Below are 232,614 nucleotides of genomic sequence, written 5' to 3'. Positions count from 1 at the left end.
CTGGAAAGTCACCCGGTCCCTTCCCCAACTGTGACTGGAGGTTCAACGAGTTCCCCAACCCCGCGGCCCACGCCCTGCACGTCACCTGCGTGGAGCTGATGGCTTTGGCCGTGCCGGGAAAAGATGTCGGCAACGCTCTGCTCAATGTTGTGTTGAAGAGGTACAATAGAGTTTAGAACACGGTCACACGTGCGCTAAATTAACATTCGCCTCCCGAGTAGAGGAGTTCAACGTTTGGTGAACTTTCAGGCAAATATCTTCTTGGCAAGTGCTTGTGTGACTGTACCCTTAAGAGTGTTTCTGGCTCTGATCGTGGGAGAAATGACTGTAGTGTGTTGTATTAATATTCTTGTATGCGTGTACTGCTGCTATAAGAGTTGGATGTGAATTATTGATCAGTCAAACCATGTTTTCTTTCACCTTTCAGCCAACCTCTGGTTCCAAGGGAGAACATCACTGCTTGGATGAATGCCATTGGACTTGTGATCACTGCACTTCCTGTAAGAAAAAGACTCACAAAAGATCACCACAGTCTCCTGAAGGCACAATGAGTAGGCTTTCCCTAAAAAGCAATGCATGGAACAATCCCTCTTGTGTGTGTGTGGTGGTGTTCGTATCTGCAGAGGCCCTGCAGCCTGGATTTGATTTTTTATTCTTTAGCGAACAGGTCCCATTTTATAAGCACGCCTACAAGAGCTAAGAACCCTGACCCTCGTTGAGCAGGGGAGGAGGGGTCAACTTTGAATGTTGCGTTTACAAACCGCGACCGACAAATCCTACTCCTTGTGCCTTTTTAACTATTTGATGGTTTCGCACCGAGTTTGTTCACCATGTCTCCCCTCTTCCAGGAGCCCTACTGGATCGTCCTCCACGACCGCATCGTGTCTGTGATCGGCTCTCCGCCACTGACATCGGAGATGGAGTGGGCAGGTTACCCCTTCGCCTTGCTCGACTTCACAGCCTGTCACCAGAGCTACAGCGAAATGAACTGCAGTTATGTGCTAGCGTTGGCGCACGCCGTGTGGCATCACTCATCTATCGGACAGCTGTCTCTGATTCCCAAGTAAGGAAGTCTTTCACACTCTCCCTCTTATCACGCCCCCCCCCCCAGCCTTCTTTATTTTCTTTAACACGCATATCATTTACGGTTGTCACGTCATCATACATTTTTGTTTGTGTAGGTTCTTGTCGGAGACGCTGAAGCCCATCGTCCTGACAGAGTTCCAGTTACTCTACGTGTATCACCTGGTGGGGCCATTCCTGCAGCGCTTCCAGCAAGAGAGGACGCGATGCATGTTGGAGGTACACATTAATTATGATTACAACACAATAAAGGATGCACAATAATGTCCCCTTTAACTTTTTAGTTTTCATTTCTTAAGTTCTATTTACTTTAACACAATATATGTTGTTTTGTGTGTTTCAGATTGGCGTGGCGTTCTATGAGATGCTCCAGGCGGTGGACCAACACTGCCAACACCTCAGCTACATGGACCCAATCTGTGACTTCCTCTATCACATTAAATACATGTACACTGGAGACAGTGTGAAGGATCAGGTGAGACTGTCTTCTATTCAAATGGTATAATACAAACCAATTTCAAAGCTTTAAAAACTACAGTACACAGTAACGAGCTGCTACAACAAAATATCAGATGAAATAAAAAATGGAGACAAATGGAGACCTTGTGCTCCCAGACTTCAAGTAAGATGAAATTATTTTTAGCTTGAATCTGTCGCCTCCTGTGCAGCAAGACGGCGCCCCACCAGTGACCAGACCTGACACCTGAGTTAATTAGAGGAGATGAAACTGTAGCTACATTTGTGCTTGAGGCTTAAACATTAATTTAATAGACAAAGCAGCCAGTGAACACTGAGCAGTGTTCACTTTGAGTGACCATTTCAAAACAAGGAACGTTACCTTGCAGATTATTTGTTAGTAATATAATATATTAATAAAACTAAATATAATCTACAAATAAATGACAATGTCATAATATTAATTAAGGTAAAACTGTATTGATCCCTGGGACAGGGTAAACAGATAAAGTAGTTTAAATCAGCTCCACCTTTACCAGCTGCAACATTAAAGAGGTGTAGATATTAAAGCAGAGGTTTTCAATTTCTACTCAGGCAACATACTCTCCTCCTGTAGTATTATAAAGTATGTTGCTTTTCCTGAACTGATCAAAGTCTCTTTCTCTCCCTAACGTTTTGGTTATCGATACATAACTGCCTTTCGATCTGTCGATCTTTTCTCTAGGTGGAGAAAATCATCATGACTTTGCGTCCGGCCATGAAGCTGCGACTGCGCTTCATCACACACAGCAGCAAAGTAGAGACTGCATCATCAGCTGCCACCACCGCCGCCTCCTCTTCCTCCGTCCCCTCCTCCTCCACACCTCAGCCCCCCATCTCTGTACTCTCCTCGTCCGCTGCCGTCGCCTCCCCTTCCTCCACACAGCACACACACACCTCTTTGTAGGTAAACACAGACGCGCAGATGCAATGGTGACCGTGGACTTTCACACGCGTCACAAACCTAAACATTTTGGTTCTGAGTTTTTAGTTCTAATCGAGTTAGATTTGGCTCAGAGTAAGGATTAAAAAATGTTAATTGTACTTTTAAAAACAAGAAACCTGGAGAGCTGATTGTATTCCCTGAGCCTGAATCTGATTCATAAGTGCATAAAAACATCCTGTTTCTAAAATTTCAACAAAGCCAAGATGATTTCCTGTTCAGAAACTTCCAGAATGAAACGGACATAATTCAGAGGTAAAACATTTTAGTGACTCATCATAACGGGCGACTCAAGGTGTACAATAATCCAGGAGGGTCACAAAGACCAAACACTTCTTGTTAATATCATAGCATCTTTTTTATTGTTCTGTTTGTAGTCACTTTTTATATTGTACATTATAATTATTAGTTCATTAAAAAAGTTTTTTGAAATCTGGGTTCAGCTTTTCATTGTTGCTTCTCTGTGCCTTCTTATGCACACAAAACCGAGGATAATGTGAGTTTTTTTTCTCTGTGCACATGATTTATATCGTCTGCCCGCCACATTCCATAATCTTTTCATGTTTTATCTTTTTTAAGCAGTTGTCTTTTCTTTACTTTTGTTTGTGTTGCAAAGCCGGACACCAGTAGGGGGAGTCGGCCCTTTACAGTTGCCTTTATTCTACTTTTTGTGATTGTAGCACTGAGAGAGAGACATTAGATTGTTTCCCTGTCTTTCTGCCAGAGGGATATCTCTAAAACATCTGAACAGATATCCATCAGATTTGTTGGAAAGCGTGGCTTTGAGCCAAGAACACTTGGCGGTGAATTGGATCGGGGACTTTTGCCATTTGCCAATTGGCAATGAAGATAATAGTGAGAAAGACTTCATTCTAAATCCTGAGAGGTATATTTGTTGGGTCACTAAATCAAATGATAATTTAAGTGTTGCCTTCGGGTGTTACGGGAAGCTGGAGAATTGAGGCATTGATGATGCGTTTCAGTCTCATTCTGACAAGTAGTATAGTCAGTTTTCAAAACTTTATTTCTTTCGAAACCTGTCTTTGGGCTAAATGCTAACCTCAACATGCTAACATGCTGATGCTAACATGACAATTTTCACCATCTTAGTCTAACGAGTTGGCATGCTAACATGTTATTAGCACACAAAGTACAGTGGAGGCTCATGGGAAAAGTCATTGATTTGTAGTAGAAGGTGACCTTTGACCTGATGATAGCGCTACGTGAATCCTTTAAGCTAGAAACCTGTTCAATCTAAATGGTAACAGTTCTGTACTGTATCGACTAATGCATACCATTTTAGCATAGAATCTTCATCTGCTGCTGTTTTGATTAGCGGATAAAGTTCAAATGTCATTCTTCATGCATCCACTTAAAAGTGTTTCCACTCGCTGCTTCGTAGCGAGCAGCACAGACACTGTTGCACCTTTAACACAGCAGTGGACGTGTCCGCAGCACGGCGAGAGGTTAAACCATTAGAGGTCAACATAGACTGGTGTCTGGTGTTGGTCGCTCTTTAGCGATATTTGTATAATATGTATTTGAAAGTAATCGATAAGGCGATATGTTACGAATAAAATAAATAAATATTTTAGACATTTACCGCTGTCTGCCACAAATCTTTGCATGTAGACTATTTATTACAAATCGATTCAGTATCACAAACATAATATCACGACACTCAAGTATAGCGATATTGTCTTGCACCTCTAATCATGTATCAGATGACAATAACAAAGGGGTCACTCATAATGATAAACCTACAGAGGATTTTCACCGGATTCTGCACCTCCTGATGGCTTTACAAGCTGTAGCCCATAGTAAGTTTCAGCTCATTGTTTATCTTCCCACAATTTAACTGAAAATTATCTCTAAAAACCCACCATACGCTTCCCTCTCAGCACCAAATAGTTGACAGACGCAGTTAGCAACTAGCTGGTGAACATAGTGGAGCATTAGGCAGCTAAAGAGCCACATGTTTGTCTCAGGAGTTGGTAGAAACCAAGACAGTGAATAGTGGACTTATTGCCAGATGGACAGAAACACAACTCCAATGTTGCTCCATAACTGCTGGATGTGTAAATAAACAACCGTTTGCTAACAAGTTCGTCATATCAACTGAAATGGGTGATGTTATGTCAATGTTGTATTCACAACTTGTTTCTGCTGCCCCCATGTGGCCAAAACATCTGTTGCATTGCAGGTTTAAGTAGTTTGAAGTCCATCAATCATGGAGGTGAAGCCCCAGTCTTTGAGCCCTTCATCGTCTCATGTTGAAGGCTGTTCCGTTTCCCCTCAGCAAAGTATTTTAATCCTGATGAAATACCTGGAAGAAAAACAACAAGGTTAAGACCAATCATCAATCATTGCTGCTCATCCCCTCTCAATTACATTACATCTTCATTGAGTCAGCTGTAACTGAATCACATGGACATTATGCTGTTACTTACGTACATTAGAGACTGGAGCATCGCTTCTGGTTTCCAACGTGATGACAGTGCAAATTTAACTCTGCGTCGTCCTTGCTTGTGGCTTTAGAGGAGAGCGGCTTCATATAAAGAGACATTTAGTTTTCAGGACATGGACCTTAATATCAGTATTCCTCTTCATTAAAGTTTCATGTATACTAGGTCAACCGTGACTTGATCGCATCACAACTAATGCTGTTACTCTGGGCGTTTAATCCCTTTCTTCTTTCTGTGTGTGAGTCATTGCATGGTATCTCTATAAGGCCCGGCTGAGATGTAGGTCATCTTATGTGCAGCTGGGCCCGTGGCTAACCCTTTAAACTCTTGCCCTAAATGTAATGTGGAAACACGTAGGCCTGTGGGATGCAGATGCACGGGGAGTTTTCATAACACAGCATGGTCGAGTAATGCCGTCGTTCCATATGTGTGTTTCTGTTTCAGCTCTCCTCGCGTTGCGTGGGAAGCCCGGGTTTATATATAGCACGGCAGTATATAAGGCTCATGAGCTGTAGATGGACTGGTACACGGCATGGATGTGTCATCTTGTTTTGATCGTGTACAGAACTGCTCTTAATTTATGTGTTCTCTGTATTTTCCACTCCTTTTATTTAAAAAGAACAACCAATAAGACACGTCAGGAACAATATATCAATATCAATCAATTTAAGAACACAAATTCCTTCGCAATATTCTGCTATCACGGCATTTTGCAATTTGTTTTTGTATTTGTCCATTTTGTGTATCCGTGCACATGGACAAAAACAAATTAAAAACTAAACTACATTCACAATTGGAGAAAATGTTTGGTGAGCTGAATGAGCTCCTTTTTCTTCCAGGAAAAGATTATTTCTTCCCACTCACAAGCAAAATACACGTAAAGAGACGCTCATCTTCTTTGCCACACAGTAATCTCTCATACTGTTAAAGTAGGTGGATTTACATCAAGACAAACTTGCAGGATTGAAAGATACGACTAAGAAATATGTTTTTTTTGGCTCTTTGGATGGCAACGTTGTGCGGTCCGGTCCAGACTGAGTGTGTCCCAGGTGTTTGCCTGCCTCTCTGACTTGAAGTATATCAGTGTGTGTGAGAGTGTGATGATCTCCTAACCCCCTCATTCTGAATCTCACCTGGTGATGTTATTTCTTTGACAAGGAGCAGAGAGACAGAGGAAGCAGATGGGAGAGGGATGAGAGGAGAGCAGGTGAGAAGGGGAAGTGGAGAGAAGTGATAGACCAAAGTGACAGAAGAAGGTGTTGGCCTTTGCTCGTCGTCGTCCTTCCTGACACACAATTGAAACAACACCTGCTCCATGTTGGAGATGCACTCGAATCACAGCAGAAATCAGGTCAAGATTTGATCTTGAAAATCAAGCAGTGCGTGTGTGTGGGTGTGTGTGTGTGTGTGTGTGTGTGTGTGTGTGTGTGTGTATGGAGTGTAATGATGCAAGAGAGGAAGCTATTACTGACATAATTGTCGTTAACCGCACAGTAATTAGGATTACTATGGACACGGACAGATGGACAAGGACAAAGCGAGCAGCATCAGGTTGTTAAAGTGGATTCACTGCACTCAAATTATATAAATATATAGAAATTGTGCTTATAGAGAGAATAATCTGAATTAATGTGTCGATAATAAATGCATCTATACATCGTAGATCAGGCTAACCGTACAAATCCCAAGAATCTATAGTGAAATGTGAAAATGTTAAGTGTGTTCACAGACAGTACTCAGTACATATTAAAAAAAAGATAATGAAGCAATGATGATGATTGAAAGTAATTGAAAACTTAATGAACGGAATAGATTTGATTACAGAATGACAGCCTTATATTATTTAGTTTGTTAAATGAAAGCCCTTAAAAACGTTGTTACAGATCCTGTATCAGATTAAACATCCATGATTGAATACGCAACAATCAGAAATTCGCAATTTCAGGAAAAAAACCCACAATATTTTCACAGCCTTAAATGTTTTTACTACAGAACACTTCCTAAAGGCCCTGTCACACATATCTGTATGACAGAAACGTATGCCGGTGCATACGAAATATCGGCAATAGGTTGATATAAATTAAGGCTAAGTGTAAGACGACACGCCGAACACGCCAGACATACGGCCCTATCACACAGTTCCGTATATGAAAAGTAGCTCAAAATTTGTCCAAATACGTTCAACTTTTCCCCAGCGGTGTTGTAGCTGACGTACACATAACGTATACATAACGAATTATTATATTATTGTATGTCAAACATTGATAGCGTATCACTTACTTATTTAAAACGTATCAGAGCGTCTGGCCAACGGAGCTGGAAAAGTGCCATCTGGTTCACGTCATGCTGATGCTGGAGAACGGCTAGAATGCTGAACGCTAGCTGTACTGTAGAAACACGTTTAATAAGTTACTCTGTCGTCAGGCATCATCTTAACATAGGGAAGGAATAGGTTATCCACTCGTTATCAATAAACTGGCTGTAGGATTCACCGTCAGCCGACGTAGCCTATATCTAACGTTCCTCTAACGTAGTCACGTAGGTATTTACGTACTATATTTACGTAGATAAATATTCACATACGTATTCCGTATTCACGTATGTCTAACGTCACGTAACGTCTGCATATCTTATGAAGCACACGTCGGGTACGTCCGGTAATTTTGAACATGCTCAAAACATCAGCGTTCAACAACGCACCCCAGCGTAACACAGTGAGCTCTTAACGAATACTACTTATACCTTACCTTATATCAACGCACCCCAGCGTAACACAGTGAGCTCTTAATGAATACTACTTATACCTTACCTTATATCAATGTACACCAGCGTGTTGCCGATATTATACGCCATATTTTTGTATACGTTATGCATTCGTTGGGTATTCGTCTGATACATTTTGTATTAGGAAGTGATGCGCTATCAATAGGTTAGACATGTGGATCTGTATGTTCACTTTTCAGATCCGATGAAAAGTTGGACGTATTTGGACTCTTGGACACATTTTCATATACGCCGGCATACGTTTCTGTCATACGGATATGTGTGACAGGGCCTTAAGGTTTTAAATCTCTTAGCGCTACTATTACAGATTCAATTTCACTGTTTTTGACTGCAAACACTAAATATTCAAAGCAGCGTAGCGACAGAAATCTACTATTTCCATGCAAATGCTCTTTGCAGCTGAGCTCCAGTTGAAACTGCTCTGTGTGCTGATTGCCAGCAGTGAGTCTCCAGCTGATTAGTGCTGCTGTTTTCCAAAAAAAACTTTAAACCCATTACACACAGAATCACTTTGTTTAGTTATCAGTGAACTGATGCGGTTTCCAATTAGGGATCTGAAGGGTGAATACAGTAGAATAGAGATTCAAGAACAAAAGGAGCTGAACTGACACAATGACGGGCCTTTATCGTCACACTGCACATTTACAGCTCAACACACACACACACACACACACACACACACACACACACACACACGCAGTAGTCACACCACAGTGAACATGCATCCTTTTAAATGTTTAGTCAGGGATATTTTATCAGGATTTGTTGCTGTGGCTGCAGAGATGATTTCAAGATAAGCACCTGAACATGCCAACAAACTGTTTCCTGTATTAATGTAAAATAAAAGCAGTTATATGTTCACTTTAATGGATTATATCTGCAAGTTCATCTTGATGTTGTCCTGCCACAAACTGAAACCAAGGCTGCCCTGAACATAAACATTCAATAGAGTGATCTTAAGTAAACTCGATTTGTCGTTAATGGGCTAAAACAAAACCTTCATTATGGTTCATTATTCTGTTCTTGCGGATCAATAAGAAACTGCGTGGAGTCTGGTTTTCTCTCTCTGTTTACATGGACATTAATTATCCAATCTAAGCTTCACTGAGAAAACTAATTAATTAGAAAAAGGCCATAGTTTGTGTTGAGAATTCTTTTGATGTAACTACAGCAGCTCCATAAGTACATTAAAACAATTACTCAATTTTAATTTAGAAACCTTCAGATTTGAGTCGGAGCCGCCTGTTAACATAGTGTTTGATAAACAGGTCCCAGAGTTACGTTCGAAATGACTGTATTGTGTATTGAACACTGAGGGAAGTAAACACTCCTGTCAGAAATGCTTAAAAATCATTTTAATCATGCTTTTGTTTAACAGCGACAGTAGAGAGATGACAGGAAACGAGGAGAGACACATATGAAACGGGGGACGTTGCAGTTGGTGTCATAATGAATTTGTCTTCCACATTATGTGAAATATGTGAATGGATTTGTCTTCAGCATACGTTGAGTTCATTCATGCAATGTCATTTAAATCCTGTGCGTTACTAGATATAAAGACAATTATAAAATGCAAATACCTTGAATTGCTGTTATTGAAATAGTGCAGGCTATAAATAGCATCAAATAAAGGGGGTCGATACAATGAAACGCTTACGGACTATATAGTTGTGTAATCTGACAAAATGTTTTTAATAAGGACATGACTGTGGGCTGAACATCTGCTGAGTAAGCAAATAAAAGAAATCTACTGTTTACAACTGCAAGTGTCATGTGCATGTATACAGAACCTGTACACACAAATCCAAATGAATTCATCTACAGAAAAACAATAACCCTTACACATTTCTTGGCACGCACAAAAACACCCACCCCGTCTTAGAAAAGCCTCGCAAACTCTTTCCTCAGACGGATATAAAAAACAGTCAAAACCTCCTCCTTCAGTGTTTTACAGCCGTCGCTGTGAGCATCCTCGCGTCCTCTGTAAACTCACACAACCCTGCTTCAAAAGCAGCCTTCTTGTAATCAGCTCATTTTCGCAAATTTACACAAACACATTATTCTCATCAGCAGTCCATTATACACACAATAAATTAAGCATAAAAAAGCACATTAGTGGGTCAAAGTGCATAAATAAATGTACTGCAGGTTTTAACAAGCAGTGCTTGTTTTAAAGAATTGAATTTCCATCCAGCAGTAGCTGCACTGCATCATCACTAAAACCTGAATTTAAATTGCAGTGCTGATTGAAACGCTGGTCGCCGCTACATTATCCGGGGGGGTCATGTTACAGTTCAACAACATATACAATCAAGTAGTTTCAGGGGACTCAGAAAGCCTGGCCATTACAGCTCTTGATACCCATGCTTACTACCCAGATACATTATTTAAAACATGAATCAGCGCTTATGTAAGCAGATCCAGCTGAAAGCAGGTGTTTATCACAGCAAATTAACAGAACATAGTAATGGTGGAGAGTGTTATTACAGTCTGTCAAACACAGCCCATATTTCAAAACGTTGTGCAGGGAGGTGACAGGCTGTGAGGGTAATTGTTCCAACACCTAATTTATAGTACGGAAGTATTATGGTATCAGCTCAATGTACTTAAAGCTAGAGCCAGCAGCTGGTTAACAAACTGTTGTAATTTACATTTCTCTTTGTGGACGGGTTAAACAAATGACAAGTTAATCTGTAAAACATTACCGAGCCACCTGCTCCAAAGAAATAGGAGGCAGCATTTCACCTTTACTGGGCTGTACAATCCACTAGCAAGGCAAGAATATGCACGATTCCTCCAAAGGGCTGAAATTCTGAGAGGTTATATCACTGCTCTCTTTTAAACTTAACGTGTGGCGTAGGCCTACAGTTTACTTTACCCATCTGTGTGTGAACTGAGGCACTAACCGGGGGCTGTATGGTCCTTGTAACATTATGTTTTGTTAGTTTGTTTATTAGAATAAATCCAAAGTGGCAGAAACTATCTGTAGCTCCGTCCGTCTCCCGGGGCTGCCGACCGTTCTACTAGCCTCCTGGCAGCGGTGATGACGAGGCGAGGGTGCGGGTCGTTTTCTTGTTTCTGCCACTTTTGAATTTAATCCAAAAAAACAAACAACAGACCATGGCTGTATTACTGACAAACCCTCGGTGCAGCTGCACTTCTTCATTCTCCGTACTGAGGGCAGACTGGCGCTACAGTTTCTCACTATCGCCTCTAGAGGAACAAGTGGTATTACAAGACATGACGGGCCGGGGCCGGTCAGTTAAATGCTCATTTCAGTAGATATCTCTGCAGCACAATACATAGACATCTTTGACATAACGTCGACACTGTAACTTTAATGTGCAATATTTGCCTCTGAAGTATAAAAGTAGCATAAAATCGAAAAACTCAACCAAAGTACACCCAAAGGACTTCAAAGTTGTGCTTTAACACATTCCACTGTTGGTTATGTAGCCTACGTTATACTCTGTTCGTCTTCACTGTTAAAATACACATTTTATAACATTCCTCAAGTGAGAAACAAACATTAGTCGGATAAATCACCTTCAGTAAAACTTCCAGTATCACTCAGTGTATTAGGCCTATAAGCTGGGGAGCTAAACACACACTCCAGTTTAAACTATAACCTGCTGGTGTTAAAGGAGAGAGCTGCAACTTGTACTTCCTTGGTGAATGACAGAACGAGCATAATTCTTCGTAATGGTTTCTGTGTATCTGTATGTGGGTGAGCGGGGGGGAGTAGCTTGTTATTCCAATCACGTTTGAGTCACCTTGCAGCCAAGACTCTTCAACACAGAGCATGGCTCCCCCCCCCCCCGCCCTTTTATTAATGTGAACATTTGCCAGCTCCCAGCCTCAGTGAGATGATTTTTATTTTTTATTGTTATAACAATGTGTGTGTGTGTGTGTGTGTGATTGGCGAAAAAAGTGAGATCCGTCAGGTAATGACACACACACACACACACACACACACACACACACACACACACACACACACACACACACACACGCACACACACACACACATTCTTGGCAGATGGTGCCAGATGGAACTAAAACTAAAATAGAAAGAGAGAAGAGGGTAAAGAGGAAAAAAGAAGAAGAGAAAAAGCAGAGAACAACCCTGTGGGCTTCAGAGAGCGCATGCACAAACACACACCGACATGCACACACACTGCACAACACAACACATCAGAGGCTGAAGGTTGTATGTGGACGCTGAACAAGTTTGGTGACTGTCTAGTTTTTCAGTTTTTTTTATGGTTTTCATTCTAAAAATGCCAAAAAGTTTAAAATAGTCACATTTGTTAATTGAATTTTGACATCTAGCCACATTGGGATCAGTGCTTCTTTTTTATTTCAAGCTGGGCTATCATCATTGTTTACAGGAAATACAAATAAATAACTATAAAAGTGGTACGATAACTATAAAATAGAAATAAAAGGTTAGATAAAACCCTAGATCATAAACTTCCCATAATGCAACTCAATAGTGTCTTCCTGCTTGGTAAATTGAGACAACCCTGATGACGTTATGAAGGTTATCTTCTCAGACTTTAAATAGCTCCTTCCAGATGGCATCATGCAGCAGTTTTCACAGGCTGAATAGTAAACTGACCTTCATGTGTAAAATCAGTGGCGTGCTCCTTTGATTGCACTCTGACTTCCTTATTCTTCCATGGTGTTCACACACTAATGCTCTGACATGCTCTGCCTGCTGCTGTTCAAACTGTCCAGTAAATCAGAGCAAGTTCTTATGATAAAACATGTGAGGTTTAAAAGGACAGTAAACGCCTGAAACAATCTGCTTTAATAAACACTTTCCAATTCAGTGCTTTCGCTCTGAACAAGAATAAACATATGCGGTCCTATCATGGTCAGTCACATTAATGATTTCCATTTAAAAACATATTTCTAATGTCTCCTATTGATAAGATTAAACTCATCTACTGGTGTTTCTTCAGGCCTCTAAATTTCATTAAAGTTTTTTTTAGATTTAACAGCAAAACCTCCTTCGCAAAGGTGATCAGCAGGGAATCTTAATGTTCTGCGCACATGAAGATAATCCTGCTATTTGAGTTCCCAGGGTGTCGTCTGTAATATAAAGTCTGACGTAATCTTTATGGTTGAAATCTGCCAGCTCTACGATGTGACGTCGACATTAACCGAGAGATGTGACTCAGAGAGCAAATTCCAAAGAGGATCATGACGAAGCTATCTATCCTCGGATCATTTCAATTATATAGGACAGCTGATTACAACATTTTCTCTCTCTGACCACGATCTGCCCAGTCTCTGGTTACATCACGAGGCCTTTGACAGTCACAGTTGATAAACTATTAGTTCTACATGACATGAATCACTCTGAATCTGCACCCATCACCGCATTTTCTCACACACAGATCAGGTGATGACTGAATCAGTCATGCAGCATTACTACGTGATTCAACAGATTCTCACATTATGAGGGAAGCTGTGAAACTAAAGAGCTGGCGGGTTTCACGATGGTAACACCCTGATGAACCCCGTTTCACACGGTTCACACTGACTGACACAGGACAGAAAGCTCAAGGAAAGATACAAAAACAGCAACACTGCGCCGTTTACTTACAAGTCTGTGCTCCGTGTTTTACTGACCAGTACTGCTGGTGCAACAGGTATGAGGCCTTTAGCTTTAGACCTCCTAAATGTCAGCAGAAGGAACAGGACGGTCATTATTGTTTCTCAAATGTCTCGCCTGAAACTCTGCATCATGTCTGTCATCTTGTTTGTTGTCTGTTTTATGGATTACATTTTTAGATGTGACACAGCTAATGGATAAAAAACAAACCAGAGTTCATTCATTCCTCACTCACTGTCCACGAGGACTCATGACATTACCTACAGACGACACTGCACCACGATCCTTAATTTACCTCCTCAGCATTTGATGCTTTCACAAAAAAAAGGCATAAAGCGTCATAGTATAGTATATCATTACAAATTAGTACAAATATCATATGCCATTAAAAAATCATAAGAAATGTCGAAATTTAGTTTGTCATTTAAAAAAGGCATAGTACACTATCAAAGAAATCATAGTATAGTATATCATAAAAATGTGAAAAAAGCATAGTATGCCACAAATATAATCAAAATGTTCATATTAAAATATGCCATTAAATCCCCTAAAAAATAAAATAAAAACGTCAAAGGAGTAAAATCATTATAAATATGTGATAGTATTGTGCCAAAAATATATTTTCATAAAAAAGTCATAAAAACATCAAAAACATCAAAGCATACTATAATAAAATCCTTAAAAATAACAAAAAGTTATAGTATAGTCACAGTATGTCATAGAAATGTCTTACTATAGTATACCTTAAAAAAATATATTTTAAATATTGTAAAGATTTAACACTATTATGCCATAAAATAATGTCATACATGTTTTTATAGTATGCCATGAATAAAATCTAATTAAAAACGTCATAATATAGTATGTCCTAACAAATTCATAGCATAGAATTATACCATAAAAAAGTAATTACAAATATCATAGTACAGTATAGAACAAAATAACAAATAGTCAAAGTTAGGAATGCCATAAAAAAAGTCAGCCCTGGGAGTCTTTAGCTGACGTTATCCACCCAAGACTACAGCTACATACTGTTGGTGCTGTAGCGGAGCAGAAGAGAGGCAAGGCACTCGGGAGCGCGAATAAACGTCACATCCTTTGGATTTTCCCAGCAAAACTGTCCTACATATAAATCAGTCCACATTTCGGTGGGAAAGGTCTCAGTTTTTAAGTTACGTTACAATCCATTCACACATTGATACTACAAAGCTATTATCACAAGTACATTGTTACATAATAGTACCTTCAAACAGACTGGATGCTCTTTATTTGTAAGAAAACTGGTTCTGGTCCAGGCTCTTCTCATCTCACGCCTTTACTACAGCAACTCCCTCCTCACTGGACAGCCTTAATGTGCCATCCGACCTCTACAGCTCATCCAGAATGCAGCAGCCCGACTGGTCTTCAATCTACCCAAGTTCTCCCACACTACACCGCTGCTGCGCTCCCTTCACTGGCTGCCAGTGGTGGCTCAAATCTGCTTCAAGACTCTAATGCTGGCCTACTGTGCTGTGAATGGATCAGCCCCTTCCTACATCCAGGCCACGGTTAAACCATACACCCCAGCGCGTTCACTTCGCCAATCGGCTGGCTACTCCTTCACTGCGAGTGGGACCCAGATACCCCTCAAACAAAACCCACCTGTTTGCTATCCTGGCTCCAAAATGATGGAACGACCTCCCCATTGATATCTTCCGGCGCAGACTGAAAACCCACCTGTGTCGACTGCACGTTGGTTAATAATAATAATAAAGTTTCTTATTTCTGTATGTAGAACTTACATTTGTTTGGCTTATTTTGAACTATTGCACTGCGCTTAAAATTAATTCATCTATTTGAAGCTAATGTACATGCAAGGTTTGCACTTATTGTAAGTCGCTTTGAACAAAAGCATCAGCTCAATGAAATGTAAAAACAGGATATGCGGAACGAGCACTTTCCCTGACATTAAAGAACTGAACGTTATGTTAAAATTAGGATCCACTTTGAAACATTTGCTCATAAAAAAAAGCTCATTTTTGAGGGACAATGTTTAGTTTTTTAAATACTGCCAGGTGAATTTACCACCTGCTATTTTCCCCAAAATGAATAGGACATTTAGAAAACAAAAGCTTCCACAAAAATCAACAAATAACACTTTGTACAAAGCCCTATGATGCTGAAGACTTGTAAGCCTTAAAATGATCTCTGCCTTGATGTAAACATACTGTAGGTTTACTACACACATACACAATCTGTAACCACCGTGAACCAACACACCCAGGCTGAAATCAGGAGACGGAGAGAGGGATATTGGTTTTGAATCTCATATCCTGTTTTATTGTTCAAATATGGCAGAACAAGATATACAACACGGTACAACCAACACACCCACGCGGTCAGATGTACACACGGACAAATGGAACGACAAACAGAGAAGACAAATTTGTACAGACGTTCACACGCACACAGCTGAGTCGTCATGATTGATAGAGACAAGGATTTCTCTGGGGAACCACTGATCAAACAGTCACACACACACACACACACACACACACACACACACACACACACACACACACACACACACACACACACACACACACACACACACACACACACACACACACACACACACACACACACACACACACACACACACACCAACTTGTGTATTAAAGGGGCTTTTAAGGAGATTAAGGATCCGGTGACAATAAAAGATACAAACGAAAAAACTTTCAAAGTCCACCTTAAGACAAAATTCACCTTTGTTATTGATGTTTCAATGAGCCCACAGTGGCAGGACTTTGTGCGGATATCGCAGGGATAAGAGCACATTTTCCAGCTCACACCTGTTCGAGGGAAATTAACTTTACAAGGCTGAAAGTCTGAGCTTGCAAACTCACTCAGTTTCCCAGATTTGTATTGATCTTATAATAGAAATGAATTGCGTTTCATGGTGGACGATTCATTTACCTCAATAATCCAACTGTTTAGCCGCAGGTTAACGTTGACTTTAACCTCACAGCAAAATGAGCCATCATCATCTCCCCACGTTGGCTTCAAATGTTAGCTATGCATCGTCAACTTAAGCACTTACAGAAAAAGCAGATTATTTCAGTGACATAAGAGGTGAGTTGATTTAACAGCATGTTTATATTAACCTGCTCTTTAAAAAGTCAAACGAAAGACAATTAAAAAACAAAATCTTCATTTTGTGCTTTTTCACCTTTGAATGCAAACAGAATGCTTTTTTTGTCATTTAAAAATTAAACATCGTTTCACATAGTATTCATTTCTCAAACAAGGACAGCAAAGCATTATAAATAATAGTTAGAAAGCATAAAATAACATTTGATATCAGAGAGCAAAAGAATCACTCATAGCTGTATAATCATCATCTTGCTGTCAGTCGAAAACCTCTCCAGGAAGCCAAGTTAAAACATTATGTTTTAAATCACAAAATCCCCCTTAATTTCAAACCACTGTGAAATGTGTTTCACTTTTCATGAGTTATGGGGTCAAATGCAGAGCGCGTAAAGGCCAATTTCATTTTCAAGTTCAACAAAAATTAAATGGATGGAAGACACTGAAATCAAGAGCCGGAGGGTTTTCAGCTGACAGCAGCGATTGTCCGAGTTAACTTCCCCGACGTCAGCATCACTGAATAACTTGCTCGGCTATTAATGCTCTCGCGTTTACAGTACTACAGAATAAATTCTCCTCAGATCAGCATAAACACTGAGCCTCAAACAGCCAGGCTGCAGTCTGTTATAGACTTTAACACCAAACTGTTTAAAACATAATAAAATCATTTGTGCATTTTGCTGCTGCTTTAAATTAATTTCACAAAACAAAACTGACAATATAGCATGTGAACAAAAAACAAACAATAATGACATTTATATATGATCAGGCAGGAAGTGGAGTTTTAATCAATGCCTGTGCGTAGTAGTAGTAGTAATAGCCTGTCACATAGTTTACATTGAGACAAGCACACAGCTCATTAATGGAGTAGAAATGCTTTCTTGGCAACTTGTAGTGTATCGTTGGAGTGTTATTTTATCTTTAGAATACACGATTAAGTATCTCCGCTGTATTCTTTGTAAAGTAACTGCTATTAGTGGAGGCAAATTAATGAGATAGAGGGATACACTTGGTTTAGAGCTTATAACTGATCTTAAATGAATGATTGTCTCAGTCCTACCCTGGCAGATCACACTACAACAGTAATATATAAGACTTAAAGCATAGCTGTGGCCAGATCACTTTCTATAAACAACTTAGAATAAAGACAAAGATGCAGTGTGGTGTGTGCAGACAGACAATGCTGGAAGTTTAAACTTTCCTGAAATTGAATTGAAAGTGCTTTGAACCGAGACTCACCGCAAAAATACAACAAAAACTTGCACAGATGGAGTCCAACGTCTCACACTGAAGTGTGAAGAATCCAGTCGCAACGCAGTCAAACCAGCTCTTTTTTTACACCTCCCCTCCGGCCACACAGATGAGCAGATGTGAAATCTGTTGACGATGGTGCTCATTTTTCAAGAAAAGTGGAGTTTTCTTTGGAAAATTGAGGTTATTGAGTCCCATTTTAAGTGCAGGTGTCTACAAAACATGATGTATCTTATTCTAAACGGGCAGTTTTGTGAGTGGCGGATCAAAGTGAACCCTGCATGTGTCTCTAGAGGAGTGCTTCACGTATGTTTTCAGACCCACAGCGGAGTGAGGATTGAGGGGCGATGCCCTTGCTGTTAGATGTTGAGAGCTAACTAACAGGCTTAGCTTGTCTGGCCTGTTTGGATGGTCACTTAGCACTGAACTCAAGCTACATTATCTATTTAACTAGCACTATGTCAAGCTAGGACAGTTGGGCAGGTAGCTAGCATGACTGGCTAGCCGTTGTGGTTGGCTCGCTGGGTTAGCACGTCAGCAGACTGGGCTGACTGGTTGGCTGGTTCAGGCTTTGTGCCCAGGGCTTACTGACTCTACTCCTGGATAGCCAGGCCTGGCTGATGTTTTCCAGGCCGCCGGATTCTCAGTCTCTGTACCTCAGTCCGATGATGTCACTTCCTGTTGTCTGTGTTGGAGTTAGCTGTAGTGTCCGTCTTTGTTGCAGTTTCCTCAGTGTTTCCAGGGGGCTGCAGTGCCGTGGCGTTCGGCCCACCCCCATTTTGAAGTGTTTCTTGTTTGTACTGTTGCAAGGCACGATTGACAGCATCCTCGACCAATCGCCTGCTCACCCTCAGTAGCTCTGCCTCGTCGGGCTCAGACCGGCGACGCCCACCTGGGTAGAACAAGCACAATAGAACAGTTTCATAATCATTCACAAGAACATATTATCATTTATTTGGAGTCGTGTTTCTGGCCAACTTACAGGGGAGGGGGAAAGAAGATCGATACAGCACGGTATCGCAATATGTGTGAATAATTATGGGTGGCATAATTGTAACGACACGGACGCCAATTCTGAGCTCTGATGAGGTCACGGGTAGTCAGTGAGATTGGCAGGAAGTTGGTCAAAACAAAGATGGAGTCAAACTAGATAATTTGCAATTGAAAAAAAGGTTATAAATCACAATATGTTATAATAATATCGTATTGTGGGGTGACTCCCACTCTTACCACTTAATATATGGAATTCCAACTTTCGCTCTCTTTTATCTATTTATATGTTTTTGGTCTCCACCAACTCCTGGGGGAAATATTTGGCTCTTTAGCTGCTAAATGTTACGCTATTTTCACCCGCTAGACGCCAACTTGGTCTGTCTGCAGTTTGATGCTGGCAGGTAGCGTACAGCCGGCTTAACAGAGCTTTTCTCCTCAAAACGACGCGGATGAGATTGAACCAAAAGAGTAAAGTTGCGATCCACCAAACACGAGCAAAAACCTGCAATATTCTCCATTGGTACTATAAAAAAATATGAATTTAGTGCAGCTTTTAAGTAACTTAAGTAATATGACCCTGGAAAAGTGCTCTGGAAACAGTCGATTTGTAATATTCTACCCAAGTACTGAACAAAGTCATTTTTATTTTTAATAAAAGATATTTATTTTGGTCACATATTGTTTTAAAAGATTTCTGGAACGATAAATCTTTGCAGTATTATATTGTTTGCAGACACTGCTGACATTAATTCAGATTTATACCTCAACCATCATGTGCTGACACTTGCTGCAAAAAGCAATTCTGACTGCATCTTCAATGGATCAGTAATCCATTTCAAATCCCCCCCCTCGTGGTGTTTGGGTGTCTTATCATATGATACCAGGGGGCTGATTCTTATCCCAGTATGTTCAAAGTGAAAACCGTAAAAAGCTCCTAGCTCTTCTATTCATGCATATTGAATTTAATGTAACTCCTGGAATGATTGAAAGCTCTTTAACATACAATTGTTTTTTCTTTTGCTACAGACAAACTGGCAGTGAGATAGAAGAGGGGTCAGACAGACATAAAGCCAGTTAGAGGAAAAAAAAAGAAAGGCAGAAAGTCAATAATTCAATAATTCATGTACAGGCAGACTGACAGCCTGCACTGAGCCATTCAGAAAGAGAGTAATAGAGAATCACTCAGCCATCCAAACTTCTAGCAGCATGCCAAACAGAAACCAGGCTTCGTCACAGCAGCCGGCATATATATCGTCACGCATCCAGTTATGGTCACTATGTGCTCCCATCAGCTTCACTTTATTTCTCTGCTGAATTGATTTGAACCTATCATGGCTTTCTGTTGCAGTCAAGTACATCTCCCTCATGGTTTATTGAGCTGTGCTGTTCGGAGAAGCCCTGCTGCTGTTGTACTGAGATGCTGTATTAGTTTGCCTGCAGCCTGCCCGTCAGTTTAAATGACTCACACCTCTGACTGATGTTTGAAGAGGGAGTTTTGCCCTCAGGGCTGTAGCACACTGATTTGACCGTAAAGCTGCCTTTTTTAGTAAACCGTAGACACTAGTATGTGGGATTTTGGCCATTTTTATTTGCCGCTTCCGGCACTATCGGACCATGTAAATTATTTGCACCTGGTATTAACATGTATCTGGATACATTATCTGGATAGTGACATCCAATCCACGGCTTTTTCATTTACACCTGGTATTAATAAGCAATCATGTTATCTTTATTCTGTAATTGGATGTCAATATGCAAATGATCTCAGAGGGGCCTGTGGATTTGAATGAACATGGCGCGTCCCTCCAAGATCAAGGGAAGCAATGAATGCACATTTTTGCGAGGGAAGACTTGCTAGCTACTGATACTACTCATAGCTTTTGCCGGGCACCATCAACTAGCAGGAAGAGGCGGAGTGAGGATTTCTTTCTTGAGAATGTGGTCAGGCTGTACAGATTATAGCTACACCTGGCTGAGATTCAATCACCATGTAAGCCTGACCACCTCCAGATGTGTTCTGGCCGATCCAACCCCGATGATGACGCATGTTTCTCCTTATCAAGATTAGGCAATCAAGATACATGGCAGTATGAGTTTTGTACCGTTATTCCTTGTATAGCCACAAAGCTCTCTTCAATGCTGGGGGGGTTGGGATCTGCCTCTCAGCATTTGTTGTGCAGAATGTATGCAGCTCATTATTTATGATTGGCTCCTGGTTGATGTAACCTACAAATGTAATCAGTTGGTGATCACATAAAACAATTGTCTTTCATCTAGAGAAGTCGATTTTGATCTGTTTATCAGGGAGCGGAAATTTGAAGGTTAAACTGTAGGAAATATTTAAAACACTCATCAAGATGTATGCTGGGTAAATTGTGCTGTGCAGAGTCTCTGTGAATACTGACGAGATACTGTAAACTACATTAAAAAAAATAAACACTCTGTATTGAACGCAGGATTTATTTTTTAAAACCGTACCAGACTTTGTGAGGTTGTTGTAGATTTGTCCATACCACAAACTAAAGTGTCTGAGTTCAATGGGAACTCACATAAGGATGAGAGCACAGCAGTATGTGCACATGCTGAAGTCCAACGGCTGTTAAAAGGCCACAAGCCTGATTGCATAATTTATAATTGAGCATAAACGGAGGAATGTCTGCAATAAAATCTTTGTATGTACATACTAAAAGATGTGAAAGGCAAATATCAGCAACTATCGCTGTTGCATTCAAAATGTTTAGGACTGTAGACACAAGCTAATGGATATTATTTCTTATTAAAGTAAGAGATGATGTCATACTGTATTGATCTCTGTCCTTGCATCTGTCCCCTTAGAGACGTCCTTGTTGTAGGAAGCTACAGCGGGGGGGACTCTTGCTATCACAAGGCCATAAACGCAGGCAGCACAGTTAATGGACAGTCTCCTTTATCACTTCCTGTCCTACGCCCTTAAACCGGACAAGAACACTTTCGATTGGATCATTTAGGTAACTGAATCTATACTGATGATGCAAGTGAAATGATTATAGATGAGAAATATGACATCGTCTGACAGTGAATGCTGGCAGACATAATTTTATCGATCAGAAACGTGATTGTTTTTTTTTTTTTTTACCCGTGCAGTTTATAAAATGCTGTTGAGCAACAAACCAGATGCGATGGGATATGGGATCATAATATTCCTGTGATTAAACGTGCTGATCATTTCAATGATTATCTCTTGCAATCAATATGATCACGGTTGCTTGAAAGTAATCACAACATTTGATTGTTTGATAATCTGAGCGATTACGGGCAATTTCAGCCTGTAATAAGATGCAGATTAAGTTTAAATGAACGTAGACACATGTTTTGAGGAAGGACACATACTTGAGCGTTTGACGTGGAGTGGGTTCAAATCTGCAACACAAACACAAACATCAAATATTGAATAAAGACATACAAAAAAAAGAGATATTTGCTGTCTCGTGGATCAGTACAGCTTTATAAAAGCCTCTTTGTCTGAACACACAAGAGAGACACTTTTTAGTACTCGACAGTACTGATTTTTTTTCAAAGATTAGATTTGGACCCCTGGGCTACATGAGGACTAAAATGGATGCACAAATATTCTGAAGAAATATTGGGAGTGACTGTCCTACTGCCAAGAGCAGCAAAACCGCAGTGTATAAATAGGGAACAAGTGTGCAGTTTTTTGGGGCTGGGTGCGAGGCGACAACGGCATGAGAACATAATTTATTAGACAAGTCTGTATATTGAAAACATAAGTTCATAAAACCTTTGTGCACTGTCAGGTGCTAGAAATAAACAGATTTTAAAGGAGGGAAGATTAATGACGTACGAGGACTGAATCCTTTTGTCTCCTCTCTCTTATTCAGATCGTGCTTTCGTTACGAATACCCAGAGAACAGCTCGTCATGACTCTACAGCAACAGACTTCCGTGTGCTTGTCAAAGGTCTATATCTTTTTAAAGGAGTGTGTGGTTATGAGAATGAGTTTTGTAATCTGCCTGTTCAATCTTGTTCTGGACAAAATGAAGGCCTTTATGACGGCAATAAAGCTGCCCTCTGTAACAGGTGTACACACACACACACACACACACACACACACACACACACACACACACACACACACTTCTCTCTGCAGATACTGATTCCACAGTGACAGGGCTAACAGGCACATGGTTGTACTTTTCTCACACAATTTCTCAAAGATTTTATCCTTGCACTTCATCTTTCATAGTCCCTCCACCTCTGTGGCTCCAGCACCAATCTCTTCTCTGCCTCTTTACTTAAACCACTTTCTTTACTTCCTTTTGCAAGCAGTGTTGTCATGGTGACGGGATAAAAACCAGACAGTCACTTCAACATTTAACAAAATATGCGGTTGTACTGACTTAAAACAGTTTTTTTTTTTTTCCTATCGCTTGTCTTTTAGCGTGCTCTTCCCGCACATCTGGTTTCACTTCTCGCTCAACCTTTTTGTCTCTTTCTTCTCCGACCTGCTGCCTCTCTTTCAGGCTCATCTTTCCCATATTTATTGACTGGCGTGTCTCAAGTTCTGTTTTCACATATCACTTTTTATGCCCACAGGCTGATATCTTTCCCACCTCTAAAAGCTAAGGCTGTATATTTGACATAAGAAAAGGAAAAGCAAGAACACTGTGGAACAAATGTAAACAGTTTCAACGAATGTCAAAAAGAGATTTAAAAGGTGCAACATCAGTATGCATACATGCATCAGTAGCCTATGCATTACATTAGTCAGTCACTGCCACTTTCAAAGCCAATTAGTTTTAGCTGTAAGTGCTAATTAGCTCATGTTAGCATGCTAAACTAAGTAAATTGATTGTATACATGGTAAACATTATACCTGCTAAAAGAGGCCATGTTAGTTTGCTGACCTTAGCATTTAGCTCAAAGAACTGCTGCCTTAAGAGCTGCTAGCATGGCTGTATACTCTTAGTCTTGTTTATATTTTAAATAGTATTGAAACATCAAGTTAATTTATCATTTAGTTAATAATCATCAGTTGCAGCCCTAATTCTATTACATTATAATTTATCAAATGAAAAGTCCCCTATGTCCAAAGGTTAGCATTGTCATTGTGAGCATGTTAGCATGCTGATATTAGCATTTAGCTCAAGGCATGAGTGCTGCTAGCATGACTTTAAACTTGTTATTTTCTCCTTCCACTTTGTCTCTGATGTTTCTAGGTTTTGTAGTCACTTAGACGGGCAAAAAGGTTGAAAGGTTGTTGGTACAGTTGCTGTGTTTGGGATTATGGATGTACGAACTGCGAGTCTGTACAACGTCAAGTGACAACTACTGTGTGTCTGCTTTGTTTTTATTGAATTCCTCGCATCACCGCTCTGCTCTGCTTTACTTAGCTCTGCTCTCTTCTCCTGGGCACTGCTCAACTGTGATTTATGTTGTGCTATGGAAAAACCTTTTAACACTATTACTTCCAAACTCCCTTACACACTTATTTATCTTGTTCCTCCTCCAGATAACTAATAGAGTCCACTTCCTGGTTGGATCAGAGCTGACATTCTGCTGAAGTCTGCCAACATTTTTATCCAGCCGCTTTCAATACTTTATACTTTCCATGATGGAGGGAGCACTTTATAAAGTTCAGTTCCAGCTGAGCTAGCTCTTCTGTTGATGCGACCCATACAAGAGCACTTCACATTTACATGCAGTATCAAAAGGACCCATAATAATCCCATTTAAGACCTGAATCAAATTCTCTGGAAACTAACTGATGATGTTTACACCCATCCTAATAATCTGCCGCTATGACTCATTTCCTCATACTCTAAATGAACTGATTTCCTGAAAACTCAAGCAGCGGCTTAGCCAGAAAATAAATGCAGCATATCTGGTTAGAGGATGAGGATAAAGAGAGAGAGAGAGAAACGGGCAGATGAAGAGGAGGAGAAGCTGGAGAAAAGGGAGAAGGAAGACTACAGTACACAGTAGTATGTGATGGTAGAAAGGGGGGGGGGGGGGGGGGGGGGGAGACCTCCTTAGTGGAGGTTCGACGCAGAATAAAGTAAGGGACACGGTGCATTTGAGGACAGAGAGGGAAGGTTGAGGAGGAATGAGGAAGAACAGACCTTGGAAAAGAAGTAAAAGGCGAAGACAGTGTGGGTATGTGGAGGCTGTGGAGCTGGGGGTGGGGGTTAGGTTTGGGTAAAGAGTACTGATGGTGGAACAGTTTCCTGAGGAAATAACAGAGACTCTCTCAGATACAAGATACGGACTGCAGCCCAGTTCAACACATTTATATTCACACTGTATTCTAGATAGCTCATATTCAGGTTACAGGCTTACTAAGGAAAATCTGTTTATGAATAAACACTGCATTACCAAAGAAACCAACCTCATAGAGATTAATAGAAAATAGACGTGTACGTCACTGAACACCAGGTAGACTACTTTGGTATAAGCTCATGGGTTGCTTAAATGCAAGCACAAATGCAACTAAATGCTGACAACATCAGGATATTGTCGTGCTTTGAAGTACAGTTAATGGAGACAAATCCAGTTAATTAAACATTTTCCGAGAGTTGGAAAGTCACATCGATAAACCTGAGAGTAGCTGATAGACCTACAAGTCAAGGAGTAAAATTCTGCAGCTCTGTAATCGACTCATCCTTCTACAACATTCCCTAAAATGTGGCCTAATGAGCCTGAATTTATTTATTTTTAATAATTACATTCCTGACAATCTTCTCCTTCGTGCCAGAACAATGGGATTCAGGGTGTTGGTGCCCAGCAGTGTGCAAGTCTGTTCATCTCCACCAGCGTACCAATCGTCAATTTTTAGTATATGCTGAGTTTTTTAAACAGAGGAAAACATGTTAAACTTGGAGACAGACTCCATTGCCAGTGAATGAGGATTCCTTCCTTCACGATCGGCCAGATAACACGGTTAGCATGGTTAGTTTTGGTGGTTACTTCTTTTTTATTTTTGTTACCTATTCAGTCTCTCTTTCCAACTCGGTGCAGACTAATTTAGAACAATGTTCGAGAGCTGCTTGGACAAAGACAGACGGAATCTTTAGCTGAGATGTCAAAGCGCTAATGTCATCAGTTTTGCAAGAATTTGGTCATAACCAACACGAATGTCTGTCCAAGTTGTTAAGCAACCCATCTAATAGATGTTGACATATTTCTGGACCAAAGTGGTGGACATATCAACAAACATAACCATCCCTAAAGCCATGCTGCTAAAATGGCTTCTTTCAATTTAAGAATAATAATAATAATAAATAAAAAAAACATGGCTCAGGATCTCTTAACTTAACAATTGGCTCAGAGGTGTGATAATGGATGCGGACATTAAAGCTGTGCAGGTGTGTCGCCTGTGAACTCGGCTCGACCGTAGATCAAACAAACAGCCCGGCATTTCAAGTGTGAATAAAACAACAGGCTGAAATACACACTGTGCTTTGACATCTTTTGCTCCTCTGGCTCGGTGTCATGGCACAAAGCATCACAGTCTGTTAGCAAACTTACAAAAGCATAACAAGGCATGACTTGGCTCTAAACACAGCCCCACTGTGACTAAATGTAATATAGTGTGGAAAATCAAAGCAACACAAGGACTCACATGCCTCTCGCTCTTAGCGTCGCCCCTGTGTCCACGCCTCGTCTTTGACACAAAATTGTCTTATTTATATTACTTCAATACATAAATGCTACCGACTGTAGCTTTATTATGTCGTGGATATGTGTTTAAGGAGCGCTGGCTGTGTCTGGCCTCATTGTGAAACATTAACAGTGTCCGGGGCAAGACACTGGCTGTGATCCAGCCAGACCTTGGCACAATCAAATCGTGGGGAGACGAAAGCATTAAAGAAGTCTCTTATCGATCGGACCTTTAAAACAGACACTGAGCTGTTTCCATTTGTCTTTGCACAACAAAACCTTAGTACATTATACAAACCCAGCTGTGCTTGCCCTCCTGTGTGTCAGGACCTGACTTGTGGTCAGTCAGTATTTATGTTTGGCTTTTGCTGCTCAGTGACCTGAGACCTCGGGAATATGTCAGTGTTTTTACATTTCTTAGAACAGGAGACTATGGTAATGTACCGAGAAATAATTAACGCAGATAGGCACCAGAATGAAAGCAGAAAACTCATCAGAGTTGAACGAATGGGAGAAAAAAAGAATGAATTTAGCAGTGCTGCAGGCATCTTTTCCCCTCACTCTGCTCCCTCCTCCCTTTTCTCTTCTCATCTCACTCCCCCTCTTCCTCACATGATGTGGTCTCTGCTGTCTTCACCAGCACTCCCCTTTCTTTGTGCATCGCGCTCTCTCGTCTGTAGCTGAATTTGTAACAAAATGTATTTTGTGATACCACAGTTGCGCTATCCTCGACAGCCAAAAAGAAAAGAATGTTTCCCGTCTCTTCAAGGTCATTTCTGTTCTGTTGCTACATACTGTTAATGCAGGTGAACAGCTCATGTGCTCGCCAACCAGAGGCTGAGCCACGTTTTATTAGCTTATTCCAAGCCAGCTGTGTCACTGAGGGGGTTATCAGAAGGGCAAAATACACGATGATAAGAGTGTGACAAAAGGTTAAGTACAAACCAAACAATGCTATGAAAGGAGCGGTGCTGCTTGCTTGTAATTAACAAAGAAAAACACGACACATGTACTATTAATACTAATAATAATACTGCTTCAAAGCAAAATGTTTAAATTCGGAGGAGTGTTTAACAATAAAAGAGAGGTGGCGTAAAATCAAGACCTCTCAAAGAAGTGTTGAAAAGTCAAATCAGCACAATTTAGTGACTGTGTATGCAAGCTTTATGATGGAACTGAATAATTATAATGTATTAAGTCCCGTTTTGATGATCTGATAGCTGGCAGAAAATCCCCAAAACAGCTCAACATATTTCAATTACATTTGGTGCGAACTGATTAGATTTTGATGCAGATTACATCGCCTGTGTAATGTGTCAATCATGAAGCACTTTGTTTCTCAACTGTTAAAGTAAAAGAGCTAAAACAATTATTCTACTAACAGTAAATCAATCAGTAGCTATGTTTTGAGAGATTATTTGATAATGAAAGTAATTGTTAGCTGCAGTCTTACATGAGAAGCATAATTCTTTGGCATAACACACTTACTAAGAGATATTCCAACAAACACCTATCTCACAACTGTCATCTCCAACTAGTGTCATATATGTGGATAATAAAAATATTTTTTGATATATTCTGTACTGTTTTTCTACAACGGTCCACCAAATTGACAAATTCATCAAGGCCATAACTCAGCGGTCCCGAGTCGTACTTACTTCACATTTCGCACAATTAATCCTTGTAGTTACACTCAAAATATTTCCAAAGTATAAACATTCTCTTAGTATTGTTATCTACGGATGAAACAATTACAAACGGATAGAATCATGATGAATATTTTTGTAACACAATAAATAATATCTCACAGTCTTTTCTTGAGCTGGTAAATAAATGCTATTATTGCGTGTATTTCTTTAAAATATCAGTTAAATGTCTTTCATACTAAAAACAATTATTCCAAGGGCATTCATGTTTGTGTGTGTGTGTCCATATCATACTTGGTTGTGACAGATAGTGTGTGTGAGTTTGCTTTTCACCTGCAGTGACTGCTAACACCCCTGTGTGACACCTTGTTATATTGGTCATAGTTGATTTCACACACACACACACACACACATGTCCTGCTGTGCTCACGAGGGTGACTGTGACCACATCACAGGGGTAGCAGCTGACACACACACGCACACACAACACACACACACACACACACACACACACACACACACACACACACACACACACACACACACACACACACACACACACAGTCTTTGTCCGCCTCCGTATCCTCAGCCTTTGTCTCAATATTACCATTTCTCTTAAAGCACATTCCCTCCTTTTCTCTCGACTAGTCTTCATTCCCTGAATCGCTCTTTCCCCCTTCTCCCTCCATCTCTCTCCACACAGAAGTAGGGCACAGTGGCTCAACTGTTTATAGCCATGCAGCTGTGAGCACTGAAAGAGAGAGAGAGAGGGAGAGAAAGAGAGGGAGAGAGACATGGGGGAAACACAGGAGGAAGAGATACAGAGAGAAGCAGGAAGAGAGTGCACACACAGTAACGTGTAGCCCAGCTCAATATTTCTGTCTTTACCTGTACACCGCTACAAAAGAGCACACATGCGCGCCCACACACACACACACACACACACACACACACACACCTATTTTCAGACTAGCCAGTGGCAAAGTCTGCGTTTATGACGGGATGATCAGCACGATCGAGATCTTATTTGCAGCATGCAAACACACCTATAGGCCACAGATCATTAGATATTTTTATTACTTTGTTATCAGTGTTTAATCATTAATCCAACCAACAGGTTAGCAGCAGTGATAACATCAAGAAACTGTCATTTTCTACCTTTAATTAACAGAAAACTATGTGCAAGTAAGTGTATTTAGTTTTTAGTGTAAAAAAAACCAGATTATTTATTGATTTAAGTACCTTAATACGATCAATTTCTTGCTGGGACACACACATAATCAAATGTACTCCTCTAGACATGGGGAAACTGAATTCTAGCCCAATCGGTCGAAGCCTTCCCTTTCAACAAAACAAGTATAAGATGTACAACATTCAACATGTCAATCTGAAACTGTAATAATAGTGATGCTGGTGATGAACAGTATTCAAATGTTGAATTGTTCATCCTCTGTAAAGAGATTGTGTAGCTTTTGAAATAATATCAGTAAGTAAGTAATAACACAGTAGTTCTACTCCTACAACATCCTACACTTGAGCTGCTTCAGAAGAATTGGGAGAGAATTGGCTTCATAAAGCTGTAATAAAACCCCGAGCTGCATCAGTAATTATCCTCTAAAACTCATTTCATTTGTTTCATATGAGCTGATCAGCCACGTCCTGCTATCGCTGTCATCTTGTGGAAAATTAACTTTTGCCTTTTTACTTTCATCTCTTATTCTTCCACTTAAATGTTCCTTTCACTGAGCGCTAATGTTGTGTAACAACAAGCGTGAGATAACATCAGTGGTTGAAGAGTGTGCCACATGGTCATGAACCAAAGGAGCGTGGTGTGACAACCCATGAGGAGCCTTTTACAAGTCATTTTAAAGTCCCCCCTCCACTTCAGAAATGTGTTTTGCTTATTGTTACTTCACTTCTGGTGTTTGAGCTTCACTGTGTTTGACACTTGAAGGCTTTCGAAAGTTTCTCTGTCTTGTTTTAAATCTCAATTTAAGACGTGTTTGTGTGAGCAGGAATTTGTGACATCAGGACTAGCTTGGAAGCCAATCCTGATCGAGTGATGTCGAAACTTGAAGCTTCCAGCACACACACACACGCGCACACACACACACACACACACACACACACACACACACACACACACACACACACACACACACACACACTAAGAGTGGCCTTTTCAGTGAGGCGGGAGACATCTTACGTCCAGTAGTTAAACTTTTGAAATGAACAATATTGATAGTTTCTGGATTTTCCAATGACAGATGGATGTAATTATTTACCTTATAGATTTCAGGCCATTTAGTGTAAATGCAACAAAGCAGGACCTTTAAAAGAAAGTAGTTCTCCAATGACGACATTACCCTTCTGTTAATTAGAGCTGGGCGATCAATAGATTTTGTCAATTCACTTGAATTTATGGTTTAGGACGATGTTTAATGGAACGGAAGCACCACCGGATCTCTGAGCTTCTGCAGTTCAGAGTAAATGTGAGAGTTTTCTTCAGTGTCCGACATCGAGCAAACCGCTGCCCTAACACACCTGCTAAAAACCAGGTAACTGTGGAAACATTTTCCCATAGTATACAATGTGAGAAGGCGAGCGCAAAAGAAAACACTGGAACTTCACAAATAAAGTGAAGTTTGGTGAAAAGTTAAGTTTGCACTTTATTAATCCCAGCACGGGAATCCATCTTTGTTTTTTTTTTACTTTTGTTCATCAATTGTATCGTTTTATATTCTGTGGACCTAGTTTTGTTTTTAAGAAGAAAAATAAATGAACTAAAATCGTAAAATCGGGTGTGGTGTGAAAAAAGATCACCCTACTGTTGATACCTTTAAAGGCCACTGATTGTTTAAAGTTCTCCAGTGAAGCTCTTGACCACTAGTAGTGCTATAGAGTAATGTTTTTTAAGAGTGAATCACTGTTTCGTCTACATCATGCACAAGGACGTGCATGTACGCAGGAATGCAAATCAGAACCTGCCACTGTTTTCAGATGTCGGCGCCAGTAACTTGCAAAGAAGCGTAGCAATGCAGAAGAAAAGCTAGCAAACTAAATACATGGTTTGAAAAGATTTAGAAAATTAGCTTTGCAAATGTTTTATGAAAAATGTAATTTAACAGGGATTTTTAGACCTCAATGATACACACAGTGTTGTTGGTGAGAAACACTGAATGTAAACAAAACGTTTGTTTGTTTTCATGAAGAGCACCTTTAAGCTTTTCTTGCCTGGAGGCTAATTAGTATAAGATTTAAAAACATACTTTAAGTTTAGTACTGACAGCTGATATTTGCAGTAAGAGGACTCTTAATGAGGAAACTAATGTTGCAGGAGCTCATGGATCATAAGCCAGATAGAGTCACTTAGCAATGGGAGATGAATTACACAGCTGGAATATTACAATTTCTCTGCAAATACACACATGTATGCACCACAATACTGCACACAAAGGGAAGTGCATGGTTACACTCTCTCACACGAATACTCCCTGTCCATCTAGAGGTCACAGAAAATCATGGATGTCGCTGCGCACACGCACACACACACACACACACACACACACACACACACACACACACACACACACACAGGGTATATTCCCACACTGCATGCATATAGTCCCTCTCCACTGAGCACATCAATCCCATTGGTTTCTCCAACAATGCACACCCACGCATGGAGACAGGAGCAGGAGACACTTACTGATTTTCTCCTCCGCTTGGGAGAACGGGAAGCAGCACAGTTGACCCATGGCGCCTCCTTCCCCTCTCCTCCTGTTCCCCTCTCCCCGCTGTTACCCCTCTTTTTCCTCTTCCCCTTGCTCTAAGACAGATAGATAGGTCTCCTTCCCTCTGTCTTTACCACTCTTTTATCTCTTCGTCTCCCCTTCTTTGTCACTCTTTCTTTCCCACCCCCCCAGAAGGAAAAAACGGACCCGGTGAGGATGGAGGCGACAAAAAAAAAAAACCTCTCCCCTTTCCCTCAGTGCAGCCCGGAGAAGACCGAGCAAGTCAGCAGACGAGGAAAAAAATGAAACGAGTCTCTCCTTGCTCTCGCTCTACTTTGCACTGACACAGGGAGGAGGGGTGCGTGTATCAGAGAGAGAGAGGGAGGGAGGGAGGGAGGGAGGAAGAGCGAGAGGGAGAGCCACTGTGTGTGTGTGGGAGACAAAAAGACAAAAAGAGTGTAATTTGTTCATGTGTTTGAAGTGGATTTATGCGTGTGTATGTGTGTGTGTGTGTGTGTGTGTGTGTGTGTGTGTGTGTGTGTGTTTGGTTAAAAGGGGACAGATTAGGAGGGGGGTGTTGTGTGAGCGAGCTTCTGTAACCTTATGTATATTCATGACAGAGACAGAGAGAGCATGCTTAAGAGTGTGGCAAGTGTGTGGAAGAGGAAAAGGCAATGGTACATATGGGGAGACAGCAGACGCTACCGTGTGTGTGTGTGTGTTTGTGTGTATGGAAGGGAGGGAGGGGGAGGGGGGGGATTGTCCAGGCTCCACCTCCCCTCTTCAACATAGCTTGAATAATGGTTGCAGGATAGCTGGCAGCTGCTGCCTGCTACTGCATGCATCTGTGTTATTTATGAGACCTGTGGTATTTTGTGGCGGCCAAAAATCCCCAAAGAATAGAGAGAGACAAAAATTCCATAATAAAATTAGGTCAATTTCAAGCTTATGCATTGATTACTGTTAACATGATGGTCAGGAGTAAAGATGGATATCATGAGGTGAGGGTCAAGGGAATATAGAGACACATTCAGTCAGTCAGCAGTTTCACATTTAGATTCAGAATATTTCATACAGTATAATCTTGTATGCTGCAGTCATTAAAAAGAAAAGAAAAATGCAGCAAATGTAATGAATAATAGATATTCCAGTATGGTATTTACTTCCTGATCTTAGCTGAGCTTGATAGCATACATGGCAGATACAATTAATTTGTCGATTCTTGTTTGGTTTTATCAAACCACCTGTCAAAAATGCCTCATCACACTTTGTTAAAACACAGAAGTAAACAGCGAGTAATTCAGTGCAGCCATACTCTGTGTGAGCACATAATTGACTGGCCATGAGCGGTTTATTTTTGCTTATACAGTATGTATTATCATACCTCAATGATGCTTAATCGTGCTGAACCACACGGGCAGTATCGATTGGTTACTTGCGTAGTGAGAGTAGTTGAGCAACTGTGATGTAATACATGTTATGGTGCCTAAAAAGACTTTCCTCACAGCTCAGCGTCAGCACTGCACTCTGATGGAATGGCCTCAAACGATCGCTCACAGTCGTAGCTTGGTTAAGTGTGACAGCATGAGTGCTAACGCTGATTGAAAGCTCTATTCTGACAGAGGAAAGGAAAAAAATGCTGAGTGTCATCCAGTATTCTACTATTGGTGAAATGGAGTTATGAGTACATCGCTGGTGGGGGTTCTTTTGGCCTATTTTTTCCTGCAATAGCTGGTTGTTGGGCTGACGGTGAATAATTGGAAAATTCGCCTGACCTTATTACACAACTTTTCTAGTCTGAGCGCTTCACAACACGAGCCACACGCATACACACACATTCACACAACAGTGGCAGAGGCTACCACACAAGGTGCCATCTGCTCATCAGGAGCAATGAACACTCGCACAGCAATTTGGGGTTCAGTATCTCGCCAAAGAACACCACCACAGCCGATTTCACAGCTCACATATTTTTAAACTCTCAAATATCAAGATCGATATCAGCCTCAAAAACCCTCGATTGGTCCAGCTATAATCCCAATGTGAGTACATGTTGGAACAACTGATATCAATATGAAGAAAAACTACATTCAACTCAAATTACAAATCTTTAAAAATTAAAAGAAATTGTTTCAATGTGAAGCATAAAGAAATGATGAGGATGCATGTAGGAAGGTGATGAGACACAATCATTTTGTGGGTGTGAAGAATGAAGGAGATGTTGAAGCAGATCAACATACACAACCACATATGTATATTGTAGTGTAGAGCTCAGCTGTGAGAGGAGACTGAAGGCCTCTCTCCAACAGCAGCATTCAGCAACAGCTGCCCCTTTTCACACACACACACACACACACACACACACACACACACACACACACACACACACACACACACACACACACACACACACACACACACACACACACACACACACACACACACACACAGCTGTAATGACTGCTATTTGTGGGGATTAACTGACGAGGCCGAATTGCTATTGAGCGTCAGTTATACCATCACCACATGTGCACTTGAACACATCACCCCTGCATACAAAGACAGTATCTAATTGATTTGTGCTTTTTAATGAAAGGTAAAAATCTGATTATTGTTATTATCTAAAAACATTAATCAGAACCAGGTAGCTTTTCTATAAGCAACATGTCATTCGTGAATATTTTCACTCTCCTGTGCACATTTCTTTCTGCACATTTATACGATTAGATGCTATATTTCTTCAATCAACACGAGGAGATTTACACAAGGAACTATAATGTTTAAGAGTCACATTCAGCACACTTTCATAAAAGGCCTCACAATGGAGAGAGAGAGAGAGAGAGAGAGAGAGAGAGAGAGAGAGAGAGAGAGAGAGAGAGAGAGAGAGAGAGAGAGAGAGAAACACTGCAACAGTGTTGACTTTGTTCAGCTGAAGGTCGACTCATGGCGCCTCAGCACTTGGTCACAAGACAGGTTATGCACACAGAGAGAATAAGACAAATGCATGCTGCAGATAACGGGGCTTCAGTCAGCTCTGGTGAAGTGGCTTACTGTTCACGCTTATATACTGTATATACATACACTAGACAAACAAGAAATGCACACACTGCGATGTGCAAGCACAAAAACAAACACCTGTGTGTTATGAATAATGTTAAGACCGTGTGTGACATGCCTACCTTTCCTACTAGACTACTAGACGTGGTTATTGGTATCGACAACAATTAAACAGGTGCAGCTACACAGAACTACAGGTAGAGCAGTCACCATCTACTTTTGATTTGATTTAGTACTGGTATCAATACCTGGTCATGTATTTAGGCTCTTCCAAATGTACACAAAGCAAACCAAGGCTTACACACAGAACGTCAGTCTGATGGCTCGTATAACTGCTTTACTTTCCTTTTTATTTCCTGGTTCAAACGCTCAACTTAAATGATTTGACAATCATTTGTCAGAGGTGCACATTTTCCATATAGGTTGCTGCTCTTCTCTGTGTGTCTTTAAGTGTAGGAGCCTTGCCATTTGGCAGGATTGTTCATCACACAAATTATAGGACACATAATCCAAGTTAATGAAGAAAAAGATTATTTATATACATCACACATTTCAGCCCGGATTTAACACGTCTGGGCTTGGTAAGCAAACAATGTAGCACACAATGTGGCACACAATGTAGCGGCTCCATTGTTGCTCAGTTTTCAATTTCTTTTTACTATTAAATTACCCAGACAACCATTCATATTTTAGTTATAGCTGTAGCTTTGATTGGGAAAATGATCATTTAAAAGTGTGTTTCTCTAAATGAACACGTCCCTCTCACTCTCTGACTCTCTCTCACACAAACTGTGAAAACTACAGGCTTTGCTTTGCCCTTCACTAGTTTACTGCGTAGAATCGAACATGTATTAATGCTCCACCAACGCTCACTCACACTTCAGTCGGGTTGAATGTGTCTGTTGTGTGGTATTTTTTTATTTATTTGCTCATCCCGGCTGTTCAGGTCGTTAAAGCTTCTCTGAATCAATCATACGCTTTACGGCTGTGGGATTTCCTTTTATGTTCGCTACTGTGAGTTTGTATTTCTACCGCATCTTGAGGCTGTTTGCATGATTTACTTAGCCTCCAATTGGATTTGAATTAGAAAAACTACGGTTATTTTAGGATTATTTAAGTTTTTGAGCTTGTAGTTTTGACAGAAGTTAATATGAAGACCTACAGCTCGAACAAAATAAAATAAAAAGACGTTTCTACAGCCGGTTGCTTTTCAAAGTTAGTTTTCCATGTCCTGCAGCAAAACAAGTTAGTGTCGCGGATAATTAGTTTCTGTTCAAATGTTTGACAGAACTGATCTAAATAAATCCTCCAAATGATCAACACTAGAATAAAATATTTAGGCAGACAGAGAAACAGATGGAGGAAAATGTTTTGGTGGGTTTATTCTCATCACATCTGACAGAGAAAACCTGAGGGACGAGTCTCTCTAAACCTTTAACTAATTCCTCCCGTCTGTGTTGACCCATGTCAGCCTCTTCGGCCCTCCTTTTAATATCAAACTTCAATTCCCTCATCTGCTTAATGTCACCTTCACTCAAACTCAATTTCCTCTCGCTGTTTGTCTGGCCATCCTATTGGCTCGTCTATTCTTCGCTATGTGTTTAATCCTATTACTTGTGATAGCCTATTTTCCTCCATCTCTCCTTTTACTCATCCATAATTCTCGTTTAATCCCAGTTATTCCTTGTTCGATCCTCTTCAATCTCATTCACTTGTCCTTCTCGTCCTTCACTAGCCTTTTCCATTCTGTCCTTTCTTCCCTCATCTGCTTTATCTCACTCCAGCCCTTCTTCTATCCTCTTAACGTTCACTACTGCAAGCACTAAGTAATCAGGTGATTATTGTTTGCTTCACTCAATGTAGATTTAGATACCAACATGAGATAAGACCCTAGCCTACTATGCATAGGCTTTGCTGTTCTTGCTTTACCAATATTTTAAAAGCAGGTTATTGCTATCCAGACGTCTTTAGGACCCTACAGATGTTGTTGGCAGCTGCCTCCACCAAGTTCTCTTGTGCGATGTGTAAAGCCGGGGTCAGATTACATGACATTTTTATCTTTGCATCTCAGATGCTGTGGCAGTTGTCTTCCACTATGACACACGACATGGGCTAAAACAAGCAAATGTCACATGTCGGGTGTTGCGTAATCTGACTGCGGCATAATGTGATGCCCAAAGCAGTTGAAGTCTGAAAAGTTGGAATTTAATGCAGCATTCACTTCAAGATGTTGTAAGCACATCCTTTCAATAGTCTAAATTTGACATTTTTGGCAGTGTTATGTATTTTGAGCGTTCTTTTAACCAGTAAAAGGAAAATAAACTATGTATAGTTTCTTTAAAATGAGCTAAATCCACTGTAGTAGTGCAGAATATGTACAACCCAAGCCTTTTTCCAAAGGTTTGACACTTTTTACGGAATGTAAATATCTCTGAATTACAACCTGGAGGCCCGTTCTTTCCAACTCAGTTGCTTGTAATTTCATTCTGAATGATAAACGATATGACGTGAATGCGGCAGGACACCATACCACCACCAAGGCCACTGGTGAGAGTTGTTATTGTTGCAATGCACATTTAATCAATCCTTTCTAACTTCTTTCTAAGAATAGCTCTCTGCCTGATGGATTAGCATTAATATTTCTTCCCCTCAAAGAGCACTTACTTCAATTGTGGAAGTATGACCTGCAGAGTGAAGCTAAAATGCTATGCAGCTATCACCAAACAAACTTTAGCAATGCCACTGTGGTATGAGATGCAATGCATGCAATAATACGGTAAATTACAAACTCACATGGCCTTTCACTGTAAGGAATTAGAACGAAGATGGAGGGAAAGGAAGAGGGATGAGGGGGTTTTAGAGTCTATTCTATAAAATGTATTTCTAGAATCAGAGCCAGTAGTGAGGTGCCAGTATATACATATACTATATGAAAAGAGTTTACTATATATACATACACGTCAGGCTGACCATTTTTGGTTTGTAACAGTAGTTTTCGTACACTTGTCAATTTAATACAGTTTCCCCTCGCCGATGTTTCTTTCAATACTGAAAGCAAAGCAATAATTATTTTTGTCTTATTAACATACAGATGGGTTTTCTGCAACACATCCATGCAAGTTTACGGTTCATGCTCTTAGTTCAAACGAGGAAGCAAGATGCGTCCACTTGCGCATTTTGATCATTACTACAGTTTAAACTTTAATAGTTTAAAGTGCTCTGTATATTTACTCTGAACCATGTCCAAGTAGACTTGACAGTGTCTACGAGTTTATACACTGCATTTAAAATCGAAGGCCTCAATAACCCCTAAATACTGTTGAACAACCCTGAACTCTTAAAAAGGGACAGTGTGTAGGATTTGGTGGCATCTAGCGTAGCGGTCACAGATTGCAACTAACTAAAATAATATTTCTTTGCTTACCCCTCCTTTTACAAGATTGCAGTAACGCTGTAGTTTCTTCAGGGCCTTCACTTCGCTCAGAGGCCATCCTTAACATAACGCTACTTTAGGGGCAACGAAATTCAGGCGGCGGCCGGCCTTACCGCAGTATTACAAGCGTGTCGAAGAACTTCTGTGGCCTTCAGATGATGTGAAAACGTTATGACTATTTAATTCCATTTCTCCTAAATACTACACACTGGCCCTTTAAAATGTTGCCATTTCAAATGCTGCAGTTTCCTGTTTATATATTTCTCCAGAAATAAATTCACCCACTTACATGCAAATTAGCATATTACGTCAACTGGCATTCGTGGCTGGCGATTGGGAAACGAAAGCTGCCAAAGACTTGCTTTATGGGAGAAAGTCAAGCAGCACAATCTGTACAGAAGTGAGCGACCTTATCTGAATAAAATGCCAAAAGGTCACAGGGCAACAAACCACCTTCATCATGTGTGCAGTGCTTGGTATTTTTGTTAGTCTGTGTTTGCGTCTGTGTGCTTCTGTGTGCATATATTTATGCATGTATAGATGGAAAATGGCCATGACAGGAGCTACACCTACTGAAAGCGTATTTTCTCCACTTTACAGATAAACTGGAAATGTCCCACTGACCAGTTGTTTGTGTGTGTGTGTGTGTAAGAACAAGTAAGGCTGTGTTAATAAAAAGCCGGGTTAACTGATAGGAGTTTAAACGTTACTTTCTTCACCAAGTAAGTTCTGAAGTGACATGACGAGTGATGAGGAGACTTGTCACCACAGCACGGACCGATTATCCATCTCACAAACACGCACTTCTTTTACTTACATCATTTTTCTTCCATTAACATCCAACAGAGCAGAGAGAATGAGGTGAGATTTAAGTGTGTGTGTTTGTTTTCAGTTATAAACGTTCATCCATCTCCGTCTGTCTAAACAGCAGTGGCAACACAATACTTCATTCCATTTCTATCATTAGTATATAAAAGACTAGAGTGAAGAGAGAGACAAAAAGACATGATTGTATTTATGGTCGGCATTTTCTCAGCCACTGAATGTCTTTAATCTCTTCTCTAGTAGTTTTGATTGTCACGCTGAAACTATGCAGCATGTAATGCAACGTTACAGTTTGTCATCTTATTTTACTGATATCAAGAGCTCCCTTTTTGCTTTTCACTTTGCTGTTCATTTAAAAACAACATGAGTTTGTTTGGCTGAGCGGTGCGTACACACACACACACACACACACACACACGCACAGAAATCTTAAGGATTATAACTTTAATTAGAAGATCACATTTATCTAATGGAAATTCCCTTCATATTTGTTCACCCTTTGTTCTCTCACCATATATTCCGGCCCCTCCCCCCATTCACACCCTATTGGGTTGTGAATCACAGGCCCTGTTGTGGATTATGTTGTACTGTGGATTATGGGATTACCACATACATAATACATAATCAGACACTGACCAGTGTGAACCACCAGAAAAAGCACACGTGGCCCCCGGCGTGAGAAACAGGGACGTAGAGGAGGAGAAACCCAGAAATAAAGAGATCCACTTATTTATTCCCAGCATTACCTACAATGAGCAATAACACTGCTGAGTACTTATTGTAAATCGCTTTGGATAAAAGCGTCAGCTAAATGTAACGTAATGCTGGCAGTGCAGCGAAGTACTGCTCATCATGGCTTTATACGACAGAATGTACAGCTCTACCATCTACTCGATCTTAAACCAGAGCTTTTTAGATGGATTCATGTGTTTTCCTAGCTTCCAGAGCAGCCTCTGTTATGCTAGTGCTAGTTTGACATATTCAGTCAACATCTAGGAGAGGTGACTTGTGTAGAACATCTGGCTAAACCAGAACCATCAGTGTCAGTGTTGTGATTAATAGGTCAGCTGATGAGCTAAAAATACATCTAGGTCTATGAGAGTTTAATGTGAAGGTGGATGCTAATGCCTCAGAGGAGCAAATTGTCTTATTTACAGTGTGAAAAAATTACAAATTTAGCAATCACTATGTGCGTGAACCAGCAGTACATTTGATGGTCACTAAATGCTGATTCCAAGGGTGTAAGAAGTTATTTTTTCTTAATGTATTGAATATCCTGTCGTGGATTTTGTGGCTCATTACTCATACAAGTATATGTTCAAACCAAGACCATGTTACTTTTGCTGAACATCAACTATCTAACTCATTTCACATTTATGGCGTTATATTTGTGCGTTCCTGAGCGAGCAATGTCAGATTTGTAGCACAGAAAATATATTTTTGCAAGCACATCAATTATATTCTGAAGAGAAACTATATGCAATATTCTGGGATGCTGTAGAAAGTTCTAATGGTGATCAAATTTAAGATCAAACAGTCAATCAGAATTAATCTTCAATTTTCTGGTTGGTTGATTTTGTGGCACGTTGTAACGCTTTGCAGCTGGTGTGCAGAAAAAAGGAGAGGGGTTACTATTCCACATTAATATGCATAATAGCAAATATGCAAATTCATTTAATGAGCGCAGAATAGATTTTAGTTCAAATAAAATAATTTTCTGCTTAATAATTTCCCCTTCAAAATATATTTGCTGTGCTCCAAATGAGGAACGGATATATAACGATATACACATTTCCTTTCATTTGAACTAAAAGACATCATCATTAAATAAATAAATGATGAATCACAACATAATGACAAAAGTAGTGAGTCAAAGTAATCAAAGTGACTCATCAAAGTCGGTTACACAACAATATCTAAACGGTTGCAAACATGACAACTCCAGAAATGATGACAAAATTGTTTCTTAAAATCTTCTTGGAGGAGAATTGTGTTATTTCTTCTTTAAAAATGTACACAGTCTCGGTTTAAAAAGCTTATGTAAGCTACAAGCTTAGAGGAAACAGACACTTAATTCCTACTACTTCAATTACAGACAGCGAGCATCACAACTTAAACCCTCCTCCCTGCAACACTGTGCTGTGGACAGAGCATAGCGATATCAGAGAACTGGATGCACTGCTCACTTTTACCTTTCGCGCGGTTATAAATATGGATGTTGTGAAAAACACTTGACAAAAATACAAGCTTTCCGATGATGAGGAAGTGAGGTAAACATCTCTCCTGCTCTGTCGCTCACTCCCAGACACACACTGACGCTCTTTGTCTCTCACAGACAGCCCAGTGAGCCACGAAACATTGTGACAGTCTAGTTCCCCACACACACACACACACACACACACACACACACACACACACACACACACACACACACACACACACACACACACACACACACACACACACACACACACAATGCAGAAACTTCACAGTGGGATTTAGGGAGTCCCTGTCAAGTATCTTAGGTGAAATTGGAGGTTTACTAATCCCGTTAACTCCATGGTAACCGTGATAATTTATTCATGTGTATGTGGATATTTGTGATCCTGACAAATTCACAAAATAAGTCAGCAGCATGATTATTTTTGGTTATTCCTTTGATCCTGCTGCTTTAAAACACACTTTTATAAAAGATACTCCAATTTTAAGCCATAATGGCACAACATTAAGCTTCTTTATTTGACCTGCCTGTTGGCTTGTAGGGCTGCGATCATCAGAAGACGGGTTTGAACATAACCTCAGACCATGCTAGGCAGTAGAGTAGAGTAGTAGTAGTAGTAGTAGTAGTACTAGTAGTAGTACTAGTAGTAGTAGTAGTACTAGTACTAGTAGTAGTACTAGTAGTACTAGTACTAGTAGTCTTAGTCGTAGTAGTAGTAGTACTAGTAGTAGTAATCGTAGTAGTAGTAGTAGTAGTAGTAGTACTAGTAGTAGTAGTAGTACTAGTACTAGTAGTAGTACTAGTAGTACTAGTACTAGTAGTCTTAGTAGTAGTAGTACTAGTAGTAGTAATCGTAGTAGTAGTAGTACTAGTAGTAGTACTAGTAGTAGTAGTAGTACTAGTACTAGTAGTAGTACTAGTAGTACTAGTACTAGTAGTCTTAGTCGTAGTAGTAGTACTAGTAGTAGTAGTAGTCGTAGTACTAGTAGTAGTAGTAGTCGTAGTACTAGTAGTAGTAGTAGTCGTAGTAAAGCAGGAATCCTCAAATTACCTGTTTTTCTTTGTTCATGGCATTACACTTAATTCGAAATAGATGACATGGTTCTGATCTTCTAACATTTTTACAAAGAGCTCCTGCATAACAAACCCTGAAAAAGGCACCACTGCTGCCCCTTATCTAAGTGCACCATGTTAAAATACTGGTTCACTAGGTCAGCTGTAATATCCTATTTTACTGGGAGACTCATTTGGTTTTCATATATTTGGGTTGCAGTGCAGCCTCAGAAATCCACATTGCATCCTTCTTATCTTCAGAATGCTTCCTCTGTCTTTTGTGCCCCTTTGAATCATAACAAAGCAGTTTAACGATTAAATTATATTACAAACAATGATTTCTGCATCTCTTCCATACAATTCTCATTAGAGACCAGACATTGCATCTGGCTTAATCACTGCCAATCGATCTTGGCTTACAACAGCCACAAAGCGCCAGCACTTGTTGCGTCTCACGTCGCTGCGGGGCCTGTTGATTATCCTGACAAATTGTTTAATCGGTGGATGTACAAAACAGATAATAAAATATAATAATAATATGAATCCTATAATTTTGCTCCTAGCATGTTGTTACAAGCCTCCAGCATTTGACATGAGGAGAACATCGATACTGAACGTCTGTCTGGCTTCAGCCCATGTCTGGCAGTGATCATCAGCGCCATCTGCAGCTCACGTGGAGCTACATATCAACAGTCCACATCAAAATTGTAAACAAAAGTAAATAAAAATAAAAATGAACCATATTTTCCACGCTTGCACATCAGAACATTTACATGTTCCACTCACATTCATTTTTCAACCAATTACTGCAACATCTTCAGCTTTGCAATCATTCAGCAGCTGCTATTCTTCAACCCTGCCAACTATTGAAAGAGCTGGCAGCTTGGCTTAAGTACAAATGAGCTCTCGAGTATTCCCATGGTGTTTGATTAGGGCAGTTTGCCTCTCTTTTAGCTTCTGCTAAGCACTTAAAGTTTGATGAGGTTACTTTAAATACTCAAAAGAATGACCTCCCAGTCACACCACCAGCACTCCCACCTTTATCATCTGGTAGGAAAATAGTGAACGGATTTCCAAACCTATTTTGTCCAATTTACACAACTTCTAAATATCCTGTCCATCATCACTGACAGAGATAGAATAAATAAATAATCGATTACAGCAATAATTTACCACAAACATGCACATTTTGCTCCCAGTGTCACAGCTATGGAGAAATGTTAGCAGAGAGCGCCCTCTGGTGGCTCAATATTACACCCGATACCAAATCATGTATACACAAACACAACAAGGCTCTGTGTGTGTGTGTGTGTGTGTGTGTGTGTGTGTGTGTGTGTGTGTGTGTGTGTGTGTGTGTGTGTGTGTGTGTGTGTGTGTGTGTGTGTGTGTGTGTTCACGTGCGTACTAACCAAGTTGTAGTGAAGTCTCCGTGTGGTAATATCCGTCTTGTTGCTTCTTTTTCAACATGGAACAAAGATCCACCCGCTCAACGGTCTGGTCTCCGAAAAACCTGAGTGTTGCAGTGAGACGGACAACGTGACAGTGAGAAAGTGTAAAGCAGAGGAGAGAGTGTCGCTGCCTCCAGCAGATAGCGAAAGCCGATGTTAGCCAGTACAGCCGCTTGTCAGCAAGTTCGCTCAAGTTAAAAAGTGACAACTAAATTAAGCTCCATGGCTCGATATACTTGGCTAATGTGTCAATTTTCATCCTAAAAAGAGTTAGAACTGTGCCGTAGTTATTTCCTGGATATATCAGCTTGATACTACGTATAAAATCAATGATATGGTATCCAGACTCCGCTAGTATATATTGCCTGCTTACATCTATAGTAACCATGAAGTATTGACACAAAACATTACACAATGTCCCACCGCACTCGCTCTGAATTGTTATATGAAACAAAAAGCACCTACTTGTTTGTATAGTTGCAGTAGAGGGCTGGGTCCACACGCTTTATACCCTGATACACACAAAAGGGAAAACATTGTTTATCACACGTTTTAGGACATTCCCCACACACACACACACACACACACACACGCACGCACGCGAAGACAAGGATGCTGCCCTGCAGACGCCAGTCAGGATATGATGTCATCAGGTGTCAAAGGATAGATGCGGTCCTTCCTGTCTCTCCGCTCCTGAGCACTGCTCATCTCTGCTTATCTTTCTCTCCTCTTCCCCCTCACCCTCTTATTTATATCTGTATCCATTTCATACCAATTCCCTCAATGTTCTCTCTCCCTTCCTCATATACTGCCCTCCCCCTATCCATCCTAATATAAACCATAACATTTTATACTTTCAATTTTCTTTTTAAAATACCACAGCAGCCGTGTTATTCCCACTAGTGGTTTTTGCCGGAGCAATAATTTGGCATCTAACTATTGGATGACATATTTACAGCCACTGAGAGGAAGCGAGGGGAATAAAAGAGCAGCACAGCAGCCGTTTGGCAGTTCAGTCAAAATCAGATGTTAATAGACAGCAAGCTACTGTGTGAGTAATACAATGCACACCTATGTGGACGTTATCCATTAAAAACAAAAACAATGCTGTGCTACATCATTTTTATCCTATTAGACATTTTTGGGAAATTGTCAGAATTTGCATATTAATTCTTGATTTAGGCCAACAATGGATTTTCGGAAGTCAAAGTGACCTTGATCCTTGACTACCAAATTTTAATCAGTTCATCCTCGAGTCCGAGTGGGACATTTGTGCCAAATTTGAAGAAATTTCCTCAGGGTGTTCCTGAGATATTACGTTCACGAGAACAAACAACTCGGAAACATTATGCCACGCCAGCACGGTGTGTGTGTGTGTGTGTGTGTGTGTGTGTGTGTGTGTGTGTGTGTGTGTGTGTGTGTGTGCACCTGGGATCGTAGTTTTGATGCTCTGGACAGCTTCATAATGGTGATGTGGGGTTCAAACCCACGATTGCCTTCTTGCAGAAGACCCTGCTCTTCAAAACGGCTCCGCAACAACTCTGCAACGCACAACACCAAACGTCACACAAGCTGGAGGAAGAAGAAGGCTGTGGGTTGACATAATGCAAACTGTTGCCATACACAGACCGGAGAGACGTAACAGAGGTCATGATGGATCGAAGCCCGCAACATCACGAGCGTGCTTGTACGTCATCCACCTCTACTTCCTGTCAATTGACCCTCTCAAATGCCCTTTAAGGACTTTAAAAGAAGCCATATTGGAGGACACAAATAGTACAGAAGATGGGAAAAAAAGCTTTTACTTGCATATCATTTGACCTGATAGATACATGAACAAGGGAACAAAACACAAACAGTAAACAACCTGCAAGGACAGACTCACACAGACAAAGATGCACACACCAACAGATGAATTTCAGAGGGAAACCATAGGGGTATTATTAGAAGAGGAGCTCCACAGGGAGAGAAAGGTTAGTATATAATCAATAAGAGGGGTGGAGGGAGCAGACGAGAGGACAGGACAGTCAGACTTATCCTTATTTATCTTTTCCACGAGTAACAACACAGAGTTTCTCATGTAATCTTCTGTTGTTGCCGTTTCCATTTCATTTGTCAGAAGAAAAAAGAAGAAGAAAAAAAGGAGCGGCACCAAAGAAAAGAATCCAGTGGTAGAAGTGATGGTCAATGCGTCAATCATCAAACAACAGGCTTATTTCTATAACTTTATCATAGTTTAATGAAATGTCAGGCGAAAATTAAACATCACTATTTCAGAAGAAGAATGGCATCATGTGTGTGTAGCACTACAGATTTCAACAAATAATTGAATTATTATTTTTTTCTTTATTACGCCTAACATAAAAAGCAAACAACTTCTAAAAAGGCAACAAATAAAAATATCTGTTCTGGGATAGAGTAAATTCAGTATTGAATAGATAGGATATATAATGTCCAAGAAGTGTTACATTATACCTGGGAAAAAATAACTATAGTGGAGCTGAGCTATTTGTTTTAATTATACATTTTTGGATCCATCTTTTTAATATACGATCACATCATCATTTCTGTCACATGGATTGTCTATGTTGTATTTTTACCATGTTGTTAATTCTCTACACACGACATCTATTGCACGTCTGTCCGTCCTGGGAGAGCGAGCACCCCTCAGTTGCTCTCCCTGAGGTTTCTTCTATGTGGGGTTTCTTTTGGGGAGTTTAACCTTGGGCGGTGCGAGGGTCCCACCCAGACAGAGACATAGTTAGATATAAAATATTATAATATGGAGGAAATATTTGAAAAATCAAAAAAGTGACTCTAAGAGTGAAAGAATACGAGTTTAACAGAACATGGGGAAAAAGATGGATTAGGATTTGACATTGGCAATGCGTAATGTAAAGTATTGTGTGAAAGTTTTAATAAGCACTGTACACTGCATTACTGTTGTAAACTGTATCCTCCTGTTTGCAGCTGTACGCTTTGATGATATATGTTTGTCTTACTTGTGTTTATATAAAGGCAATAAAGACTAAAGTGATAAAAAAAGAACTACTCTCTATTCTTTATGAATGCTCTTGTGTTTGACAGACGTTTTGAAAGTGTTGCCTACAGGTGTTCAGACTACGCAGAACGTGTCGCTGTGTTTTTGCCCGTTTTAAAGCTTAACCACTGCCACCGAAACATCGAAGATAAGGTGAGATTAATACTTTCTCAACACATTTCACATTTGTTGCAGCACGCACTCAATCACACGAGGGGTTTGGTTGGGCCAATTATAGACAGTCTGCCTCTATTTATGTCAGCTAAGAGGCACAGTGCAGATCCAGAATTAAACATTTTGACGCTACATGTTATGTCTCTGAGCAAGAAGACACACCCTCCATCACTGCCACGCCCTTCTGTGGTCATCACTACTTCCTTATACAATTCCAATTGGATAACTTTTTAAGATGAAGCAAAACCTGATACTGGAGGTAACTATGTACAACCGAGGCCCTTGTAACTCTACGTTTAAAAAGAAAAATTGATTTACTGCATTTCCGATTTATATCAAGAGATTTATTTCTCTGCTTGGCCGTTATTAATATGCCAATTGTAGCATTTGCTCTGATCTGAGTGGTTTATACACTGGATAACAGCAACTCTTCTACAGCTTTACACAAAGAAATAGCACCTTCACAAAAGTGCATCATTTCCTGTTGTGAGAGTGTGTGTTTACATTTATAAATAAATTATTACTTTTTGTGTGTGTGTGTGTGTGTGTGTGTTAGTATTGGTGTTGCAAGAGCAATAGAGCGAGAATCCTCTTAGAAATGTTGGCTTAGCATTGTTGCCAAAGGCACAACACAAAAACATACACGCAATGTTCTGGACGTTTTCTTTATCCATCAAAACCAAATGTGTACACACTACATTGTGCGGGTCAAATAATTCTACATACTACCCAGCTCACTCAGGTGAAAAGTCACTTTCAATGCGAGAGTCGGCCCACTCAGTTTAACAATAACAACCCACAGATTATACCCTAGGATCTCCTAAAACTGTCTAATCTGTGACCTCACATCGGATCACAGAAAGCATCCATCCCAATAACGTGTCCTCAGCGCTCCTCAGCTGACCCCAAGTTCAGACGTCCCTCCGACAACAGTACTGGTTCACTTTAACATCCTCTATTGAAATGTTTACCCTGGTGAAAATACAGCACGATGAACACTTAAACAAAAATGGGATTCAAAATATACATTGAGGGACAGAGAGACAGTAGTGTTCAAGTAATACAGTGTGAAAATGAGTGAAAAGTACAAATAAGCATTTGTCACCAACCTGCCAGACTGTCCAGTGTGTGTCTGTGTTGTCCGGGGGCCAGCCCAACAAACACCACCTCCTTCCTGAAATGACCGATCCCTGAGAATGGCAGCAGCAGATCCCGCCCACACAGCAGCTCAGCCAATGACGACTCAACCTCAGCCAGGACGGTTGCCGCCCTATAAGGATATATACACATGAATAAACAACAAACACACACACACACACAAACAAACACACACACACACACACACACACAAAACTTAATCCTCTCTCTCCCTCCCTCTCATATTACATAACGAGAGAATCTAGTGATTACTAATGACACAATCTTCTACTTAAGATTATGCATCAGTATCATCATATAACATGGCTGGCACATTCACAAGCTGCATTGAATGTGTCACTAAAAAAACACATGAAATGTTCGCGTTAGGACTTTAGAATATGAAGTGTACCTTTTTAACTACATATTCAATGTGGTAAATAGTTCATATTTCTTTAAATTAACCTAAAGTGAAGCATTTTTCCTCACTGATGACAGTGATTGGGTTAGCAGTGTTTGTCGTTATATGGGCCATTTTAATATTACAAGTGAAAAATAATGCAATGATTAACTTAAATGGGACAGTATGACCATTCACATTAATTAGAATTAATGATTACCGGTAATTGGAATAAAAGCCTTAGACTACATTCTAGCCGGAGGGACTGTCCTCCTCCAGCAGTGCTTTTCTCATTATTAGAATCTAAACCTAAAACATTTATAGCCTTGCCAAACAGTTTTCCTGGAAGTGCTGAGAGGAAGAGATAAGACAGAAACAGCATCTAATGTGACCTGCTGAAAGTGTCACTGCAGAACCCTGCATCCCAAGCAGTAACTCCAGTCTGTACGTTGGTTACGAGCAAGACCTTGTTCGGCTTTCTGATGTTGTGATAATGTACAGCGTCACAGAGACTGATGGGACAGCACAATTAAATGTGGCTGTGGCAGTAAATTAATTTGAGTGGCACTAAGCAATAAGGAAAACCAGAGGTGTTATTAGTTTTTTTATCCTAAACAACAATCAGTCACTGCAGAAGCAGCACAGGTCTGTGTGTGTGTGTGTGTGTGTGTGTGTGTGTGTGTGTATTCATCTGCATGTGTGTGTACATTAAGAGAGGGGCAAATCAATATTGCAATATATACTGTATGGTCTTCTGCAATCACTTGTATTGATACAGTAGCACCAGTATTGGAATACACTTTGAGCATTTGATCTTTTAACTGTTCTGCTTTCTGGTTGCTCAGCCTTTCCCAGCTGTTTGACATTCAAATCATTTTTCTATTTGTCATTTTATGTATTTATATATATATATATTTAGTTTTGGCCCTTAAAACCCTTCATAGATCATCTCGGCACAGCATCATCATTAATGTTATTACTAACACCTGTGCGTTTCCTGCTATGTCAAAATGTCTGCTTTGTTTGGAATTAATTTACTGTATCGTAGCTTTTGACATTTAAAATTGCAGCTCTTTGTCCCAAAAATGTTGAAGCCACAATTAATGACTTCAATTATTTCCCCCATTTTTTTTGTTTGTTATACATGATATTTTAGTGGTGTGATAGTGTGTATAAATAATATTGAGTCAATTCGGGACCAGCATGCGCATCAACATGCCGTGCATGTGCAGAGTTTGATTGTGTAGCGTCAATGTGTGCAGGTGCATCCACTCACAGGTCTACTTGCTCCTGACTGGCGAGATGAGTGACTAATAGCGTGATGTGGAGAGTTGGGACAGGGATCATGGCTTTGGCCAATCGGGGCTCCTGCTGAAGCACCGCCTCTTGGACCTGGATCACGGCTGAGCTGATCTGTCATTGGATAGATTTAAGTTCAATCAGTAGAAGCCAGCAGATGCTGTCACATACAGTGTTTGTTCCCTCTCGCCCTTCACCGCCACTCCTCTCTTTCCAAGAAATAGCTTGGTAAGGATGGGGGACGATTGAAAGGAGGGCAACTTCTGCAGTTCAACATCACAGATGAGGTAAATCGATGTTCATTCAGAGGAGCCTTTTTGTCAATAAGCATTACGATCTCAGTGTCATCATCCGTCAGGTAATTGAATCTTGAATGTTTTTCTGTAAGAGATTTTCTGCCATTATAGATTAAGCTACACTCATCATGACCAAGTGTCACACACTAAATTCATCAATATTCTATTAGGTGGGCAGATTAAAGTCTTCTCTACTAACAGAGAGTTTTCTTTAAGGATCACACCGGTGGTTTTGTATGTTTTAGCCAATTTAATACAAATATGTATCAATTTACTGCCAATTCCAAAGCATGTCATAGCCTTTGGACTTGTGAATGCTGTTTAACAACCTTCCATGCAGCCACACATTCCCATTTATTTAGTAGTGTGGTGATGCACAAAGACTTCAAACGTGCTTAAAATACAGACAATCCATCAGATTGAGAATGAAATATATATATTTTTTAATGATGTCATGGAGATAGAAGCAAATTGTTTTGGAAAGTCTTCCAAACATGCATGTTGGGAAAATGACATTATGAATTTGGCCAGAAACAAATGAGCGATAAACTCATCAACTGATCAAATAATCTGCAATTTTGTAACAAATGGGATTCAAATATGTATCCCATTAATGTGATGATCCTTAAATGACACAAGTAAGTGGATAGTACAGCCATGTCTTACCTGTGTGTTAGTGATGGGGATGGACACAAAGTAGTTGGGTCGCTGGCTCTCTTTATTTTTCTTCTTCTTCTCTGCAACCTCTTCGCTGTCCAATCGCCCTCCAATGTCTCCTCTCTTCCTCTTTCTCTTTTTCTTAGTTGACGCTGGGCTGGACACTAGGGAGAAAAGAAAAGCATCCTTTTCCATTACAATAAAACCTTAACGTTGTACAGTTCTAAACATTATACAAACAATACAAACACGTCCAAGCTCTTTCCATGTAGGGGGGCTGGTAAGACTAAACGGAAACTGACTTGAGCTGTTTCTTCATCAATTTCCTCTCCTCCCCTCCCTCCTCATCTTCTTCTCACTTAAGATACATTTCAATACAACTAACACACAAAGCAGAGTACTCACACACATTGGGGGCATTGAAAACCTCTTTACTTGTCGCATGTGGCTATTTCCTTTACTTTACTTAAGCCTTTGGAAAATGGTTGACAATAAGACGAAGCAAGATATTATTTTAAAATATATTATATTATAAATTATAAGTGATTTAATTGGCAAACAATTTTTTTTGGAAACTGGTAAAGCAAAAAATGTCATGTTATTGTGCAAATTCTTAAACAAGCAAAGATAAATGTTGTGAACATATTATTGTGAATTTGGTAGCTACATATTAGGACGTTTTATTGGAGATGTTAACAGCTGAGGTGAGCAGAGTCCATGCTATTGATAGCGCTACATTTGTTCATGCAGGCCTGTCAAATGTTGCGTAGTGACAAGGTGGAAAATGTCACTTAAATGAAGTGAAGATGGCCTGAGGATACTCAAACAGAAGGAGATCGTGAGGCAGATCGTGAGGCAGATCGTGAGGCAGATCGTGAGGCAGATCCTTTAGCGACACCTCTTTATGAGGATGAGTTGTACAAAGGCATACGTGAAACAGGAATATATCAGGTGGAGAAATATAATAAACCACTGATTCACTATTGAAACATTATTCAAGCCAAAATGATCCATTTGGTCAACTTTCAACTGCTGCAAAAGACTTTGCAAGATGTTTCTATTTCGAATTCAACCATGCCAAGCCATGAGAAAGATGTGTTCACCAGCCACTACTGTTTAATCATGCTGTCACACAATGCTGCCATACATTGTGTATAAACTAGAGATGTGTGTTTGTTTCATTCTCCTATCTGTGTAAATGATGGGATGTACTTTAGCTTCTTGTGTGTTTGTGAAGCCTGCTCTATTTCCAGGTTACATGATGGAGAGGATGTTGTGTGGCTCAGGCTGTAGCTGCTTGACATCCACCGGGATCCATCTTTTTCATATACAGGCCTACGTAAATAAAGTTGACTTGACATGATACCGAAGCTTGTTTCACCCCTGCCATGCGCGCTGTTTTAATACATCGTGTCAGAGCTTGTGTCAACTGAAGAACGCATCGTGACTGATGACGTCCAAAGCTTCAAACGTCTATGGAGCTTCAGAAAGAGTTCTGAAAGTTTTGGGGCTAAACTATTTGAAAGGCACATTAGTGGGGATAAGAAGAGAGGGGAATCATTCAGAAATACAGTGATGAACACTAAAACACTAAAAATAAGTATGTCAACATTTCCACCTGATACCAAGTAATAATGTTATAAAAGTAATAAGAGAATTGAGTCTATTGAATATCATTCTCTCACATTTTAACGAATATAAAATGTTGACAGTGGTCTCTGGGCCTAAATTACACCAATAAAATACATTATTATTTCATGTCAACACAAAGATTGTATATGTAGGCTTTATGGATCATGTATTTATCAATAATTGATTTATAACATATTGCACAATAACATCTATATTTAATGGAGCAATTCTGAACAAGAGTATCACAGATTTAATAATAACACGCCGGGCTTCTTGGACTTGTATTGCTCACATATGAGATTAAAATTATTAAAATCAGCAAGGTGTTGTAGTGCTTGGGCCCGGTCTTGAAAGGCTGCTATAGGTTTTGCAAGCCACCAGATGTCACTGTACTGTCAAATCTATTTTCAGCATAAACAGAATGGACGCCAAAGATTCATGAGGCTTCATCCGCCCATTACTAGTGTGGCCTTCATCGAACCCATTCATCCATCCATCCATCCATCCATCTGGTACAAAGTGGCACCCATGACAACCCAGAGTTGAGACCAGGAGAAAGAGTTGCAGTCTTACACACTTCTCTGTGCTTCTTTCCGGGCAGTCACCCACTCAAATCCCCATAGTGACTGTGTCTGCCCCACGACCACTGAAACTAATCAAGTCTATGGTTAACAGAAGAGGAGTTATACATGAAAACCTAATTAAAATAAACACCACCGTTGCAAAAGTGCAACTAAATCGAAAAATTAAATGTGGGCTATTAAACATCAGATCTTTATCAACGAAAGCTGGATTGGTAAATGATTGAATATCAGATAATAAGATTGATTTATTTTGTCTCACTGAAACCTGGCTGAGACATGAAGAATATGTCAGTCTAAATGAATCCACTCCACCTGGTCATATTAATACTCACATTCCTCGAGGTACTGGCCGAGGAGGTGGAGTTGCGGCCATATTTGACTCAAACCTCTTGATCAATCCTAAACCTAAACTAAACTATAACTCTTTTGAAAGCCTTGTTCTTACGCTCTCAAACCCAACATGGAAAACAATAAAGCCAGTTTTATTTGTTACTGTGTACCGCCCTCCTGGTCCGTATTCTGAATTTATATCTGAATTCTCAGAATTTTTATCAAGTTTAGTCCTTAAAACTGATAAAGTAATTATTGTAGGTGACTTTAATATTCATGTGGATGTTGATAGTGACAGCCTTAATAATGCATTTATCTCAATATTAGATTCAATTGGGTTCAGTCAAAATATACATGAGCCAACTCACTGTTTAAACCACACTCTGGACCTTGTTCTGGGATATGGTGTTGAACTTGAACGTTTATCAGTGTGTCCACATAATCCTCTTTTATCAGACCATTTTTTTATAACTTTTGAAGTCCTGTTACTGAACTACAAGCCAGTAGGCAAAATATCCTACGCTCGATGTTTATCTGAAAGTGCTGTGACTAAATTTAAGGAAGTGATTCCATCAGCACTTGATTCAATACCAGGACTCAATATCAATATAATGGAGGGCTCCAATGCTAACTTTAGTCCCTCCCAAATTAATCATCTTGTTGATAGCGCTGCAGCCTCACTGCGAATAACACTCGACTCTGTCGCTCCTCTAAAGAAGATCATAAAACAGAAAAAGAAAGCTCCATGGCTTAATTTACAAATCCGCAAACTAAAACAAAAGTCGAGAAATCTTGAAAGTAAATGGCGTTCCACTAAATTGTAAGAATCTCGTTTAGTCTGGTTAGATCATCTTAAAAGGTATAAGAAGGCTCTCCGTAATGCCTGAGCAGCTTATTACTCTTCCTTAATAGAAGAGAATAAGAACAACCCCAGGTTTCTTTTTCAGCACTGTAGCCAGGCTGACAGAGAGCCACAGCTCTACAGAGCCTTCTGTTCCTATATCTCTCAGTAGTGACGACTTCATGAGCTTCTTTAATGATAAAATTATAATTATTAGAGACAAAATTAATCTCCTCCTGACCTCAACTGGTAATGACTTAACTTCAACCTCCGGAATTTTAAAACATCTGTAACTCCTGAAATATATCTAGACTGTTTTACTCCAATCAACCTTAACCAACTAACTTCAACAATCTCATCGTCTAAGCCATCAACCTGTCTTTTAGACCCGATTCCTACTAAACTGTTTAAAGAAGTTTTATCCTTAATTAACATCTCGTTATTAAATATGATCAACCTGTCTCTATTATCTGGCTACGTACCACAATCCTTTAAAGTAGCTGTAATAAAACCACTTCTTAAAAAGCCTAGTCTTGATCCAGAGGTTTTAGCCAACTATAGGCCGATATCTAACCTTCCCTTTCTCGCTAAAATCCTTGAGAAAGCAGTTGCAAAACAGTTGTGTGATTTTTTACATAATAGTTTATTTGAGGTTTTTAAATTTGGATTTAGAGTTCATCATAGCACAGAGACGGCACTGGTGAAAGTTACCAATGACCTTCTAATGGCATCAGACAAAGGACTTGTCTCTGTTCTTGTCTTGTTAGACCTCAGTGCTGCTTTCGACACTGTTGATCAGGACATTCTACTACAGAGACTGGAACATTGTGTTGGCATAAAAGGAATCGCACTAAGCTGGTTCAAGTCTTATTTATCTGAGCGCTCTCAATTTGTATGTGTTAACGATAAATCCTCCATGACAGCCAAAGTCAATCTTGGAGTTCCGCAGGGTTCTGTACTTGAACCGATTCTATTCACCTTATATATGCTTCCTTTGGGCAATATTATAAGGAACCACTCTATAAACTTTCATTGTTATGCGGATGATACCCAATTATATCTATCAATTAAACCAGACGAAACTAATCAATTGGCTAAACTTCAAGCATGTCTTAAGGACATAAAAACTTGGATGTCTAGCAACTTTTTGATGTTAAACACAGACAAAACTGAAGTTATTATACTTGGCCCTAAACGCCTCCGAAACGCATTTTCTAATGACATAGAAGCTCTGGATGGCATTAACTTGGCCTCCAGCACCACCGTAAGGAATCTTGGCATCATCTTTGATCAGGATCTGTCGTTTAACTCCCACATAAACCAAATCTCAAGGACTGCCTTCGTTCATCTACGTCACATTGCAAAAATAAGACACATCCTGTCTCAAAATGATGCAGAAAAACTAGTCCATGCATTTGTTACTTCAAGGCTGGATTACTGCAACTCATTGTTATCAGGTTGTCCCAAAAAGTCGCTTAAGACTCTTCAGTTGATCCAAAATGCAGCGGCACGTGTATTGACAAGAACAAGGAAACGGGATCATATTACTCCTGTATTAGCTGCTCTGCACAGGCTCCCGGTGAAATACAGAATAGAATTCAAAATCCTTCTCCTGACTTACAAAGCAATTAATGGTCAGGCTCCAGCATATCTTAAAGATCTCATAGTACCTTATAAACCAACTAGAGCATTGCGCTCCCAGACTGCAGGGTTACTTGTGGTTCCTAGAGTCTCTAAGAGTACAATGGGAGCCAGAGCCTTCAGCTATCGAGCTCCTCTCCAGTGGAACCAGCTTCCAGTTTGTGTTCGGGAGGCAGACACACTCTCCACATTTAAGAGCAGGCTAAAGACTTTCCTTTTTGATAAAGCTTATAGTTAGGGCTGGCTCAGGTTTGCCCTGGATCAGCCCCTAGTTATGCTGCTATAGGCTTAGACTGCCGGGGGACACCTCCCTGCTCTCTTTCTTCTCTTCCCCTCCCTCTCTTCTTCTCCTTCTTTATCTGTATGCATTTATGTAAATGTATGTTACTAACTCATCATCCGGGTTATCATCCCCGGAGTTTCTGTCTCTCATGTAGTAGGTTGCCACGATGCGAGGGTCTAAGGACAGAGGGTGTTGTAACCTGTACAGTCTGTAAAGTACACTGAGACAAATGTATAATTTGTGATATTAAATAAATTTGATTTGATTTGATTTGGCACGGTGCAGTTGGATTTTTCAAGCGTAACTAGTCAAAGAGTAAAACAGTTGCTGATTACAGTTTTTGTCAAACCTTGTCAGCATATCCGGCTGTTGTACTCACCAGACACTGTGGAGCCTCCAGGGCTTTGCTGGACCTCCTCTTCATCATCATCTGAGGCAATCACAGGGGTCTCTTTGCCATAGGATATACTGGCTGGCTGCATATCACACACTGTTAGCCGATACAGACAGGACTGTGCCTAAAGCAGGGAGGAATTATATTACCAGGTCACAACCATCATCATCATCATATTGTGTTTTTTGCAAACTGAGGTGAAGACAGCACAAGTGTTTTTTCTTTTCATTACCTTAAGTCCAAACCGGTGTGCAGATGACTTCAGCGCGCTGCCGTAACCACAGTGACTGGTAGATAAAGTATGCAGTCTGCGAAATGATAATAGTTCAGTAACAGCAAAAACCTTATATAAACAAACTATTTTTGAACACTTCGATCTGATGGGACTCAACAGGACGAGGCCGAAGAGCATGACACACAAGCAAGTGTGACAAACCTCTGCTAACGTACAAAGTTACTGGCGTTAACAGCTGGATAGTTGAACAGACATTACAGCCAAGCAATAGCTAACCTAGCTGCAAACAGAGAATATTAGCCTATAACTCTTCTCGGGATAGTTACAGACCAGAAGCCTCTAGATACAGACTTTTCCTCCCTGTAGCTAACACCTTTTGAAATTAATCAAACTGCCATGCTGCAGAACATCTGTTGAGCTAGCTAACTGTTAGCTAACTGTTGTGCAGTTAATTAGCCCAACTAACCGGAATATAACTTTTAACATGTCATTATGGTGTTAGTGCAGAAAGCTCGTTGGTGGCAGTCTTTGCCATGAGAAAGAAAGTCCAAAAACGGGAAATAATATTTATCTCCACAGCACGCGCGATCTGACACCGACTGGAAGCAGCTTCTGTTTGTAAACAATGTCACATTTCCGGCCTGGTTTTTCAGAACAAAAGAGCTTTTCTCTTTCCAAAATAAAAGCATCAGGCACTTGCACTATTAAAACATTTGCACAAAAGTAATTAATAACTTCAAGTATTTAATTAAGTTTTAATAAATGCGTAAATTCAACCCACTTGTCGGACTGTATTTACAAAAGTTCAACATTGAACAATTGAGCTGTAAATACTACTGAATATAAAATATTCTTTCAAACATTCCTGCATCTGCATTTAGACACATTGGAGCCAAGCTGAGAAAAATATATCCCAGGCCATACAGAAAAAAACAGTTTAATTTACTAATTTGATAATGCAGGGTCCTTCAAATGTTTTGTTTTAAATGCTAGAAGTGTTTTGACTTAAAATAATAATTATGTGTAGTGAGGTGAATATATATATTTATAAAACGGACATGTCAAATCAAGCAATTGGTTCTTAGCCGTGGTATAATGAGCGTATATCACGGGTAGAATTGTAGTTTTCACAAGTCAGTATCCCTTCGCGTCTGAGAAAAAGCTACAACCGTTACAGCTGTTAAATTACGTCCGTTAAGAAACAAACTTACAAAGCTTTACTATGGAGGAGTGGATTGAAAAAAGCCCCTAAAAGACGACATGCAGAGCTACGTGAAGAGCAGATAGCAGCTATAATCGATCAACGTTGTCTGTCTAATATGTTCGCTAGCTGTTAGTGTTGTTGCATAGCAACCACCTCACACTATGTTTTGTGAAGAAGGCAACGGAGGGACTATTTTATTTTGAACATCATTATTTAATAATAAAAACTATTTATATTGGAGTGTGTATTTTTCTTTCATATTGCCACACTTGGTAACTGTTTTATAAAAGCAATAGCTCACTCCGCTTCGCGTCGGGCCGAACCACGCCCCTTAACTGTGATATAATGACCATATACCACGGCCTGTCGTGAGCTATTGCTTAAATATATATATATATATATATTTATTATGCCAGCAAAAAAAGGATCACAGACAATATGATTGCACCCATTATTGCAGTTTATTGAAAATATTAGGTATATTAATCCTCACACCTTACATAACATATCACGCAAAATAACTTTACAATAAGTAGTGATGGCGAGAGGAAGCTTCTTGAAGCGTTGAAGCTTTCCAGCAAGTCTTCATGTGCACACAAAACCACCTGTTGGTGAAAGGGTGTAAAACATGCAGATATAATCTCTCAACCATGTGATTTCTGATATACTTTATTCTCAAAGGTCATCCTTTGGCCAGTTACTGAGCTTTGTGGCACTCTTTAAACTCACGGTACATTCAAGTCTTAATACGTCTATACAGAAACAACAATAGCAACTGGAGAACACTGGATTATACATTTGATTATAGGAAATGCATTTTATTACAATATTAGTCTAATGAGTTAGGGTTATAAGAGCTTTAGAAATTCATAAGCAGGAAATAAGCAAACAACTTTTTGTTTAGCTGTTTACACCCATTAATACTGACATCATTAGACCACAATCAGTAGCTGATCTCATTTTCATGTAAATCAGTTATTGGTCTAAATCAATCAAATGTTGCCTGTTTTATTTTTGCTGTTTATGATCCATTACATATTGTTTACTTGTGTGAACGGAAATAATACCATCGTTGCCACCATCAACAGAGCTAATTCTAATAACCAAGCTAAAGAAAACCAGAACGACTGATGTTGTTACCACCACCACCTCACAGGACAACTAGATGTCCATCACACCGTCATCATTTCCTCTTAACTCTTCTTAATGAAGCCCCATAGTACTCTTTGTATATCGGTCACAGCAGCCCTATTTTCATAACACGGAATTAATCCACGTTTCGTCTCATGGTAGAAAACGTTGACATGCAACTGAACTTTAGCGTCATATGTTTTCATATATGTCATGATCTTGGCCTCACGTGTGTGGTGCATCAACACCAGAATGACAGGTTTATCATCTGAGGACATAAACAGAGAGGAGGCAGAATGAGAGGGTTAGGGTGGAAAATTGTAACTTGGAGCTTATATTGCAAGGTTTGGTGTGTTCTCTTTTACCAATACATCAATATGTTGATAACTTAACTTTGCTTACACAAGTCAGAAAGAACCCAAATCGCAAACAAATTATATGCCATTTCCATTTTGGTGTGAAGAGACTGAAAAATCTTTCCCTTACCTTTAACATTACTCATGGCTGCGTCAACATCTGACTGAATGCGTGAACTGATTGGGCAGAAGACAAAAGTGATCTCGTAGTTGTTTGTGTCTTCAGTAAGTATAAACTGATCCTGATTCTTGAATTTGTCCATCAGCTGTTGATGTGCACCAAAGGTTTGACCGCTGACAACCATACGGTACATCACGGTGGCTGTAGAGAGAAGCATGGATGTGCACAGACTTATACATTTACAAACATTTAGAGAACCTACAATTAGAATAAAATGATTCATGCTATGTAAAACTTTCAAAACATATTTTTATAAACATATTCTAAAACTGGCAATGTCTCAAGACCTACTATCATCACACTAAAATATATTAGTACAATAAAAGTACCATATTAGAATAAATAAACATATAGTTAAACTTTACGTACTGACACATTAGCCTGCACAGCTTACACACCCAAGAAGCTCCCGGAGAGACAACTTATAACTGCTGAGTTTCCAATTATCATCGATCACTCACCGTCATGTGGAGACAAATGGGTGAAGGATTCGAAGTGAACGAATTCAACATCGATGTCAGATCTCCTGCCACAAAAGCTTGATTGGGTAGTCAGATGGCTGGGAGGACAACTTTTAGGTTCCTTTAATGGGGCTGCTGTTGTAAACATGAACAAACATTAACATTAGAAAATCTTATATGCCATTAAAGTGTGAAGAGGAAAAAAGTTAGATTTACTTTGTGCTCCTTGTTGATGTCTTCCAGGTTGGCCAATAATGCTGTCTTTATAAGTCACATAAAAATGGCGTAAATGTACTTACTAACTCCAAATCTTAGTTTATCATTTAAAAAATCAACTCCAAAAGTGACCTTTGTCAGTTATACCCTCAAAGCGAATACTAATTAAACATGTCATAAGAGTGAAGAAGAAAGTCAGATTCACCTTGTGCCTGATGGGGATTGTAGACCTCCATTTGACCACTGGTGGATGAAGTACTTGTGTATGAGTCTGTCAGGAAAATAACATTATACAATTAATCACTTCAAAAATAAAAATAAAGTGAAACATGAATTTAGAATATTTTATTTCAGATGTTTTTCCAGTCAAGAATGAACCTCCAGTTCCACGTTACGCACATAGAACTATGACGTTTCTTATGCACTTAAGATACAATGATATTGAAATAAAACTGCATTATAAAGTGTGTCAGATCCCTGTAGTATTGCATGTTAATGAGGCTGTTGCTGTTTTTAACATTAGAAAATCTTATATGTCAATGGAGCATCATTTGAGCACTGCTACTTTCCAAGATACTTGTACCTGAAAGTCACATAAGGCATATATGTGAATCAACATCATATACTATGTCATTTAAAAATCAACTCCAAAAGTGACATTTTAAGTCAAGATGAAATTCTACTCATTAACCATGCCAGGGGATGTGCAAGTGTGTGAGATTCACTTTGGCCGTCATCGTGGGGTTTCATTGAAATACAGAGAGCAGATTCCTGATTGGGCTGATTCCATCTAAATTCTTCCAGAACATTGATGTGAGCATCAAGGAAACTCTGGATATTATTCATTTGGGTCTTCATGTCCTTCAGGATACTGAGGTAATTAACCAGGACTCCATTGTCAGTTAGAGCCGCTGGAGAGAGAGAGAGAGAATGAGGTTGTGTGTGTTAAAATCTGAATGACAACATAAACACAGTAACATACATTTCCTCCACAGCCATGGTCCAAAAAAACAAGATAATGTGAAAGTGAAAGTCACTGTTAGCAAGGCTTTACATAATACATACCCTTGAAATTGTCATCTGGGATGAACTCTCTTACTTCTCTTAGGAGCTGTTCAACTGGCTTCTGAAAGAGAAATATTATATTACATAATTATTTCAATAGAGCATTTGACTAGTGACTAGTTTACATCCACGTCATCTCTATTTAAATCTCACCTGTTTGTGTATTAGGTCAAAGATAGTCCTTCTCCGCTTGATATTCTTTGATTCAGGAAATAGCTCGTGCAGTTCTTCTCGAGTCACTGACCGAATGTCCGAGTCGGTGTGTAAACCTGCCCCTGCAACAACAGCCTTTATTTTACCTGTGCTTATAAAACTGAAGCCACATACTGTCACTATGTTTAAGGGTTGTTAGCACTAACCACCATCTATACAAAATACATATAAAAATGGCCACTTACCTTCAAACACACGAGCTGCTGCTGTGTCGATATGATCTTATTTCCTTCAGTAAACGTGACATGACTTCACCTGTAGAAAAAGGAGACACAAAGCAGATTTCACACATGGAGTTCAATGTATATACTGACGTCTTCTTTGCCTTGCGAAATATTTCGATATAAACCTATCTGATGTGTTGACAAGCTAACCCAAATCGAAAGCAGAAGAGAGACGACTGTTGAAAGATATGTTTTGATCGGATCGAAGCACACGATATGTGATTGACTTCAATGAGTTGGTAAATTAGTAAATGCTAACGTTAGCTGTATATAGCTGTATAAGTATATTCTAGACAGTGTTTTCGCTCTACTTTCGTCGATACAATACTCTCCGGTTGCAATCATCTGAAAGTGAAACTTAGACAGAGGAGGTTCTAAAACAGGAGCGTCAAACATGCAGCCCGCGGGCCAAAACCGGCACGCCCGCGGGATGACTTTGTGTAAAGTGTAAACATGTGTTGTTTTGATCATAAAGTAAAAGCCTTTGGAAGAAACACAGTGATCAGTAAATTGTAACACATGTGTAAATGTAAAATGAGTTTGACACCCCTGCTCTAAAAGATCTTTGGTAACTGAGCAGAATGATTGACACATCTGTGTTCACGCATATGGCTCTGAGACCTTTTATTTTTTTTGTTAACTGAAATTGTGGAGTTGTAAATTATTTCAGCATCATATTGAACCATATTTTTCAGAATATATACAGGGTCTATAAAAAGAGGTTCAAGATGAAAAATCAAGACGCACACTATAATGCTTGTCATCTATGTCAAACTTTATTTAGACCAGAAAAGTGTCAAAATAAATCCTACACTGTACATTTACTGACATCATGGTTTTAATAAAGGCTGGGAAAACTATTTATTTTGCCTGCCAGATGTGACCAAGATTTTGGTACAGTCCAGTCCCTTTGACCTTCAGACTGCTGCTTATTAGCAGGGGTTGACAAAAGTACTCAAATCTGTTACATGTAAAAGTCCTGCATTTAAAACTTAATTATAGTAAAAAGTATTTGCATCAGTAAAAGTACTCAATCTGTACAATGGACCATTTCAGAATAATAATATTTTTATAGAATTATAATTATATTTATAATTATAATTATCTTCTATAGCATATATGTGAATCAACATCATATACTATGTCATTTAAAAATCAACTCCAAAAGTGACATTTTAAGTCAAGATGAAATTCTACTCATTAACCATGCCAGGGGATGTGCAAGTGTGTGAGATTCACTTTGGCCGTCATCGTGGGGTTTCATTGAAATACAGAGAGCAGATTCCTGATTGGGCTGATTCCATCTAAATTCTTCCAGAACATTGATGTGAGCATCAAGGAAACTCTGGATATTATTCATTTGGGTCTTCATGTCCTTCAGGATACTGAGGTAATTAACCAGGACTCCATTGTCAGTTAGAGCCGCTGGAGAGAGAGAGAGAGAATGAGGTTGTGTGTGTTAAAATCTGAATGACAACATAAACACAGTAACATACATTTCCTCCACAGCCATGGTCCAAAAAAACAAGATAATGTGAAAGTGAAAGTCACTGTTAGCAAGGCTTTACATAATACATACCCTTGAAATTGTCATCTGGGATGAACTCTCTTACTTCTCTTAGGAGCTGTTCAACTGGCTTCTGAAAGAGAAATATTATATTACATAATTATTTCAATAGAGCATTTGACTAGTGACTAGTTTACATCCACGTCATCTCTATTTAAATCTCACCTGTTTGTGTATTAGGTCAAAGATAGTCCTTCTCCGCTTGATATTCTTTGATTCAGGAAATAGCTCGTGCAGTTCTTCTCGAGTCACTGACCGAATGTCCGAGTCGGTGTGTAAACCTGCCCCTGCAACAACAGCCTTTATTTTACCTGTGCTTATAAAACTGAAGCCACATACTGTCACTATGTTTAAGGGTTGTTAGCACTAACCACCATCTATACAAAATACATATAAAAATGGCCACTTACCTTCAAACACACGAGCTGCTGCTGTGTCGATATGATCTATTTCCTTCAGTAAACTTGACATGACTTCACCTGTAGAAAAAGGAGACACAAAGCAGATTTCACACATGGAGTTCAATGTATATACTGACGTCTTCTTTGCCTTGCGAAATATTTCGATACAAACCTATCTGATGTGTTGACAAGCTAACCCAAATCGAAAGCAGAAGAGAGACGACTGTTGAAAGATATGTTTTGATCGGATCGAAGCACACGATATGTGATTGACTTCAATGAGTTGGTAAATTAGTAAATGCTAACTGTTAGCTGTATATAGCTGTATAAGTATATTCTAGACAGTGTTTTCGCTCTACTTTCGTCGATACAATACTCTCCGGTTGCAATCATCTGAAAGTGAAACTTAGACAGAGGAGGTTCTAAAACAGGAGCGTCAAACATGCAGCCCGCGGGCCAAAACCGGCACGCCCGCGGGATGACTTTGTGTAAAGTGTAAACATGTGTTGTTTTGATCATAAAGTAAAAGCCTTTGGAAGAAACACAGTGATCAGTAAATTGTAACACATGTGTAAATGTAAAATGAGTTTGACACCCCTGCTCTAAAAGATCTTTGGTAACTGAGCAGAATGATTGACACATCTGTGTTCACGCATATGGCTCTGAGACCTTTTATTTTTTTTGTTAACTGAAATTGTGGAGTTGTAAATTATTTCAGCATCATATTGAACCATATTTTTCAGAATATATACAGGGTCTATAAAAAGAGGTTCAAGATGAAAAATCAAGACGCACACTATAATGCTTGTCATCTATGTCAAACTTTATTTAGACCAGAAAAGTGTCAAAATAAATCCTACACTGTACATTTACTGACATCATGGTTTTAATAAAGGCTGGGAAAACTATTTATTTTGCCTGCCAGATGTGACCAAGATTTTGGTTCAGTCCAGTCCCTTTGACCTTCAGACTGCTGCTTATTAGCAGGGGTTGACAAAAGTACTCAAATCTGTTACATGTAAAAGTCCTGCATTTAAAACTTAATTATAGTAAAAAGTATTTGCATCAGTAAAAGTACTCAATCTGTACAATGGACCATTTCAGAATAATAATATTTTTATAGAATTATAATTATTGATGCATTATATGTTATATGTTCATCACTTTAATGTTGCAGCTGGTAAAGGGGGAACTTATTTTTTTAACTTACATTATATATGTACCCTACTACCGGGTATCTTGTGAATTTCACCAAGGAATCAATAAAGTGTATTATAACCTATATCAATACATGATCAATTATTTGTTGATTATATTTTGTATTATTAACGTAGATATGAATCTTAAAAAAATCAACTTAAGTTACCAGATAAATGAATAGCAGTAAAAAGTCAAATGTTTGCGTCTGAGATGTAGTGGAGTTAAAGTATAAAGTCGCAGGAAATGGAAATACTCTCAACATTGTACTTAAGTGCTACCACTGTTTAATCGAGCAGTGCTTTGTCAATATAGATCCTTCCAGCTGAGCTTCATGTTTCAGTAACACAACATGTTGTAGCAAAGCCAGCAGGGAGCAGCACTGCACAACTTTTATTTCCGCACTGCAACATCTACCTGCTCATATATATATATATATATATATATATATATACATATATATAGTAGATGTAATTCAGTGGCATATGTGCTTCAGGGACATTAACACATTTGTTGACATTTTGTAAAATGATCTTCTCTATTCTGTATTGGTGTGTCGACATTATCTGAAATAATAATCAGAAGACCTAAATCAGTTAGTTACTTTGGGGTGCTCCAATTCCAACTGCTGTTATGCACAAGATTAAAAAGTATGTAATTTAAAAAGTGTGCCACGAATCGACTCCTTTCCTGAATCACACACGACATTTAATTCCCCGCATCCCCTTTGTTTGAATCAACAGCATCCAATTAAGTTGCAGGAGAAAACCATGAAGAACGTACTTTACATTACTGAGTGCCAGTAGGAAAAAGTGATATCAAAGATCATTTAATTTGCGTTCAAAAGCAATGCCGTAGTCAGCAAAAAACTAATTGCAGTATGCAAAACGTCAAGGTCAAAATTGGTGAAGAGCGTATTATGACTTGTTTAGGACTCGAAACTCAAAGTGAAGGACCTGGGTAACTGAATTGGGGCTTGAGTGCAAAGACTTGGGACTTAAAAGTGGCTTTCAAAACAATGACTTGTTCCCATCTCTGGTTTAGACAGTGTGTGTGTGTGTGAGTACTGTATGTATCTGTTTCTCACTTGTTTGTTTGCAGGTTTGGCTGGCTACAGGTCCCACCAGAAACTCTCCAACAACACAACAACACAGTAGTTCAGTTTAGTTTTACATGAGCAGACAAGCTGAAAAATAAAGAAAAGTAATGCGTGTTTGTCTGTTGTGTCCAATGTCATTCTCAACTTTGTCTGCAGGTGTTGGAAGTCTCGTGTCGGAGCAGACACTGTTGGCAGACACTGACAGGAGGTGGCGTGTGTTTCCGCCTTCCTGCAGGGGCCGCGAGGAAGACAGCTCCTGGTGGCTCTGCTTCATGTATGACTGTGGAATAAAAGAAAGTCTTGTGCGGATCTGTGTAATGACATGCAAAGTCTGTTGGAGACAGTGAACATGTGTGTCTACTTCTTCAACAGCTCAAGAGGGGCTGTGAGATTCAATCTTTTGAAGCCTCTTCAGTGGCATCCATCTTTGAACACAACTCAAATCATGTAAATTGGATTACAAGGATTAAAGGTTTCTTTGCAATGTGAACAGCTGAAGTGTTTTGATATTTTCTGTCTTTGCGGCTTTAATGAATAAATAAATAAAAAGTTACTTAACCATACATAACTGTTGGTTCAGTGGTTTCACTACATTTTACATGCAGTGTCAAACACTGGCCAGATGATGGTAATCAGATATTAGATGTCCGTCTGTTTGAATTTATAAAATGCAGAAATCTTAATAGAGTTTAGTTTCAGGGGATGATTTGGCCTCCAGCCTGACTTTTAGATCATGCCAGCTCTGCAGTGCATCAGCAGATTTAAGGACGGAGCCAGTAGTTAACATAAACAGATGTCTCAGTCCTACTTGCTAATCTCGTTTACAGCCATCAAGATTATATCAAACATGTTTGATTCTGAGTAAGAGGATAACTATTTATTTATAGAACATCTTTTTCACAATAAAAGCATCCAGAACAAAATATAAGGACAGTAACAAACATGAGAGCAAAATAATTTTACAAAACTGAAATAACAAAACAAAAGAGCAAAGACTCTTGAAAATAGCATTTGAAAAGGACGATCTTATAGTGAGCGGTAAACTTTTCCAAGCTGTATAATGATAAAGCACTTTTCCAAACCCAAGCTACAAAGTGCTTCACGCAAGGCAGCAAATGATAAAATCCCAAGTAAAAAAACAGATAAAGTGTTAGGGTTACTGAGGCTGGACCCAAATGCACACGCTGGGACAAGCAGGTGAAAAGGTAAGTCTTTTATTAGGTATGAAACCAACCCAGCAGGCTGGTGTAGGCTGTGATGGGAAAAAGGGGGGCTCCAGGGATGAGAGCTGGCAGGCTGGCTGGATGAGTAGATGAGACTGGCAGGTTCTTCTGGAGAGTTGAGAGCAGGCGCTTGTGGAAGTAAGCAGGCAGGCAAACTGACAAACAGGAAACAAACAGGCAACAACACTAGTAGAGGCACTGGGAGCGTGGCACATAGACAACCCATGTATGGCAACGATCCGGCAGAGACCAGGGTTTAAATAGTGAAGGAGCTGGCTTGATTGATGGGCAGGTGTGCCGATTGCTGATTCTGGCCGGGTGGGTAATAAGAAGAAAGGAGGACAAGAGGGAGAAGGGAGGAGGAACCGTGACATAAAGCCAATTGCAGTAATGCAAGATAAAATAAATAAGAAGACAAACTAGGTCAAAATAATAGCTAAAGCTAATGTCAAATCAAATAATGTCAAAGCTCCCTGATAAAAGTCTGTTTCAGGAAGAGAAGAAAAGAGATTTAAGCCTCTGCAACGCAAGACGTCCTTTCTGGGAATCTCAAAACACGTACAGATGTGAATGCAACTAACGAAGGTTAGAAATTAGAGTGAGGCCATGAAGGACATTAAGAGTTATAAATAAGATCTTAAAATCAATTCTAAAACATACAGAAAGCCACTGCATGGAGGCTAAAACAGGTAAGAAAGTATGAGATAAAAGCATGTGTAAGGGTCTCTCTGTTTAAAACTTCAAATACATTGGATTTCTGAAACATTTCTAAGATGATAAAAACACGATTTAACAAGCTTGTGCGACAAAGACAAGAAATGTGTGATCACAACGTTTTAATATGTGGGCACAACAATTCAGAAATGTACTCGGAGGCTTCACCTGATTTAAATAGTCGAGACTCGTATTCGGTCAAATCTGCCATCACTCTTGTGAGGTGACATAAACAGCGACGAGTATCTGAAAGCAGATGCGCTGGCAAATCCATCTTCTTCCTCGATCGCTCTTTGTTTGTTTAGTTAATATCATATCCTCTGCCTGCTCCATCATTTGTTCTACTGCGCAGAGTTGATTTTGGATGCTGAACTCAAATGTCAATACAAAGGCAAATTGACACTGGCAGAAATGTTTGTGGATGAGCTTAGAATTCGACAGTATGATCAGAGGTATCGGACTCTTGTTTACTTTGGGTCATGATAACAAGACCATATACATTCTGAAGCCCCCTTGTGTGCACTTCAGTTACTTTACTCAACAGCAGTGAAGTAAAAACAGCAGCTTAGAGGCAAATAATGTAAACCAATGTAATAATGTTTACCAAACAATATTCCTGCGGGGAGCTGGAATTGAGTTGCACAACAACGAAACAATTGGAACTAAAGGAATAGAAGATAAAATGGATGGTTATTGAAGCATGGCTCTCAGACCAGTATACAGGAGGAATTTGCATTGTCCTTTATTGCATAAAATTCATATAATTTAGAAGAAAATCGTGACAGTCAACGAAATCCAGAAGAAAATCAAAAATGTGTCTTATGAATAACCCATTCTCTACAGTTATGCTAATTAGAGATTACCTTGAAACAATGCCTCTTCCTGCGTGTGCGTATACTCGGAAGAGCAGATGTTGACTTGGATGTTTTACACAAGGACACAAGACAAAGTCAAGTGGAGAAGAAGAAGAAGAAGAACTCCTCGTGAATTTTGTCCTTTGATATGAACGGAGGCGAGATAAGGAAAGATGAGACGCTGCAGGAAAACATGGAACCAATGATACAACTCACGCTCCTTCACACCAGGAGCCTCATCTTTCCCTCTTAACACGCTCAATTATCGCACAATTTGATTTTCTCTCATCGAGGCACAAGCAACATGTTAGAGTAAAAGTAAGGGCTTTGTAGACACAAGTTCACACGCACACATGAGCTCACAGTCACAGACATTGCCCTCAGTTATTATGCATTCATAAATCAAAAGGTTGTGACGGGAATTAATCTAAAACGATGGTGAGTGTAAGTCACCGGATGCAAATATGACAGCTTTATTAGAAAACTAGATTGCTTGAATTTGTCTGAATTAATGTGACACTTTTTTTTGATTAAATAGCAACCCCCTCCCCTCGCTAACGGAGTCGGGACTGAAGGGATCAGGCAACAGCAGAAAAAACAGTAGCGGCTTATTCTCACTTTTCATATTGTAATGCACAATACAGCCATACCAAACCAATCGAGTGCTTTGAGCTAAGCGCTAACATCAGCATGCTAACATGCTCACAACGACAATGCTAACACAATAATGGTTACCATTGTGACCATTTAGCATGCTACAGTGGCATGCTAACATTTGCTTATTAGCGGCAAACACAAAGTACAGCAGAGTAAATGGTTTTACACAAGTCAGCATTCACACACACATTCATACAGAGGCAGAGGCTACCATACAAGGTGCCGTCTGCTCATCAGGTGTGATAAACATTCACACACACTCTGTTTGACATGCCATCGGGAGCAATTTGGGGTTCAGTATTTTGCCCAAGGACATTTCAACATGTTGAACGCAGGGGCCGAGGATCAAACCACCAACTGACCATCCGATAGGTCAGACACTCTACACTCCTGATGAATGTTATTAGTTTTGCAGGAATCTTTTCAGAAACCAAAATATTGGACGTGATTAAAGTTTTGACCTGATGATGGCGCTAGAAGAAACGTTAAGGGATCACTAAATAATTCCTTACATGAGTGCTCATGATATAAGATTTGTTTCATTTTCAAAATTAATCGCTTTAAATTGGAAGAATGTATGAAGTGGAAATTTCACAATAAAAGCCTGCTGACAGTAGATGGATGCCTTGCAATTTTTATTATCTAATACTTCTGCACCATGTGGAATAGAAAACTGTTCAGTATGTAGCTTTGCCTACAGTGCTGATCATACTTGTTCTTTCAGTCTCAACCTGGCTCTTTCTCATGCTTTTCCCCATTCCCTTTTTACTGCTTGCTCACCCTGCAGCATTCGCTCACCTGCGCCCATGAAGAGTTAAGAGAAACACTCTTTTTTTTCCTCTTGATTGAAGCCACCAGGAAAGGGAATGACTTCAGTCTTACCTGTCACTGCAGTGTTCTCTCTTTCACAAGAACACAATCCCCTCGTCCAAATGCATGTGTGCAAAATATATGAGGGAGGTGGCAGGGAGGGGAAATATATAAAACATATGTAGATAGAGTATTGAAGACACAGGCTTTTGGTATATGATTGGAAAATAGGAAGTCAGTCTGCTGATTTGAAGTGGAGTAAAGTTATTCCACCTTTAAAAGGGGAAGAGGAGGAGGAGGAGGAGGAGAGGGGGAGTGGAGGGTGAGCGATAACCAGCCTGCCGCAGGGAGAGTGAAGCTAAGTGGCAGCTAACAACAGAATGTAGATCACAGGCCGACGTGCGCTGCTAGACTGAGACCTGGAGCTTTGAGCAACAGAGTTTTGTATTCGATGCAAACAGCCTTGTGAAGCCAGAGCAGGGACTACGGACATGTATGTGTGTGTGTGTGTGTTGTGTGTGTGTGTGTGTGTGTGTGTGAGTGTGTGTGCGAGTGTGTATGTGTGTGTGTTTTACTTTTGAATTCTCTATGTAAGGGCTAAAGAGTGCTTTGGGACTCGAGCCAGGAGGGATGCAGCAGCAGCCCAGGCGGGATGACTAAAGCATGAAAGGAGGGCTGGGTAGAGTCCCTTGCGAGGGAGGGGGTGGGGGTCTGTGCATGGTGTTGACTGCAAACCTGCAGCAGCACATCTTCGGTTAAACTATACAGTACATCTTTAGAACAAATGTTCTCCTTTTTTATAAGTAAAAGAAAATGTAAGCAGCATCAGAGTTGCATGTGGCTGCCACTTAGTGTCTCATCTTACTGTATTAGATTTGGAGTGGTTACAAAAACATCTCAAATGTGAGAAAATGAAATTATTTTCATCTCTCAGTGCAGTCTCAAATGGCGTGGGAGCTTCGACTGATCATCTAGTCTCTTGTTGGATTCTGGCTGTGCTGCTTTGGTGCACAAGAGTGTGTTCAAATGTATGTGTGTGTCTATTCCCACACTGCTATTTTCACAGCACGAGACGAACTTCTTAACGAAAACACACAACATCAAGCGGTGGTGAGATTTGCTTTGTGTGTGTGAATGTAAGTTGCAGTGTTTGTGTTCAAAGTCCACGTGTGTTTGAATGCAGTGTGTATGTATGTTATATGTGTGTCAGGGTGTATCCATGTTCCACGTTGTGTCTTTGTATTTGTCTATGTGGGTTGTTGTGTGTGATAGTCATGGGAGTGTGATCCCTTTGATCATGACAGCAGCATAGAGCAACAGATTATCTTTCGCAGCCGTGGTGACAGAAAAAGCGCTCTCAGGTTGACAAATCTCACTGGTAAATTTGATATCCTTCACATTTCACCAACAAACACTGGGCTACAAGGAGTTGTTATGGGGAGCTGGATTGAACTTGTTTGTGATTATAATGCTACATAGTTTGACTTGAATATCTGCCTTATTAATCCATTTCTGGAAAATAAAGAGCTTCTAAAAAGATTGAACCACTACATTATAGTAATTCAGCTGACAGAAGATTTGAATAGATCCCCACACTTTTGGTATAGCACAAGGATTGTTGGCAGGAAAATGATAATTATAATAAGTTCAGATGATACTACCGAAGCAATGCCAATCCCTTCATATTAAAACAACATGGTACACCACAGATAAAAAAAAAAGTTTAAATCAATGCTTCCTGTTAAGCTTGTTTATGCTTTGAAAGATTGAAAGGCAAAGTGCGACTCGCTGCAATAATAAAACATTTCTGAGGCCGATTTTACTTCAACACAGACTCAAAATGGTTGCAGCTTGCAGAGACTGCCGCCGCTTTCCATGGGCATTGCATGGCAGCTCGCCGTGTGTTTTCACCTAATTCATTCACCTTACATGCCATTGCAAAGACTAACCTGAGGTCTTGGTCACTGCAAGTGCAAAAACAATTGCACAAAGGACCATGGATGCATTCACACGTACGTACTTATTCACACTCACACTTTGTGCAATAACCTGGTTAAGGTCATATGTAGTTTTGAAAAGCTCCAAAAGTCCTGCGTGGAAAGTAATAATAGCCAGCTGCAAACTCATAATCCAGTCAAATGTTGTTTTTTATGCTTATTGTTAGATTTCTAACTAATATTACGATTTCAAGAATTATTAATGGCTCGGATCCGATTTTGTATGTACAGTAAACAGCTTGTTGTGATTATTACTCAGCGGGATCATGGGCGACATGTGCGAGTGCTGTAAACACCGTCTGTAAACACTCTGGACTTTAGGCCACATGAACTCATCATGGGGTGAGTGTAATGAAAGGTTGGTGTCACTGCTGATCCTGAAATCTGTTTTGGATTTACAGGATGTCCAGGATAGAATATATTAGATGTTAAAAAGGTTGCTCTCTGAAATCAAAGCATAACATAACACATTAATATCCTAAAGCGAGTGTCAAATGTCCTTATACATTACACACACTGCTGTAACAACAGTTTGGACCTGGCATCCCAACCAACCCTCAACATCTGCTTGTGTCTAATCTTGTCTTGTTAAGAACTAAATCTGGCAACCCAGAAGAAGAAGAGGAGGAGGATCAGTGCAGCTTCCATTGGAGTTTTGTAATTTGTTCTTTCTTTAATTGCCAAGTATTATCCTATCATACGCATTATTCCCTATCTGTGTTTTGTGGCAGGTTTAAAAAAAAAAAAAAATGGTATGCATTTGTATACCGTTATTATAAAACACTGAACATTTTACAAATTGCCAAACTACATTAAATCATAGTTGCATTCTGACACCAGTGCAAAACCAGTGCAAGAGCTGCTGCTGTTCCAGATAAAATGTTCCCTATACTGACACTTTTTGAGTGACAGATTGCAAACTGCATTTTCACAATATTGCGCTGCATGCTACACATGTAGCTAAAATGACTTAAGCTACAGTCTCATCAGCTTGATCTTATAATTACAATTTTGCTGGTTTTATACCTCAGATGTAGTGGATCAACTCATGTTGATGTATACTTGAGTACAGTGAACATGTGTGTGTGTGTGTGTGTGTGTGTGTGTGTGTGTGTGTGTGTGTGTGTGTGTGTGTGTGTGTGTGTGTGTGTGTGTGTGTGTGTGTGTGTGAAATGAATGTGCTCTTATTTCAATATGTTACTACTTGACTGTTGCAGTGAAATAGAATAAGTCAATACTCTACTACCTGTTGAATCAACATCAGCCTATAAAAGCTTCTTTTCGAAAAATGAAAATGAACTTCTGAAAGATAAATGGTTACGATGGGACGCTAGCAGACTGATGACATCTGCTATCTTATAAAATATTTCACTCTAACATGTTTCTTTGGGAATATGTGAAACAGAAAGATGTAATTAGCATAAAAGACATACAAGAATATGTGTCATACCTAGTGCTCATGTGTGTGTGTGTGTGTCATATGCACTTTTTCCCGTGTGAGTTTGAGAACATGTATGCATGCTCTCGGGCTGGTTCAGTTGTGTGTAATGCATCTAGCCTTAGGGCCAGGGTTGCCAGGTTGTGTAAATAAATTAAAGCAACAAATTATGTTTAAAAGCTTTTCCCTCAGGCCAGGGAAAACTAAGATCCATTATTCATGGCTTTTACTGCCGGGAATCTAAAGGCAGGTGTGTGTGTGTGTATGCCAGTATTTTTTTTGTCAATTATTCAAAGATTAACCGCCCTTACCCCATCACATTATCTCCTTGATGAAATTGAATACCATTTACATCATTTCCAGGTCAGCTGAGTTATAATTCTGCCAGCATCTCCCCCAGCTTGTAGTTGGTACATCTCCAGCAGGAACTTCATGGTCAAGTGTGATGACCACACTATCCTGGCTCCTCTCTTCTCCACTCTGGGTCTACTGTGGGAGATCCAATATTGAAATGAAAGCATTCATATATAAACCATGTGTTTATTTCCTTAGTTTCTACTGTAAAATAATAGTTTTACATTTTGGGATACGTTAATTAGTATTTTTTGCCAAGAGTTAGACAAGAACATTAATGTCTGTCAGGTAAATATGAAGCTAGCTGTTAAGGCAAAACGCTGGCTAGCTTAGTTTAGCACAAAGCATTCCCTTGCCGGCTGGACCGTTTTCTACATGTCATTCCCCTTCTCTCATTCCCCCCTGTCTCTCTCCACTGCCGCCGTCAAATAAAAGCATAAAATGCCCCCAAAAACTCTAAAACTTAAAAAAATGACACATTGAGGACACGACTCCAGGAAAGTTGTTAAGCTAGCTGTTTCTCGCTACCCACAGTCTTTGTGCTAAGCTAAGCTAACTGACTGCTGGCACTGGCTTCTTTAGCGTACAGACAAGAGAGTGGTATTATAGTTCTTCTCATCAAAGTCTCTTATTTCACAAAATGTCTGATCATATGATAGAATCCTTTTGTTTAATTTTGGTGGCACAAACAAATTAATTAAAAATAATTCATAATTATACCTTTATTTAAGTGCTAAATCATTGTCTGGATGCTGCTCAGCTCCCAAACAAAACAGTACAAGTGTGAAAGTGATGTTTCATTTGCTGTTAATTTATTTAAACAGAGATGAGACAGTACATATTAGAGAGAATGCTGTGTATGATTTGACAAATCAAAATACTTTTTAATTAACATCTCCACTAAAAAAAATTACACTTATACAAAGTAATTTTATCTTCAAATCTGAGCTGCTGTGTATTTTTGAAGAGGTTTCTTAGTCCTGTTATCTGACCATTCTGGCTGCATGCAACCCATTTTGATTGTTGTTCTAAGGTTGATGTGTCTGATTCATTTCTATTAAAATAGTTTGCTGAACAGGGTCTGAATAGATGATAAGGTATAATGTAATGTTATAAAAGAATCAATTCCCTGTACAATCATAGAGATGTTCTGCTACACTGATATGTTCACTTCAATTTGGTTGAAATCCATTTGAGTTGTAATTAAGTGAATTCATTACAACTCATTTTAATTTCATGACAATTTCATTACGCCAGAAACACATTCCCACAATACTGATTGCCCACCAACTAATTTTAATTGAAGATGAATAAATAGCCTATTAGTAAATAAGGCTATGCATATGTTTCCATTTTAGGCTGCAGACAAAGATGAAGATGATCACAAAAGAAGAGGCAGATGTAGATACATATTTGTCTAGAAGATGATGACAATTCACAGCTGTAATCATTACTTTCCATAACAGCATGCACACAGTCAATCTGCAAAATGGTGAAAAGCTTTATTTTTCTCTATGTGGCAATTGTCTCTCGACTTCACCGAATAACAAGATGACAAAAATACCGCTGTTAAATGCATACATTTATTTTTTCCCATGCTACACATGTTTTCATGGTAATTTTGTACATTAGTATAAAGTAACTTCATGCATTTTCTCCAGTACTGTGCTCCCATTAAATATAATTTTGAGGTATTTGCAATCTACTTGACTATTTCTATTTAATTTCACTTCATACTTCTACTCTACTACATTTCAGAAGGAAATATTGTACTTTTTCCTCACCAGTTACTTGTCACATTTAATATATAAAAAACATGACCAGTTTATAAAATATGATGCATTGTTATAAACAAAACTACCCAAACAGTGGAGGAGTGTTTGCATGTTAATGCATCAATAACAACAATCCAATAATATAATAATATAACATGGACCATTCTAATGCTACTTAAAGCAATCTTTTATGATAATACTGTACATCTGTACTTTTTTTTAATACAGGACTTTTGCTTGTAATATCCTCTCATTATTTGAAGTCTCATTGTAAATCTAAAGCCTGTTAGGATTCCTGAAGTTATGTGAGGTTGCAGTATATGAGGTATATTCATATACCTTGCTGGTGAGCTCATGCTCAGACTTACAATCCATTTATCTTATGCTCTCACCTACTTTATTCAGCGCTGTTTTCTTTTAACTGCAGGTCACACTGCCCTCTTTATCAAAAGAAGAATTATGAATTTGTCATTGGTCATCTCCAATTCAGACCACCTCCTCCTGTGCAGACAGAGACAGAGAGACTGGAGAGGAAGAGAGGGAAATGAAGGGCTGCCACAGTGTGCACTACAATTACAAAAAGGACCCTCATGGAAAGGCTTACCTCAAAGTTATGTGTCAAATCATGTGAATTTGTCCTATTCAGGGGTAAAAACCTGGTAATAATTGACATTTTAGGGTGAAGACCTTGTTAAATGTGTGATTAGGGTTCAGGGTTTGGTTAACATTAGAGTTAAGTCAATGCAAAGTCTTTCTAAAGTAACAGAAACAAGCTGTGTGTGGTTTTGTGTGTTTGTCTGTTTAAGGGTTTACAGAAAAAGGAAATGTTTGCTGTATATGCTACAAAAACAAACATTGTTAATGTATTTACATTCAGAATATTACTGTTCACAGTTCAGTAGTGTATGGAGACCCTAAACTGGCAAAATGTAGTGAAAGGTTAATATTTAATATTTCTTTCTTTCTTTTTTATTTTTTTATCTAACTAACGATCATTTTATTACTGATCTTGTATATTTATGTAATATTTTCAGTTTCAGGGCTCCATAGTTGTGAAGGATGCAGCTTGAGTATGAAGAACATTGAAATTGAACATTTGAAATGTGCACTAAAGGAAAGAAACCAAAGCCAAGGTTTCACATTGTCAGTTTTTATTCATCATATTCTAGTTAACAACAGACAAGTACAAAGAAACATTAATATGATAAACTATACATCCTCTCTTCCACTTCAGTCTGACACTTGTCTCTTTTTGTCCTCTCTCTTCTTCTCCGGCTCTTCATATTCATCCATTCACATCCTCTCTCACACTCCTCTTGTTCAGAGCTCCTCAGAGTGGAAAGCTGAAGGCCAAAGAAGAAGATGAGGTTTCAGTCTCAGGTATAAATATTAAGGCGAGACACTACAGGCAAAAATATTATTATTTCACGCATTGGACAATTTTGAGAGTTCGGGCAATTTTGCTTCCATAAAATGTCTTCGATCAAACTAAAAAAGTCCAAAATACACATTTAGAAGTTTATTTGACGAACTTTGTTTATTTGCATCTGTAGATTTCTCTTAAATTCACAAAAAGTTAGCATTAGATATTGTTGCATTTACATATTGAAACAAAACATTTCAGAAGACAATACAAAAGATTAATGTCTTATTGTAAGTAATCAACCGGGGAAGTTTCATGGTGATATCTATTAGTTAAAATTGTTACCTTATTCACCTTTAATGTCTCCCTTTAAACACAAAACGGAAGTTTCTTGGCTGCAACCAATCAAATAAAAAATATTAAGCTGCCAGCATAACACAATTATTTTTCTTCTGTCTTCCTGCTGTTGTTTTGGCCTTGAATATCTTCCTTTGTAAATGAACTGTTTCAATGGTACAATAACTCTGACTAATATATCTTTCTGCTACTCAATCTGAATGAGAGCATCTCTTAAGTGTTGTTGATGTATTCTGAAACATAAAGTGCTCCAGTTCAAGTTTTCTCTACAGTAAATTAGCAGTATTTTTAATGGGCCGTTGGCTCTGATAATTGACTAAAGAAGATGTGAAGTGTATTTTATGCCTAATGTATTTCCATAATTTAGCAGGTTAAAGGGCCGTCACATTAATTTGAACTCTGTTAATCAGTGAGTGATTGCTATTATCTGCGCAGCCTGGATCATCACGATGAGCATATACTTTGCTTTTCAATATATTTCCATGCTGATTAATAGTCTGGCTATATCCAGAATATTGAAATGTTCCAGTCATGAATTGGAGCATGTGAATGCCATGTCCTTAATACGATGTTAGGCGGGATAATCATCCTATTCACGATATTAGTTAGTCATTAAATGGTTAATTAGCATGAGGTGATGTTTTCTTACATGTGAGGGTTTCAGTTAGCTGGTGAATACCTTCCTCCTCCTCATCAGGAGCTACCAAACTGGCTACAAAAGTCCATATTATCTCCAACCAATCAGAGCTCTCCTGAGCTGTGACATCAGCAGGGACTCCAGCAGGGCTTGATTTGATTGCACGAAAACCACCTAAATAGTATAAAGAAATAAACAATAGAATAGAACTGAATATTGTAAAGCAGAGTAGTGTGTGATATTATAAAATATTTACACATAGGATATTTTACGCAATTGAACTTGGGACCCTTACCTACAAGCTATGGTCTCAAAAAGGAAAAAAACACACACTTTTAACAGAAATATTAACAATAATGAGCTTCACAAAGGTAGTATGTATTAATTAGCATGTACATTAGATGTTAAAGCTCACATTATGGTTTATTATATAATGAATAATAATATTAATACTATTAGTTTCACGGTTGCTCACAGTAGGTTGCTAGAGAGAGAAATATCTAATAAACAACTTTGAAAATGTTTCGATGAAATGGTGGAAGTTTTTTATTATTATTTTTCATTTATATTTTTCTAATTTTTTAGAAGTTAGCTCCGATAATATGTCTATAATAATGTTTGTAGCCAAAATTCAGACGGTCAGAGCCTCAAGTACAAAAATGTCCCATTGAAACCCATGAAAAACAAACATTTTGATCCCACGTTCCCTACAGCATAAAATCCTGCATTTTATCTATCTATATATATATATATATATATATATATTCTATATTCTTTTTTCATAAAAAAACAACGGTGGCATTACGTAAACAAACTAGCATTTAAGGGTAACATTTCTGTTTTTCAATTAATGTCTGTGGTAGTGATGATCAGGACTGAAGTTGGTTTTACTGATTTAAATCAGTTAAAATGGAAAATAATGTTAATATATAAATGTATGCCAGTTTTTTACATTTGTGTCCTCTAAGGACATCAGAGCAACCTTTTCTTAAAGTGAGGCACACGTGTTTATATTAGATATAATTAAATTAAGCACTAGGGAGTGAATGTGATATGCATGATAGCTTAGGAGTTTCTTCTTGCCTCGAGCCTTCAGACCTCTCTTGGCGATGGCAGAAGGAGGAGGGAGACCTGAGGGGGAGAGACACATGAACACAACGTCAACAGAGACAGCATGATGGGTAGTGTAGCATACAGTTTGCAGAGAGGGGGAAAAGACACATAACAGAGAGTTACACAGAAGAACAGTGGCCTTCATCGTGCCACATATTTTCAATCATTCACAGCCAGATGTATTGTGTTGCTGCTATAGTGGCAAACATGATACACATAATTAAAAAAAACATCACACACAAAACACACTTATAGAACATGTTAGGACTTACTGTATCTCGGCTGACGCGGAGGACATGCTGGATGAGAACACAGCAAGAAACGGCAACAAATCAAACAAGTTTTCAGCAGCATTTCAACATTCTCCACACGGTCTTATCGGTATCACTGACATTGTCTGTCTCCAATATATATATATATATTTATATATATATATATATATATATATAGTTTACTACTATTTCCTGAATACAGTAGTTGTGTCATCTGCTAACTTTTGGTTTCTACTCCAGTAGTCTGAAATTTCCACCTCATACATGTGTGCCAAAAAAAAACCATTTAATAGGGCAACCTTTGTAATAGATTCATAACTTGTAACCATTAATGGTTAATACAACATGTATTAATGCTTTATGGATCAGTTAGGACAATAACGTGAATGGATTTTGGTTTGTCAGGTTTGTGTTTATCCTCCTCCAGCAGCTTTGTCTGTAGCTCTTTAATTATGAGGCAGACCGCTTCAATGGACAGTTTGACCTCTGACCTTCGGGGAAACATCTGGAGAAAAATCAATTTATTAACACATTATTCAAATTGAAAAAAGCAGGCCTAATGAATATTCATATAAAATAATTTATTAACTTATAAACATTTTTGTTTATTTTGTATTTAACATTTATTTAACCAGGAGAGTCCCATTGAAATTAAGAATCTATTTTTCAAGGGAGGTCAATAATAAACTTTTGTTGTTGGCTTATTAGACAGTGAGAAACCTGTGAGATGGGATTTATATCTGAAATTGTGCAAAACTGTACAATAATTTTATACAATAATTTACTGTGCAGTGAACTATGTTCATGTGCAATACAAGATTAAAATGTAAAATACTCTGGCATTAATACTGCGTTCATACTGTACGTGTCAACTAACAGTCTTATCTATGCTTTTACACCATTGTAATATATTGTAGTACGCATATATTCCCTTGTAAAACAAATTTTTGATCTCAACGGGTCTTACCTGGTTAAATGTGTGTTGAATAAAAATAAATTAATAATAATAATAATAATAATAATAATATATGGGATGGGACCAATTTCATCCCCCCCCCGGTATTAATAAAATATTTCTTCTTACTCTGATGCTTATTGACAACCTATTAACACCATTAATTTTTTAACAAACCCAAAAGTTCGTCCCATTAATGTCTTACGACCTTAACAGCATTAATAAATGCATAATCAACTGGTATTAAAGCTTTAATAAACATCAACGTATACACTTATAAAGGGTGACTTATGAGTGGTACCAACATATTTTATAATATTTTGGTACCAAATGATACACAAGAGGCATTTTAAAGCAAAGCAAGTCAATTATACCAAAATGATGTTAATTATCTTCATTTTTCTACATCGACACTTCTTTGTTATTCACAACGGCTTCGTCCCAGCGGCGGCTCTCATTAATTGATCTTTTTAATATTCCGTCTCCCATGTGGAAGAAGCTTTGTAGCTGTTTGTTGCCCAGTGTGGAGGAGTCGTACAGGATCCTCGCAGACAACTGATTAATGCACTGACATTTCTTTGATTGGCACTCCAGACAGAGACACCAGGAAGGCCATCATAATTCAGTCTCTCTTCCACTGAGCTTTCTTCTCTCAGTCTCAGTTTCTCCCTCTCACTCATTCCATGTCTCTTTTCTTCTCTCTTCTTTCTTTAAATCTATTTTCTATCTCAGTTTTACTTTCATGTTCTCATCCTGTGTCTCCTCTCTTCTGGATTCTTCTTTCTATCTTTAGTTTAGTTTAGTTTACCAGCTAAAATCAAAATGATAAAACCAACCAAGAGATTAAAAATACAAAAAGAGAAACCTCAAGGGGCTCTGAAAAAACTGTCAGAAGAAAAGAGCTTGAAGAGAAGGAAAGCGTAAAGATACGGAGACTTGTTTGTTTGTTTTTCTTCCTTTTCTTGCTTCCTTCTTTCATTCTTCCTGTTTTCCTCCTTCCTTCCCTAAATCCTCCCTTCTTACAATATATTCCTTTCCTTCTTTCCATCTTTCCTTCTCCTTTCCATGTTTATTTTAAGTCAAAAAGTCTTTCTTTCTGTTTTCTTCCTTTCTGGCTTCCCTCAACACTTTGCACTTACTTTCAATTCCTTCTCCATTTCTTTCCTTCATTTCAGCTTCCTTACTGACATTGTCAGTGATGGACATTAACTAAGTAGATTTACTCAATTAAGTACAATTTTAAGGTACTTTACTTGAGTATTTTCATTTCCTTGTACTTTATACCTTTACTCCACTTCAATTTAGAGGCAAATATTGTACTTTTTAATCCACTATATTTATCTTAAAGCTTTAGTTACTTTGAAATTCGGATTCAGACTAAATGTATTCAGCAAAAGAATCATCATGTATTATTATTAAAGTTAAACCTTAGTCATCCCTTGGTGAAATTCACAAGATACTTATTTAAAAAAAAGCTCCTTTACCAGCTGCAACATTAAAGTGATAAACATGTCAATTATAAAATCTAATAATATAACTTTTATTATTCTGAAATGGGCTTTTGTGCCCAATGAGTACTTTTTACTCTAAGTATAGAGTTACTTTAAGTATATGTTGAGCTTAACACAGTTATACTTTTAATTAGATACCATTTTGAATGCACTTTTTTCTACACTGTGGTATTAGATCTTTTACTTAAGTAAAGGATCTGAGTACTTCGTCCACCTGCATGCATTTTAGTTCAACTCCCTTATCAGTAATGTCTGATCCGAGCTAGAGAATAAACATGAGATGATTTCTAACCATCTCATTCTAATTAGGTTCTCTTGTTTAGAATGATCACATACATTACTAAGAAGTTGCCTCGTGCCTCTCTGTCAGATAAAGAAAGGTAAGATTTGTAGATCAGTGTTTCCATGAATTCCCCTGAATGCTACTCTCTCTCTCTCTCTCTCTCTCTCTCTCTCTCTCTCTCTCTCTCTCTCTCTCTCTCTCTCTCTCTCTCTCTCTCTCTCTCTCTCTCTGTGTCCTTGCTGTTTCATTTACACACACTGGTCTTTATTGAAATGTCATGATGGGAGAAAAGCCTTGTGATTAAAAATGCAGCTCCAGCTTTTTGTCATTGTCAACTTGCAAATATTTGCTTCAGAAAATGGAAGATAACTAAAACGTACAGGGGACGCTTTGTATTTCATGGACATTTCCTACAACTATCCTTAACCGTGGGAGAAATATCTCCTTGAGTTAGAGAAACGATTTGTAACTCTTGTTGGTATCTCTGCATGAAATATATGAAATAGCATTCACATAACCTGTATTTTTCTCTGTTTAAGTTTTCTTGGATTGGATTTGATCGTCTTTTTAAATGTCAGCTGTCAACTGCACAAATAATTCCATTTGAAATCCCAACAGGCCGACAGATTTACTTTTGTTATGAGACACAATAGCCGTAACCCAATACTTAGATGTCTATTTTAAGCTTGTGTATCACATGGCTTCTTAGTCATTGAGGACTGTTAGCAGGTCCAGAGGGAACACAGATGTACATGCAAGTTCCACACTAGTAGCGCAGGCACACGTTTTGATTGTCATGCACCTCAAGACAGGGATTGAGAATACACAGACTGGTGACAAAGTAAAGGACTGAATAAATGAGTGAAATGTAACAAATGCAGATGCTTCCACACAGATGTCAATTTACCCAATTGTGCACCCATGGGGGATTTTGGAGGGATATGTAAGACAACGCTCTCCTCCAACATCATCAAAACACTAAAAGATGGTGTCTGAACACCTTTCTAGAGTTGATGTTTTTGTTTTTTCCTTTAATTTGTCTTCCATCTGTAGCTGAGAGGCTTGATAAACAGTTTGCATTTTAAGACCAGAATGTGAATGTGTAGTAAATAAGTCAACAAACATTTTAGATTCGGGACAAATGCTCAAAGGGTAAATCAACCCTGAACACATGAAAAACGTAACACAAGAATGTATGGATAGGCTACTCCAAGGCTTTTCAAGGGTTTTTTAGCTGATAGGTGATTATACTGTAAATTGACATAAAGAGAGGTGGATGTATTCCGTATACCTGCATGTGCCCTGAACTACACCACTGCTAAAGGTCAAGAATCAACTTCAAAACTTCAAGTTCAAAACAGTGAATTGCTAAACGACTTGGGTCTCTTTTCAGGAAATAATTAAATGTAATTCGATGGATTCGTTGGTGGTGAAGTAAATCTGAGCACATTTTTTATTAATTTCAAAGTTGGTGTCCTTTTTTTATTTTTGCCGTCTTGACTGCTAACCGTGTTGGAGAGAATGCTACTGTAGCTTATTTGTGTTGCACCACCAAGTGTTATTAACACTGTATAAACTGCTCTACAAAAGGAAAATGGTTTGCAGACGGTTATGACAGGAGTAATTTAGAAAACTTATTTTCCTCTTAGCAACTAAGCTAATGACTCGATAATGACATTTAGCATTTAGGTAATTAGACTTATTGTCCCATTAGCGGCCAAGTTAACAAGATTGCTAACTTACATTTAGTAACAAGTATCGGGACAATAAATTAGCAAGGTCATGTATATCTCGCTTATCTCTCATCTCTAGTGCAAGCAAGCAGTGCAGTCAAACTGTTAGTGGTTTTGCTGTTGTTGTTTTTACCATGAGATAAACACACGGAGTCGTCGCAGTGTGATGTGTACTCTTTGGATGGGATGGCAGGTGATTGACAGCATGAGGATGGAGAAGAGGTGAGGGTGGGTGGGTGGGAGGGGGAAGGAGAAGAGTCAAGAGAGGAGTTAAAGATGAGTGTGTTGAATGTGTGAGGCAGGACTATCCTTACACTGTAGGATAGTCCGAGTACATGGTGATGTGTGGGAGTGGTGGGAGTGATAATGAGCAGATATGAGTAGAATTGATTGAAAGGTCATCATCACAGTAAATTAACTTCACACTGGAATTCACCTGTGACACAATCAAAGGGATTGATTTCCTGTTGTGTGGCTGGAAGATTGGAAACAGTTTGACCTTTGGGTGTCAGGTCTGTTTAGATCACTACAGTGCATGCTAATGCTTTACCATTATGCTTTCGTGACTATTTTATTTTCAATTGATTTAAACTGCACTGGTTCATTTTTACATTTCACATCTCCTGTATCACTTGCCTGCACTCTTGCACTTCTTAAATTGTTAAGTTGTTGTATTTTTATTACCCTCTAAAGCACATTGAATTACCACGATGTATTAAATGTTTCCTTGCCTTGCCGATGCTTGCAGAAAGTTGAGTTCTCCTGCTCGCGGAGCCGTGCCGGCAGTCAACTATTTAACATCAACACTGATTGGACATCCACATAAATGGTGGCCATTGGTCCTAATTTGATAAAAGCAATATCTCAACTGAAATTGTCATTAGATTACAAAAATTCCCATTTTGGGAAATACACTTATTCAGTTTGTTGCAAAAAGTTAGAAGAGACGATTGAAACGACTCTCATGTCTGTACACTACTGTGCTGTATATGGAACTATAGCCAGCAGTCGGTTAGCTTAGCTTAGCATAAAGAATGGAAACAGACGGACACACTCTTTCTGTGAGCACCTGTAAAGCTTACACCGAAGTGTAAAAAAAACTATTTATTATTTCACAGTAGGGTTATGTACCCGACTATTCTTTGTCTGGAACCAGTGCAGGCAACTAGCAGAGATCCCAGGAAGTAACTCAAAATTAAAGTTTAGAGCACTTCCGGTGAAGTTAGCTACCTTCAGACAGAGCCGGAATAGCTGTTGCCCCTTGTTTTCAGTCCTAATGCTAAGCTAAGCTAGCCGACCGGTGGCTGTAGCATAGCCTTAACTTTAACAGACAGATTTCCAAAATTTCCAAAATGTCAAACTTTTGCTTTATGGTTAAAGTAAATAATAACTGCTGTATAATAAATTTAGCTACATTTATGTTCAGTGTTTCGATTAACATCCCATATTCTGTGTTACCAAAAGAAACAAGAGTCTGGAACGGTTGTTCTCTCTTGATTTCTTCTGTTATGCTGCAATCAGACGCTTGTCATTATCTCAATTTATGAATTACTGAGTGTGCATAGCCTTGTAATCCTGATCAGTGAATAGGCAGTCATGAGCAGAACTGAAAATGTTTGAAGGATATCTTCACTGCTGCATCCACTTTAATCAATCAGTAACATAGTTGCGTTCTCAGGGAAATTAATTTTCTGTTATCTCACGACAATGAAGTAATTAAAGTGTGATCACAGAAAATGAAATTTGATCACTCAAGACAATTAAGTTATGAGCTGCTGGAGATAATAGGATTAGAAATATATTAGGAAACAAAGCTGCTCTCAGTTTCTGGCAGGCAATGTACAGCATTTTAAAGAAGTATGTTAACCAGAGAAATCACAATTTTAATTAGATAGCTACATGTTTTATTCAAGTCATGACTGATAATCCCATGTGTTATTATTATTTATGTTGACAACAGGAAGAGCCCTTTCAATCCATTCTACCAGTGTAGGACATTTAAGTGAAAATGAAAAGGAGTAGGTTGACCTCAGTATGTACACAGCTGTATTTCTACACTGGTACATGAACTGTTAACTGGTGGACTAATTGATGTTAAAGTCTAGGTGAAGATGTGGGTGTGAGAAAATGCACTCCTTTAAAAGTGTGTCATTTTCAATACAATCCATCTATCAAGTGAAGGGAAACTCACAACACACCAACACATATAAACAATACTATTTATTAATATTATTTTCAACTTTCACTGAGTTTAATCTTTAACTTCAGTCCTGATCATAAATATCACATATTCTTTTCTTTTTTTTAAGCCTGTACTTGCCAGTTTGTTTACAAAATGCCAATGCCAAAAATGTTTTAATCATTGAATTCTTGAATTTAAATTGAGTTTAATGCATTTTCTTTTGTGCAGGAAAATAGCATGCATTTTTGAAAAAATAGTTAAAACTACAATTTTGAAGCCAGGGTTATAGATTAAAAGCCTGGTAAAGTGAAATGCATGATGTTATGCTTTAATGACTGAATAATACAAAATGTGTGGTTCCAATGGTTTTGAATGGGGGCACATTTTTGTCCTTCAGGGTCTTAATGTCTGCATTTTGGCTTCATAGTTTATTATAGAAGCCAAGGTTGCACTTAAAAAAAAAAAAATTCTTAAACTAACACCCTTGCCAAAATGTATGCAATAGGCTATACATTAACACAGCCAAAATGATCGAAGAATTAAAAAACAAAAATGTCCCTCGTGAGACACAAAGGTTAAAGCACCACAGATGTTGTGACGCTATTATTGACGTTTGTTAAAAAGAAAAATGAGATGGTGTGTATCCCCTTAATCGACACATGGATGCTGAAAATGATGACCTTCATTAGAGCACGTCCACTTTTGAAGTCTACTTCAAAAATGTCTGAAAGGTTGTTGAAAAGTGCTCAGATGAAATATGGATGTGTAAATGATATGTGAATGATGTGTATAAATAAGTTGAAGGAAAGTGACATAATTATATATCGCAAGCACATTATAATCATGGAATGATAATCATTGTCGAATGGTAAATCTGATAGCAAAGCTACACTTAAAATGCAAACAATGTAATAAAAGGATAAAATAACAATACAAACAAACAATCAACAATGACTCATGTTACCTGACAGAGTTTTGTAGTCAAGCAAATCAAAGAGAACGATGGCGACGCCCGACCATGTGAGGATCAGAGCCACGACCAGCAGCCAGGCCATCGGTGAACTAAAGGTCAAAATGACATCATCCAAAAATGTCTTCGTATTGGTCCGAGCTGGAGGGGCCGCCCCCTCGCTGTGGGTTTGACTGCTCATTGGTGAAGAGAGCTGAGGACAGAAAGAGGGGGAAAAAGAGAGAAGAGAGAGAAGTGAGGAAGTGAGGAAGAGAGAAGTGTGGAAGAGAGAAGTGAGGAAGAGAGAAGTGAGGAAGAGAGAAGTGAGGAAGAGAGAAGTGTGGAAGAGAGAAGTGTGGAAGAGAGAAGTGTGGAAGAGAGAAGTGTGGAAGAGAAGTGTACCAGGCTCAGTTTTTGAAATACTTAGGAAAACTGTATACTTTCAAATCACAAAATAAAATGCTAGAAAAAAAATAAAGCAAGAATGGATTAAACAATAACCCCCAAAAAAGCATGTGGTCTGCTAATGGAGTGAGATGACATCAGAAACAAATCTTAGCAATAAAAGTAACAAGGCTAAAAGCAAATTTAAGCAATTTAATGTAATGTGGATAGAATCATTTTGTAAACCTGCTTTTTTGATAGACATTTTTAAAGTTTCTAGTTTTCTGTGGGCTCGATGATATGATCAACACATTGTTGTTATTTGATCCATTGTAATATACAATATTGATTATAGCAGCTTTAAAGTGTGAGGAGTATACATAAGTGTGTACTCTTGAAATCAGCTTTCCACAATATGCCTTTTAAACTTGGATGATCATCTTGTCCCGGTTGTCCAAGGAACAATATAGATCCCACAGTGAAACCTTTTTTATTTTTTGCTGAGACGGAAGTTGTTTAAGTTCTCTAAAATTGCTGATCTCACTATTAAAATGGTCATTATCTGTAGTATCTACAGGACTTAGAGGGCAATGCAATTAGTATCTGATTTAGAAGATAATGATTAAAAAGAGATGCTTTGGCAGTAGATTTCTGTTCCAAGACAATGAGCATTGAAACAAACCCGTTGCAACATTTCAAAACAACTACAGAAACCTTGGGAGTATTGTGTGGGCGGAAGGTTCACTTTGCTTTGAGGCCTTTGCTATCACAATATAGGGTTACAGCCCATGATGGAGTTGATATTATAAAAACATTTCCTGGTATTGACATCTTACCACCATGAATTCACTACTGACCCATATTTTTGGGTAATTTTAATCAGCTTTTGATATGAGTAATGCGCAACAGGCGTTCTGCTGGAGTCATGTCACCATTTATTTTGATTAATGAACACAACAGCTGTTTATTCACATGGAAGTCAGTGAATCATTCAAATACATTTTACTTTGTGTGAGGATGAGAGTGAGAGACAGACTACCCGATTATAGGTGATGGGGAGATTAAATTCCATCTCACTTTGCTGTCCAAGAAAAATTACTTCTCAAAAGAAAGTTTTCATCAGTGTATGGCAGCGGGGCCGTGCGCCATAACATGATTATGTGCCCCACGTTAGGTTGTTTGTGTTCATTATGCGTCGTGCTGCGATGAACGCCTGAGATGATTTATTTTTTCTTTTGTTTTGTTGCACAGCTTATCTGCAAATATGAAGTGATAGCTACACTGTTGTGGAGATTTGAATTCTCACGTGGAAGAAACATGCCCTTCTCAAGGTTATTAATGAGGCCCTGAAGGGCGCAGATTCACGTGATTCCTGTATGCCATCCTGGTCCAGCTGAGGCATTTAACACCATTCATTATGCAGTCGCTGACAGAATTAGGTGGCAGTTTGGACTCTAATGGCTTTCATCTTCACTGTCAATTAGAAACTAAGTGTAGATTTGCGTCTCTATTCATTATATAATTTATGTACCTCAAGGCACAATTCAGGCTTTCTCTCAATACATACTGTCTGCTTCCACTTGAGCATATTGTCCATATTTTAGTCTATTATGTAGCCTGTGCACTGGACTGCACAAGACTATTAAACAGTGAATGCAGCAACAGGTATTGGAGATTAATGCAAACAAACAAGACCACTTTGCCATGGCCGGATTAACATTTTAGGGGGTCCGAAGGTGAATCATCAATGTTGGGCCCCTTTTAAACTGGTGTGGATTTCACTAAACTAAACTAACTAAAACTAATGACGAATTTGTACGTCAACTACATTGTTTTTTACCATGACTAAGACAAGAGGCTGACGAGACGGCACCATAGTGAACAAGTGCAATATCTAAAATATCTTTACCAAAATCTCTCTTCATTTTCGTCACCTTCCACCTTCTCTTCCCCTCTCTCTGTCACTCTCTCAAACACACACTGTGCTTAGACCTTCGCTGTCATTCTTGTTTCTGTCCTGACAATTTTGCTACTTTAATGCTTAAAGTTTGCTGAGCTGCGTAGTGGCTCTAATCACTGGCCGGTAGAGACATCACTAATGAGCAGTCAGGACTCGGAGTAAAATCTTGAATTTTGGCTAGACAAGATTGACTGAAATGTTCAATATAAATGTAGAACTAAATAAAAGGACATTTGACACAGAACTAAGATAAAATTAATTTGAAGCTGACACAGAAAAAGATAAAACAGTTGACTACAAGTTAAATTACTTTTAGTGGAAGGATAAAAATGACTAAAATGTGACTAAAACTTTCAAGCATTTTTGTCTAAAGTGTAAGACTATGACTAAATCTAAAATAGCTGCCAAAATGAAAGCTGGAATTAAACCCTCTATCTCTCCTCAACCCGCCCTCTGTGCATGTATACCACCAAATTCCCATTAATAGCAGTGCACGCATCTGGCTATACATGGCAGCTAAACTATATGCGCTGAGACCAGTACTCCTATGGGATTATACTACCTGGCCCCAGTTCTTATAATTATTTTTACTTTATACAGACCATATGAGCACAATACAAACTGAAATAATTTAGTTTTACAACAAGATTTTGACATAAGGCCCTTCAACAAGACAGGTCCACAAGATAAAGTACTACAGATGATCAGATACAGTTGAAAGCTGATATTGATATGTTTTATTCCTAAATGTTTTATTTTTGAGTGTGCTCTACTTTATTGTTTATTATTGTCCCACAATGCAATGCATGCAATCTTTTTAACAGAGCTAGCTAGACTTTAACAATTTTAAAGTGTTGTCTTGTCTGTCTATCAAATGTTTTTATTTTACAAACAAACAAAAACGTCAAATTGTAGAAAAGTTAGCCTTTTCTTTTTAAAGTTTAATTGGCAGGAGCTCTCCAAAGTCACAGTTTGATTGATGTCTGACGGCACATGATTGCATCACTTCCTTTTAGTTTAATTTGATTAATCTGTTTGATTTCTTGTATGCTAAGTGCAAAGAAATCTATTTATCTGTGTATCCACTGCACAATGTATGTGTTTCTAAGCACGGTTGTATAATGTGAACAATTGATGTGTTTTGATTCGGTTGCTGGTCTCAGACTGACCTTTCTGTATCTGGATTCAGATAACAAACTGAAAAATCAATTCAACATAATTCTGTCCACGCACACTCGAATGTACGTTTGTGTGTGCGTCCGATTCTAGAAAGCTGATTGATCTGATGAACAGCCAGCGTGAGCGTTTGCTGAAATAGAGAGTGAGAGTGCCGGTGTGTGTGTGTGTGTGTGTGTGTATTTGTGTGATATAAAAGCTGACCATTGATTTGCAAGGCTGGTCAGGCCAACACATTGATCCACAGCAGGTAAAACAGTCACATTGTAACACTGACTGAAGGTTGGAGCACAGTCTAAATGTCTTACAACGGAGAGAAGAGAAAAGGCTGCTCTGTGCAATCATCCACTTCACCACCCTTCACCAATCCGTCTACTTACAGCACAGTCCTCTTACATAGACCCATGTGTTATAATTTCTGTCAGAGTGAGTCAACGTCTGCCAACTTTTTTTCCTCCCTTGCAGTCGCAGTACGTATGTGTCTGTCCTGATGACCCAGCCCACCTGTTGTTAACATCAAGCTGAGCTGATCTTCTCACACACACACACACACACACGCACACACACACACGCACACACACACACACACACACAGACACACACACACACACACACACACACTGTAGGACAACAACTGCTGCTGCCTCCTCCACACCAAAGGAATGACCAGAATTAGAACGATGTGGGTGCAGGAGACAAACCGGTGTTCGAGGGCGAATGAAAGGCGACAAAGGCACTGTGGAGCGTGAGTCATAGAATAGAGTACACTAACTTAATGACAAGTTAATCAGCAAGACATTGCTTATAAAGTCATCTGGTTGGGTATCACTGGTAGAAAGTAAGTAAGTAGCATCTAAGTACTGAACTAAAGAACATTTTAGTGTTAAATATTCCACTCTTTTCTCTCACCAATATGCTTTAATTATTATGTAAGATTCTCGGCAAAAAAGCTTATCAAATACAACACATTGTCATGCTTCAGATGTCTATACATTTTCTCCTCTTAACTTTTCAGATAGTTTTATCCAAATAACTTTCAAGGCCAATAGATGTAAAATGATCTGATATTTCACAAATAACATTAACGATTAGAGAAAATCCAAAAAGATGAATACAGATAAATGTGTGTAGCAGGACTTTGTTTCTTCTTCTTTCCCATTAATCATGTCATGACCCTTTAGATTTATCTTGTGACCCTGTTGAGGGGCTCGACCCCTAGGTTGGGAACCACTGGACTAAACTTCAAACTGTATACAAAGCAGTTAAAATGAGCAGCACCGCGACCAGCTACAACATGCTGCAGAACGAGTACTTTCACTTTTGTACATTTAGCTGATAATATTTCTGTACTTCTACCGAAGTAGGGATTTTAAATGCGGGACTTTTACTTATAATGCAGTATTTCTGTAGTGTTATATTGGCACTTTTTCTAAGGATAAAAATACTAAAAAATATAAAAGTAATGATGTACATATCAAATGATCCTCTTGGTTACGTTAGAGCAATTATATTGTGTCAGAAGATGAACAAATGGAAAAAGAGAGAAACAAAATGTAATTAATAATTCAAAGATCCCATCAAAGCGATGTTGTTTGTTCCCAACCTGTGGATCCCAAGGCATATTTGAGAAATCCCAAAATGATATAAGGGACATGGAAATACTAAAAACTTTCAACTCTTTAAGCCTCTAATAATCCCTCACGTGAAACAATTAGACATGTGTTATTTACCTCTTGTGTACATTCTTGATGTGTTAGCAGTCATATATTTGATGTAACACATGTGTTATTATATCTGCATGTGGCATTAGTACAACAGGCTACAATGTGACATTTGAAGGGAGGAAAAAGGGATTTTAAAGTTGATTTCTCTCTACAAAATAAAAATAAAATGTGAAGATAAATGAATGTGACTTTAGTAATGTGTACAGCTAAAAGCTTACATCTGTGTACCATAGATACCTTTTGGTTTATTTCACCATAACGTTAAAAGTTCTCCACAAGATAAAGCTTGGGAGCATGCCTTCAGTAGCAGCTAACCTTTAGTAGATATTTTAAATGGCAATGAGGAAGAGTAACTATTTAGATCTCCAGCATTCAGTAACTTCAGTATCAGATCATTATCATAAAGTTCAGCCACAGTGACATGGATTTGTACAGTACCTTCGGAGTTAGCTGGGTGTTCAGTGATAACCTTCAATCCTTCAAAGGCTTCGTTACCATAGAAATGCACAAGTAGCTCCTTCGTTAAATCCTCTTGGCCCCAGTTGATTGTGAGAAAAAGACGATGGAGGCAACGCTCAAACCCAGGCAGCTAAAAGTGCACAGCAAGTGTAGTTAAACTTAATCACAGCAGGTCTAAAAATACACTCAACTCTTTCCCCACGGGAGAAAACGGAAGGAAATCCAGTAAAAAGAATATATACATATATATATATATATATATATATATATATATACTTTTTTTTTTGTTAATTTCAAAGTTCCTCTTGAAGGTTTCAGTTAAAGTTTCTGAAATTCAGTTTAACAGCTGGAGAGCGTGAGACCGATAGAGAGGAGCAGGGAGACCGGGGTGACCTACTGAGAGTCACCCTGCCCCCTCTAGGAGTCCAAAATAGAGAGATAGAGGAAGTGAAAGGAGGGAGGGAGGAAGGGAGGGGGGAGACAGTGGAGCAGAAGAAAAACAGGGTGTAGAGGAACAAAAGATCAAGGGATGGAGAGGAGAAAGAGAAAAAGAAGAAAGCGAGGAGATAAAGGTCTTAAAGTCTCCTGTGTCTGAGAAACACAGAGCTTATTAATCATGTTATAATGATGGGGGCAGCTAGAGGCAGCTAACAGCTAATGTTACAACAGTTTGTCTCCTCTGAAGGGCCCATTACTCCATTCCTGACCTCACCCATACTGACCTGTCCACTGCAAAAATATCCCCTGCAATCCCCTTACACCGGAAGAAGTGCTATCATTGATTTATTTTCATTTCTTAAATGTTTTAGTATGATTTGACAATATTTAACAATTGGTGTGTCCTCCAATAACAATAGCACCAGGAATCATAACACGACAGGACACCAAACGTATTAACTTTGTGCCCTTAAGAACAATTTAAGTATTCAGAATTTTAAACTTCTAAATCTCCCAACCACTCTTGCACTTCCTCCAGGGGAAACATATTTCCTCCTAAGTGCCCTGCCTTGTCAAACAGAGGCCAAAGTGAAGAGCAAATAAGTGAATAAATATCTAGTTGAGCCTCTTGCAAGTTATTAAGTCCTGATAGAAGCTGTTTTTCAAGGCCCAGTTTGAACGAGCGTGTGTGTGCAGTGGGAGGGAGAAACCTGACCCCCGGTCTTGCCCTGGGAGCCTGCGCTGCAGAGGCTATAATTAGAGATACAGACAGCAGCTGGTGTTACCATTGGACTGGACGGCTTTATACAGTATATAGGGCGCAGAGAGGGGGCTGAGGACCGGAGGACGCACACGCACGCATACACACACACACACACACACACGTTGTTGAAACGAGAAAAACAAGTTATATTATAGACAAATTTTGTCTCACACATTTAACTTTTTTCTTATATATTCCACAAATGTTTATTCAGGCTCAGACGAGGTGCTCATTACATTGCTCAGCCACCTAATACATGTTTACTGTTGGCCTCATTTAGATTTGTAGATATTTATCTGTCTTTCCATTTATTTTTTGTCAGATCGCTGCTATACAAACACACACACGCACACACACACACACACACACACACACACACACACACACACACACACACACACACACACACACACACACACACACACACACACACACACACACACACACACACACACACACACACACACACACACACACACACACACACACACACACACACACACACACACAGAAATACGCACCCCAGTGAGATATGTTCTGATGAAACCAACTATCCAAAGTAATTCTGATGAAACTAACAGCAATCAACAAGAATAACGCTGATGTATGCGCTGCATTATTCTGTGTGTGTGTGTGTGTGTGTATATGTGTTGGTTTGACAGAGAGACACATCCTGAGTAATTCTTTCCTCCCTCTGTATCTCTAGATATTGAACAGTTAAAGCACAGAAACGTCCTGGTAGTTCTGGGATTTTGAAAGGTTTTTTGAAACTATCCTTCAGAGCATCACACTCAAAATCGGAGGATATTTTTGGCCTCTTGAAATTCTTAGCTCAGAAACCTTCACAGCTCCCCGGGCTCTGGCTGATGTTCAGAACCTCAGACAGCGGCAGGGATATCCGGTCCTTCTGATGCCTGTTCAGAACCCTGGACAGTGAACAAGCACACACACACACACACACACACACACACACACACACACACACACACACACACACACACACACACACACACACACCTGTGGCAGCTGGGAGCACAGGACCAAGAAGCCACTCCAACACCCAAGGCAAACTGTTGCACTTCCAGCAGGACTTAAATCCCATAAAGCTCTGCATTGTCTGACTGCAACTTCTACATTTCCTGCAGCCTTTTAACAAACTTGAACATTTTCATGTTAAAGATAAAAGTTTTTGTACGTCACAACTGGCATGACCTTAAGTTATAGTTTAAGACTCTAATTACTGTTAAGGTCTGAGTCCACTAAAAGCTTTTTTGTTGCTTACCAGTAAGGCAGGAAATCAATTTTTCTACTTTTCTACAAACCTGACATGTGGGATGAACCTCTAGAACACGTATCTCTTTTGACTTATATCTACAGACTTTAGAGTTAATAGAAAACACCAGGAAGCTGCATTTTATCACAATGCTACTACACCGGGATGTCATGTCAAGTGGTTAAGGTGCGTATAGGGGTTGAATTGAGAGTTGTGAGGGGGGGGCTGTTGTTCAATGAGGTTGGATAGGGGGGTTACACAGACCACACTGTTACAGTTTTCATAGGGACTATTTCTTCAATACAAAGTAGTTCCAGCGTAAACTGCAGATATTGTCTGTTGACTTTTCATTTTTTTTAAACCACAAAATAAATTCCATTCACCTCCATTTTATTATTGACATTTCGTGTGTGTGTATGTGCGTGTGTCTGCGTGTGTGCGTGTGCGTGTGCGTGTGCGTGTGCTCGTGCGTGCATCAGTTTACCGGTTTGCTGTGAATAAAAGTATTTGATTAGTAAGTCTACCACGAGATCACAATGCCAGTTATTAGTTGACAATGACAGATGTAATGTATGCCAGCACTCTGTTGTGAAAGAGTTTAATTAAAAACAGTTTCAAAAGGTCTTGTTGTACCTGTTCGGGAGACGTTGCACCTTTAGTGTTGCTACATGAGGTTTATTAACCCTACATAGCTCCAGCATAGCTCTGTGTCCAACTTCAACCTGAGTGGATGTCTAATTAACCAGATAAGTGAAAACAGCTGTGCAGATCTTTAAATTGTACAGAGCCATCGTTAATGATATTAGTTACATCTGTGCTTTTTCTACTTTGACCTATCAAATTACAAGGAGAGGCATGAACATAACATGAAGGGTAATATGACATCATTCATTATCTGGTGAGATTGGTCAACAATATGTGATAATAATTATGTAACGTGAATAAAGTCTCACTTACAGTAAAGAGAATATTTTTGTCTTTGTAAAATGAAGTTATTTATCATAGCGTAGGTTGTAAAAGGTGGTGGGATGTAACTAAGTACTGAACTTAAGTACACATTTGAGGTACTTGTATGGCTATTTCCATTTTATTCAACTTTATAATTCTACTCCACTTTATTAACGCAGTTGATATGTTGTACTTTCTACTTTCTGTATCTGACTTTAGTTACTACTTTAGAGATTATAATTTTTCTAATGTATCTCCTGATTTTGAATGTGATTTTTTTGATAAACTGAAGGATTCCCTTTTGTCTTGAGAAAATAAGATAAAGATAAGATAAATAAACAATTGATAAAGGGTCTTGGATCAGTTAGAAAATGCATTGTTTTTCTGAGCTAATACAAAGTTGACTTTTTAGACAAAGCTACAAACATATGATCCATATCCATATGATCTTTTAGAATATGATGCATTGCTGTAGATGAAGCTACCCAACAGTAGTAGTTAAAAAATAGCACAACCATAAATATGCAACATACACATGAAAGCAGCAGTTTTATTAATCCAAACACATATAACAGTAAAACACTGACAGGGATCATTTTTCTGCATAATAAATACTTTTACTTTTAATACCTTCAGTACATTTAGCTGATAATACTTAAATACTTTTACTTCAGTACAAGGTTTTGAACTTATATTTAATGGTGTATTTTCACAGCGTGGTATTAATTTGACTAATTAAGTAAAGAATTGTAATACTTCTTCCACAACTGGCTGTAAAAGACTGAACATGCATCATTTCTGCGTGGCTTACAATTAGAGATGTATTTTGGGTCCACAGGCTGGCTCATGCTCTGTGTTAGTAATGCTGCCACAGAGGCTACAGCTACCAGTTCTGGGCTTGCAGACAGCTGCAGGCCTTGTACCAGCAGAGGACAGCGAGGGCACAGAGTCTGTGATTAAAACAGAAGTGAAGAAGACAACAGTCACACATCAACCATATATCTCTGTCTCTCTCTGCTTCTTCATTACCGTCTGACTCCTTCACCTACACTTGTGTTTTGTCTTCCTGTTTTCTCTCACCTTGTACCTCCCCCCCTCCCTCCACATTTCTCTTTGCTTCTCTAACTTTATGTCCTCCTCTCACCCTCACCTCTTGGTCTCTATCTCCTTCTTTCTTTCCCCTTTCTGTTCTTTTATCCAACCTGTTCTAGTTACACTTCCTCCCTCCTCCCTCCCCTCTCTCCTGCTCCTGGAATCCCTTTCTTTCCATCTCTCTTCCTTTTTTCCACTTTTTACCTTATGTTCTTATCTATATCTATCTCTATCTCATACCACAAACTGTCCCACGCCATCTTTGTTTCTCTCCCTCCCCGAACACACTCATATGCACACACTCATTTCTTCTTATTAAATTAGTAATAATGTCACCATGCTCCCTCCCAGGAGGCCAGTGTTATTGACTTCATTATGCAAATGTAACCAGCCCACAGCTATACTACTGATAGGATAACACACACACACACACACACACACACACACACACACACACACACACACACACACACACACACACACACACACACACACACACACACACACACACACACACACACACAATGAGTTTGTCAATGCGTGTGCTGGCAAGGAAAAAAAATTCTTGCTGTTTCAGATAATTATGTCAACCAGTGGAGTTGACGTGTGTATTAGCATGAAATCTGCTAAATCCAACAGGCCGGGGGCTTGGAGTGACAATGTGTTACTATAAAATACAGTACAATAGAATTGAAACTGAATGCCCACAATGTAGAATAGATTTTTGAAGACTCTCTGTACCTGTGATGCTGTGTTCACACCAAACGCAAAGCAAATGTTTTGCCTTGCGTTACTCGCGTATGATTGACCGCAGGATCATTTGTGATTATTCACATGCGGCTGAATTCATCTGATTTACCACAACAGAATGAACCCGAAATAAACAGATTTTTCTGTGAATGCGATTGAAAGGACATCGAAATAACATGATGTTGATTCATGAAAAGTCACGCTTTGTCAGGTTTGTCCGTAAGACAACAATCAAACAACAAAGAGTTGGGATCGATCAGGGCTGTGCTTGTAGCTGCTCCATCGACACCCAAACGTGATTGTTTTATAACATATCTATGTACTGTGTAACTATAACATTATATATTTAAGATGTTTATTATTGATGAAAGATGTCCACAGACAGCTACAATAAATTTGTCCTCCATTTCTGTTTCAACAATGTCAGGACCTCAATGTCGTCATTTTAAGTTTGGTGGGCTTTTGCAAAACAGCGTCACATGAATTTTGTTGCTCGAGTTGAACATTTTCAGTTGCGTCGCCGTTAGTGTCCCAAGGCAAGACTCTGAACCTGTAATTGCTCTCGATGTGTGTACACAGGGAAACATTAAGTCTCTTTAAAGCACAAACGTCTGCCAAATCAAGGTTTAATTTAAACAAATGTATTTCTATTATATCAGACTTTAAAGAGTGAATAGACACAGAACTTCAAACATTTTCATTCAAATATGTTTTGATTTCTGGCTGCCAAATTCTAAAAAGCTCCTACTACATTTGTGCTGGCTCTTCATTTTGTTTCAATGCCAGCTTTCACAAACAAATCTGGCTGTGAACATCTCTTCACAGGAAACAGACTGACTGGAATGCAGGCCAGTTGGATGTATCCAATAAGTACCTGAGTGGCCCAAGAGCCTTCCGCAGTAATTTTGGCTTTGTGGCTCAGCCAGGAAGTGATATTCCTCTCATCTTGACTCTGATCTGCCGGTCGTGTGGTTCTTTCCATCACACTGGCACTTGCTGGTCGCAGTCGCCAAACCACGCTGTGTCTTGATACAAGTTCACAGACCTGGAAACGTACTGGACAGTATACAAGAAACACACATGCACACACATGCACACACATGCACGGGCGCACTCACACACTTGCAAACACAGTATTGGCAGAAGCGGGCCAGACAGATGGAAAGACAGCAGAGGGCAGGGAGGAAGTGGAAGTTAAAGTCACAGTGTCAAAAACAATTAGTGCTCAGGGACTAATATTACAACTAACCAGAGGAAATAACGATAAGATCAGTTATAATTTTGACATTATTATATTATTTTTGCCATATTTATTATTTTTACAACAAAACACAATTGACAGGCAGAAGACAGAGAACACAAGATCTGAAAACTGCTCTCTGCCTTTTGGGAAAACGCAAAAGAGTATGAGGGGCGGGCGGGGGGGGGGGGGGGGGGGGTCATCATGTGTTAATAATTACCCTAAAATCAATGTAATGTAGCCTATTCATTTGAAATTCAATACATTTAAATAGCTTACGTGATATAAAAGTAGCCAAACTACACTGTGAATTCTACAAGGGCCACAAGCTGAGATGTCAGTTCTTGCCTCTCTGCTAAGCTCGGCTAGTTTAGATGTTTTTATTACCATGACAGGATTTAGCTGCTACCTCATTTATGTGAGATAATAAACTAAATTATCTAGAAGTTAGTTCATCAAAATTGTCATATTTCAATTATAGGAAACAGCTTAAAATAAAAAGAAGCACATTTAGCTTTAGCCACGGCTAGCTTTGGCTATCTCACTAGCAAACTTTGACTTCATTTGCAGTATCAACAAGTCAGATCAGGTTTGAACTACATTTTCACTAAGTTTCTGAGTTTCACTCTGTCCAATATTTTAGTTTATGACCTACAAAACTAGTGACATTACCATCAGCCTCAGCTTGAATTGTTCCAGTGCTATCAGCAAGTGTTATCGTGGTAACAAAGATGGAAAACATGGTAAACATTATGTCTCTTTTTACTATAGGTAAAAAAAAAAGTTTTAAAAGAATGGAGCAATTCTACCAAAGCTAATAAGAGACGGTCACAGGGACATTAATACAAAATACTACATATTTTGCCTTTAAAACAACTGATAGCAGACCTTGTGGTGATTTCAATTGGTGATTTATTTTTGAAAGACATTATGGTGTGACTGATTCATCCATACTGACTATTTGTGTAAGAGACAAAGTAACTAACATAGTTACTCAATGTGCCATTTGCCTGTCTGAGTAAGAGTAGAAAATATAAAAAAAACGATTTATTTGACAATAATTGTTCAGGGCGATGATGCTTTTGCTTCAGACTGTCTGGTCACAGAGCATTAGCAATGAGGAGCTGCGCACCAGCCACCTCCATGCATTTTTAACCAATCAATATCCTCTTTTCTACATCTCTTCCCTTCTTCCCTTCTTTGTCTGTCTCTTCCTTTTTCTCTGCCTCTCTGTTCGTTGCTTCTACTTCTTACTTGCTTTCTCTCTGCAGGTACGGTGTAGGGTACTGTAATTGTTTTCCTCTGTCTCTCTTCGCTGTCTTGTCTCCTTGAATTCTGCTAAGTTTATTCATTTGTCTGGTCCATCTCATCTCACTCTGTCTGAACTCTCAGTCCGTCTCTAGCCAGAAAACGTCTCCGCCATCTATCTTTGCTGCAATCACTTTGATCTCTCCATCTTTCGTCCTGTCTCGTCTCCTTCATTACATCATGAAGCACTGGGCTTGTAGACGCTCTGCCCCATTTGACTAACTTTGGAAATGTCCCAGTTTACTTTGTCTTAATTAGAATAAGAACATAGCCAGTCTGAGAGTCACAGCACAGACCCCGGAGTGAGACTCACACTGTTTCATTTCAAACAAATGACAAAGCCCAATATCTCAAAAACCCTTACAAATGAAGCAAACATCTAGGAGCAGTTTCTCAAAATGAGACCAAAAAGCAGCAAATATGCATGGCTACATACCATTTTGTTTTGTAATTTGATTGAATGTATCGAATGACTTTAAAACACTTACACCTGTTTAAACATACTGTAGCACTGTTTGTATTTGCAAGCACTTCAGTGCATACTTCTCTTCTCAGAGGGGAAAAGGTGAAATTACCCTGCGTTTCATTGAGGCAATAGCATATATCCATGTGGGGATAATATATTGCTTTCTCTGTATTTACAGGGGAAATTATTTTCTAACAATGCACAGAAGCAGGACGTATTATAGGAATGTTAGAGATAGAGATTTCTGAATTGTGTTTTCAAGTGCAGATACAGTTGGTAATCCCGACAGAAACTGTAGAATTAAATGTATTGCGTAGAAAGTGACCCAGGACTGGTTTCGATAATGGGACTTAAAGCGTGTTGTGATTTACATTATACTCTTAGACCCCGCTCTTCATAAATATATGACAAACGCACTGAATTGTATTGAGCTCCCATGAGCTACTGCTGCAATATCCAGGTCTAATAGCACTCACAGTTCTGCCTCCGGGCACACACACATGACTGAGTATGTGTGCACACACACACACACACACACACACACACACACACACACACACACACACACACACACACACACACACACACACACACACCCTATTAAAAAGAAAAAACACTTCCTGAGACAAGCTCCACAAATAAAATGGAATTAGTGTGTGATTCATGGCATATACTGTATGTCTACATCCACACGGTAGAGACAAAACACACACACACACACACACACACACACACACACACACACACACACACACACACACACACACACACACACACACACACACACTCAAAAGCTACCTTTGTTTGTGCATGGTAACCTGTAGAAGCACTCTATTTATCCTTTTTTTTTTTTTTTTACTGCGGACCCAGATTAAGATTTTAAGATTAAAATGGATTTCTTTATGGAAGCAGTCGTGTTTAGTGCTGCTGCTTGTGTTTTCTGTTGCATTTGTATGTCCTTGTTTACCTTAAACAAGGTGAATAAAATGTTCAGGGACATTATTTAATTGGACTAAATTATTTCACCCTGCACTCAAATTGTCAAATAAATAAATACGATTTTGGAATTCTGGAAAGAAAAAGGCGTCTTATAATAAACACAGTTGGCGGCAGCAGGAAAAAGTAGGATGCTTACTATAATCACCCTGCGCAATAATAATTATATGGGCAAAGATACCTTGGCTGCTGGATTACTTGAAGGCATATGAAATAATTTCAATCATTATCAGACACTCATTTCACAAAGCCTGAAGCAATGCTTTACAATCATTATAGATGAAATTCCTTAAAATATTATTCAAGTGTGGAAGAGAAAGTGTATATATTCTTCTCTCTATTTTTCACTAATATATAGTATGTATATGCAGTATGTTTCTTGCATTAAAAATATTATTAAAATCACTTTTTTCCTTTCCCCCATTTACTTGACATAATTGATCACATTAGTAGAAATCAATCAACATATCACACATGAAAAGTATATATATTTTTAGACTGAGAATCTTTTTGACCTTGTAAAATGTTCAATATGACACTGAAATTGACATCTCAAATACTGTCATCTGAGAACAGAAAAGGTGAATAGAATGTATATTTATGCTCAATCCCAAGGGAAAACATAATATGCAAATAGGGAATAATCCTTTGATTTCATGTTGTTTATGCTTTGCATCTATAGAAATTCAGTTTTCGGTGCCAGTGGATTTCTTGTCTGACAGACAACATGAATGCCGTCAGTGCTGCAACTTTCTCAAAAAGAAGTGAGAGATGCTGAAAACTGAGTGTCTTTATGAACTACCTCATGTGCCGCTGAGCCAACACCTAAAAGATGCTCTCTTGCTACACAAGCACATCAAGAGATCAGGAGATATTTGCCAAGATGTTGCTCAGTTTGGATCTCATCTTCCCTTCTGTCACCCGATCCATGTTGGTCCAGCGTCAGCTTCATAATAATGCTAAATATTACATATTTAGAGTGAATCCATGTTGTCAGATCTGTCCCTACTGTGTAAATGTGAATGACTTCACCTCCTCCCCCGAAAGGTAACAGCTGTCTGTATTGGAAATCTTATGCTGACACTGAGCTGCAAAAGTGAAGCTCTCCACCACACTTCTTATGCTCAACCTAACAAACACCCCCTATAAATAAATAAAAGACATTGAAATGCCCCCTGAATTGTTAAAATATTGCGAAAAAGTGGAAACTGCAGCGACAGGTGACAAAATGTCTTCAAATGTGCCGCCACCAATTTACCAGGTCAAACGACCAGAGCACTTAAAGGGTAACTTCTGTATTTTTCAACCTGGATCCTATTTTCCCCATGTTTTTGTGTCTAAGTGACTAATTGGGAAAACAATTTTTAAAATTGGTCCAGTATCGAGCGAGAGTCCTGCAGCTGGCAGCTGCAAAACGGGCTGCAATGTAACTCTATTGGGCAATTGTGCACCGTCAATACAACTCAAATTAAATAAACAATAGACTAGTGTTATCTAAAAGAAATTCAACATCATGGCTGAACATTTAGCTCGGGCGTCTTCAACGTTTCTCACGCCAAGGACGCCCAAACTGATGGAGAGATGGAGCAGGGACCCCCCCTACTATATATATTGTATAACATTGTGTTTTATATTAAACTGGGCCTAGTGCCATGTATAAACAAAGCTACCCTGTTAATGTGCATTAAATACTAAGCTATTCATGTTAATGTGTATCTAAAGACATTTAAATTTGTGGAAAATTATATATATATAAAATTGTTTAATCAACCAAAGATTTTGCAACCCCCCTGCAGTACCTCGGACCCCCTGTTGAAGACCTCTGATTTAGCTGATTTCGATAATGTGGAAAAGGCCTATAACTATGGAGTTGTGAGTTTTTTGTTTTGTGTTTTAGGACTGTTTTGTTTCAGTTTTACAGCTTTCATCAATTTAAAAGGTGGTATTATGTCAGTGTTGTGTTCACAGCTTGTCTCCGCTGCCCCCGAGTGGCCAACAAATCAATTACTATTAAAATATTCTACTCTAATAACATTAAAGTCTGTTTTAGTCTGACATGCTTATAATTTCCACACCTTTGTTTGATACTTATTATTTTTACATGGAGGTTACTTTTATCTCATCAGCTCATTATCCTTTTGTGGAGTCCTGTGTTTCACTTTCCTTCCTCACGCTTTTTTTCTCTTTCTGTATTTTTGCTTCTCTCTCCATCTCTGTCTGTTTCTCGTCTCCCCCCTCACTTTCTCTCTGTCCATATCGAATTGTATCTCAATTCTGTCCATCCTCAATTCTGCGTGGCGTAAACAGCAGATATGAGACGGCTCTCGCACTGGCTCAGTCATTGTAACGGATATTCCACATTCATATAAGCTATTTTCAAATACCTGGGTCTGCAGTTATAGATAGTTTGCAGATAGGACGTGTAGGAGATATAGCATGTCATGAGTGGCAGAAGGTCTGTGTGTTTGCCTTGTGTATGTGTGTGTATGTCTGTGCATGTGTTTGTGTGTGTTTGTGTGGGCTGAGATAGGCTGGCAGCAGCAAGCATCTGGTGACATCTGGTCCAGACAGATATAATAAGAAACACGTACTCACACTCTCGCTATCTGGCAGAAGGTATACTTTCTCTCTTTGTCACTTTCTCTCTTTATTGACATGACAGGAAAGCAGCATATGTTGGCAAACCAGTCCAATTAACATACACAAATGTGTTTTCTCAATTTATTTGAGTGCCTTTCTTAGAACGACATATAATATTATTATTTTCTAGGTTATTTTTTAATAATTTCACTTTTTATGAGAAACAAAATATTTTTTTAATTTCTCTCTTTACAAGAGAAACATTAAACTCTTTCACTTTGGTCTTTAAAATGCTATAAAATTGTGGAAAATGCTCATTACACAGTCCCAAAGATATTCATATTTCTTGTTTTGTCTAACCAACAGTGCAAAAAACAAAGATATTACATTGACTATAATCATAATAATGGATTATTATGGATTTATTTATTCATTTATTCCTTTCAGTACTAGAGACTTTATATAGCTTTTATATCGGCTCAGAATCACACAGATTAATACCCACATATGAGACGTTTGATATATTCACCTCACCATCATGGGCCTCACCTTCAGGTGAACCGAGCCCAAAGGTCCCAGTGATCGGTGGCCCCCGGGGCACGGGCTAAATTGGCGCGGTCAGTCACCTTTGCGAGAGAGCAGATGATGTGTGACAAAGAGAAAATTAGAGAGGCTGACTATTACAAAAGGCCACATAGATGACAAAGATGGGGACAGAAAGAAAGAAGAGGAGCAGGAATGATATGAAAATAGAGAGAGGGATGTTGAGGATAAAAGAGAGAGAGTAGAAACATGGGCGGATGGATGGATGACTAAGTAGGTAAGATGATAAATCGAAGAAGGGATGGTTGGATGAATGGGTGGACGCTTTGACACATGGCCCCTGGGGAATCAGCCATTATACATGCCACTGTCACTCAAGATTAGCGGCATAATTAAACTCCTGTTGCACTGCGTGTGGTTTGAAAGTGTGTGTACGTGCATGTGCATTTGTTTGTGTGTATCTGAATGCGTGTGTTGTTTTCCTGGGTGTGTGTGTGTGTGTGTGCGTGGGTGTGTGTGTGTGTGGGAGGGGTAGACTGTGACAGAGATTGATGGTGAGGGGAAAGAAGGCCATTATGTTGTATAGCTAAAGCAGTGATAGCCTCTACACCTCTGTGTCTGTTTAAACTACTGGCTATTTCATAGGCGTGGCACAACTGACCTTACAACACACACACACACACACACACACACACACACACACAGATTCCCCACTTTTAATTGCTTGCTTTCAAAGTCCTTTTGTTGCTTAATTTGACTGTAGGCTGCAGCTGCGAGGCCTTAACTGAACTCCATCCACAGTGTGAACAACACAGAGCTACTGAGCTAAATTAAGTGTCATTCATAAAAGACGCAATCATCCTCTGAAGTGTTAACCCAAGGCTCTTTCCAATAATTGATGGATAGATGTGAGCAATTTTAATAAGCTACAGGAAATTTTTAAACGCTCTGTCCCCTTTTTTCTCCAAATATTCAGCTTTAATAGCAGGTTAACAAGAAACCCTTCAGCCTTCAATTAAGTGAATGAGAAATGGGGGAAAATTATTATCTTGACAAGACTCCCCACAGAGAGAGAGAGAGAGAGAGAGAGAGAGAGAGAGAGAGAGAGAGAGAGAGAGAGAGAGAGAGAGAGAGAGAGAGAGAGAGAGAGAGAGAGAGAGAGAGAGAGAGAGAGAGAGAGAGAGAGAGAGAGAGAGTCTTAATCACTATAATGGTTGAAGGCCATGTTCTTGAGCAGCTGCACGCCGACCAAAGCTACATTTCTCTGTGTCTATGTTTGTGTGTCACAGTGAGTGAAAAGAGCCCCGCCGCTCCCCTGCCGAGCGGAACATCAGCCTCATCAAGTCAGCCAGCGGCAGCGACAACAGGGACAAAAGTAAGATCCTTAAGCCTTCAAAGTAAAAGCATGCAAGAGTCCGAATAATGAAATGTTCAAGTCAAATTATTTTTAAAAAAGGGAATAAAAACATACATATAAACGAAAAATAAATATTAAGCTTAGTGTGGTGACTTCTGTTTCGTGACACCTGCGCAAAAGGTATTCTAAATTTCCGCTCTTACGAAGCAGAGCAGATAAAAAGTGATGCAGAGCAAGCTCGATTTATAGTTGAATACCATCATCAGGTATCAAGCAACAATATGACCAAAAACTATTTAATTTGGTGAAAGTATTCCACAAATGAAATGTGTATAAGCTTAACTGCGCTGAGGAGTAAACTTGGTGTTTAACTCAAGTGCATGTGGGCCCGATCAATTTGGGCAGTTTTGTATTAGAGATGCAAGTAGAACAAAGTATTGAAAGATCCAAAAATGTTGAACCTAACCAGAAAAACCTGACTTGAGTCTGAGGTGCAGAAGTTAATTTTCAAAAAACGAAACCAAATCCTAAAGGGAGTAGAAGACAATCCGATGTGATGCAAACAGGGTTAAACTGAACAAATAGAGAACACCACGCAATAAAGGATACTCCTTGGACTTCAGCATCTATGCGTCATAAACACATTTTTTCTCTTGTGAAAATGATCAGAACTGGCAGCAAGTGTGCTTGAATCCTTGGGTAGGCTTTACTGGCAGATGTGGAGCAGAGTTCTGTTTATTAGGCCTCCACCATTGGCATTGATCCAGACTTGATATTGCCAAAAGTAAAACTGAACATTTTGGCTTTACATCTTCACGGTCTCGATGAGCAATCTTTACTTAAATGGATTCTTCCCCTCCTTTCCACTCACACTGTATTATAGACATAGTGTTTTAATAACATAATTATTTTTCATTCATTATTTCCCAACATACTTTTTCTGTTACTATTTTATTTATCTATTCGAATGTATCTTCTGTAGTCAGCCGTAATCACCTGTATGTTTGTTCTTTGTTTGTACAGTTAGTGTTTTATTCACCTTTGACAATCAATAAAAAGACATTTGAAAGAAAGACTATATACACATTTATTTTGAAAATCACCACCGGAATATCTATGTTGTTGCGTCATGTTTGACTTGACAGATGGCAGGCGCGAGACGCTCCTCGCGGCTGTCTCTCTCGGTCCGTTGGTCCATCCTGGTTCCCATTGTCTCCCGTTTTCACTCCTTCAAGACAACACCGAGACGACAAACTAAACTTAGCCGTTTTTCCTCTCATACCACCTCGTGTACGTTACGTTTGGAGACTTAAGTCAACCTGAAATCTCACCCTGTCCCTCTCCATCCGAAATGTGGACATGCTTTTCTGTCTTTTTGGCGTTGTAGAGATGTTTTCGCTGTAACGGAGGAGGCAGTGAATTAACCGATTAGCGGCTGACAAAACGGCGGTTGTGTTGTGGAGCTGCCTGGGAGATGCACCGGAGGAGGACTTGTTAGCCGAAATCATCTTCCACAGTCTGGAGACATATCCCAACATCCTAGCAACAATTTAAACCACCGTTTTCTGAGTGGATAAAGCACACAATTCTGGGGGGGAAAAGCAAAAATACCGGATTACAACCGCGGTTTTGGAGATAAACAACCCAAAAACGCCGTGTTTTTGTTACGGTGTGAATGAAAGGATGTTGCCGCGACATGCCCGGTACTTCCCCTGAGAGGAGAGGAGCTGGTCTATGAGAGGAGGCAGGGACTACTTTCACTTGTTTTCTCCACCCTGGAACAAATTAGGTTGTTTCAATCAACCAAATCCGAGTGTCGCTTAATCGGATTATTAAACAAAAGAGCATTTCAATCTGGGCAATATAACCATCTAATCTCACAATCTTTCCCTGATTTCACAGTAAGTGGCTACTGTACGGTACCATGCTATTTCTGTGACAAGGATGCGACTAATCGACGTGACTGTAGACTTTCTCGTCCAGTAGGTGATGACTGGACAAGTAGGAGAGTCACTGCAACCTTTGTTTCTGTAGTTTTGATCGTGTCAAGATCACACATTATCAGAAATCTGTCTTAATTCTGACTAATCAGTCAAAATACACCACACCACCTGCCTTCAGTTGGACAGGCTTGGAAAGGCTTTTCCTACATAATTGGCTCCGGAACACATCAAGAACAATTTGTGGACTTCAATCATCCCCAAGGCCCACCTTTCCATCTTTTGATCACTGACCTTATGTGTGTTGGAAATCCAGGGGACCACGTTTCAGGCTGTTTAAGTGTCAGCAACCCAGCCATTTGAATGAAGTAGTAGCCTTTTTATTCCCCTGAGCTCCAGCGAGTACAGGGGCTGCACTTTGTTCGCTGAGGCCGAGCAGCAGGATCCTCTACCTGGGCTGCCAGCCAGCCAGACGGTCCCTCCGGGGGCTTTTTGGATTTTGAAGGTCCAGCTGGAGGATTTGGGAGTTTTACCCAGAGTTTCTTCTCCACCTGGATCACAGGAGAGAAAGGGAGGAGGACACCATGGGGTGCTGTAGTGGCAGGTGCACCTTGGCCTTCATCTGTGGCATGCAGCTGGTAAGTGTTCATTTTAATATTGATCCTGTAAGGGGGTGGCTAAATTAGCAATCAGGAGAAAGAAATGTTTTTATAAGAGTTTGCAAGGAATCAGAAAACACACAGCTTTACGTTGGAGACAAGACTTAGCAGTGTATGGGTGGATAGATGGATATATGGAGGGAAAAAGATGGATGACTGAAAGGTCACGTTTCAGAAGTTAATAGGTGTGTAAAAGGTCATGACACAAGCTGGGATCTGGTTTCAGGGACAGACTGACAAATGGGTGGATTGAAAGGATGAATGGCTGTTGGTGGGAGCTTTGAGATTGTACTAAGAGTCCACATAGAACATTGATGGATAGATGGAGGCTGCGAGTGATGAATGGAGGCAGTGGAGGTAAAGGAAGGAAGGATGGGTGGCAAATGGATAGATGTATGGGGCAGGTACATGTGATTTATGGGGGGAAATGTATGGAGCTGACATAAACTCATGGAATCAACTTCCTCTGTGTCTGTCTCTCTTTGTACCCCGTTCTCCCATCACCATCTGTGTCAATGGAAACTGGTGCCAAGCAAGACAATAGGGAGGCAGGGAGGGAGGGGTCTGTGTGTGCGTGTGTGTGTGTGTGTGTGTGTGTGTGTGTGTGTGTGTGTGTGTGTGTGTGTGAACACAAGTGCTGCCACTAGTTTGGTTGAGTAAATACTTCACATCAAAAGGAATCTAGATCTAGATCTCCAACAATGAAGCAGCAAAAAAGCAGGTTGATTGGTCCTTTTTTGTTTCCCAAAACAATAAATGTACAATGAGCTGAAAGACGCTAAAACGCTCTGCAGAACTGGAGGTAACTTCAGAGTCACAGGTGATACATTTCTGCCGGTGTGTCACTATGAGCATCACCCATAACATTTATCACAGTGATTTTGCCCATTAATCAAGGCCCATTATTTAGACAAAGTGGCACCACTCACCACAAAATAAGTCCTGCTTTTCTTTAGATGCATCTTTAATGCATGAGGATCTAGAGGTATGTAAAGACACTGAAGCAGTACTGTGGTATAAAATGAGAGATTGTATATGCACAGATGCATAAACATGAGCAGAAACGCTCGTTCTGTAGCCTTCTCAGCTCATGGAGTCATGTACAGTTAGTGCGTAAAGACCTATTCATGTCATGTTGAATAGGACACTGTTACAGACGTGATACCCTGTGTGTGTCTGCCTACACGTGTGTGTGTGTGTGTGTGTGTGTGCATGCGTGTGTTTTCCTAAAATTAAATTTCCTAATTTAACGTAGGATATTAATATGTATGACCCTCGTTGTGCTTGTAAGTAGTCTATTGTGCTGTAAAATGGGAAAGTGCATGTCAGCCAACATGTGTACAGTACAATACCAATGCTATTGCAAAATGTGCTTTGCATACATGAAACACACCATTGTGCTGTAGATGCTGTGTGTTTCCGTAGTGAGTGCGTGTGTGTGTGCTCGTGAATGAGATGCTGTCACAGTGATAGTCATTGTGTCTAATGCGGTGGAACTAATGCTATGCCATAGTCAACAACATGTTTTGCTCTGTTAACTGTTGTAATAGCTAAGCCACTAGCTGAGCTGAAAGTCTAACAATACTGTATGGTACAGTTTGGCCATGCACAGTTAGCTCTGTCTTCAATAACAAAAACACAAACTTCCCTGTAAGGATGTAGGCTAATGCTAAATATATTAAGTTCTTGTAGTGGCATTGAGTAGTTACCCACAGGAAACCACACTGCCCACAATCCTCGTTGTTAAAAGCAGCCTAATGGACCACTAATTAAAAGACAGACCTTTTCTCTCTGCTTGCTTCTCTGCGTACCCCCTGCTGGAGGTAATTGTTTTTGCCATGTAATCTTCCACTTAATAGTTGACCTCACAGAACAGAAAACAATGCTGGTCAGTGTATCTTATGTAGTGGAACGGATGTCTTATGTAACTCTTAACAGCAGTTTTTTTCCACCCGCTTCATTAGCTAGGCTAATTGGGGAAATAGGTGATGTCACTGTAGCTGAGCAGAGATCAATGATCCCGGTTGGAGATGCGTCCTGTTTCACAGCTGACGTCACCGTGTGTCAAGCATAATCGGCCCCACCAGGTGAAACTCTGCCAGCGTGTGATCCAAATGAGAGTTAATGTGGTTTGTTCCTGTGTGATAGGTTTATTAGTTACCTTAAAGGTTATCAGTTTTTATGGTGTCAAACTACAACATATTAGTGCTGCTGACTAATTCAAAACAATTGTTTTCTGCTTACCTGCAGTGGCTATTGGCTTTTGTTCATTTCAGTGTGATTCGTCTTTGAGTTTTTAGAAAAGTATAATTTATTATTATTATTATTATTATATATAATAATAATAATACTAATTATTATTATTATTATTATTATTATTATTATTATTATTATTATTATTATTATCATTATTTCAATGTTTGTCCCTTCTGCTTGGAAAATGACTTAGGGTCAGTCGATTGTGATTGTTGCACGTATCTTTTTTGTCAATCAACTAATGTGATTTATTGTTAAATTGCTTCGGCTACATTTGAAAGGCTGCAGGGCGGATCTTTAATTGGAGCGTTTCAGACTCGGTGGGAAACGTTGATTGGAGTATTGTTTCAAGTTTTGTTATCATATGATTTGGTCCTCACACTCTGGGATCAAGTGTGTACATAGCTTCTGTTAAATCAACACGTCTGCTCGCAGTGAAAGTGTTACTAATCCCAAAATAAGAGTGGATTCTTCCAGATAAATGATAGCCAAAGGGGGGTTAACAATTCTAAAATTCAACATTTAAAAGAATAGTTCGACATATCCAGGAACACGCCTATTTGCTTTCTTGAAGAGAGTTACATGAGAAGATCAATACCCTCCTCTTTTCTGTATGCTACGGCCAGCAGCTGCTTAGCTTAGCTTTTCATAAAGACTGAAATCAAGGGAAACAACAAGCGGAGGAGCCAATAAATCAAAATCAAAAAGCCCTATTTTCAAAACCAAACATGGACATTGAGTTATTCAAGTCCCAATTAGTTGCAACAGTAATATTATGGTGCAAAAGATGGAACACACACACATTGTGAAAAGACTGTCAGTGTAGCGAACATCGAGGCAGATTACAAAGTAAAAAATACAAGAGCAAAAGGATCAGATGGTGTTTTTACCAACATCTTTATATACACATACACACATTCACAGATACATTCATGCCACTGGTGACTTACTTTCTGTCACGATGGTTGTTGTCCTTGTTGCTATATTGGTCCACACACCCACCAACTGCTGTCACAAAGATGATTACTAAATCAACCAATAGCGGCAACCGGTGGCCTCGCGCCATTGGCTGGTTCAGTGGAGCTTTTATCGGATGGTTGGTGGGTGTTTATGTTGATGGGAGTTAATTATGTTGTTGGTGTGTAAGCTAATTGAATACAGTGAATGGAGTAGAACAAGCAACACCTAATGATCCAATAGAATACATATGGAATTGATCTTTAAAAAAGAAAACGCACAAGAAAAGGATAGGCTATCAGATATTTGGTTTAGCTGGCAGTGCAAAAAACATTTAGGTAATATTCCCCTTACTCATGATGATTGTTTACATATACTTTAATAAGGTTTGCCAAAAGAAAATTGCCATAGGCTTTCTGAGACACCGTGTTTGTCCATGTGCGGCGGTACATTCCTGTGACATTCCCACCATTGAGGGACATAATGAATAATTTACCACTTTGAAGCTGCAACATGAATGCACAAATGGTATATCTGCATGTGCGCCATGTGTGCACCTGATTGCAAAGTCATGTGCAGTCATTCAAACCCAGAAGTCAATACTCATCTAAGACAGCAGTTCAGGGAGAAAAAGAACACAGATATATCAATGTGGACATTTTCCAGACTACAGTTAAAATACATTTTGACTTGAGAATTATAAGCAAACATTAATTCCACAACTTGAAAAAGATAGAAAAGAATTACTGGTGACCTTGATTTATTAATTTCCGTTAAATTGTTTTGCAAATTTGAATAACTTCCATCTATATTACCTGTAACAGTCAGCCCTTCACGCTCACATTCACAGCTACGGGTAATTTAGAGTCAACGATGAACCTAACCTGCACCTGCAAAGTCTGACTGATTCTAGTTCAACTCCCATATAATTTAATGATATTCAGTCGCAGTTATTTTTGCAATAAACTGGATGTACATCATGCTGTTGGTTTTTCAGCATTTCACTTTGAGTTGAAAGCGAGCAGAGCTCCTGCACTCAAACATAATCTTCAGGCGTCCTTCCACATCGCCACAACTCAGTAAGATAAAAAACGCTTTGCTATCCTTTATGTACAACTGCGCCTTCAACAAGGGCCACACGCACTCTCAGCTCTGAGTCTATAGACTTTCTGTCGCTTTTTCTTTTTGGCAGTCTCTAATTTGTCTCTCTTCTCACAGGTCTCAGCCTTTTCTTTTTTCTTAAATGCCCACTCTCTCTGTGTATGTCTTCTTGGCTTTTTCATTTCTTTATCTGTCTCCACCACCTCACTCTCTTTCTGTCTCTTCTGCTCTGAGGATTGCAGCCATCACACCTCAGCCACTGATTTGTCTGGCATTCCATGTGTTTCAAAAGCGTCTGTGCTCAAAACAAGCTTTCACCCACTGGCCCTGTTGAAGTTCCATTGTGCCAAATCAGCCCGACATTAGATCTCAAACCCTGTAGATCAGTCCAAGCTGCATTCCTATTGTTCAGCTTGTTCGCTGCGATGAAAAGGTATTGTACTTTTCTGGCTTTCAGCTGTCAATAAAATACGGTGTCTTGAAAAGTGCTGGCCTTTGGAGTGCCTTGGTAACCAAGTTGTTACAGTGCATGCCTCATTATTGCAACATAACAGGTTCAATTCCAGCCATGGGACCTTTTGTTGCTTGTTATAATCCACTACACTGTCAAAGAAAGGTGTATATTGTATATTAGTTTATTATAATGTTTAGTAAAGTGCTGAGAGTGGACACTAAAAAGTTGGAATAGGGTATATACTTTTATGCGTTGGCGCCAGCGAAAGCTGTGGCCATAGGCATTATACACAGAAGTATACACAGCTGAAATCAGACTTACTCGAGCGGACTATATTAGTCATATCATATTTTTCATCTTTTGCTCTAGTTCTTTACACGTTAACTTGCTAAAGTGGCATCATATATGCTGTGCTGAAAAAAAAAGAAAGACATCCAAAGCTGTCCATCAACAAGCTGTCAAGCAAGCGGCACATAATCCTGCACAACCTGGAGTCTTCAAGTTCAGTCAATACATTAAGGTTTGGAGAAAGACCAACTTTTGCGATGGAAAATGAGCAGTAAGGTGTATTTTACGCTGGACTGTTTCCAAGGACAGAGCAGGAGGCTGTTGGAGCCTCTCAGCCTGGATTTTAGAGTGCTGCTGCTGCTGATGATGATGACAAGGTCTTTCACAACACATCTGGAGGTGACAGAGCATCGCTCTACACCAATTGATCTCCGATGGCTTAGATTGAGTAACGGAAGTGTGTATCTGAGACCTGCTCTTAGCTCCTGGTATCATATTTAAGTCAATGAGTTGCTGAGAGTTGTAGCCCCACCTCCTGTCTGAGCCTCATTAGCATCTGTGATTCAATGGGTTTTCTTATACACAGATTTTCTTACATTAGTCTTTTCTGACTCAAACATGTTGATTTATATATACTATATATATGTATATATATATATCTGTAATATATTTCCAAAACACCGCCTCACCAGCACCAGGCTCACTGCAAAACCACTTTTCTGAGAAAAGATTTCTCATAAACTACAATTTTCCGCCCTAGATATGTTGTATTGTAAAAGCAGCATGAGTTCTTCTCCCAGTTGAGATTGTGGCGTGTCGTGTAAATGCACAGAAAGGGCGCAAAACTATGATACTGTGTCAACTCACGCTGTCATCCTGAAACAGTCTGCGGAAGAACAGAATCAGTAAAAAGTGAAATCTTTCAGTTTGAGTTGGAAAAGCTGACTCACTCAATATTCGTTCACAGGTCAGTGCAGGCTTTAAATTGAACCCTTACACAGTTGGATTATTTGTTCTGTGGTGTCTCACACGCATAGTTTTGAATTACTTCCATTGTATAGACCACTGTTGTGCCTTTATATGTGACACTACACTGTACTGTATCACACATGTTACATAACACAAATAATGTTAATTATCACCTAATGGTGTGATTGCAATACTTTATTAGTTTAGACAATGATTTGGTTTGGTATTGTGGATGGCTCTAAATATGTCATGATCGTGATTTTGTATATCCTGTTTAATTTTGAAGTGTTCACTCCCCCTTGTGTCATGTCTAGTTGTACTTCCTGTCTGTGTGTTTTTCCTCTGTGATTGTTGATTTGTTCCTCCTGTGTCCGTTCACCTTGCCCTTATGTTGTTGCTTCTCTCTCCAGCTGTGTCTCGTTCCCCTCGATTAGTGTCTGTGTGTATATATCCCTGTCTGTCTCTGTGTTCCTAGTCAGTTCGTCACCTACGTGTCACCCTCGCAGATGTCTCCTTGTGCGTCCTCGTGCTCCCCGTGTTGTCCTGGTTTGTGTTTAAAGTTTGACTTTTTTAAGCTTTTTGGAATAAAGCCCTCTTTTTGTTAATCTCTTCGTCTGCCGTCTTGCATTTGAGTCCTCACCTTTTCCCCACCATGACAAAATACTACAATACCTATGAGCCTTGGCGACCTTATATGGACATTGGATATTGTATTTCAGTTGCAAGATGTTTATCCTTTGCAGCAATGGCCATATTTAATCTGTAAGGCAAGAAAGAAGAAGCAATGTATCAAAGATAGTACAACGTATTGGCAAACTACACGAAGCGCAGTTACTGGTGTAACAACATTTATCCACGTTATTTTCTTTATCAAACACATTGTTTTCTTCCTGTGGAGTATCAGGAAAAACAAACAATCCAAAAAAGAAATTGCACAAAACACATGTTTTGAATTGTTCAAAGCATTCTTTAATACATGGCATTAGTGAGTGTTTTCTAAGTAATCTTCACTTCACCCCATAAAATCTTCAAAGCCTTAAACTGCAGCTGTAGGGGGCACTGGCAAAGCCACTGCAATCTGGTGGCCAATTTCAATCTTCCTGCCTCACACTCCTGATTCCCGACCACATCTTTAAAAATCGCCGCCAGTTTCATATTGACACTCAGCGGTGGAGAGTGTGAGGAAAGTGAGGCGACGACATGCAACAAAGGTCATGTACTGGATTTGAGCAAGCAACACCACGGGCGTGTGTGCCTGCTGATCTGCTGAGATCTGTGTCGACGGTGCTGCAATCTGACCTTGTGCGTGACCATCACTGATGGATGAGCTGATGGTGTTTGACCGAATACTGCTGCCTCAATATTTACACATGGGCAGATAGACTTGACATGAAGGGCGCACAGGCAGTCATACAGACAGACACTCGCTTTTCTTTCTGTTTTTATTTGAATACACGTCAAACTGCTGTGGTGCTGGCTGCTCCTGTATTGCTATTTACCCCTCAAGGTGAAATACTCCCCCATTGTTCTCTGAGAACTCATTTCCTGTTGATGTAGTTGTTCCTATTGTTGTTGTTGCCGTGAATCCTGATATTCCGCCTGCGCAGTCGTTTTGATCTTATAACATCAAAGGAGTGCTTGAATTATAATGGCCGACTGCAAAGCAATGCCTCGAGCTTCATTACACGTAATTATGAGATGGAGATATGACTGGTGTCAGATGAACAACTCCTATGGGGAGAAAAAGTAACCATATTTTCCGAATGACACTGAGATTTTGTCGAGTGCAATGGATTTTGGGTGGCTGGAAATTTCCTCAGCACAGACAGATGAATGAAGATATTAACACATAAAAAAACAAAAAGTGATAAGTAGGGGTCGGTAATATGGCATAAATATCATAGCACGATTTATTTTTGTTGGTTTTCAAGACTATTTAGCAATTTAATGACTCATTTCCCTGTAAAACCCCAAAAAAGTTTAACAGACCGTTTAGGCCAAAGTACCTTTCTGAACAGATTTTAATCAAGTGTGTAATTCTTCAAAGCATGAATATTCAACAAACATTTTGACATGGTTTTGATTTGTATTCAAGTACAATCAGACACTTCTGCATAATTCCACAAATGAACATTGGTTTCAAAAGGTAAACTAACAGCACTATAAATAGCTTATTAAAGAAAAGGTTAAATACAAATGTAAAATAACTCTTGTCATTTTGATTCAGAACCAAAACAATCACCCTAAGGGGCAATGATATGTCTAAATCTTGACATGTTTAAATCCAGCAGCTTTAGAACATATCTTTCTGTGACTTATATCACCTTCTAAAAGAAGAAAAAGTATGACAGATCTTAGTCACATATTCTAAGCCAGGAAAACAAGTTTATCGACTTGTTGGCTAACCCTTGGACAGTTTCCTGCATGGACTTTCCGCCATTCCAGATGATCCATCTCACTATCTGCTTTTGGTGTGGATAGGTTGGCCTTCAATTCCCCATCTATTGCTTCTTTTAGAGGAACTAGATGTGGTCGCCGCGGCTGCAGTTACAACACTCCCTTGGGGTTTACAAAAAGTTGGCCAGTGTTTTCTTCGCTTTCTTTGATGGTGCTTGTCCTGCCTCAGGGCTCTGTGATGTGGAGGTAGAAGGCTGAGCCGATGCTGCAGGGGACTCCTGGTCGGACGCTGCTCTGGTTTTTATTCCCTCTCTTGTGTCGCAAGCAATACATTGGGTTTGGACCTTGGATCAACAAGCAGAGCCATATCTAGCAGGGCAGTGGTGGGATCCTGATATTTGGCAGTAAGACACACTCACATAGTCCTCACCTGAGACTGCATCTGTGAAGTCCTTTAGGTGACTCAGGGCCTTCTTCACAGAATCCTTTACATCAATGTTTTTGCCGTGAAGGCACCAAATTCCTTATCTTCTTGTCTGCCTTCAGGACCTGAGAAATGGCCTTCTCCGGGTCAACAACTCTCTCTCAATCATGCTGAGTCTGGATCCCCATTGTGTTGGTGACTCGGCGATACGTTTCTGCCGGGGTAGTTTCAGCTCTGTTTGGGCCTTACTTCAGTCCTTACTTCCTCTTTTGGTTTCTTATTCTATATTTTTCTCTCTGTATCATTGTTGGCCTTTTTGCCTTGTAATTTTTCTCTCTGCGTCCCTCAATCTTTCTCCCAGGCTCGCTCTCTCTTTTATTCTCTCTTTCGCTGCTCTGAAGTCTTTCTCTCCCGGGCCATTTGAGTTGCTCGGGGAGCTGTAAAAACGATGTATGTGTGTCTTTGCCTCTGCATGCTGTAGGGAGTGCCTTTTGTGTGTATGTGTGTGAGTGCTCGCGTGCTGGGACAGCGGCGGTGGTGGAGCGTCTCGCTGTAGAAGCCCTTCGACTGGGATAAGGAGCCAAGGGAGGAAGGAAGGGAGGGAAAATTGTATGGTTGGATAGATAAATTCATAGAGGATAGATGACTGTCTGTGTGCGGATCGATATTGGGATGGAGAGATTAAGATTTGGATGAATGGATGGAGAGAGGGCCGGGGAGATGAGTTGGGGGAGCAGGGGAGGAGCAGGGGAGGAGCAGACGATAACAAGAGAGGATGGATCGATGATAGATAGATACCCAAGATATATGGATGAACAGTTGATTGATGGATGAATGGGTCGTTTAACACTGCAAAGTTGTCAGTAATGACCATAGATGGGAGACAGTACAGGGACCCAAATACGTTGGGTGTCGTCTCTGTGACAGTGCAGTTAATAATGTGTACATGCTGTCTGACAACGGTTGGGAACCGAAACTTGGTTCCTAATTAGCACCGAAAATTGCACCAATCAGAACTAATCATAACTAACTTGGGAATGATGGTCCCAGAAAAAAAACGTTTGCATTTCCATGTGCCCACCAATGGATACAAGACATATTGCATATATTAATAATATTGCAAAGGAATTTTCAGAAAGTTTTTCAGATGTATTATAATCTTTTTTGCTTGCTTTTGTTCTGCCTGCGTCAAAGTCTGTTTGCGGTGATATGTTTGAATTTTTTAAGCACTCTGCTGTCCTCAACACTCTGATTTCCAACACTATACGTCATGCGTCCATGGGTCACAATGATAATCGTGACTCGTGGTTAAGATCGGGGAGCAACCATGACGTGATTTTCTTTTTTAAAAACAACATTGACTGTCTGTTGGAAACAGTCTCCCATGTTAAAGTCCAATGCTTTGTTGACGATTTCAACTGACTTCCTCTTTTACTTCAGTCATAATCACTACGGCCGCTAGAGGACGTTGTCACCTGAAAGTAAAAATATGGCATCTTGGGGCACTTCATGAAACGACTAATGCTGTTGATCATGGGAGGACCGTCACTATCTGGCGGTGCCGGATATTATTAGTGCTACCTTATAAACCACACTGGCCTTTATAGATCAACGGCTTTATGAGTGTTTTAAAAAAATGTAACGTTACAATGGTTCAACTTCAGCTGTGTCCTCTTCATTATCTGATATTCCTCCAGTCAGGCTTTCTGAGCAGAACTGAAGTCCTTTGCTGGGTTACACAATAAAGAATTTTGAAGACTTTTTTGATGTAGGAAGTGTTATAGTTTTTAGAGTAACTTATATTGAAGGGAGAGTTTGATTTGATGTGATTGGCTCACAGTCAGAGCGAGGGGCCAGTGGCCAGAAAGTGACAAAGTTTGGGAACAGGCCAAAACCAAAGGTTATTGTCTGATGAACTGGCCAATATGGTTGGTGACCTTTATTGATATTTCTACTACAGATTTACTGTCACTTGGTCAAATACAGACTCTTACTCAGGTTCAGAGGTTCGATCGACACAGGGACAAAATATATACATTTTAACCCTGAAGCCATCTATTCACAACTGTTGAAACAAGAAGAAAGTGCTTTCAGTCGGAGTTTTCTGTCCTGGCAGCCATGAAAAGGCAGAATCTGTAGTGAAGAAGATCTTAAGATGAATTTTAAAAGTTTACAATGAATAAATCTGATATGACTTTAACAACACTTCTGCCTCTGAGTGCATCTACTGCTGAGAACCAAGGAGGTGGTAGCCTTCTGCATAAGTAGTGAAGCTTTAGGCAATTATCATACCAGGGAAAAGGGATATCACTTCAAATTCATTGTGAGAATGAATAAGCAATTCTATTTCACACAATACAATCATATCTCTCTCTATTATCTGCAACTTCAAATGGGACTTCAGTGCAGTAGTGTGTAGTGTAACACCATGCCTACAACAATGATATGATACCCAACAAAATAGTCTCTTTGCACTTGTTATTTTTTATTAATTTAGTTTTTACATTTATGCTTAAAAATGAACATCCTGGCTGATCATGACTACTGTAATATTTAGCAGGATAATTAAAGGGAAACACATGTGCAGAACGCTGCATTTTGCTTCGTATTGCAGCTGTAAACTATGCGACATTATCATATTTGGGACAGCTGCAGATTATTGCACAGGGAATTGGTCAGCCCTCTAATTTCAGTTTGCAGGTGAAATAGCAGTTAAAAGGTGCATTTCAGTGGTAACATTTTACTAAGATGCAGCCATCACCGACTGCCATCATTTCCACTGACTACACAATTCAGTCATTCAACTTGTCTTTGTCTATTTATTTGTCTGATACTAACTTATTATGCAAAATGTTTTTCGAACTTCAAAGCTATCTTTGTCATTCTGGACCAGAATATGATCAAAGTTGATACAACTGAACTTAATTTTTAGGCCAAAAAGACCCTCAAGTGGGACAAAAGAATAAATCATAAAATGCTGAGCCAGTTTGTTTCCAACACTTTTGGTCTGGAACAAAAACAATGGTCAGTGTTTGCAGCAATATCCACGGAAAGATACGCTGCTCTTTCATTGTTCCGTTATGCATATAGTTAGTCTACACTTTTTCCTTCACTCCTTTTATGAGGGATAAGAATCTAATTTCACCCTGTGCACCCTTTACCCGCCAGCCCGGACACCATCCTCTTCATTTTAAACCTGTTTCTCCTCTCTATGTTGTCTCTGTTTAAACCTTTCCACGTGCCGTGCACTATATTGTATCATGCAACACAACACATTAGCCATAACTTTAACAGTTTAGAGTATTTGGAAATATTTGGAAACATTGCCTTAGTGGAATAGCACTCTCATAAGTCAATTTCCCAAAACGTAGGAACTATTCCTTCCTTAAGATGTGTATTCTCTGGTTGTCAAATGTTCAATGACCTAAACAATTAAACAATTCTATGTTGTCAACTAATTTAGAATTGACTTTCCTTTGTAATTACCGGTAATCAACTAATTAGCACAAATCTTGTCCTTTGTTTTCAACAAACAGTCCACATATACATGACGCTTGAATGTCAGGCAGGTAGATCACTCCCTTTTTGACAAGTCTGTAATCTGTAATCTGTATTTTAAAACACAAAGATTAAGCACATCCTTTTACAGCCATGATACTTGTTAGCTTCTTCGTTTTGGTAGCATGATAAATATAATGCTATAAAAGCTATATGACAGCAGCTTTCTTATCTGTGACGGGTCACATTTTCACTCCCGCCTGCCAAGATCTTCTGTCGCTTCTCCAAAAGCTGCCATTATTTTTGATGTATAAATATATTACTTGGGTATTAAATTGTTCTCCTGCACACTCACAAATGAACACACACTGCCAAGCAATGCCGAAATGTATACATGCCTGGCGTGCACACACAGACACTGAGATGCAGTCGTGTTGTTCTTCGCTTTGATGTTTTGCAATATATGAATCCATAGAATCCGTTTCTCCTCACTTGGTCCCTGAAGGCACCAATGAAGAAGAGTTTTGTTTCAGTTTCAAATCCCTATAAGGACTATAGAAGATATTGGGTGATGTGTGAGAACAGAAATAACTCAAAATTCCACTTTCATCTTTACCTGTAATCATTTCCCCTCCGCCACTCATCCCTCTCTCATGCCCTCTTCTTCTCTCTCTCTCTCGGTATGAATTGATTTAGTCTTATTACCTTACACATCTGCCCTCCAATTTGGCTCCACTCTTTTCTCTCTCTTTCTTTCTCTCTCTCTCTCTCTCTCTCTCTCTCTCTCTCTCTCTCTCTCTCTCTCTCTCTCTCTCGCTTTCTCGCTCTCTCTCTCACACAGACACACATATACCAACTACTGCCTTCTATTTTTTCCCTGCTCTCTGTCACACTCTCACATACACAAACACACACAGTAATCAGATCCGGCAATCTTGTATTTTTGAATACAGCAGCTAAAGTGAGATACGGATACAGCCTCAGCTTTCAGCTCGGCTCCGTATCAGCTTATCAGCCAAACTGTAGTCACGTCTCACCAAAATAGAAGCACGGTATGTTTTTGAATGTAGGAGACACGGTGGTGGCGGCTCTGTGTGTGTGTGTGTGTGTGTGTGTATACATACTCTTGTGTAAATAGCAATGCCCTAGTATCATGTCGTTAACACTATCGTGGAAAGGACAGTCATAGGAGAGTTGGGTTTCTTTTGTGTTTCCAAGGTTCTGAAAATAAAAGGCCCGTCATTTTCTGCGCAGACAATGTTTGGCGACTGGCAGTTGAGTACTTCTAACGCTTGAATGGGCATGACACTCTCCTGGTGGAATCATCATTATAAAAGATGAGCAGCTTTGTTAGGAAAAATATCATCACCCACTGCGCTCCAGGTCAGAGGCCAGCGAGAGGCCTCTGTTGCTTCCTTCTCTAACCTCGTTTCCTGTCACATTGCTAATGTCGCTGTCTAGTAAAGGAAGGAAGGAAAAAAGGAAGTATCTGTTTTTTTGATAAAAAGTCGAAGTTGCAAGCATGTTTATGTGTACATAAACATCTACAAAGAAATAACTACAACTCCCAAGTTGCATTTTCAATTTATTGTTTTGTGCGCTGTGTTTGTGTAACAAACAACCTAAATGAATTCACTTCAGTTTGGGTGAATTCATTTGCGCCTCTGACTGGCTCAATAGCAACGCCGGCAGTGGCTCATGGGTATTGCATTATTTAGGGCAATCGGACGAGAAGTTGAAAACCGGTGACCAAAATAAGCATTTCATCTAAAACAGTTCCAACAAATAACCATCATAAATATATTTATTTTCTTTTTCACCTTTGCTCGAGGAATGTGTGTTGGAACTTTCTTAAACTTTTCTGATACTCGCGGCCATGATTGACAGAAGAACATTTGTTGCTGCCTCTGGCAACAACTGTTGCCCTGCATAGCAAACCAAGTCCAAACTGTCTGCGTCGCTTTTATTGGCCTATCAGTGAAATTGCCTTCACTCAGCATTAGCAGCTGCACTTAGTGGTGTGACATTTAAAATCCATTCTTTACTGCTACAAACTGTATCGCCAAATTGACATCATATCTTGAGGCATCTTTACCGTTGTGCAGTTGTTCCTATACTGCCCACGTCCAACAGAGGCAGCAAAAACTTCACTGGAAAACATAAAACCTGAACAAACAACAAAACAAATTAAAGCAAATCTCTCCTCTGAATCCGACATAATCATTCACTCTTGAGTCTGATGAAAGCAAACCAATATCATTTGGCAATCTGCGGGCCTTTTGCAGTGCGGAGGACATGATGGATTGAAATAAAGTGAGACGATGCGTAATGCGGACAGTGTCAGCTGTCCAATCCCCAGAAAGGATTTTATGATTGATGGTAGGCGGTAGCATTTAGAAGTCTCACACCTCTGCACTGCACTCTCAGCACTCACAGTGATTACATCTGAGTGTGTGTGTGTGTGTGTGTGCGTGTGTGTGGAGTCAGTGTGTATGAGACGACTGGGGACACGAGGAGCAGTGATGTTTTTCTGTGTGATTCCGCATGCGTGGGGTTGATTAGGGTGTTGAGCGTCTTCCTGCTTGCATGTATTTGAGTGTAAAGGTGATCGTGCAGTCTGTCCATGTTTGATTTCTGTGATTTGGTGTTGCTGCGGAGCACTGAGTGCTGGTGGTGATGATGTTGGACTAACGGAGGGGGGAGGCAGTGAAGGACAAGTGAGATGTAGGGAGGAGTAAGTCATAGGAAGGATGAGACAAATAAACCCGCACCAGACGAGGTCCGAGGAAGAAACGGAAGGTGTGGAGGATGGATGGATGGTTAAATAAGGCAGCAGCAGATGGGGACAGAGAGACAAGGTGGTGTGAAGGGGAGGAAAGGATTGATAAGGACAGAGAGACGTAGGGAGGAAGGAAGGGGAGAAGGTGGAGGGATGCTGGTATAGGTAGGATAGAGAGGGAGTAATGTTTGAGCCCGAGATATAGAAAGATGGGTCACAGAGGGGATGGAGGAAAGAGAGAGGAGGGAAGGACACATAAAGGTGTGACAAAAGGGAATAAACAGGTGAGATGAAGAAAGGAAGGGGAGGAGGGGAAATGTGCTGATGGGTGGGAAGCTTTAGCAAAGTGTTTACTGCAAGTGGTTTGTGTGTATGTTACCCCTTTTACTGAAACCGTCAATAGACATTTCAGCTCAAATGCTCAAAAATGACGTACGTTTCTCATTCAAGTGACAAAGCCCTCTCGCAGCTAGCAGAATCTGACTTTTCTCCATTGTGAGGAAAGCAAAGAAAGACGTTTGATGTTGTTATAGAGCCACAAAAGTCTGCAGAGGGAGGAGGTTGTAGTGCACGAAAGGGTCAACACAACTTCAGACTTCCTGTTTCCTACTGACGGTCAACGTTGATTTCTTTTAACCTTGACCATGGTCATGTAACTACTGCATGAAGACGAAGGTCCTTAACCTTAATGAAGACCTGATTCTAACTCTTTCACATCACATCAACAAAGTGGTGGTTCTAGATCATTAAAACAAATATTAAGCACAACTATTACATACCGCTAGAGCTGCAACTAACGGTTATCTTCATTATCGATTAATCTGCTGATCATTTTCTCCATTAATAGATTAATCGTTTGGTCTATTAAATGTCAGAAAAAGTGAAAAATGTACATTCCAGTGTCTAAAAGTACAAGGTGATGTCATTAACAGTCTTTTTTTTTCATATTCAGTTTAATATGATATAAAACAGAGAAAAGTAGGTCATTTGAGAGGCTAAAAAACTTTATTTTTTTGTCATTTTCACACAATAATACTCATTCAGTGTTGACATATTTTATAATTGACCCCCCTCTCTTAGGATAAATGTGGGGTGAAACATGTATGAAATTACAAAACCGCCCTTGGTTGTGCCTTAACCTAACCAAACTATAATGTGCATAACAACTGTGCAAACTCCATATACTTTTTGTCAAGTTGTGATAACACATTGTTAAACCACCGTTTGTATACAGCATGAAGTAACACAGAAAACTCCAAGTCACCAGCGAATGCAGTGGTTCTTTCTAATCACAGAAAGCTTGTGAAGAAGTGCAGAACACTTAAAGTAATGGCCCAGTGTGTCTACAGATTGATTCTGTAGTAAATACACAGTAAATCTCTTTAAATCCTGTATACATGGACCTGGCACAGACTTACTTGCTTAGTTACCCACAAGAACAAAGAAAGGAAAGTCGTAATGCGGCTAAACTGAAGTTCATTGTTTAAAACACGACAGGTCTGTGATCATTTACAAACAATGCTCATCGTCTGACTATAAATAGCATGACGTTTTATTTGAAGTTTGTTCACACTCCAAAAGCTGAAACTGTTTTGCATAGTTAACAACTCAAGGTCCAAATTGTATTTTTGTAAAGTCATACTCGCAGTGGTTCTTTTGTGTTATTATAGCTGTCGGCTTGAATAATGAGACTGGGTAGTGTTTTAACAAACACAAAAAAAGTTATTTTGGATTACCTTTTTTTTTTTAAATAACCTATTCTATTAAAAATGCATATTGTGACCCTCAAAGTGATTGTGAGGAATTAATCATACTGAAGTGTGTGTGTGTGTGTGTGTGTGTGTGTGTGTGTGTGTGTGTGTGTGTGTGTGTGTGCGTGTGCGTGTGTGTATACAGAAATTCATCAGTAATGTGTGTGTGAACACGAAGGATTCATTGTACTGAGATGTACAAAGAAAGAGATATAAATCTGGAAGATGATGTCAGGTTGAAACCAGTTATCTCCCAATGAGGATAGTGGTATTATAGTATGTATAATAAACTGTTTGTATTATATAAGCATGAATTGTTTAGTTAGCGCTAAAAAGACAATGGTTACTGATGCCTTTAAAAAAAAAATATATATACGTTTATAAATGTTTTGATTTGTTAAATCTGACAATTCACACGTTTTAACAGAACAGAACAACACATTAAAAGAGTTATAACATTACATAAAAGAGACACTGGACAAGATCACGGATGCCATTTTAAATCAATCAAATGAGCTTTTCTTCACCATTGCACATTCATTTTAATCATTAAAAAGCTATTGAAGGGGGCAATGAAGCTCTCCAAACTAACAAACTTGATAATGGCCATTAGCCGACCAATTAGCTTGGTTAGCTTAGCTTCGCCACTAATGGGACAATAAGTTCACACAGTTTAGCATGGACTCCTGTCTCAGTCTCATAACGGTCTTCAATAAATCCTCTTTCGAGGAGCAGCTATTACTCAAACAAAGGAGGTTGAATACAAATGGGCATTCTAAAAGGCTATTTTAGGTCAAAGTCATTACAGTTGACCGGGGGATGTTGTTGGTGCACAGGAATCAATGCACATTGGGAGGAGATTTTCTTTTCCAATCTACTGCTTCTTTTGTTATTATAATAAATATAATATATTTACTCTACTTATTATAACAGCATCCGTGTGGCAGGGCTCCAGCAGCTCCACAGAATTGACTTTCCCAGCTTTTGGCTCCCAATATTCAGGAAAAGAAATTACATCTTTGAACCTTACCAAGCACAGAAGGAGAGTCCAACACTGCACCTTCAAATTAAATATCGATACCAAATTAACCTTGCTACAGTTTGCTTTGCTGTGCAGTTACCTTTCAAATGTGAGACTAGAGATTTGGGGACCATTCCAGCGTTGCACTACAGAGGACAAGAACCACATTGGACCCATAGTTTAACATACAGCATAACAAGGCACAATCCACCCATCATAATCACTGCATGTACACATTGCAGTCCCCGCAGCTGAACACTACTGTGGTCATAAGAAGCTTGTGTGAGTGAATGTGTTTGTATATTGGCTGCGGAAATAATAACCCAACAAACCGTCTGCTGGAGAACTTTATTTCCTCAGAGCTTATTATAACTCTCATAGAGCCATGTTCTATACTCATAACATTTAGTCTTGATATTTTCATTTAATTAACGTCTTACTCTAGTGCTGAGTAGTAGTACACTAGGGATTAGGGATTCAAACTTCCTATGATTATTAAGAGAGGAAACTGAGCAGTTAGCAGACGCAGTGATAATGGCAAAGACAGCAGTGCACCAAAGAAAGATAATGCCAAATATTTTTTTTTTTACTTATTTATAATAATAATAGTACCATTAGTAATAGCATAGTAATGCATGTACCGGTATATGTATTTTAAATCGGTAAATGTTACCGCCACAACTTTCCCACAGTTTCTATTCCAGAAGGCCACTAAACCAAAGTGCTGACTCCCTTGTCATGCCATTAGGTTAATGAAAAACAAACATGCAGACACTCCTTACCCTCTTTCTCTTTGTCTGTGTCGGGAGGGAAAGAAATCAGTAGAGACTTTGTAAGAGCTCTTGTTTAGCGCATGCAGTCCATGCCGAAGCTAGGACTGTTTTTGGAGGCTAAAGAGTAATATCTTTAAGTAGTGCGACAGTTGGAGTGGCTAGTTGGCTTCGGGCAGGATGGACACAGGCACAGATGCTGAAACACACACACACACACACACACACACACACACACACACACACACACACACACACACACACACACACACACACACACACACACACACACACTTACTTGATGGATTGAATTGGTTGATAAATCACATTACAGATAATCATTTAGAGGACCACAAACAGTTCTGTAGGCAGCGACTCTGGCATCATGCACACAAACACACATACACAGTAACTCATTAGCTGGATTTAAAGAGTGATTGTGTAGCACTGTGCCACCTGTTCAAAAGAAATCGGAGGCATTATTTCACATCTATTACTGGGTGCATACAACCTAAATTAACAGTCTTCAGTTTAAAAAAATATACTAGCTAACAGCAGAGCAAGAATACGCACAATTCGACCAAACTGCTGAAACTTTGAGAGCCGGTCAAAATAACGCCGGCTTGCTAGTCTGGCGTCGGCCTATAGCAATTAAATATATTCACATTCTGTTGATCACGTTAGTACATTTAAATTAAATGTTTAAACTACAATTCTTCCCATATCTTACACATTGCACCTTTAATATAAAATAGAGCTGAAATTTAAATTGATTAGTCATTGACAGAAAAATAATCAGCAACAATATTGATATAAATGTCCAAGTAATTTATTAAGAAAAATAGCAGTTTCCAACTGTTTAAAATGGAAGGATTGCTATTGTTTTATATACCGTAATTTCCGGACTATAAACCGCGACTTTTTCCCCATTTTTCGACCTGCGGTTTATATAACGGTGCGGCTAATCTATGGATTTTTACAGCTAACGGCCACTAGGGGAATTCCTAAATCTATGGATTTTACAGGTTACAGTCCACTGGATGCCGGAAAAGAGCGCGCAAAAGTAGCGAGTGGTACGAGAGACAGACGGACATTACGAGAGCGAGACAGTTTGTGAGACACCCTCATTATGGAAAAAAGACGTTCAGTGGGAGGCGTGGATGACTAGTGGCGATAAATCATTCACCAAAACTGGTCGCATGCGAAAAGCAACTTTCGCTCAAGTTTGCGAGTGGATCCTGACAGCGTGGAGGAGTGTTAAAACATCCACGATCACCAACGGGTTCCGAAAGGCTGGAATGCTGCGTGATGAAGAGGAGGACGCCGCCACAGCTGAGGCCTTTCAGAGGCTGTTCGATTCCGACAGTGACGAAGAGGAGTTCGTTGGTTTTGAGAGCGACATCGAAAGAGAGAGGAGAGTGGCTGACGAAGCCACCCTGAGCCTGTTCGTTTCCGACACTGAAGATGAGGACTTTGGTGGTTTTAGTACGCAGGAAGAAGACGAAGATGAGGATTAATGAATCCCCTCTGTGCACGAACCCTTACATATGGTAATTAAATATTAAAAAACCTGCGGCTTATAGTCCAGTGCGGCTTATAGTCCGAAAATTACGGTACTTTTAAAGGATTTAAAAATGTAATATATGTGTGTTTTGGATTGTTTGGACAAGCAACAAAAACAGCAATGTTTAATAAATTTTCTTGGCATTTTATAGACTAAACATTTATTCAGTTAATCAGCAGATTAATCAATAATGAAAATAATCTCCAGTTACAACCTATTTTAAAATACCAAAAGTTCCTGTTAATTCATCAGTGCTCTGATTTCATCTTGTTATGACTCAGCAAGCACCTGCAGCCCTTTTTCTTCCTGATTCAAATGAATCCGTTTCTTTGAAGCTATGCCAGCAACAAAGTACAAAACAAACAGCAGGTAAATGAAGAATTTGTAGACATGACCCAGTTTGGAAACCAGGCCAAGTGTGCCTGGAAAGCAGAGACCAGTCTCGCCGACTAAAAAACATGTTTGGCCTTATTGGAAAATGCTTTCCGTTTGGCCTGTAGTAGCAGGCAGCCCTCGGATGGAAGGAGGCCGAGCATTCCAGATTTACAGCACCATAAATGGCTTAAGTGCAATCTGCTTGTGGGCGTTTTTGTACAGTAAACACACAGACGAGGCTTCATGTCCGCACGCACCGGGAGCAAGTGCCGGCTGGATGTGCTCCACTGAAAGCGAATGGGCGATCAGCTGCGCGGCCTCGGTGATAGTGCCGAGAGTAATATTATAGAAATATGGCCACATTTTTCTGCTTCATAACAACAAGCAAGAGGATATAAAGCACCCGGAGCCCATTGATACTATGAGCGCTGTGAGGACAATGAAGCTCATTTAAATAAGGTGACAAAGTTGGCCGGCAGTTAATTGTCAGCTGGGACACCACAGGTGCTTCTCACATCTCCCATTCAGCCCCAGACACAAAGTTAATTTAGTGTTGGCCCACGACCCAAACACAATAAACCACACTGATGCTATTGTCTCCTGACTTAATGAAAGAGTTGAAACCTTTTGGGGAGCAGCTTGTGTTTAGTCTACCTGGCTGTTTTCATGCCACAGTCAGTTTTTAGATACAATAAACTAACATACAAAGCACACCTTTTCAAGTTTAATTTCATTTAAGGATTGAAATGAATCCTCTTTACCAAGCTTGTATTCCTCTCGTGACCACACGTGTTAATAGACACACATGCACACAACACAACCACCAATGATGTGGTTGATTTCATTCGGTTCCCATGAGGTTATTGAGAGAGAGAGAGAGGGAGAGGCCAATATCTACTTATCATTCTGTGTGTGTGTGTGTGTGTGTGTGTGTGTGTGTGTCTCTGTGTAAGTGTGTGTGTTAGTGCAGCCTTAATGTTTCTGAGCCCGCTGGGCGTCCATCTGTGGGTTTGTATCGTGTCATTTCCACTGTACATATCCCGCTACTCCTTTCTCACACACACACACACACACACTTAAGATTCTAAATACACTAAAACACACACCATGTGCACTACCATTATACCGTTCACGCACAAAAAAAATTGGGCAAAATTCAGGATGGTACAATGAGCCGCACACTTTAAACACGCCGAGCGAACACACAGACACACACAAAACGAAAGCCCCTGGGTGCTATAGCGGTGCATCCTAATACTTCCTATTTATCATGCAGCAGTTGAACCCCCCTCGTTCTAACCAGCACACAAACACACACACACACACACACACACACACACACACACACACACACACACACACACACACACATACACATTTTATCCTCAAAAGCTTTCCCTGCATAGATCAGCCATTAAGATATAAGAGTGTACGAACAGTAAACCACTGGTGGCCTGATAATTCATTTACAAACTCTGTGTGTGTGTGTGTGTGTGTGTGTGTGTGTGTGTGTGTGTGTGTAATAGTAACACAGAAGCCGATTAAGGGAGGGAGGGAAGGACGGAGTTGTGGGGTGAGAGGAGGATAGATGAGGAAGGAGAGATAATGGAAGCAGAGGCAAGAAGGAACGAGAGGGAGAAAAGCTGATAGAAACAAAAAGGAAGAGGAGAAGAGGAAACGATTGAGGAGAAAAGGAGAAGAGAAGAGAAAATAAAAACTTGACACAAAGAAGCAGGATAGAGGAGAGGGGTTTCTCATAAAGGACAGAAAAAAAAAGAGCGGGAAGAGACATAGGGAGATCCACTGAGAGGGTAGAAAGATAAAGAACGGAGTGAGAAGGAAAAGCAGAGGAACAAAAAAACGTTGGCACAAATTGTACAACTCCTGACATCTGTTTGAAATCACTGCAGCTACACAGTTCACTGACAATTCTTGAATGTACAACCACGGGGCATAACAAGGTTTTTACCCCTAACAGCTAAAAAAAAAATCCATCACGGAGATCTGAATAATGTATCAGAACTATAATTTTACATTTAAAGAACCCCCGCTCTCCTCCGTCTTTGAATGAGTTATCTAATCCCAACGATAGCCGTCCAGCTCTGTTGTCTTCTCTTGTCTTATGCGCTTTCGTCTCAAACCGGCCCAGTTAAGATCAAAGCGGCAGAGCAGATAAAACATATTGAGACAAATCCAAGCATTTCACACGTTCTGCTCGCCTCTGATAATGTCAGCGCTTCTTTGGTCAGGCCGAATCAGACGACAAAAGGCAATCTGACAGACGGGTAGAGGAAGAGAAGGCTTTCAAAGGCAGCAGCGGTGACGACAAACAGATGGACAAGCTTTCCATTAAAGACGTTAAATTTGCTACTACATAGTTTTATTAATAAGGCAGAGATAGAAACCAGGCGAGGCGGACAAGGAAAGACAGGTGCATTTATCCCGATGATGTGTATGATATTAATTATAATCAGTTGGTCAATCATAGTAAATAACTGTAAAGAGCTTCTGCTGCAACCTGCAATTATTGCTAATGACACACTCAGCTCAGTATCAGCCCAGGGCAGACACACACACACACACACACACACATACACACACACACAGACACACACACACACACACACACACACACACACATACACACACACACACACACAGACACACACGCACACACACACACACACACACAGACACACACACACACACACACAGACACACACGCACACACACACACACAGACACACACACACACACACACAACACACACACACACACACACACACACACACACACACACACTGTCATAGACACTCAAACACACACACATGTTCTTGTTTGAGGCAGTCTAATGATATCTGATGGATAGTCTGCAGACAGAGAGAGAGAGAGTGTGTGTGTGTATGTGTGTGTGTGTGTGTGTGTGTGTGTGTGTGTGTGTGTGTGTGTGTGTGTGTGTGTGTGTGTGTGTGTGGAACTGTGTATTCATGTTGGCTTTTGTTTTGTGTGTGTGCTTAATTGTGTGTTTTTGGATTTGTGGAGAGCTGAATGCATGTGGGTGTATTGTTCTGTGTGCACCCTTCAGATGCTATAAATAACCTTCCCTCTGTCTGTGTTTTGGGATGGGGACAAGCCATCAATTGTACCTCACAGTTTAAGATTATACCTACTTACTCTTTTGACCAGGTAAAGAAAAGATCAACATTCAAAGGTAGGGTTGTAACAATACACACAAGTCATGATTCAATACGTTTTTCTCTCAATTTTTTAACATTAGATTGAAGAAAGAAACATTCCTTCAATTCTCAGACAAAAATGTATTACATATGTTTTATCTTATCTTATCTTTACCAAGAATCCTTTTTTTATTTGTGAGGTTTGGTATAAACTATTCAAGACAATGCATATTTCCTTTTCTTTCTAAAAATATTATTAATATATTATAATATATATAATATATTATATATATATATATATATATATATATATATATATATAATATATATATATATATATATATATATATATATATATATATATATATATATATATATATAATATTAATATTAATATCATGAATCACAAAATAATTCAATTGAATATTTGTGTAGTTCGCCATTCTGTTGAAATATTTGCAGAAACACTGATTTTGAACATGAAACTGCTTTATTCAGTGTTTTCACTGGTTTTAATCAATCAGTTTAGTCTGTTAGTTTTGGAGAGGAGGAGACCTCTGAATATCTGGATCTTAAATGATCAGAGATACAAGCTGAAGAAATGTTAGCTGTTAGCTCGCAGCCCCTCCGCACTATGTCTGCTGAACTACCTTGATGACACCCTGATTTATAAAGTGAAACTGCTGAATTTAGTGTTTTTACTGGTTTTACTCACCTCGTCCGGTTGTTTTGGAGAGGTAGACAACACTGCTGATAATTCGGCTCCCGGTAAAAACCTCCTTTATGATAAACAATAAAGGAATTTTAACTGGAAGAAGCTGTCTGCATGGACAGGAACGGAACTGAAGCGCTTCGCCTCTTTGTCTTTGCACAATGATACAGCTAGTAGCTTGAGTGACGTAGGATGTGGAACAAGCGAAAGCAGATCTGCTGTTTAAAAAGAGTATCACAAACCCTAACCCACACAATTTTTCATCACAACGATTTGTATCGTAACATATTTGAATTGCAAATGAACCGTTTCGCAAAGTATAGTTACATTCCTATTCAAATAGCAATACCAAGATTTCAAGCCAGACCTTTTTTCATTGTTGTTTCCAGTGAAAGAGAAAGCAGAAACCGGCCGACAGAAAACAAAAGAGCAACGGCAGGAATAGATAGAGACTGAGGGATGGACAGTCACAGACAGAGAGGGAAGATCTGTTGAAATACCAAACTGATTAGCCGGTGTTTCTGACATTTAAATGCCACGTTTACATAAAGAAATATTTCCTAAGAATATTAATCACTCCAGTTAATTCACAAGGAGATGGGAAATGGATCCCTGGTGCTTGCGGTGGAAGAAAGGGATAGAGGGAAGAACGAAAAAATTCAGAGGGGACATTGACAGAATGGTGCATTATTGGTATTAATGGCAATGTCACAAAAAATAGGAGCTCTGGTGAAATGTTAGTTGAGTTACTGTTTACCCTTCTTTATTATCAGGCAAAGATACAGGTATCTTGATGACCTTCAAAACCCAATGGTGTTTAACAAACACGATGGGATCAACAATACATAAGAAATACCATTTAGTTAATGGCTTTTATCCAAAGTACTGTAAAGTAGTGGGAATTTAAACGTTTTCAGCATACAGTAGGTTGTTTAAGTGTAAAATGGAACCTCTGACAACGTCATCTTTTAAGTCAATGGTCCGAACACGGCACAGCCCATTTGGTGAAATCACGCCGTCTACCTCGAAATATCTTCATCTCGACTGCTGGGCTGAAAGAACTTCTCAACATGTGGTGCGCCGATGCTTGTTTTCAAGTGAGCAAGAAAGCTGAATGTATTGCAGCAGTGAAGCACTTTGTCAATGACATTCCAAGCGTCAAAAGGACAAAAAAAAAAAGAGAAGCAGACACTAACAGAAAAAAGATAAATCCCTCTGTGCCATTTCTGGTAAGGTAGCAGAAAGATTTATGTAAGGTCTATTTGTCTGTCTTTCTTATGACATTCTATTTAAGTATGTCGGACATCCGTGTGACTTAAATTGCAGAATTTGTTAAGGTTCTCGGGCTTATTACTGCAAATTAGGCGAGAAACTGGAGTTTGCCTGTGGGCCAGCAGTTGCTCATCACAGTTTTAAGTAGCCTGTCTAGAGCTGTAGCATAGAGATGAGTGACCATAATGACAGCCTGCGAGTGCTCCTCTATAGCACAGCTTTCATTAACACACTGCCATCTTGATCCATCTCGGTTGTTCCACATGACATATCAGGGTACTTACAGGGTGTTGCTAACTGGCTGACACTGCCTTCATCCTCTCTTTCCATCTGTTGACAGCCATAACTGCCAGATATATAAAAACTGACATTATGACGGCCCAACAAAAGTGCAAAATCTAACGAGTGTTGGATCAGGATGATTTGTTGAGCACATATTGGTTACAGTGTACTGTATGAGCCATCCTTCACAATGATATAGAAACATATAGTTTGCCTAAAAGGATTTTGCACATCTTATTTATTGTATTGCAATTTGGTTATGGTTGCTCATCTAGTGGAAAAAATAATTTATTTAGTGTGAATTTCATTGGCTTGTTTTGGGTACATTCACACTTTGAATAATCTGAACTATGGAGCATGTGCAGTTTTGACCTTTGGTGCAGAAACCGCCTGAAATCAATAGTCTCAAACCTCTTCCAATGGACAGAGGTGCTTTTGGTTTCTAACGTCCACAGATTGTGACCATGACATCTTGAGCTAATCAGTTCAGTTTAAAACATCTCTGGATAATTTACAAGTCGATCAAAATGCTGCTGCAAAGCTTTTGACCAGGACCTCCTAAAGGTGGAGCTCTGCTTGTTCAGGCATATTAGAGATCTATTGCAGGTCTTCTGATCAGGGGCTCTGAAACATTGTCGCTTCCTTTGGACTTTGAACATTTTGGGAATTCGGTTTATTTGCTTTCTAGTGGAAAGTTGGAGGAGAAGATCAATAACAATCAATCGATCAATGTTTTGGTGTTTATGAAAAGAGTCAAATTGATAGATTCTGACACAAAGTTTAGTTCCAGCCAAGAAACATTGGTACTTTCCCATATTATTTGAACCCTGGTGTGTTTTCTTACCCTCACCTCAGCATATGAAGCCATGTGAAGACATTTCTCGCTCAAACCTAAATATTAAGCGGTATCTCCCCAAGAATCTTGATAATCTCCTTCACCGGCCCAGAAAGCCCCATGAGATCAGGACATTTGAAAGGTGCACCTCAGGGCTCAGAAGGAGCTTAACACAACTCTCTGGAAAGTTCTGCTAACTCACACATCACGTTGGTGGTTACAGGTATGTAACCACAGGTATGTAACCACCGTCATAACGTTTATGACCACAGTCTTAAGAACAATGCCTGATGGCCGTCCTGTGCGGTACATTTAAGTGGGACTCTTAGTTGGAGTTTCGTGCAGTCTATCTATAGCTGAGTGACTAAGGACTTTATGGCTATTACAGATATGATTGAACAGTTTTGATGAGTATGAGTGGGGATATTGGATATTTAATGGAAAGGTTTCCACCTATGATCGTCATTGTCTTTTTCCATCTCCACCATTTGCTCTTCCTTCCCTTTTCTTTCCTCTACATTCTATGTTATCTTTTTCCTCCTCTCTCTTTGCTCGCCCCATCTTCCCTGCCGTCTTTTCCTCTCTCTCTCCGAGCCCTAAGTAGCCACAAATGGTCCCTAATAGCCTCCAATGGAGATGAATTGATCGTTGTGTGAACCGAATCGATAGGAGATTGCTTTTGCTGTACACAGTGGGATACGGCGCAGGCAGGCGGCCTTAATTAAGTTAACAGTAAACCAAGATCGCTTCGGAGTTTTATTAGGAGAATAAAGTTTACAATGAATACAGAGGCAGGAAAAAAATGATGGTTTCAGAATAAAAGAGGAGAAGAAAAACCGGAATGTATTTACCTCGATGTGCTACACGGTCGTGATGCTCCCTGTCTGACTCATAAAGTGTTGGTTGGACATTTTCTCACTTCCTCTGCCTGTTTTTCTCGCCACTCCATCCCCTGCTGCTTTCCATCTCCACCTCCTCTCCTCTCCCATCTCTCTCTTCAGCTTCTTCTTCTTCTCGCTATCTATCTCGTCCTACCCGGTGTGACCTCCTCCCTATCCCTCTCCCCCTTTCCCTCTCTACTTTCTGTCGTCTATAATGGGATGAGCAGCAGAATTTGATCAGCAGTTTTTTAAAGGTCACGGAACCAAAGCAAAAACTCTCAGCCAAAAGCGCTGAGGGAACGAGGGAGGGAAGGATGAGACTGAGGAAGGGAGAGGGAGAGATAACATGCCGGCAGAGTGGAGGATGCAGGGAGGGGAAGGAAGGAGAGCTATGTAGAAGGAAATGCTGCACAAGAAGGTGGAGATGGAGATGACGGAGAACAAGGAGAGGAACAGAGAGACGGGAAGGCAGCGCAGTAATGAAGGGGAAGAGATGGAGGAATGGAGGGAAAAGAGGGAGGTGAGGTAATATTTCTGTTTTATGACACAACAGATCTGGTAACAGATGAATGCATATTAAATATGTAAGAGAGGAAAGAGAGCAGGGGGCGACGAGGAGAAACAGGAAAAGAAGAAGGAAATGAGAAGATGTAGCAGAGAGACAATAATGAGTGGGTTAGAGAGGGAAGGAGGGAGGAATTGAGGGATGAGAAGATGAGACATTTTTACTTCTCTCCACCACCACGCCACTCCCTCACCTCTTCCTCTATCCTCAGTAGCTGTCGGATCTTAATCACCTCTCCATCTCTTCAGGGTCTCTCATCAGATCTCTGGGCCTGTCTCTGTCCCTCAATGTCTTATTCTCTCTCTTCTCTCCTTCTGTTTAAGATAAAAGACACTTTTATCCCTCAGCAGTGTCTCATGATGGTCACACCGTGCAGCTGTCTCCCTGTCTGGAGCAATAACACGTCTTTCATAGCATTCTATCATTCATTATCAAAAACGTATTCCCAAACTCACTGAAGGCTCTTGCTCCCGGTTGTGTCCTCCGCCTCTCTCTGCTGTCCCTTTCATCAGCCTTATCTTACTGCTGCCAATATATTCCCTGAGTGTTTGAGTGTCATTTTCGATCACCTCAGCAACAGCAACATGTCTGCGGCCTGTGTGTGTGTGTGTGTGTGTGTGTGTGTGTGTGTGTGTGTGTGTGTGTGTGTGTGTGTGTGTGTCTTGGTTTACTTTTTCTTTTAAAATGTTCAGTGATACAACCAAACTAAAAATATTTTGGCCTTGTTATATGGGGAGGAGACTGTATACTGTGAGAATGGAAAACAGGACAGCGATGGATGCACTGCAGCTCTGTAGTAGTGTTCATTTCGTTTACAAAGTTAAAAACTATGACTTCAACAACTCCAACAACCTTGAAGAAGCTAAAAAATAAAAAACATGCAATGTAAATATAGTTCAGTAACTTTACCAACATTTCTCTTCATTTTCGTTGACAAAAAAACGAGATGAAATGTATTTATGTATTATAATATATATATATATTATAATATATATATGTACATTAGAAAATGTATATATATATATATTCAATGCAGAAGTTCTGTTTCCTGTGCTGCTCGCACCATATCAGGACTACACCGACAGCACACAATGAGTCATGAGGTCTTGCTGTAACTTACTTAAGTTAAAGTTAACAACAACATCAACAACAGGTCTTGGGAGAAAGAAGCAAGTGATATTTTGGCTAGATTGAAATGTTCAATAAAATCTGATGACTAAAAAGTCTCAACGGTCAACATTTTTACATTGACTAAAATAGGTGAGTTTTTCTTTGACTAAAATGAGAATAAATAAATAAAAATAACAAGGACATTTGACTCAATAAAAAATAAGCTGACAATATTGACACCGCTCTATAGTCAGGTAACTACTACATTAGGGAAACTCATGCTAACAAGAGCACACGCATCGTTTCATATCAAAACAGTAGGTGAAATAAACATCCTTGGTCCCTGAGGGATTTTGCTTCAGATTGACAGACAGCAGCTGCATATTAACTGTTTTGTGAAACATTCAAACACACACAAAGGTAGTGTACAGTATGTATCCACAGACACATTAAATATATATTCATAGCAGACTTCTCAGTGTTTATTTAGCTCTATAGATAGTTATGGGCGGCCACGGCAGCATGAAGAGGGAACAAAACTCTTCCGTCAATACTTGCAACTCCAAATAATTGTCTCTGCAAAATCAACACATATTAAGAGTAATGTGCCTGTGTCCACAGGTGGATGCACGGTGTAGATAAATCTGAATGTAAACACGCCCCACCCTTATGATTTATTTAAGCAGCACAAGTGAAAGGAACATCTCTGTCAGCAGCTTCAAAGCCTGTCGCAGCAGATCCCAAAGGACCCGGGCTAGCCAGCTTGAAGCTCCACCTGTACAGGCGTCGATGCTTTCATCAGCCACACATATCACAAAACTGACATAGCTGCTGCTAGCGACGACGCTCTCTGCAGCTCTCTCTCTTTCTCTCTCTCTCTCCCCGGAGTCATACAGTAGTTGTTGAAAGGCCAGGCGACTTCACATCTTATCTGAAGCTTCTGTCATTTGACAGATGCAAAGGATGCTGGGTTTATGACAGAGGGAGGCTGCGTGTGTGCGTGCTTTGTCTTTTGTCTGTCAGGAGAACTCAGTGACTTAATTACAAAGAGTGATGCACTGAGGCAGCTTAAGTTAGTTGTTTTTGCAGCTGAACCATGTAATGAGAATTTCACATCAAAAACTGAGCGTGGTGCAAATGAACAGATGGTCTGGTTTTGAATATTGATCTTTATTACCAAGGTTAGAAAAAAAGGATTTGTTTTTGCTGACTGACCATTACGATGTGCTTAGTAATAACCCAGATACATTGATATGGTCGTTGCCTCTATAAGTGTACAAACAAATTCTTTATCCCTATTATCACATTTTCTCTCCGCCACTTGTGTTTGTGTGTGATTTATTGCGTGTTTTTTGGGGAGTGTGTGCACGTCCCAGCTGGAGTGAAGACTGTTTATATTATTGTTGATGAAAGAGGGGCCCCCAGGGACCTCCCTAATGGGCTGGGAGGCCTCTGACTTCTTATAATTGTGTGTGTGTGTGTGTGTGTGTGTGTGTGTGTGTGTGTGTGTGTGTGTAAAAGAGAGAGAGGCACAATTGCAGCAGTATATAATTGTCGAAGAGAGGACACACTTTTACATAATAAATTGAAGCCGATACACAAAGACGCACAATAGACAGAGAGGGACATAAAGACAGGGACACAATGTCTGACACACACAAACACACACGCACACATTGTGTTGCCAGCTGAGCCCAGTGTGTCCAATAACAGCAGGTGCTGTCAAGTGCAAGCACAGCAGACCTGCCGTGACATGGAAACACACACACACTCACACACATTCATGGGTGGATGCACATATGTCAGGACACAACACACTCGTTCATACAGCTTCCTCTTTTTGTAACCCTAGAATCCAATAAGCATTATCATAGTTAAAGCGAATGTCGAATAGGTGTAGTTTACACAAGGTTAGTTCCTGTGTGTGTTAAACAGTGTGTGTGACATTATGTGTGTGTGTACCTGCTATTCGGCTGTGTAAGGCTGCAGTGTTGCCATATGGCCTCACATTAGGGCTCTCCAAACTCAGCCATCCAGAAGTGTGCGTGTGTGCGTGTGCGTGTGTGGTGTGTGTGTGTGTGTGTGTGTGTGTGTGTGTGTGTGTGTGTGTGTATAAAGGGAGTGAGAATAACAGGAAATAAAGCCCTTTGTTTTATATGTAAGCTGTGTGTGTTTAAACACTTCTAGTTGACGGCGTAGAACTGTAAATATCTCTTTCTGTAAATCTCTTTTTGGGCTAAATGAAGCTGATAATGGCATTTCCGTCTTTCTTCTTAATGCACCACCTCCTTTGTCTCCTGCTTCATATTCCTCCTTATGTCTTTCTCTTTCTCTGTCTCCCTGTGTGTGTGTGTGTGTGTGTGTGTGTGTGTATGTGTGTGTTAATATATTTAGCAGTGCCGTATCATACGCTGTGCTGACTTCATTAACTATCTCAGCATGAGGCCGCAGTGACTGAATGATAATAAACCTACAGTAAAAACACACACACGCACACGCACACACACACACACACAGTTCCGGGAGCCTACTGGTTTTATTTGCACTCACATAAGACTGCATAACATAACATACAAATAAGAAATGTGGCAAGAGAGGTCAAGAAGGCTCCCTCTACTTAAGGAAAAAAACAAAACAGTAACAGTGGACAAGAATCCTATAAAAACAGAGAAATACATGAAAAACAAAAAATATATAAAAGATATATACACGTACAGTACACGTCAAGAAATAATTAGACATTATGAATACAATGTGATCACAATTTCCTTTTATAATGTTCTAAGGAAACCGAACTCCTGCTGTCACAAGCCACAACTGTTGTTGCTTTTTTGTTTCTTGCCACTAACCTCCTCTTCCTCCTCCTCTTCCTCCTTTCAGGTCAGTGTGTTGGAGCGTCAGGTGATAGATTTCCTGGGATACCAGTGGGCTCCGATCCTGATCAACTTCCTCCACATCATCATCGTCATCCTGGGCCTGTTTGGCACGATCCAGTTCAGGCCGAGATATGTCACCGGAGTGGGTTTTTACACACTCACACACACACACACACACACACACACACACACACACACACACACACACACACACACATTTGAAACAACCATTTTACATATCATTTGGCCTAGATTTAGCAACAGCCTCTCATTCACCTCTCAGCTCTCTACATCCAATAATGAGGACTGAATAATATTGGGATGGAGTGACAGTTTAAGGGTTTTATTTTCTGTCTCACTGGACGTCATTTGAAGGTTTCAAAGCACTGCCATCCATGAACATTGTATCCTAGTCATGACTTTAACTGCACTGTGTGTACAGAACAATGTTAAATATAATGTGTTTAACTACTAATGCCGAGAGAATGCACTGTAAAATAGCAAAGACACATATATATATATTTATCAAGAAATATGTCCAGGACTTTAGTTTTATAATTAATTAATTAATTAATTAATTAATTATTACAGTGGATCCTAGTCTGAAGGAAGTAAAATATTATTTATGTCGGGCATCAGTCAAATGGCGGACCGCTGCCATGACCAATTTTTCATTAGAATGACACTTAGTCTCTCTCTATGAAAGGAGTTTGAAAGAAATGAATAAAAAGAAAGGGAGCTGCTCAAGGCTCTGTTTGCCCTTTTTTTTTTTAAAAGAGGCTTTTTATTCATTTCATTCAGAAGATACTCTTGTGTTTTCTAAGACTTTCAGGATATCAGACAGCTGCCTCTCTGGGTGGAGAGTCTGTATCCATAACTGTACAAAAGCGTACAAAAAGAAAGAAAGGAAAAAGGTTTATGTGCCGCTGAATTATTATTATTATCATCATGATGTCTTTTTAATATCACGTTATAGTCAAAACAAGTATATCTTGAAACCCCCTAGCTACAACCTATTTTATTCATGGTAAAGGTAGCTATTTGTTTCCATACAAGTGCCAAACAAGTTCAATGTGTCTCTGTTAAAGTATCATAGCTATTGCTGATATAATATTGACATAGTAGGCAATAGGACGCAATTTTGATATTATAAGGTTCAGACTTTTGCTGGGAGGAAATTTGATTAACCTGTCCTCTTTGAATTTTTATTCTATACCCCTGAATCATATAGTAAATAAAAGGTTATAAACAGTGATGTGGAGTGGGAGTAGGAATAACTTGCCAAGTGGAATTTATTTGTAAATAATTCATGTGTCGGGAAACTTTCAGAAGTCCCCACAGCGGCTGCAGGTCCTCCACACAGCTCTCCCATGCAACACATAAACCCCACGATACATCTCAACGACCTGCACACGCACATGCACACGCACATAATTAAGTGAGAAGATTGAGATAATGAAAGGGAATGATCCTAGCTTATAAATGATGTCTTACTTCCATCATTCATTTATTAATTCCTGCTCATAACGCCTTGTTACACACACACACACACACACACACACACACACACACACACACACACACACACACACACACACACACACACACACACACACACACACACACACACACACACACACACGTATCTATTTTCTCTCTCCTTCAGGTGATTGGTTGCACTCTTTGCAGTTGTTTTTGTTTCTCCGCATCTGAACAACATCAAAAGTGAAGCCCCTCTCTGTCATTTCTCTCCATCTCCAGCTCACTCCAAATGCGAGACAGGAACATGCTTTTTTTTTAATGCTCCAACAAAGGCCTGTCAGATCTTGTCTGCCTCTCACTCGCTTTCTCATCCCTCTCCCTGATTTCTCTGCAGTACGCAGCCTGGCTGGTCGTGTGGATGACCTGGAATGTTTTCATCATCTGTTTCTACCTGGAGGTTGGAGATCTGTCCAGAGTAAGACAACAACAACTTTCTTGGATTTATTTCTGGACCTTAGTCAAGTATTCTGCAGCTGAAAATAGTCCCTAAAGATGCACTATTTACTCCTGTTTGAATAACGTTTTTTAAAAACGATCTTTTTTAATTAATAACTGTGACCCTTGTTTTTCTAAGCTTCACATTTTCAGTAGGAACCAAAAAACTTCTTGGTTAAGATTTAATTTACTTTTAGCCACAAATGTGCGTCTTCCTTAGCCACGTCACCATATCAATACGATATTGCATTTGTTTAGCATCTCCCATGCATGAAGCAGGAGTTGGAGGACAAGAAGAGGCTGGTAATGCACTTAAGGCTGTTTAGTAACTTAAAACATTTCTGAAGAAAAAATATTTTTGCTTAGAACCATACACAAACTAGCACAAAATCATGCACGAGACCCCTGACAGAACAATGAGCGATCCGAAAGTTTTGTCTTCGCTCACTGACAACGCTCTCCTACGCAGATCAGAAACACAACAGTTTGTCTGTACTCGACGAATGATCATCTGTGAAGTAAAAGAAGTGCCACTCTGCCACACTGTAGCATCTCTCTACTGTCACCATCGAACGGTGTGTATGTGTAGTACACAAACACACGCACTTTCAGTATGATAATAGGCCAGGAATGATGGCCATACTTTGACTGCAAGCGCTGAAATTGCTGAAACGGCTTTCTACCTGTCTCCTCTGACAGCAAGGGTCACATAATTTCAGTGTAACGTTAGCTGCCATAATCAGGAGGTGCAAGACCCTTTCTGTTGACACTTCCACTACACTGCTTACTGACACAGTTACACTTGAGAGGCGTAAAGATCAGGTATGCAGCTTGGAAAGGTGGATTCATGTACACTTTGTATACATCTTGCTACAATGTGCAAGTCACATTAAGTGGCTTTAACGGTAAAATTCTCCCCAACTGATTAGCGATGATGTTTGTTTAATGAAAGCATGTCAGCTTTCGTATTGCACACACACCGATATAGATACGAGACACGAGCTGCAAGACTTTCCAGAAGTTTAGCTCTTCTGCAGTAAAAATGAGTTGATTACGAATACAGATTATCAACTCGCACAATTAATTAAGGCCAATCAGCGCTTCCATAAACAGAAAATCTGTTGATTTTGGCTGATAAAAAAAGATTATGTTTTCCCATCATAATTGGCTCAAAATGACTCTTTCTTTTGGACGGTTGTGTAACATGTCTGCCATGAGTTCAAGAAATCACACAAAATTGCAGTCACAGCACCACATATACAGGTAACCTATCTGAATCCTCATCTTATTTCCAGCTTGTTGATCATCATAACTGTTAGTTTGGACTGAAAGCGCTATTGCCACATATTCTTCTGCTAGTTTTTCTGTTCCCTCTGGTTCTCACTTACTGTTCGATACACTGGTTGCCTCTCTGTCTGCTCTTCCCACACACACACACACACACACACACACACACACACACACACACACACACACACACACAAACAAATTGTGAGCATTGTTAACTTTTGTTGCCATCCAAACTAGGGCCATAAGTTTTACAGTTTTATAAAAAAGTCCCCATGTTCTATCTAGAAACCTGCAGCTTCATTGATGATCTCTGATTTTAATGATATTTACACCTCTCACTGTCCCAGAGGCCTAGTTTAACAGCTACAATAACTTCCACACTACAGCTGGGAGGACAGGGAACTGCTGTTTGCTTTTTATCACACTGAAGATACAAGCCGATGTTGGAAGGCTAGAGAGCACGTTAGAAAAGCTGCTTAATAACGGTTGAAAGGTTAATTGAATAGAATGAAATTCATTTCAGCCACCATATTTATCATTTATATTCTGTAATTATATGCGTCTGATATTTCTCTTCATTTTATTAGACAAAAAAAGCCCTTCAGATCCAAACCACCACATCTGGTTTGTAACGAGGGTGAAGCTAATTAGGGACACCTTTATCAATTAGCTGCTGACCAATCAGCGAGAGGCACACTCGCAACCAGACGCTAAACAGCTTGTTTTTATGACCAGAACAGTTTGTATGCGCCTCGCTCAAGGGCACATCAACCTTGACCCAGTTGCTCACCGAGTGGGGACCACAAATGCCCGATACACCCCCCCCACCCACACCTCCCCCACCCAGATTCACCAGCTGTTGTATGAGATACGAATCACCTAGCGTTCCAAGGCTTGTTTACTGACCTGAGAACTATTATTACACCGGGCCACGTGCTAAACAAGTATGGATATGTCTGTGATGGTTGCAAACTCAACTCAGAACAAAGAAACGCCCCAAATAGATGATGACACCAGAACCTTTTGTTCACAATGAAAACAAAATATATGAAATGTATTAAGGCTGCGGGAGGCAACTTTGGAGAAACCAGGTTGAACTAGATTTTGAAAGTATTCAACGATGAAAAGAATATTAATTTCCCAAAAACACCTTGAAAAATGCTTCTAGAAATTGCCTACCCTAGCTTTACAAACAAATCAACCAATTTTAATGTAAAATTGTAAAAGACTATTGTAAAATAACTGTTTTAATGCAATAGTCATATTGAACGATCTGCATGTATATGTCTTCTCCTCAAAGGTTGATTGTCTGCTTGATTTGACATAAGCAGCATCTTATATCAGAAACGTTCTTGGAAGAAACAGAAGAATGCATCTCCAGTCCCTCAAAAAATCTGCCAAGAAGCAACAAAAACAGTAGGCGAAAAAAAAAGAGGAAGATTTGCTGGCCAGCATGCTAACATTTATAAAAAAAATATGATAACTATCCAATATTTTTGCTACTCGAGCTAAACTCAGATGGTGAACAGTATTTTAGTGAATACTAAACCAACGCGATAGACAAAAACAAAACCTGTATCCACTGGTAACTTCACACATCTAAGATGCGACAAGCCTCCGAAAGAAAAACAAAATGTCTAAAACTAAATGATCAAATGTCTAAAATGAGACCAAAATTAATGTATATATTTACATCTAAAAATGACCACTGTACTATTACCAGCAGAATCTAACATCACGACAGCCTCGCAGAAATAGACACACTTAAGCTTTGGAACAGAAATGATCAAAAACCCATGGTTTTAGATAGAAATCAGTATATACCATACATTTATGTATCCTACTCAGTGGGGATCAAAATAACCCGTTGGTATTTGATAAGGGTGATGATGGTGCGCTCTGTGCTTGAAGAATTGTGTGACAGAAATGAAAATCTCTTAATCTCCCCCTCTATTGCTTTTTGATGCCGCTTCCCTCTCTCTATCTCTCTCTCTCTCCCTCCTCCGGTGCCTCGCTCTCTTCGTCTCCGTGTAATTCATCCCTCCTCTCCCTCTGCTCACCCTATAATCAAGTCTTTTTCATGCTGTTTTGCAAAGTGCCATGTGAATCTGTCCCGTACTCCTCTTCCGCCTCGCTCATCTTCACCTTCTCGCCTCCTTTTCACGCTCCTCCCCCATGTTTCCAATGTCAAGACTTGAGGAAATGTGTCGCCGTCAAGAAGGCGCCATTATTTATGGCCAGTAGCGACTCATAGTGCGGGGGCTTTATGTATCGGCCAGTACCAAGTGCCAATTTAATACATTACTTTATACACTCAGGCCATTACCTTCGGGGTCACAGGACAAAAGTGGTTGCGACAGACTCAATTTTTCTTCATTACAGAGAATTGACATCTTTGTTTGTATGAAAGAGACAGAGAATCAGCCGCCACTTTGATTCATGCCATGTTATCAGTGATTCGTACTGTAGCTTTGATGTCATTTTCCCGTGCCAACACTCTGTTTTATCCAAATAGAACGGATATCCAGGTTGTCTATCCTGAGTGCCAGCAGTGTGAGTTTGACGGTCAGGGAGGTGTAGGGATAGCAAAGTAATGAAGTTACATTGTGGAAGTTGTATTAAAGAACATATTGCAGACAACAATTGAATTCATTTGACTGTGACAGACATGTTTGTTGTGAAATGTGTCAGTTTAAGTGTGCTGAACGCTCCTCTCAGGCTATGTGATGCTCAGCAGATGAACGGCAAATATTCCCGGTGTAATAGCGTGGGAAGGTCAGACAGATTAGGGCTATAAACGTTTGAAATTTGCCGTATGACATAATTTCTTCTCGCTAAGGAAATGAAACCCCAGACAGTGAGTGGAAAGGTGGGAGAGACAGCGAGGAGGAAATATGAGTCCGCGTTCGTCAGCTCAGTTTGAAGTCGGACGCCCAGATGGACGGACGTCGGAGGAACAAACAGATCATCATGATTGAGATAATAGTGGCTTTGATGAGACATCATGTCATGAGTCACTGACATTGTCCCGCGCAGACGGTGGGGCTGTAACTCAATGACACAGTTTTTCTTTTCATCAATTATTTGGAGCTTGACAGTTTGAGCTTGACATTGGAAACTGCAAATTGACAAAACAATCTCAACTCAAGTGTCCACTTACTCACTTGTTCTGAAGCTTTCGACCATATCACACAGCTCTCGTAGAAAGTGCTCCCAAAGAGTATAACATTTCGGCTAAACAACTGAGTGCTAAATTGCTATATCAGCAGTCTTGTCGCCACATGTTTGCCTTCTCAACCGCTTGCATTTAAACTTTATATCTAATGTGTTCCATTGCCTCCCATAAGGCCCCTGTAGAGCCCCAGCTGCAAGATAAGGTGTACATCCTTTCTTGACAGTAATTTGAGTTTAAGCCACAAATTCATACCATATATCAGTCTGTCACACTCCCAGCCTTCCTGCCACTCACCACTGCACTATCTAATATAGCACCAATGCCATATAAAAAAGATTTCTGGTTTGGCATCCCTGACAGATTTGGAGAGGAAACCGTCTCTATGTTGCAAACACACACTTGCATATTCACATCAACTCTCCCTCTCTCATATACACACACACACACACACACACACACACACACACACACACACACACACACACACACACACACACACACACACACACACACACACACACACACACACACAGCTAACTGGCAGTAGTCCACTGTGTCATACAAAAGATGCAGCCACCCTCTGGGCGTCAGATGACGCACAGATACAGACACGTAGATACACACTTATACCCCGCTCAGCTGTCAGTCATTTACTGAAGGTGGGGTGCTGTGTGGGAGTGTTATCCCACATGCTTTTTTGCGTACTGTTTTTGCCAGCAAGTGTGTGCGTGTTTACTCTGCCAGCAGTTGGAGAACCTGTCATTCATGTTATCAAGTGACAAGAAAACATGAGGGACACACACTTGCATATGTGCACAAAACCAAACGGTCTCAAAAATATTTTGAATCCCATATTTGGCCATTTCAGTCGTGAAACTCACAGTAGAGACAAAGGAGAGAGACTTTTTTTATTTATTATTATGAGTATTATTTTTTAAATTGTATTCCTTTTCTTTTAATTCCTTTATTTTTTATATTATATATTTTTTTATATGTGACTCTTTGCTTCGGCAGCATGTTTGATCCATAACATCATGCCATTAAAAGCCAATTAAATAGACATTTGAAATTGAAAGAGCGAGAGGAATAACTCTAGGGAAAGTGGTAGAATGAGAGATAAAAAATGAAATATGACGGGAAGAGAAACTAAAGAAGACTTAAAGATTTGGGGTAAAGAAGGCAGACATCAGGGAAACACAGCAGTTTAGACAGGCGAAGGTATGATAGGAGCTATAAAAGATGACATGTTATGGGATGGAACCTCATGCGAATCGGTGTCTCTTTCAAGAGAGCAGAGGAGGGGTATGAGGTGACATGGGAAAAGAGAAGAAGTACAAACGCAGAGAAAGTTCGTGCAACAAAACCTCTGGGGAAGATAGGATCGCTTATCCAACAGAGAAAAAAGATGTCTCTTTCATATCAATTTCATATCAACATCAATAGCTGCCGTTGTCAGTGCAGGAGCAAGCTTTTTACTGCAGGATAAATTGTAGAAGAAATATGACAGTAAATCAAATTGCAAACCAACCAATTAATCTTCCGAGGAAAGTAAAAAGAAAAAAAAACCAACAGATTGCCGGGGCCAGTTTGAATGCTAATAGTCACTTCATTTTACTCCCCTCAGTATTCACTCTGCCCCGTCAATTGAGACAATGAATCAAAAGGATCCCCCACATTTAATCATAGACCTTCTAGTTAAAACATCCACCCTGATTCACTGAGTTAATGCATCAACCCTGACAATCAGTTGATGCATTTGTTGAAATCATGGCATGAAATTGCATTTTTTTCATCAACACGTCTCTAGTGGGACATTCCTACCAGCCAATTTTATCATTTTGAGCCCTGAGCCAATATTGCTGGTGATTCGATTCGATTATTCATTGTTACTGTATAGTTTCATGTGCAATGACAAGAGTTGGTTTTTTTTACTTGTTAAAATAGAGCAAGCTGATTGAACACAGATTAGCTGTATGCCGCAGTAGATAATGCATTTGATTGACTTCCCATCCGCAGTCAAACTTGTTCCAGGGTTCGGGTGTTTGGTGTTCATTTCAAGCCTTGATTGTAATGGATTTAGCCTGGCTGTGTAAGCAGTTAGGGTTTGTTTTATTGTACATGCTACAGAAAATGCTAAACCTGCCTATATTTAAAAAAAAACCCTTTTAATGTAATGTATTTTTCTGGAAGTCAAATGAGCTTCCTCAGAACTGAGTAAAACCTGAGGAATGTCTTTTAATTGAAACGAAAGTTCCAGTGTATTAAGACGTGGGTCATATTTTTGTAGTTTTGGCCGTCATTTCTATTAATTATGAAAACATTTTACACATAAAATTAATCTGGGAACATGGCAACATTGCTATATCGCAGTGAGAATCATGTCTACAACAGATCATTTTACCCTTCACCTGCATTTTCTCTTTACCAAAGTTTAGCTAATCAGGGGAACGTGGTTTCTTTCCCTAGTCAGATTTCCTTTTAGAGATGTCTCCAAAGTCCCAGATATCAGCCCTCTTTAGTTCCAATGTTTTCACCAGCTAGTTGCTAAATGTGTCTGTTGTTTGGTGCTAGGTGGGTAGATGTGTACTGTCGGTTTATCAAAGCATTTTGGCTCAAAAACAGCTGCCTGAAAGTGAACCAAAACATTGCGTGCTAAAAAACAAAACAATGAGCTAAAAGTTACCAAAATGCTCCTGAGTGGAACTGCAGAGTTGGAAGATGTTTCTCTTTGTGTTCATCACTACGAGTGGCACCTTTCACATAACACAGTCTTTTTTTATCCATTGTTAATATACAAATATTGATTACAGCAGCTTTAACATACAGCTGCTGATATTCGTCTGTCTTCCATTCCTCTTTCAATGTACATCTGACTTATTACCTACGGTGTGGACTAGCATGTGGATTTCACCTGGTGTGCGGGTAGTACCACTATAATTAGCCCCACCAATCTGAAAGATCGAAGGTGTTAGAAAGGTTATGTTGAGGCATTTGCCTAGAGATGGTAATGGGTTTCGGGTGGTTCAGGTCAGGGTTAGGATTTGGAAGGGACTTCATCTCTACCACAAACCCCCCCCCCCCCCCCAGCACACACATACACAAACAATTCCCTAACACCCCCAACCAATCTGATAGGAGAGAAGTGCTTTAGGCATTATGGGTTAACGCCTCATCTAACACCCATGGGAAATCACAGCAAAACAACGTAGGGAGATGCACCGTGACTGATGATGTTGGTGTGAAATAACACAGACAGAGTGACATAGAGAGAGACAGCAGAGAGAGAGAAAATGATAGAAAATGGGCTAGAGCCACAGATAGAGATAGAGGTTCGGATAAATAGAGTGAAAAATTGACTTTTGAGAGAATAAAGCTAATGTCGCCCACTCACTGATTTTCTGCCCTTTAGTTTGATGATCTGCTGATCTTTCTGGCTGCCTGCCGGACCGACTGAATGTCTAACTGCTGCTGTTGTCTGTCAGGATGTCAAACTGATTTTTTTATTTACAGATTGTCTGCTTCACTATATGACTGTTGGAGCTTGCTATTGCATTTTTGGAGAATGTAAAAAGGTGTTATATTATGTGCGAGTCGGTGTGTGTTATAAGGTGTGTGTGTGTTTGCGTACAGGGAGCTGATGCTGAAGCAATCCTGGGGAAAAAACTGGCACCCCCTCCCTTATGGCCTCTATTCATCCATCCAGAATATATATGGGCCTGGAGAGTAAAAAACACAATTATCTCAGCACTTCAAAATTGCCTTGAACGCTGTTACTTAAGGTCTGTATTTTCTCTATTAGAACCAATGCATTGACACATTTGGTAATATCCTGCCTGACAGTGTGAACTGTGAACTGAACATTTGCATATCCTGTAAAAAAACAGCAAAAAAAACTAATTTTGTTTACGTCACATCTGCTTTGATCAGAATTGGACACTATGTCGCTGAATAATTCATTTCCAAGTGCCCCGTTTTCTTATACTGCCAAGGTTTAGAGCTTTATTTATTTATTTTGTCGTAAACACACAACGTTTGCTGGATTATGTCTGTTTTTATTTTAATTGCTAACTGCTCTCAAATGTAGCTCCAGGTAGCATTAAAAGGGCATCAGGGGAAATACCATTTTCACTGGTCTTTTCCCCCTCCATCCCTCCATCTCTTGGGAGTGGAAGAAAAATAAGAAGTGGGAAATTGAGGGGAAATAGAGAGGGAGGATAGAGAGACAGGGGGAGATAGAGAGGGGTAAGAGAGAGAGACACGGAGAGAGACAGAGAGAGAGAAACAGATGTGGTTCATTGAAGCGGCACTAGCCCAGAGTTGGAGACAAAGACCTGAGAGCATGAGAGTATGATCCTCAACTAGCACACTGGGGGGGGTGTGTGTGTGTGCATGTGCGTGTGCGTGTGTGAGTGTGAGAAGGGGAGGGGTAATAGGGGAGACACCTGGAAAGAGGAAGAGAAATATGTGGAGAGACTAACAGTCAGAAATGGTGCTTGGTAAATAACTCTAATATACACACTCACACAGTTAGACACATTAATACAAGTCTAGCCAATATGTCTTGGTTTGAGGTTGCAAGCCAAACAAGCCCATTCATCACCAAACAGATTAATATCTAAAGATTATTTTGGAGCTATGGCTTCATCATCTTGCCGGGTTAAATGCTGCAATGCTAAATAAATTCCAGCATATAAAATCAATACATCAGTGCCAACACACAGCTGCAATTTAATTGTTTTGTATTCCACTGACTGCTGAGTGTGAAATAATTTGAATTTAGCTTCCAAATCCTTTGTGCGGGATTTGAACACTAAAGTGTTCATATTTGGATAAAACATTTTTTATTACAAAAGCACTATCTTCAAACATTAGTACTATACTTACTTTGGAAAAATGGGATTCATTTTGAATGTGTTTTTTAATCTTAAATTATTTTTTTTCTTCCATCGGTGGTTATAGAGGCTTGTTCTCACGGCTCGCTGCTGCTGGATGAAAATAAAGGAGATAATACAGTTTTTTTTATCATTATTACCAGTCTGGTTCCAAGCTTTATTACAGACCCTGTAACCTCAATGAGCTCATGCGCAGGCACAGGATCTTCAGTCACAGCTGAATGGAAAAGGAAATGCAGAGAAATGTCTTTCTAGGTCTCTTTTGTTGTTGGATTTGATTTGTGTTATATTGATTATTGGCTTAGTGAAAATACATACACAACATGACATCTCGTTGCCGTAGCTTCAGTGCAGGCACAATGGAATGTAAAGCAATAGTAAGACATTTTGGGAAATACGCTTTTTCTTAATTTCTTGTCAAGACTAAGACGCCACTCTCTTCAAACATCAGTGTTATTACTCTTCTCAACTATATATATATATATATATAATTCCTTTAAAGTACACATATTGAATCTGAATAGTAATATTTGAAGCCGATAAACAATTTCAACACATTTTTAGCAAAGTGATTAGACTTACCTTTTCTTGTTACTATTGCTCTCTCCACCTACACAAACCTTTTGTTAGTAAGATTTAATTATTCTATTTGTTATTTATATAAGCTCTTTTAAAAAGGCCCTCTGTGCTCAAAGCTACATATAAATTAAATAATGCTGCTTTGTTCTTTTTCAAGTTGAATAAAGTGGCAGCTTATTTATTTTGTTCCCCATATTCCGCAAGTGGTTAGCACAACCCACGTCACCGAGATAACGGGCACATTCGTCACGTTGTGTCTTTTCTCCTTGCCTTCACAACGTGGGAGAACTCTGCTGAATTAGCAATGCACCCCGCTTTGCCTTGATGACCAAATGCCAAATTCAGCTTTTCACTGATAATTACTTTTTTGTTTATGTGTGTGTGTTTGTTCGAGAGGCTCATTAGAAAAGCATTGACAGAAACTGTACTAAAATAATTATTGCCTCAGTCTCAACCCCATTTGAGAGAGAGAGAGACAGACAGACAGACAGAGAGACAGAGAGAGAGACAGACAGACAGACAGACAGACAGACAGAGAGAGAGTAAGAGAGACAGAGAGACAGACAGGAGTAGGAAAGAAAAGAGGTGAAGAAATATACAAAGAGAGGGATAAAGATTTGGAGCAAGGCAGTGACAGCAAGGGACAGAAGGAGGGAGAGTGATGGCAGAGAGGGAGCCAGAGAGAGAAATTTACAGAGATTTTACTCATTAAAAAGAGGAGCACAACAAGGGGAGATGGCATTAATCAAGCTCGGAGCTAATGAGGCATTTACTCATTACGCTGAAATAGAGAGAGGCCAAGAAATAAAAGGAGGGAAGACAAAGGGGGGGGGGGGGGAGAGAGGCAAGAGAGACCACAGTATAAAGTAATATAAAGGAGAACGGGGAAAAATGAGGTAAGAAAAAGAACAATATGGTGGGAGGTGAGAAAGTTAAGTACAGATGTGGTAGGAAGATCAGTTGGACAGGTAAAGACTAAGTGCAGTATATATATATATATATATATATATATATATATATATATATATATAGTGTAGAACCAGATAATACTGATATAAGAACTGAACCCCTCTGGTTCTATTTAAAGATATTACATTTAATTTCATTAAGCTGACGCTTTTGTCCAAAGCGACTTACAATAAGTGCAAACAACCATGAGGATACAAGTATATATGTATATAAATATATATGTATGTATGTGTATACGTATATAAATATATATGTATGTATGTGTATACGTATATAAATATATATATATATGTATGTGTATACGTATATAAATATATATATATGTATGTATATATATATATATATATATATATATATATATGTATATATGTATGTATGTACATATATGTATGTCTATACATATGTACTGTATATATACGCATATGTGTATATATACATGTATGTATAAACGTACATGTATATATACAGTGTTTCCCTTAGCATTGTCTTGGGGGGGGGCGCTGCGGAGGGGAAGTGTTAGCTGGTGCGATCTAAGTCTCAGTGAGAGCAAGGAAGTCAAGGGACTGCTGGGAGGCTCAGTCTTGCAGGTAGCTGACTGGCAGTTCCACTGGCCTCCTGGGACCAGGTGTTGGGTATGTGTGCAGCGGGTGGGATAGATAAAAGTTGAGAGGTCACGATGATGTTGTGAGCATGTGCGAGGCCTGTAATATCTACAAAAAGACACATGAGCAGGAATGGAAAGTATACACATATTTGAATAAAGAGAAGGAAGAGCAAGCAGAACGAGATACTTAGCCCAGTTAATGTTGGCTTTGCTTTCCACTTATCCTCCCACGAAGACTCCTGCGAAAGACTCCTTTGTCTTTGTCTCCCTGAGTCTTCGTCCGATGAGGCTGCCGCTGACGCTACGGCTCCAAACAAATGCTGTTTTGTTTTTTTTCAGACTTCATTACTTGTGTGACTACAGCTGTGCTGGCCACTCCCCCGCAATCAGTCACACAATGCTGAATGAATCCTGAAGATGATAGCTGGCAATTGAAAGTCACAGATTTAATCTTAATCAGGATGCTTGCCCAAGAACAGTAGTAAACAAATACAGTTAAGCAGAGGAACCTATTAAAAAGCAAATATACTTTAGCTTGAATTCTCCCAGTCTTGTAGTAAGATCCCTCCAGAGTCCGAATGCACCTAAGTTGGTATCTGTACACTAGATATTTATCTAACTTATCTAAAGCAATCAGTCACACGACGCTCCTGAAGACGATAGCTGGCAATTGTATCTCACAGATCTCACCTTAATCAGGATATATGCCATTTGTGGGCTTCACTATAACTATTATAGATTTAATGTGACTATAAGTCACATTAAATCCAATTAGTGAAAAGGTGTGTACAAAATGTGTGAGCTTCCCTACCGTTTTATGGGAATATTTACCTCTTCATTACAATTTATTGCTGTTGTTTCACGGGGATAGTCCCCGTGAAAATGTACTTTGGGTATGTTTTTGCCTCATTGGGGAGATTTTTCAATTTCTCGCAATTCTTGATTTGATATTTATGTTTAATGTACCATATCAATAACACAGCAAGAAAACCACTGAGGGCACACTTGCTAGGGAACTAAAAATAACTGAATTTTGATGGAAGAATACAGGGAAAACAAAGTTTTATCTTTTTGTTTTTATATATCTTGGTAGAAAAAGATGCATCATCACAGAGAAGATGAACAAATGACATGAAAGTCATTTTTGCTTTCAGAGTGCTTTTAAAGAGCATTAAGGCTTTTCATTAGACTAATGGCAAAGCAGTACATGGGGGGGGGGGGGGGGAACAAGCGTGTGTGTAATGCATTTGTTAGTGTTTGTGTGTGCCATCTGTGGAATGATCTATGTCTCTCCTTGCTAAGTGGAGTCGTTAATATTTGCATTATTAAAAACAAGACGACTATAACTGATTTATTGTGCGTCTTTCAGGCTTTTAGAATTAAAAGGATTGTAGAGGAGCCAAAGCAGATACCCTACACTGCAACTGCAGGTGCCATTGCTATGTTGTCTCTCTCTGCTGCTGTGAAGCGGAACTGAAACAACGAGGGACCAAAAATGTTTATTTATTTACTTGTTGTCAGTTGTGCTGTTCTTTGCAGCTTCTGGCTGTTGTTTAAAGTGATCTCTGCCAGTGATGGGCCGGCTCATGCTGCGGTGGAGAAGCTGAACAAATACAGAGAAGACATGTCTTCATATCTATAGAACAACTAGACTTAAGGGTCTGCAGCTACGCTAGTGTCTCTGTGAGGCTTTACTTAGACATGGAACGTCTAAATGCTAATGTGGCAGGCTAACATTCTCAAAATCAAAATGTTAACATGATTTTGTTTAGCTGATAATGTTAGCCATGTCCACATCTTAGTATTGTAATTATCTTGCAAAGAATTCACTAATTAGCACTAAACACAAAGTACAGCTTAGGCTCATGGGAATAACATTAGTTTGGGAGGTCTTCGTTCATAAACATAGACTGTATAAAAGAAGTGTACGTAGCCTCCGGCTCTGAAAAGTGAAGCAAATGTGGAAGTGCTTTAAATGTGCCAGCAGGGGGCGACTCTAATGGTTGAAGAAGAAGTCCAATAATAAAGTCTATGAGAAAATTACTCACTTCTCACTTCATTTATTATCGCAGTAAACATTTTCCTGACGAGTCTATGGTCTCAATCGCTAGTTTCAAGTCTTTTTCAATACATCATGATGTTCGTTTATTAAATTATGGTCTCATTTAGAGTAAAATAGAGCAGGGTGTGCTTTAGGGCGTGGCTACTCTGTGATTGACAAGTCGCTATCACGGCGACCTGTCAATCAGGATAGAGGCATATCAATGGGTATTCCTCCCCAGCTCCACCCTCTCGTACAAATATGGTAACATTTTAGCTAGTGACCCACCCATGACACCACAACACAAAGCGTTTCCTCTCTTACACTGAAATCATCATACGAGAGCTTCCGGCACACACAAAATAAAACACCAAAACAAAACCAAGCTCCTCTCAAACTCCCCCTTGTTCCTGTCTCTGGCCTCCCATCATGTTTCCCTCTGTTCCCCTTATTGTCCTTATCATAACCCTGCCTGTGCATGATTTAGATCTAATCTGAGTGTTCCCAGATCATTGGAATTATAAATCTGGGATCTATTTTTAGCTTGCGCCAAACCGTCTCTCCTAATCTCTGTCTCTATCTATCTCTCAGGTCTCGATATGACAAACAGTTTGGTTTGAATTCAAACTTGGTTATAACCTGCTGCTGCCTTGTTCCAGGTCTGCCTTGTGTCTGAGGATGTAATTCAACTCTCGTTCTGTCTGTCTCTCTGACTCTTGCCAGGACTCTGACCTTGTCCTGACGTTCAACCTGTCCATGCATCGCTCCTGGTGGATGGAGAACGGCCCGGGGTGCAGGGTGACACCCATCACCCCGCCTCCTTCCTGGGCACCCGAGGACCACCGATATATATCTATATCCGGCTGTCTGATGGATTTCCAGTTCATAGAGGTGGCTCACTCCTCGCTGCAGATACTCCTGGCTGTAAGTACTTGAGTTAAATAAGTACTTTCTAGCATGCACTGCAATTTCAAACTCGAGTACACGCATACACGCTGCTGTTACATCTCAGCTTATGGCTTTAAACGGCCTTTTAACTATTAGGAGTGACCTGTCACTCACAGTGGGTGCTACTGTAAATGTGTAGCAATTCAGTTCATATGTAATATTTTATTGAGAAAGAAAATTGAAGTGAAGAGTGTTAGCAAATTAGTATTGAAAACCAAAACAAGGAGCTGAAAGATGTTAAAAGATTCTTCAGAGCGGATGGGAACTTAAGACTCGGGTGATAATTGGGTTTGATATCATGGGTGATTTTATCATGAGGCATTTATATTGATATTAATAATAAGAATAATACATATATTTATAGAGAGCTTTTTATAATACTCAAAGACACTTCACATTTACAAGTTAAAACAACACGTTAAAAATGTTCTCACCTAACTCTCGGAAATAAAGCAAAAAAAAAGAATCCCAAAGTATTGAACTGTTCCTTTTAGTTATGACATTTTAGTGCATTAGCTGTTAATTAAAAAATCTGCTGTGTGCGTACAGAGAAGATGTAATATATGTAGTCGTTAAATAATTTGCTTTTAGTGATCTTTTTGTGTGTTTCTGTGAGCTTTGAAATTAATCCAATTATTACATTGATGTTCTATAGAGTGACGCTCGCTTTAAAGTGTACTCCAACCACGCCATCTTCTTTGTCTGTTGCAATGGGTTAGGGAATTGTGGTTGATTGTGCAACTTTGTGGTAAAAATAAAGCATCCAGGCTCCATTAAGTTAATAACCTCATACCCTTATTAACATAGAATGGCTAGATAAGCTCCTTTAGAGACTCTCTCGCTCCCTATCTCAGTTTCTTTGTGTGTCTCTCTCTTGCTCGCTCTGTCTTATTTCATTGTTACAAAAAAAAACGATTTCCTTCTCTCTGTTTCCCTCTGCCTGTCGCTTACCCTCGCCCTCTGTATTTCATCCTCTCCAGCACTGTCAAACTGCGATAATTAGCAGGATCAGAAGAGACAGCAGAGAGAGAAATAAAGAGCAGGAATGAGGGAGACCTGTCACTTTTCATCCCAGTCACCTCAATACTGATGCTCTGTTTTGTTTTTCCAGAGCGCACCCACGCATATGAATACACGCACACGCGATAAACAAAGCGACGCTTCAATGTGAATGCATCGTTACACCAACAGAAAGAGAGAAATAAGTTTGGGAGTTTCAGCATGTCATTTCTTTTTCTTTTCTTCTGTTCTGTGTCTTCCCTTCCTCGCTTGGCATGACTGTCTCTCTCTCTCTCACACCCGCTCTCCTCATGCACTTTCTCAATCGATAGAGGTACTTATAGTGTGGCTGAGTGCCAAGCCACCACACAGCTGTACCACTGTCTCGCTGTAATTGGTGTGTGGAAACACTGTCATGCTCCATGAGCACACACTCAACAGTGTGACTGATTCACTGGCTGACTGGCTGCCTGGTTTACTGTAATTGGTGGAAACGCTGTCAGGGTCTTTATAGCATACGTTCAACCGGTGGACTGGCGGACTAAGTGCGGGGTTAGGTTGGGTCGGACTCTATGCTGACTGGTTGTTTGCATGTTTGCTGGTTAGATGATACTTTGCAGTGAAAATGAAAGGGGACATTTGTGACTGGTAACGCCAATGTTTTCCTGAAGTCAGGGCTCTTTTTGATGGAGAGGAAAACAAATCTCAAATGAACATATGTCAGGGCAGTGTGGAATTCGGAAAAGGCCACTGAGGCATTTCAGCTGTCAGCTGAGCATGATTTTGTTTGGTCTGTTGGGTATGTGATGGACTGGTCCAACTGGCTCACGGATTTTTGTCGACAGGTTTGTCTGTTTTAGAAGTTCAGGTATGACTACACATCAAAGTTATTAGGGCTGCAACTAACGATTATTTCATTGTCGACTAATCCGCAGATTGTTTTCTCGATTAATCGTTTGGTCAATAAATACGAACATAGTGAAGAATGTCCATCCCAGTTTCTCAAATCCAAGGTGATGTCTTTAAATGTCTTGTTAGTCCAAAAACCCAAAGATTCAGTTTAATATGATATAAAAAAGAGAAAAGTTGAAAATAACCACATTTAAGAGAAATTACTTTAGCAATTAATTGATAATTGTTTAAAAATAGTTTTTTCTGCCAGTCAAATAATCCATTAATCAAGTAATCTTTGCAGCTCTTTCATTATTTCTTATTTCTACATGAGTTAAGAATAAAACGAAAATTAAATTAACTAATAAGGAAATGAAAACTAATTTACTGACAATCTGTTTGGTGCCTCCCTGACTGTTGCAGAAAATGGCTGTGTTATTTTGAGTTAACCGTCTGATTACTTCGCCAAATGTATTTTACCTGCTAATAGCACAGGGTGATCATTAAATTACATTTTGCAACAAGATTAGGCTTCCTGCTGACTCAGTGGTCCAGAGTGCATGCCTTTAAGTAATTCCAGTGATTAGCATAACTTCAACTAGAGTGGAGAATCTAATCAGTGAAATCACCTACTGTTGTTTTTGGTTGGAAAGACAACCTCCGTACACGCAGCCTTCTACTACACACACCGTTGAATGGCCTTGACTATAAAATATGCCATGGGTTCATGTGCTTGTTTGCATGTTAAACCTTTTTAGCAACACTGAAACAGTTTACTGAGGAAATGTGCATAAATTGAGGCCACTTTAGACTGAATACTGAACAATATCGATAGGCAAGTATGTTTCGCTCCAAATTGGCTCATATCCTTTGACATATTACTGTTATAAAATCCAAAATGTTGAGAAAGTTCTGTCAAAATGACCCGTAACTACCAGGCAATACAAACTTTTAAGACAGTCGTGCCCCTTTGCTCACCCTGAACCCTTTCAAAGTAAATTGTTCAGTTGCAGATTATTTAGTGTACACCAAATATATGCATGATTCAAACAGAACAAACAAGTGGCACTGCCAACACCCAGAGCCCTGTTATTAGGTCACTGAGAGACAAGACTAAGTCAACAGCCATGATGCTGCTGTGAGGCCGTTAGTAGGGATGGAAATTGATAAGCTTTTAGTGAGATCAATGTTCTTGCCGATTATTCTTATCGGTCCGATTCTTTATCGATTGCCTTATTAAAAAGGCAACGCAGGTGTTTTATTATCTGTGAGTGTGAACACGGTGTAGAATGACCTGACGATGGCAGTACATGAAAGGTTAAGGGATCACCAAAGTGATGAGAGTTTATCCTGAGGGGAACATGGACGTCTGTATCAAAGTTCATGCCAAAACCACACATTTCCACCTCATAGTGGCGCTAGAGGAAGTCATTAGGATACATCATCTGGAGACCATAAAAAGATTCATGGCAATCCATCTAAAAGTTGTTGAGATACAGTATTTCAGTCTGGACACAAATGATGGTCTGACTAACGGTCCAACATTGACGTCCTTAGAGCCATGTAGCCATGGCTAAAAACACAGACAAAATATTACTCAATATATTCCTCACAATATGTAACTATGTTTAAAAAAGCAAGTGACATTCAGAGGACAGTCCTGGGTCTGTCCTCTCATAACGATCCATATAATAGCAATGTTTTAATGACCACAACCAAAGGACATACAGTACTTTTCATAGCTGTCGTTATTCAAAGATCAGGGAATGTGTGAGAATTGAATGTCAGTTAACTAAGGCTGCCGCTCTGCTCTACAGCACTAATCCCATATTTGCCTTCCAATTTTCTGCTTTTCAGATTTAGACTAATAAGAACTTCCTCAATCAGTTATAGAAATGTTGAAATGTTTGCAACAAAGGGATGGTAAACGGCAGGGTGAGCGAGGTTGATACTACATTTGTGAGCGTCAAACAGCGCAAACAAATTAAGATAAAAGTGATTGCCCGTAATTATCGATTGTTGCATTGAAGCAATTTTTCACTGAGAGCAAAACATTAGTTTGAGTTTAAGTGGGCAGATTTAATCCAATGAATGTGACACCTTCATCGCGGCACAATTTATCTGCAGTAGAATGAGGCAGCAGTAATGGATTTGAGATTAATACATTTTCATAATAGAGTAATGGATCCAATACAATTAAGATGATCACACAGGCGGACAAACAACCGTACAATTAACATCCCTCACAAACAGTGTGAAGGTTGTCGGTGTAAAGACGCGAGGAATGGGAAATAATGATCTGAATTACATCATGATCTTCTGAAATGCTGGTCGTACGTCAACCTGTGAGCTGATTCAGTCTTTACAGAACCATGACGTGATGATGCAGTGCCGTCAGCACTTCCCACTGCGATTTGTTTTGGCAAAATGCAACCTCACCTTCCTCCTTGGTGGAGGACGAACTGCGTCACCGGGTGACTGACCTATAAGATTCTTCCCCATGGCATCTGTCCTTGCTTTTCTAAAAGGTCTCCTCCCACGATGCTCCCCCTGAATTTGTTGGTCTCAGGCTATGCTAAACGCACACTGTAAGTTTCCCCTTCCTTATCGAACACCAGCTGTTTGACATTAAACTATTTCTCCCCGAGCTCCTTTCAAAACTTCCAGGTGTTATCAGGATCTCTGCCAAGGGAGCATTTGGGTTATTGTAGGAGTGAATGTTGATTCAGTTATCTTTTTTAGTTTAATGACATTTTTGTGGGCAAATGTAGCCCCCCACTCTTGCATTGGATTCTTGATCATTGTGGGGCACTCGTTAAAAAGAAATCACTGTAATAAACCAATGCCCAATTTAAATCACAATGTTTTTATGACATTGATTTATTTGCTATAAAATGTATAAAAAAACACAAATACCCGTCGTATACTAGGATCTAATTTCTGTGCTTGTAGGATTTGTAGCAATTTTCTCATTGTTGTGTGGCTCTAGTACGGAGTGGCCATAGAGAGAAACATTATATAAATTGAAGCTACGATTTAGTATTCTTGTGAGATATCATTTCTTTTTTGGTGGCTCTTTGTATATACACTTATGTCTTGCACACAAATGAACTAAAACGTGGGAACGATTTAATTCAGTTGAGGCCACGGATTACATCTCATGTGCAAAAATGTATAAATTGTGGCCTCGATTTCAACATCTGCCTGTGGTTGGTCGGTTGGTCCACCACTTTGGTCCAGACAGAACTATCTCAACATCTATTGGACATCTGGTCCCCAAGTCCTGAGGAATTTGATCCCCTGGTTGTTCTTCTAGTGACACCATGAGGTTCATTAAATGTGGTACACACATTCATGTCCCCCTGAGGATGAATCGTAATCACTTTAGTCATCATTTATATTTCAATGTAATACCAAATTTTAATTTGTCCAATATGGTTTAAGTACCTGAAAAGTTAACTGGCTGAAAGATTATTGGGAAGACATTGGGAAACTAGAGGATGCACCTGCAGTGCAGGAAGCCCACTTTGGAGTCATTATCATTGCAAACTTGTTCAGAACATTCTGTTCAAGCTCTAGAGGGGAAAATGTTACAGTCAACTGTTGTGGAGAGGCGAGAAGAAACGTACATTTGACAGTTTATCACCCATACCATTACTCTTCCCTGCCTTAAGATAATGCCACTAGGTTTGCTGACTCACTGTTGCTTAACTAACTGTATTGTTTATCATGGAAGAAAGACGCTGCTGCACAGTATTTTTAAGAAATGGGATAAAGACTGTCTTCCCGCCTCCTGGGAACATAAAAGCCCATTAAAATGTGTTTTGCTCTGAATGAGCGACATGCCTCTGTGAGGTGGAGTGGTGGAGTTGTACAAGTTATTGCATCTCAGGCTGAACAGGGCAGGGATCCTGTCCGTGCTGAAGTGGTGCTATTTCCATTTCCACTCGTCACACCGAACACCTTCAGTATTGCTGCTGTAACTAGGTAACCCTGATCCAGAGACAAAATGAGAAAAGGAAGCAGTGTCAGATCAGTCCATTCAAATCCATTCAAATGCAGACAGAAGCTGCAAATTAGGAAGAAAGATTTACAACAACAAAGAGAGACCTGGGAGAAGCTAACATACTTTTTTCCCTAGCACACACACAAACTGTTGTCTATCACTGACTAAAGTTGAAGTGTTGATCAAAGTTGAAAGAGTCAGTTGAATTTCAAGAAACTGAGGAACTGAAATTATGAAAGTGTGATAAATTGTGGTTGGACGAGTCAGCTGAAGTGTAATCACTGAATGCAGAGGAATTCTTAATAGAACAATAAGAGATAAAAGCAGTGGAAGTGTCAGTGTCAAGTGTGTATACATATATATATATATATATATATATATATGTATATATGTATATAATATAAACATATATATATATATATATATATATATATATATATATATATATGCATATATATATATCTATATATTATATACATATATATATGTATATATTTTATACATATATATATATATGTATATAATATATATATATATATATATATATATATATAATATATATGTATATAATATATATGTATGTAATATATAATATATATATATATATATATATATGTATATAATATATATATATGTATATAATATATATATATATATATATATATATATATATGTATGTGTATATACGTATGTATATAATATATATGTATTATATATTATTATTTATTTATTTTCACAGATTTATTTTTCGTTTGGTACATTTTCCCTTCCGCACAGTACTTTCTCACTTTACTTGGTGGCAATATAATGATCTGAATACTGTGAGCTTCAATGCATGAGTCACTCATAAAATAGTGTAGACATAATAATAATAGTGTAGAAAATAAATAAATAAAGTTACCTTCAAGGTCAGTGTACAGTGCTGTGGGCTAAGTGAGGTGGATGGTTGTTTGGATGTTTTGATAATCTTTGTCATATCAACATCTGTTGTGGTAGATTTTATTATGTACTTTAGATAAATAAAATATTTTATGGAGAATGTTTTAGCCCTGGAAAACTCTAAATGATGAATGCTTCACGAACAGCAGGGTAGTCCGAATATAACTGCAGGCACCAAACCTACTCAGACCCAGAACTCCAACAACAAACAAGATAAACCGCACACATGTCACAACCCCATAGCTAATATTTGTGCACCCAGGCTATCTTATTTGGGTTCCTTCGCATCGGGAGAAGATCAAATCAGTCTTATTGTAAACAGGATATTATGTTTACATGCAGCAACACCAAAACGGAATACTTGAGTATCCAGAATATTAACAGGATATTGATGTGCAGAGAAACGCACTCTGTCACAGCTGATCAAACGCTTTCTATTGCAGGGCGGCACGGCTCTGCACTCTCTTCAGTGGTACTAACAAATCTGCACCCGAAAGTCATTTTCGGAGGCAATGAACCTGCAGAAGACAGAACGAGCTCCGGGTTCAGCTTTCACTGCATGTGACAGAAAACTCCTGAAAGTCATTTAAACAACATTTTGACTTTGTGACATTAAAATTGTCCTTTAAGTGAATACTGCTAGTAAATCATTCTAGCTGGATTGGCAGCGGACAGGGGAGGCAGTCTGTGGTTTATGGGTCATTTTAATCTTTCAAAATAAAGGTATTCTGATAGACCGCTTTTAACGGCAGTGACAAGTGAGATTTTGCACGCAGTAAAGTTTATCAGCGTGTTTGACAAGTGGAAATTGCTTGAGGTATCTCTGATACATAAAAGTGTCCTGCGTAATCCAAATAGATTTTCTCATCTGATCCCCCATGCTGATACTGGCAGCATTGTCTTCTTTCAATATTTGGCTCAGCTTTAAGTAAAGTCATCCCCCACTGAGAAAAACACTATATTTCTGGGACTCATGTACTTGTCAGTGACAAGGAGAGAAACAAGGAGGAGAAATAAAGAAAAGGAAGGAAGGAAATTAAGATAGTGGCGAGGAAGGAACAGAAGCAGGAAGAAACCGCAAGAGAGGAAGAACAGGAGGGAGGAGGGAGGGTGCTTTGGGAGCTGAACATTATTTAGACTAAATGAGGTCAAGACCTTGAGATATACTCTGAATCTTAAATGTAGTTGCTCACATTTGCAGCTCACTGTGTGTGTGTGTGTGTGTGTGTGTGTGTGTGTGTGTGTGTGTGTGTTGGCATGTGTGTGTGTGTGTGTGTGTGTGTGTGTGTGTGTGTGTGTTGGCATGTGTCCACGTAGTCAATAGAATACCAACCAGGTCAATGTCATTTTACTTAAATCCTCCCTTTGCACAATACTGCCTCTTTATTCAGGGTAATTTGTTGGTGTAATGCCTCGTACAAACACATTCGTAAATCCATCACTGTCTGCCTGTGTCTTCCTCTCTTACCACATTTCTCTCCATCTCTGCTTCCTCCTCTATCGGTGCGGGTTAATAAGGTCACTCAAAATCCAACCTTACATTGACCGCACCTTCCTGCATCTTCACTCCAATCGGCCACCTCTAACAAGTCGCCTTGGAAACAGACAGCCAATGGAAGAGCAGATCAGAGTGCAAAGGTGTTCTGCTAGTGCGGACTGCTATATCACTGTCTAAACACTGCACAGACACATTTAGTGCGATCTCTTTTTGTAGCAAATCCCAGCACACACACAGCACTGTAGCCCCTTTATTGTTCAATCTGCAGCCGTCATTGTTTTCAGGTTTGTGAACGGCCGATGTGAGACCGTGAGAGAGAATAATGTGAGGTACCACCTCTGCGTTTAGTTACAAGCTCGGCACAACAAAGCCCTGTCGGAGTGAGCGCCGGTGGTGAGGTTTTCATTTTGACAATAGCAACTAATACGGAACTATCTACCTTGGCATCGACAACACCGAAACAATAAAGGGGGCTGAAAATTCAATTACAGTGATCGCAATCGCACTAATGTTTATCCACAGCTCCATAATGGAGACATTGTGGCGCTGTCTTTTTCTTTATAGTTATATGTCTTGAAAATGTGTATTAAAAGAGTGTCCGTTTAGGCTAACCTTGAGGTTGTCATTGAAGATCTCAGACAGCGTGTGCGTGAGTGTGTATGTATGTGCGTGTGCGTGTGCGTGTGCGTGCTTGTCTGTGTGTGGTTCTATTGATTCAAGTGCTCTCTTTTGGAGCTGTTCTGCTCCACTTACACCAACACCTGTTTTCCCTGTCTGTTCCAACAATTTGTTCAATGTCCATGCTTTCTCTGCCTGTCTGTCTTACATGAAATAATAATTCCTCTATTTCTGCTGCTCTCTTCGACTCTAGTTGATGGGGTTTATCTATGCCTGCTATGTGGTCAAACTCATTTCAGAAGAAGAGGATAGCTGTAAGTACACACACACTCACACACACACACACACACACACACACATTTTACAGCGGACCCGGAACGCTTTTTATTGCTGTTACGCCTGCCAATCTATCCGTTCGATACGCAGGTTACAGTGATAGTCATTTTAATTATTTATTTTTCATTTCCCATTAGCAGTTGATGCTAACAGATTAGCTAACACAAGCACACAGAGTTGGTTGAAAACTGTTTGCGCCTGACTTTTGAATGTTTCCAGCTCGTTTTAAAAAGGTGAACTTTTAAATATGCACTTGATGGCTACATACTATTGTGCTTACAGAAAGTGTAAAGCTATATGTCCCGGCTTTGTTCTTGTATTGCAGTGTAGAGCTAGTTAGTCCTTGTATTGTGAGTATGATAAGATATTTTCTTCTAACATAACCCTGTTATTCTCCTGAAATTGCGTATACATTTCTTTTCACTTTTAGAATTAAAGAGACAAGGCTCTACCAAACGTTGGTCGGGGATGCTGAAGAGCTCACGTTTGCAGCTCATGTTAGAGCAGACAAACACTTTATCCATGACTTTAGTTCTTGTGTTTTTGCTTTTTGGAAAGGTCAAACAAATGCACTACCCTCCAAATTCTTTAAATGTCAAGTATCGCTTGTATTATAGCTACATGTGTACTGCTTCAATATGTGGCGAAATTCGATCCCTGACAGAACTACCTTCAGGGTTTCCATCAGAAAGAATTGGTGCTGGTCAACGTGTCCTGGAAGATTTTAATAGAGAATGGTGCCGAGCCAAGGCATCAGCTCAGACTCATCGTCGTCGTTGTCATTAGACCCGCTGAATTGTTTTTACGGGACGTTATGATCGGAGAGATCTAAATATGTCGGACTTCAGTAGATTTTCCCGATCAAACACAGGTAATTACCAGATAACGGAAACCCTGCCTGCCTTGCTAAGCTACGGTTGCGAAGCTATGATTGGATAATCGCTGTTTGGCGCAGCATGTTAGCTACCTGTCAATTTGGAATATATTTTTAAGTTGTTTCAGGTGGTTTAAGTGTTTGTGTGTGATGCTCCTGAGTTCAGGAATCAAGTCAAACTCAATTTAATTTGTTTCCTTTTTCATCCCTATTGACTGCCGTCCACTCTTTGTAAGAAGGCAGCCGGTATGAGTGAAGCCATCTCGGACTGAAGGGCTTTTACTGACACTTAGACAGAATTCAAAGTGAAACCAGCTCATTCATTTACAGCGACACATGGAGAAAGAGACGAAAGTGAGAGAGAGAGTGTGAAGGATGAAGAGTGCTCGGTAGATTCATGCTCGATCAAAGTTGTCTTACATTCTTACATCTCTCTTACATACTCGCCACTTTGAACCGTCGGCACTAGGCAACGGTCAAAGGGACAATCTTAATTCAATCTTTTATCAATGCATCAAATCATCAATACCACCACGTTGATTCGCAATTGTGCAAGGACAACATTGACTATCATTTAGACGGTCTAAATGAATTGCATCGGAAGTGTAATAGCAGTAACAGGCGAAGGAAATGAGTCAAATCAACATGTTGGTTCTGTGATTGTTGTATTTTGAATGCAGTGCGTGCCTTTGAGCATTATCTTAAATGAGCCCATTTACCTGAGGCCATCAGTTTAGTTATTCCATTAAAGTAGACGCAGCCGTTCCTCGGGAGGATCAATATGCAAGCATGTCTTATTCAACACTGATTTGAGGGTGGTGTTTGCCAACACATAAATATTGATAGGTGATAAATGCAGACTGAATCAGTGGAAATCGTTTGAAGCGCCTAGAGTAGACACGTTTTCCTGCTTTCCTTCTTGTCCAAAGCAGATCGGGGATCGCGATTGACGGGGAGAATTACTTCAGTTTGTTTTAAAACTTATGGGTCAGTACCGGATACAAGACCTCCGTCTCTTCATCGGAACAAACTACCTCTGTGCTCAATGAGGTCACAGATAAATGCTAAATCATCTCATTGTTAACAAGTTAAAAGTGATGTAAGACTCGCTCATTTCTATGCAGTATAATTGAGTTTCAGGGGTTATTTTGAAATGAGATTGTTTCTGCACTGCATATTAATAAGCTTTGTGATGACAGGAAACCTAAAATGCCACTTGTTCCTTGTCTGAATAATTAATGTCTAACACTTTTTATTTGGCCTTTGCTTTACTGTTGTATTTTGGCCCTTGGCTCTTGTTGCTGCACATTGCTGCTTGTTTTGCACCCTGAGAGAGAGTTCGAAATAAACAACCATTTCAGAAGAGAGGAGTACGCTGTGTATCCATGTGAGAGTTCCTTGTGCTCAGTGACATGTAAAATGCTGCTTGTTAAATCTTCCCTGTAGCAACTGAAATCTTAGGCAGAAGCTTCAAATGACCTTTTATCATTAATTTCTCCTTTTTAAATGTCATGGCAACCTATTGTATCTATCAGCTTCTTACCTTGAGCGATGGAGTCCGACACAAACACACTATCTTCTGCCAAATAAGAACAGTTTTGGTTGTTTTACATGAAGAGATTTCTGTTTTCGGCTTTGTTTTTATCACCGGTTCCAAAGGTATGATGTAACTTGAAGGGCTCTAGGAGAGTGATGGCCTTCAGCAAGGCCAAATACCTTGCAATCTTAAGAAAAGTGAAAAATAATGTGTTTATCCGCCCTGTGATTCTGATCCGCTCCAAATTTGAATGGCTTCTTCCTTGGCCCATGCTTCACCCTTTAACCAAGATTAATTAAATTGGGCCAGTGGTTTTTCTGTAATCCTGCAGACAAACCAAACAGAAAACATAACCTCCTTAGTGGAGTTAAAAATGTGTAATATTTCCATGCTCCAAATGGAGTTTAGCAACATTTGAATCTAAACGTGTGGTGGTTTGCTCATGTCAGTCAAATTGAAACCTCATCGACACTTTTTGACTGTTCTTCCCAAACTTTAGCTTAAACTGTCTTATTTGGTCATGAATATTTAATGTTATAAAGAAGCACTGTGAGTTTTTAGGGCCTTTAACAAATTCAGACAGATTTCAGCACCATGCATCATCAGCTAACCATCTATTCATCCCCTCTGTGAGCCGCTTGTGGTGTTAAAAGTCATTTGGGAGCTGGAGCCTAGCATGCATCGGGCTAGAGGCAGGGTACACCCTGGACATGGTGCTAGTTTATCCCAGCGCTAATGCATGTAGACAAACATTTTCACACCTACAGGCAATTTAGAGCTTCCAGGTTCATCTGAATTTGATATCTTTGGACAAGGAAACAAGAGCACACAGAGATGAAAAAGGATGCAAACTGCACACAAATGAGCGAAAATAACTTAAGCCACACAAGTCATTTCTTCTTCTCAAGGAACGAGTGTTAGCCGAAGGATTTAAATTGAGGCTTCAGGCCTCTATTAAGCCTTAATGAATATGTACGCAATGCCAGCGTCCTGTCACATGCATCATTTCCAATGTGACAAGAAGATCATTTTCTCCAGAATGATTTTTTGAGATTCGTTGTCATCTTCGTGTTGTCCAGCTGCGCAATAATGCAGACTCGAAGACTAAACAATAATCAGAGAGCTTTGCAGGGAAATGTGCCTTGGGTAAAGAAGTTAATACTCACTGAGGACCAATGAAGGTTTTGAGTTGCTGAGAAAGCTAATTACTCTGGTAATTATTCTGTGCATGTGTGAATGAGAATGTGTGTGTGGTTGTATCTGTGTGTGGGTGAATCGTTACAGTTAGCCTTTTCGGTCTCATTGCTCCTTGAATGTGTCAGACAGATTCACAAACCCTGAGACCGCAATCTTTGCACGACCAGTCTTTGTGTAGGTGGATGCTTTTAGTCAATCTAGATGGCACAACTAGAAAATAACCACATACCACAATCATTTAAAAATAATCTGACCATAAATAATCAGATCAGACTGCAGTTTCTGGGACAATTGTTTGTATTAAACGCTTATTCGACAAACCAGCATCTTATGAATAACATATCGGTATTTTTTCAATTGAGCCGCTATACAGCACACTGACAAGGTTAGAGGCTCCATTTCCTCTTGCGTTCAAAGGGTCGAGCATGGCAGTCTGCTGAGACTATTTGACTGCAGCATGAATCAGCAGGAAAGCCTTAGCGTTCACACCGGGGCCATTCTCCCACAAAAAAAGGATCCTTACAAAGAAGGAGCACATCAAGCGCAGGCGATGTCTCCTCCGCATTGTCTGGCAAACCACGATGAGCCCAATGATCAGAAAATATCACAGTATTGCAGCAGTCGAGGGAAAAACCGCTGATAGACAAAGAAGATCGTCTGTTGTCCCGTTGTGTGGTGTAATTTCACATGAATGCATTAAGAGGATTAAGGGAGGAGTGTGAAAACTCACAGCCAAAGACGTTGGTGGCTTATAATGATTTTTTTTTTTACACAACTTCAACAGAATTAAAAGAACAAGATCGGTATGTGAGGACAGATACAATGCAGTGGATCAGTTTATTGATCTATTTCCCTCGAGGCTTGTCCTGTCCTGTTTTCTTCAGCTAAGAAATATCGCAAGAAATCTGATGTACATAGTCTTCTACGGATCTTAAACTATTATTTCACCTTTTCATTTCCTCTAGATTCTATAATTTCCTCTACACATTCCTCAGTCAAGCAGCTTTAAATCAATTACAGTTGGTTAAAAATGCAGCTGCCAAGCTATTAACTAGAACGAGCCGTCGGCCCCACATTACTCCTGTTCTTGCGTCCCTCCTTTGGCTTCCTGTATCATTCACACAAACTATAAGATCCTGTTGATTACATATTAGGCACTGCATGACCTTTCCCCCAGTTAAAATTCAGACTCATCAATCCTCATTCTACTTCTCGACCACTACGATCCTCAAATCTCATCTTTTTATCCATCACCTGCTCCAAATGTAAAACAAAATGTGATCACTGGTTAGCTTAGCTTAGCATAAAGTCACGAGACAGGGGGAAACAGCTAGCGTGAGTCTGTTCAAAGTTAAAATCCACCTTTGACTTGGTTTAATCTGTACAAAAAACTAAATTAAAGAAATGACAAATGTGTGTTTTAAAGGTCCCATATTTTATATATTTATATATTCTTGTTTCCAGTCTTTATGCTAAGCTAAGCTAACCAGCTGCTGGCTGTAGATTCATATTTGTGTACAGACATAAAGAGTGGTATGGATCTTCTCGTCTGACAGCAAGAAAGTAAATAACAGCATTTCCCAAAATGTCAAACTTTTCCTTTAAAATAGTTACATTACGTTCATTATACTCATTATCATGAGACATCATGAGATATGAAAACATAACAGCACCATGCATATTCATCTATGTTATTTATGGTGTGTTTTAATAGAGGCACACATAAACTAATTAGTGTAATTGCCTGACTGTGTTTGGCTTCTTCATCACTTTTAGATTTACATCCCTGCTTCTTGCGGGCTTATGGTATACTTACAGCTACTTTTATCTCTGCAGTGGCAGCCAAATACCGCATTGTACTTGACGTTATGAAAACCTCCCTTAATAAATACGAAAGTGCGCTGCTGATCAAGGCAAGGAAGCACCCTTTTATGAGCTCTGCAACATCAAAGTAAAAAAAAAAAACATTATGGCTTCTTCTCTTCAGAAGTCCAGGCTCTCTGCCTGAGTCTCAGAAAAGCAACCACCTGCTGGCAGCTCCTCAGCCTAGGAATATGCGGAGCCATCCTAGATAATTTAAGAGTTAAGAGTATTCTCAAGGCATAAATATACCGCTATATCGTCTTCCTCCTAAAAAATTGAATTATATTTGAGTCACAAGATTTTTGGCCTAAAGCAGTTTCATGCCTACAACCCTGATTAACTTACGGAGCAGCAGCGAGGTGGTGTTTCTTGTACAAACTGTACTGTTTAGACTTCTGTAGGTGTAGGAGGCCTAATGCAGTGAATCATCTGTGGTGGGAGGATCCCAGATGATAACCACAAAGGCCTTTTCTAATTGGTGTTTTATTTTTGTCCAGTTGATTTTATAGGAGGGTTCGACTCATATGGTTACCAGGGGCCTCAGAAGACCTCCCACCTTCAGCTACAGCCCATGTACATGTAAGTATAGCTATACTCTGTCTATTTATGTACAAATGTCCTTTTGAAATACTTTCATTGTGTGTGTTTTTTTATCACATCACCACCAGTCTTAAAGATGAGGATAAATGTGGTAAATGGTGCCAGAAATCCAGTTTATGTTCCTCAAATATACTCCAGATCCTCCGAACCTCTTAAATTCCCACCCGACCATCAACAGTAATCAGTGTTTTGTCTTTGTTTAATATCTTGAGTTCTGCAGTGAGGATGATATGAGCACATTCTCGCTGTATCAGCATAAGAGCTCATCATTTATCAGCCCAAGGTCTCATCGGTTACCACTGTTGGAGCGCTTTTATCACTCCCCTCACACGTGGCAAATAAAGGTGGGGTTGTGTGACGAAAGCCGCTGAAGCTGTGTTTCATAATTCGCTGTTTTACCCTCAATAAATGAAAAGAGCATCCTCCTGATTTTTTATTGATGTGTGATTAGATTCTGTTGTTTTGCAGGCTAGATTCTAGTTTATATGGTGATTTACAGAGACTCAAGCCACAGACTCCAGTTTTGTCGAGATCTTCAGCTATTCTTAGGCCCGGAGAGCCAATAGGGTAACACAGGTCTGAGTCCAGGCTTAGACAGCCCCGCATCAATCTCGCTGTCTCACTTCGTTGTGTGGAAAGCGCCAACCAACACAGCAAAAGTACACTAACAAACAACAATACGAAATACTGGCGATTCAACTGATGTGCAGGAGACAGGTGATCAATAGCTGTTTTTATTAGAGAAAAGAGCCAGGGACAGATGCAGACGGACAGAGAGAGAGTTGGAGCGAGAAATTGAGATCAAGATGGGTAGATGGGGGGGGGGGAAGAGAAACACAGAGTGATGGATGAAACATAGGACTAAACAAAGAAGAAAGGCAATAAAGGGCCATTCTGTAGTTTTATATGTCCCCTGTGGAAGTCATAACACAGATCATAAATCATCGACCCCCCAAGATAATGGCTGAAAACACAAACACACACTCTCTCGCACAATGAATACACATCTGTGCACAAACAGATGCAGGCTTATACACTAATACACACAAACACTGCATACACATCATGTCTAGATACGGACAGCAAATGTGCTGATAGACGTCTTGTGCTTTAATACACACACACACACACACACACACACACATATCGACACACACATGTATGCCCAACCACTTGCACAAACATCATCAATATGCTATCATTGTTCCCCAGCTGTTGTCCCTTCACTTTGGTGTTTATTGGCTCCGGCCAGAGGGACTAATAAAAAAAGCATCAGCTGTATCGTCCCAATGGAAATCTCTCACACCCAACCACCCACACACACAAAATAACTTCACCACAAATAACCCCTCCAGAATATTGTAGAAATCTGCACTTCTTTGCAAAGAAAAATAAATAAATCAACTTATTGCTGACCTCCAAAAACATGTGTTTTTATCGTCTGCATCTAAAATCATCCCAAAGACATCAAAGCATCTAAAAAACAATATAGAGCTGAAATTTCAAGTTCTGACTGTAAACGTATTATTTATTTTTCACACAATTGATGTTTTATTTCTGAGTCCCTCACCACTGAGCTCTTGGTTGCTCTTGTAGCCAGTTTATTCAGAGCTAAGAAAATGACATTAGGAATGTGTTAAATGTTGATGGGGAACATGACATTTAAAATAAATGATTCTGAAATCAGGGTTGGATTGGTATCAGTGCTAAAGAAATGTATTTAGTAAAGTCATGTTAGAGCTGTGCTAACGCAACTTACTCAAGTGGCAGTTATAGGCCAATGCTAAATGTTAAACTGCAACACCTGCTTTAACTACCTCTCTTTAGCATTTACCTCAAATGTGAAGCTATTGTAACATTAGCACAAGCAGAGCAAAGTCATAAAGGCTGTTATACATCAATATTTACCTGAAGTTTGCTAACATTAGCCACCATAAGCTAGTGTTAGCAGCGGTGCGGTTTTACCACTTATGAATTCAACTTTTAATGTATGGAAAATGTGTTATTTCTTGTGTTAAAGGTCTCAATTTAAATAGTCCCACTTTAAAGTAATGTCATTTACATTGTGTCAATATTTTTTTGCCAACCAATTAACAGGTAGCAGGTAGCATTTTGTTTCTTACTTTTCATGTTTTTTGTTCTTAATAGTTTGGGGAAAGTATCAGAGTCAGTATACGTATATACCCATGAGGATGCTCTCAAGCTGTCTCTCGAGTATTATCGTTTATAAAAAAAAGACAAAGGACAAGTGTCCTCATTGAACATTATGTTGTTCAGCCTATTTGCCAGAGTGAGTCACTTTATCAAGGACGATACTAAGCAAATGCACCGCTAAGCATTTAATCACAAACCTCTTAATCTTTACTGTCCTCAATTATACTTCAAACAGTTGTGCTTTAAGAGGTTCACATAAACATTTACCGTTAAATCTATGCTAAAGCAATAAAAGGGATTCAGTCACTATTTTGTATAACCCTCTCCTCTCCTCTTCATTCAGGTCAAAGTAAACCCAGCTACTCCAGGAGCGCTGCCTTACCAACCACCGCTGCTCAACTTTTACTATCCGACTGTCTTTAATAAACAACAACCAAGACACAGAGAAGTGGACAGGATGCAGAAGACACTAAGATATTCTCCGTATCTCCCTCTACACCCAACCCCCCCACCCCCCTACCTGTACTCGGTCTTATTGCTTCCCTGGACTGCCTGTCTGCTGTTTTTAATGGAGTTATCTCTGTTCCTGATGAAACACTGGCCTCATGTGGTCGAACACGGTAACTGCAGGACATGTGTGAAACACCAGTACAGGCAGCTCCAGTAACAACTGCAGTTTTGTGTGCGTGTGTGTTTGTGTGTGTCTGCGTGCTTGTGTGTGCGTGTGTGTGTGTGTGTGTGTGTGTGTGTGTGTCAGAGGGACGCGATCAGGAGCCAATGACTTACATCCTCTTGTGATGTTGGATATCTGCATTGTGAAAGAAACCCAAAGTGTTTCTTCAGGCTTCCAAGGAGAACTCATGATGTTAACACGCAGCACTGTTTCTTCAAGCTGCTGCAGACAAGTGCAGATATGCCTGACCAAAGAGTAAAAAAAAAAAAACACTAAAAAAACAGCGACACGTGCTTGTGTATACAATAGAGCCTGTTAAACCATCTCTGGAACTGTTTGCTCTTTGTGCCTGACACACCATGCTGACCAAGCATCCATTAACAAGACGGCCGATATAGGAATGTCAGACATCATTTATTTTTTTTCTACGGTTACTTTTTGGTGCAATGTGGAAGCTCGTTACAAGTCAAGACTCAAGCACGAGCGCACGCCACACACTTTATTCTGCAGTTTCATCAGAATGTCAAACGACAAGTGCAACGCGTAGATCTACATACTTTCAGTCCATATGTGCATGTGTACAGGAAACATTCACATACACAGGCATTAAGTTATGCATATGTGAATTCACACATGCATGCACACACACACACACACACACACACACACACACACACACACACACACATAACAGATGTATTAACGTTTTTACTACTAATGTGAATCTTAACAATGTTTACAATAGAAATTCAGTCTGCCGGACAGGAAGACAGAAAGGAGACTTTCTAGCTCTAGCATCTCAAATGTGTTTTCTGCCACATTTAACAGACGGGACAGATGTTCCAGATGTGTCCTTTGGTCTCATGCTGTCTAAATATTTGTCTTCCGTCCAAGACAGACTGGTAGAGGTAGATAAAGACAGAACATGACAGAGAAAACAACCCCAGAAGAGGGATTGAGGTCAAGCAACAGTTTCCCTTCCACCTCCAGCTCTCAATGACAAGCTTCCCTCATCACTTCTCCATCTCTTTCAGCAGGCAAGTCTTTCCCTTTTTCTGAATAATAAAAAAAAGCCGGAGGCCAGATCAAGTGCCCAATCAGCTGAATCGGAAGCATCTCGCTCTTCCTTATAACAGAAATAGTTCAAAATCTTCCACAGGCAACGCTTACAGGAGAAAACACACCTTTTACAGGAATGACAATCACAGTCAGGGTGGCCTGGATCTTATCATGGATTGGATTGCATTAAAAATAAGACAAAAGTAGAAAAATGGCCGTCATCGCATCTAAATTAGATGATTTGATTAATATATTATTGTTTTGATATGTTATATTTCCAAACTACTGGTGGATGACAGAGATTGGTGAAAGAAGGAAAAAACAAAAGGCCAAATCTCCGATGACACTGCACACGTTCGCCCTCGCCTGCAGAATAACAAGGACAACAATCGTACCAGAGAAATGCCAGTCACAGCAGCTCCCTCTCTTCACCTCACCACTCAAATTTTAATGTTGAAAGTGCCAACCATATCACCACATGGACATCTGCAGAGCCTGCTTTCTGAAAGCCACAGACAAGGACCAGAAATAATGGGTCTCAGGTTCACTTTTCTTGGGTTCCAAAGCAAGAAAAGAACAGGATATCACAAATCAAAAAAATCCACATTAGCATTCCAGGCGGCCAGCAGGTTTTCTCTTTTATTCTTCTCAGAAAAATCCAACTGATTCTTAATGGAAACGTAACTAAGCACGTTGCATTTGTGTTGCAATCACTGGACCAAAAGTTTGAGGCCTTCTCCGTCAATCAAGGAACATTTCTGGGTGGAAACACTGACCTAACGATGGACTATCCCGCTCCACAAACTACAAAGTCCACCCCCCCCCCCCTCTGCCAGTAATTATCAGCAGTTCATGTTTTGTAACAAAAACTCTGTGGGTTACGTTCAGAGTCGCTGCCCCGCGAGGCTCCACCGACGTTCACTCCGGAGGACAGAAACAACATTTTATGTGTTTGCATGAGGTGTTTCCAAACTGTTGCGTATTTAATCTCATGCTGCGTGTGACTAACTAGCTTCTTAAGATGGGAACTGTTTGGTTTGTTGAATGCTCCTCAACTCTCTTCAAAGAGTCCTAAATGTGAACTTTGTGATTTTTCTATAAATAACACAGTCTGAGTAAAGGAGATAAAATAGCTACTACAATGTAAAACGACGAAATGTAACTTTGAACTTCTAGACGTTTTTTAATCACATGTGGCCGTGTTTACTGTTTTTTCTAGTTGACTACTAATGTATGATGTTGTGTACAAGTGGGACTACTGTGTTTTATTTCTTCTAATTGTACAGTGTATTTTGAAATGAGAGAGTAAGAGGAGAATGGGAGGAAAGGGAATTAGTTGCACTATAGGCTGTAATTCTTTCATTAACCTTTCTGTCAGGGCGAGAAATTCACTTTCACTTCAGCACGTAATTAACATTACAATATTAATTTACATTTCTATCGTCAACCAACAGCACATGTTGCTTTTTATTAAATGAAATAACTGCAGATAAAGTGTCTTTGCGAAATTCAAATTCAGGACGTAATGCTGTGAAAAGGGTTACATCCAATATTTAGAAGCTTAATTGAAAAAGATAGTTGGTTGTGTCATTAGCAAATTTGAACTGAAAGTGAATTTATTTGTTAATTTGTCTTTAATGGAGTTGATTAAGTCAATACCACCTGGTACTGTGGAACCAATATCAACATAAACGCCAATCTGTCAGATATAAGAGAGGATTTCAGATATATAATGTGACCCGTGCGTGTGTGTGTGTGTGTGTATGCGTCTGTGTGTGCGCGTGTAAGACTTTGTACCGCAGTACATTGTACTTTTCTGTCATGGTGAACTGAAAGACACTTAACCCAGAACCTGCAAAGCTACGACTTCATCACAAACGAAACTGAAGGAAATTCAAGAACTCATCAAAGATCGTTAATGAACAGCAATAACAACAGTAATAATATATTTTAAAGTAATAATGAAGACAGATTCTCTAAAGTGTGTTATTTATCTTCACAGCTGCTTGATCACATTTAGACTTTGGAACAGTCAATAGAGCTGTTTGTCTGTGGATCTAAGGATGCACATATGTACATAAACAGTTAAACATTTGCAGAAGAAGTTGGAGGCAAGCCGTTATTTTGTTGAATGGTGTCAATAAACATTCAGTCAAGCTATTGTAAGGTTCTGAATCTGTACTAAGTTACATATCCCTCCTTAAATATAACTACTACATTTTGAAGCTTTAAAGTTGTGGCTAGATTAAACTATGGTGCTGAGTAAATGTATGAATATTATGAGAATACATATATCCTGTGTTTTGCAAAACTTTCAAAAGAAATTCACAATTTATTTTGCATTTTGATAAAGCGAAATGCACCATCTTCAGCTTAATTCAAACTACTTTGATAAATATTTTGAAGTGTTCAACAATTCAAAGCCCCTGGAAACTTGTTTTAAATGATAATTCTATGACTATAAAAGCAAAAATCTAAAGTTAAAGTTATTTAGTTGTTTTTTTAATTAAGAGTTTAACACTCAAAATATCAGTTTGTCATCGTGTGTGGGTTTGGTTTGACCAGATTTGATTAACAGTGGCCTGATGGCCATTTCTATAAGTGATAGATAATGCGTGTATTCACCCTGTGATTCTGATCCGCTCCAAAATGTAATGGCACGTGTTACACGGTTCCACCAAATTCCACCAGTAGAAAAACAAAGAAACCATCAACCGAACCGAAAACAGAACCACTTTGGCGTAGGTAAAAACCCGACTCATGTTTTGCTTCAAAAGTTGTAATGCACAGTAGAATGGGACATCACCTCTTGCTATTGGAAGCTCACCGAGACCCAGTTAAAATAACCAAAACTGTGCTAAATTTGATCAAATTGTTTGCGTTCATGTAAGATCCCATTACTTATTTAAAGAAGCTGATTGAGAAAATAAGTGTTCTGGGTCTTTAAGTATTGCCATTGGTGCTTGCTCAATTAGTTTAATAGGAAAATACAGCTGTAAAGGGTAAGAAAAGTCAAGTAGGAATATCATGCAAGAGAATTGTGTAGGACCCAGGACAGAACCCTGAGGTACTCCTCAACTCAGCTTCTTTATATAAGCAGTAGACAACTGCTTATTATAGAGAATGAACATTTGTTCCTACAAATTGTCTAATACTGAAATATTTCCCTTCATTTTAATGTTAAATTAAGGGACATTAGACTGTATGTAAGAGAAGCATTTAGAGAGTGCAATAACACATAATCATAAGACATTGAACAACTATTCCCAATGTCAGTACGTCATCAATGCAGAAACATGTCGCAAACTTCTAGTGAAAATGGTAATATCCAAACTCTGTGGCTCTGGGTTGATTTGTTAATGTTCACCACTGACTAAAACCATCTTTTTGGATGTCTTCTCTTTTTATGATAGTTTTCCCACAGGTGACTGACTGTACATAAACTAGACACTTGGGAATAAAGTAGACAATGTAAAAGGAAAGTCTATTTTGTGTCCTCTCTTCTCTGACACCTTTCAGTCATTTTTTTTCTGTGACCTCAAAGTATTTACATTTGCTATTTGTGCTATTTATGCATGTGAAGGACAACGTATTCACCGCATTTTCCTTGGGGTTGAGTTTCTCATTGTTGTCCAGTCAATTGTTTTTCCATATTTAAGTTCTGAAGAAAACAAAGAAAAGAGAATCCACTTTCTAAAGTTGATTGAAATGAAGCTAAAACAGGATCCAAAAAGACAGCTGGGGGCAACATCATCACACATCCGGACCAGTGGTATCAGTATCTCCTTAACTTGCGCGCACACACACGCACACACACACACACACACACACACACACATAATCATTGCCAGTAAGCACTGTTGTTCATTGCCAAAGAAACATACCAGTAACCATTAAGAGGAGTAGAGTAGGTGGTATTCCTACATCCTCATCTCACGCTCAAAGGTAAATTCTGTTTCTAAATCCCTGAGAATAACTGTGTTAAAGTAAAACACGAAACATCTCCCCAATTAGGACTACAAACCCCCAAGTGAAAAACAAAAGTCCTCTTTACAGATGCATTCGGCTGAGTTTAAGATGGAGTAAATGCTCAAGATTGGAAGTACTTTAAATATTTATTTGTAGCCTGCAGTCTCCCCACTTTTTGACCTGTTTAATGTGGAACAGCACACTCCAGAAAATGTCTGATGGGTTTTCTGGCTTTATGTAATAAGTGGATGACTTGCACTTGTAAAAGCTTTTTAAAATCGTTGGCATTTTCCACTAAAACCAATTGGGCACAGCCAGGACAAGCAAACTAATTACCATGCGGCTTGCGCCCTATGGCATTAATGAGGAATTGTAACAGAGCTAACAACCCATTTTACAGACGCCCCAGTTTATTTGAAAGTTGTGCCAACAGCGCTGAACTAAAAATGTGTCCGTCCAATTGACTTTTATTCTTTTGTGTTCAAGTTTGACTTTCCCTGTCGAAATGAAATAAATTCAGGTTACGGGGGATTTAATGAAGAGGAGAATTGTGTGTGTGTGTGTGTAATGCAATGAGAAGAGATAGGGCTACAACCTTTTGAAAACTAAATGTGGCCTGCTAGCCTACAACTATTACTAATAATGATATAATAGTTATGATAATAATAATAGTAGCACAATGTGACTTCTTCAAGTTCCTCAAAGTGCTCCTTCCACCGCCCGATAACCTTCTCAGTCAAAGTCAGCATGTTCCCACCCTTGCTGTACACAGCTTGGATGGTTCCCCGCTTCCCCCTCATGAGGTGCCGGATGGTTTTCCAGAAGCACCTTGGTGCCGATCGAAAGTCCTTCTCCATAGCTTCTCCGAACTTCTCCCACACCCACTGCTTTGCCTCTGCCATGGCAGAGGCTGCCGCCCATTCTAGTCCTTCGGTACCCTGGAACTGTTTCCGGAGTCCTCCCGGATAACATAACCCCGACGGACTCCTTCAGTCGGACGGCTTCCCTGACCACCGGGGTCCACCACGGTATTCGAGTGTTACCGCCCCTTGAGGCACCTAAAACCATGAGACCACAGCTCATCACCGCAGCTTCAGCAATAGAGGTTTTGAACATCGCCCACTCAGGTTCAATGCCCCCAACCTCCACAGGGATGTCTGAAAAGCTCTGCCGGAGGTGTGAGTTGAAGATCTCCAGGACAGGGGCTTTCCTCCAGACGTTCCCAGTTCACCCGTACTACCTGTTTGGGCTTACCAGGTCTGTCCAGAGTCTTTCCCCACCCCTTGATCCAACTCACCGCCAGATGGTGATCAGTTGACAGCTCCACCCTTCTCTTCACCCGAGTGTCCAAAACATGCGGCCTCAGATCAGATGATACGATTACAAAATCGATCATTGACCTTTGGCCTAGGGTGCTCTGGGACCACTTACACTTATGAGCATCCTTATGTTCGAACATGGTGTTTGTTATGGCCATTCCATTCCATGATGAAGTCCAACAACAAACGACCGTTCGGGTTTAGATCAGGGAGGCCGTTCCTCCCAATCACGCCTCTCCAGGTGTCCCCATCATTTCCCACGTGTGCGTTGAAGTCTCCCAGCAAGACTACAGAGTCCCATATTGGAGCCCCCTGCAGGGCTCCATTCAGGGTCTCCAAGAAGGCTGAATACTTCAAACTGTGATTTGGGGCATAGGCACAAACAACAGTCAGAGTTTCCCCCCCCATAACCCAAAGGCGTAGGGAGGCCCTCTCGTCCACCGGGGTGAACTCCAATGTAGCGGCGCTCAGCCGGGGACTTGTGAGTAGTTAGGGTTCCAGACGGGGGCCCCGGGCTTCCTCCGGACAGGGTCTCTCCTTTCCCTCTGTATCATGACGTCTCTAACAGTGTGAATAATAATAATAATAATAATAATAATAATAATAATAATAATAATAATAATAATAATAATAATAATAATGCTTATAATGGGATTTATGATGTGTGTTAAATTCAGGAATGGTGTAAATAAGAATATCATATTATATATATATATATATATATATATACATATATATATATATATATATATATATATATATATATATATATATATATATATATATATATATATATATATATATATTTTTTTTTTTATTATGTATTCAAGGATATGCAACATATTTAAACAAAACGGAAACTATTCCCATCTTGAAATTAGATTTTTGTCAAGACAAGGTAATAAAACAGGATCCACTTTATAATTTCAGTCGATATAGCAAAACGAAAATGTTTTAATGAAACTGTCCACAGTAAAGCTGGAGCCTGTGGGGGCCGAAGTAATTTCCCACCACTAGGGTTCCCATCGGCCTATCGCTGCGCTCCTTCATGCTGACGATGAGACCCGGAAGCACCGAGCTGCCTGCTTTGTTTTGTTTTGGTAGTAGGAGTTGGATAACAGGGAGACAGGCCGAGAGAACCGCTCTTAAATGGGGAGAGCCATATCGGGGATGGAAGATGACGGACCGATAGCCGACGCCAGTAAAATGCCGAGTTTTATCAGCAGCTACTGAGGAGGGGAGTGTGAAATTGTCCCGGTACCTGCCGACAGAAACTTCCTTCACGGACAGCAAAGTTGAGCGGTCGGTCAGAGATTTGAGCCGCCGTGTCACCAGATCAAACTCGCGGTTATCCCTGGACGGAGGCGAGCGGGACTCGGGGGAGAGGAGCAGCGAGGAGGAGAAGGATGCGAAGGGCAACAACAACAACAACTGCAACGGAGGAGAGAGGAGGAGGGCGAGCGCTGTTGAGATTTTGAGGAGGAATTTCGGGGTTTCAAAATCTTCCTCTCTGTGTCTAAGTACAAGCAATCGGATGCAGCGCGACGCCGAACATGAACACGAAGGAAACGTTAATAACGACGTTTCAAACGGCTATGGAACTGAACGTGGCGAATGTAAAAAGTCGGAGCAACAAACGGGCGAAGCGGGGACAAAAAACGAGCCGACCCTGAGCGACTTGACGACTTCAGCTGTTCACGGAGTTGAATTTGTGACAGTTACAGGTCAGCGCCATCATAACAGCAACACAGTCACCTTAGACGAGTATTTAAACCCTAAAGAACACATCTACTGCACTGTGTATTGCATTGATAACGACAGTCATCGAGCAGACGTTGAAATCACAGACGATGTCACATCTGACGCACCAGAAATGGACTTTGAGACAGGACAGGACATGGGTTCGAGTCCCGAACCGTCTCTGTACACATTGGACGACCTGGTGGACCCTTTCGGTGACATGGGCCACCGGCTGTCGGTGGAACAGACCGGTGCAGAGACTGCGATGCAGAGTTGCCGGGTGTGCCTGGAAGACAAAACGATCGCACCCCTGCCCTGCTGCAGGAAGGCAGTGTGCGATGAGTGTCTGAAACTCTACGTCAGCTCCCAGGTTGGTAGGAGGGAGGGAGGGGGGTGTTTAGTGCAGCAGGGTGTCACAGTGCAGCAGGGTGTCACAGTGCTGAGGCTGTCCCAGAACTAGTGCTGGGCCAGACAGCAGCTGGTTGAAGCAGCAACAACACACACACACACACACACACACACACACACACACACACACACACACACACACACACACACACACACACACACTCTGTAATGTCTCTCTGTAACACTTTGTTATGTTATGTTTGGAACCAAAAATACCTGGACCAAGGTCATGTTTTGATTAAATATGCTCTCGACAGTAAATTAAGGACAATATTTCACAAAAATGTTAATAAAGTGTCACAGGTAATATCGGCAGTGATTACACTGTGATACATTGTGATAACAACAGTGTTTCTGTTGGTACCACCAATCTGGGTCACTGACACTCTGCACTACAATTGGGAAGGTTTTCAAAAGATACATTGTGTGCTTTTATTCAGCAAAATGTCCTTTCTCTCAGAATCACCTTATTGTATTCTGTTGTACAATCCAACAAAACACACCTGTGTCCTTCAGCTTGGCAGATTTTCTAAATTGTTTCCTACACTTCCCAAAAGGCCTTTTGCTGATGCCAGAAATTATGCTTGAGCATCCAAGCAGCAGTTTTAGGTGTACACAGAGGGCGCAGCAGCACCATAGCAAAGCAATTCAGTAACTCAGCTAAAATAGGTCACAATGGAGAAAAACAATGCATTCTGTAGCCAAAAGATATGTTTAGTATTTGCTCCTGTTCATTGATTCTGGTGAAGATTTACACTTGTGAATTAAGGAAGTGAATCATTTATAGTTTAAACATTTACTTCCATTAATTCAGTATATCTGCTATAGAAATAGGGAAATGTAAGGCACGTTGCTTTAAGTGCCTTGTTCTTGAGCTGGTATGTTACTCATTTTACGAGTTGGGAAGAAGTTACAATCTTAGGTCCTGGCTACTGTTTCTGTAATCTGTTTAGATAAAACAGCTTTTATCAGTCATCCACACTGCAATTATCTTGCTTTGATATCAAGACATGACTATTACTTACACAAACACAGAGACAAGCAGACTCTCCGATAAGCACACTGAGAATAAGATAAGGCTCATGTAAACTATCCTGTGTAGGTGGAATCTTTTTTCCCGTCAATGTACTGTAAACCTTTTTTCAGCACTCATGCTTGGTGTTGGTAAGCAGTATGTCAAGATATCGGTGGTCAACTGTAGGTGAGACCCTCGGTGGGGGTCAGTACTTTGCTCCTGGACACTTACCTGCCTTTTCAAATAAAGGCAAAAGTTTTGGGCTTATTTTATTTTATAAATAGGGATAACGTAAGTCACAATCTAGAACTCATGTACCCCTTTATTGTCACCACCCGTCATGTTCCAAATACAATTTATGAAATACAAGCTGGATGTTATTTCACATTATTCATTTTATGAATTACGACAAGTTTGCATTTGTGCTCAAAGTTTCAAACTTATTAGGGGTGGGAATCTCTAGGCAGCTCACGATTTGACTCAGATTCAGAGGGCTGTAATGGGATCATAAAATGATTATCGTTGCATCTTGATGCATCAGCATTTTAGATTTATGTACATGATATATTTCTCACTTTGTGACTCCTTGCTATGTTCAGAATCAGAAATCCTTTATTAGCCCACAACGGGGAAATTGACCTTGTTACAGCAGGAGAACATGAGAGGTAAATTGGCGAGTACACAATAGTTAAATAGAATAAAAATACTAAGTGGTTGATAACAAGTTGTAAAAGTGAATATTGCACATGGCAGTGATAATTGCACAACAGTGGTGGAATAGTCTGTTCTTGGTGTGGTGGGGTGGTTGTACAGTCTGACCGCTGCAGGGACAAAGGACCTACGGTATCTCTCTGTGAGACACCGCGGGTGAAGCAGCCTGTCGCTGAAGGAGCTGCACAGTGCGGATTAAGTGTCCTGGAGGGGGGGGGGGGCGGACATGTTGTCCAATAGAGAGGGCAGCTTGGCCGTCATTCTCCTGTCTCCCACCACCTCCACAGTGTCCAGAGGGCTCCCCAGGACAGAGCTGGCCTTCTTCACCAGTCAAAACATAGCATATTTGTAATGATCTATGATTAAAATAAACAGATGAATTTATTTCAATTATGTAATAGTAGTAACAGAGATATTTGTCAACTGGAAGGTTACATATGCCATCATATTTCCCAGCAATGCATTGCAAAGAACAACAACAGGGAAAGGAACAAAAGTGTGCCTGTAGCAGCATCCTTGTAGTAAATGAACACAGACTTCAACTTGATGACATTAAAAAGCTGAAGAAGTAGCCTAGCTTAAAATGTAAACACGACACAAATACTTTTCGTCTGTTAGGTCTCACCATCCGATTGGTTCAGCAGTAAGGAACGTACAGGCCGGTCTTATAAAATTGTTAAAGGCAACCATAAAGTTGAGAATTGGGGTTTATATTATAGGCTAACACCTAAGAATCAAAATGTCACCCACCCCTATCATTTATCCATAACTATTTCGCTGTTCATTCTTTACTTTTGGCTAACAAATGTAACTGTTTAGCCAACTAACATTATATCAACTCAACAGCTTATTCATTACTTTTAGCTGTTTCAACCATGTGTCCATTACCAGCTAATTATTTCAACTCTGCTCACTTGGTGACTTTTGGTGTGGTGTTTACAGCTGACTGGTTGATGTGCAGCTTACTGGTTATGTTGTAAAAATCTGCAACACAGAACATTTATAATTTCTATTATTAGCTCAGTTTAGCAGAAGTACACCTCCGGGTACAAATACTCCTAATTATGAATCACTGTTGAGAGAGTTTCAACACCACAATGTGCACACACCTCAGACAGGCCTAACAACTGTATAATGTCACAGCATGCTGACACTACATAGTACTAGTTTTAGCTTTTACTCAGCTTCCAGTCATACTGTCCTGGGACACCCATATGCCCATTGTTTTACTAGGTTTATCATGTTTATGACTTTATGTTAGCTTCTGTTTCTTCCCCACATTGAAAAACACCGCACTCAGTGACGTGTGTGTGTGTGGCTGCAGTACTAACCTGTCTAACCAGTCTGGCAGTGGTCCGCACAGTGTTAGTGTTGTGGCAACATCAGCTCTCATGCCTTTCAGATGATACATTTGTATAATTATGTGACAGGCCTTTAGTCTGTGTGAGCTAGCTGTAGGGGATGTTGGGTGTAACAATATGCTATTGTTCTTCACACACACTCTTACAAACACACACACACACACACACACACACACACACACACACACACTGACAAGTTGCCTTATCGCATGTCAGTACAACTGTTCTCACTGGTTGGGATCAACTGAACATGTGGGGAGAAAAGAGACAGAAAGAAATGAGGAAGAGAGAGCTATGGAGGGAACAAGAGAAGAAGAGATGCCCTGGGAGGAAACATAGACAAAAGAGAGCATGATGGTGAAAAGGAGGTATGATACTTACTGTATGTAAGGTCAGATTAGATGAGATCTGGACACACACATTTGTATTGCTTTAGTTTTTTAGGTGTGAACTTAGTGACGGAAGATTTCTTTGAACAGAGTATAAAGAGGTCATGAAATAGTTGACCCTAAAGTAAGAGCATCACTTCAATCCTGTGTGCATGTCATAAAATATCCCTTAAGATGGTAAATAATTGTGTCAAATGTTTGATTCTTTGAAACATTTTTCGGATGAGTAGATTTTGCTTATTTTCAATTCAATATTTCCTTTTTAAAATGTCTGTTTCCCCTGTGGCTCTGTGAAGTCGAGCTTAGTTACTGTTTGTATAGTTCATGTCGGTATACTGTACCTGACTGCAGAGCACTCGGTCTGGAATGGCTAATGTGTGTCTGTGTGTGCTTTGATACACATTAACTTCCACTCTCTCCACTGCCTCCTTCAGCCTTCCATTTATCCACCTCTTACTCCCTCTTTGCTTGGGTAAATTATTAACCATTAACCATCAATGGTGTGAATATGTTCCAGATTTTGCTCTGATAGTCCACCACAATAACACTCACCGTAGACGGATCCAAATTGTAGAGCGGGTCACGTTGCAAGACCTGTTTAACGTTTTAGTGGTAACTGTCACATATTTGAACTTATACTATTTGTAAACCTTTTAACATGCTTGATTCAATTTGAAATCAGAATTTTTATTTGTGATGTTTTCACAGGTGCGAGTAGCCAAATCTTACATCAGCTGTCCAATCCCAGAGTGCAGTGGCTACCTGGAGGAGGGAGTGGTGATTTCCCATTTAGCCCATGAAGACGTGGCAAAATACCGTTACTTTTTGGAGCTGAGTCAGCTGGACTCGAGCACCAAACCCTGCCCCCAGTGCAGTGAGTTCACCTCTCTGAAGAGCCACAACCACAGCCGCTCCGAGCACAAGTACAAGGTAAGATGACCGTTCCAAAACGCACAAGGAAATGCACGAGAAAGTGAAATTCCACTTACGGCTAATGCACGCGTTGCTGTACTGTCTTCTGTCTCTACTGTAGATCCAGTGTAGCAATTGCCAGTTTGTGTGGTGCTTTAAATGCCACGCGCCATGGCACGACAGGGTCAAATGTCGCGAGTACAGGAAAGGAGACAAGCTGCTTCGAAGCTGGGCTAGTGTGATAGAGCACGGGCAAAGGAACGCCCAGAAATGTCCACAGTGCAAGGTAAGGACACACGTTTTTCTGAAACTGTAGAAACAACACAGGCAGAGGGATGCTGAACGTGGTCGCCATGTGAGATGGGTGTGGGTTGACTGATGGAGGGTGGAAACAATGTAGAAGAACAAATCGATGAAGGCTAAGAAGCATGACAGCAAAGAACAGATGATGGATGGGGGAGCTGTAGAGAAGTAGATGGAGGCTCAGATGTGCATCTGGAACAGCGGCACAGAGATGCATAGACAGTGAACATATTGAACAAAATAATGATGCCTCTGCTGCGCAAAACCAAATATGGTAGACTAACTGGCATCTCTCGCAGGGTCATAAAACAAGCCTTAATATCTAATTTGACTGTCAGAAGAGGACTAAAGCGAGACATAGATTTAGCTAATTACCTGTATGCAAGAACTGTTTTTTGCTCGCAGCAGCAAACTTCCCATCTGTGTTCATCGCAATTATGTCTCTGAATTTCTGCCCTGGGAGCGAGGAGGGAGCATCGTGTTTGACTGTGACGCCAGCAAATTGGTGTCATGCTGTGTTTAGCTGAAAAAGAGGCTGAGAGCAGCTGGACTTAATGCCCAGTGTATAGTAAGGCTGCTCACTGCTGCCGCAGCCAAATAGCCAAGATCCATTAAGTGTACTGATGCATGAATTATTGCAGTGCAGTTCAATAGATGCTGAAGCAGATGCTTATAGTTTACAGTTGCATTTGAGTGCTGGTAAATTGTACCCATTTTACAATAACCTGAGCTGATTTTGAGTCTGGAAGGAGAACATAATGACATAGTCAAACTGTGTTCCAGGCTAAAAGAGGGAAATAACTTATGTAGCTCTTTATCAATGTAACTTTGAGTAAATCTCTCATTTTTATTATGCCTCATCTGCTTCTGTAGATCCACATTCAGCGCACAGAGGGATGTGACCATATGACCTGTACGCAGTGTAACACCAACTTCTGTTACCGCTGTGGAGAGCGCTACCGGCACCTAAGGTCAGAAGCTTTTAGCTGTATTTTAATTAAATTTTCTCTGACTGCCTTCCCCCCCCCCCCCCTCTTTTCTTTTCTTTTTTGACGATCTGATTTAATCTTAAACTTCCTGTCGTCAGGTTTTTTGGGGATCACACATCCAACTTGAGCGTGTTTGGATGCAAGTATCGCTATCTACCTGATAAACCTCATCTGAGACGGCTAATTAGAGGGTCGGTGTGTGGTAAGTTGTGTGTGTGTGTTGTGTGTGTTGTGTGCGTGTGTGTACAGAGAAGCTTGAATCTGTACTTTCTTCAAACATTGATACACTTTTTAACCTGGTGAGACTCCAGGGATGGCAATGTTTATTCATGGTGCCCAGAGGATGAGTCCTCTGACTTTCCTCTAGCGTCACCATCAGATCAGAAAGCTCAAAGCACTACCGTGTCTAAGTACAGCCTCAATGAGATGCTAGCATGGCTTTAGACTTGTTTTTCTTAGCATGCAGTCAGGAATATTGAGTTTATATTAATATAGCTGCATATATTCAAACCCGGTTTTACAGCTACTGTGCTTTCTGTTATTATGCACTGATTTGCCAATGTCAAATTTAGTAGATTAGAATTTAATAGTTATTTGGTAATAAACTGTTGTTTACTTGCTGGTGTACTCACATTCCCTCAACCTGCTTTAGTTTCTGTAATTCTGCTTTAGTAAATTGCTTCCTGCATTGCCCAATATGCCCTTAACCTAAAATGATTCAGCGTTACCATGTTGCACACTTATAATTGTAGACTATAGAAAGCAACATTGATAGAAATAGCAGTTGATTAATATTATTTTGGGTCATGCACTGTGTAAAAACCTTGAGTCAAAATGTGTTGTCGCTGCCTTGCCTGCCAGCCCGACTTAGTTGTGATTTAAATTAACCTCTTGTTGGCAACAGCGATGAACACTTCCACAATTAACTCCGTGCTCGCAGAAGCCAATGAGAAAACATTTGTAATGAAGTGTGAAGAGCATTATGTTGGCACTAATTATCCATTCACAGTTATCACATGTATGCACCAGCAAGCCTCCAGGAAGCTGAACTCTGATGGATTTGTTTGACTCCGCTCTCCATGACAGCTCCAGCTAGTTCTATCAGCAGGGGTGCCTGTTAAACTGGGAACTAATTTGTCCCTTAACGAGAACCACTTAGCCGTTACAGCTCTCATCGCTGTCTTCATGCCGCAGACTGTTAGCGGCAACATATTTTGCATGTAATAAGGGACATCTTAATTTGGATGGAAAATTTCCCCTAAAATCTGCTCAGCATTCAGCGTCCTCCGCAGCCAAATTGATGCGCTGGTGGCCAAACATCTTTGAATTTATTTTTGAAGCGATTCATTAAAATTTAAACGGAACGTAACAAAACAACACATTAATTATAAATCATGCAATTTCTATTCCATCTGATAGGAACATTTATTCATTATGGATGATTATTTTTCTCCCTCTCTGTTCTCCTCTGCAGGCACTAAGGTGCTGATAGCTCCGGTGGTCATTTTGCTGGTCGTGGTGCTCGGAGCTCTCGCACTGGTGATAGGTAACACAATTATACACGTGAACACACACACGCACACGCACACACACACATTAATGAGGATGAGCTCCATAAACCGATAACAGCTAAATGGTTTGACTATATTACAGATGATTTCATCCACGCAGTCAGGTAGGGCTGCAGGATATACCGATTCAGCATTGACATTGCAATAGTCACATTAGGCGATGTCGAGTACGGCAAATTAACTAAAACAAGTCATGCTTCTACTTTTTTGCTCCTTGATACAAAAAGGAAAACTTGTACGGTCCATGACTTATATTCAAGAGAAATATGCCATAGAACATCATTTACTCCCATTTAAGGGTTCTTGGATACAGTTTGTTGCTAGCGAGTGACATGCTGGCTCTGCATGAACAGCAAACCACCGCTCACTATCATTCTTCATCGGTTTATCAAACAACCAAAGCCGGCCCCGCTTTGCATTGACAACAATCTGAAAATGAGTGAGAAACAGGAGAAAAACACAGAAAAGGAAGATTTTGTTGCAAAATAATGCAAGTCAGCTCTATGGATTATTATATATTATATATTTTGTCTAAAGAAAGGACGATGTTGACCAAAAACAAGTACTTTGTCATCATCTGTTGAAAATCACTTAAATGTACTTATTACAACAAAATATATATATCGCAATGTTCGTTTTCCCAATATTGTGCTGCCCTACAGCAAAGCATGTCAGTGTCTATGCAAAAAAAAACATGCATGTCCTTCTGTAAAAGAGAAGTAAACTCTTCTTGTTTTAAAATGCCAAAGCTGTTGATCCAGATTACCACTCTCCGGGCTTTTACTTCCTGATACTACATTTACTAGTATTATCATCCAACTGCACTCTGTGAGCACTCTGTAGTATAGTGAACTATTGATGCCTCAGCTGAACTGTAATTAGTGTTAATCTCTTTCCCGTGTCTGTGCGTCTGACCGATGATCCGCTGCGGGCTAACATGCCGCGATGGCAGATTCACATTTATTTTCATTCTTATCAGAATCAGTGTCGTGCTGCTGCTGCTGCTCTCTTTTTTTCTGCTCAATTAATTTCACATATATGCCAAATCTGTAGGCAGTGTGCAATCAGATGGAATAATCAAATCAAATTCATATAGAAAACTCATCAGAGCTCAACATTAACATCTTAAATTGAACATAAATGATTATTAATTAGGATTAGCGTCATTTGAAACAAGGGGAGTTTGCTTTAATCCATCCTTCTCCTCTCTCGCACATCATCTCTACAACCACCTTCCCCGTCTGCAGGTTTGGTAGCTTTCCCGGTCTACTACGTGTGTAAGAGGAGAAAGAAGCAACGCTCGCAGGGCTCCGGACGCTGGATCTGACCGAAACCTGTACTTCAACTAGACCTCACAAATAAAGCAAGGCCTGGATAATCACGCGTCATCACTTTGAGAATATTTGTCTATCAGTTGACCACTGCTGTCAAAGGAATGCTGGATATTCAAGTAGTAGAAGGAAAATGCAAAGTTATGTTGGCTTCTGGAGCAAACACTGTCTTGTAGAGTGCTTTTAACATGATGGAAGTGTTTGAATCCTCTTAAATCTCTGCTAAATTTCACAGTCGTCAACTATTTTTAAGTCGAGAACTTTCTTGATGGCCTCCTCTTGTCCTGGATAATACAATGCAGGAAGATTCAGCAGCGTACATGTGCAAGCTTTTCACCCTTCTGTCACACATTTAACAGCAGCTATCTTTCAGGAGAACAAATCCAAACACATATAATCGTCTGGTGAAAGTTTTTGTTTACACCAGCACATGCGAGGAGCCCATTGGTTAGCCTGATATGATGACATACTACTGTATGGATATTGTGGATTGAAGGTTTGAAATGTTTGAGAGTGTTATAAATGATGAACACTGACACTCACAGAAGAATAGCAGAGACATGTGAGGAGATGGAAACGGAAGTTAGGACGAAGCCATGATGGAAAAACGAGTTCTCACGGATGCAACGAAGCTGGACATTGAATTTTTGTTCGATCCTCCTCTGTTGGAAACTCAATTGTCATTGGATATTGAAAATTCCCATTGGTATTTGACAAGCACACACTATGAAAGAACTTGAAGGTATGGAAGCATGATACTAAACTAGTCTTCTTGTGCACCTGCCCTGAGAGTAACACCTAGTTTAAAAGCCATACCCACCTTAGCTTTCAACAAAAAAAATGGGGGGGGTCCAATATTCAGCCCACTGACTCCTAAATTGAATATTGGAAAGTGGAATTTTAGCAGGCCTCCATTGTTTTCTGTTGCGGTTCTCCATCAACTCCTCTCTGTCCCTGTCTTCCTTTACTGTCCTTCGGGTCCCTGCCCTGGCTGGACGGCGGCTTACACAGCGTCCCTGTCATTTCTGCCATGCCCACATACTGTATGCCAGTATCTGCATCGTCAAAAAAAAAAAAGCTGCTGTGCGGCAATTGTGCCAAAACAAAACGCTGAATGTGGCGGGACAGACCCTGCCCTTTTGTTAGATTTCTTTGTTATTGTTTTTTAGGGGCTGCTTGTTGCAGAGGTTTTTGGGTGGTGATGCTGTTGGTGCGTAGTGGAGTCTGCATACCGAAATAGAGGCTCTGTAAGATTGTAGGAAAATGCGTTAGATAGCTGAAAGCTGCTTCGAATTAAAATGACTGAACATACTATTGCAAATGGTACCTGTACATAAACAGAATAAAGTATTTAAGATTTAACTTTTTATCTCTATGTAGTCTGGGTGGTGGTTTGCTGAAGAGCTAAACAGGGTGTTAGTTAGTAAAGAAGAGGTTATCAGGCTGCTGTGCACTGAAGTGTGTGGAAGATTACATTTCAATGTTTATTATTTGATGTGGTGATCAGGTTTTTAAGAATAGACGCAGATAGTTTTTTTTGCAGTGTTAAGAGGGCATCTGTCTGCTTGAGAGTTTGCGTAGTTTTAATGTACACATCTCATTCACACTGGCACATACTGCAAGAAGGCACACACGTGGAGCGCTGCCAGGAAACGGGAGATTTTCAAGAGCTTTAAAAAGGTCGTCGCCTGGCTGCAGCCAGCTTGTCCTTCAGTTATCCCTCTATCCTCTCCTCCCTGCTGTCGGTCTTTAGTTTTAAAACGGGATGCTTTTGAGCCTCTGATACGCGAGAATAACACGGAGCTACCTGCGGTGCACGTTGCGGTCAAGTACAGGTGGTTTCCACATCACTTGCAGATTTCTGTGTGTGTGTGTGTGTGTGTTTATCCCAACACTTCATGAAGTGATCTGTTTTTTCTTTTATCGCTCCATCTGTGAAGATGTTTTAAAGGAAAGCACAATATATCTGCACATAAAAGATGTGGATTGATAAAATGATAAAAAGTTGAGGGGAAATTCCTCCATTTTGGAACAAACATGTAAGAATCAATGCATTTTCAAATCTGCAGTGGGTTACCAGTGGAATATATAGTGAGTCTTATAGCACATTTCATCCATGAGTCCTCTCTGAAACCAGGATTTCAGGCATGAAGAAAAAGCAGGGTGTTCATGCATGTTGGACATCATTAGCTTGGTTTTATCCCAGGGATCTGACACATTTTCTGTCTAGTACAGTAAAAACTGTACATACAATATATTGTTACACACTGCTTTCAGTAGGTCCTGACTCTGGGTTTGAATCCACTCTCAGGGAGTTTGTTTTCTGTTCACTGTACCCAGAGCCCTCCATCCACATGAGCTGTGCCACAGAAATCGCTGAGCAGCACCGTAGAGTCGATATGCTTCCTGACGCGTTTGCCCAGAGCTTAGCAACCATATTTCATTCCGGGAATTAAATACACAAGAGATCCAAATATCTGTCTGTTTCCCAGCATGACTCAGCTGTTTAGTGATGCTGCTTGAGGGTCAGGGGACTAAAAAGTGGAACAAGAATATATATATATATATATATATATATATATATATATATATATATATATATATATATATATATATATATATATATATATATATATATATATATTAGTAATACAGCACTGGGAAATGAAAGGTGTGAGCTATGCGCCAAACAAAAACATTGAAACTATCAATTTAACAATTGTTCACCTGCATCATATGCATTCATGTTTTATCTAACTGCTCAGCTAGTACTACACTGATATGTTGAATTGCTGCATTTGTGTTTGTTTGAATGAAATATAACCGTGTGTGAAGGACATTTGTACTTAAAATTGTCTTTAGCACACAAATGCATCAGCAAAGTTAATTATTATAATGTTCTGTAGGCACATACATTTGTTTTTACTATTACCAGGATTTTAGCAGAAACATTGCCCTGCAGTTTACACTGTACTACCGCTGAAACGATTAGCTCAAAATTAACAAAATGGCATCTATGATAATTGATTAATAATTTACACCATTAAGAAACAACATCAAACATTTGGTCAGATAAAGTATGTCCTAGGAGCATGGGTTTACGGTCATTTATTTGGTCTAACATTCACTTAAAATATGAATTTGTTCTACCTGGTTACAGCTACAGGGCAAATGTAAAAGAGTGACAGCATGGTGATTGTCCTGGTCAGTCCCTCATATCTGATTTCTCTCACTTTGAAACATTTACATGCGTGTTAAGATGCTATGTGGAAATGCCATCATTGCTTTGTTGTTGTATACTTTCATATTACTGACATTTCTGTCACATTAAGCAACTGAACATGCTAAAACAAAAAGTTGCTCAATATCAATTAATTTAGTGACATGAGCACTATTTTTAGCCAATGATATTTTTCCTTTGCTGGGGTGTATTGGCTGGCTGATTCCCCTGTTTATTTGTTTGTGTTACAATCCCAGTGATATTGGCATACATATGCAATAGTGCCTTCACAGCCATTATAGATCAGGGTGTGCCAACCTGTGGTTCAGTGACACCAAAGATTACAAATGGGGTTAAAAATGTATCACCATCACCAAGTTATGTGTTGGAACAGCTAAAGCAAAGCGTTGAATAATATATATATATATATATATATATATATATATATATATATATATATATATATATATATTTCATATTATATATATATATATATATATATTTCATATTATATATATATATATATATATATATATATATTTCATATTATATATATATATATATATATATTTCATTATATATATATATATTCATATTATATATATATATATATATATATATATATTCATATTATATATATATATATATATATATATATATTTCATATTATATATATATATATATATATATATATATATATTATACATGTATGTGTATATATTATATATATATATTATATATTATATGGATCTGTTACTCCAACATATAGGGCAATGTGCAGTGCAATGCAGCCCTTAATTAAGAGTGTTTTTTAAATATTTTAAGATTAATCCAAACATTTACAGGCAACCGCAATACAGGCTGTCAGCTACATCCCAAATACTATTTTAGTTTTGCACAAGTTAAACTGTCACTTTATTTTGGCTCATGCAAACCTCGCCCTTTCGACCCTGTTACAAAAGTGTATGGCTGCCGTGAGGCAGCAAAAATGCTCAGTGAAGGAAGGGATTATATCTGAAAGATGTGTCCATTTAAAGACAATATATCATAGATTAATTTGAACTCAGGAGGTCTGTGAATATTTGTTTTGCTGTAAATGGTGCGTCATCATCAGTAACAATTTTCACTATGTAGACATGCAAACTTGTTGAAAACTGGTAACATTTAATGGTATTTCTATTCAAGGAAACGTCTTAAACTGGATTACTGTGCTCTTTGTTTGCACTAAGAACAGATTCTTCCACCTGCTGCCACCGTTAAAAAACGTCTGCTGATATTATTATTGTTCACTTAGCCAGGCACAAGCATTGTTTTCATCTGAGGATCTGATGAAGAATAAACTAAACCGGGTTGAATGCCAAAAGGTTCTGGTCTGACTGTTTTATTTTAACATTGACACATTTGTTAATGTTTTACACTGTCTTATTTAATGTGTTTGAGTCACCCACAGTCTACTTTACACACTATGTTTGTGAAACATGTTACATCAACATCTCTTTTATTTGCAACCACTGTTGTGACTACAGTTTCATGTCACCAGGGGTCATAAGTGCACTGCAGGAGGCAAATCCCTACAACCTTGATTATTTTTGTATAAGCAATGCAAATAGAAAATGACATGTATAGTCAGAGCAACAAATAATATCACAGTATTAATTCATATTACTTGGAGGATAAATAATATAAAAAAATAGTAATTGATAAAACGCAAATAAATAAAGGAAAAGATCATACAAATTGTTTTCCTTTAGCATCTTTTGTTAGTATTATTATTAACAATAATAATATTAATAATAATAACTAAGTGGTAGTTAGTAGAAGTTGATATAGTTTATGTTCTTTATTTTAAGAGCTGCATCCAACAATACAAATAGATACATTGTTTAAGAGGTTTAAAAGGAAACATTTTATACAAACACCAGTGGTGGAAAGTATATTCACCCAAGTACTGTGTTTAAGTACAATTTTGAGGTAAGGAAGTTTTTTTAATTTGCGCTTCATTATAATTTACACTTCACTAAATTACTCTGCTGCAATTAAACTAGACTTACTTTTACTTTTGATAAAAAATAATTTTGTATTTTTATTTTAGTAAGCTTTTTAATTAATTTGCTTGTAGTGCGTTACTTTATTTTATTTATCTAAACACTGTGGTATTGCTACTTTTACATAATTAAATTATCTGAATACTTTCTCCACCGCTGACAAACGCATATTATGTATTTTCCTTAACATACAGTACGTTATTGTGTCCGATGAGCGCACTTCCCTATCAGGAGATATGTCCGGTAAGTGAATTACAGAAGCGCGAGCCCATTGGCTTGTGCTCTAAGAGATCCGCTGCCTAGCGCGTGACAACCAAGGAAACCCCAGTAAATACACACTGATCTTACGGCCGGTGCTGCGCGTGCTAAAGGGTCTTGTCTCTGGAGGATATTTGGGGAGTTCATCTTGCTGTCGCTGATGGAGACCAGACAACAAGGTGAGTCGGTGTCGGTTCACGTTAAAGACAAGCTCGATATTTTTCAGACTTGAACTTAAACACTGGGTTTCTTGGCTGTTTGCTGTTGATCTGATAATAAGAACTGACTGCACACGTCACTGTTTGGAGGTTGAAGGATTGGAAAGCAAAATTACAAATCAGACAATACTGGGAAAGTAAAAAGAAATGTGCCGTGACGATAGTTTATGTGCATGTGCTCTTAAATTAGCAAGTAGCCGGCTCTTTAAACTGGCATGTCGCATTTCGTGTTCAGTACAATCTTTCTAAAATGTTAATTTACAAACCTGCCATTCATATGCTGCTTTCTGAAGACATTTGTAATGCCTTCAGAGCTGGTTCACGAAGCAAATAAACACAAATCCAGACATACAGTTGGCCAGTGTGCTGTAGGTTTGTGTTACTGTTTATCCAAGACATCATGGAAACTTCAGACCAAATTAAGTCTTGCTGCTGGATACAGTTTCCTGTCTCAGAGGCTATCTGGTACTCTAATGCATGAGTTTTCAGTTATTTCTGATATTTGTAGAATATCAGTACCAATTTTCGAATGATCCCTGAAATAAATGTAATCCTCCTGTTCTCCACACCTGCATCTTTACTTACTGTGAACCATGCGCATGTCCTTTTGCCTTATCTGGCTTTTGAAGGACAAGTAACCCTTTCGTGTTGTTGGATTTTATTCTAGGCTTACCATTTGTGGCATTAATAGTGTATTATGTGTGCTGTTTTAGTGCTGACAGTGACGGGAGTTGAACTACCGTAGTTTAACTTTGTTTTCAGGCATATTGCTGTTTAATTCAGCCAATGTTTAACTGAGGAATGGGAAAAAATAGGAATTAACTTATCAAGTAGGGTAATGACTCCCACATCCAGAAAGTGGGTTAGAGGTAGTGTTTGCTTATGCTTGTAGTTTATCGCTTGCCTTTACGTACAAGGTCTAAATGTGTACCTGTGGCTTCCTGGGAGTCAGCAGAGCTTTCTGTCCAGAGAGGCTGGAGAACGGCCAAAAGCTTAAAATGTTACCATGAAACTTGATAAACACGATGATTTTAATTTATAATGGAATTAATATAACCCTGCATGTTTATAAACCACCTATCAAGTGTTTTAAAGAAGTATCTACATTATTAGGTCTAAAACATGTACGGAAAAAAGGTTTATATACAGTATACAGTGTTGTTGCTGTTTTGTCGTGCTGCAGGCCACTTGACCTCTGGTTTAGCTTCAATTGATTTTGCAGGCATATGACCATCCACAGGCCTCTGATTTAGCATAGTCACATGACCAGTGGGCCAAATGGGAGTCTTGTGATCAAAGGTATTCCACCCGAGACAAAAGAAAGGGGGAGAGAAATTAAGAAAAGTGAGTAAAGAAGGGAAGTGTTCAAATGCATATCAGATATTTTTCAGTAGTAAAAGCCTGGCAGCCCATTACGTATATCAAATTGGCCTAATGAGCTCTGTTATAAAAGTGATCATCACCTGCTTTTGGCCTGCTGAAATGATGCTTTATCATCAGAGGTCTTTCACTAAATATGGTCTGATGAAATAAGACTTCAGGGATGAGTCTAAAAGATGATTTTTTTTAAATTAAATTAAATGTAATGTAAACTTGACACTTTGATGATATTTGATGCCACCTTTTATGCTTATGTTTTACACTAAAATCTGTGACATTTTCTCCCTTGAAAGAGTGTTTTACCAGCCTTAACGTAGAAGTTAAACTATAAGGAAATCATTGTTAGTGAAACAGCACTGATGGATTTATGCCGGTCTGCTTCCTCCTGTAGTGCTGGAGTATGGTGTAATAAGATTTCATCAGCAACCAGAGACCTTGGACTGCTCAATAACCTCGGATACTCTTGCTTAATTGTTACAAAAGATCTCCTTGTTATATCTGTGTGGTACAGATTTGCTCCCTGACACCCTTTTTAAAAAAAGCATAAATCTTGTAAATCCTGTTCAAACAGCTTCACGAAGTTCAGATCTGTGCCACGAAGGGTCACATGTCAGACTTCCTGTTCCTGTCAGATAAGCTGCCAGTAATGAAACCAACCTCACTGCTATCAAGTTACTGACAGGGCCGTGATGGACACTGGAGAAACACCAAATCCCTCAAGAGGGGTGATGCGTGTATGAGTTGTGCATGTGTGTATAACCAGTTTTCTTGTCTCCTCTCGCCCTGCTGCCTTGCTCTGCTGCAGAGTTGTACTCTGGTGTTCTGAGTGGAGCAGTGGTGGACTGGGGCAGCATGGGTCCTGGAGAGGAATGGGTTAACTCTGCCACACACGAGGGAGAGCAGGGTAAGACTCAACTCTCCCAGATAAAACGATGCAAATCCACACTTAATCACAGGGTGCTGAAATGCAGCTGCACACACAGGAAGTGACGTCAAAGCTTGTGTATTCTGCCTGTGACATCAGCCCGATTGCAGCGTGTTTAGTTTTTAACATTAAGATAAATGCCTCTGCAGTTTTCTTCTTTACGTGATTCAGTGTTGATTTAACTGCTACTAGTCAGGAGAGTGAATGAGTGTGGTCTTTAAAATATATTAAAATATTTCAATTAAATATTTTAGTATGGACGAAATGCCATTCCACTAACCTGAGGTTTTTATTGAATTAAGATAAATTGACCCTTCCGGAGTGACTTAATAAATGGTTTAAGTTATCTGAAGCAGGGCTGCAAGTATATTATAAGTAAGGTATTTCTTTATTGAATAGTCTGCTTGTTAATTATTTTGTCTATGAAAAAGCCTAAGGAGTCATAATTCGAAACAGAAGAAGAGGAGAGAGTATCAAAAGATAATCTATTATTAAAACGGTTTTCAGATTAATTTTGATTCACTTCAGGGCTGTCCAAAATACAGTACATTTTACAAACTCCTTGAATGGCAAATCATTTAAATGTTCAGAGATTTCAAATATGACTTTACTTGTAGGATGCATTGACATCCGAACATACAAAGGTCTGTTTGTTTACATAATAAGATGAATGACAGATATAAATGTGGCCAGACAACATTTGCTGTTGGTAGATAGATTTTGAGCCACAACATTATCTAATAATGCTAACAAATTTGCATTGGATTAAAAATGAGATAAAAGAAGAAGGTTTTAGGTTTTAGTGCCACATTGATCATTACCATTTTGTATTAGTGGGAGCTAAAAGTTGTTGTTTTTCTCAGTAACAAATGATTCATCGATTACTTTTCCAGGAGCTGAGACTTCTCTTTTAAAACTCACTAACTACAGATGAAACTTCCTATATTTTTTTGTCAGTTAAGCTAAAACATTGTTAGAGAGGACTCATCCTTTGCGAAATAAGATGAATCGAGCACTTTCTATTCTTCTGAGATAATGAAAATGTTTTCAACTGTAACTTTGCTCAGGTTTGAATCAGGGCATGTTTTACCCCTCTGGCGAGGAACCGGTTAAAAGGAGCTCATATGGTGATGACGTGGCTCCAGTGGCCCAAAACGGGGAAAACCCAACAGAATGGGGTAAAACTTCACCATCAGGGGACGATCAGTGGGGTCAGACATCAGTGTCCCACTGTGACAACTGGGTCATGTCTTCCACTTGGGATATGCAACTGGACAGCACAGGTGAAGAGAGATGTAGATGTAGAGCCTGTAGAATAGACAATCTTTAACTTTGGTTGAACATTTACTTCTCGTCATAACTGACCTCTGTGGGAACCTGTAGACACACTTGAGCTATAGCTGCCACTGAGGTCAAGTCTTTTGGGTTTTATTTGGTAGTTTCAGGGTTTAGTAGCCTAGATTAATTAAATGCTACACTTTTACACATTGTGGGGATATTATAGGATATTATAGGCAGATTCTGGTATTGTTAGACAAAAAATATATATATTATTATTATTATTATTATTATTATTATTTTTTTTTTACTTTATTAGGCCAAACATAAAGGATTAAATAGGATTTGGTATTTCCCCACCAGGATTTTAGCCTTTGCAGTGTGGATCTTAAACTGTTAAAATGTTAAACTGACATGTAGACTATATTGGGCCTAAATGAAACGTAAATAAAAGTACAGAACACATAAAAAGTCAACTAAATATATAAGAATGGACAAACAAGAGACCTTATTTGTGGTGTGGTGAAAGGGGTGGTATGTGTTGGAGGGAACTTGAACTCATGACCTCAGTATCGTGTATGCATGTTCTAAAATGTGTTTAGCTACTACAAAAATGTACACAAGTGATATACATGAGCATGTTTTGAAGCAATGTAGACATATGCTTGTTTAAAAGTGACAAAAGCACAAGGTCATCTTTTAGCAGCAAAGTTGCCTGTTCACATTGCTTTAAAATGTTGCCTGTGTAACATGATCTGATTGATCCACGTTTAGTAGAGAGCTTAGGATCTGAGCTTACTTTGTTTCTAACCGATGTTATGCATTGAACCGTGACTGGGATCATTAACTCAGTCACGGTTCTCAGCATTCCTAACAATTGGCAATGCTATGGCAGTGTATCATCAAATAAATGACAGGGACGATCTTTCAAAGCCAACATCTAATTTTTCTGTAGTTTTATTTTAAGTGTGACCATGAATTCTTCTAAATATGTTTGTACTACTACAAGACAATAAAATGTCACTGCTCCATCCATTAGTGTGGATAATTGAAGAAGCAGCGTACACACTGCGCCTTTTGTTTCCATAGTCAAACTGTAATGCATGCGACTCTCAAAAATAGTTCTTACATGCACGTTTCAGACAGTCTGTTCTGAATTGTCATGTGCACTTATCTGAAGTTTTAGATTCTCCTTTAAGTTTAGTTAACTAAACTTTTTAGTTGGCTAAAAAGAAACCTGTGTTAGCCAAAAGGAAACCTGCGTTAGCCAAAAGGAAACCTGCGTTAGCCAAAAGGAAACCTGTGTTAGCTAAAAAGAAACCTGTGTTAGCCAAAAGGAAACCTGCGTTAGCCAAAAGGAAACCTGCGTTAGCCAAAAGAAAACCTGCAAAACCTGCGTTAGCTAAAAGGAAACCTGCGTTAGCCAAAAGGAAACCTGCGTTAGCCAAAAAGAAACCTGCGTTAGCTAAAAAAGGAACCTGCGTTAGCTAAAAAAGAAACCTGCGTTAGCCAAAAAGAAACCTGCGTTAGCTAAAAAAGAAACCTGCCTTACCTATAACTAAACCTGTGTTAGCTAAAATAAAACCATTTACCACATGCTACTTATCTGAAATAGCAGTAGGCCTATGCTAAATGTAGCTCCAATAAAGTCCTAAAATTACGAGCAGTTTAAAAAAGCCCAATTGTGTGAACATTACTTCACAAAACTTATTTAGGTCGAGATGATTCTATACAATACGGTATTGTGAATGTGCGACTTCTTAGCATGTTGCATTTATCTCTATAGTGCATTTTAGTATTTCAAGTTTAAGTGAATTAATGAAATTAGTTAATCTTTCATTGTAAATGCCTCCAATAAGTATTGAACTAAGACGGGTAGAAAATATTCAGCGGTCTTCTCATGTCTGCGTGAACAAGAAAATGGACCGTAAGATCTGAGTTCACCATGCACTTTAGCCGACATGAAAAGCTTCCATTTTAACCACAGGGGCTTTAAAAATCTGCTTGTCCTGCTGCTGTGATGCAGAAATAGCCCTCTACTATAGAAAGGCCTTGTACTGGTGTGTAGTGCTGTACACTTGTGTTTGTTAGTTTGTGCATGTGTTTACTGCATGCGGTGCTGAGCCCTCAGGTTTTAAAGTATTTAACTGTTAGCTGAACTGTGTTATAGTAACCACTTTAGTGAGTGGACAGCCAGTTTGTATCAGTATTCACTAACCTTACGCTGTCCTCACGTCTTATAATGCTGCCACATCAAGAGCGAGGACACCTCACCGCAGGTACAGTAATCCTTTTCCATTCTGTGAAAACGTTCACATATCAACTACAAACACAAGTGACTTAATAATTACCTACTCGTATTTGCATTTCCCGGGTTGTGTGTACACGGTCATCCTCTGTTGCCTGGTACTGTGTAGAATCTGTATGTTTTAATTTGCCTTCCACAAATATCCTGCAACTATACAAGGTTCTAATGTGAACATCTCTCACTCTTGACATTCAATGACCAGATGCAGAATATTGCAAGTTATGAAGCATGAAACTTAATGATGGGTTCAATGTGTTTCTGCTGCATCATATATAAGAGTCAGCTGACTGAGAATCGGCTTCCTTTGCTCTGCATGGATGCAAAATTTCATTCATAGACACATTTGTAATGCTTTTTTTCCTTTCTTGGATGTGCAAAGAAAAGAAGAGTTTCTGTGTAAAACTGAACTGCGCTGAACTTCTGGAGCAACCAATATATTTTGGGAATATCTTTTATATACTGTTTGAATAGACAGATATTTATGCCTATGGTTCCATAAACCGTTTTATTTGGAACAGGTGCCAACATAATTTGTTTATTTTGGTTCCACTAAAATCCAATATTGCACACTTTGTGTGTGTGTGTGTGGCAGACTGTAGTGTCCGTCAGCGAAATAATCCATACAAGTTAATCCAGATTAGAGCTCTACAGCCGGCCGCCACAGATTGCATAACTGTCAGACAGATGCAGTCAGACATGGAGACAGACAGACAGATATGTGGACTCAGACATAGAGGCTGTCAGACAGTTAGAAGCACACAGACAAAAGAGCAGATACATTTTATAATAATAAAGTACAAGATAGTCAAACTCCTGATTCACACCAATAAGAATACTGTTACCTTCATTTGACAGACGCTTTTGTCCGAAGCGACTTGCTGGAGAAATGTAGAGTTTGTGGTGTTTTTTTGTTTTTTACTGTGTCTTATCTACGTTTGCTCAGTTTCAGTGCAATCAGTTCAGAAGTTGAACTTTTTTAATCAAATAATTACTTTCATTCACTGATCTTTCTCTGCCTTTTTCTGTTTGTGTCTCCTTCACTGTTTTACAGGCCACACAGAAGTTTTAATGAACATCTCACTGTGTGTGTGTGTGTGTGTGTGTGTGTGTGTGTGTGTGTGTGTGTGTGTGTGTGTGTGTGTGTGCGCTTGTGTGTATTTCACTCAGGTTTTCTGGACTCTGAGCCATTGAGAGAGACTGACGAAGATATGGCGTCAGAAGTCAACTTGAACATTATGACGGATGAGGAGAGAGAGGAGATTCAGCAAGAGTTAGCTAAAGTAGGTTCAACCACACACTCAGAAAAAGAACGAGAAGTGTTGATAGTACGAGGACGGTAAAGGAATGAGTGGCTGTTAAGTATCTCTTTGTCTTTTTGTGTTTATCCAGCTGGAGGAGGAGATCAGTACATTGAGGCAGGTTTTGTCGTCCAAAGAGAAGCAGCACGCAGAGCTCAAACAAAAACTGGGCATGAGTTCTCTGAACGATCTGAGAAACAACTTCAGTAAAGGCTGGCACGACATGCAGACCTCCACAGCGTAAGTTAACGTGTGTGTGTGTGTGTGTGTGTGTGTGTGTGTGTGTGTGTGTGTGTGTGTGTGTGTGTGTGTGTGTGTGTGTGTGTGTGTGTGTGTGTGTGTGTGTGTGTGTGTGTGTGTGTGTGTGTGTGTGTGTGTGTGTGTGTGATCTAAAAGAGAAAGAAAGAGTTTGTGTTTGTGTCTGCAGCACATTACAGAATGGTGTCAACAAAGATGCCCTTTACAACACACACACACACACACACACAACAGCAGGTAGTTCTGTTTTTGATCAGCCAATAAAAGCACACTCCAAACTGAGCGTCTGTTATAAACAAATATATTACAAACCCAATTAAAAGCCCATAATCCTCTGCTCCTGGCAGCACAGTGTGTGTGTTTGCTATCTTTGTTGCACTCTGTAACAGACATCACTAACCTGATTTAAAACGCATCAAATGGCCACGCAGTGCTAAAGGCTATCATGGCCCGCACAACACAATTAGCTGAACATGTTCTGGTAATTTCCACTGTTTTATCAGCTGTGAGAAACATCTGAGAGGTTCCTCCAAATCATCAGGTTTTTCGTGTGCAACTTAATTTCCACATTAGACCGTCAACTATGAGGTCAGACACCAAGAGACAGAGAAGAGCAAGGGGATAGTCCCCAGAGGCCTCGCTGCTTATCCAGTTACACTTGAACCTGAAGATCACTTTACACACACAGTCGCCGTCCTCATCTATAATGAACCAGTGTGGCCACAGGAGTGTAAGGTCGTACAGAAACAGCAAACTTTAAAACACAGGTTTTATATTGATTAACCTGATTGGAAATAGGAAATGTTTTTGTAGTGGGGGGAAAAAAAGGTTGAAAGACCAGACTGTTTCAAATGAAACCACCAGATGCAATACAGTAGATGATAGATAAGATTTGAAACATATAACGTGGGTTTTATTGCCTGTGAGTAGGAGATGGTTATTAGAAAGTGATGTGAATTGGCCCAAAGGCACTTTCATTCAATGATCCTATTTGTTCTAGAAGTATTATGTTTGTGTGTTTACGCTTACGCGTTTGTCCCCATCATGTGCATCTGTATACATTTGTATAAATACTGTATGAAGTTCAGTGCATGTATGTGTGTAGGGAATAGAAATGACATATTTTGAAATGTCTTTATGTCTCAGCTATAAGAAGACATCAGAGACGCTGTCCACAGCAGGACAGAAAACCTCAGCCGCCTTCAACACACTGGGCAGCGCCATCAACAGGAAGTTTGGGGACATGAGGTACACAATGATGTCATATCTTCATTATTTGTGTTGATTGATGATTCAAATATTGTGGGCACCAGTCACCCACTGAATGTGGTTGCTCTGTTGACAGTTGCACTCAGCTCCTCGAGTCAGGAAATGTGTCTTTTGCAGCCACGCAAAGATTTTACCCATCGTAAAGGTCCATCATAAAAGACATTTGCATATCCAAACCTATCATAAACGGCCCTATCCTTTTACGACAGGATGCATTTCCACTTTTATCCAATTCACAGACACGTTTTTATTTGTGCTATCCATCCCCGTCCCTCAGAGATTTTTGACTCTTTGCTCTATCCAGCTCAGGGGAAATTGAGATTATGTAAACCCACATTAAGCTGCTTTCAGTGGGAGCTAAAGGGCCGGAGGCAGAGTCTGTCCTCCTCGGTCACTTTCTTTCTCTTGCTCCGTCTCTTTGCCTCTCTGTCACTCTGTGCTGCTCTGTTTTAAGGAAGTCAACACAACAGTGAGCCAGCCTGCATTGTTCTGTGTGAAATAAATGGAGGATTTGTGCGTATTGTGGGCCTAAGTGACTTCCTGTACTGTCTGTGCAAAAAGATCAAGAAAAGCTGTGTAAGGTCAAGCTGATTGGAGGAAAAGGAACATGTCAACACACATGTTGGTTCCTTATGCATCACTGGGGACATTTTTTAGGCTTTTTAATCTTTAGATTCATTTAGCTGCGTTAATGCATATGGCATTAATATTTTCAGGGATGTGAGTTATTTATTTTATTTTCTTAACTTTTTAAAAAACTTTTCTGAGCTCCTATAATAAACTGTGTAGCCAAAATACAGAAATCAAAAAAAAAAAAAATCAAATAAATAAATATATATCTCATTTTATATCAGTTTTTGACACATTGATACGTTTTTGTCCTGTAACTCAAGACAGTTGCAATATAGAACTTTTTTATAAATAAATAAAAACTCATGACGAAACTTTGACACCATTACTTTGACATCATCTGTTCCTTCATAACATAAGACTTATACCATATTTCCTGTGGAGATTGTAATGTGTTGACAGTGTGTATACCGTAAATGTGTTATTGTTAGATTTGTGTACACTGCTTTTGGAATATAATGTGCAGAAAGGAAACGATACGATGCATTCTTTGGTTATTCCAGCATGGTCGGTCTAGAGTTACTGTTCCCTCGGAGGTATGTCCCTGTGGGTTCTGGCTCGTGTGTGTGTGTGTGTGTGTGTGTGTGTGTGATGGTTTTGCTGTGGATGTGTTTGAAGTATGCTCTTGCATGTCATTTTGTCATATCAAATATTTAACCATCTTCAAAATGGATTTTCAAGCAGAAGTTTAATTCACCTTATCAGGATTTGTGTATATACTGTGTATATAGATAGATAGATAGATAGATAGATAGATAGATAGATAGATAGATAGATAGATAGATAGATAGATAGATAGATAGATAGATAGATAGATAGATAGAGTATATTTGTAATCTTTGTGCAGCTAAAAGTCAGATGTTCCACTCTTTGGACAGTGTTCCTGTGCAGTCTGTCACATTTGTTTTTCAACAACTAACTCTGACTCTGTATTCTTATGTCTGGTGTGTGTGTGTGATTATATTTGGTTTGTGTACTAAATGTTTGTAAATAATTGACTCAATTGAGGGTTTCTGTAAAGTGTGGATAGGACTGAATCTTTTAGTTTTTCTGATGTTTAACTTCAGTAGAACACTTTTTGTACACGTCAAATATAATATAGTGAAATCTAAGTCAAATCTAGTTCCCCAAAGTAATAGTGTTTGTTTGCTTCCAATGGACTTCCCCTTACAGATATGACTAAGCAGTTTCTTTTAGTAATAATAACATAAAATGTTCTACTAAAGCGAATGTGACTGTGAAGTACACAAGGCCTGTCAACATATCTTTAAAAAATGTTTTCCATCTTCCTCCATGCGTCCCAAGGTCCAACTCTATAGGGTAAGCATCACAGAGCTGATTATGTCACATTAGTTGTTCCTCACTTAGGAGTCTTAACTCGATAGATCTCAGTGAGATCAGCTGATGGCACTAACGGGTTGGTACAGTGTGGACAGTCATCTGGACTGCAGCACTCAGTCAGTTGCTTGTCTCGCCTCAGAATCACGTCTAATTGATTTTGTTCTCTATGATAAGCCCAAACGAATGCTCTCAATGAATCATGTGAACAAGTTGTCGAGAACTTTCCCAGTTGCAGGAAAAGTGCTTCAACTAATCCAGTACATGCCGCGGCTGACCATGCAGGCGTTTTCATTTTAGAGCAATTTGAAATGAATATTTAGTTGCAGCCCTTTAAGTTATCATACCATAGATGTGTGTGTAGAAAACAAGTATTTTCATTCCATTACAGATAGGACATCTTTTTAGTAAAAAAAACAAAAACAATTATACAATCTGCGTGCGTGCGTGCGTGCGTGCAACCTGTGCTAATCATTAACTCCTCTCTCGTCATGCTCTCTGGGGACAGCTACTCCATCAGACACTCTATGAGCATGCCCACCATGAGGTAACCACTGTGTGTGTGTGTGAGAGAGTGAGAGAGTGAGAGTGTGTGTGTGAGAGACACGTACAGTAGGTCTATTTTTCCCCCTAATCTTTGTATTTTTCATATAGACCTTGCTCAAACTCCCGGTACAATGCTACTTCAGTGTTTTTTAATTTTTTTTATAGACGCAAATGTCCTTCCATTGACTTTTATTTAGTAAAACTGATGCCAAGAAAGAAATATAATATAATACCAGAGAAGTTTTCACTTGTATTGTTTACACCTGTTACACCCCATACTGCTAAACCCATGTATGTACTGTAAAGTACTTACTGTTCTATAGGAAATGTATCCCAGACTGTTAATCCCAAATATAAACATTTTAGCAGAACATTTACTTTAAAATAATTGTTTCAGAAAATCATTTTGTGCAGTTGTTCAAGAATAATAAAGTAGAATGTCTTTCTTTCTCGCCTTTACAGAAACTCTCCCAGCTTCAAGTCTTTTGAGGAGACAGTCGAGACTACAGTGTCCACTATCAAGGTTAATAGTGTGCTTGTGCATTTGTGTGTGTGTGTGTGTGTTTTTTTTTTAAGTATGTCATGTAGAATATATTTTGAAAGGATCAATTCCAGATTTATATATCTAGTATCAAAGAAACAATCTTATTTGATATACTGTAACTGCATCTATATGACTATTTGCTCGTCCTGGTGACAGAAATATTCACACTATTTAAGAGCATGTAAACTACGTTAAGATCTATAGAAGTAACCTGTGGAAGCCACACAGGGAAACGGGTCAGAATGCTGCTAAACACGATAATCGGGGTGTAAAGGTCAGATTACACTTTGACTCTTGCCGTAAACCTGGTGGTTATTTATGGTCACACTGATCCTGAAACAGTGTTAGCAGAAGCAAACCTCCATCCTTTGTACAACCAGCTGATATTTGATTTATTTGATCACTCAGCAAATAGTATTATTGCTATTATGGTTGTTATTATTATTATTATTATTATTATTATTATTATTATTATTACTGTTTTACTTTTTATTTGTATTTAACAACAATTTAAAAACATTGAAGTGTTTTCTTGTATCTTTTGACATTATGTTTGTTTATATGGAAAACAATGATGGCAATAACCATGTTTTGTTATCTTTGAAAATGAAGATTGACAAAAAAAACATTTGAAACATATTTTATTGCTGAGCAAATAATATAATAATTGTAATATACTTTTCAAGGATAACACTTCTTACGGTTATGAAATACTCTCAAACACTGATTTAAACTCAAAGATAAATATGTTAGTGGACAATGTAAAAACAATATCTGTTTAAATGAATTCCTGAAAAGTTTACGTTTCAGTTTAGGTTATCTCTCAAATGAAACCTGCCTCTCATCCTCTCATGCTCGCTGGCAATGTGTGATGGTGGAAGTCTTTGTAAATGTCTGCCACCCTGAGCCAATTCTGCAGCACAACAGTGAAGCAACGATGCAAAAACTATCAAGTCAGGACATTATGTTAGATAATCTTTTCTGCGTTTTTCCACAGACGAAGGTTGGCGGTACAGAGTCGGGAGGCAACTTTGAGGAAGTCCTCTCCTCCGCAGCAAACGCCAGCTCTCAGGACACGCCCACTAACAACTTGACGGACATCTCCGAGAGGCCGTGTTAGAGCCACACCGTGAGGCGGGACTTAAAAACCCGGAAACTGCTGTGTTACAGCACTTCTCTACTCAATACTCAATACTCTGACTGAAATGTTACAACATACTTGTATTTGATGTCTCATGTTCAGATGCTTTTGTGAAACACGTTTGCGTTTAAGCCTCCTTACACCTGGATGCAACCCTAAATTATTAGACTTGATAGAAAATTGACGTAACTTCTTGTTTGGACCAATTTTACCCTAAATATTCCAAAGCGGCATTTGTCTACTTTTATTTTGAAAGATCAAGACAGCTAGCATCAAAAGCGCTCTGACTATAGTAGAGGATCTGATAACAAACCCAGTGAGCCTCTCAGATTATTCCACATGTAACTAAACTGGGTTTAAAGGAACAATCTGTTGACAACCTAGATCACTTTATGAATTTTACCAAGAGATCAGAGCCGGTTGATCTCTTTGTTGAAGGACTCTTAGTCAGTGTGGTGGAGAACGTACCTCCAAACCACAGACGTTGTTCAGGTGAGGTGAAGGGGAGACGCAGCTAAGCATTAGTGGAAAAAGGGAGGACGAGCAGATTCCAAATCGGCTCCAGAAGTATTTCTTCTGTCACCTAAATTAAGCGTGTCTTGGTTTGGCTCGTGTATTCACTTCCAGTTTTCACAGCTGCACACAAAACGAGAGGTTTTTGATTCCTTCTTTTGTTTTGGAAATTCGACATAAGTGGAAACAGCCATCAAACAGCATCAACACTCATGAATACAACTTTCATACCAAAAACTACACTTTTAGGCTAACCGTGTTTGCTTAATAAAAATATATATTTTATGTTACATTTTACCTTGTACCTTTTTACTAAAACGTTTTTAAAAAATGTGCAGATAACCCATGTGGATGTGGTCAACCCAGGAGTCCTGGGTGAAACAAAATATTTGTAAACTTGCATAAATGATTTTACATTAAGACAGAAGCTCAAGATTTTATTATAGCACTAAAACGATATTTTGTGGACTGACTTTGAAAATACAGCCAGGCATACTACTTTTTGAAAATACAGCTGACTGTTACACACATTTTGCGTATAGTCTGTGCTTTCACACTATAGGACTAACTAGTATATACTGTAGGAATAAATGCAACACTGTATTTGCCATGTGCAGTGAAATACTGACTGCTTGAAAAATGGATGTTGGGCAAAATCTGATTAATCACTTATGCTGAAAATAAAATGAAAACAATTTTGTATCTCAGGTCTCTACAAACCTCTTCAGTCCAGCAGTTTGAGCTGGGGGTGTGTTTAACCTTGTGTTGAACTGCTGTACCTTTTTAGATTAGTGCTGGATTCACACAAGTATACAACATGACATTTTAACCCTAAAATGGTCCAGATACTGTAAAAGCTGAAGCTTTTTCTGAGGCCTATTTCACTGAGCACAGTGTAACATTAATATACAGCTCAGATTGTTTAACTTCCAGATGCAGAACTAACCTGTTTAATGCTGAAACATCACTTTTTACTGTTCTGAAAAGGTTTGTGTCACAAAACATTAAAAATCTCATTTAAATTGTGGGTGAAAACATCCTTTTCTTTTAAAGTTATCGACCTCTGCTGCATAACTTTGCCATCAAAGCAACGTTCTGTTTTCAAAATATAATCTGTTTTGTGTTTCTCATATCGTCTTTCATGTGGTTATTTTTCTTCTTTGCTGTGGTTTGAGAAGATCTCCCGGATCATTTCATGTTTAATGAAATGTATTAAATAAAATTCATGTCAATATTCAAGATCTTGTGTTGCACGAAAAGGTTTGTCAGTTCTGACCAAATAACTGAGGTAATTAATGTTCTGTTATTGGAAAATAAACTACAGGATATATTTACATTTGTATATTGTGTTGGGTTGACATCAAACCGAACTCGGCACCAGTTAAGACTTTTGCAAAAGTTTTTACCGAAACATAACGCCCAAGATGTGACATTAACATATTCATCTGTATTCACGCAATTACTTACACACCATTAAAAATAACTTTATGGCTGATATTAAAAAGCATTTCAACTAAATATCATGACTGTTTTTACAATAGATACTGAGAACTGTGGCTGAAAACACAGAGATAAAACAAAGTAATAATGTGAAACTGAAGTTCTACGCAACAAATGGATTTATCGACATCTGACCGCTGTTTTCTCCTCAGTTAGCAAAACTTAATTCTTGAGTTTGCTGTGGTTACGAACATATTCTGTATAATGTGAGACCGCATCAGAAAATGACTACACTTTTTTTGAAGGTTCAGTACCAATAACACTTTTAAAGGATAACCATATACAGTAATATATTCCAGATGTGTGTATAATAACATGTTAAAATGTATTTGTCAATACATTTGAATAAAACCATGTTTGCATAGTTTAACAGTTTCTCTCCACATTAGCAGTTCAACAGAGCGTAACCTTAAGGGAGGTTACATGTAAAGCCTGTAATGTAACAACACTATCTGGGAAATTATTTGGGTTTTAATACATTTTCAACTCATTTGTGACGACATTTCATTACATTTTGACGAGTCATTGCTTTTATATTTATATATATATATATATATTTATATATATATATATTTATTATCTGGCAGTTTTTGCATCAGAATGTATTTATCATAGCTAGTGATACTTTACTTTCCAGGACAGTACATATCAAACCAATGAGCCAAAACAGCTGCGTGCACATAGCAGACATCCGTGTGCCATCACCCTCAGTTCTACTGCAGCAAAATGCCTTAAACAGGAGAAGATGTAGAAGACGGTTGCAACTCAGTTTCCCACCGATCCTGTGGCGCACATCTTGTGTTACAGTCCCTCCACTAAGGAGTTGTGTGTATTACAGTCAGGAGGTGTGTGAAGATGCCGCACCAGTCGTCTGCGAGTTCCCACAATTCTTTGCTTCATCTGTTTTAGTCATGTGACGTCCTCTCTCTTCATTCAAAGAGCTGAGGAGCTGCAGCGCGTGCGGGTGGTGGAAACGGCCTGAGAGAGAATGACAAATAAAATTATAAACAATGCAAGTAAAGGCAGCTTCAAAATCTGTAAAGTATATATTGTATGTGCATGTGTATGTTTAGTCTGCTGACTAATATACACATTTTTAAAAGTCTGCAAAACGTGTCAAATTTTTTTTTAAATTACTAAAATGACAACCCATTAAATCGAACTACATCGTCTAGAAACAGTAATCTATGATCAAGGGGCTTTGAATTTGAATAACAATCACAACTATAGATTACTGACTGCTTTATAAATCACATATTTGTTTCAAATATAATAAGGAAAACTGCTGAGTGGCATAAGTATACATTGAATAAATACCACAAAGAAAAGAAAAGAAAACAGGCGACCCCTGTTGCCAAAATGTGAGCAACTTAAGAGATGAGATCCAGTGAAGAAGCGTAAAACCGATATGGAAACTTACCGTTGGTGGAGTCAAAGAACTCTTGCAGTCTTCCCGGCGTTCCCTCCAGCTCCTCATACTCGTGAGCCTGCAGGATCATCTCCAGGAGGTCAAACTCTTTCACCAATTTGGCCTCTGGACTGCTCTGGGTTTCATATTCCTGCAGAAAAAAACAAATACATTTTGGTATGAATATAATTATAAAAAGGGAAATGACAGCCTGCTATTGGATCAGTTCAATTCTAAAATCAAGAGCTACAAACACAGCAGAGGCGTACCTCCCAGAGTCCATAAATCTCCTGTTTGAGTCCCTCCGGCAGAAGAGCTGATAGATGTTTCATCGCCTCCTGGGAGAGAGGAAGTTAGATAAGCCTTTATTTTATATAAACATCATATCTCACTTAAAAATACCATGAAAGCTTCAACAGACTGTGTTTAGGTGTATAGTGATGTGAGCGATACTGGTCACTTGCCTCTTCTCGCCTGTGTTTCTCTGCTTTACTGATGTTGTCTGTTGGAGCTATATCTCCCACAATGCACTCTGCCATATCATGAACCAGAGCCAGCTTTATACATCTAAAGACAGTGAGGAAAACATACAAGCATGAAGAAGTTAGTATTTAAGTATTTTGTTAACCATTTTTGCAACAAAATATTTGGACTACGCTGCAAAGGCAAAGTGGAAATGTAAGGGATTTTTATGCTTTTTGAACTATATTAAATAGGGCAACAACAGGGGAGGCAAGCTGTGTGAATTAAGTACCTGTCTTTGTTCACCTTGGGGTCTGTGATGGTCAGAGACATCATGGCCATGCGGTACATGTGGTCCGATACGCTCTCTGGTTTCTTCACGTTCCTGTACACCCAGCCGGTCCGTGGGACCCTCTGCAGGTAAACACAACTCACAATTAATAATCAGTTGCACAGAAGAGGGAGAGGAACACCCTAAAAAAATAAGCTTACTGAGACAATTTGTGTTTGCAGATACTAACTTCGCTGCACAATATTATTGAAGGTTATAGTTTGGCTGCACTAAAGACACTTTTTTTAACCAAAAATGAACAGGCTGTAGCTTCTTGAAGGTAAATATATATTACTGTTCGTTTTAGTCTTCTTTAGGTTTTGCACTGTTGGTCGGACAAAATAAGATAAATAAGAAAATGTCCCCATGTGTGAAACCATTTGATTTATTTATTTGATTGATACAAAAGGCACAGATAAGTCATATTGTTTAACCTAATAGGTCATTCTTAATGTTACTTAAGTTTCAGCAATCAGAACAGAGTTTTGACCTGGTTTGACACACTGCAGTAACAAGGTGCTAGTTTGTTGATCATCCTGTAAAGTTGTAATGACTTGGTTGCTATGTGTGTGTGCAGGGAGAGAATGATGAGCTGCACATGACTGTATTGACTCCAGCAGCAAAAGCGCTTGTAAGGACTAAACACATTATGCGTTCATTTTTTATAAGGGTTCAAATCAGCAGAAAGTTAGCCGCAGTTTGGGAAGAGGTCTTACTTTGAGCTGTCCGATAAATTTCATGAATTGCAGCATATTGCTCATGCCGGCTGCCGTTTTCATGGAGGCCGCCATCACTGTCCGCTGACCCGGATACAGAAAGACGGCGTTTTGCTGATATAGTTGCTCAAAACAGCCACTAGGTGGCAGCTAAACAACACAACCGCAGTGAAAAGAGATACTACAACACGTAAATCCTCTGCCTTGAATGTGCCATTCTGGTGTTTTAATTGTTTGCATCGAATCGAAAATATATTGTACTTGATATAATGTATTTCCTCGCTTTGAACACGACATTTTAAACGTGTTACTTAGAAAATGTAGGTGGCAGTAATGACAACACGCGACGATGTAATTTGCTCGAAGAAGAAGAAAATCTACCGGAAGTAAGAGAAGCGGGAGATTGGAAGACGTAAACAAACTTTCTCGACGGATTGAACTTTAGTTTTGCACTGAACATTTGCCAAAATGCTGAAGAAGGCGCCCAAATTGAAATATATAGTTAAAACGAAAACGAAGAGTAACATAAATGTGAGGCCGACGTCAGAGGCAATGGTAAGTAGCTAAGGCGCTAACGTTACTAATGTTCCTGGCCGCTTTGTTTGTTGCTAAAGCTAACTAGCACAACTCACATATCAACTGAGTAAACAAGATAGTTTCTTACCATTTCTCTCAGATTGAACTCCTGACGTTGATCTTTTTGAGCAACCTGGCTGAGGAGGCGAAGGCCAAAGCTTTTGAAGAGAAATCTGCAACGATCAGAGCTCATCACCTCAAAGCCGTCTCCAAGGTTAGTTTAAAAAGGGCTCAAATCAAGGATTGTGCAAACTGTATGTGTGAGTATTACTTTGTGAATATTGAACGGCTCGACAATAGTCTCAAATGGCCACACATTAACAAACTGTAAATGACTATACACAGAAAACAAAATGCATCTTATTTATGTCTGTATTACACGTGTCTCTGATTAGAGCTGCAACTATTATTGTCTTTATCGTTTGGTTTGTCGAAAACTGATTGTACAACTGGGGAAATCTGATCGATTTATATTGTAATCTGAAATCCAATGAATAATAAAAGCTCCACACAAGTTTTTGAATACTTTATAAATGTGGATTTATTTATTTATTGAATCAGTGGTTTTATTGGCATGGTCTGCATAAAAGACAATTGTGAAATGTCTAATTTTCTGGAATTGGCCCATAACTTATGTATAAGAATGTAACTAAGCACCAACAGCAGCCCACATGATGCTTATTTTTCTTTAACAAGGGATGTCTAGTGTTTTTAAGTTTAGCTTTTAGGAGGCAGTAGCTCAGTCCAAACTTTTTCTTTTTGTGTAACTGGAGGGCCGCTGTTTAAACATAACCTGGATCTCATTCTTTTTAAATTAAAATAAACATCCATAACATTTTCTCATGTCACTTATACCCATGTTTTATTTATATTTTGAGGCAAAAGGATTTTACATTGAGTGCATTTGTTTGAATTGAATCAAATTCAACCAAACATTGCAGGACTGAAACGTGATTTAAAAATAATTCTAGTATTTATATAATATCTAGAGATGGTGTTGACACTTAGTGATGATATGTAGTAGAGCTTCTTACTAATAATGATTTTATTTCTTTAATACTTATTAATTTCTCCATTTTTGTCTTTCATTATAGAAAATGCTGAAAAAAGCAAGAGGTTGAAGACAACAAAGTGCGCCATCATCATTGTTATGAACATTTTTATGAACATTATCATCAATGACAGCAGCAACATTCTTTGCTTTTTTTTAATGTATAATTTGTTTTCTTCTGAAAATGTGTTTTTATTTCCTCCCTTGTGTTTCTGTTTTAATATCATAAGATTATTTGTTCTTTATTAAATCCTTGTGAATCTTATAATGGCTCACATTGTAGATCTCTCAGTCCCTAATATACCATATAATCATGTCATGCCGCCAGCAGGTCCACCGTCACATTAGAACATGTCCAAAAAATACAATAAAGCATCTCTGTACAAGCAATGTTGAGTGTTTTAAGCTTTGATCTCACAGTTGTGGACAGCTTAAAGTACGTCAGTACTTCCAGATCTCTTCGCCCCCATCTCACTCTCCTATCATCCGTCACGGTCAGCGTTTTAAGCTGCGTGCTTTACAGCGTCTTCACTGAGCGTGGGGCTCAGCCTCCCAAATTCCTCACTTCTTCATGCTACATAGATTATCTGCGTGCTGAGATGCTATCCTGCTAATAATACCTTCATCTCGGCAGGGTTCTTCACAGCCAGACTTTTGCCTTCTCAGGTGTGTGAGCGGTGAAGAGGTCAAAGTTGTATTGTTCAAATGCCCCATTGTACAGTATGTTTCTTATTGAAAGGCGATGACCTTTTTAAAGCTGTTTTTGGTTTGTAGTACAGTCACAAACTTAAATATTAACATGGCTCTCTCACTCCTTTGCTGGCTGTCCTCCATATTTTATCTTTTGCCCTTTCCCCCCCGTCTTTCTTTTTGGCAGTTAAAACATTCTTTGGCCTTCAGTTATTTTCTTCAAGAATCCGATCTGGCACCCCAGTGAGCGTAGCCTTGTCATGTTTATGTTCCCAGTCAGGTTGAGGAGGTGTTACTGGGTTTGTGGAGCTCCACCCTTCTGGCATTTGAACCTCTGGCACCTGCCCTGCTGTTCTCTCCTTCATTTGTATATTCTCATGACAGAACCCTCTAGCATCTGCTTACATTTTCTAATTCTTCCCAAGTATCCAGCTGACAAACAGGCCTCTCCTCGAGTGAAACTCCTTCACACTCTCCTGTTGCAAGCTCAATGTAATCTTTAAATCTAATTATATATAGATATATTTATGTATATATATATATATATAGATATATGTGTGTGTGTGGAACAGATTGTTGGATGATGTTGCTCTGCAGCAGCGGGCTCCACACCCAGCGGATCCTCTGAGGTGTTATTCTATCCTCGTCCTCGTTCTGCGTTTGCTCTTGTTCTTGAGGGATTTGAGAAATCCACTCTTCTTTTATCAAAACAAATAAGTAGCCGTGCCTTGCCTGTGTCTGAGCACCTGTTGACAATTTAAGGCAGCCAGCCAATCCCCGTCTGGCAGTGTGTAACTTTGAGCTCTTTCAGATGATAAAACAGCTGTAAAATCTCACTGTAAAGCTTCCACTTATTCTTTTTTTTTTTTTTTTACATTTTTCCAGACGTGTACAAGAAAGCACCGCAGTCTATTTTTGGCAGAGATGTTGTTATCATAACTTGCTGTGCCGTTCTTAATAAGGAGCACATGGTTTCAAGTGTGTCTCTCTTTCTGTTCACGTTGTTACCCCGAGGAGGCATCCAGTAGATTTAGTCTAACAACAAGAAGACAAAACCTTTAGAAAAAAAGCAACAGCAGCATTTTGATTTTATAAGGTTTGACAGACTCTGAAAGGATTATGGACCAAAGCAAAAAATCATGACTTGCAGAGGGAAGCCGCTTCCAAGAAGGAGAGTACTGGAGAGTTCAAATATGTTTTGAGAACCACAGAGTTCCCAAAACAGGCGATAATACGCAGCGGGACGCCAAACAACAAGTCGTCTGGAGCTTACGGCTTTTATCGCCTTCCAGCGTTTTTGTGGGAAGCGTAGATTCTCTCTGACACCTCCAGCCCTCTCGTTTTCTCTTCTCATTGGGAGGTTGTCAACTCACTCTGTATTTATTTATGGTTTTGAACTCTGAATCCATTCTCCATGGAGAACATGAAGTATCCAGTGACGGATTGAGTGGAGCTAAATCTAAAAAGCATGGGCACATGTTACTTTCAGTTTTTGGGCAATAGATAGTTTTTTGTTTTTCTATTCCATCATTGTCACTTCATCCATTCAGCCCGTGTGAAGAATTTGAAAAGCTGATGTTGATTTTTATGATGACATGCGTGAAAAACCTCATGCTTTATTGTTTAAATGGGGAGATAATGTGTTGTTATGGTAACACACTCACCCAATTTACCATTAGGCAGAGCAGAGAGGGATTTAAAGACGAGCGGTAAATAGTTTTGTGTACGTGATGTGTTACACTCACCTGTAAACATCCACTGTGGTGTATTAACAGCAGTAATGCTTTGGCACAAACATGTCATTGGAAAAATGTAGTAAACTAACTGCTCAAATAATAATATATTGGTCAAAATATCAATGGGCTTCTTCATGCATAAACTAAAATTCTCTTTTTAATAATTATTTTTTGTTTAATACAGTAAAATAAACGCTATCTCCCTCAATACAAATAACAAACCGATTTCTATGAAAATGCAAAAAAAGATTTATTAAATGTTTTCTACTCAATTCTCAGAATGTGCACTCTACCATTCACTACAACATACTTGTGTAAGTGTTGGACCACTAAAGGCTTCCAGTTGTGATGTCAAAAAATCTTACACGTCTTTAAGCCAGATTTAAAGTGAGCACAGAGACACTTTCCTCCAAACAGCTGGACGTGAAAACATTAGAACTGAAGGTCAAACATGCGAGTGAAGAAACGATAAACAAAACCCATTTTTGAGCAGAGGGGGACTTTTTAAAAGATACAGAGTTGTAGGTTTTAATTGTTAAGAGTATGTGTCGGATGACGACGAAGGTCTTGAGTTAAATTATTAGTATAATTATTTTCTGTGAAGAGACAGTTTGATGTGATAACGGCTCAGGAGGAGGGAGGGTCGTGAAGGACGGGTAACACAGCAGAGGAGGGACAAGCCCACAGCAGCTTACCCAAACTTACATTACATCTGGGTTGTGACTATCATATGATGCTTTCTCTTCTGTTGCATTCTTCATGGCATTCTGCCGGCTTCAGTGATCTCATGGAATGCACATGGGATTTTTTTTTGAGAAAACATTTGCACTCGACCGCTCTCTTACCCAGACTGGAGTTCAACGTGGGACCATTTGAATAAATGTTGTGGATTCTATGAAATGTTCCTCGTGGGATTTGGGATGTGATGCAAGGTGTCTTCCCTTGACTGGATTGATGCCGTACTAAAAGGTGAAGGAAAATGCGGATACCATCGTTAATCTGGATTCTGCACTTCATGAATCTTACAAAAGGCCAAGATAACACAAGACGTAAGTATTCATGCTTAACTTGTCATCCTCACCTCTCTTACACTGTTAGACATGGTTCCTGTGAAATGTGCCTCATTTTTCCAGACGGGTATAGTAAACACTAGACAGATACATATGGAGATAATAAGTGTGTTCCTTCAGCTTTCAGGGAACAATGTGTTCATGGATTGTCTTCAGTTTTACCCCCTTGCACACTGAATTTGAAAGCTTGAGCGCCTTGAGATTGCTTTTAGTTTTGAAAGGCGCTTTACAAATTCAATTTATTATTATTATTATTATAGCTTGACTCTGTGCTCTCATAAAACCAAGTTTCCTGTAAAGTTTTATACTGTTAATGGAGCACAGAGTTCTTGAGTACTTTAATTTAATTTAATTTATACAAGCACAGGAAGAATAGAAAACTCACGCAGCATTTTGGTAGTCGTACACACATTGAATATCCATTTATCCGCAGGTAGCTCCTCTGAGAGCAGAGTCTGTCCTGCAGGTTGTGCGACATGCTCGGTCCTGAATGGCTGTCTGGCCTGCAAACCTCGCCTCTTCTTCCACCTGGAGCTGGACGGGATGCGGCAGAGGGGCGCCTGTCTGTCCTCCTGTCCCCGGGGTCACTATGGCAGGCGCTCTCCACACATCAGCATCTGCACCAGTAAGTACATGCGCACACATGTAGGAGTGAGAGAATGATGTTTAGGTCCAAGTTTAATTATTTTTTTAAATGTACTTCACACACAAAAACATTAAATACAAATCATACGAAAGATATACATGTGGGAGGGTGTGGTAATGGGTTAATAAAATTAAATAACACTAAAAGGTCAAATAAAAAACCTACAAAAATCATCAGTACGTCTTAAATATTAATGTAAAAAAATGTCATTTCACATTTAAAATAAGTGTAAAGGAATAGTTCAAATAAAACAAATGCAGGAGTCATTTTAAGTCATATACAATGACACAAAATAATTAGCCCTAAATAGAATAGAATACATTGTTAGATAACCCAACGAAATTTGAAAACTGGCCATTTGATGCTTTATACAAAGGACGATCAATATTCTTAGCCTTTTTTTTAGTTTTAATGGAATTGTGAATTGTTACCAAAATGATATCTAAAACTATAAGGTAAATCTGTATTCTTATATCTCGCTATAAGAAACAAAAGGTACAGGTTTTGAGAATGTTGATGTCAAATATAGTCAACAACTGCAATTGTGGTGCACTTGTATACAAGTTTCTAATCTTATAAACAGTTTCTGTAGCAGCTTTAACACTAAGTATACTGCAAACTGATTTCAAGTCAGTGTTGAGAGAATAAAAGGAACCTCAGTGTTGTCATTCTACGTTGACCAAAGGTTCATTTGCATTGACCCGCAGGGTGCAAAGAGGACTGCGCTTCCTGTTTCAGTGAACATTTCTGCACATATTGTCACTCGGGTCACTTCCTGTTCGGGGGGAAATGTGAAAACAGCTGTCCAAATGGGCTGACGGCAAACGCAGTACTGCGAGAATGCACAGGTGAGGCTCTGTCCGGCGTGTTACCATGAAGGTGTGTTTTTATGCACGTAATGAGGTCTTCCATGATGTCAGGTAACTACAGCGCAATGTAAGATGTTTGTGTCCCTGTGTCTCAGAGTGCTCTACAGGCTGTGAGGTGTGTGTGAGGAGGAACATGTGTGTGAGGTGTCGAGCAGAGCTGTACTTTCTCCACGGCCAGTGCCATCTCACCTGCCCACGGGAATTTGAGCCTGATGTGCAGCTTATGCAATGCATCCCCCAAGGTGAGAGAAATCCACTTTTACCGACTGTTTCCACACAGTTGAGATGTCTCAAGTTTTCATCTCGCGCTACCTGTGAGTATCTTTCTTATCATCATCATCTCTCTCCTCATAGTGCACTGTGAGATGGGGGGATGGACTGGATGGGGTCCATGTGTTCGGAAAAGCAGCATGCGGGCTTACAGGAGGGGACAGGAGACGCGTAACCGACAAGTTCTGCGGTCCCCGAGTGTCTCCGGTGACCCGTGCCCACATGTGTCAGAGATCAGGAAGTGTGCCATCAAAAAGAGACCAAAGAGTCCAAGTCGGTTGTAATAAGTTGAAAGAGAACCTGTTCTAAACCATTTGTTGATTGTTGCAGAGATATTCAACTTGTTATTGCACATTTTACATTGGCTGGTTAAATTATTGTAAATTGTAAAGATGTATTCGTCTTAAATAAAATAAAAAATGTTTTATGCAATCCTGCAGGAATTAATGAAAGGGAAGGATGGATATGAAGATATTTTATAAAAATGTGGACCAATAAATTCTGCTGCATCACTTTGGGCTTATCTGGACTTTGGCGGAATCAGAGACATTTTATATGAATAGCAGTCATGTTGATTCCACTTGTAGGCAACCATGGTTAAAATACTTACTGATTCCCTAACTAGACTGTGATACATGTATGTCTTGTTGCAACTTATTGAAGACATCTGCACATTAGTGAAGGCTGAATTCAGTTGAGCTGCTTCAGTTTCAAGTGTTTGGTATTGTGCATGCTGGCACGCTGTCATAGCTTCCTGTGAGACTCGAATAGAATAGAGCCATCTGTAATGTTAATAGTGACATATGTGCCCTATGACCACCAAAAAGAAATGTTATGCATAAAGTCAAAACCTCCCTGTATAACTGATGGGCTTATACATTTGAACATGAGCTACAAGCTTACCACATGTTAACTGAACGTATCATCTGCATGAAATAATATAAGAAAATGTATATATTTTGTAAAAACAAAAATATAACAGTTTACCATTCATGCATAAAGAGTGTTATTAGCATTTTGTTTCGATGGATATTTCAGAATTGGTTGTATGTCTATAGTTTGGGTATAATGCAAAGAAGTCAGCTGTATCAAAAGACGCAACTCAACAATATAAGAAATAATTAACTGATCTAAGCTATACTTTTAATCAGCCTGTAATTATCCCAAAACAAAAATGTCTAATTATAGGGGGGAGGGGGCTTAACTCAAAATCGCTATCCTTTTTTTTTAATGAGTGAAACTTGTCTCCTCGGTAGATTCATAATGTAATATTTAATACAGGTCGCGCTTGTATCGGGAGTCATTATTGCGTAGACCGGGACGCACGGTACGTAATGTGCGCAGCTGCACCAGATCTACAGATCATGTGTGAGTTGCATTGGAGAGGACGTGAGACCGATCCAGGAGCACTGAAGTCAGATGGGCTTGGCCGGAACAGTGTACCTACCGACAATAACGCAGTCAATACTTGACGTACTTAACTTTATAACTAAATATACATGACGCTTTATAACTTTCTCCATCTGCGCTTCTTCTGAGGACGCTTCTAGAGGAATCCAAGTGTTCAGGTGAGTGTTTTAGTTGATAGAGAAGTTAAATGGCCTGAAAGCACACTGACCGCTAACATGCTAACTAACGCTGCATATGCTATAGCAGCTGTTAAGGTAACGTTAGCTAGTTGACTTAGCTTGGCATTAACTTGACAGTATCTTAGTTATAGCGTTACTTCACAACAAACTGACGAGCCTCTAATGTCACTACTTGTAATATAAGCATTTTTAAATGTAATGCAGTTAGCGAGTGGCTAACGCTAGCTTAGCAGTAGTGGGTAGCTGTATCAGACAGCAGCAAAGAGGCCTTTGATATAACTCTTATTGAAATCGTTCACATTCATGACTGCCAGCTTGTCCCTTTTTATGTTTTATTTAAATGTCCTACGCCAGCATTAAAACTTTATTTAACTGCTGTATATTTGCAGAAACCATAACTATGCTGTGTGTGTGTATGAGGGCGTTCCCCAAACTATCAACAGAGCGGTGTATGTTAAGTGGCACACTCACCAAATAGCGTGCCTATTTAATTTTAAATATATGTAAAAACGTTACAGTTATGTAATACAATGCAAATCTTGCCATACAGGTCTGTGACAACTCTGTGTTTCTCTCCGTAGTATGGCAGGCTGTGGAGAAGTGGACTGTTCAGTGAATGCCCTGGCTCCCTCCAAGCTGATAGAGGGAGTAGGAGATACTTGTGCGACTGATCCTTCCAGCTCCACCGCCGCCACCCCAGAGTGTGCCATCTGCCTGCAGAGCTGCATCCACCCCGTACGCCTTCCGTGCCTCCATGTCTTCTGTTTCCTGTGTGTGAAAGGTGCCTCTTGGCAGAGCAAGCGCTGCGCTCTCTGCCGACAAGAAGTCCCAGAAGACTTCCTGGAGCGGCCAGTTCTCCTCTCACCTGAAGAACTGAAAGCGGCAGCTGCAGGGGTGAGCCGAGGTGGCGGGGGCGGTGCCCGTGGAGACTATGCATGGTACTATGAGGGGCGCAACGGCTGGTGGCAGTATGATGAGAGAACCAGCCGGGAGTTGGAGGAAGCCTTCGCTAAGGACAGAAAGAGCACAGAGATGCTGATAGCGGGGTTTCTTTATGTGGCCGACCTGGAGAACATGGTGCAATATCGCCGGAATGAGCATGGACGCAGACGCAAGATAAAGCGGGACATTGTAGATATCCCCAAGAAGGGAGTTGCAGGACTGAGGTTAGACCCCGAACCTGCCTCTATTCCTGCTGTAGCAGTTGTCCCCCGAGCTGCAACAGAACGCGTCTGCTCAGCTGATGGATCGGACACTGATGGCACATCACAATCTTCATCCTTTGGGATTATGACATCTGTTCCCCCTGTTAGACCTCCAACACTCCTGGGGCGCAACCTTACTAGTCCCCTTCCTCCCTCACCCTTAAGCGTGGAAGATTCTTTCTCCCAGCTTCTAATCAGCCAGCCAGAGGGTGGAGAGGTGGAAGGAGACGATGAGCCACAGACGTACGAGTATGCATCTGGCAGCAGTGAGAGTGAGGAGGAAAGGGAGTGCGAGAGAGGGACAGCAGAATTGGTGCGAAGACATAGGCAAAGACCGCTAAGAGAGAACCAGCCAGCCAGGATGCCTCCAAGGGGCGGGCCCTCCAGCTCTGCAATCAGTCTCCGCTCACGTAGTCCTGATGGACAGTGCACTGTGACAGAAGTGTGACTGCGACTGGACAGTGGTATCTGTTCTACAGATGACAGTGTTCAAACTTTTATCAGGTCGGGAAAAAAGTTTGTAAACCAATATGCATCTTTAAAGGTCCCATGAAATGAAAAGAAAACGTTTGTGTTTTTATTTGTGTCACTGGGTGTAGTTTGCCCTTTCCATCATGTGCCATATATGATCCTAAAATATATTATATTTTTATATCAAGATATTCTTTGGTTATTCAAAGATCTCCATCCAATTGAATGTAATCTTAAATTTGTGTGTGATTCGGTAAACACTTTCTTCCAAACCTGCAGATCTACAAAGGTAACTAGCAGTAGCAGCAATAACATGGTTCACAGCTGTGCTCTTACATCATTGACAGCTCACTCCACTCTTAACATATACTTACTTAACATCTGGGATAAAGTCATGCCCAACTTTATTGTCTTAAACTAGAAGGAGTTAACATGTTATAAACTGTACTTTGCTTTGGGCTATTATCTGCTGATTAACTGAAATGTATAAATAAACACAAAATTAATTCACTCCAGTAATTTAATAAAGACTTACAAAACATGTAGTCCTTTTGGCTCAGACAGTAGAGGACTGTTGGCATTAATCTGGGCTGCACATGTGATGAGAGAATGCACTGTGCATGCAGAAGGTTGTACATTTACTGAATTCCTATTTAATGGGATGCTGTCAAATGATCTGTACGTGTGATGGAAGAGTGCTGCTGAATGCAGTGCAGTTCAATTACAATTTAATTAAATGGCCATACTTTAAACTAAAACATGCCATAGGACCTAGTATTGCTTTTGTGTCTGCATTTCCCCCCCAAAATAAATTAACGCTATGATTTTTATATTAAAATTGTGCAAAAAAGTTTAACTTCCCTTTAAAAAATGAGAAATTTCCAGAACCGAGAATATTAAAGCCATTTCATGGGACTTTTAACACGTGAAATAAACATTTTGCCGAAGACTTCATACGCTAGTTTTCCAGCAATATATTGTAAACAATGGTAGTTATGCATTGCTCTCAGCAACATGTTATAGTGACGCATAACAGTCTTGTTTTCAGGCCAAAAGAAATGTGACAAACTATGGAAGCTTCTTTGTCAATGTTGTCCAAAAAACTACAATCTGTCACTGCCGTTACATCAATTTGTGATTTGGCAATACAACCTCTTTAGAAATTAAACTACACCCACTTTGTTCTTTAATCTTTTGGTTAACGTGGCTGATATTTTTGTACGGTTTTATTTTCTTTCTCTTTTGGACGTGATTGTGTAAAAAGCTTAAATGTAGCAGCTTATGTACCAGGTACAGAGGCTTAAAACGGCTCACTTTTCCTGCTTTGTTGATTAGAAGGACCTAATTAATAATATTTAATCTGGGGTTTGTGCGTATATGTTTAAGCGTTTGAGGGGAGAGAGTCAGCATTCTCTTTTTTTAGTATGAGAGTCTTGTTTTAATAATGGCTTGTTTGTGTTGTGAGCAGTGTTGGGTGCTGAAAAGCTACTGGCAAAACCACTGGAAAGTGTTAGGCTGAATATGTAGAGAGACACATTTGGATTTCTATTTCTTGTCATAGTACTCTGGATAGGGCTACTATCAGAGCGCTGGCACTGACATGTACTTGGACGTTCTTTAGCTGTCCTCCCTCACTTAGTTTTTTCCCCTTTTCTGCCTCAGCTGCTATTATTTTAACTGTCAACTTTTCACTGTTTGTGTCTTACCGTCTGTATGACCTATAACAAACTTCCAAATGTGTGGTGTTGCCCCTGTGGTGTTTTGTCAAGTTATTAAATATCTATAATTTAAATGTATGTATGATTGTTCTTTTATTTTATTTTAATGAGGAATAAAAATTTCAAAATGATGGGAAGGCTCCAAACAAAATTGGCCCTGATCCACAGGCCTGTTTGCAATGCGTACTGGATTTTAGGCAAAATGCAGTCAGTACCTTACACGTCCACCGGATGGAGCTGTTGTACAAACTAAGCAGTGCTTTACCCGACCTGTTTGAGACACTTTCACAGGCGCCAGACAGGTTGTGTGGTTGAAAATCTGCCAATCATCTCCCTACATAAATCTGGTTATTTTTACACACTTGTGGTTCTGGGCTTGTCTAATACTGCAAACGGCTGTGTTTCCGCTATTACTTGCTACACGGACTAACCTATGGGATTCTTAATGTACAGGTTCGTGGGGAGATGAGTCTTTGTGCTAAACCAAGACCATTTCCACCAATGCAGCTGAGTTGCAGCATTTGCCAACTGAATAAAACCACAGGCACAGTGAGTGCAGATGGACTGTGACTTGAATTAGAAACACGGCTTAATGAGCCCGACTTTTGCTAGTTTCTTTTCAGAGAGTCTATGACGTGTTGAGTGATGTGTTTCTGCTTTTGGATACTTTAGATAGAATTTACATCTGCAGCCTTTTAAAATATCCATATCCCCGTTCATAAACATCACAACCATCATTACTACATATTTACATTAGTGTTTTGACCTCATAGCAGGGCTTGTTGATCAATTTATTTTAAATGTATGACGTAAAGTCTCCCAGTTCTTGGGAAATCAGACACTCATTTCAATGTACAATAAAAACTAGGGATTAGCAGCCTCCAAAATAATAATACATTAATGGCAATGGTTTGAAAAGTGGAATAATGCCCAAAGTTGGTAATTTTTTACACTGGCCTATATGGAAACCCATATGGTAACGAACAATCCTTCTGCCTCGGGAGCATCTGCTACTTGACACTGCCATCAATTGACCCACGCTGCTCGACATTCTCTTCAGAGTAGCAATGCACCATAACACACTGCATACACACATACACTTGTATTCAATGGTCAAAGAGACACAGCCACATCCTTCTGTATTATATGCTCTAATCATTGGCTGGACTGGAATGAGGCAAACCAGATTCAAAAGATAAACTGAAGCTTGAGTCATTGAGTGGCTTTCACTGTGACAGGCTGAGGGAACAACACACGGATGTTTCTTGAGTGCCGTTGCTCTGCAGGACGGACTGACAGGCTGGAATGAGACCAATGGCTAATGAAGGACGAGCAACAGTCACATCCTTTAGCCCCTAATACGTGGAAACTGTAACGGAGCACATGTAGGAGGTTGACAAATGCTCTAAAGAATTTGTTGATGTTGTGTACTTTGTTGTGTTTCTATAGTGACTCAAGGCAATGAGCATGCTGATACTATTGGAGTTACTTAGGCCAACTTATAAGCAATCCATATCATATCAACGCTCAGTTACCAGGAAAAACATCATACATAACGTACGATAATATAATATTATAATGTAGAACTCAGGACTTCCAGCCCGCGGACCAGATAGGTTGACCCGCCGACCATTTTCTAATTCACAATGAAGATAAAGATCATATTTTGAATGTAAATAAGATGCCACAGTGCTTACAAAAACATCCAAATGCACTAAAAGAGCTTGTTTCTATATATGTTTTAAAGGCCTGAATGTCTGTTTTGTGTTTATAAACTGGTTTTCTGTCATTTTGCAAAAGTGGCCCCTGTTCAAAGCAGGTTTAGTATTCCTGCTGTACTGTATCCAGGTACATGAAGAACATATGTTATGTAAGGCATAACGTTAGCTGGCATGCTATGAGACACTGACAGATTTATATGACATGGAAACAGCCTGTATTTAGATGGAACATGTTTAGGGCAGCGTATGTCAATGTGAAGGACAATTACATTACGTCTGAGTTAAAAGAAGATAGAAATTGAGTGCGTGTCTTTTATATGATTGGGCGAGCCAGAGAGGCAGACAACATTACTACATGTTTTCAGACACACGGTTGCCCTTTAACTTCTTTATACGTGCTATCATATTCTGGTCAAAATTCCTTCTGTAGCCTCTCTTTTCACACTACAGAAAATACACGCGCTGTCTCCAATCCCTCCACAAATAGTCCCCTCATACCCGTCATGCGCGCAGTAGAGCATTGTTGTTGCTCTGATTATTTATGACCTTGTTTTTATCGAACAAGGTCGACTGACCAGGAGCATTACGTTTTTTGTTTTATGGGAATGAAAAATGTGCATACATTTTGATCTCCCGTAGTGTAACAGATTTGGTATCTGTGTCAGTATAACGATGCAACATGTCGTCAGTATTTCTCACCATAATGCTGAGATTCACAGACGGAGTATCTCACTTGCTGCAGGAGCCAGAAATGACCTCACTCCTACTGTAACCATCATCGAGCTAACACCATTAGAGCCTATCAAGTGACGCGCCCCGCTGAGCCTGGTGCTACTGAACCATTTATAATGGCGATGCGTCACGCCATTACTATGATGACTTCTGAAATCATAAAGTTTATGTTATGGGTGTTCTCCATTTCTAAATGCAGTACCATATGACTGCATGGTCCAAATTTGTACTTTTATTATCTCGTTTCAGCTATGTAGACAGGTGAGATATAAAAATGGAATAGGAGTAGTAGACTTGGCCACTTTATTACATAAGATGAGCTAAAAGTGTAAAGTGTTCTTGTATGCAAAGACAGAAATATTAACTGAGTCTTGTAAAAAGACCAGAAGCCGGTGGAAGAGCTAGCCTGTCTCTCCACCAGCGCTTCTACATTTTATTATCTAACACATTTTATCGTGTTTGTTTAATCTGTTCAAGTTGTGATTTTACCGGGAGTCACGTTTACAAGACTTTAAAATGTAGACTGATTTTTATCAACTTTCAACAGAGCCAGGCTATCTGTATTACCAAAACAAGGTTGTTATTGTGTTGTCAGGGCCCCTGAAGGCTTCTGCCTTGTACAAATCTAGCTGCATAATAATATCACAAAATAACTTAAACCTTCATTAAGGTAGGATTTCTTGCAGGGCTGTTGTATTTGACTGAATTGCTGTCAGCTGAGTGTACCATATGAGCTGGCATGTGAGTGTAGATGTGTAATGATAAGTGGGCTTATCGGGGTAATCAGCATGCTCATTGTCACCTTAAATCCCCGCAGTAAAAATAACACAAGGCCTTTAGTCGGGCACATTACCACTAAATATTTCAGAGCATTTATCAACCCCCAACAAGTGCTCCATTAGAGTTTCTACGTATAAACAGGGAAATATTTGACAGTTGCACCTTCTCCTTTCCCACTGGGGCTGTGGTTGAATAGTCAAACAAATGACATACAATGTCTTTTCCTAAACATTTTGCCTTGACCTCGATTGGAAAATTAGGTCAAGGCACGTACGTAATTATGCTACAGTACGTCGGATGTTGTTGACATGGGTCTGCCATCGCTTTAAATGTTTCTGCTGCAAGGAAGCATTGAAACATGTTCAACCAGCTTTTAACATTACTGACTGGCTTTATTCCTCTGTGCTAAAAGAGTGCGTGCGTATGTATTTGTGTGAATCTGTTTGCGTGGGCCACAGGCCAGACGGCGTGCCGTGTAGTCGCTCCCAGCTGACCGCTCCACTGAAACTAAATTAAAATTGGTCATT

The 232,614-nt window shown here is 39.5% G+C and overlaps 11 protein-coding genes across 26 annotated transcripts in view; 7 read left to right on the top strand and 4 right to left on the bottom strand.

Annotated features, from left to right (window-relative positions):
- The window catches only part of med23 (mediator complex subunit 23), a 20,434-nt gene extending 17,476 nt beyond the window's left edge, over positions 1 to 2,958 (top strand). The window contains exons 25-30 of the mRNA XM_029425358.1: positions 1 to 160; positions 428 to 500; positions 849 to 1,063; positions 1,182 to 1,302; positions 1,427 to 1,558; positions 2,264 to 2,958. The exon at positions 1 to 160 is cut by the window's left edge and continues 6 nt beyond it. Of these exons, the coding sequence (XP_029281218.1) occupies positions 1 to 160; positions 428 to 500; positions 849 to 1,063; positions 1,182 to 1,302; positions 1,427 to 1,558; positions 2,264 to 2,485 (923 nt within the window). The 3' untranslated portion in view covers positions 2,486 to 2,958. The remainder of the gene's footprint in view (positions 161 to 427; positions 501 to 848; positions 1,064 to 1,181; positions 1,303 to 1,426; positions 1,559 to 2,263) is intronic.
- Positions 2,959 to 15,974: 13,016 nt separating this feature from the next.
- akap7 (A-kinase anchoring protein 7) lies at positions 15,975 to 57,406 on the bottom strand. Of its 4 annotated transcripts, XM_029425377.1 has the most exons (11): positions 57,246 to 57,406; positions 56,777 to 56,852; positions 56,530 to 56,668; positions 50,849 to 51,003; positions 49,864 to 50,000; positions 48,160 to 48,320; positions 45,265 to 45,377; positions 44,302 to 44,348; positions 43,798 to 43,898; positions 22,133 to 22,162; positions 15,975 to 18,662 (listed from the first exon to the last, which is right to left on the bottom strand). In XM_029425377.1, exons 1-11 carry the CDS (start codon positions 57,263 to 57,265, stop codon positions 18,442 to 18,444), a joined length of 1,200 nt encoding a protein of 399 aa, XP_029281237.1. In that variant the 5' UTR covers positions 57,266 to 57,406; the 3' UTR covers positions 15,975 to 18,441. The 4 variants fall into 4 exon arrangements, with proteins under 4 accessions (XP_029281237.1, XP_029281235.1, XP_029281236.1 ...); XM_029425375.1 differs by lacking the exon at positions 57,246 to 57,406 and having other exon boundaries at positions 56,777 to 57,235; XM_029425378.1 differs by lacking the exons at positions 15,975 to 18,662; positions 57,246 to 57,406 and adding an exon at positions 18,747 to 18,916 and having other exon boundaries at positions 56,777 to 57,235.
- Positions 57,407 to 58,425: 1,019 nt separating this feature from the next.
- On the bottom strand, positions 58,426 to 64,098 carry LOC115003995 (uncharacterized). Of its 6 annotated transcripts, XM_029425950.1 has the most exons (10): positions 63,971 to 64,095; positions 63,808 to 63,876; positions 63,563 to 63,684; positions 63,410 to 63,470; positions 63,070 to 63,255; positions 60,534 to 60,599; positions 60,329 to 60,373; positions 60,113 to 60,247; positions 59,601 to 59,792; positions 58,426 to 59,382 (listed from the first exon to the last, which is right to left on the bottom strand). In XM_029425950.1, the coding sequence occupies exons 2-10, from the start codon at positions 63,866 to 63,868 to the stop codon at positions 59,177 to 59,179; spliced, it is 1,074 nt and encodes a 357-aa protein (XP_029281810.1). In that variant the 5' UTR covers positions 63,869 to 63,876; positions 63,971 to 64,095; the 3' UTR covers positions 58,426 to 59,176. The 6 variants fall into 6 exon arrangements, with proteins under 6 accessions (XP_029281810.1, XP_029281806.1, XP_029281807.1 ...); XM_029425946.1 differs by having other exon boundaries at positions 63,808 to 64,098; XM_029425947.1 differs by having other exon boundaries at positions 60,113 to 60,244; positions 63,808 to 64,098.
- Positions 64,099 to 77,046: 12,948 nt separating this feature from the next.
- Positions 77,047 to 93,369, bottom strand: LOC115028783 (triadin-like). 5 transcript variants are annotated; one of them, XM_029462611.1, is made up of 7 exons: positions 92,954 to 93,369; positions 87,287 to 87,485; positions 84,274 to 84,315; positions 79,659 to 79,685; positions 79,357 to 79,404; positions 78,286 to 78,447; positions 77,047 to 77,259 (listed from the first exon to the last, which is right to left on the bottom strand). In XM_029462611.1, exons 2-7 carry the CDS (start codon positions 87,471 to 87,473, stop codon positions 77,237 to 77,239), a joined length of 489 nt encoding a protein of 162 aa, XP_029318471.1. In that variant the 5' UTR covers positions 87,474 to 87,485; positions 92,954 to 93,369; the 3' UTR covers positions 77,047 to 77,236. The 5 variants fall into 5 exon arrangements, with proteins under 5 accessions (XP_029318471.1, XP_029318472.1, XP_029318474.1 ...); XM_029462612.1 differs by lacking the exon at positions 92,954 to 93,369 and adding an exon at positions 91,172 to 91,271; XM_029462614.1 differs by lacking the exon at positions 84,274 to 84,315.
- Positions 93,370 to 107,887: 14,518 nt separating this feature from the next.
- nkain2 (sodium/potassium transporting ATPase interacting 2) lies at positions 107,888 to 178,608 on the top strand. 2 transcript variants are annotated; one of them, XM_029425347.1, is made up of 7 exons: positions 107,888 to 109,306; positions 141,645 to 141,782; positions 143,517 to 143,597; positions 157,891 to 158,091; positions 167,320 to 167,380; positions 173,371 to 173,452; positions 175,971 to 178,608. In XM_029425347.1, exons 1-7 carry the CDS (start codon positions 109,253 to 109,255, stop codon positions 175,978 to 175,980), a joined length of 627 nt encoding a protein of 208 aa, XP_029281207.1. In that variant the 5' UTR covers positions 107,888 to 109,252; the 3' UTR covers positions 175,981 to 178,608. The 2 variants fall into 2 exon arrangements, with proteins under 2 accessions (XP_029281207.1, XP_029281206.1); XM_029425346.1 differs by lacking the exon at positions 107,888 to 109,306 and adding an exon at positions 137,508 to 137,609.
- A 5,058-nt stretch (positions 178,609 to 183,666) lies between these two features.
- On the top strand, positions 183,667 to 195,957 carry rnf217 (ring finger protein 217). Its single transcript, XM_029425621.1, is given in 8 exon segments — positions 183,667 to 183,877; positions 183,879 to 184,757; positions 188,980 to 189,201; positions 189,305 to 189,469; positions 190,360 to 190,457; positions 190,574 to 190,677; positions 191,950 to 192,021; positions 193,294 to 195,957. Coding segments are annotated over 8 exon segments (1,701 nt in total). The 5' UTR covers positions 183,667 to 183,796; the 3' UTR covers positions 193,374 to 195,957.
- A 2,935-nt stretch (positions 195,958 to 198,892) lies between these two features.
- On the top strand, positions 198,893 to 213,788 carry tpd52l1 (tpd52 like 1). 3 transcript variants are annotated; one of them, XM_029462961.1, is made up of 10 exons: positions 198,893 to 199,079; positions 201,304 to 201,402; positions 202,491 to 202,706; positions 204,960 to 204,980; positions 206,177 to 206,289; positions 206,399 to 206,547; positions 207,712 to 207,813; positions 210,311 to 210,349; positions 210,811 to 210,871; positions 211,890 to 213,788. In XM_029462961.1, exons 1-10 carry the CDS (start codon positions 199,061 to 199,063, stop codon positions 212,010 to 212,012), a joined length of 942 nt encoding a protein of 313 aa, XP_029318821.1. In that variant the 5' UTR covers positions 198,893 to 199,060; the 3' UTR covers positions 212,013 to 213,788. The 3 variants fall into 3 exon arrangements, with proteins under 3 accessions (XP_029318821.1, XP_029318818.1, XP_029318819.1); XM_029462958.1 differs by lacking the exons at positions 201,304 to 201,402; positions 202,491 to 202,706; positions 204,960 to 204,980 and having other exon boundaries at positions 198,914 to 199,079; XM_029462959.1 differs by lacking the exons at positions 201,304 to 201,402; positions 202,491 to 202,706; positions 204,960 to 204,980; positions 210,311 to 210,349 and having other exon boundaries at positions 198,923 to 199,079.
- Positions 213,789 to 213,932: 144 nt separating this feature from the next.
- hddc2 (HD domain containing 2) lies at positions 213,933 to 217,211 on the bottom strand. Its single transcript, XM_029462957.1, has 6 exons — positions 216,964 to 217,211; positions 216,209 to 216,330; positions 215,919 to 216,021; positions 215,724 to 215,792; positions 215,467 to 215,605; positions 213,933 to 215,024 (listed from the first exon to the last, which is right to left on the bottom strand). The coding sequence occupies exons 1-6, from the start codon at positions 217,036 to 217,038 to the stop codon at positions 214,885 to 214,887; spliced, it is 648 nt and encodes a 215-aa protein (XP_029318817.1). The 5' UTR covers positions 217,039 to 217,211; the 3' UTR covers positions 213,933 to 214,884.
- cenpw (centromere protein W) lies at positions 217,107 to 219,453 on the top strand. Its single transcript, XM_029462962.1, has 3 exons — positions 217,107 to 217,518; positions 217,640 to 217,753; positions 218,634 to 219,453. Exons 1-3 carry the CDS (start codon positions 217,432 to 217,434, stop codon positions 218,658 to 218,660), a joined length of 228 nt encoding a protein of 75 aa, XP_029318822.1. The 5' UTR covers positions 217,107 to 217,431; the 3' UTR covers positions 218,661 to 219,453.
- Positions 219,454 to 221,372: 1,919 nt separating this feature from the next.
- On the top strand, positions 221,373 to 224,303 carry LOC115003565 (R-spondin-3-like). The gene is made up of 5 exons (XM_029425416.1): positions 221,373 to 222,065; positions 222,520 to 222,711; positions 223,440 to 223,580; positions 223,697 to 223,843; positions 223,956 to 224,303. The coding sequence occupies exons 1-5, from the start codon at positions 221,996 to 221,998 to the stop codon at positions 224,153 to 224,155; spliced, it is 750 nt and encodes a 249-aa protein (XP_029281276.1). The 5' UTR covers positions 221,373 to 221,995; the 3' UTR covers positions 224,156 to 224,303.
- Positions 224,304 to 225,188: 885 nt separating this feature from the next.
- LOC115003781 (E3 ubiquitin-protein ligase rnf146-like) lies at positions 225,189 to 228,932 on the top strand. The gene is made up of 2 exons (XM_029425701.1): positions 225,189 to 225,439; positions 226,042 to 228,932. Exon 2 carries the CDS (start codon positions 226,043 to 226,045, stop codon positions 227,111 to 227,113), a length of 1,071 nt encoding a protein of 356 aa, XP_029281561.1. The 5' UTR covers positions 225,189 to 225,439; position 226,042; the 3' UTR covers positions 227,114 to 228,932.
- The last annotated feature ends 3,682 nt before the right edge of the window (positions 228,933 to 232,614 follow it).

The sequence above is a fragment of the Cottoperca gobio genome, chromosome 24 (genome assembly GCF_900634415.1).
Source record: "Cottoperca gobio chromosome 24, fCotGob3.1, whole genome shotgun sequence".
NCBI lineage: Eukaryota > Metazoa > Chordata > Actinopteri > Perciformes > Bovichtidae > Cottoperca > Cottoperca gobio.
This window is presented reverse-complemented; position numbering and strand designations above follow the sequence as displayed.

What these genes read in the sequence shown, in the direction of transcription:
- akap7 (XM_029425375.1), bottom strand. Translation starts at nt 56,956, where the DNA reads ATGCTCTTCGGCCTCGTCCTGTTGAGTCCCATCAGATCGAAGTGTTCA. An exon ending in CACACCGGTTTGGACTTAAG is followed by an intron (nt 56,669 to 56,776) that starts GTAATGAAAAGA and finishes TCCCTGCTTTAG; the next exon opens with GCACAGTCCTGTCTGTATCG. An exon ending in GGAGACTTCACTACAACTTG is followed by an intron (nt 22,163 to 43,797) that starts GTTAGTACGCAC and finishes TTTGTGTTGCAG; the next exon opens with ATTTGAACCCACTCCACGTC.
- LOC115003995 (XM_029425946.1), bottom strand. Translation starts at nt 63,913, where the DNA reads ATGTGTGAAATCTGCTTTGTGTCTCCTTTTTCTACAGGTGAAGTCATG. An exon ending in CCCAGATGACAATTTCAAGG is followed by an intron (nt 63,256 to 63,409) that starts GTATGTATTATG and finishes CTCTCTCTCCAG; the next exon opens with CGGCTCTAACTGACAATGGA. An exon ending in CAATCCCCATCAGGCACAAG is followed by an intron (nt 60,374 to 60,533) that starts GTGAATCTGACT and finishes TGACTTATAAAG; the next exon opens with ACAGCATTATTGGCCAACCT.
- LOC115028783 (XM_029462611.1), bottom strand. Translation starts at nt 87,473, where the DNA reads ATGAGCAGTCAAACCCACAGCGAGGGGGCGGCCCCTCCAGCTCGGACC. An exon ending in CTCCGTGTGTTTATCTCATG is followed by an intron (nt 79,686 to 84,273) that starts GTAAAAACAACA and finishes GTTCTCATCCAG; the next exon opens with CATGTCCTCCGCGTCAGCCG. An exon ending in TCCGCGTCAGCCGAGATACA is followed by an intron (nt 79,405 to 79,658) that starts GTAAGTCCTAAC and finishes TCTCCCCCTCAG; the next exon opens with GTCTCCCTCCTCCTTCTGCC.
- nkain2 (XM_029425346.1), top strand. Translation starts at nt 137,514, where the DNA reads ATGGAGATGACGGAGAACAAGGAGAGGAACAGAGAGACGGGAAGGCAG. An exon ending in AATGGAGGGAAAAGAGGGAG is followed by an intron (nt 137,610 to 141,644) that starts GTGAGGTAATAT and finishes TCCTCCTTTCAG; the next exon opens with GTCAGTGTGTTGGAGCGTCA. An exon ending in TTCAGAAGAAGAGGATAGCT is followed by an intron (nt 167,381 to 173,370) that starts GTAAGTACACAC and finishes ATTTTTGTCCAG; the next exon opens with TTGATTTTATAGGAGGGTTC.
- tpd52l1 (XM_029462961.1), top strand. An exon ending in TATGCAACTGGACAGCACAG is followed by an intron (nt 202,707 to 204,959) that starts GTGAAGAGAGAT and finishes TGCCACATCAAG; the next exon opens with AGCGAGGACACCTCACCGCA. An exon ending in AGGAAGTTTGGGGACATGAG is followed by an intron (nt 207,814 to 210,310) that starts GTACACAATGAT and finishes CTCTGGGGACAG; the next exon opens with CTACTCCATCAGACACTCTA.
- hddc2 (XM_029462957.1), bottom strand. Translation starts at nt 217,038, where the DNA reads ATGGCGGCCTCCATGAAAACGGCAGCCGGCATGAGCAATATGCTGCAA. An exon ending in AATTTATCGGACAGCTCAAA is followed by an intron (nt 216,331 to 216,963) that starts GTAAGACCTCTT and finishes GTTTACCTGCAG; the next exon opens with AGGGTCCCACGGACCGGCTG. An exon ending in GTTCTTTGACTCCACCAACG is followed by an intron (nt 215,025 to 215,466) that starts GTAAGTTTCCAT and finishes ATTCTCTCTCAG; the next exon opens with GCCGTTTCCACCACCCGCAC.
- cenpw (XM_029462962.1), top strand. Translation starts at nt 217,432, where the DNA reads ATGCTGAAGAAGGCGCCCAAATTGAAATATATAGTTAAAACGAAAACG. An exon ending in GGCCGACGTCAGAGGCAATG is followed by an intron (nt 217,519 to 217,639) that starts GTAAGTAGCTAA and finishes CATTTCTCTCAG; the next exon opens with ATTGAACTCCTGACGTTGAT. An exon ending in ACCTCAAAGCCGTCTCCAAG is followed by an intron (nt 217,754 to 218,633) that starts GTTAGTTTAAAA and finishes CTTTCATTATAG; the next exon opens with AAAATGCTGAAAAAAGCAAG.
- LOC115003565 (XM_029425416.1), top strand. Translation starts at nt 221,996, where the DNA reads ATGCGGATACCATCGTTAATCTGGATTCTGCACTTCATGAATCTTACA. An exon ending in ACACATCAGCATCTGCACCA is followed by an intron (nt 222,712 to 223,439) that starts GTAAGTACATGC and finishes ATTGACCCGCAG; the next exon opens with GGTGCAAAGAGGACTGCGCT. An exon ending in AGTACTGCGAGAATGCACAG is followed by an intron (nt 223,581 to 223,696) that starts GTGAGGCTCTGT and finishes CCTGTGTCTCAG; the next exon opens with AGTGCTCTACAGGCTGTGAG.
- LOC115003781 (XM_029425701.1), top strand. Translation starts at nt 226,043, where the DNA reads ATGGCAGGCTGTGGAGAAGTGGACTGTTCAGTGAATGCCCTGGCTCCC.